The sequence below is a fragment of the Dromiciops gliroides genome, chromosome 3 (genome assembly GCF_019393635.1).
Source record: "Dromiciops gliroides isolate mDroGli1 chromosome 3, mDroGli1.pri, whole genome shotgun sequence".
NCBI classification, from domain to species: domain Eukaryota; kingdom Metazoa; phylum Chordata; class Mammalia; order Microbiotheria; family Microbiotheriidae; genus Dromiciops; species Dromiciops gliroides.
Window position 1 is genome coordinate 334,526,840 of NC_057863.1, and position 288,358 is coordinate 334,815,197.

A 288,358-nucleotide genomic window follows, 5' to 3' on the forward strand; every position below is an offset into this window, starting at 1 on the left:
TACCCTGATTCACCTGCACACCTCCAGCTGGTTGGTACCAAAAGTAGCTTGCCTCTCTTTTCCTCCCTCTCCTCCCTCCACAAAAACCCAGTCCCAACTATATCCTTCAGACATTCCTGACTAATGTTTAAGAAATGGGAAGGTGAGAGAAGACAGAGAAGGAACTTCAGAGCATAAGGAGAAGAACTTGAAGAGATTGCATTTATGTAGTCCAATCATCGTGGCATAAATTGAAGTTCTCTTTAAAAAGATAAAAGATCTGGGGCAGCTAGGTGGTGCAGTGGAGGGAGTACCAGCCTTGGAGTCAGGAGTACCTGAGTTCAAATCCAGCCTCAGACACTTAACACTTACTAGCTGTGTGACCCTGGGCAAGTCACTTAACCCAAATTGCCTCACTGAAAAAAAAAAAGAGAATTGGGAAATATTTAACAAAATAAATAAAAAATACAATAAAAAGATAAAAGATCTGCATGTTCTCCCTTAGTTCTTATGATAAAAAATGAAACTTAAAAATAGTTAAATAACATTAACCAATAAAATAGATGATTTTGCTTCAGAGAGGAGGGGAAACTTGTCCCAGGCTGGTCAAGTGCTATGGCAGAAAAGATCAGGAACCTGAGGACGGAGACAAGGCCATGAACAGTGGTAATTGGTTACCCTGGAGAGAACAGTTTCAGTGGTGAGGGGGGAAATCACACTGTGGGGGCGTTAAGGAAGGGGTGGTAAAGAAAACATGAATCTTAATTATTCATTTAGCATCAGTCATAGCATCAATTACATCAGTCCACCCTTGGGTCTCCAAGGTCTTCCCTGTTTGGCTCCTGAGGAGTCATAAGGAACCCCAAGAACATCACTGAACTATGGGCTTCCTCTTCTATACTAGTTCCTTTCTGATCCACAAAAGAGACAATAGGTTAGAAACGGGGTTGGCTTCTTTGAATGGAATAAGCATTTCTGAGAGAGAGAGAGAGAGTGCTACAAGACTCAGGAAACCAGTCCTTCACTAAACACTAGGGGTGTGCTGGTGCCAGCTTGTACCAGAGCTGATTGTTAAATTTTGACTGTGAGCTTTTAAAATTCAGTAATCAGAAAATGCTATAAATTGATTGTTTTGTTGGTTGTTTAGACTTAAGAAAATGATGGAGAAAATGTTAGTGTTTCAGATTAAACTTGAATGTAGGGGCAACTAAGCGATACAGTGGATAGAGCACCAACCTTGGAGTCAAGTGGACCTGAATTAAAATCTGGCCTCAGACACTAGTTATGTGATCTTGGGCATGTCACTTAACCCTGATTGCCTCCAAAAAACATTTAAATGTGTTTGCACCCATTTTGCAGTGATTGTTAGTTACCAGCTCACCATTGCTATCACGTGAGAACACATTCTTGCCTTCCCAGAATGAGAACTCTTGTGTCTCTTCTGAAATTCCCAGAAGTCTCAGGAAGCTCTGTCATTCCTTATTCCAGTGTCTCACATTCCCTCTGGAAGCACTGGCCTACATTTACCATAAATCCTCTTTGCATTTATAGGGGCCAGTTCCCTCTCATCCCTGTTCCCCGTGGACATAGAAAACAGCTGCCCTTCATCCCCCAGCCAGAGCCTTGTACTGAGGCCATTGTAGTTCAGTAGAGGGAACAAGCACTGAGTTTTGAGTCAAAGAATTGGATGCCATTACTGGATCTGCCCACTTTCTAAACTGTCTGACCTTGGACAACTCAATCTCTCCGAAGCTCTTTCCTCATCTTGGGGAATGGTCATTATTATTATAACTACTAATAACAACTAACATCTACAATATGCAAAGTACTTTGCATACATGAATTCATTTGGTCCTCACACTGGCCACGGCTTCATCACCTAACTCATAGAGTTTCTGAGAAGTGTGCATAAGGGAGTAATACTTTGTAAACTAGAAAGTCAGTTTACAGCCTTATTAGGCACTTATGGTGTTCTGGCTAATGCTAAATCCCAGGGATATAAAGAAAGGCAAAAATGATCTATGCTTTCTAGGATCTTACATCCATTAGGATGTAGGGGGAGATGGCATGTAAATAATTAGATATATAGATATATGTAGTGAGTAGATGGAAGGTAACCTGAGCAGCTGGAGGGAGTGGAGGAAGAAACTGGGAAAGTTCACCTACAAAAAGTGGACATTGAGATGAGTGTTCAAGGAAGTCTGGAAATCAAGAGGTGTAGTGAAGGGGGCCACCCATGGAGGGGAGGAGGCCTGACATGGAGGGGAGGGGACTGAGGCAGAGTGGTGGGGGACCCTGTGGAAGGAAGGGAGTTAAGGGGAAGGGGAGGAGGACCCAATGGAGGGGGAGAGAGTATTCCAGAAACTAGGGACTTGCCAGTGCAAAGGCATGGAAATGGGGACTTGTGTTAGCAAATAGAACCAATGTAGCAAGATTGTAGAGTGTAGAGGGAAGAAATTATAACAAAACTGTAAAGGTGGGAAGGGGTCAAGTTATGAAGTGTATTGAATTCCAAATATAGGAGTTTATATTTTGATCCTGGTGGGAATAGGAAATCATTGGAGCTGGTCTTAGGGGGATGGGGAGAGGGGAGACGAACAATGGTTACACTTAGGCTTTAGAAAAATTACCTTGGCAACTGGGTGGAGGGAGGATAGTTTATAATGGGAAAAGACTTGAGATTGAGACCAATCAGGAGTCTATTGCAGCTGTTCAGGGAAGAAGTGGAGAAAAGGAAATATATATATGTGTGTGTGTGTGTGTGTGTGTGTGTGTAGTGAAGGTAGAAATGACAAGATTTGGCAATGAATTAGATGTGTGGAGGTAAATATCAGAAGGAAGATATTTTAAGGGGAAGTGGACTAGATGATTCTAAAGACCTTCAGTTCTGAGACCCAGTGATTCTATTAATCTTTGTTGTTTAGTTGTTTTTCAGTTATGTCTGACTCTTCTTGACCCAATATGGGGTTTTCTTGGCAAAGATACTGGAGGGGTTTGCCATTTCCTTCTCCAGCTCATTTAGCATCCAGGGCTATCAACAGTCATCTTCGTGTGTGTGTGTGTGTGTGTGTGTGTGTGTGTGTGTGTGTGTGTGTGTGTGTGTGTGTGTGTGGCAATTGGGGTTAAGTGACTTGCCCAGGGTCACACAGCTAGTACGTGTAAAGTGTCTGAGGCCAGATTTGAACTCAGGTCCTCCTGAATCCAGGGCTGGGGCTTTATCCACTGCACCACCTAGCTGCCCCCAATCACCAGTTATCTTGACCTATGTCTTACCACTGGACTCCGATGACTCTGGAGGAGAGAATGAGGCTAATGACTTTGCACAGCTCTGCCTCACTCAAATCCAGTTCACTTGCAAGTCAAGACCTCACCCTCCTGGTGTCACTGGTCCTCTTTGAGAAGGAAGGACGATCTACAGCTGTAGCAGATGAGGAAACTGAGGCAAACAGGGTTAAGTGATTTTCCCAGGGTAACACAGCTAGTAACTGTAGGAGACCAAATTTGAACTCAGGTCCTCCTGACTCCAGGGGCAGTGCTCTATCCACTGTGGCACCCTAAGTAATTTTTATTTCATAAACCAGTCCAGGCACTGCTTAGATCCTCCTACTCTCTTGGGTCGTCCCATCCATCTTATTTCGGATATCCCAGCCCTCTTTTCCTTGTGCTTTGAGCAAATCCTGAAATGTGGGAAGAACCAAAAATAGATTCCTGTCCTCATTTTATAACTAAAGAAACTGAAGCTTCAGGAATGGCATGACTTGTTCTCTCCCTCTCTCTCTCTCTCTTTCTCTCTCTCTCCACACACACACACACACTCTCTCTCTCTCTCTCAGGTCCCTTCTGACTCAAAGATTCCATGCTGCTATGTAATGAGTCTATCCTTGTTTATTTCATGCATCTCCCCCATTAAACTAGAAGCTTTCCAAGGGTCTTCTAACTCTAAGATTCTATTTCCCATTTGATGGGGTACCCCATAGGTAGCTCAAACTAAATACATCTAAAACAAAGTGTATTAACTTTCCCCCTAAACATCTCTATTTCTATAGAGGGCACCACCACCATTCTCCTCACCCAGGTTTGCAATCTCCAGGTCATCCTTGGCTCCTCACTTTTACTTGCTCCACATACATAACCAATGAGTTGCCACATCTTATTGTTTCTACCTCCAATTCAATGGGTCTCCCCACTCCAATCTATCCTCAACACAGCTACTAAAAATGACTTTCATAAAAAGCAGGTCTGACAATGTCTCCCCCACTACTCAAACTCTAGTTGCTGTGCAGTTGCCTCTAGAGTCAAACATAAACTTCCTATCTGGCAGACAAAGCTCATCAAAAGTTGCCTCCCCAAACCAAAAATTTAAAAAAAAGTTGCCTCCCATCCTAACCTACAGCGAGGTGCTACACAGGAGAGTCAGGAAGATCCGAATTCAAATTTTGCTTTGGACACTAGCTGTGTGACCCTGAGTCAAAGAATTGGATTTAAATTACTGGACCTCTCCCAAATTCAGTGTCCTCATCTGTAACATGGGAATCATAATAGCATTTACCTCCCAAGGTTGTTGTGAGGACTGAAGGAGATAACACGCTGTAGAGCACTCTCCTATCTTCTTTTTTTTTTTCTTTTTTGGTGAGGCAATTGGGGTTAAGTGACTTGCCCAGGGTCACACAGCTAGTAAGTGTTAAGTGTCTGAGGCCGGATTTGAACTCAGGTCCTCCTGAATCCAGGGGCCGGTGCTCTATCCACTGTGCCACCTAACTGCACCACTCTCCTATCTTCTTACACATTACTCCCTTTCACACTCTCTCTGTTGCTGTTGTTCAGTCGTTTTCAGTCCTATCCAACTCTTTGTGACTCCGTTTGGGTTTTTCTTGGCAAAGATCTCTGGAGCGGTGTGGCATTTCCTTCTCCAGCTCATTTTACAGATGAGAAAACTGAGACAAATAGAGTTAAGTGACTTGCCCAGAGACACACACATAAGTGTTTGAGGTCGGATTAGAACTCAGGGAGATGGGTCTTCCTGGCTCTAAGACTGGTGCTCTATCTAATGCACTACCTAGCTGCCCTGATCCACTCTCAACAGTCCAGTAAAACTAGTTTTATTTCTGTCCCTCACACATGATTTACCATCTTCTGTCTCTGTGACTTCGCAGAGACTACCCCCGCCCAGCCCCCTAGCTTGGAATATACTCCTTCCTCACTTCCATGTCTTGGGATGCCTGATGTCTTTCCACACTGTTCTTGTGTCACTCTTCCCTCTAAGTGGCTAAATGTGTCCCCAACCCCTGTTTTGTGTGCTCTGTCTGTATTTCTGCATGTGGTTTTTTTTTTGTTTTTTGTATCCCTCGAACCTAGCACATCCTGGCACACAGCAGGGACTTAATTAATGTTTATTGATTGACTAGCGACTGTCAGAAACAGAGCTCCAGTTGTTCAGAGGCTGATGTCTATTATGACACACTACTGGGCTGGAAAATGAAGTGCCCACGCACCCGCCCCCCCCAACACACACACACTAATGACACCCAAAGAAAATTATATTTATAGGCTGGATATAATGTTTAATTAACAAAGCTACAGCCTGTCACTGTCATCGCTGTAGCAGGTTCATCGTGTGTATTTTGAAAGGATGTAGAATAGGCTGAGATGCCCAGGACTCAGCCTGAAACTCTGATGAGCAGCAACTGGAAGATGTTCCCCAGAGAGGCCTCAGCATCTTGTCTGGTCAAGGCCTGGAGCCTTCCTCTCTCCTTCTGCATCACCATCTTCCCACACTAGGAGAAGACAAGAGAAAGGCAAGACCAAGGCCTGGGCAGGACCTGGGCACCAGGCTCTCTCCCAGAGGGTGGATCAGCTCTTGGGAAGGCCTTGTCTTCACTGATGTTCAGAAAAACTGCTGATCCGGTGAGATGAGTGTCCATGGGCAGAGGCCGATAGCTGATCTCATAAGCACAGGCTTGACCTTGGGTTATGGTCCCCCCTTGGCCCAGCTGTAGGCTGAGAAACCTAAATTATTTGGGGCCATTGGATACATATATACTTATATTTATTTTTTTTTTCATTTCCTTTCCAAAGTGGAACTAGTTGTGGGGTGGGGGCTGTTTCCTGATGTAGTGAAATATGGATAGGATATAGCCCATTCTTTTCAGTCCTGGCTGGAGGAAGAGTCATTTCAGAGAAAATCGAGGTGGCCCACCCTCTTCCCATTTACAACTCCCCAAATTCCTCACATCCTTAGTGGGTCCCTTGTCCAGCATGCGGCTGGGTGGTAGTGAGTAGGTAAGGAGGGGAAGGGGAACAGCTGCAAAACCTCTGGACCGAGCTGGGAGGTCACAACCCTGTGCCAGCCAAAATGCTGACCCTCTCCCCCCAGGGTCGCCTCCAACCAGAGAACTCTAGTTTCAGAATCCTTCCCCTCCCCACTGAGGGAGTGTTCCAAGGGCCCTGAGGGGGGAGTGCGGGTGGCCAAGAAGAAAGCCATATTAATTGTACTGTCCACCCCCGTGAGGAGCCCAGGATGGCGAGGTACCCGAAGGCCCATCCCCCTGGAGGGGTGGTGTCATCAGCTGTTGGGGAAGCATCGTTGTCCTGGGGAGGCATCCGGTCGGAAGCTGTGTTTGCCCAGGGAGCTGGGGTAGTAAGTTGTCGTATACACGTTGGTCTGCTGCAGCGGGTAGAAGTTGGCCCTGTCATCAGGGATCAAGTTGTTTTTATTCAGTGTCTACCGGAGAAGGAAAGAGAGACAGCGATCAGCTGAGACCGGGGAGGTGTGGACAGCAAAGGAATGAGATGAGGAATGGGGAATAAGGGGCACAAGGAGCCGAGACAAGGAGGGAGGGTCTTAGGGAGCAAAAGAGGTCAACACAGGCCTGGGGGGAATGAGGCTGGAGGGGAGGAACGGAGACAGGGGTGAGAAGGAAGGGGCAAGACAATGGAGAATAGGTGCAAAGCAGGAGAGAGAGGATTGCGCTGGAAGGGGAAGCAGGATAGGGGAAGAAGAAGGCAGAGGAGATGGACTGAGGAACTAACTGAGCCTGATGTGCGGTGAGAGAGAGGGCTGGAGGGACGGAAATACAGAATGAGAGGGTGGATATGCGGCAGAGGCAGGTACTTTCTTCACCTCCTCTGGGAATGCACTCCTTCCTTCCCCCTCTGTCTTTGCTGTTGAAATCTCTTCCAGCACCTTCCCTAAGCCCCCAACCCACACCCACATCCAGCCTAGCCAAAACGATCCCGCCCTCCTTTGAACTCCTATAACGCTCTCTACCTCTTTTGTGTGTGTGTGTGTGTGTGTGTGTGTGTGTGTGTGTGTGTGAGACAATTGGGATTAAGTGACTTGCCCAGGGTCACACAGATAGTTAGTGTCAAGTGTCTGAGGTCGGATTTGAACTCAGGTCCTCCTGAATCCACTGCAACACCTAGCTGCCCCCTCTACCTCTTATAAGAGTTCACATTCAGTGTGTCCCAGTTACAAAGTACTTTCCATCCCTTTATCAGGTGAGTAGTGTGAATAATTTTAGCCCATTTCACAGATGAGGAAACTGAGACCCAAATGGGGGCTTCACCTAAGGGAAATGCAGCTGATAAGTGCTGAGGCTGGGATTTGAACCCAGGTCTTACGTGTCTAAGTTGAGCACTTTTCCCACTTCTATTTCGTTTATTCATGTATAAGCTCCTTGAAGCTGAGGACTGTTTCTGGCTTTGTATCCCCAGTACCTCGTGCAAGCCCCAGCAGCCAACCTTTTCCTTTCCCCAGTGGTTGACCCCTGAGCCAGGGGGGACACCTCCAGCCTTTGAGCGATAGGGCACGTGGGGGCTGCTGGTCTATAGACTCCTGACCTCCACTTCCTCAGCCATGGGTTCACCAGAAGAAACCTTGTTATGCCTGTACCTTCTAGAATCCAGAAGATGGGCCTTTTAGCTGGGACTTAAAGGAATCCAGGAGGTGGAGGTCTGGACTCTGGATAGCAGGTATGATCCCCTTTTTAATGCTCTCTAGAGTGATGGGGCCAATATCAGCAGAACCAATCCTAAAACCTTATGCAGCTGTCCAATCCACGGCAGCAATAGACAGTGCAAGTAAAGCACAGGGACTTAAACAACCAATTATCAGGAAAAACTGAGGTGGGCAGGAGCAGCTAGGTGGCACAGTGGATAGAGCACTGGTCCTGGATTCAGGAGGACCTGAGATCAAATCCAGCCTCAGACACTTACACTTACTAGCTGTGTGACCTTGGGCAAGTCACTTAACCCTCATTGCCCTGCAAAAAAATAAAATAAAATAACCTGCTTTTATTTAAAAAAAAAACTGAGGTGGGCAAGCAGGCAGACTTGGCACACAGCCATAGACCCTAGCTAGACTATGCAGAAAGGGGAAGGCATCCTCCTTTCTCCATTCCTGATCTGGCACCTTGTACACCATGTCTCTACAGTCCCCTCAACTGTAAAATGGGGAATCAGGTGACAATATTTGTAAAGCTCTTAGAACAATCCCTGGCACATTTGCTGTTGGTTCCTTCCTTCCTACATCTATCAACTGCACCCCATTGTGCACGTCTGTGTCTGTGAAAACTTGTGAATGTGTGTCTGACCTTTCATCTATGATTCTGGGTGGGCATAACTCTCTTACCACACTCTGCCCCCCATTCATAGAGCTCAAAGGGACCTCTGTGATCATCTACTCCAACTTCTTTTTTTTTTAACCAACGAGGAAACTGAGGTTCAGAGAAGATACCTTTGAACCTCAGAGTCCCAAGATCATATAGGTTATCATAGCCAAGCTGGGATCTGAATAAAGGTCTTCTGCTGACCAAACTATCCCTCTTTCCACTCTGCCATAATTCTCTCGAAGGAGGCAACCTGTCTTGTCAAACATAGACCAAAATAGGCATCCTCTCCTTCACTCTTTGTTGCCCAACTCAAAGAGGAATAGGAGAGACTCTTCCCACCTTGAACTCCATGGGTGTGTACTTCTCATTCTTGGGGGTGCCCCCACTCCCACTCTTATAGTTCAGGTGGTTAGGGGTGGTGGGGTGGACAAGTGTGGACTCCTGGGTCTGCCGCTGGCAACGTTGACAGGACAGGTAAACAGCAAAGGTCAGGAGGCCTGAGCCCAGGAAGCAGGAAACACCAGTAGCCACCAAATGGATAAGGCTGAATCCTGTATGGGGAAGAAAGAAGCAGGGAACGTGTGGGGAGTAATAGAGAAGGAGGTAGCAGAGGACCCCTAAGTTCCTCCTGAAGGGCTTTCAAGGATAGGGAAGGGCAAAGTGCAAGGGGAAAAAGGGTGAGGAGCAAACTAGATATAGGGAAGGGGTGGCCTACAGATGATCAAGGGAAGCTGTGGAGTCTCATTAGTGTGAGGGCATGGGGGGGGCAGGAAGTCTCTTTGATAGGACAATAGAGTTTAGGGATTGGGTCAGATGAAGAATTTTCTTCATGCTCCCAAACATGATGGCTGCCTCCAAGTGGGGGAGGGGGGTGAGCTCATCATGGTCAGGAGGGACACACTGACCTCTCACCCCTTCCCACCATAACCCCTGTCAGAGGAGTGATTCCGACCAGGAATGCCAGGCTTGGTAGGAACACAATGTCAAACCTTACTCCACTTATTCCACTTACTCCATCAAGTCTTCATGGTCTGGGGTAGAAGGCTCCAGATTTGGAAAGTAGAGGAAGGTCTGATATTGGGAAGGGGGCAAGTTTAACGGGAGTTGTCTTCTAGCAAGCTCGACCTATGTTGGATGGTTATTGCTACAGTGTTGATGTCATTATTACCTCCACAGCTGGTAGCGTCATCGATGCTGGAAGCAGGCAGGATCACTACAGGAACAAAAATGGAAGGGAACTGGAGGTGAGGAGTGACTGGGCACTGGGGAAATGGCCGTGGGAGAATCCCTGGGGATCATTGTAGGTGTCTACTGAACTAGGGGCTTGTGGTTCAGGGCAGGGGAGCCCCCCTACTGCTCTGGGAAGAATCGGCCCATTCTGCGGAGGCCCATGGCATATCTGATGGGGATACAGGTGACTGGATTTCTCCCGCTCCTCCCTCCCCATTCTCTTGGATGGAGCTGTTCGAGGTTTAGGGGAGCTTCTCTCTTGACATTCCCCCACCTCCCAACCTGACCCCATGCCACAGGGCTCACAGAGTAAATAATTTCCAGGAGGAAAGATGATCCCAGTGGGGAGGAATCCGGGGTCCCAGGAGTGGGGTAAAAGGGCTACGGGTGTCTGGGCATCTGTACCAGGGATCTCACTGTATGGGCAGGTTCGGGTCTGGCTGCCATTGCCAAGACAGGGGGTGGTCTCGGGGTCCAGTTCCTCGCATTGACGGTTCCGGCTCTGGGTTCCATCCTCACCACATACACTCCACTCGGCCCACAATGACCAGCCACCTAGGGGCAAAGCCCGGGTCACACTGCCTTTTGTCCATTCTGACCTCCAACCCAGATTCGTTCCTCGTTCTCTACCCCCCCCAACACCACTGCCCATCCCTCATCATTATGTGCCGTGACTTGTAATTTTTTCAAACGCCATTTTTGTTTTTTTTTTGTCTGTATCCCCAGCATCAGAATAGTAGCACCTAATAGGCACTTAATACATTCTGGCTGAATGAAGGCAGAAATTAACAAAGGAATGAATAAAAGTTCTAGGCGATGCAAAACATCTCCTTGTTATGAGCAGGGACTCAGATGTAGTTTGCCCACATTGACTTTTCTTTATCATCCCTCCATCTTCCTATAGCCCCAACGGTTACTACCTGGGCAAGACTGGGTGGCACAAAGTGCTTCTTCCGTATGCAACCCAATGCAGATATCTTCACCGGGGGAGGGGGCAGGACTGGTGCACGAACGTGTCCGCTGGTAGTGACCTCCCCCACAGGAGGCTGAGCACGAGGACCATGGGGTCCAACACGACCAAGCACCTCGTACTGCAAGTCGAGAGAGGACAAATGCTGGGAGGAAGGAACTTAGATATAGAGAAGAGTCTAAAATACTCAGGATTAGCAGCATGCATCAGAGATTTATAAGTAGAATGGACACTTTAGAGGTCATCTAATTCAACTTCTTCATTTTACAGATGGGGAAACTGAGGCTCAGAGAGACTACATGGATTCGTCTGAAGTCATGCAGATCCTACAAGACAAGATCCTTTGACTCTACTCTTTTAATGCCTTTCCCCACTTTATCATGCTCCCCACACCCCCTCCCCTTTTATCCATTCTGTGATCCCTTTTAGATGACCACTCCTCCCACCTCTTTGGCCCCAAGAAAAATGGCCCCATGTTGAAACCTAGGCTACAAAAATGCCCTGATGTCCCTAATTAATAATAGGGTGTAGATGGGGGAAATGGCAGCTGAAGACCTTGCCTTACATGTCACTAAAAATAACATGAAGCCATGCATTGAGAGCTCCCTCCTCTCCCCTTCTCATCATCCTCTGACATCAGCCCTCTCCATCTTCTCCTTTATTCCAGTCTCTGATGAAGAGGTGGCTCTTCTCCTTGCCAAGGCCACCCCGCCCAGGTACCCTTGATCTCCTTCCCTCCTGTTTAATAGGTAGCCCCCACTACCATCCTACTCTCTCTAATCTTCAATCTTGCCTCACTCTAGGGGCTGCTTCCTTGCTGCCTACAAACGTGCCCATGTGACCCTCATTTCTCACCTCCACACCTCTGCACTGGCTTGTCCCCCATACCCAGAGTGTTTTCCATGATCACCTCCACCTCTTGTCATCTCTGACTTCCTTCAAGACTCAGCTCAAAAGCCACTTTGTCAGGCCTTCCCAATCCCTCGAGGTACCTGACCCTTCTCTGATATTACCTTGTTTCCACCCTGTAGGTATATTATAAGTGTTGTAAATAAGTACTTATGTAAGTGCCCTGAGGGCAGGGACTAGTTTTGTGGTTTTGCTTTTCTTTGTAATCCCAGCAGGGTGCCTGGCACAGAGTAAGTGTTGATCAATAGGTCGATTATGGCTTGCAGGGAAGGGAAGCCAATGGACATTGTCTAGGAGAGAGAAAGGATTACCTGGGCAGGGCTGGGGGTTGCAGTCTTGATACTCAGTGACATCCCCTACACAGGGCAGGCCCCCGTTTCGGGGTTCTGGGTTGGTGCAGGTTCTCTTCCGAGTCCGGAAACCTAATTCACAGTCTCGAGAACAGGATGACCAAGGTCCCCAGGCTGCCCAGCCACCACTCACCACATGGGGGGCATTATTTCCACTGCGAAGGAGATCCTCCACTAGGGCTGGGGGGAAAGAGGACAAGTCACAAAGAGAGGGGGCTTTGCCTGACCAGAATTCCTCACCACCATCACACACCCTGCCCCCTTCCCAATCTAACCTGAGATGAGGGATCAGGTCATTAACTTGCCTTGTGACCTTGAATAAATCACTTCTCTGGTCTCAGTTTTCTCTATACAATATGGCTCCTGACAGTCTGTAACTCATTCCCAACTACACCTCCCTGGCCTGCCACCCTGAAATTATAATCTGTCTGACCCCTGATCCCTAGAGAGAGAGGGGCTTAGGGAAGGGGGGGCATGTGGGGAGCCCTAGTCTAGAGCAGAAGAGGGCTGCACCATCAGTGTCGCAGGCTCCAGAGCCGTCTGCAGGGCAGGAGCGGGTCTCTGTCCTCTTCCTCCCAAACTGAAGGCCGTGAGGGTCAGGGAGCGGGGCCCGGCACGTGAATCGGAATCGCTGCTCCTGGCGGGCCCCTCCCTGGGTCACATTCACAGGGAGCCATGGTGTCCAGGGGGTGTTCCTTCGTACCTCTGGGCAGCTCTCAGGGTTACACGTCTTGTACTCCTGCCCCAGGACGAGAAGAAGGGACAGACACTGTTATGTGGGAACCACCACCTCTTAAAACATGGACCAGGAGGCAGATAGGTGGCGCAGTGGATAAAGCACCGGCCCTGGATTCAGGAGGACCTGAGTTCAAATCCAGCCTCAGACACTTGACATGTACTAGCTGTGTAACCCTGGGCAAGTCACCTAACCCTCATCACCTCAAAAAAACAAAACAAAAAACAAAAACAACAAAAAACAACAACAACAACAAAAAAACCCCACCATGGACCAAGAGTCAGGAGGACCAAGCTCTACTCCAAGCTCTGCTGAAGACTAGCTATACATGACCTTGAGCAAAGTATTCCCCCTGCCTCAGATTTCAAACTTCTCATCTGTGAAATAATGGGACCTTTTATCAAATGACTAATGAAAAACATGAAAAATTCAGAGAAACTTCAGAGGACTTGGATGATTCAGAGAGAAGGAAGCAAAACCTGGGAGAATAATTTCCACAGTGTCTTCCCCTAAATGTGAAGGAAAAACAATTAAAAACTTCAGAAACCCAATCAATGCAATATCCATTGATGACTTCAGAGTGTACCCATGGTGCACTTGGTAGAGAGGTGGTAGGCTACAGGCAAGGATTGAGGCATATACTTTCACACATGGCCAATGTATGGATTTATTTTGCTCGGTTTTACTGAGGATTCTATTGCCCAGGAAAGAGGGGAAGGGTGGGAGGGCTAGAGCTTGGTTGGAATATGGAGTAGGAGGAGCGATTCACTTGGAAGTGAGAGTAAAGAACATTAATAAAACTTAAGAAGGGGGGGGGCGGTAAGCTAGGTGGCACAGTGGATAAAGCACTGGCCTTGGATTCAGGAGGACCTGAGTTCAAATCCAGCTTCAGACACTTGACATTTACTAGCTGTGTGACCCTGGGCAAGTCACTTAACCCTTATTGCCCTGCCCCCCCCAAAAAAAAAAGAAAAGAAAGGGGGGGGAGGTTTAAGAGAGAGAGAGAGAGAGAGAGTAGATGATTCCTAAGGTCCTGTCCAGCCCTGATAGTTTGCACTAGATGTCATTCCTGAGTCTCACGACTTGCCTCTTTCCCAGTCTATCCACCCCCCCCCCCGCCCCCGCCCACCCCCGACTTACCACACTACAGCCTGGGCAGGAATTCCCATTTTCACAGGTTCGGTGCCTGGAGTGGACTCCGCCCCCACAGTTGCTGCTGCATTTGCTCCAGGAGCCCCAGGTAGCCCAGAAGATGGGGACAGGGCAGGGGCTATTCTCATTGCAGAACCTGAGGAGAGGTTTAGACAGAGAAATAGAACTTCCAACAAGGGATGACCCATGAGGCTTAGACAGCAGGAGTGAGAGTAACAAAAGGCTAAAGAAACTATTCAAAGTCAGATAGGAAATAGCAGTTCCTGCAGAGCCTTGGAACCTGGAGGCAGGAAGATCAGAGTTCAAATCCAGCTTTAGATACTTTCTATTTGTGTGACCCTATGCAAATCACTCAACCTCTGTCTGTGTCAGATTCCTCAATTGAAAAAATAAGATAATAAATAATAACATCTATCTCCCAGGGATGTTGTGAGGATTGGATGAGGTTAATATTTTTTTTTAAATCTTAATAGTATTTTTTCCAGTTACATGTAAAGTTTTCAACATTCATTTTTATAAGATTTTAAGTTCCAATTTTTTCTCTCTCCCTCCTTCCCTTCCCTCCCCCCCTCCCTAAGACAGCAAGCAATCTGATATAGGTTATATATGTACAATCACATTAAACATATTTCTGCATTAGTCATATTGTGAAAAAAGAATCAGAGGGGCAGCTAGGTGGCACAGTGATAGAGCACTGGCCTTGGATTCGGGAGGAGCTGAGTTCAAATTTGGCCTCAGACATTTGACCTTACTAGCTGTGTGACCCTGGGCAAGTCATTTAACCCCAATTGCCTCACCAAAAAAAACAAATTGGAATCCAAAAGTATTAATAAAAATATTTATAAAAAAAGAATCAGAACAAAAGGGAAAATGAGGTTAATTTTTGTAGAGCACTTAGCATGGTTCCTGGCAAATGACAGGCATTTAAACAATTCCTTCCTTTCTTCCCTCCCTCTTTTCTTCCTTCCTTTCTTCTTTTCTTCCCTCTTTCCTTCCTTTCCCCCTTCCTCCTTTCCTTCATTTCCTCCTTTTCCCTTCCTCCTTCTCTCCCTTCCTTCCTTCTCTTCCTTCTTTCCTTCTTTCCTCCCTCCCTCCCTTCCTTCTTCCCTTCCCTTTTCTTCTTTCCTTCTTTCCTTGCTCACTCTCTTCCTTCCTCCCTTCTTCCTCCCTCCCCACCCCCTTCCTCTCACCCTCCCACTCTCCCTTCCTTCCTTCCTTGGACCTGGACACTTCCACCAATGCCAGAACTCCCTGCCCAGAACCCCTGTGCAGCTTTGCAGCCTCTGCTTGAACCTTAAGCTCCATCCCCTCACCCCATCACTCACCGCTCCTCCCGGCTCTTGCCCACACAGATTCGGCCCCCGTGTCGGGGGGCGGGGTTGCTGCAGCTCCGCTGACGGACCTGGAAGCCAATCCCACAAGAGGTGCTGCACAGAGCCCAAGAGGACCATGGGGTCCATGCCCCATTTCTGGTGGAGACAAAAGGACACATCTCAGTCATCAAATCCTATCCACAGACATTGTGGATAAGCTGCTTGAGAGTGGAGATTGTTTAATTGCTTGTATCCCCAGTGCCTAGCACAGTGCCTGGTAAACAGCAGGAACCTAATAAATGTTTGTCAGTGAATCAAATGACCTTTTAGCCCTACTTTTTCTCTGGGAACACACAAGTGAAAGGTGGCCATCACATCTAAAAATGGGGCAGCTGCCACTCCTAGTTGGTCTCCTATATCCCCCATCCTTATATGTAAGGCCCCAATTCCTAATTATCTTCTTCAAAGGGCTCTCCATCTATTGTTTTGTTTAATTTTTGCAGGGCAATGAGGGTTAAGTGACTTGCCCAGGGTCACAAAGCTAGTAAAGTGTCAAGTGTCTGAAGCCAGATTTGAACTCAGGTCCTCCTGAATCCAGGGCCGGTGCTTTATCCATTGTGCCACCTAGCTGCCCCCTGGGCTCTCCCATCTATTAATCAATCCTTAAGCATTTATTATGCCCCTACTGTATGGCAAGCACTGTGCTAAGCAGCGGGTAAACGAAGAGAGGTAAAGACAGTCCCTGCCCTCAAGAAACAAACATTCTAACAGGGGAGACAATAATTACTTGTTCTCATCCCCTGGAATGAGGGCAGCTTGAACTCCCCTATGCAACCAGGCAAATTCTCCCTACCCACCTCCCCTTGAAGCCACCTCACCCACTCTGACCCTTCTTATAGGGACCCTTCCGACTCCCTTGCGCTCAGTTTTGTCCCACGCTCCTTTGATCCTTGTTCTACAATCCCCTTCCCTCCCCACAATACCACCCTACACCCTGGTCTGATCTTTGCAGCTCCAAATCAGCATGGTGCCATAGAGCCTCTGTCTGGCAGCTACCATTGGAATTCTGCTGATTCACTGATTCATTCAGCAACAATTTTTCATGCATTTTGACCCGTTTGTCTTGTATGTGTGTGTGGGGGGGGGAGGGGTCTGTCTTTCCCACTCAACTGGTAGCTATAAGGACAATGACTGTATGTTCCCTATAAAGTTAGGTGACCATGCCTCTCTCATCAGACATTCCATATCTAGTTCATCCCTCTTCCTCTTGGATAGGTGTGGCTTATGGAACCTAACTAGGGTGCACCTTCAGGATTTGAAAGTCAGAAAATAGTCTGCTCTAAAACTGAAGCTAATAAACATTAAGAAGAAAGAAATGAGATGAGCTCCAAAGAAATCTTTCCCAGAAATAGCCACCCAAAGATAACGTATAAACACAACGGATGCCACTAGGGTATCTCTCAAATTTCATTGAAAAGGCAATTAGTGCAAGAGAAACTGTGATACACTTAATAGGGAGACAGATGCCCATTCTGAGGTCAATGCTTCAGTGGGAGAATTTGGTGACTGATTCAAGGGTACAGAAAAAGGAGACCTGGACAGTTAAATCTGCCTGTGTATTTCCTGTCCTGTCCAGGGAAGAAGCTGTTCTGACGTCAGGAGACCCATCCCAGTTTTGTTTTGTTTTGTTTTTTAGTGAGGCAATTGGGGTTAAGTGACTTGCCCAGGGTCACAGAGCTAGTGTTAAGTGTTTGAGGCTGGATTTGAACTCAGGTACTCCTGACTCCAGGGCTGGTGCTCTATCCACTGCGCCACCTAGCTGCCCCCCATCCCAGTTTTTTAGACAGAATTATCTCTTATGGTGGAAAAGAGCGATTCATCAGGAAAGCCTGAAAAGGTACCCACTTAAAGAAGATTCAACTTAGCTTCCTCAAGCAATTTTATGCTTTCTAGGAAGCAACAGGACACAAGGGGAAAAATCACTGGCTCTAGAGTCAGGTAATCCGGATAAGCCTTTGAGACTTACTAGTTGTGTGGTCATAGGCTAGCCACTGAATCTCTCTGTCTCAGTTTTCTCATCTATAAAATGGGGACAATTTATGGTATAAGAACTGACACAAAGCGATGGAGGTAGCCCACTGTAGAAATCTTTCTTTTGGCTAGAAAACTCTCTGTAAACCTTAAACTGCGATATAAATGTGAGTTCTTATTTTAATTCGAGTCTCCTGAGTAGAGTGGTCAGTGCCCGCCGGTCCTTGTTCTTAGACTAGGCGTAAACACCATCCCAGTAAATCAAGAAATTGCATTTTGGTTGATCAGCTAGTCTTTTGGGAGTGAATCTAGAGTGAATCAATTCCAAGAACCACTTCGCCTCTGCATAAACTGATCAAACCGAGCAGCAGCAATGCTGTGGACCAGACCCCGGACCTGGGGGGGGGGGGCAGCCCGCTGGCTTTTCTCATCACCAACTTCCATTAGGACGCCCGGCTGTCCTTCCCTTCTTTCAGCCCAGTGCGCTCCTCCCCATTTCTCTGAGCCGCTCCCCAGCCTAGGAGTCCTGGGGCAGCTTCCATGGAGAAGACTCGTGTCTCCCACACACCTGGAGCAGTTGGCAACATGGATGGTAGGTCCAGGGCAGGCCCGCCCCCCACAGCGGGGCCGGGGGGAGTCACAGGCTCGGGCTCGGCACTGGCAGGAGCCCGAATTATCTCCGTCCACGTGCTCACAGGGTTGCCATGGAGACCATGGTCCAAAGCCACCATCCCATGTCAGGTTTCGCACCTACAAAGACACCTTGGGACTCAGGACCGTGTGCTAAGTAGGGAAGAAGGGAGGTTGAGGGGGAAGGGAGGAAGGGAGGGTCGAGGTACAGGTCCAGAGTGATGACTCAGGCACTTGGGTCAGCTCATGAAGGTCATGTATTTGGGTTGGGATGGGGAGAAGTGAGGTCACAGGGAGGGAGGGAGGCTCCTCACTGGACAAGTTGTGATATTCTGAATCCAGAGGCTCATGTTGGCACTGTCTTCCAGGGTGCTGCAGCGTTGTTGCTTCCCATCCCAGCCACAGTACGGGTCCCGGGCCCCCAGGCATTCCCTGAAGGACAAGAACCCCAAGACACAGTCCTTCACCAAATCATGTCTCTCACCACCCCCTGCCCCCAGCCCTAGACATCCCCCACTGACCCATATCCCTATAGAAAATAGGCATATAATACATAAAATTGAAAAAAAATTTGCACAAACAAAATCAATGTAGTTAAAATTAGAAAAGAAATAGGCAACTAGGTGGTACAATGCTGGCCTTAGTGTCAGGAAGACCTGAGTTCAAATCCAGCATTAGACACTTAATACCTGTGTGATATTAAATGTTATTTAAACCTCTGTTTGCCTCAGTTTCCACATCTGTAAAAAGGGGATAATAATTGTAGCTACCTCTCAGGGTTGTTGTGAGGAACAAATGAGATAATATTTATAAAGTGCTTAGCATGATACCTGGCACATGGTTGGCCCTATATAAATGCTAGCTATTATTTTTTATTATTAACTGTGGGGAAAAAACTTTGCAATAAGTTCCTCTGATAAAGGCCTAATATCCAAGATATATAAGGAACTGATTCAAATATATAGGAATAACAGCTATTCCCTAATACATAAAGGGTTGGAGGATATGAACTGACTGTTCTCAAAGGAAGAAGTTTAGCCATACAAAAAAATCCTCCAGACCACTAATAATTAGAGAAATGCACATTAAAACAATTCTGAGAGGCTCCACCAAACACCCATCAACAGAGATAACAAAAAAGAAAAATAGCATTTGTTAAAGTGGCAAAGCAATGTATCAGGTTAGTCATTCTAGAAAGCAACTTGGAACCAAATCCAGAAAGACACTAAACTGTGCGTGCACTTTGACCCAGAGATCCCACTACTAGGTTTATACCCCCAAAGAAATAAAAGAAAGAAGAAAAGGACCCATATGCCCAAAAATATTTAAAGCAACTCTTTTTTTTCCTAGTGCCAAAGGACTAGAAACTAAACAAGTGCTTGTCACTGGGGAATGGCTGAACAAGTTATGGTATGTGATGTAATGGATTACTATTGTGTCATAAGAAATGATGAAGGGGACAAACTATTTCAGAGGAACCTGGAAGAGATGGATGAACTGATGCAGAGTAAGGTGAGCAAAACCAGGGAGACAATCTATACAGTAGCAACAACATTTTAAGCGAAATCAACTTTGAAAGATTTAAGAACTCTGATCAACACAATGATCGATCATGATTCTAGATGACCAATGAGGAGGCAGCACCCATCTCCTGAGAGAGTGTAGATAAACTCAACATGCAGAATGATACATAAGTTTTAGACAAAGTCATCATGTGCATTTGTTTTGCTTGACTATGTATATTGGTTACAAGGGCTTTATTTTTCTTTTCTTTTTTCATTTTGGGGGAGGGGTCAGGAGAAAGGGGTCTAAAACAGTGTTGCCTAAAAAAACCCCAAGCCCCCCCAAAATCCAAACCCAACAAACAGAAAAGAGTGAAGCATTTTTTCCCTCTGTGGGGCAATGAAGGTTAAGTGAAGTATTTTTTTTAATGCACAGAAGAGAGCAGAAGGTTAGAAGGAAATAAAGACAATCAGGGCAGTTTTGAAAATGCTGAATTATGCACTTTAAAAAAAAGCTATATAGAGAGACTTGTGGTTTCACATATAAAATTTTCTTTCTGTTCTACTTTACATTTCCTTTTAGTATTGTCTTTTTGGTATTTGTTAAGTTTGAAATTTTAAAATAACATTTCATGATGAGCAGGAAGAGTTCAGAGAAACCTGGAGGGTCTTACGTGAGCTGATGATGAGTGAGATGAGCAGAACCAGAAGAACATTGTACACAGTATCATCAACATTGAGTGTTGACCTACTGTGATGGACTATATTCTTTTCACCAATGCAATGGTACAGAAGAGTTCCAGGGAACTCATGATAGAAGAGGATCTCCAAATCCAAGAAAAAAAAAGAAAGAAAGAACTGTGGAGTATAGATGCTGATTGAACCATATTATTTCTTTTGTTTTGGGTGCTGTTGGTTTTTTTTTCTATTTTGAGGTTTTGCATCACTGCTCTGATTCTTTCTCTTGTAACAGGATTAATGCAGAAATAGGATTAATGTCATTATGTGTTTATATATGTGTGTGTATATATATATGTATATGTATAGAGATATATAGATATAACCTATATCAGATTACCTGCTGTCTAGGGGAGGGGGGAGGGAGGGGAGGGAGGGGAGGGAGGGAGAAAAATCTGAAATTGTAAAGCATGTATAAACAAAAGTTGAGAACTATCTTTACATGTAACAGAAAAGTAAAATACCTCATACATTAAAAAAAAAGAAGATAAAAAAAAATAATAACATTTCATAAAAATTGCTAGATGGCCCCACACATATCTAGGTGCCTACCCCACCTACCACTGAGCCAAATGCTTTTCAATTAGAGCCACCAGGAAAGAAGACAGTGTTCTATGAAACAGAAAGATCACCGGACATCCCAACTAGAAGCAACTGCCTTCTGCCCTGAAATATGGCATTACCCTGAATTATGTCCCTGAGCTTTGTCCTGCATCACCAGTTACTTATAACTGGATGTCACAGTGACTTCTCAAACTCAGCACATCCAGAACTGAACTCATCATTGTTTCCTCCAAACCTTTCTCTCCTCCAAGCTTCCTATTTCTGCCCTTTTCCAGTATCCTGGGTTCATAGCCTTAGTATTACCTTCAACTCTTCAACTTTCCTCATTCTGCATAAATTCTATCTTCATGATATCTCTCATATCTGACCCCTTCTCTCTTCTCACACATCTACCATCCTTTATGTCTTATCTAGATTGTTACAATAGCCTCTTAATTGGTCTCCTTGCTTCAAATTTCTCATCATCTTACACTATGCTGTCAAAGTAATTTTGCTTAAGTACAGCTCTGGATCATGCTGCTCCCCTACTCATTCAATTTCATTGGCTCACTATTGCTTCTTTTTTTAAATTTTTAAAATTTTTAAATTTTTTGGTGGGGCAATGAGGGTTAAGTGACTTGCCCAGGGTCACACAGCTAGAAAGTGTCATGGGTCTGAGGCCGGATTTGAACTCAGGTCCTGAGTTTAAAAATAATTTATTTTGAATTTAATTTTGAAATTAATTTTATTCATTTATATTTTGAAAAAGATGAAAAAGGGACATTTAAATGTACACAGTACAATATAAGATTATTCAATATAAAACCATAAATTTCCATTTCACACTTTACCTTTTTTAAAAACTATATAACAAATACTACACATCATCTTCAAAGTTATCCTACTTTTCTGTACTTCCTTCTAAGTTTTCCTGTTCTTTGTTGTGTACTTTTTATGTTTTTCCTCCCCATTGTTTCTAAGATTAAAAAATAATAATAATAAACCCTGCTTAGCCCTTCTCAACCTGGCCCCAGCCTACCTTTCCAGTCTTGCTGGAATGTTAGTTGGTCCAAGTGTAGTCCCACCACCCCCATCATCTGATCCAATTAAACTGACACATAAGACTCCATCTCCTAGCTCCATGATTTTGCACTGGTCACCCCACATGCCTGAAATGCACTCCCTTCTCACCTCTGTCTCACAGAGTCTTTCTCTTCCTTTAAGACTCAATTGAGGGGGCAGCTATGTGGCACAGTGGATAGAGCACCAGCCTTGGATTCAGGAGGACCTGAGTTCAAATCCAGTCACAGACACTTAACACTTACTAGTTGTGTAACTCTGGGCAAGTCACTTAACCCCAATTGCCTCACCCAAAAACCCCAACAAAACAAAAAACCAAAAAACAGACTCAATTGAAAAAAAAAGAATTTAAAGACTGTTGTGCTGTAAGAAACGATGAGCAGGCAGATTTCAGAGAAACCTGGAAGGACTTACATGAACTGATGCTGAGTGAGATGAGCAGAACCAAGAGAACATTGTACACAGTATCAACAACATTGTATGATGATCAACTGTGATAGACTTAGCTCTTCTTAGCAATACAATGGTCCAAGAAAATTCCAAAGGACTCATGATGGAAAATGCTCTCCACATCCAGAAAAAAGAACTGTGAAATCTAGATGCATATTGAACCATCTGGTTTCCAATATTTTTGTTTTTGTTTTTTCTTTTCTGAGGTTTTACCCTTTTATTCTTATTCTTCTTTCACAACATGACTAATGCAGAAATATGTTTAATGTTATTGTACATATATAACATATTAGATTGTTTGCTGTCTTGGGGAGGGGGAGAGAATGGAGGGAGGGAGAAAAAATGGAACTAGAAATCTTATAAAAACAAATGTGGAAAACTATCTCTACATGTAACTATAAAATAATAAAATACTTTTATGATAAAAAGACTCAATTCAAGGGATATCTAGGTGGCACAGTGGTTGGAGTATTGGCCCTGGAGTCAGGAGAATCTGAGTTCAAATCTGACCTCAGATACTTACTAGCTGTGGTACCTTGGGCAAGTCACTTAACCTTAATTGCCTCCAAAAAAAAAAATAGACTCAATTCAAGCACAATCTTTGGCACTGAGCCTTTCTTGATAATTGTAAGATACTATTATCTTCTCCCCCTAATTCCTTCATATTTCACTGCTATGTATTTTCTGCATTTATTCACTTTATATTTCTTTTGTATGCCTTTGTCTTCCCATTAGAATGAAAACTCATTGAAAGTAAGGATTATTTAATTCTTTGTATTTGTATTCCCAGCACCTAACATAGTACTGGTATGTAGTAGGTGCTTAATAAATGCTTGGCCATGGATTATTTTGTCCATGTCACACAACTAATAAATATCTCAGCTAGGATTAGAATCTAGGTCTTCCTAACTGCAGGTCTAGCTCTCCTTCCACATACTTCCCCCCCAAGTCATATCCTGGTACTTTTTTCTTGGTCTCCTTTTCCACTGCAGTTTCTTTATTATATATATATATATATATATATATATATATATATATATATATATATATATTTACTTTTTGAAAAAGAAAATAAATTTTCACCTTATGGGCTTCAGCCAGGAGAGAGACACTGTCTACAGAAATGGATTAAATCAAGATTTATGGCCCATAACCATGCACAGCAAGAAAAGGAGAGACTACAGATCCAGGGGAATGAGGAAGAATCCTTCCCTGTCCTCAAGCTATTCCCTGCTAATCTCTATGAAGAAACTTGAAGCTCAGGCACCTGGGCCTTCAGTACTATCCCCAGACCCTCAAAACAAGCTGCGCTGGGGCGGGTGGGTATGGGGAAGGATGCTACTGACACCTCATTGGAAGGGAGGCCAGTGATGCAGGAGGATTGTGACAGGAAGATAACCAATGACAGGCTTTGAGATCAGGTATTAGATAATAGATTTAAAGCTAGAAGGGACCTTTAGAGGCCAAGTCCAGACTCTTCATTTTACAGGTGAGGAAACTGAGGGCCAGAGAGTTGAAGTGCTTTGTTCGTGGTCACACAACTAGTAAGTGTAGAATTTGAATCCAGATCAGCCAGACTCCAAGTCCAGGACTCTGTCCACTACAGTAACTTCCTGGTGATGAGGGGTATAACCAGGGCTACACTGGAGTCAGCTTGAATGAACTAGAGAGAGCCATTTGTTAAAAGTTCAGTGTGAGCATTTATACCCCAGAAATCTGCAAACACTACAAATGAGGGTTGGATTTGTTGTCTTATTGATTGCCTAGACTTATGGAGGTGTAATGGTCCCCACAGAGGTAATGGAGAAAATTAATAATTTATAATGATTTATTAATAATCAACATTAATAATCACGATCAATATAATGTATCTAGACATATTATTATATAACATCAGTAACATTATTATGTAATATGTAAAGCAATGAATATTAATGAATAATTTGAAAGTTAATAATGCAAACTAAACTTAAAAGTGTGTTATGTATACATTTTTCTGCCTTGGAGGGCTGATTGTTAAACACTTTACTAGCACACCCTTGGGTAGAGGGATGCTGCTGTGGTCCTCAGCCTTGCCACTCTGAATCCCTATCTGTAGCCCTTACTACCTCAAGGAGACATAGGACCATTGCTCCATGGGCCCTGTGGAATCTAGTATATGGGTTTGCAATCAGCTGTCCTGAGTTAGAATTCTGACTCTACCCCTAACAGTTGCATCCCTTAATTAAAATGTAAAATGAAAGGGTTGTGCTAGATGACTTCCAAGATTCCTTCTCACTATATGTCTATGACCCCACGGTACAAAAGCCTTTGAAATGCTGCTGTTTGTACACTCATGGGTCACATGTAGCCATGACTCTGGACTTTTTTTTTTTTGAAGGACAATGAGGGTTAAGTGACTTGCCCAGGGTCACACAGCTAGTATGTGTCAAGTGTCTGAGGTCAGATTTGTACTCAGGTCCTCCTGAATCCAGAGCTGGTGCCTTATACACAGCGCCACCTAGCTGCCCCCAACTCTGGACTTTTAACATTGCTGTGGTAGTTTCTTTCTCTCCTGTGAGATGTAGAATCATGGTTTTAGAGCTGGAAGAGAACTAGAGGGGGCATCTTATAGCTGAAGAACTAAGTCCTGGAAGTGACATGACTTACCCCAGAATCACATACTTGTAGGAAGTAGGAGACACGGGCTTTGAACCCAGATCCCCTCACTTCCCAACCCTGTGCTGTTTCCACTGTCCCATGCACGTAGAGTAACAACATCTCTGTTTCCTGATCACTCACTGGCCGCTTCCTGCGTCTTGGCATGAGACGTGTGTAGAAAGAAGTCTAGCTTCCTTATTATGGTAAATGATTTGCATAGATTAAACTTTTCTAAGAAATGGTGATTGCTTTTTAAACATTCTTATTTGCTGTAGTGTCCATGTTCTTATTTTTCAGAATGGACAGTTTATTTAAATAGGTTGTATTGGAGTTGCAATAATTTACACACCTTTTTTCTCTTGTCATCTCTTCTTCTAGCGGGGTATTTATTTTGATCCGGGATCTAACTAGTCAATGATTCAACGACCTCACAGAAATTTGATTCTGAGAAGGACTGAGCATATTGATTCATGCAAAATTTTTGGTATTAATTTGACTTTGAAATAAAAAGGTTCATCCTCTCTCTAATTTCTTTGCCTCATGGATTAAAAAAATGCATTGTCAGTTGATGCAATTGTCTTTTGGGGTATTTTAAAATTCAGTTTCTTCTAGTGCTTTAACAGTAATTTCATGTCTATTAAGAGACAGTCAGGGCAGCTTGGTGGAGCAGTGGATAGAGTGCCAGGCTCTTGGAGTCAGGAAGACCCAAGTTGAATCCAGTCTCAGACACTTACTAGCTGTGTGACCCTAGGCAAGTCACTTAACTCTCTTGGCCTCAGTTTCCTCATCTGTAAAATGAACGGGAAAATAAAATGGCAGATCACTTCAGTATCTTTGCCAAGAAAACCCCAAATGGGGTCACAAAGACTCGGACATGAGTGAAATGACATAACAACAAGAGACAGCAAGTTGCGTTTTTTTATGATTTTGGTTTTTTTGGTCCTCACCCCATCTATCAGGTTTCCTCTAGAAGGATATATTCATGACATATAGAGGCATGAAACTTTTAACAATTAGTAGGAAGCATTTGGTCTCTTCCATCTCTTGATCCTAAATCATATTTTCCAACCTATTTTTTTTTTTTGCCACTCTCTCTGGCGCCCATCTTTTAATTGACATCGCAGGGTAACAAAGTGTGGGTAGACTTAGCTTGGAAGAACTTATAAAGGTCTTCGCAGAGCTTATTTATTTCTTCACCCTCGTCAATGAGAATGAGAAGCAATTATGTTTACCTTTATTGGGAGCACTTATGGACCAAGATAATTGGACATTCTGTGATACTATGTCTTTTGTTGCCTTGACGGACAAGAGAAACCCAAGTCTGCCAATTCCCGTCCTCACCTCTTTGAAAAATGAGGGAGGTGCAGCCTCCCTCAACTCTGTGAAATAGGTACTGCTTCTGAGCTCCATTTTACAGATGAAGAAACTAAGGAGTGCCTGCAAGTTACCCTTCCATTTTGCTGAAACTTATTTATGTTTCTGGATTTCCTTATAAATACACATACATATTTCATTCATTATGTCATATATTGACATGATAATGTCATTATGGACAGGGTTCATTTCTCCCCAAAGAGCATCAGACTGGACAAAGATCACATACAAGTGTCAACAGTCAAACTAATACTTGGAGACGGCCAAAGAGCACGTGTGTTGATGTCACCCCCTACTTTCTGCCCCTCTGCCATTGTCCCTATAGAGGTGGAAGGTTACTTGTCCAGAACTGAGGGCAATTCTGTATTTTTGCATGTTTAATGGGTCACCAAATCTTCATCACCTGATGACCAAATTTCTTTCTTTCTTTTTTTTTTGGGTGGGGCAATGAGGGTTAAGTGACTTGCCCAGGTAGTAAGTCACACAGCTAGTAAGTGTCAAGTGTCTGAGGTCAGATTTGAACTCAGGTCCTCCTGAATCCAGGGCCGGTGCTTTATCCACTGAGCCATCTAGCTGCCCCCTGGTGACCAAATTTCTGATGACGATTCTCTTCATTCTTAACTAGGCTGGTCCTAGTTAAGTTAACTCATCACTGCTCCCTCCTCTAGGTAAGGAAGGAATAATAGCTACTCTCAGATAGCAACAAAGAGTCCAACAAAGCAAAGCATGTCTGTGAGATTACCCTTTCTCTAGGAGGAGTAGAGGGAAATAACAATAATAATTACAGCATTTATATAGTACCTACCATGTGCCAGCACAGTGCTAAATGCTTTATAAATATTACCTCATCTAATCCTCACAACAGCCCTATAAGGTAGGTGCTGTTATAGCCCTCATTTTTATAGTTGGGGAAACTAAGGCAAACAACAGTTAAGTGACCTGCCCAGGGTCACACAGTTAGTAAGCATCTGAGGCTGGATTTGAACTCCTGACTTAGGTGCCTGTGCACTAACTACTGTACCACCTAGCTGCCTCACTTTAAGGTTTACAAAGTGCTTTACATACATCTCATTTGATCTTCTCATAAACCCTGTGAGGTGGGTACTGCTATTGAGCCTCATTTTAAAGATAAGGAAACTGAGGCAGACAGAGGTTAAGTGACTTGCCCAGGGTCACACAGCTAGTAGGTGTCTAAGGCAGGATTTGAATTCCAGTTTTCCTGCCTCCAAATGCAGCATTTTGTCCGTTCCATCACCTAGCTACCTTCTTTCTGGATTTCAAAGGCTCCTACTCCCCTTTTACAGAGATGAGGTGAATGAATAAAAGTAAACAGAATGATTCAAGATAACCAAAAGCCTCAGTGATAACAGCTAATAACACTGGGAAAAAAAACCCTAGAAAATAATGTCTGATCCAGATCAGTGGAGGCGGAGTCCCTGCCCCACCCCACCCCCCCTCCTGGCCTTAGGTGCCCCGGCTTACCCCTGGGTGCGGTAGGCCGCGCACCTCTCCAGCGGGATCCTCAACACCCCGTCGTTCAGCCCCACAAAGAGCACCCTGGCACTGTGAAGGATGCGCAGGCTACGCAGAGGCTCTCGACGCCCCGGAGGTAGCACCTGCAGCTCCTCCAGGTAGCAGCCGCGGAGGCTGCGGCTCGCTGTGGACAGAGCCTTGAGCACTGTGCCTGATTCTGAGAGAGAGGCAGAGACAACGGTCAGATTCCTCTAATGACCTAGAACTTCTAGAACTAGAATCCAAGGGAAGGGACGCTGCCTAACAGCCTCCTCTCTGCTCTGGGACCAAGTGGCGCGCCCACCCCAGTGTGGAGGTAGAGAGAGGGAGAGAGGCTGCCCTCAGGATAGGGACAGAGTGATGGAGATCTCACGTGCTCGCCCGCATGCACGCTGTGTCTGCCTGTCTCTAATATAGCCACTGGATCCCTTGGCTTTTCCCCAGGCACTTTGCCTTCTCAGGTGGAGACTAGGACTCAGAACTACACTGGGTTTTCGGTTTTTTTTTTTTAAACGGGTCTATTAAGGACTTTCCCCCTTCATTGTTTCCCAAATGCAAACATCACTGTTTGTAAGGGTACCAGAAGCCAGAGCTGCATGCAGGTCCAGTGCCTCCACCAGCCCCAAGACCCATTCTTTGCAAACTCCTATGGTCCTGGTCCCCTCAACCAAAGACCTCCCAAATCATTGGGGTGCACGTTGACTACAGCCTCTCATAATCAGTCGCTGTTCCTCATGGATATACACTGACTCTCAGCCACAAAACACATTTACTCATTCTCCCTACTCTTTCTCCCTCCCTACTTTCTAACTCCTCTCCCTTCCCTTTCTTTCTCACTTTCTCCTTTTCTCCCTGTCCCTTCTTCCTACTCTGTCTCTCTCTCCTTACTCTCTTCCTCTCTCTTCTCATTCTTTCCTCTCCTTCTCTCTTTTTCTCTCCCTTTCTTCTCTTTCTCTCCCTCACCCCTCTTCCTCTCCTTCCCTTCCTGTCTCTCTTCCTCCCTCCACTTCTCTCCTTATTCCTTTCTCCTCTCTATCTTTCCCCCTCGCTTTGCTCTCCTTCCCTCCCTCTTCTTTCCTCCTTTCCCTCCCCCTTCCCTTCCCCTTTTCTCCTCTCCCTCCTTCTCGCTTTCCCTACTCTCTCACTCTCTTCTCTCTCCTCTCTTCCTCCCCATCTCTCTTCTCTCTCCTCCAGCCGCTCTTTCTCTTCCTTCTTCTTCTTCTTCTTCTTCTTCTTCTTCTTCTTCTTCTTCTTCTTCTTCTTCTTCTTCTTCTTCTTCTTCTTCTTCTTCTTCTTCTTCTTCTTCTTCTTCTTCTCTCCTCTCTCCCTCCCCCCCCCCTCCCCACTCCCATTTGTCCCTTTCACTCAATCATTGCTCCTATTTAATTGCACACATCAACACCCCCATGTGGGACTCACTACCATTGAGACATGACTCTGGGTCACCATCATCCAAGGAACATAACAACACTCTTTAAATACTCCAAGAGCGTGGTTCATCATGTCAGACAGTTGCACAAATGTTATGGCTTCTCTGCAAAGCTGTCTGCTTTCCCTGGAGATACTCAGCCTTAGCACAGAGGAGGGTCTCACCGGTGCCAATGTAAAGCACATGGTAGAGGGTGTCCTTGCCCTGCACGAGATCCACCACCAAATGAGAGAAACGGACACTGTCCTGTGTGATACAGGGGTCCGGGGTCACAGGCTGAACCACCTCACTCATCAGGAACAGACGCTGGGCATCCTGCAGGCTCCTCTCTGTCAGGTTCTCATTGGGGCCAACATCTTTTGAGGTTCCACACTGAGAATCAGAATTGGGGAGTCACGCTCTCATAAGTCTCATTCGGGACCCTCACAGTTATCCACACCCAGCCGCCCTCCCTGCCCTCAGCTCCATGAATCTCTAATATGGTCCTTCACAAGACCCAAACAATTGAGCCCATCAGGATGTGTAACAGGATCAATTCTACATAGCTTCAGTCCTGGCCCGTCTCACCATAAATCCCCTTCGGCTCGGTGATGTCTACCTCTTGTCCCCCAGGTCCTTCCTGGCAATGATATCATCCTGTTGATATCATGGCCAATGATATCAGCCTTCCCTCACCTAAATCCAATTTGCTGCAAGTCATGACATCACCCTGATGACATGGTCCTCTTCAAGAACGAAGGACAAACAACAACAATCATCCCATTGGTAGAAAAGGAAAAATTAGCCAAGGAGGATGAGGAAAGAGTGCCTAAAAACTAGATTAGGAATTGGGGGTTTATATAAGAGGGAGGAGGCAATAGGAAGAGGGGAGAGATGCCGAGGGGCCTGGAAAATAGAAAGACTGGCTCATTTGTCCTAGGATAATGGAGAGTGGGCTGCCAAAGATTCTGTTGTCAGACCCATTCCTCTATTTTCTACAGACACTGAAATAGCCCAGCCCCCCATCCCTACCTCTGAGCAGGGGCTGGAAATTTGGATGGGAGTCAGAAAATCTTAGTCCTAATCTTGACTCTGCTACTAACAAGTTGTGAAACCTTGGACAAATAATTTCACCTCTCTGGGCCTCAGTTTCCCCATCTGTAAAATGAGGGGGTTGGATTAAATAAGCTCTAAGATGCCTACAGAACAGACATTTTATAGGTCTATGACTCTTAAAGCCCCCTAGCCAAACCAATGAAGTTATTCTTCACTTTCTTCTCCACCAATTCTATTCCTTTCTTCACCCAGATCAGGGAGAGGACATCAAAAATGGGCACTGATGTTCCTTAGGAACCCTGTTCTGGCTACCTTAGGATACACACTTTTGCTCCAGTAAATCTAAAATGACCCCTTCCCCATGACTCCCAATGACCAGAGAGAAAGAGTTTAAGGACTGAGTTTGAGGTGGTGGTAATGGGAGATGAGGGGTGGGAGTGGGAAGTAGAAGGGCAACCGTACCTGAAAATTGGGTATAGGGTTGGCAATGGGGAGCCAGGCGGCCCTTGGATTCTCCTGGTAGCGGAAGGGGCCATTGAAGGCCTGGGAGATGGCACTGAGGTTGAAGGCGCAGACAGCAGAGGCAGCGATGCTATTTCTGGAAGGGAGAGGAGGTGGGTGGAATTCACTGCAGGCATGTTTCCCTTTCCCCTTCACTTCCATGTTGGGATTAAGAAGTTAACTTCGAATTTTAGTAAGCATGTAGTCATTCCTAGTCCTCTCCTGACTACCCTACAGTTTCACCTTGGCAAGGTAAGGGTAGGTAGTGGGGCTGAGTCTTCGAAGGTCAGCCAGGGGAGCCCAAGTTCTGACAAACTGAATCTGGTCCAGTGACGTACCATGTGTCTGTTGTTTGAGATCTTTGAGGAGAGGGGGCTGTCTTTTGTCTTTCTGTGTATCCCCAGCACTTAGCACAGTGCCTGATACATAGTCAGTGCTTGATAGATACTTATTGATTGACAGACACATACATACATATATGTGTTTATACACGTCTATGTATATTTATCTATACATGCATATATGTGCTTGTTTATGTGCATTTCTCTCCCAATAGGATATAGACTCCTTGAGAACAAGGTTATGTTTCATTATTTTTCTTTGAATCCCGAGGGCCTACACAGTATTTGGCACATAGTAGGGACTTAATAAATGTTGATTGGCTGGTCGAAAACCCAGGAATACCCACAGTCATATCTCGGAAGTTCCTAGTCTAATGGGTAAAACAGCACATGCAAGATATACCATAGATTTAGAGTTGCAAGGGACCTCAGAGACCACCTACTCCAATCTCCTCATTCTACAGATGAGGAAATGGAGGCTTGTCACCAGCAGGTTGGCCACAGGGGTGGGGGTTGGTGGGGGTGGGGTTAAGCCACAGTGGATCATGAAAGCTGTCTACACAGAATGTGGGGGTGATGCTCTTCCTTGGTGGCATGGGCACCCATGCCAATGAAAATCATGACTCTTTCCAATTGTGAAGGACATGGCCAGCCCAGCACCCAATGAGCTAGGTATTGCCCCACCTAAGCTGCCCCCGAGGAAAAGACACAGGCCTATCTGGGAAGCTCCCAATCTAATGGGGAAGCCAAGATATATCATCGAATTAGAGCTGGAGGGACCTCAGAGAACACCTAACCCAATCTCCTCATTCTACAAATGAGGAAACTGAGACCATGGACCAAAAAGCATATAGTGAGCCCCTATGCCAGGAGGGAGCCAGAAGTCAGATGAAATAGTCCCTGACCCTCAGGGAGATTACGCTATCTATATACAATTACATGAAACAAGATGACAATATAATTAAATAATTTTATGGTACACACTTCCTTGGGAGATGTTGAAAAGCATTCACTAGTGCCCTCTCTTAATTCTAGAAACTACACTGGAGTAATTTGCCATTCCCTTCTCCAGCTTATTTGACAAACGAGGACAGTAAGACAAACAGGGTTAAGTGACTTGACCAGGGTCACATAGCTAGGAAGTGTCTGAATCCAGATTTGAACTCAGGTCTTCCTGACTCCAGGGCCTGGCACTTTATCCACTATGCCACCTAGCTGCATATATCTATGTCTATGTCTATGTCTATGTCTATGTCTGTGTCTGTGTCTGTGTCTGTGTCTGTGTCTGTGTCTGTGTCTGTGTCTGTGTCTGTGTCTGTGTCTGTGTCTGTGTCTGTGTCTATATCTATGTCTATGTCTATTTCTATGTCTATGTCTGTGTCTGTGTCTGTGTCTGTGTCTATGTCTATGTGTCTGTGTCTGTGTCTGTGTCTATATCTGTGTCTGTGTCTGTGTTTATGTCTATATATCTATGTTTATGTCTATATAAATATATATGTATATAGCCACTGTGCTACCTAGCCACCAAATATAAATATATTTATACATTTTTACATTTGTATATTTGTAAATTGTACAAAGGACTTTCTACACATTACCTCCTTTGATCCTCACAACAACCCTTGGGAGGTAGATGCTATTATTATCCCCATTTTACAGGTGAAAAAAACTGAGGCCAAGAGAGGCTGAGTAGGAGCAGCTAGGTGGCGCAGTGGATAGAGCACCGGCCCAGGATTCAGGAGTACCTGAGTTCAAATCCGGCCTCAGACACTTAACACTTACTAGCTGTGTGACCCTGGGCAAGTCACTTAACCCCAATTGCCTTACTAAAAAAAAAAAAAAAGAGAGAGGCTGAGTAGACTTGCCCAAATCCCACAGCTAGCAAATATTTGAGGCATGATTCAAATCTGGTCTTCCCCACTCCAACGTCCCTGGTCTATCTTCTCCTACATCACTCAGCTGCCTCTGAAGAGAAGCACCCCATAGGTCACTTTCCTAGTATCAGCCTTTGACAGCTTGAAGGCATCAGAGATCATCTACTCCACCCCCACTCCCACCCCCATTTAGCTGATGAGACCCAGAGGTGAAGTAAGGTGTCACACAGGAGTTACCGAAGGAGGAAGGACCAGAACCCAGAGTTCCCGTCTCTTGGACTACTATGGCAGATACTACAGACTATCAGCAAAAGGAAGACAACTGGTATTCGGTGCACCAGGCTGCCAGAGGAGGAACTTCACTTTAAGTCTTTTTAAAAATTTTTAATACTTATTATTTGTTTATTTTTAACATTTAAAAAAAATTAGTTCCCCATTGTCTCCCTCCTACTTTGGTTGAAGGCTGGATGCTGAAAGATGGATTCTCACGAGTGGGAAATTGGATTAAATGGTCTCTCAATTCCCTTCCAACTCTAGAATCCAGCGCTGCTAGGCTTCCATGGTAAGCAAATCACATACTCGTCTATGATTAGAATTAGGTATTTTTATATCTCTTCACAGACAAAATTATTACAGTTTTCTCTTATTTTGTATCTATAATCAAAGTCAATGTCAAGTGTTTTCCTTCACACTACACAGGGTTTCATTTTCCCCCTATATGCACATGTGTGTGGTAACTCACATGTTAAAAGGCAAAAATCTTTGATCTGGCTCTTTCACCCCCAGTACCCCTTCTATCCCCACCCTCAGCATAGCCTGGGGCCAAGGCTCAGATCAGGCAGTCCAGGTTTAATCCTAGCTTGGCTATTTGCTAGCCATGGGGCCAGAGGCCTCTCACTTCAGTTCTCTGTGCCTCAGTTTCTTCATCTGTAAGATTACAAGGTTGAATTACTAAGGTCTCATACAGGTTCTAAAATCCTGGGAATCTTGGTTCCCCTTAATAGCCTGCCATTATCCAGATCTTTTATTGGGTAGGTTGTTTTGTTTTCCTAATATTTCCTTGCATCCCGGTTTAAATCCAACTTGATCCTAGTGAATAATGTGTTTCACACAGTATAAGAGATAGGGACTGAACCTGGGGTTTCACTGGTATAGGAAGTTCCCAGGTGAGGAAACTATCTCCACCAATAAGGGTTGGCATGTTCTCTGGAACTCATGATCCTTGAGAGTTACCTGGAACAGAGGTGTCAAACAGGCCTAATTGGAGATGCGTGGGAACCAGATTAAAATGTAATTGGAAAATATTAACAAAAGAAATAAAAACAGAGTTTGTTTTTGTTGTTCAGCCATTTGGGGTTTTCTTGGCAGAGATACTATACTATACTATACTATACTATACTATACTATACTATACTATACTATACTATACTATACTATACTATACTATACTATACTATACTATATTTCCTTCTCCAGCTCATTTTACAGATGAGGAAACTGAGGGACCCAAGGTTAAGTGACTTGCCGAGGGTCAAAAAACTATTAAGTGTCTGAGGCCAGATCTGAGTTCAGGAAGATGAATCTTTGTGACTCCAGACCCAGCGTTCTATCCACTGCACCACCCAATTGCCCCCAAAATAGAATAGAATAGAGATAATGTTAAGTTAGGGTTTTCTAAGTAACCCGCAGGGATCCTTGAGTATGGCTTAGTGGCTCCTGTTTCAATTCGACACTACTGACCTAGAACATTTAAAAGGTTAAGTGACTTGTGCAGCCAGTGCAGATCAAAGGCAGGACCTGAATTCAGGTCTTTCTGACTTAGAAACCAGCTCTCTACCACAATGCTGTAGTCCATTTGCTAGGGTTTTATTTAAAGTTTTTACATAAAAAAATTCATTAACAAAACTGGTTTAGGTCTTGAGACCATATTGTTCTCATAAAAGGTAAGATGCTCTCCTTCTCAATTACGAGAGAATCATTTGTATAGCATAAGTTTTAATTATCTTTAAATGTTTGATAGAATTCATCTGGAAGTCTGTCTGCACCAGGGTATTTTCTCTCTTCCCCTTTTGGTACTTCCTTTACAGTCTGCTCAATTTAATTTTTCTGAGACTGGGTTGTTTAGAATCTCTAGCTCATGTTCTGTTAATTTAAGTATTTTATATTCTTGTGGGTAATCACCCAATTCTTTTGAATTTGCAGCTTTGCTAGCATATAATTGCATATAGGATTTTCTGATAACCCAGTGTATTTTCTTCTGTGATAAATTTACCTTATTCATTTTTTATTTTGATAATTTGATCCCCTCCCCTCTCTTTTTTTGGATCAGATTAGCAAAATTTAATCACTGTGAGTGTCTTGAGTCTAGACCACCACCAGCTGCCTCCCAGCCCAAGGCTACAGATTTCTCTGAATTCTCTTCCTAAGAACAAGGTAAGGGGAAGGCCCACACCTGAACTGATGGCAAGGAGTGGAGAGAGGAAGATAGAATAAGGAGCAGGTGCAGTGAGATCAGTACCTGGGAATCTGGAGGCAGATGGAGGAGAGGGAGCTGGATTATTGCTTGGATTAGACAGCTAGATGGCACAGTGGATGGAACACCTGGCCTAGAGTCAGGAAGACCTGAGTTCAAATCTAGCCTCAGGAACTTACTAGCTGTGTGACCTTGGGCAAGTCTCTTAACCCTGTTTGCCTCATTTTCCTCTTCTGTAAAATGAGCTGGAGAAAGAAATGGAAAACCACTCTAGTATCTTTGCCAAGAAAATGCCAAATGAGGTCACCAAGAGTCAGATATGACTGAATAACAACAGACAGACTTGGGTCTCAGAACTATGGCTAGCGGAAAGCAGTAGAATCCTCCTCCTCCCCCATAGCAACTCCTCCAGAATAATAATTCATATTCATATAGGGCTCTAGTATTGACAGCTAAGAGGTGTGATAATTATTACCCCCAGATGAGAAAACGGGTTTGGATAAATTACCGTTTGGCTCATTGTCATAGAATTATTAAGTGACTGAGGCAGCACTGGAACTCAGGTCTCTCGATTCCATGTCCAAGACTTGTTGCGCTTTGCCTCATAATAGGAAGGGCTTAATAAGTGCTCACTGATTGATAAGCAAACAGAAGCTGTTCCCCAGCTGCAGCGCACACAGCCTTCTGCTCAAGATCATCCTGACAAGTATCTGATGTGAGAGGTAATAAAACCTTCCTTTCAGAAAAAAAAAACCAAACTTCCTTTAAAAAAAAAAAACCAAAAACAAACCACTTCCTTTCAGCAAATACCATTACAAAGAAAATGCCAGGAACTGCTGGTAGAGAGTGTCCTGGACCCCTCACCCAGGTCAGTTTTTTAACTCCTGCAGGCCCACAGGCTGGATGCACATAGGGACTAGCTCCTGCCTGACTAGAGAGGTAAGGATGCAATGCCTTTACATTGGAGGCAAAAATCTCCACCTGCCCCAGTCTTCTATGCTCCTCCATATGTTCTTGTCTGGGCTCCGCCTCCCACACTGTCTACCATCTGTTTCTGGCTGCTGTCTGACCCTGTCTGACTTCTGGATATCGGACTGGTTTCTGACTTGTGGCTTTCCCAAGCTGTGCTATGGACAGCTAGGTGGCACAGTGGATAGAGCACTGGGCCTGGAGTCAGAAAGACTCATCTCCCTGAGTTCAAATCCAGCCTCAGACACTTACTAGCTGTGTGACCCTGGGCAAGTCACTTAACCCTGTTTACCTCAATTTCCCCATCTGTAAAATGAGCTGGAGGAGGAAATGGCAAACCACTCCTATTCCTTCTCCAGGATCTTTGCCAAGAAAACCCCAAGTGGGGTCATGAAGAGTCAGACACAACTGAAAAATGACTACAGCAAATGACAAACTGTGCTGTTGGCTCTGAAATCAATCCCTGCCGCTTACTACCTAGGTGACCTTGGGCAAATCCTTGGGCCTTCTATTTTCTTCATGTGTAAAATGAAAGGATTGAGAGAATCCAGATGATAAATGATGAAACATCCTGCCTATCTCCTGAAGGAAAGGAGATGGAATCAGAGGTATAAAGGGAACCATATTTTTTTAAAACATGACCAGTGTGGAAATGTGTTTTGTTATACTATGTACATTTTATTATTTTTTTATGAGACAATTGGGGTTAAGTGACTTGCCCAGGGCCACACAGCTAGTAAGTGTTTGATGTCAGATTTGAACTCAGGTCCTTCTGACTCCAGGACCTCTATCCACTGAGCCACCTAGCTGCCTCCTATATTTGTTAAAAAATGATTTCGTCTTCTCCTTTTTTTTTCCAACAGCAGGACAGTGGAATTGGTGGGAGGAAGGAAAAAAACAACATATTTTTGTTAGTTGAAAAAAAATTATTTTAAAAAATGAAGAGGGTAGTCTAGGTGGTCTAGGCAGTCCCTTCTAGCCCTAGACCTGACTATGATTCGCATCCTGGATCTGGCTTTTTCAGACCTGTTCATAGCTTCTGTGCCGCCTACCCATGGCCAACCCTTACAAAAAAAAGCCCATGTAAAGAAGCTCTTCCAGTGTCCACCCCAGTGCTTTGTTGCTCTGGTTTCTAAAATTCCTAAACAGCGACAGATCTGATATAACTCATGCTTTCTTTGGTCCACAATTACATACACGCCCCAGGGAGGCAGTGAGGTACACTGGGAAGAATATTACATTTGGAGTCAGGAGAGGGATCAAGTCCTGGATGTGTCCAGACTGAAATAGCACTGGACCTGGGTTCAAGGGGAAGAAAATTGGGACAATAGAAAGGGCAGTGAATTTGGAGTCCTGGGACCTGAGTTTGAATCCTGGCCCCACCACACACTTCCTGTGAGAGGCTGGCCTCCCTGGGTGACTCCCTTAAACTGCTCTGGACCTCAGTTTTCTCACCTCTAAAATGAAAGGTCAAACCAAATGGCCTCTGAGGTTCCTTCCATATTTATATCTATGCTACTAAATAGCTAGCATTAATAGTGCATTCTAAGGTTTGCAAAATGGTTTATGAACATATGATCCTCAATAAAAATCCCAGGAGGTAGATTCTACTATTATCTTCATTTTATACATGGGGAAACTGAGGCAGGTGGTGGGGAAGTGACTTGTCCAGGGTCACAGAGCTGGTTAAGTGTCTGAGGTAGGCCTCAAATTCAGATCTTCAGGACTCCAGGCCCAGAACTCTATCCACTAAATCCCAATATAGATACTTATTATCTGTGTAGCCAAGGGTAAATCATTTAACCTCCCTGAGAGTCTAATTCATCATCTGCAAAATGGGGAACTCCTTTTTAAAAACAAAATTGTTTTTTACATTCTTTTTTTGAAATTTTGAGTGGGATAATAATGTTCATAATTCCCTGTCTCCCGTGGTTGTTGTGAGAAAAGTACTCAAAAAGAGCCCCCTATGAAGGGCTCAATAACGGGGAACGTTATTCTTTATAATAAAATTACCTGAACAGGCTATGGCTACTGAAGAAGAGGTAGCTTCATCCTCTCAGAATAGATTATTCCTCCCCACTGTTCCACCACTTAAATTCTGACAGCATCCGGTGACCCATGCTTCTTTTTCCACTCCATTGGACAACATGGTGCATTTGCTCCTGTGAATTTCCCCTCCTAGGGGAGCTTGGGCAGTTCACTGAAGGACAACCTTGTGACTCTGTGTGCTATGTGTGCCCCCAGGCATGTGGAGAAAGGCGACACCCTCAGCATGTCCCTTAATTCCCATTGCCTGCACTCCCAGAGGGTGCTGAGCAGACTTCTCAGGTGAGACTTTTCTTTCCTTAGCTGAGCTGAGATTTCACCTGTTCCTGAGCCACAGAAACCCTCTTCTCTTGTGTATTTTATCATCTAAATCAGTATTATCAAACTCAAATAGAAAGGAGGGGACACATGGGGGCAGCTGGGTGGCGCTGTGGATGGGGCACCGGCCCTGGATTCAGGAGGACCTGGGTTCAGGTCCGGCCTCAGACACTTGACACTAGCTGTGTGACCCTGGGCAAGTCACTTGGCCCTAATTGCCCCGCAAAAACAAAAACAAACAAAAAACCCCACACAAAACAAAATAAAACAAAAAGAAAAGAAAGGAGGGGACACTACACCACAAGGATCTCTTTCGGCCACATATTGACTTAGAAAACCACATATTAACATTATCTCTGTTCAACTGTATTTTTATTTTGCTACTTCCCAATTATGTTTTAGTCTGGTTTATATTAGGTTTCAGGAGGCATGTTTGAAATCATCAGTTATCAAAATGTGGTCTGAGGATGCCTGTGGGCCCTCCCTCAAGGTCAAAACTATTTTTATAATAATGGACGCCCTTTTCCAACTACCTCTCTATTTGAGGCTGGATTTTGTTCATATACTTCAACCAGAAAAACATATTGCAACAGATTGAATGCAAAAGCAGATATGAGAATCCAGCTGTCTTCTATGAAACCAGACAGTATAGAGATATGCAAAAATATGTAAAATAATGCCACGCATAATTGTTTTTTGTTTTGGAAAATATAGTTATATTCATGAAAAAATTGTCTGTAAACATTTGAATATACAAATGGATTTACCATTGTTATTTTTTTGACAAATTACTACTTTAAAATTTTATCAGTTTTAATTTTTAATATGGTAAATATCGATAGACATGACTAACATAAACAAAAGCTCTTTGGGGTCTGTAATTTTTAAGAATGTAAAGGGATCGTAAGACCAAAAAGCTGGAGAACTACTTGTCTAAATTAATCACTGTCACTTCCCTGATGACTCTTTTACTGTTTGCTTTGATAAATGTGTTGGTTTGCTATTCACGATGACATTTTACGTAATAAGCATTGGATGTCAGAGCTTTGGTTCTTGTTCAGTCATGTTTTCCTCTTCGTGACCCCATTTGGGGTTTTCTTGGCAAAGATCCTGAAGTGGTTTGCTATTTCCTTCTCCAGCTCGTTTTACAGATGAGGAAACTGAGGCAAACGGAGTTAAGTGACTCGCCCAGGGTCACACAGCTTAGTAAGTGTCTGAGGCCAGATTTGAACTCATGAAGATGAGTCTTCCTAACTCCAGTTTGGCATTCTATTCACTGTGCCACCTAGTTTCCCCCTGGGGAACTCGGCTAGCCAAGATTAAATTAACTGTTAACCCTCTTGGCCTGGGGTACTCTTAGACTGAAAATATCTGATGTGTTACAGTCAGATATAATTTTAGTCCCAGTAATCCTCTTGAAAAAAAAGGAGAGCAAAGGAATCATCCAGGCACCACCCCAGCTTCAAAGGTCTCTCAGCTCATCAGGAATCACAAATCTCTCCCTATATTCAGCACAGAGCCTCACATGGCTGTCCGTCAGGGAAACTGCCCAAGCCTCTCCCTCCCACCTGGCGAGGGTGCTATATTATGAACACAGGAAGTCTGCCTTTTCATCTTTGAGTTAGGATCGTCCTAGATAATGGTGAGTGAATAGTATCTCCTGGAGGTTCTGTCAGTGGGGAAGGTCAGAGACTCTAGGAGTGAAAATATACATGAATGGAGGATCTGATCCAACCTTTCACCCAATGTGGATTCCCCTCTACAATATTACTATCAGGTCATTGTATAAGTTTCTCCTTGAAAAGTTCCTTGCTATACAAGGTGGCCTCTCCCATTACTGTGTAGCTAAAATGCCCGGATCTGTCTCCCTGAAACATCTCACCAATAAACCCTAGTTCTACCCAACAGAATCATAGAGAACACATTAACTTCTTCCCACAGGCACAGACAGAACCAGAATAATGTAGTAAAAAACAGCAATGGGCTTGGAGCCAGGGGACCTGAATTCAAATCCCAGCTCACCATGGGTAAATCATTTAACCTCCTTGAGACTCTAATTCATCATCTACAAAATGGGGAAATCCTTTTTAGAAACAAAAATCACCCCTGCTCTGGCTTCAAAACACAACGTCTTCACCTCAGAATTTGTCTATATCCTCATCCACTCTCACTTTTTTTTCCTCTCTTCTTGAATGACAAGGTGTCCCTTCTCCTTTGCAAGGTCTCCCCCTGTATTCTTTTTTTTTTTTTTGGTGGGGCAATGAGGGTTAAGTGACTTGCCCAGGGTCACACAGCTATTAAGTGTCAAGTGTCTGAGGCTGGATTTGAACTCAGGTCCTCCTGAATCCAGGGCCGGTGCTTTATCCACTGCACCACCCAGCTGCCCTTACCCCCTGTATTCTTGATCCTACCACCCGCTCTGCTCCTCAGGGACCACCCTCTGGCAGTTATGATCTTCTCCTCTTCCTTCTGTATCTCTAGTTTCTCCCTTCACACTGACTGGCTCCTTCCTGTCTGCCTGAAAACATGCTCAGGTCTCCCCCATGCTAAAATAGCTTCTCCCAGCCCTGTTATTCCCTCCAATTAGACATGTCTCTTTTTCTCCTGCCAACTTCTCCAAAGAGAAGTCCATACTCACTGCCTCTATTTCCTCACCACCCACTTCCCTCTAACACCTTGCAATCTGTCTTCCATTCCCAAACATTGCTACTAAAACTGCTCTCTTGAAGGCTACTGGGGACCACCTAAATATCAAATCCAAAGGCATTTTCAGCAGGCATCTCCTTAACACATGTGAAACATGGCGTGTGGTTTAGAGAGCAATGGATCAAGAAGCTAAAGAATCTGGGTCCAAGTACTGCACCTGGTGTGTGACCTTGGGCAAGTCACATGGCCTCTGTGGGTCTCAATTAACTTATTTGTTAAATGAAAAGGAATACAACTAGATTCATTCTGAGGTCTCTTCCAGCTCAAGAATCCTGAGTATTGCTAACCACTCCATTCTCCTTGGTTTCTCCCTTGATTTCCATCCTGGCTCTCACCCTGTCTCTCTAACTGTCCCTTCTCTTGCCCAACTTCTAGTCTTGACCCTTCTGTTCTTTTTCTCAGACATCTCATCCATTCCCATGTATCTCACTATCTTCTTTATGTAGATGAGTTTCAATTTGACATTCTTCCAAGGCTGCCTGACTTGTGGATAAAGAAAAAACTAGGATTCCAGAGGGCTGGGTGAGGCAGCTAGGTGGGTACAATGTATGAAGCCCTCATCCTGGAGTCAAGAAGACCTGAGTTCAAATCCAGCCTCTGACAATTACTAGCTGTGTGACTGTGGGCAAGTCACTGAACCTCCGTCTGTCATAATAGCACACCCCTCCCAGGATTGTGGTGAAGATCCAATGAGCTATTTGTAAAGTGCTTGGCATGGTGCATGACACACAGTAGGAGCTTAAATGTTTTTTCCCTTCCCAGGTTTACAGTACAGTGCCTGGTACACAGTAGGAGCCTAGTAAATGTTTGTTTCCTTCCCGCCTTCCTGGGTTAAGGGCTACACAGTCAAGTCGGGAGTTCTAACGGCCAGTAGGGTGGGGAACAGCAGGAACTCACACATTGGTGGTGAAGACACCATAGACTAGGTCCTGCTCGGGGAGATGGAACGCGCTCTGGAGTTCATTGTAGTAGAATGGGATCTCCCCTGGGCGGGAGCAGTTCAGACGAGCCTTCATGAAGGTGGTCCATGTGTCCTCCAGCAGGAAGCGCCCGCCCACGTCATTCTTACACACGCGGGCCACGCGCGAATAGACGGTGCGCCCACAATCGTGCTCCACCGCATTCTCTCGCAGGAAGAAGTAGGCGAACAGCCCGATGTCATAAGCAGCAACGAAGTTGGGCTCTGGAGAAGGTTCAAGGGAGGAAGAGGAGAGAAATCAAGCAGAGAGGAAGAGGAAGGGGATAGGAAGGAGGAGATTATGGAACTGCTTAATTATACTTACTTATAGAACTGGAGCAATAGATTATATCAGGATATAGATTATAACAGAGATAGATATTATATTGTATCTTTTGTAGATCTAGAGCTAGATATTATAGTATGACATAGATTATACCCAAGATAGCAATGATATTACATATTATAGAGTTAGAGCTAGATATCACATTATAATGTGGATCATACCATAACTAGATATATTATACGTTATCATTATATATAATATTACAATAGAGCTATATTATATTATTAGAAGGGACCTCATAGACCGAGTCATTTTACAGATGAGGAAACAGGTCCAGGGAGGTTTAAATGATTTGTCCAAGATCACACAGGTAGTAACTATCGGTGTCAGAATTTGAACTCAGTTCCTCTGACTCCAAAGTTAGTGCTCTTTCCATTGTGCCATACTGTGTTCTGATAGAAATCCTGCCACTATCCCAAGCAGCTTCCTTCCCCAAGACAGTAAGCTGAGAGCCATCAAGATTCCCAGGCTCATATTGCCAACTTGAAATGATCCACACAGAGGATAATGGTAATAGTAGGAGAAAAAAAAAGGGGGAGAAAGAACCCCTTCCAATCTCCCTTTCAAGTACCTACCACAGTGTGTGGTACACAGTAGGTGCTTAATTAATGCTTGCTTTATATTGTAATGATGATCAACCACGAAAGATTTAGCTACTCTGATCAATACAATGATCAATGACAATTCCAAAGAACCCATGATGAAAAATGCTATCCACCTCCAGAGAATTGATGAACCCTGAGTGCAGATTAAAGCATACTGTTTTTCACTTTATTTTTCTTGCTTTTTTTTTCAACATGGCTAATATGGAAATATGTTCGGCATGACTTCACATGCATAATTGATATCATATTGCTTGCCTTCTCAATGGGTGAGAGAGAGTAAGGGGGATAGGAGAGAATTTGGAACTTAAAATTTTTAAAATTAATGTTAAAATAAAGCATGTTAAAATTTTTTAAAATTTAAATGCTTGCTTGCTTTTTGACTCACATTGGTATCTTTCTGAAAATATTTTTTCTGAATCTCTTTCCTAATACATCTCTTTTGGGGGCGGGGGCGGGGTGCAATGAGGGCTAAGTAACTTGCCCAGGGTCACACAGCTAGTAAGTGTCAAGTGTCTGAGGCCAAATTTGAAGTCAGGTCCTCCTGAATCCAGGGCCCGTGCTTCATCCACTACATCACCTCTAATACATCTTTGAATATTGTTCTCCCCATTCTTTGCCTACTTTCTGACCTGGCCAACATTTGAGATGCTGAACTTGAAGCTAGGACACTTTGATCCTTGTTGCCACCCCAAATATGCTGTAATCCCTAAGTTGCCCATCTCTGAATATCAGTTGCGGGTGTTTTGTTTTTGTTTTTGTTTTGTTATGAGTTTTTAAACATTCTATGAATGTGTGTTCCCCAGGCAGGGAGGAAGGATCAGAAAAGGGGATGGTGCCCCCACATTCTGGGGCTGGGGGCGGTTTGTACCATTGAGCCACTTGGAGTTGTACTGAGCAGTTCGGAGAGGCGGCCCACTGCCCAGGCTTCGGTAGATGGCAGGGTCTCGGCCCGAGAAGTCGATGACAGTGGCTGCATACAGCTCACCCTGCTCCGAGATCACGGCTGTGGAGTTGTGTCGGGGGTCGTAGGGGCATCGGGCCACACCATTGATCTTTTCAATTGTCCGGCTGAGGTTCCCTGCCTGGGAAGGAAGTAAAGAGGAGAGGAATTGACAGAGAAGGGCAGAGAGAGCCTTGTGGGGAGGGAGGGTGTGTATGACCAGGAATGAGGGCTTTCCCTCTGGTCCAGGGGCGGTGGTTGTGAGCTGTGTCTTTTCTTTCCACCTTAGTCTGGTAACTTTCCTCTGACCTTGTGTTTGGAGGATTGCCTGAAACACCTTGAAGACCATCTTGGTTCTTTCTCCCGGTATTAGATCCTTTAGGTCCATGCTAACCTTTGTACTTCACCAGTCAGGAGGACACTGGCTTCCGCAATCTCCAGGGGATTGATCAGTCATCAATCAGGTTGGGAAGATGATCCTAGTTGGTGACTCTCCCCAACCAAGAAACTAGCATGTGATCTCAGCCCTGGGATATACCTCACTCATCCACACCCTCACCCAGAAGACCCCTTACCTGTCTGCTGGAACACACGGGAGAGAAAGCATTGGTGCCACACGTGAAAACCTTCCTGCCAGACACAATTAAGACCCGAACATAGTTCTGACATTCCTCCTGGGGTGGGAAAGCAAGGGAAAAAATCCATTAAGCAGTCAATCAATCAATAAGCATTTATTAAGCACCCATTATATGTGAAGCACTCTTCAAAGGGCTGGAGATACAGCCCATCTCATTTAGGTGGGGAAGGGATGGGGAAGGAGGAGTTCAGCAGGGGAAATAGTCTTCTAAATTACAAACCACAGAGAGTCCCAGAGAGATTTAAAATACCCTGCACTAAAGAGCATTGGGGATTTTCTGTCTCACTTATAAGGTTTTTCCAAATGCCATAGTCTTTTCCTTTCAGGTCTTCTCCCCCTATCCCTCCCATTCCCTGGGGGCCTGAGGGAGGAGGGAGGAGGGAGGAGGGAAGAAGAGATGCCTAGGGCTAAGCCTGGCCACATACTTCAGTCTTTCCTTTGCTTTGGCAGGACCTGCGTGTTTCTTCGTTGGAACTCCATTCAGTAGCCTGAGGAAGAAATAGAAAGACATCACAAGGTTAAGTCAGGCAATATCCTAGGAAGGAGAGGGAAATTGGGAGTCTGAAGCTAATAGTCTTCCCACATCTGTAGATGACTAAGGGAGATGGGAAAGGCTCTTCCCTTGGAAACCTTTTAAAGAAGGAGAAAGTCAGCAGATAAGTATCTGATCAAAAGCTGTGAACGGAAGAAGAAATGCCAATTGTCAACCACCATATAAAAGACTATTCTAAATAATAGTACCTAGCATTTATACAGTGCATTAAGGTTTGCAAAGCTCTTTACATATGTTCTCTGCTTTGATCCTCACACCGATTTTGTGAGGTAGGTGCTATTATTATCCCCATTTGACAGATGAAGAAACTGAGGCTGAGAGAGGTTAAATGACACTCATCCAGGATGACAAAGTCAGGAAGAGTCTGAGATGATTTCAACTCAAGTTGAATTGAAACAATTCAGGTTTTCATATAACAGCCAGACAATTGGCAAAGATGATTTTTTTTTAAAACTGAAAAAGATAATGTTAGAAGGGGTGTGGGAAGATATGTAGACTAATGCAATGCTGGTGGAGCTATGAACCAGTTCAGTCATTCAGGAAATCAATTTGGAATTAGATGAGAAAAGTTGCTAAACTTCTTATACCCTATGACCCAGTGATCTGACTATGCACTGAGCATAGACCTATACTTCAAAGGGCACGGGATGCTCTTGTGGAAGCAAAAAACACACAAAGAAATGGGATGGGGGGGGCAGGAATTCAGGTGCCTTTCTACTGAAGAATGGTTGAACAAATTGTGGCATGTAAATGTTATGGAATATTATTTTTTTTTGGTTGGTTGGTTTTTTGTTTTTTGTTTGTTTGCGGGGCAATTAGGGTTAAGTGACTTGCCCTGGGTCACACAGCTAGTGTCAAGTGTCTGAGGCCGAATTTGAACTCAGGCCCCCCTGAATCCAGGGCTGGTGCTTTATCCACTGTGCCACCTAGCTGCCCATGGAATATTATTATGCCCTAGAAAATCCCAATAAGAGGAATTCAAAGAAACAAGGGAAAGACATGAACAAAGTGATGCAGAGTAAAAAAGACAAGACAGATAGACCAGCATGCACACAGACAAAACATAAAAGGCAGGCAGAGTAGAATAACTACCTTGACATGGTACCTGCACCCAAGACAAGTCTTTCATAAGGAAGCAGCAGACCTGGAATGCCCCATAGACAGAATAGGCTCCCTTAGACATCTGTAGGACATTGAGTCAGGAAGCCTGTTTGCTTGGAGTGGAGAATCTTGCAGCATTTTTGTGTGGGAGGTGTGATGGTGTGTGGAGGAAGTGGGGAGTGCTATAACGTGTGTGCTGGGAAGGCAGGGTTACAGTGTCTCCTACTGAAGGGGAGGCTTGCTTCAGTGTGTGTGTGTGTGTGTGTGTGTGTGTGTGGGAAGGGGGGGGATCCTCACAGTGAGGAATGTTACAGCGGGTATATAGAGGACAGAGAATGTCGGGTGTATGAGAAGATTTCTTGCTAAGGGAGTGATGAAGCTAAAATGGCCAAGAGTTCCTACATTAAAATCTCTGCTCTGGAGAGGATGGAGAGCAGACTACAGTGACTGAATACAGACACTCTAAAAAGGGGGTTAAATTCCATGACTAAGTGGCATTTCTTTCTCTCTTTTCATCCATTAAATAAACTTTTATTAAGCACTTCTATGTACTGTGCAAACAATTATTAAGCACTATGTTAGGTGCTGGGGAAGATACCCAAGTTTAGCTAGGACACAGAATTTACCCTCATGGAGATTATTCTTTACCTTCTTCCTCTTCTTCTCCCTCCCCACCCCACAATCTAATCGTTGTTGTTGTTCAGTTGTGTCCAACTCTTCATGACCCTGTGGACCATAGCATGCCAATAATTTCCATGGGGTTTTCTTGGCAAAGATACTGAAGTGGTTTGTAATTTCTCTTCCACTGGACTAAGGCAAACAGAGGTTAAGGTTACACAGTAGTATCTGAGGTGGGATTTGAACTCAGGTCTTCCTGATTCCAGGCCTAGCAATCTAGCCAACTCTTTGTGTCCCCATTTGGGGTTTTCTTAGCAAACATATTGGGGTGGTTTGCCATTTCCTTCTCCAGCTAATTTTACAGATGAGGAAACTGAGGCAAACAAGGTGAAGTGACTTGCCCAGGGTCACACAGCTAGTAAGTATCTGAGGCTAAATTTGATCTGAGGAAGATGAGTCTTCCTCACTCCAGGCCTGGCGCTCTATGCACTATGGCACCACCTAGCTGCCCATGTGCAAATAAGAGTCATCAACAAATGCAGTACCATTTTGGGTGCTGATAAATATTATCAAAATGATAACATGTTTCTACATACTTGGGACATTTAGCAAACTTGGGTAAAATGACTGACATTTTGCTTTGCAATTTGACTTGGTTCTTCTTGGCCTCTCCCTTAAAATGTACCCAGTCCAGGGGCAGCTAGTGGCACAGTGGATAAAGCACTGGCCCTGGATTCAGAAGGACCTGAGTTCAAATTTGGCCTCAGACAGTTGACACTTACTAGTTGTGTGACCCTGGGCAAGTCATTTAACTCTCATTGCCCTGCAAAAAAACCCACCAAAAAATGTACCCAGTCCTATTTTCTATAAGAATATAACTCTCCCCTTGGTACCTTGGTCCCCACTTCTGCTCCCCTAAGGAGCCTCCATACACTGAGTTACAGAAAACCTAACTGAGAAATAGAAGACTTTAGTCTCCCCTGCAGCCAAGGCAGAGAATAAAGGAAGTCATGGTAAGCCCATCTTGATCTCTCCCTTCTCCAACTCCTGTTGAATTAGATTTGGAGTCGGATGACCCGGGCTCACAGCCCAGCTCAGTCACTTACTACCTGTGTCAATTTGGGCAGAGTACTTAACAACACTGGGCTTGTCTCCTCATCAGTGAAATGAGGAACAAGGGATAGAAGTGATCATAAAAAAGATACGATGGACAATTTCCATTACATAAAATTGAAAAGCTTCTGTAAAAACAAAATCAATGAAGCTAGAAGAGAAGCAGTTATGAGGAGAAAGAAAGCTTTGTAGCAAATAACTGATAAAGGTCCAAAAACAAGATAAATGGGGAATCAATATAAACATGTAAGAAAGAGAGCTATTCCCCAATATATAAATGCTCAAAAGAACAGGCAGTTTTTACAAAGAAGAAATGCAACCTATCCAAAACCGTATGAAAGAATGTTCCAAGTCAGTAATAATGAGGGAGATGCAAATTAAAACAGCTCTGAATTTTACCTCTCACACCTCTAAGACTGGCAAAGATGAGAAAAGACAAAAATGGCAACTGTGGGAAGGAAGGAAAGACAAAGAAAGCTAATGTCTTGTTTGTGGAGCTGTGAAATGGTCCAACTGGAAGACAATTTAGAATTATATGGGGGGGTAATAAATTATGCATACTCTTTGGTGAAACGATAACACTGCTAGGTAATATCACCAAAGAAGTAAAAAATAAAGGGAAAACATATGTCTATACAGACATATATATGTGTATGTGTATATGCATATATAGTATATATTTATACATTACATAGTAGATATTTGCATATGATATGTATATAAAAGATTATATATAAGATATATAAATATATACATATGTTTATTTGACAGGTATGGCATTTCTGTATATATAAATACATATGCATACACAAATTTATTTGTTTGTTCATTTATTCGTTTGTAATGGCCGTTCCACAAATAAGACATTCCATCTCTTGGCTTTGGACATTTTCTCTGGCTGTTCCCCCAGCCCAGAACACTCTCTGTTCTCTTCTTCAACTATTGACATCCCTGGCTTCCTTTAAATTCCAACTAAAACCCCACCTTCTATAGGAAGCCTTCCCCAACCCTTCTTAATTCCAGTGCCTTCCTTCTTTTAATTATTTCCTATTTATCCTGTTTATGGTTTGCTTTGTATGTATGTATGTATGTATGTATGTATGTATGTATGTATGTATGTGAATATATATAATTTATTTATTTAGTTAGTTTTTTGGTGTGTTGTCTCCTCCATTAGACTGTAAGCTCTTCAAGGGCAGGGACTGTCTTTTGCTTCTTTTTGTATTCCCAGAACTTAGTGAAGTGCTTGGCATATAGTAGGTGCTTAATAAATGTTGATGATTGTCCACTGAGAAGTATCATTTGGGTTTGTTTGTTTGGGTTTTTTTGCAGGGCAATGAGGGTTAAGTGACTTGCCCAGGGTCACACAGCTAGTAAGTGTCAAGTGTCTGAGGTCAGATTTGAACTCAGGTCCTCCTGAATCTAGGGCTGGTGCTTTATCCACTGGGCCACCTAGCTGCCCCCATTTGGATTTAATGGAATATTATTTTCCAATATTATTTAATGGAACATTATTATCCAAAAGAAATAATGAATATGGGGAATTCGGAGAATTATGGGAAAGACTTAAATGAACATATACAGAACAAAGCATCAGAATTAGGAGAACAAATCACAAGCAGACTATGATAATGTGAAGGGAAACAACATGGCAAGTTCAGACTTCTGATTGATGCAGGACTGATGGTGAAGCAGGACTTTATCCATGTGGCCTATACGTTGGTTGATTTTGTTTGACTGTCCTTATTCACTGACATGTGGGAGAGTTAAAGAGGAGGGGGGACGTCATTAGGAAGTGACAGTGAGTTTTTAAAAAATAAAATAGTGTTATTTAAAAAATAAAATACAAAGAGGAAGTTGGACTACAGATGACTTCGAAGGTCCCTCCCAGCTCTACATCTGTGAACCCGTGAATGGTTGAATGAGACAGCCTAGCACTTTATTACATGCTGTCTTATGTTATTCTCCAATTCTGCCTTGTTGATCTCATCTCCCCATCTGGGCTGTCAGTACGCCTATCCTTTCTTTTGACAAATGGAGAATAACTACAGCGGAAGGTCACAGGGCCTCTTGGGCTCAGTCACACTTTCAATGTCCTTTTATTTCACTGGTTTGGGGGACCATACATTGTGGGGGAGTAGCCTGGGGTTTGTATGATGTGATAAAACAATGTTCAACTAAAAAAATTTTAAATAATAAAAATCTTTAAAAAAACAACAACACTGAGCAATGACATTGTCAGCTGCATATGGGGAGGGGCCCCACCTTATACTTTCTCTTGCATCCCCCAAAGCACCTGACACAGGGTCAGACGTTCTTCAGGGGCCCAGGAAATCATCATTGACCGATGGAGAGCCAAGCAGTCTATCCCCTACAACATCTGGGCAAGGGTTCTTCCCGAATGGCTGGTAGGGACACTGAGTAGCAGTGATCGGAGCAGAGTGCTCATAATCAGGAACGGCATTTTGGAGCGAGCCAATTTTGAGCTAAGTGCTTTGAAGGAAGTAATGGGGACAGTCTGGCAGTCTGACAGCCTGTGGTCTTGGAATTCCACCCACAGGGGATCAGAAGCTAGAGAATGCTTTGGAGGCGCCATATCGTGGGTGTGCAGGCCAAATACAGAGAGGGAGATGGCACAGAGGGGCTGGAGAAGGAAGGCAGAGCATGGAGGGTAGTGGAAAGTGCCCAGCACTTAGAGTCAGAGCTCTGCTACTTGTTAGGTTGGGCAAGTCACTTGTTCTTTTGTGTGTAAAAAAATGGGCTTGAGGAGGGGAGGACAGAGGCAATTAGGTGTGGTGGACAGAGCACTGGGCCTGGAATCAAGAAAACCTGAGTTCAAATTCAGCCTCCAATATTTACTACCTGTCTGACCTTAGGCAAATCACTTAACTTCTATCTGCCTCAATTTCTCCATCTGTAAAATGGGAATAATAATAGAGCTCTCTTCCCAGGGTTGTTGGAAGGATAAAATGAGATATTTGTAAAGCACTTAGGACAGTGTCTGGCACTTAATAAATGCTTGCTTCCTTCTAGAGGGAGGCAAGGGAACATTGGACTAGCACAGAGGTCTGGGAACTTTTTTTTTTGTGTGGGACAATGAGGATTAAGTGGCCTGCCCAGGGTTATACAGCTAGTAAGTGCCAACTGTCTGAGGTCGGATTTGAACTTAGGTCCTCCTGAATCCAGGGCCAGTGCTTTATCCACTGATCCACCTAGCTGCCCCCTGGGAACTTTTAAAAAAATATATTCTTAACTAGATTTCAATATAATTGATTTACTTTGTAATCCTACTTATCACTCATTTATAAAATATTTTTTCTGCAAAGGGGTCCACAGGTTTGCCCACACTGGCAAAGGGGGTCCCTGACACAAAAAAAGGGTTAAAAACCCCTAGACTGGATGGTTTCTAAGGTCCTTTGAAGCCCTGCACTCTATGAATAAAAACCACCTCAATTCTCAGGTCAGGCAGGTTTCTGTGGCATCAGAGGCAGAATTTATTTGTGGAATCTGAAAGAGATGCATTCTCAAGACAGTCTTTCAGAAAGAATCATCTCACGGGTTGTTAGCATCCCTGCCTGCTGGGGAACCACATGCACAAGTTTGCTTGTTAGCAGTCGGAATATGGGAGGGCCCAACTTTTCACTGTTTTCGATTTCGCATTTACCTGCCTGTCCAACTGTTTCCACTGAATGGACTAAGGCAGCCACATGAGAGCAATCAGAACTTTGCCTTAGGGTGTTCTGCTTTAAGATATGGTTCCTGGGAATGTATTGCTTCTAAAAGCAAGGGCCCATCCATGCCTACAGCCTTCTTGTGAAGAGAAGAGTATTTGACTGGAGTCTTTAAGATCTGCTCATCACTTACTTCTGCTGAGGGCCAGTCATAGAAGCTGTGGGTCAGGTTAAAAATCTGGATCCTCAAAATGTGCTGTGACCCTGATTGTCTAACTCAATAGGGGTGACCAGACAGCTTTCCTTTTGAGATCTAATGCTGGGCATTTTCTGTATCATTTAAATTTAGGATGACTTAAGAGAAAGTTCGGGGGCAGCTAGGTGGCTCACTGGATAGAGCACTGGCCCTGAAGTCAGAAGGACCTGAGTTCAAATCCAGCCTCAGACACTTAACACTTACTAGCTGTGTGACCCTGGGCAAGTCACTTAACCCCAATTGCCCCGCAAAAAAAAAATCAAAACAAAACAAAGATAAAGTTAGGATAAATGTTAATGCTTCCTGATTGTTTTCTAAATATCCTGATCAGCTCAGTTGTTAGAATCTTCCCAGATCCCTCTAATTAAATAATAACAGCTAGCATTTTTACTTTAAGGTTAGCAAAAGCACTTTACAAATATCAACTCATTTTATCCTTATAACAACCCAAAGAGGTAGGAGCTATTATTATCTCCATTTAACGAACAAGGAAACTGAGGCAAACCGATTTAGTGATTTGCCCAGGGTCACACAGCTAATAAGTGTCTGAGGCTAGATTTGAACTCAGGTCTTCCTGACTCCAGGTCCAGCATTCTATCCACTGTGCCATCTAACTGCCCCTGCCGGCATATATCTTGAACGTTTTTCTCTTTGTACAAAGGCAGCAGATTTGGAGTCTTCGGCAGCTGGGTTTTGCCATGAACTTCCTGCTTAAGTCACTCCCCCTCTCTAGCCCTTAATTTCCTCATGGGTCAAATAATAAAGTTGTACTAGACCATAGGCTCTCTAGGGTTCCCTAGGGTCATTATTTTCATGAACCTCTAATTGAAATTTTAAATTTCTTTCAATTATTTAAAAATATTGTTCCAAAAAAGAGGGTCTGTTCAATAGATTCACCAGACTGCCCATGGAGGTCAATAACATAATTAAGGCTAATAATCCCTGGCACAAATGATCCTTAATGTAGATATGGAAGAAACCTTAGAAATCAGCTCTACCAACCACCCCTTTTAAAGATGAGGAAAGACCTTGTCCAAAGTCACGCAGGTAATTTTTTTTTTAAAGCGAGGCAATTGGGATTAAGTGACTTGCCCAGGGTCACACAGCTAGTAAGTGTCAAGTGTCTGAGGCCGGATTTGAACTCAGGTCCTCCTGACTCCAGGGCCGGTGCTCTATCCACTGCGCCACCTAGCTGCCCCATTACACAGGTAATTAAGCGGCAGACCTAGGGTTTGAACTCAGTTCCCATAACTCCAAATTCAACATTCTTTCTACCATGCCATGCGCCTTAGCTAATGATCTCTAATATCTTTTCCATCCCTAAATAGCATGCTTATATTCCCACTCAGAAGCAACAAAATGATGAGATAACATCCCGAGCAATATGAATTCCCACTCTTGCTTAAGATTTGAGTCCCATCTGTGCCAAATGCTCAAAAGCAGAGAGGTGTTATTACAACTTCCTTCCTGCACACTTGAGGAATGGAGGCTGAGTTTGGAGGAATGAATCACAGAAATGCAGATTTCAGAGTTGGAAGGGACTTCAAACCATAGACAAAAGGGATCCCTACCATAACGTAGCTGACAAGTGGTTTTTCCTGCCCTTTCCTAAAGACCTCCATCCAAGGAGGAAGAAGCCACCACCTCTTGGGGCAGCCTTTTCTACTTCTGTAGAGCAATGGTCAGACGGAAGCCTTTCCTGAAGTCAGGACTAAATCAGTCTCTGAAACCTACCCCCCCTCCCCTCCTGCTTCTGCTCTCCGGGGCCAAAGAGAACCAACTGAATCCCATCTTCATATATTTGAAGGCAACTAACATGTCCTTCCTCCTGCCCCCAGCCTCAAGGTTATTTTTTTCTTCTACAGTCTAGACATGCCCCGTTCCTTCAATCTACAAGAGATCAGCTGTTCCATCCAAGATAATTATAATCACTTCTCAGTTGTGGCATAGACACACTGGCTAGCTTGAGAAATAAGAATGAGGAATTATGGGTGACCCCTTGTCCCTGTGGCCCAGACCCTAGAGACCCTCCCCCCCCCTTTTTTTTTTTTTGCAGGGCAATGAGGGTTAAGTGACTTGCCCAGGATCACACAGCTAGTAAATGTCAAGTGTCTGAGGCTGGATTTGAACTCAGTTCCTCCTGAATCCAGGGCCAGTGCTCTATCCACTGTGCATACAGTGAATGCATACAGGTGTGTATGCATTCAACTCTTCACACACTTATTAGGCTCATAATGTGTGCAGAACACGGTGCTAGGGAATATACAAAGTTTAGACGACATACATAATACAGGAGCTCCCGTGGGGCTTACAGTCTGGTAGAAGAATGTGGCACCTATCACTGAAATCAGCACTTGATCGGGGACTGACAAGGGAAGAAATAAAACTTTCTGTGAGAGGCCATGGGGGAAGGACATCAGGGAAACATTCATGGAACAGAGAGCATTTCAGCAGGACTTTAAGAGATGGAGAGGAATTCCAGCAGCAAAGATGAGAAGGGAAGTCACTCCAGGCAGAAGGAAACAGGCATGCAGGGGGGAAAACCCAGAGCATGTTTGGAAAATAATACTATTGACAGCTAGCATTTGTATGGTGCTTTGAGGTGTGCAAAGTGCTTTACACATTTGAACCTCATAACAACCCTGAGAGTTAGGTGCTATTATTATCAGGAGTAGTTAGGGGCAATACCACTATTAGGTCTGTATCCCAAAGAGATCACAAAAAAGGGAAAAGGACCCACATGTACAAAAATATTTATAGCAGCTCTCTTTGTGGTGGCAAAGAATTGGAAACTGAGGGAATGCCCATCAACTGGGGAATGGCTGAACAAGTTGTGGTATATGAATGTCATGGAATACTTTTGTGCTGTAAGAAATGATGAGCAGGCAGATTTCAGAAAAACCTGGAAGGACTTACAAGAATTGATGCTGAGTGAGATGAGCAGAACCAAGAGAACATTGTACACAGTATCAACAACATTTTGTGATAATCAGCTGTGATGGATTTGGCTCCTCCCAGCAATGCAATGATCCAAGACAATGCCAAGACTTATGGTGGAAAATGCTCTCCACATTCAGAAAAAGAACTATGGAGTCTGAATGCAGACCGAAGCACACTATTTTTACTTTTGTTGTTGCTTTTTTGTTATTGTTCTTGTTTATTTTTTCTTGTGTTTTTTTCTTTTTGTTCTGATTAATGTGGAAATATGTTTAACATGATATAACCTATGTCAAATTGCTTACTGGTTTTGGGAGTAGGGAGGGAAGGGAAGGTGGGTGAAAAATTTGGAACTCAAAAAATATCTTTACATGTATTTGAGAAAAATTAAAATAAATTATTATTTTTAAAGGAATAGCTAGGGGGCACTATAGATAGAGCACCAAGCTTGGAGTCAGGAAGAGTTCAAATATGACTTCAGTTATTTACTAGCTGTGTGACCTTAGGCGAGTCACTTAACATCTGTTTGCTTCAGTTTCCTCATCTGAAAAATGGGGCACCTACCTCATAGGGTTGTGATGAGGATCAACTGAGGTAATAATTATAAAGCACTTGGCATAGTACCTGGCACATAGTAGGTGCTATATAAATGTTAGCTTTTATTATTGTTGTTCTCTTCCCCGTTTTTTGTTGTTGCTTCAGTCATTTTCAGTTATTGACTCCTCATGACCCCATTTTGGGACTTTCTTGGCAAAGAAACTGGAGTGTTTTGCCATTTCCTTCTCTAGCTCATTTTACAGATAAGGAAACTGAGGCAAACAAGATGAAGGGACTTGCCCAGGGTCACAGAACTAGTAAGTGTCTGAGATTGGATTTGAACTCAGATATTCCTGACTCCAGGCCTGGTGCTTTTTCCAGTGAGCCACCAGTCACTTAGCCACTCCTTAGCATATTGTAGGAAGCAGAATAAGACCAGAGAAGATATTATTCCCATTTCTGTCAATCAATCAACAATTTATGAAACACCTATTACGTGGCAAAAAACTGGGGATATAAATACAAAAAACTCACAGTATCATATATTTAGACCTGGAAGGGACCTTAGAGGCCTTTGAGTCTAACCCCCTAATTTTATAGATGGGAAAACTGAGGCCAGAAAAGGTGAAGTGACTTCCCAGGGGTCTCACTGCTAATATGTCTAGGGCAGAATGTGAACTCAGGTCGTCTATACTCTACAACTCAGTGCTCTATCCACCTGTACCATTCCATAAATATTGGAACTAAGGTATAGCAAAGCAAAATGACTGACTCTCCAGGGGTTTTCCTGTTGCCTAGTTAAAGAAAGAAGCAAGGATTCCCATCTGCCAGCATTCCTTGTTCAATTTCGGGCATCTCCTTGACATCCCACCTTGTTTCTCCTGCTCTCAACCTTGATGCTGCAAGCAGAGAGCTCACACAAATTACTGGGAGGTACTGGGAGGTTTGGGCTGAAACAAGGAAGTGTACCTGAAGGAGAGAGACGTTGGTAAGGCTGAGTCTGAAGAGATAGTTCCTGTGGAAATAAGAGATGCAGAAATCAGAAGCCATACTCATTGAAAACCCCTTAAATAATGACCTACCTGGAGCTGACACATGTACTTCAGGCACATAACTAGCCAACCTTCAAGGAACAAGCTTAGTTTTAAAAATACATAGCCTTCTTGGGGCTGGGGGGGGGGGGTCAGGGAGGAGGGGAAAAAATCAAAAGTGCACAGCGGAGAACAAAAGAAAACCTAGAAGGAAGCACAGAAAAGCTGGGCTGCTTTGAAAACAATGTGTAGGATTTATTTCAACGGTTTTCGTGAAGTGGAAATCTATCATTTTATGTTCTGCTGTACATGGAAATGTCCTTTTTTATTCTTTTTTCATTTTGTATTTAAGTATTAACTTTAAAATGAATAAAAAAATAAAAATATATAGACCCAAAACTCAGAGTCCTGGAAAGGATGTATAAAGGTCAAATCAGACATCCCCACGCCTCTAGACAGGCTGGCCCAATTCCAGCAAGTCCCTGGCACATGGGGTGGGGAGGTCTCTCCTGGTTCAAAGGTTTAAAGCTGGCTGGAAGAGGGGACTCCTTAAGCAGTGGTAGAAATGAGGGTGAGGGGGGACTCTCAGAAACCTGTGGAATTCCAGGATTTCATGGGCTTTGAAGAACAACAGAGGCCTGGGGCTCAAAGGGGTCATCTCATCCAGCCTCCCGCCACTGGCTCAGACGGACAGAAGATGCTACTGGCCTTAAAGGGCTGCCTGGAAAAAAACAGCCCCAGGCAGCCTCTTTCCTGCAATGTCTCTCCTAGGGTCTCTGATAGAGGAGATTCCCAAGGAAGTCAATTCAGCTCCCACTCTGTCCTCCACACATCCCTCCCCCAAAGTGACAGAGGGAAACAATGTCACCTTTAATATTTTTTTTAAGTGGTGAGCTGGGAGCGTGCTACATGATCAATAAACTATAAAGGCTGAGCACGGGGACGAGGCTTAGTTAATGGCTAGGCCCGGCAATCCCATCCCAGCTCCCAAGAGGCGAATCTCTTGCTCTGGTGGAGGCCAAGGTGTCTTTCTTGGGCAATGGTCTGGGGCAACAGAGCCCTCTCACCAAGGCCACTCATAATCCAACCACCCCATAAGCAAAGGAAAAGAAGTCGAGGACATAGGCTGGAGAGAGCAAGAAGCAGAGATGTAACTAACAATTCTGGTAACTGAAGCAAGCAGCACAAAAGACTCCTTCAAATTAATATTTCAATGCAAATTCAGTTAGGGGCCAGGGGAGAAACCCTGGGGAGAAAATTTAGACCTTAAGACACAAAGCCGTGTTAGGGAAGTGACCTTGGAGACCTCAAGACTACTTTGGGGGAGGCCTCCACTGAAGAAGGGAACACAGTGTGTTGAGGCTGGGAGGAGGTCACCTGGGGTGAGGAGGTAGGGGAGGAGGAAGTGAGAAAGTGTACTAACGTGTAGTTGCTCATTTAAACTAATTATTAATGCTGAATAATGCTAAACTCGGTTCTTTCTATGTCTGGAAGGAATAGAAGTACTGTCAATATCTTCTAAATGTTGGTGTCCTGGGACAAAGCCCCAGCTACTCTACCCTGGTTCTGGTTCTAGCAGAAACTCAAATCAGGAGAGAAGTCCTATGGGAAGGTGAAGGGTGGAAGGGAGTAAGGAACACTAGCCAAGACAGGAAAATGATTTAAGGACCCTCTTAATTCTCCCAGGTCCCAAGGGGACCCAGGAGGCCATATCTGCTTGAAATTCTACCAACCAGAGACAGCACAATGCACTTTTTCAAGAATGACCACAATGGGTTTTCTCTCCTTTGGAAATGAAGGCAACACCACATACAAAGGGCTCCAATATGTAATATTCATATAATATTGGGAAAATCACTTAACAACTTTGATCCTCAGTTTCCTCATTAAGGAAACAATATATCAATATCAAATAGAATATCAATAAAGATAATGATACTTGCCTCTATAGATAACTGTGAAGAAAGTATTTTATAAGCCTTACTATCTTGCCTTTGAGGGCAGGGATACTCAAGCAAAATTGTCCCCTCATGCTTCCTATTCTTCGTTCCTTTCCCACCTTCTGAAGTCCTTATCCCTTGGCCTCAAGCATTCAGTAACTTCCTGTTGCTTTCTGGATACCCAAAGCCCAGGCCAGCTTCCTCCACACAGTGGTACCACTTTTTAAAACTGTTTTTCCCTTTGTTAAACCACCCTTTCCCCAATCAATCACAACTCTTATTCCCTCAGTTCTTGGCTAGAGGTCTGGTAGAAAGTGATATAATTAAAGTAATTCATACTAAGATATTAAGGACTGATGCCTTCCCTGATGGTATTTTGACAATTAAGGGAAGCCACTGTCAAAGGCTCTGACTTGTAGAATTTCAGGATATATGATTAAAGGAAAACACTCTAGAGTATGAAGGAGATATTTCTCAGTAGTGGGATCTTTCTGATCTTTCAATGTCTTGGGGAACACTAGTGGAAAGTGTACAAAGTAGCTTCTAGCTGGCAAGTTTTCCATTCCCCCTAGAAAGGGATAAAAGAGGAACAAGGGTATGACTTTTTCTTTTTTAGAAGATCCTTGGTTATCTATTGCCTGATTTTTTCAGACACCAAACTCTCATCTTGTATATAAACAGAATACACAGGGAAGAGTTTCTGAAGACTCTAGGAGGTGAGGCAGGAGAAGAAAATCCCTATGTTTTCACTTGTTTCCCTCCCCACGAATGAGTGACTAGGGCTGGAAATTCCCCGTGGGAATTTGCTTGTTTCATTCTGCCTCATTGGCTGCTCCAGATCCCATCCCACTCCTCTGGTGGGACCCGCCAAAGGGTCCTTTGATATTACCTGGCTCCCACGATGAGCTGGTTTCTGGAAGGATCTAGAGCAAGCTGGGAGAAATCTTGGACTCCAGGGTAGGTGAAGTTAGAGACCCACGGCTTCAGATCTGGGGATGGGGGATGGGGACAGGACAGAAAGAAAGAGAAACACCCAGTTACTGAGAGATACCCCATTCCCCAGCCCTGGAGCATCCAGACTGAACCTGTGTCAATCAGGAGAAAAAGAGTTAGGAAGAATCCTGGGATGGGCGTTGGGAGACCTTGGGGCCCTTAACTAGCCGTGTGGACTTGGGCAAATCAGTCTCCTGGGAGCTATGACATGGTAGGGTTGGGTAAGATGATCTCTGGAGATCCCCTTCAGCTCTACCATCCTGAGGAGTTCATAAAAGGTGCAGGGAGGAAAGCACAGAAAGAGAAATAGTGCTCTCTGGTTACATAGCCAGAGAGAGATCCCCCACCCCCACCCCATTTAGAGCCCCAAACTGGCTGAAATCATCCTGAGGTCCATCTCTGCATCCTACATTTAGAGCTACTAGGAAGAGTCCATTTATTTCAGCATCTTCTTGCCACAGATGAGCAAACAGAGGCCCCAGACAGGTGGTCTAGCATCACAGAGGTAGCAAGTGGGAGGCAGGATTTGAACTCGGAGACTCTGACGCCAAATCCAGCATTCTTACCACTCTACTGCTTTCTTCCTGCCTCCATGTAAGCCTGTCCCCAACTCCAAAGGTTTTACATGGATCCCGGTTGGAGGGGGAAGGGAATTTCACAGGTCTCGTTTGATGTTTGATTTAAAAAAAAAAATTAAGGCAGTCATCCACACAGGAAAGTACACTGAGCAGAGTTCCCTTCTCAAGCTTTGATTAGAAACAACCCATCATGTGTTCCCACCACCTGCTATCCAAGAGAAAGTCCTAAATCTATGTCCATGCATGCAGAGTCAAGGCTGGATGCCCAGGTACAAGTTAGCAGAATGTCTGCACCCAGGAATCCTAGAGGAAAAGGAATGCATATTTATAAAGCACTTAATATGTGCCAGGCACTGCGTTAAGTGCTTTACAAATATTATCTCATTTGATCTTCACAACAACCTTGAGAGGTAGGTGCTGATATTACTCTCATTTTACAGTTGAGGAAACTGAGGCAGACAGAGGTTAAAGTGATTTGCCCTGGGTCACACTACCAGTAGGTGCCTGAGGGTGGATTTGAGCGTGGGTCTTCCTGATTCCAGACCTAGCTCTCTATCCATTGCACCATCAGCTGCCTCTGGTGGAGAATCCTAAAATAAAGAATATAAGGACCGGATGGTGATTTTATTAATAGGGGCACCTCCTCTGCAATTTATAGTCTTAGTTACCTAGAGCATGAGAGGTTGTGACTTTCTCAGGGTGACACAGTGTGTCAAGGAGACTTGAACCTGGATCTCTCTATGCCATGCTGCCTCTCCCAGTTCCTAGAATACCTGTCAAAGATGCTAGGCAGCCACGGTGGCCTTGGGCTTCATTGACAGAAGTGGGTGTTCAGAGTGAACAAGATAATGGCCTTACTTTGCTCTTGTAATATCTCGTCTAGAATATTGCCTTCAGCTCCGAGAGACATATTTTAGGAAGTGCATTGACAAGCCAGAGCTGGGAAAACATCCAAGATGGTTAAAGAACCAATTCCACATCACACACCATATGAGGTTGGTTGTAGGAACTAGGGATGCTGAGACCAGAGAAGACTTGAGGGGCTGTGATAACTGCTACCAACGACCAGGCATTCACAGGATCATAGAGTTAGAACAGGACCCAACTCTGGAACCCATCTGGGCCAGCCTTCCCATGTTACAGACAAGAAAACAGAAGCACGGACAAAATAAATAGTCTGCCCAAGGTCACACAGTCAGAGAATACTGAACAGGGCTCTTCCATTGTGCTTTCCACGGTACCACCACGCTGAGTGTCACAGCAATGGTTAGGAGTTGTTTGGAGGAAGGTTTGACTCTCTACAAGGGAGCATTTCCTAACAATTAGAGCCACTCAAAAGTGCCATGAGCTGCCTTGGGCGGTAATGAGGTTCCCAATTACTCTGGATCTTCACTATTTTTTGGGGGTGGGGGTGGGGAATCGGGGTTAAGTGACTTGCCCAGGGTCACACAGCTAGTACGTGTTAAGTGTCTGAGGCCAGATTTGAACTCAGGTCCTCCTGGATCCAGGGTCAGTGCTCTATCCACTGTGCCATCTAGCTGCCCCTACTCTGGATCTTCAAATGGAGGCCATTTGTCAAGGATGTTATTGAGGGAATTCATTCTGATTGGGGCTGGATTAGTCTATAACCTCTAAGATTCTTTCCATCTCTGAGATTCTATGGAAACAGAATGAATCGAGGACAAAGGTTTCTTTCTAGCTTTAAATCCCCCAGTGTCAGAGAACCTGGGATTATACCCTGGTTGTCCCAGTCCAAGGTCACATGTGTAATTTGGGACAAGGTCACACCCTCTTTAATAAAGTGAGGTTGGGGTAGAGGGCTTCTTCTCCCTTCAGGCTTTAAAAATAGGACTATAATGACCGTTGGGAGAAAGGGACTTTCTCAGGGTCACGAAGGGGTAGAGGTCAGGGTTAAAGAGTTGGATACCACATATTATAACGCATTGCCCCATAATGCATTTGTGATCAGTTCAGCTGAGTATGAGTGGGCTGAGTGCGTGTGTTGATGGCAGAGAAGGGGGGTGGAAGGGGCGAGGGAGGGAGTGTCAGAGGAATCCAGAGGAAATAAATCATAGCTCATTATCCTTCCTCCAAGGAGTAAAGCAGCCCCTTATTTCTACACAACAAGCAAATACTTAAAAGCTCCCCCGAGGATGGGAGGTTTTGTGAGCTGGATGTTTTTCAAAAACTGTTCATGGTTAAAAAAAAAAAAATCCTGCAGCAAAATGAAGCATCCCCTCACATTGCTTCAGTCCCCAGCAGGCGACTCGTGGGCAGGGGCATCATGCCACCAGCCTAGGCTCATAGTGGACATTTCCAGGTAGGCCCATGAAGGCCAAAAGTGAGCTCATTCTCTGAGTTTAACACAGACACATTCTTCTAAAATCATAGGCATATACAAACCTACTTTTGAGGCTGAGCTCAGAACTCACCCCCTCCAAGAAGTTTTCTTTATTCTGCACACTATGCTGTTAAGTAGTTCTTAATGTGTTCTAGTCTATTTCCTATGGGAGTCTTCTACCTCATCCACTAGCTTGGGAATTCCCCAAGAGCAAGAATCAGATCCTTTTGCATCTTTCTATAGGGCTCTGCATATAGGGGTCATTGAGGACTTTGGCCAGTTGTGCCACAGGGTGGACTGAAGCTAGCTCAAATCAGCTCTGTGAGAGCCGATTGCTATATTTTGAGTGGGCACATTTTCACCTCAGAATTCAAAAAGTACTACAACTCAAGGCTCAGTAAATTGTTTTCTTGATTGTCTAGACTTTAGAAAGTGATGGAGAAAATGTTAATAATGAAAATTAAGCTTAAAAATGTGTCTAGGGGGGCAGCTAGGTGGCGCAGTGGATAGAGCACCAGCCCTGGAGTCAGGAGTACCTGAGTTCAAATCCGACCTCAGACACTTAACACTTACTAGCTGTGTGACCCTTGGGCAAGTCACTTAAACCCAACTGCCTCACTAAAAAAAAAAAAAATGTGTCTACGGGCAGCTAGGTGGTGCAGTGGATAAAGCACTGGCCCTGGATTCAGGAGGACCTGAGTTCAAATCCGGCCTCAGACACTTGATACTTACTAGCTGTGTGACCCTGGGCAAGTCGCTTAACCCCAATTGCCTCACCAAAAAAAAATGTGTCCAGTACATTTTTTTTTTCAGGAGAGCTGATTAATTATTTGCCAACGCAAGACTGGTTGTGTATGTGATAAGAAGGAAGATGGCAGCTTTCAGGAAATGGGAAATTGACTCTGGGGCTCAGTTTTTCCATCTGTAAAATGAAAAAAGTTGGACTCTAAGGTCTCTTCCAGCTCTGTGATTCTATGATCACTGGACCCAATTCATTTCCCTATTTCTAACTCCATTTGAGGGGGATAAAGGAGAAATGAGATAATAGAAGAGATAGAAGAGTGTTTTTCTCTTTTCAAGGTCACAGGTCTCCTTTCTTTGCTTGGGGGGAAATAATACTGCAGAGAAAGTAGAAAGTTGTCCTAACTTCTCTCTAACCCAAATTTCACAAGCACTCCCCATTTCCACCTCTACCTCCACTGTTGTTGTTTGTCCTTCATTCCGGAAGAGGACCATGATATCAAGAGGTAATATTGTGACTTGCAGTGAACTGGATTAAAGTGAGGAAGGGCTACGCAAAATCACCAATCTCACTCTCTCCTCCAGGGCCATCTGGGTCCAGTGGCAAGATAAAGATCAGGATGACTAGAGATGGCCATGGATGTTTGGGGCAACTGGGGTTAAGTAACTTGCCAAGGTCACATAGCTAAGTAAGCGTCAAGTGTCTGAGGCTGAATTTGAACTCATGTCCTCCTGACTCTAGGGCCAGTACTCTATCCACTGTACCACCTAGCTGGCCCTCTGTCCCCACTATTTCTAGAAGAAAGACAGTCTGATCAAGGATTGGATTCCTTTAAATCTTGAAAATCTTGGAAAACTTCCTTTAGATTAAAAAAAAAATTTTGGAGGCAATTGAGATTAAGTGATTTGCCCAGGGTCACACAGCTAGTAAGTGTCTAAGGCTATATTTGAACTCAGGTCCTCCAGACTCGAGGGCTGGTGCTCTATCTTCTGTACCCCATAGCTGCCCCTTTAATCTATTTAAAAACATTTTAAATCTTCCTTTAAGTTTAAAAATAAAGACACATGGGTATAGAAAAAAGCTGTTGTTTTTGTGTTTTGTGTTGTTGTTGTTGTTGTTTTAAACCAAGCATGTTCCAAAACCACGTACAGAAGAACCTTTGGAACTAATGAGAAAAGTTCCATTCTAGGTGACTGATTTCAATGATAGCCAATTCTCAATTATCCACTTTGTGGATTACTCACCCCAGATACTTAATTGCAGACTGGCTTTTACTTCACACCTAGGATGGCAGCAAGATGTTGTAGAAAGAGCATTAGGGAGGGCAGCTAGGTGGCTCAGTGGATAAAGCACCGGCCCTGGATTCAGGAGGACCTGAGTTCAAATGTGACCTCAGACACTTGACACTTACTCGCTGTGTGACCCTGGGCAGGTCACTTAACCCCCATTGCCCCACAAAAAAAAAAAAAAGAAAAGGAAAGGAAAAGAAAGAAATTTGGAGTTAGAGTATGACTGTAAATCCAAGCTCTGCTGTGAATTACCTCTGTGACCTTGACAAGGCATTTATTCTCTCTTGGCCTCAGTTTCTTCATCTGTAAAAATAGAGCTGGAAGTCCCTTCCAAGTCTCTCTAAGATCCTAAGGTATCCTTGTTGCTAATAGTAATAATAGGAAGAAGGAAGAAGAAGAAAAAGAAGAAGTAATGTGAAATCTAAAGAATTTTTATAGGATCATAACTGTATGAGCTGAAAGAGACCTCAGAGCAGGGGTATGCTGGTAAATGTTTAACAACTGGCTTTCTGGTGGGAAAAGACGGCAATCAGCAAAACAGTAAATCAAGCCCTGATTTGTAGCACTTTCCAATATCTGAAAAATGTAACAATGAGCTCTCATTAGCGTGTATGAGCTGGCTCAAGCACACCTTTGCCCGGTGACCATCTAGTCCAACTTCCTCATTTTACTGATGAGGAAACTGAGACCCATGAAGGTTAAGTGACTCCCCTAAGGTCCCAAAACTGGTAATCATCAGAGGCAGAATTTGAATCCAGGTCTTTCCACTCCAGAGCCCGATGCTATTTCCACTGTACCATCGAAGTGCTGCCTCCCCAAATCCCAACATTACAAAACCGCTAAGCAGCCACATTACCCAAAATATTCACCTCCGACTCCCAGACTGTGCTACAAGTGCTCTCTAAAAATCATTAAAAGACGGGGATGGGAAAGGGGGAAAGGAGGCCAAGTAACTCAAAGTCAAAGCTTTTGAAGCTGTTGCCCATAGAAAAATCTATCAGAAACGAAAATCAAACATCTGAGGCGCTCCTGTGAATCCGTGGGAAACGAAGAGTGATTTACAGCAGCGGCTCAGGAACACACGGGTGGCAGCGACTTTAAGGTAATCAATCAACCGCCAAGCATTTATCGAGCCCTGTTACGTGCGCTCGTCCATTCTCTGTCTTCTCTGTCGTGGGGAGGTAAGATGAGAGATGGACAGCCGGGAGGCTGCCTTGCTACTGCTGAAATAAAGGCAATGTCCGCTGAATGAATGACAAATGCATTTATTAAGTACTTGCTAGGTGCCAAGTCTTGGGCAGGTCTGTGGCGACATAGTGCAGAGTGCCGGGCCTGGAGTCAGGAAGATTCATCTTTCTGAGTTCAAATCTAGCCTCAGACACTTACTGGTTGTGTGACCCTGAACCCTGTTTGCCTCAGTTTTCTCATCTGTAAATGAGCCGGAGAAGGAAATAACCATTCTAGGGATAAAAATAGAAAGGAAAAAAAAGGAAGATAATCCCTGCTCTCATAGAATTCACATTCTAGTTGGAGGAAATTATTAATAATCAAAGTTTCAAGCTGACAATGAACTGGGAATCTGGGCAGGGGGTCTCTCCTGTTTGGGAGGATTAGAAAGAAAAAGTGGGAGTTACATTCCTACATGTCGTCATTAAATCACATGTTTTACTGACCTAGTAGATTGTAAGCTTCTTGAGGACAAGCTGTTTTGCTGTCTCTTTTAACCCAATGCGGAGCATCTAGGTGGTACAGTGGATAGAGCAGTGACCCTGGAGTCAAGAGGACTTGGGTTCAAATCCCACCTCAGACACACTAGCTGTGTGACCCTGGGCAAGTCACTTAGCTCCATTGCCTTAAATATCCAGTGCCATCTCCACTCATCCTGATATATATCTTGCCATTGGACCCAGATGGCTGTGGAGAAGAGTGAGTCTGGTGACCTTCCACAGCCCTCCCTCACTTAAAGTCAATTCAGTGCAAATCATGGTACCCTTGAGAACGAAGGACAAACAACAACAATCCCCAGTGCATTAGCACAAACCTTGTTGAGACAGTTTGCATTGGAACAAAAAACAAAAACAAGGACTTCTTTGCCTTGGGTAGAAGAACCTTTGAAGGGGATTTATGGGAAAATTCATACAAAGATTTAACAGGATGAGAAGGTATGGAGGGATTATGTGGTGAAGAGATGCCTATCACTTGCACAGAATCCTCCTCAATACTGTGGAAGAGTCCAAGGAACTAGACACCTCCTGTATGCCTGCTCTCCAGAAGCTTACAGTCTATTTACAGGGACTAAGACTAAAAGACCTAGGGAAAAGGCGTATAAATAAGTGCTAAATTGTGTGACTAGGCCACTAAATTCCTCAGAAGTTTAGAAAAAAGCAGGGATCGATAACATCAATTGAATGCCTCCCATAATTGAGAGCTACTGTCCGGGACTGCTTTATTATACCCTGAAGGAGGATGCAATAACAGACCTGGTAGGGGGTAAGTGTATTCCCTCCTTCCTTGACTTCAGGGGCATTACAGCCTCTCGATTCCCCTCCAATGTCTCTCTCTGCGGGTGTCTCCTCTTCCTTATCCCTTAAAGGTGCATATTCCTCAAGTGTCTGCTCTGGGTTCCCTTCTTTTTTTTTTTTTTATAATTTTCTCATTTACACTTATGGCTTTAACTACAAGCTCTATTATGCAAATGACTCCCAAGTCTCTTTCTTCAGCTCTGACCCCTCCCTCTCCCATTCTACAGATCAGCATCTCCAACTACCTACCAGACGTCTTTATCTGGACGAGCTTTATCTGGATGTTCTGCTGACACCTCAAACTCAGCATGTTCCAAGCCGAGTTAATTATCTTTTCCCCGAATTCTGACTTCTGTGTGTGGCACAACCATTCACCCCGTCTCTCACATTCTGGGATTATTTTTTCTTCTTTCCTCTTCTTCATTTCTCATATCCTACCAGTTGCCAAGTCATTAACTCTGTCTCTGCAGTATCTTGTACATCTTTTCCCTCCTGTCCCCACTTATCGGCACCATAGACCAGGCTCTAAAGACCACTTATTTGGATCAGTATGGTAGCCTCCTACTAGATCTTTCTGCTTCTTTCCATTCTCTCCCTGACCCCCTCCAATCTAGCCTTCATACCACATTCAGACCATAGTATGAATCTTCTTTATTCATAAGAATGGTCATGGGGCAGCTAGGTGGTGCAATGGATAGAGTACTGGCTCTGGAGTCAGGGCGACCTGAGTTCAAATCCCAGCCTCAAACATTTGACACTTACTAGCTGTGTGACCCTGAGCAAGTCACTTAACCCTGATGCCCCACCAAAACAAAACAAAACAAAACGATGGTCAGGTCACCACTCAAAACCCTCAGATGCCTCCCTATTCCCCATGGGATAAGATTCATACTCTTCAAAGATGAAAAGCCCATTTAGTGTTTTGTTGTTGAGTCATTTTAGTTATGTCCTACTCTTTGTGATCCCATTTGGGGTTTTCTTGGCAAAGATACTGAAGTGGTTTGCCATTTCCTTCTCCAGCTCATTTTGTAGATGAGAAACTGAGGCAAACAGTTAAGGTTAAGTGACTTGTTCAGGGTCACACAGCTACTAAGTGTCTGGGGCTAGATTTGAACTCAGGTCTTCCTGACTCCAGGCTAGCACTCTATCCACTGGACCACTTAGCTGCCCAATCATACTCCTAGACAGTGAATATTTGAAGTATAATAAACAGATGTAATTCTAGCCCAAAATCTCTCTTGAAGGTCGAAGAGCAGATTAATAAACAAATGAACGAATAAATAAATGGATGAATGGATCAATCAGTCAATATATAAGCTCACAGCCACAGCTTTTCCTTTTTTCATATCAGTCTCCCCCCAGGTATGACTCTAAATTCTTATACAAGCTGTTCTGCTTTACACACAGATAAAGTGTTTTCAAAATACCATCTAAATGTTGTCCATTATTGATTATATACCCCGCAAGGAGTAATCACGAGGGAGCTAAGCGGTTCTTCAAATACCACTCACCATCATCTCCTTTCTCTGTACCTTTGCATTGGCAAATACTCTTCCTCACCTCCACCTTAGGGATCTTTGGCCTTCTTCAATATTTAGCTCAGATACCATCTTCAGGAAGAAACCTCTCCTGTCCCTCTTCCTACCCTACCTCTCTGCCTTCCCCTCTCTGAGGGAGGGAGGGCACATCTATTCCGAACCTTGTATGCAACCAATTATTTACATGTTGTCTCCTCCACTGAGTTCCTTTAAGTCACGGGGATCTGCTTAGCATAATGTTTAGTAAATAGTAGGTGCTTAATAAATGCTTGCTGACATTGATTGATTTAATTTGGACAGTCCAGGTTATAGTTAAAGGATTAAGGAACAAGTTTCAGGGTTCAGAATGAGGTGGGGTGGAGGAGTATAGGGATGTCTAATTCTGCCTAGCACCTTTTCCTGAAGTCTCTAAATGGGTAACCCGGATTCTTGAGAGCAATGGTGAACCCCAGATTCTTACCTAGAGGAAATATTTCCATTATGAGTCGACACTTTGGAACCACAGACCACAAGGCCCTCAGTCCTAGAGAGGTTTTAACTAATCAGACAGGTCTCCCCACTCGGCCTCCCTCCCTCTCCACCCCCCCCCCCTTTCTGTTCCCTCCAGTGACAGCCGCAATCTGCTCGGTGGAGCAATTAGAAATCAGAGGGTGTCTGCACATTTTGTAGGCTTAAGGACATTGCTAATTTACTTTAATCCACTTAAGCCTTCAAAGCCCCAGGGCCCCAGCTCAAACAAGACAGCACAGAGAAGACAGCTGCAAAGCTTCCTCCCGGAGACAGTGGATCCCACAGTTGGGAATTCCCTCCCCCCAACTCAGCCTCACCCCCTGCCAATCTTCTGGCAGCGGGAATCTCAAATCTATCCCCCACCCCCACCCCCATCTGTCCCATCCTCTCCAGTAATCCACCCATGGGACCTTAACTCTACTCTCCCTTTCCCCCAGCCCACCTCCTCCGGGAAGCCTAGCCTGATTGACTCATCCATGCTTCTCCAAGGAGATCAGGCATTTGGTTAATACTGTTCATTTGTGCTTTTATACTACTTTCTGAGCTTCCTTCAGAGGGTTTTCCCTGCTCCTGTATTATGTTTCCCATAGAGTCTGAGTTGTAAGGGACTTCAGAGAGCATCTTGTGCTTCTGGTACAGTATTCTATTCTATCACAATGCAGCAGGGGTGGTGGTAGCGGCCGCGACTATGGTAGTGGTAGTAGTCCTCGTTGTCTTTATTGTCATTGTCATCATAATAGTAGTAATATAGTAGCTAATATTTATATAGTGCTTTAAGATTTGCCACTGGATTCTCACAGAGACCCTGAGAGCTAGGGGCTATTGTTATTCCCATTTTCCCAAATAAGGAGACTGAGGCAGACAGCTGTCAAGTGGCGTGCCTAGGGTCACAGGGCTGAGGCTAAATTTGACCTGGCCATCCAGACTCCAGGCCCAACCCTCCATCCGTATAGCTGGCAAGTGCTCATCCATATTCCAAAGAAAGAACTCCAAAGATGGAAAAATGGAGCCTGTTTGGGGATAGCTCTAATGTTCAGAAAGCTTTTTGTTGAATAATGGCTAGAATGCTGTCTGGAAGACCTGGGTTAGAATCTTACTTCAGCTGCCTACTAGCTGTGTGACTAGGCCACAACCTCCTCAGGTCTCAACTTCCTTATCTGCAACAGGATGGGGTTGTATCTGGTGACCTCTAAGATCTCCTCTCATTGTAAATCTGCCATCTTGGAATTCTGGAATTCTGAACTGAAATCTGCCTCTGCAGTTTCTACCCATTAGCCCTGGTTCTGAGGTCTGGGGCTAGACAGACAGAGTCTAAACTTTGTTCTCGGTGACTGAGGACTGTGGACACATCCTTCTCTAGATGAAACATGCTCCCTTCCTTCACCCATTTCTCGACTGGCACGGACTCAAAGACCTTCATCATCTTGGCTGCCCTCCTCCAGACACCCTTTGGTTTATCAAGCTTTTAAGAAAGACATTGGGCCTTCCTAAAATGTAGGCCCTGGAATCGAACACTGTCCTCCAGATGGGGCCAAGTATAATAGGATTATTCCTCCCCTCATCCAGGACAAGATGTCTAGCGATGCCATTTAAGATAAAGTTGGGGGCGGGGCGGTCCTGCAACATCCTGGGGTTGAGTCACATTGAATTTACAATCTCCTAAAATCCTCAAGTCTTCTTTGCAGTAATTGGATATAAAAATGTCCAGGCATGCTTCCCCCATCCTGTATTGGTGTGTTTGACTTTTTAAAAAAGATACATTTTTCTACAGGATCCCTTCTTTCTAGCCTGACAGGATTGTTGGGGATCCTGCCTGTCATTCAAAGCATCAGTGTTCCCTCTCGGTTTTGTTGCACCCAAAGATCTGAGAAGTGCATCATTGATGCCTTCATCCACGCGACTGGTCAAAATGTCCAGAAGAACCAGACAGAGAAGGTTTCTGAACCAGCCCAGGAGCCATGCAAGGAGGCTCCCACAGGGACTGGGGGACAGACCTCGGGAGGAAGGACTGATTGTATCTGCCTTCGTCCAATCTCCTTTCCCTGGAGGCTGCCATCACTGTAATGAGCACAGACCGCTGATTCCCAGTGACCTCTGAGGACTATTAAAATGAGTGAGTCATTATTACGGAGACCATGCGTGTTCCTTCCTTCCCTCAGCCTCTCTCAGAGATGATTTCCACAGATTCATTCTCATCGAGGGAGAGTCCCAAGGGTCTCCTTCCTCCCTCCTCCACTTACTCATTAGAGAAGAGGCCTGGAAAGATCATTTGATTCATCTCTCAGCTTCTGAGAAGAACTGAATCGAAAGTAACCTGATTAGGGGCAGCTAGGTGTCGAAGTAGATAGAGCATCGGCCCTGGATTCAGGAGGACCTGAGTTCAAATCCGGCCTCAGACACTTAACACTTACTAGCTGTGTGACCTTGGGCAAGTCACTTAACCCCAATTGCCTCACCAAAAAAAAGAAAAAAAAGAGTGGAAGGAAAGACCAAACCAAAAAAAAAAAAGATCAGACAAAAAAAAGTAACCCGATTAATCAATCAACCAATATGCATTTATTAATCTCCTACTAAGTGCAAGGCACATAGAGACAGAATAGGGAATAGGGGACAGAGACTGGACCCATGATCTCATTGATACAGGGAACTCTCTCTACCAATACAGGTCACCACCTTCTCTACAACTTATACTGTTAAGAGAGTTGCCTGAGCACCCAAAGAGAGGTGAAGTGATTTCACCAGGATCCCACAAACAGTATTTGACTTGAACCCAAGTTTGCCTAGCTTTGGGGTATCCAGCTCCTCAGTACACAGCTCCTCATCCATGATGGCCTGCTTGGAGTCATATTTTATGCATTCCCCTCTCTATCCACTGTGCCAGTGACTATGGATGCAAAGATAAAAATGAAACAGATTCTGCCCAGCAGATTGATGATGATCCCCCCCCCACACACACACACACTTTAAAAAAAATGAGGCCACCCCATTAAAGTATATTCCCAAGTGATTTGTTACAAGGTCTTATAGCGCCAATAGTAGGAAATTGTTCATGAAATCAAACTTCAGTGTCGCCCAGCACAGCTGATGATGACAAATAGGGTTCCAGTGAGCTGAGGAAGGAGGGATGGAGACGGGGAGGGGAGGCACTTACCTTCAAAAGCTATGGTGGGGTGCTCCCTCAGGGTGCACAACTGTTGCTCATTGCTGGGGGCATCAGACACATTGTGGGAAGTAGACAGGTGCAATGCAAGCAGGATGAGGCCTGACAAGGACAAGGTGATGGCCAGGGGTCTGGGGAAGACCATGTTGGATGCTCTAGCTGCCAGCCTCAGCCTGGGGAGAATGCCTGTAACACAGAATACTCCATCTCATGGTCTGCTCCCATTATCACCCCCTCTGCCCAGCTGACCCTCGGTTCTACCAGTGGTTCTACCATTCTCCCTGCCCCAAAAGCCTAGAAACATTGATGTCAGAGCCATGACTTCAGTGAGGCATTCAGAGGCATTGCCTCATTGGAGGATGCCCCAGGCCCGTGGAGAAGTGTCCTTGTCCCCACCCCAAACCACAATAACTTAGACCATAATGATTTCTCGTTTCCCATTGGTACCAATCACCTCATCCATGAAAGCTCAGCTCGGAGTCATATTTGAGGGATTCCCCTCTCAGCCACCACATCCAAATCTCACTGATTTGGGGGCTTAGCATCTCTTGAATTTTCTCCATTCATGTTGCTACCATCCTAATCGGGGCCTTCATCGCCCCAAATCTAGATCATTTCAGTAGCCTTTGTTTGGTCTCCTGGTTTTAGTCTTTCTCTGCCCAGCATCCAACAGCAAATTAACTTTCCTAATTGTCAAGGACACTGGGTGCTCACTTGTTTCTAAGATTTTACATAATCTCGCTGGGGAGAGAGCAGGGAGAGTTATATTTAGAAATGCTGATCACATAAAAACAAAATAAATTAATGATTTTTAAAAGCGATAGTCCCATCCTTCAGAGAAAATCTGCCCAACTCACTGGGATCCTCTGAAGAAAGCGATTTGACAGCTGACATGATCACTATATACAAGTTCCCTGAACCTCAGTTTCATCGTCTATAAAATGGGATTAAAAGTAAATTCAAAAAGCCAGTGAACGAGAAAGCCAAACACTTTATCTACTCTTACCTACTGTTATCATCCTTCCTTCCACCATGGAGACAGCATGGTACAGATAAGGAGACTGACTGACACCAGGGAGCTTAAGCATGTGCATTGTCATAAGCATCAGAGCCAGCATCAGCTCATCGCTGTGCCTCCTGCCCTGAGCCCTTCATTCCCCCTCTGTCTCAGGTGCAGAGGCATTCTTTAAAAGCTCATTTTCCTGTAGCATGTTAAAGTTTACAAATCCCTGCCTTCCCAACAAACCCCTTTAGATAGAAGATGTGTGCCTGCACGTGTTCCCATTGCATCCATTTTACAGATGACCCAACAGAGGCTCTGAGAGATAAAAGGGATTTGCTCAGGGTCAGACAACTGGTTAGTGACCTATAGCTAGGACTCAAACCCAGGTTCCCTACCACACTGACCAAGAAAGGAGAGCCTGGGGCGGGGGAGGGAAGGGGAGAAGAGTAAGAGGGGAGGTGAGCCTGAGGGTGATGATGTCTTTGCATTTTGACATTCAGTGAATGGTATACAAATCGTACACAAAATTGGACACAGAAAAAACATGTTCTCAGGCCAAAGCTGGGGTGCATCACGAACACACATACACATATTCACACAGACACAGACGCGTACACATACACTATATGCAGAAAGCACATTTCTCCCTCTTCCACTGTTCCCAGACTCCCCTCCCCCCGAGCTTCTTCCCCGCCCCCAGGAACGTGTCTGGCGGGAGCCAGAGGACTCTCCCTTTTCCCCTCCAGGCCCGGAGGTACCCGGGGGAGGCGTCCCACCCCTCGCACCTCTCTCTCTCCCTTGAGGCTTGCATGCAAATGTGTCTTCCAAGGCCTTCTTGCTTTTTGGTTGATTTCACTGCCTCCAGCTGGGGGCACTAGGTCAGGAAAACCCAAGTTCCAATCCTGCCCCAGACACTTAGTAGCTGTGTGACCCTGGACAAGTCATTTAACTTCTGTCTGCCTCAGTTTCTTCATCTAAAAAAATGGGGATAATCATAGCATCTACCTCCCAAGGTTGTTACGAGAATCAAATAAAATAATATCTGTAGAGCATTATTTATTTTATTTTCTATTATCTTATATTCAATACTATATTAATATATTATTAACAAATATTAAATAATTATTATAATCAGTATAATGTTTACATATAACTTACATTTAAATTATATGGAATTATATAATTCTAGATATAATTATATTTAGATAATTTAGGTATAATTATTGCATAAATATGATAATACAGGTATACTAATATCATAATATTATGTCAAATATATTATAAATTATACAAATACCTATGCATAAAATAAATTAACATATTAATAACTTATTAATATTATAATATAGGGTATTGTACGATTATACTATTTTTGTTTGTTTTTTGGTGAGGCAACTGGGGTTAAGTGACTTGCCCAGGGTCACACAGCTAGTAAGTAATTTGAACTCAGGTCCTCCTGAACCCAGGGCTGGTGCTCTATCCACTTCACCACCTAGCTGCCCCACAATTATACTATTGATGTGCTATCTTCTTCCATTAGAATGTCAGATCCTTGAGTGCAGGGACTGTCTTTTTGCTTCTTGTATTCCCAGCTCCCAGCACAATATCTGGCATAGTAAACAGTAAATGCCTGTTGATTTTACTTTCCCAGCATCACACTACACTGCCTCCAAAAGAGTTAAAGAGTTGATAAAACAACTTGCATTTGGCTTTCATACCCATTAACTCTTTTAACCCTCCAATAGCCTCCAATAGGTAAGTTCCCCTAAGTTTCCTTAATTAGGAGCTGAGGTTCAGGGTGCAGATTGAAGATTTTTTTTTTCACTTTTAAAATTTTCTGCTTTTTAAAATTTCCATTTTTTGGCAAAATGACTAATATGGAAATACATTTTGCATTACTTTACATGGATAATAGGTATCTTACGGCTTGCCCTTTCGATGGGTGGGGGAAGGGCATGAGGGAGAGCATTAGGAACTGGAAAAATGTTTTTGAAGGAATTGAAGTTATTAGAGGTTAATTGTCTCACCAAAGATCCCATAGCTACTAAGTGGGAGATGCAGGTTTTCTGATTCCAAGTCTACTATCAGACTATCCCAGATGGGGTATCCCTCCTCCCAACCCTTCCCCTCCTCCCCCCCACCCCAGACACACACACGCTTCATGCCCAGTTGCCTTTTTCTGTGAATGTGCCAGTGACAAAAAAATGAATGGGAACCCCTAGCCAAATGAAGCAATCCAACTGCTGGCTCCTGTGTATGGCTTCCCCATTACTTGAAAAGCTTCGGTCTAGCACCAAGACCTCAGCTTTCCTTCTGCAGCACATTCTGAGAGCTAGGCTACACGCAGGCTCATCCCTGTGTCCCATAGTCTGTCCCAGGGATCCCCCAGGGCCTGACATTGAAGAGTAGAAATTTAATTCGTGACCAGGAAGATGAGCAGGGCTTAAGAGCTTAACAGGGCACTAGATACTATCACCCCGGAAGCAAAATATTTTGATTTTTGCCATGTTGAGAGTTAGGGGTCAACGGGTAGAGCAAATCCCTTGGACAGGAAAAGATAGAACTATCTAACCTCTGGAGGAGAAATGGATTCCCTGTCTTTTTTTTTTTTTTTTGGCAGGGCAATGAGGGTTAAGTGACTTACCCAAGGTCACACAGCTAGTAAGTGTCAGGTGTCAAGGCTGGATTTGAACTCAGGTCCTCCTGAATCCAAGGCCAGTGCTTTATCCACTGCAGCCACCTAGCTGCCCCCCCCCTCCTTCTAATGGCTAGGAGAAAGCAGTGGGGTTTGTGCCCAGGGACTATAACACGTTTCAGGCAGGGAGGAAACTGCTTGGTGTAAGCCTCTGAAAACTCTATCTGGTGGTCTGGGAGCTTGGAGATTATTGGACCTAGGGATTATTGAACCCTGAGTTGCAATCTGGTGACATTCCTCAAATGACACCATATATCTTAATCTTGCCAGCAGCCTCCGTGAGACGGTCAGCCCAGATCCCCAGTGAATGACCATGCTTGGATAGAATAACTAGACCTGGGGCCAGAGAGACCTGGGTTTGAATCTTGCTTCAGATACTTACAGGCTATGTCATCTGGGGCAAGTCACTTCACCTTTTGGGGTCTTGGGATGCTTATGTGTAAAATGAGGACATTGGATTCCATGACTTCCAAGGTCCCTTCCAGCTCAAGTGATCATGTGAAGGTCAAATAGACAACTTCCTGGTCAGGGGCTAAGTAATTCTCAAGGTGTTAAAAGATTAATTTGGGCCAGGAAAGATTCACATATCTTAGATCCTAGCTCCTTGCCTTCCACATAGACAGTACTCTGCAACAGTCATGATGGCTGTTATTTATATAGTGCTTTAAGGCATGTAAAGCACTTTATATACATGAACTCATTTGAATCTCACAACCCTATTGCTATTATGCAATTATGCAACTGTGCTATTATCATGACCATTTTACAGATGAGGAAACAGGCTAAGAGAGATAAAAGTGCTTTGCCCATAGTTACATAGTTAAGTTTCTGAGGCAGGATTTGAACTCATGGAAAGGCGAAACAATTTCCTGATCAGGGATGGTGGAATGCTCAATGTCCAAGATGTTAAAGATTGGGCTGGGCCAAGAAAAACCCAAGTATCCTGGATCCTAGCTTGTCACCTCACTCATGAAAAGTACTCTGCAATAATGATAATCAACAATGTTAATAATGATATTGTCGGGGCAGCTAGGTGGCGCAGTGGATAGAGCACCAGCCCTGGAGTCAGGAGGACCTGAGTTCAAATCCAGCTTCAGACACTTAACACTTACTAGCTGTGTGACCCTGGGCAAGTCACTTAACTCCAATGGCCTCACTTAAAACAAAACAAAAAAAACCAAAAAACCAAAAAACAAAATAATGATATTGTCACTTATATAATGCTTTAAGGTTTGTAAAAATCCAACACACTATCCACCAGCCTCATCTTGATGCCTAAAGAAACTAGGAACAGAGGCTGAACCCCCAACCAGTCCAGCTACCCAGATCCTAACCAGATTTCTAGGCTTGAAGACAATACACATCGAGAAAATGGAAGCAGCCCCTTTGTTTTTCTCTCATTAAGGAAATTTCCTTGGAAATGTGTCTAGGACAAATGGTAGTGGCGACTGAGAGGCTGAGACTGAGTAGGTGACCAAGGGTTAAAAGGAGTAACTGGTGGAAACCCACGTGAAATGGTCAAAGCAGAGACGGAGGGCTAAGTCTGGGTTTGCAGGTCAAATAGATTTTCAACTCCCTTCCCAATTTATATCACATATAGTATGGAATATGCTTTCTTGCTCATGAAAAGGGGATAATTGATCTGTATGGCTGTGCCTATGAGGTTCTGTGAGAAATCAAAAAAGAGAAGCCCAGCCTCACAACATTTGAAACTTGGAAGGGACATCGCTGGCCATCACATCCAACGAAAGAGTGTAAAATGTTCCACAAGGGCCTATCCAGACTCAGCATAGAGCCCCCCAAGGAGGGAAAACCCTAAGACAAACCATTCTACTTCTAGACAACTCTACTTGTCATGAAGCTCTATATCAAGTTTAAATTTGCTTCATTAAAATGGGAGGAAACTGGGGCAGCTAGGTGGCACAGTGGATAGAGCACCGACCCTGGATTCAGGAGGACCTGAGTTCAAATCCAACCTCAGACACTTGACACTAGCTGTGTGACCCTGGGCAAGTCACTTAACCCCAATTGCCTCACTAAAAAATAAAAAAAAAATTAAAAAAATTTTTAAAAAAGGGAGGAAACTGGGGCTGCTAGGTGGCATAGTGGATAAAAGCACCAGCCCTGGATTCAGGAGGACCTGAGTTCAAATCCAACCTCAGACACTTGACACTAGCTGTGTGACCCTGGGCAAGTCACTTAACCCCCACTGCCTCACCACCCCCCCCCAAAAAAGGGAAGGAAACCCATTATCCTTGGTTCTGCCCTCGGGGCCAACCAGGATAAGCCTATTTCCTCTTCCATAAAACAACCTTCCCAATACTTGAAGGCAGTCATCATGTTTCTCCTGAGCCCTCTCTCTAATCTAGTTCCTTGAGCCAATCTTCATATAATGTGGACTTTTGCCATCTTGGTTTCCCTCCTCTAGATACTTCCCAGTTTATTATGGGTAGCAAGGTGACTCAGTAGATAAAGTGCTGGGCTTGGAGTCAGGCTTGGACTCAGTTCAAATTTGACCTCAGTCACTAGCTATGGGACTGTGGGCAAGCCATTTAATTTGTTTGCCTTGGTTTTCTTATCTGTAAAATGGGGGTAATAATAACACATCCCTTCCAGGGTTGTTGTGAAGATCAAATGAGATAATATTTGTAGAAGTGCTTAGCATAAATAAGAAATTATGAGCAGAAAAACCTGGAAAGACTTGTGGGAACTGATGCAAAATGAAATGAGCAGAACCAGGGGAACATTGTACACAGTAACAGCAATATTGTACAATGAACAACTATGACTGACTTAGCTATTCTCAGCAATACAATGATCCAAGATAATTCTGAAGGACTTGATGAAAAATGTTCTCCATCTCCAGAGAAAGAACTGGTGGAATCTAAATGCATATTGAAGCATCCTTTTAAAACTTTATTATTGGGGCAGCTAGGTGGCGCAGTGGATAGAGCACCGGCCCTGGAGTCAGGAGTACCTGAGTTCAAATCCGGCCTCAGACACTTAACACTTTACTAGCTGTGTGACCCTGGGCAAGTCACTTAACCCCAATTGCCTCACTAAAACAAACAAACAAAAAAAACCCCTTTATTATTCTTGGGTTGGTTTGTTTGTTTTGTCTGTGTTTTCTTTTGCAAATCTGGCTAATATGGAAATGTTTTCATGCCTGCATATGTATAATCTATATCAAAGTGCTTGCCTTCTTGAGGGGAGGAAGAGAAGGAGAAAATTTGGAACCCCAATTTTTTTAAATGAATGTTAAACATTTTTGTTTATATGTAACTGATAAAAAAAAAGAAATGTAAAAAAAGTGCCATGTCAAGGAACAGGTGTTTAGCACAGTACCTGGCACATGGGAAGCACTATATAAATGTCAACTATTACTATTATCAATGCCCTTTTAAAATGTGGTGCCAAAAGTGAGTATGGTACTCCAATGAAGATCTGAGTAGGGCAGAATATAGTCACTACCACCTCCTTCCAGCAATATGGAAAACACTTTGCAAATCATAGTATTATAAAAATGCCAGTTATTATTATCAAATCTAAAAATAGACTTGAAAAAGAGACAAAGTAAATAGTCTAAATTGAGGGGGAAGGTAGATTCGAGACTTAAGCCAAGGCTGGCTTCACCTGAGAGTGTGGCATGGTAGAGAACTGGACCAAGAATCATAGGCGCATAAATTTAGACCCAAGATCATCAGACCCAACCACCTCATTTTACAGATGAGAAAACTAAGGCTTTGAATAGTTGTGTTGTTCAAAGTCACTCAAGTTCTAAGTGGCAGAGCTGAGATTTGAACCCAGGTCCTCAGGAAGACCTAGGCTTGAATCCTCCTTTGAACACAAGAAACCATTTAACCTCTCTGAGCCTCATCTTCATCTATAAAATGGACATAATAATCCCTGCAGTACTTGTTTCTTACAGGGTTTTGGGGGGGCTCAAATGAGCTAATGTAGGTCAAATGCTTCATAAAACTTAGAAGCACCATATAAATGTCAGTTAGAATAATAATGATGGTGATGTTGCATTAAGAGTATCTACTATGGGGGCAGCTAAGTGGCACAGTAGATAAAGCACTGGCCCTGGATTCAGGAGAACCTGAGTTCAAATCTGGCCTTGACACTTACTAGCTGTGTGACCCTGAGCAAGTCACTTAACTCTCATTGCCCCCACAAAAAAAAAAAAAAAAGTAACCACAATATTTTTTAATGTGCTTTCGGAATGCTGGCATTAGAATTCTTAACCTTAAGCTAATGGTGACCAGGGCCAGGACTAAGGGTAGGCAATTTAGGCATCTGACTTAATGCCTCCAAAATCCATTCTCCCTATCACAAAGTCTTGTCCCAGACAAGACTCAAAGTCCTTGATAGACAGTAGCATAGAGGGGGTGCCATTTTCAAACCTCACCTAGAGCCACCATGTCTAATCCTGTCTCTGGTGATGACTTGGGTGGAAGTGGAGGGAAAAGTGGGGCTGGGGAAGAAGCAGGCATAGTGAGGAAAAGAAAGGTCATCAGAGTTTGGGCATCCAGAAAGGATTATGTCAGCTGACTGGAGGAAGGTCAGTTAGGGAAGCCTTGGTAACAGGAGGATTCTCTCCAGAGAGCAAAAGGGAGATTGGTAAAGAACATGTCACGAGACTGGTTTAAATCAGCGTTTAAAACAGCATCCTTTGCTCTATAGGGGATGTGGTTCCTTTAACTGAGTCTGGTTCCATCTGAGCTAGCACCAGGCAGCTCAAGAGAGAAATGCAATATTCAAATGAACGCCAGCAACTTCCAGGCTTGCCAGGGAAAGGAGAGAGGGGAATGGGGGGGGGGGTGGCGGGAAGGGGAGGGAGAGGGGGGTGGCATTGGGGAGCCAGGCTTTCGCTCTCTTCCCCTGGGGCATTTCTTCCCCAGGTAGGTGTGAGAGGGGGAGACTGGGAGAAGCCTGAAGCTTGGCAGAATGGGAATGCAGCTGTGCCGAAGGAAGCAGCCCCAAGGCACTTTGACATCCAGCCAAGTTGGGAAGGGTTTGGACTCTGCTGTAAGATAAGCAGAGTAAGGTAGAAAGGAAGTCCAAGTATACAGAAGATTAGGGTCAGATGAGCTGATAAGGAAGAAAATTAGTGATTAGTCAGACTTCGTCTATTTTAAAAGTTGCTGCGAAGCATCATCTATAAATACAGATGTTGTTTTAAAGGCTGTTTTAGGTGCAGCTGTTTTAATAAAAGGCTGTGTTTTTGTTTGTTTTTAAAGGAGGAAAAACATACTGATGTTTAACTCCAATAGTCTTCTTGGGCTAAATAACCTACTTGGAGAACAATCATAATTAAATCACTGTGTGCAGATGGTAGAGAGGAGATAAGCTCTTTGAGGGCAGGGACTGTGTTCTGTTTTGTTTTTGTATCCTCTCACTTAACACGGTAGTAGGCACACAGTAGGTGCTTGTTGATGGGTGATCCGCTCCTCCATCTTCCCTGACACCCTAATGCTGCTGCCATATGGAACACCGAGATATCAATATCAAGGGACTCAGAGTGTCCAAGTAGTTTGTACAATGTCACCAACAGAAGACTTCTACAGAAGGAATAGCATGAAATACATATTTGAGAACACTTATGACCAGATACTCAGGTGGGCTGGTCATAGATGGCAAAAGAGAAGCAACAAATGGGCAGTGGGAATCTTACTCTGGCAGACTGTTAAACTGAAGCAGAGAAAGGTCTCCCAAGGACTCCAGCATTCTGAGTGGATGCCCTATAGAGGATTTATGGAAGGACATGGATGAGAATCTCACAGGTTGAGAAAGCTTTCAAGGAGGCATGGTGATTTGCACCAGTGAAATCCAATGAGGTTTCTGTACCCCCAAAAAAATCCAAGGTAAGACTTAGATCTTCCCCTTTGGACTGCCCGTGGCCCTAACAGAGGTACCAATGTGCTCACTTGCCTATAGTGTATGTAAACTCGGTTTTTCGATGTGTAAATAAACCACTTTTTAAAAGGTTGGATCTAGAACACTTAAATTAGGAAGTGACAGCAAATATCACAAAGTTGCTAGGCAGAAATACAGGGGATCCACCCCCTTTGGGGCTCAGATGGCTGAGGAGAGGGAGGGAAGCTTCCCCTTGAAATCCATGCAGTACAACTGAAACTCAGAAATAGCAACAAATATCTGTGGAGCACCTACTATGTGCAGAGCACTGGGCCAAGCAGCAGAGAAGATATAAAGATTAAAAGATAATAATAACAATGGTCATACAGAGCTTTAAGGCTTGCCCAGCACTTTACATATTCATTAAAAACAATACTAATATAAGACAAAATGGAACAGAGCAAGAAAAGTCAGGTCCTCTAGTGCCCTGGAGACAGAAGATGAACCTAAGGTATAAAACACTGAGACAATTATAAATGCCTGATCATCTCTGAGCAGCCAAGCTGGCTTGAGGAATGAGACTGTGTACCTATAACTTACTTATCTCTCAATAGCTTGTCATCTCAAATCTGCTCATATTACAGTAAGATTATTATTATTATTTTTGCAGTCATTCATTGGGTATGTGTTGTGCTCAAAAGCCACTTGAGGGTATTGGGACCAGAGGAAGGCGAGTGACAAAGGCGGCAGTCTTTGGAGGAGAAAGCCCTTGGTTTTCTTGGATGGTAGCAGCAACATTTACCAATGGTGAATGCCAACGAGCCTTCTGTTTGGATGTGCTTTGGCCTGTTTCGTCACAACCTCCATGGGTCCTTGGTGGGGAGAGAGAGCAGTACCCTAAAAGAAGACAGGAGAGAGGGAGGGAGCAGATCAAACAAGGTGAATTGAAGCTAATATTCAGATCACAAAGCAAAGGGAAGCCGCTGTGTATTTCGTGTAAATATAGTCAATGCTCACTTATCCATAGAATGGGGAGCATTGCTACTGCATTAGTATGCTGAGTGGAGAGAGTCCCGTAGTCATTTATGGGCACTAGTATATGTCACACACTTGATATAGCCCCCGGCCCAGCTGCTCACGCAATAAAATAGAGTCAGGACTTCTGACAAAAAACCGCGAAAACTCAATAACATTGGCCCTCAGGCCAGGGCCACAACTCCGTTTGTGGATGGTATTTACAGGAATAAATGGGTACAGAGAGAGAGGGGAAGCCTTCACCTACTTCCCATGGCTTTGACACCAGCGTTCCTCCTGTCAATGTAACTCAAACCCTGTTAATAGTTGCCCAAGGATGATTTTTAACTTGGGAAATACAAAGGGAAACTTCTCCTGCCTCTTTTTCCCTTGGACTAATACTGAGGACTGGGGAGGATGGGTGGTTTGGGTTGTTGGCAGAAGATGGGGATGGAAGGTGAGAGTGTAGAAAATACCGGAAAAGGCTAGAGCAGGAGGGCTTGGGAGATGAGGGTTTGGAGGTCTGGGAGGCCAAAGCAACCGAGGGACCAGAAGAAAGGGAATGGGGAGCTAGGGAGTGAGGGACTGGAAGACTCATGCACGAGCGAAAGCTTGCCATTGGCCCTTTGGAGTGCTGTGCTGGGGACCCAGAAAGACTCTGGGAATAGGGGGAGGGAGGCAGCAATTCCTGCTATTTTGGGAAAGCCTCAGTGACAAGTAAAGCAAAACATTTTCTAAAAATCATCAGGCCACAGAATTTCTGTTTGCATGTTCTCATGCTGCTGCCTGCCTGATTCTTGGTGGGGGTGGGGGTGGGGGTGGGGGTGGGGAGGGGGAGCACATCCTGATTGCTTTTAGAGCTTGGATATGGGGCCATGGTGCTGGTATTTGCAGCTGCTTCTCTCTCTCTCCCTCTCTCTCTCTTTCTCTCTCTGTATGTATGTGTGTGTGTGTTTGTGCATATGTGAGAATGCTGTCTATGGAAACCATATGATGCTGGTTCCACAGTGCAGATAGAAGGAGACAGAGAAGGGAAGTTGAAGACTGTGGGAGCAGATGAAATCTCCAAAAGAAAGAATAGAGAAAAGAAGAGCTGAGAGCTGAGCTTTGGGGAATAATCAAATGGGGGGAGGAGGGTGTGTGGAATGGGAAGTTTCTTGTCTACTGGGGTGCTAAAAGATAAGTTAAACATGAATAGAGCACCAGCCCCAGAGTCAGGAGGACCTGAGTTCAAATCCAGTCTCAGACACTTGATACTAGCTGTGTGACCCTGGGCAAGTCACTTAACCCCAATTGCCTCACCAAAAAACAAACAAACAAAAAATAAGTTAAACAGAAGACTGAGGATATCAGAGCTGAGGGCAATTCCAAAGTACCTTCTCTCCCAGAGATACCACCTGGGGATGGCACCCAAGCTGTGGTCCAAAGCAACTATCCCGCTGCCTTCCTTCATTTATAACTAGACCATGGATTATGAAGGACTTGCCAGTTTCTTTAATTAATTAAACCTCCTTAATTTTTAATTAAAAACCATCAGAGGGCACAAGATGCTAGGAGAGAGGTTCCAGTGGATAAGTGGCTCTCTCCTTCCCTGGAGCAATAGCAGGAAAATGCTTTGCCATAAATATTTTGATGTAACCAGGAGAATTGGAAGGGAGCAGCATGGAACACTAAAGAAGAGGAGCTTGGAGAGAAATTGGGTCAGCGACTATCCCACTCACTGAGGAGCAGGGCCCCCAATCCTCTGAGGGTTGGGCAACCAGTTCCTCTAGGCATCTCCAACTCTAACCCTTCCTCTGAGCTTGTTCCAGAGTGGCATTTCCAACTACCTTACAAAACCTAAATTCAATATGTCCCAAAGGGGACCCGTTATCTTTCCCCCCTAATCCTATGCCTCCTTCTGACTTGACTATTTCTGTGAGTGGCATCACCATTCACCGGGTCTCTCCTGCTTCGAAACCTTGGTGTTTGTTATCTCTGACTCTTTTCCATTCCAACCCCTTATTTCCAATCAGTTACAAAGCCCTGTCAATACCATCTCAGCAGCATCCACCTCCTCCTATCTAGCCTGCTACCAGTACCCTAGTACAGGTCTTCCTTACTACTGACCTATTGCAATTAGGTCTTTTCACCTTCACTCTCTCCCTCTAATCCAGCCTTCAGAACATAGCCAGGATAACCTTCCTGAAGCACTGACCTGATCATGCCTCTCCACTGCTCAAAAAATCTTCCAAGATCCCCTATTGCCTATTGAGTAAAATTTTAGTTCTTTTGGTTTTTGGTTTATTTGTTGTTTTGTTTTGTTTTTGAGGGGCAATGAGGATTAAGTGACTTGCCCAGGGTCATACAGCTAGTATGTGTCAAGAGACTGGATTTGAACTCAGGTCCTCCTGAATCCAGGGCTAGTGCTTTATCCACTGTGCCACCTAGCTGCTCCAAATTTTGATTCTTTTGCCTGAGGCCCTTTACAATGTGGTGACAACCCGACCCCCTTTCCCAGATTTTCCTCATTAGCATTACCATCCTATAGGAGGTCTTTTCCTGGCAACCCCCCCCCCCCAGCCCTTTCAGATACTCTTCCATATACTGTGTATACATCTTCATACCCACTTATTTATATTTTGTCTCTGGCATTTGAATGTGGGCTTCTTGAGGGCAGAGACTGTGTTTTTGCTTTTATTTGTATTCCCAGAGTTTAACACAATGCCTGATATATAGTAAGCTTTTTTTGTGGGGCAATGAGGGTTAAGTGACTTGCCCAGGGTCACACTGCTAGTAAGTGTCAAGTGTCTAAGGCCAAATTTGAACTCAGGTCCTCCTGAATCCAGGGCCAGTGCTTTATCTACTATGCCACCATAGTAAGCTTTTAATACATATATATGGATGGATGGACTAGTTTTATTTTACCCCAAATGGACAATTCTGAAACACACATCTCACTTTCCAGCCTCACTTCCTTTGCTTTTTCCTGGCTCTTCACCTATTGAATCTCTATCCTTCCTTAAACCTGAACTCATATGCCTTCCATGATATCCCCTCGTGGTAATGATCTTCCCTCTCAGACCTGGAAATGCATTTTATTTCATAACCCTCTAAATCACTTATTCTTGTATATTACTCTGATGTGTGTGTATTTCCTTCCTAGACTAGAAACTCCATGAAGACAGACAAGTCTTTTTTAAACCTTGTATTCCTCCTAGCATCTAGCCAGGTGCTCAACATGCCCCAGGAGCTTAAGTGTTTTCTGAACAGAATTATGGATTCTTCTTTTGTCTGATTCCATGCACTCAGCAAGCAACCTTCTGATCTTAATTTGATTTCCCAAGGAAGCTTCCCTATTGGGAAGAGCTCTTTCTCACTCTAAATTATTAATTGACTTTCTGGTACACATCATAGAATCAGAAAATTTTAGCATTAGAAAAGGCCTTGGAGAACACCTAGTCTGACCCAAATGCTTTGCAGGAGAGGAAACTGAGGCCCACAGAAACAAACAGACTTGCCCAAGGTCATTCAAGGAATAACCGACCTGGGACATCTATCATTCTGCTGCTCTGTACTATTTCCTAGCAAGTCTGGAAGCTTGGGTTATGGCACAATTTGAGAGATTAGGGCATCTGGAGGGTCTGGGGTAAGAGGCAGGAAGCAAGGAGTGTCTTGGGACACTCAGGCACAAGTGATATCTTGCCATTCATGACTCTTGTGGTCAGTGTCAGGGATCAGGAAGGAGTGTTAGGGAGATTCTGAGGGGTGGAAAGGAAGAAAGGAGGAAGCAGTTTTTGCTGACTCCTGCTATTTTGGGAAACTCTCAGTGACGTGTGAGTTTGCCCTGCTTTGTGAGCCAGCTATTCTCAGGGCCTCTCCCACCTCCTACCCCAGCTCTAGCCCATGCCCAACACCTTCAGGGCCAAAGGACAAACTTGGACCATACAGAGAGACCCAAGACCCCTGAGAGCTCGCCTGAGCATCACCTCTCTCCTTGGCTACCAGAGCACACACAGCCCAGTGTGGGTATAGCAGGGGCTACAGCTGGGCCTAGTTATCTGACCAAGGTGGATGGGAGGATGGCCTCGGGCAGAGAAGGAAGCAATTGAGGGGATGAGTTTCAAGTGCATTTGGAGGAGGCTGCATAGCTCTGTGTGGGACTGTTTGTAAGAGGCCCTCAGGGGGCCCCCTTCCATCTACTCACCCCTACCCCCACCCTCCTCACTTCCATTCAAAGGCTCTACTTGGCCCAGTGCCTGGAGAAAGAGGGAGGGGGAAAGAAAGAAGGGAAAGAAAAGAAGAGGAAATAGGAAAGAAATTCAGAGCTGGAAAGAATATATCCAATTTGGGGTTCGGTGGGGGAGGAAAGGGAAAAAGGGGAGGGAGAAGGCTGACCTTATGGAAGGGAGGGGGAATTCCCCCATCCTTTCCCTGGCTCAGCTCCCTTATGCCCCTCCTCGCCCCTGCTCGTAAATGTAGGGTATTCTCGGTGTACGCCGCCAGGCAGCCCAGCTGTGTGTATTCCTCTGAGCAGGATGTGAAGGCATCTCCCGGGCTGTACACTATTTGCCCACTTGGGGGGCCAACCTCAGCCAAACCCAGCACAAAGATAAGATTGAGATGCAGATTCTCTTCCATTCCACTGAATAGAACAGATTGGATACGGATTTTCCTCTTTTCTTCCTATTTAGACCATCTGGGAGTTTGGTGCCTGTGAGAAGGGAGGCTAAGAGGACCGGTTTGGCAGGGACAGATTAGCCATAGACCTTCCCAGCACTTTCCTGCTCCACCAGCGGGACCCCAAGGTAGCAGCACAGACCGAGCCAATGCCTTCTCACTGAGGGAGAGTTATCTCCTTTCCTTCAGAGGGACAGGATTGCTCTAAACCTGGCTCACCAAAGGCAGGACCTCTATCTGTAGACTTACCTGGGTCACCTGCTACAAGAATCTCCAGCCCTCCCTCCCTCAATGTTAGGCAGTCCTTTCTGCTCAAAGGGGTCTCAGACAACCTCCAGTCCAATCAATCTTTTGGGACAGGTGAGGAAAAGGAGGCCACAGATGGACAATCAGGTGGCTTGCTCACCCCCAAAAAGTTTTTTTCATCACTAACACTTGAAATCCTCAAGGAAGATGGATGAACGACAGCTGACTGTAGAATCATAGAGTATAAGGTGGTAAAGGACCCTAGAGAGAGCATGGTGTGTTGGACAGGTTAGGTAATTCAAGAGTCAGAAGCTGTATCATGTGGTGCATACAACATTTGCTCTAAAGTCAGAAAACCAGAATCAAAGAAGAAGCAGTATGGTTTAGTGGAAAGAACACTACTTGATTTGAAGTCAGAGAACCTGGGTTCGGATCTCAGCTCTGCCACTTGCCACCTGAGAGATCTGGGACAAGTCACTTAAACCTCGCTGTCTCTCAGTTTCTATCTTTGGAAATTAGAGGGTTGGACTAGATGGTATCCATGGTCCCTTCCAGCTCTCAATCTATGATTCTACCTCTGACACTTACTACTCTGGCAAGTCCAACATCCCATGATCTGCATTGGTAGAAGGAGTTTCCTGCTAGGAGTTTGCTAGTAGCAATAAAATCATAGCTCTGGGACCACTCTCCCCACCCCTTAACCTTGATACATGTAAGTTATTTCAGTCTCTCTATGCTAGTACCATTCCCTCTGAGCTTATCTCCAATTTATCCTGTAATATATTTGTATTTATATGGTTGTTTGCATGTTGTCTCCCCTATTGGATTGTAAGCACCTTGAGGGGAGGGACCTGTTTTTGCCTTTCTTTGTAATGGATCAGGAAGACCTGAGTTCAAATCTGACCTCAGACACTTATTAGCTGTATGAACCCAGGAAAGTCACTTAACCCTATTTCCTTGTTTTTTCATCAGTAAAATGAACTGGAGAAGAAAAGTGGCAGACCATTCCAGACCTTTGCCAAGAAACCCCCAAATGGATGGAGTCATGAAGAGTCAGACACGACTGAAACAACTAAACAACAACATATCTCAAGTGCTTAGCACAGTACTGGCACATATTTTTATTTTTTAGTTATTTTTCAGTCATTGCCCGATTCTTCGTGACCCTTATTGGGAGGGGTTTCTTGGCAAAGACACTGGACTGGTTTGCCATTTCCCTCGCCAGCTCATTTTACAGATGAAGAAACAGAAGCAAATGGGGTTAAATGACTTGCCCAGGGTCCACACAGGCTATTAAATGTCGAGAGCCAGATTTGAACACAGGTCTTCCTGACTCCAGGACAAGCATTCTATCCACTGAGCCACCTAGCCACCTCAATAATGCTCACTGTCTGGATTTAATTTTAGGCGCTCAATTCCCTGACTGGTGGGTTGTAGAAAGAATGTTGGAGAACACCAGGGCTATTTAATCCAGCATGTACCTGAAACAGGAATCCTCTCTATAACACACAAGACAGGTTGTCATCTAGCCTTTGCTTGAAAAGCTCCCGTGATGAAACATTCCCTCCCTCTCCCTTCCTCCCTCCCTCCCTCCCTCCCTCCCTCCCTCTCTCGAAAGGCAGCCTATTGCACTTTGGAATAGTTTGGTTAGGAAGTGTTTCTGTGTCTCGAGACCACATCTGTCTTTCCACAGCTTTCATCCACTGCTCCTTGTGTGCCCTCTGGGACTAGGCAGAACACATCTAATTCACTCTTCCATGTAACTACCCATTAAATATTTGAAGACAGCTAACATGTTACTTACAAAGCCTTTTCTTCTCCAGGCAGAACAGCCCCAGCCTGCTCAAGTACTGAGAAGCCTGGAGAGAGCATCCAAAGGAGTGGGGCCAGGATGATAAAAAATATGAAGAAATTGGGGGTGTTACACTAAGTTTTTTTGCTACTATAGCTCACAGTTGATCTATATCGGGCTCCTAGTCCACTAAAATCTCAATCCCCCAAAACAAGCATTACAGTCATACCTCCCCCATTTTGTACTTACAAAGTCAATTTTTTGAACCCCCAAATTATCAAAAATTATCACTATATTATCACTTGTAAATTTCATCTTAAAGCACCACCACCTCAGTTTGCTGAGATTTCTTGGATCCTAATTGTCCATCCAGTGCAATACATTAGCAATTCCTTCTCCCTTGTCCTCCTCAAATTTAATAAACATTAGGAGCATTGCTAAATATGTTAAGTATTTAGATAAATAGGTTAAATAAGGCAGCTAGGTAGCACAGTGGATAGAGCCGATTGGCCCGGAATCAGGAAAGATCCTGAATTAGATCTGGCCTCACAGACACTTACTAGCTGGATTGCTGGCCTAGGTCACTTTAATCTTATTTGACTCAAGTTTACTTTGTCGTGCTCATCTATTAAAATAGCAACAATTATATTGTTGTGAGGGGAAAAAATGTGATAACATTTGTAAAGTGCTTTGCAAACCCTAAGCCATTATGTAAATGCTAGCTATCATCACCACCTTCCTCCCCCTCTTCCTCTTAAAAAGTACAGAGCTCAAACACAGATCCCTAAGGTTGTTCACAAGAACCCTTCTAGCCAAACTCACATAGAACCATAGAGATTTATTCTTTGGATCATAGCATCAACTCTTCTTCTCAAACCCATCTATACATTCATCTGTCTCAAGTCTCACCATTTGTCCATAAGAATAGAGTGAGAGACCTTGTCAAAGGCTTTGCTAGGATGAGATAAATTATATCTGTAGCATTTCCCTATTCTACCAACCCATTTATCCTGCCAAAGAAGGTTGACGCTGTTAATTACCCCTTCTTGAAGAAGCCTTGCTGACTCTTTGTGATCATAATGTCTTTTCCCAGATTTTCAAAACTTATACTTTTAATAATACACTCTGGTATTTTTCTAGAATCTGAAGCCAAACTCATTGGCCTGGAGATGACAAGTTTCTCTTCTCCCGTTTTGTTTTGTTTCGTTGAAAATCAGGACAATAATCGTCCTTTTCAAGCCTTGCAGCGCTTACTTTATCCTCCACCATTTAAAAATGATCATTGGTAATGATTGAGCAACCACTTTTAACTGCTCTTTTATCAACCAGTATCCAGTTAGTCTGAGACTAGTGCCTTGAACTCATCAAGGACCGCTAGGGCCTCTCTTACAATCTACCTACTTATCTTAGGTTTTTATTCCCAATCAGATGTTTTTGTTTTGTCCTTTCCATTCTTCTTGGCAAAGAAAAGAAACAGAATTGTCTCAACCTCTCCCAGTTATCTGTTATCATTCCATCTTTCTAAGCAATGCTCCTATCACTTCCTGGATCCTCTATTTTCCTCCCACTATATCTGCCTTTTCATTCCCTTGCTTTCCATCAGTTAATAAATCAATATTAAGCACCTACTATGTGCCAGGTACTGTACAAAGTTCTAGGGATACAAAAAGAGGCAAAAGACAATCCTTGCCATAAAGGAGCTTACAATCTAAAATTATCCTTAGGTTTCTTTACTAGGCTCAGCTCATTCAAAGTTTCATTGCTCCTGCCTGATGTTCTTCCCATAGGGTTATGCCACATCAGAAGACATGGGTTTGAAACTTAATAAATGTTTTACTGTTTTAATGACTCTAAACACTTATTAGCTGTGGCCATAGCCAATTCCTTTGGCTCCTATGAGACATCTCCACTCCATATGGACTATTTTTGCTCGACCTGTGGTAGTCTTCTAAGCTTGTATTGGTCTGATCATCCACAGTTGGGACACACTTTACATTGACCCCAACATCGTAATGTCATTTTGGTCCTCTTTGAGTTCAAAGGATAACAACTAATGATCGAGCCTCAGTTTCCTCATCCATCATATGAGGATAATAACACTCTGTTGACTTCCAAAGAACGTAATGAAAACAAGTATTTTTTGTTTGTTTGTTTTGTTTTTGTTTTTTTTTAGTGAGGCAATTGGGGTTAAGTGACTTGCCCAGGGTCACACAGCTAGTGTTAAGTGTCTGAGGCTGGATTTGAACTCAGGTACTCCTGACTCCAAGGCCAGTGCTCTATCCACTGCGCCATCTAGCTGCCCCGAAAACAAGTATTTTTAAACCATAAAGAGCTCTGGAAATGTGAATTATCTGTAAAATGGGAGCAATATTTGTGTTAGGGACTTTGTAGAGTTGTTGTGAGCCAAGCATTTTAAGTGTTATATAAATGAGCTTTTATCTCTTCCAACAGCTTCATCTTATAAGCAAGGAAATGGAAGCACAGAGAGATTGTGACTTCACCAAGGTAACATTAGGCAACGGGAAGTAGAAAACAAGAACCCAGGTCTCCTAAGCTGAGGACATCTAGTTCAGTGTTTTTGCAAGTGGGCCACTTTGTTCCTTATACAATGGCCACTATTCACAAAATAGAGAGAACAATTTCCTGATGTGGTTTGTGGTTGGTAGAATCTTTATGTAATGAGGAGACTGGCCAATGAGAACTCTGTACTCGGATCATTCACGTTCAATGAGACTGCCTTTGGAAGAGCCTAATGACATGAAATGTCGGGGGAGGTCATTCCCACTTCAGTATTCTATGACTTCTCTGTCTACTTACTGCAATGTGACCAAAAAAAAAAAAGCCTTTAGGATGGATACCCAGTCGGAAATGGGTGTGCATACAAAAAGCAAACTTTCTCTTTCCTGGTAGTGATTGAGGTAAGGACTTCTGAAAGCCTTTGGCTGAAGTTACATATACATTACAAGTTCAGAGAATCACATCATCCCTCTTTTCAGATAGAGGAGACTCAGATTATATAAATGTAATATTACCTAACATTTTTATACATGTTAAAGTTTGCAAAGCACATGTATTTTCTCATTTTTTCCCTCCAAACAGCCCTCAGGTAGATGCTGTTATTATCCCTGTTTTACAGATGAGGAAACTGGGGCTGATAGAAGTTAATTGACTTTCTCATGGCCATACAACTACCTAATAAACATCTGATTCAGAATTTGAGCTCCGGTCCTCCAGGCTCCAAATCCAGCTTTCTATTCACTATACAACCCAAGTGCCAAAAAACATATGGAAACCAGGCTAGATCTCCCTTCCCATTATAGTTCTATTTTCTAACTCTTCCAGTATTCTCACTGGGTGAAAACCATTGGTATAGAGTAAAACCATTGGTATAGAGCCCTAATCATTCAGAACTGAAGATAATTTAGTGTGGGCAGTGCTGACTTTTGTCTTTAACAAGGGGTTGGATAAACAATTTAACTGTGTAAATAAGATGGTAGAGGGAATGTTTATCCAACTTTAAAAAAAACCAACTATACTGTTTCTCAGCTATCTCCTAGTTGCATTATATGCTTAAACATCCTTTTCCTTCCCCTACAGCCAGGGCTGTGCTGATAAATGTTTAACAACCAGCTCTCCAGGAAATGAAAATGTAAGCATGACACACTTTTAAGTTTAATCCGCATTATTAACATTTTCTTTATCACTTTTTAAGTCTTTCTAATCATCAAAATAAGTTATCAAACTCTGATTTGTAGCATTTGCTGATTTGCAAGGTGTAAATGTTCACACCGAAAATTTAAGTTAGATGGAGGTACATGCTAGATCCTGCACACCACTGCTTACAGTTCACCCAGCTCTCTCTCTCCCAAAATTTAAATTTTAAAAACTCTAGAAATCTCACCTCTTCCATAAAGGCTTTAGAGATTAATCAGAGAAATCCAGATGGCTTCCCTTAACGCTCCAAGAGGGACATGATATTGTGACTACTTTTCCCTTAGGAAAATTTACCCTTTCCTATCCCCAGCTATCCCCCTCTCCTGACCCCCAGTCAAATGTACTTACCCCTGACCTGTGAATGAAGCAAACACCTCACTGTCCATTCATGTCTTGGCTTAATGACCCAGAGAGCAAACTACCCAAGAATAAGTTGGGCAGCTGGAAAAGAAGTAAAGCCACAGTGTATCCAGGTGCAGCAGGGGCAAGGATGGACCAGAATCACTGTCTGTGGGAACAACATATTCAGTGATTTCATATATCAATAGTAAGTGGGAGAGATACAGATTAGATAGGAGGAAAGACTTACTATATAGATCCTATGACCATATATAAAGGTACCCTCACATATTAATAACTCATATTTCTATAGCACTGTACAATTTATAAGACACTTGTCACAATCAATGTGTGAAGTAGATAGTAAAAGTTTATTATCCCTGGGGCAGCTAGGTGGCGCAGTGGATAGAGCACCAGCCCTGGATTCAGGAGGACCTGAGTTCAAATCCAACCTCAGACACTTGACACTTGCTAGCTGTGTGACCCTGGGCAAGTCACTTGACCCTTATTGCCCCACCCAAAAAAAAAAAAAAAAGGTTTATTATCCCAATTTTAAAGGCGAGGAAGCTGGGGGCCAGAAAAATTAAGCAAATCACATAGGGTCAAACAGCAGTAAGTATCAAAGCCAAGACTTGGACCCAGGGCTCTTAACTCCCAACATTCTAAGAGTATTCTTTCCATGACATCATGAGGCTTCTCATGCCTATCTGTTTGCTTACTCATACACATGCTATACTGTTGTTCATCCTTCATTTTCAGAGGATCAGTGACATCATGGGTGATGTCTTGACTTGTGCATGAATTGGATTTAAGTGAGGCAGAGCTGCACAGTGTTGTCAACCTCAGTGTCTCTTCCTTAATCATTGAAGTCCAGTGGCAAGACAAAAGTCAAGATGACTGTTGGTGACCTGGGATGCAGTGGGTGACCTTGGTGTCTTAGATGTCTGATCAAGCTTTCAGCGCTCCACAGAAACCCGCTTCAGCTGCCTTTGTGGCTATTGGAACAAGTTGTTTTCATCTGCTCATTCCACTGGGGGAAGTCTTTGCATGCTTGCTGAGACATGCTGAGGGGTTTGAAGCCGGTCAGTTACCCACAACCTGGTTTAGCCTATCTACTGAGGTTTTGCCAGTGTGGATGCTGAGCAGGGTACAGCTTCTTGGAGTCACAGGAGAGAAATTTATGAAGATGGACAGCAAAGGTGGATGAGCAGTCCTAAAAAATGGCTTGGCAAGCCTTCGCATCAGAGATCAGTCCTTCCTGAACACCCCAGACATCCCATATAAACATACTGTGGGATCCACAGCATCACTAGCTTCTGAGAAGTTACCTTCTCTAGATAAGGAATATCATTAGCTGGTTGATTCTGTCCAGTAAATCACCTCCCCCCCAAAAAACCAAAAAACCCTGGCTCAAGAAGGTAAAAGACATAAGATCTTAGCATAGATATAGAGCTGGAAAAGAAACTTTGAGTAAAAAAAAAAAAATGAATGCCTGTACATGTAAATACGTAAATGTGAAGGAATGGATTCAGAAGACCTGGGTTCAAATCCTGACTCTGTCAATTACTACCTGTGTGACCTAGATAAAGTCCCTGCACTTTGTCTGAGCCTCTGTTTCATCTCTAATGTGAGAAGGTTGAACTAGATGATCCAGAGATGTCCCATCCTTTGATCCTCTTGGGCAGTGGTTTTCAAACTTACTGGTCTCAGAACCTATTTATACTTCAAAATTATTGACGATTCTTTTATACTCCTAAAAATATTGATGACTCCCTTTCCACTCTTAAAAAATTATTGAGGGCCCCTAAGAGATGTTATGTGGGGTTATATCTATTGATATTTACAATATCAGAAATGAAAAATGAGACATTTAAAACATACTTATTCATTCAAAAATTGTGGTAATGAACCTGTTACATCTTGTTAACATAAATCATATATTTCCTATGAAAAAAGAAATATATTTTCCAAAAACCCCCCCAAAAAGTGAGAAGAGTGGCAGTTTTACATATTTTTACATATATTTACAAATCTGTTTAATGTCTGGCTTAATAGAAAACAGCTGGATTCTCAGATCTGCTTTTGCATTTGATCTGTTGCAATGTGCTGTTTGGGTTGAAATGTCTGGAGACAATCCAGCCTTAGCAAGACATATAGTCGGAAGGGGGAGGAGTATTTTAATAGGGGAATGACATCTTAGTATTATGATGAAAATGGTTTTGACTTCCCAGACTCCTTGAAAAGGTCTAGAGACCCCCTAGGGGTCCACGTCCACCCTCTGAGAACTGCTGTTCTTTGGATATTTTTGGGTGGCTTTGTGTGTGAAGAGAAAAGTGGGAGGAGATGGAGACAGTGAGAAGGGCAATCTTTGGATCTTTAGGTAAAGAGGGACTCTTATGAATTAAATTCCTCATTATGGCAAGGTCATTCAAATACTCTGATCCAAAGCATCTGCCGGCCTCCTCTGTTTTTTTTTTTTTCTTCTCTCTTCTCCAAACCTGCAGAATCAGTCACTCTAATCAGAAAAGGAGGCAGGGAACTAAGCAACCTCCCACAATGGGGCCCCAATTGTTTGCCTTTATTGCTTTCTCTTAAGTAAAACCAAATAGATGAACATTTCCGTTTGCCCCAAAGGTCAATTAAAGTGTGATTATTTGTTTTACAAAATTATTTACCATTAGATTCCTTTAAATTGCATACTCCCCGATGCTTTAAAATTACATTCATCCTTCTTTTCTGGAATTGGTGGAGGTTCCTCATGACAAGTTCATGGAGCTATTCTACAGTACAGTATCCAAATAAAGTAAGAAGGGAGGGTGGGGCAGCTTGGTGCAATGGGAGAGTGCTGCTGTTGTTGTATGTCTTTCCTTCTCGAAGAGGACCTTGACCTTGGGGTGATGTCATGACTTGCAGTGAATTGGATTGAAGTGAGGGAGGGCTGTGCAAAGTCACCAACCTCACTCTCTCCTCCAGAGCCGTCTGGGTCCAGTGGCAAGATATACATCAGGATGACTGAAGATGGCCCTGAACGTTTGAGGCAATTGGGGTTAAGTGACTTGCCCAGGGTCACACAGCTGATAAGTGTCTGAGGTGAGATTAGAACTCAAATCCTCTTGACTGCAGGGCCAGCGACTTATCCACTGCCCCACTGTACTACCTAGCTACCCTGGAAGAGTGCTAGATTTGTACTCAAAGGACCTGAGGTCAAATCCTCTCTCTGGACCTTAGTATCTGTTGTGACTTTGGGCAAGTCCTTTAACTTCCCTAAGTCTCAGTTTTCTCATCTGTAAAATAAATGGTTAAATGGCCTCCAAGCTCCCTTTCAGCTCTAGACCAGTGATTCTGTGATCGTGGCATGATCCTTGTCAACAGCCAGGATGAAATTAGTGACATTTTCTACAAACCTTTGGGCAGCAATCAGCATGCTCACCCATGAGATGACCCCTCATACTCAAAGGTATGTAAGATGCTTAGAGGCAGTGTGGCATAATCAAACAGTAGATCTGGAATTAGGACTCTGGTGATATCTGTGTGCCCCTGGTTATATTACTTCATTTCTCTGCTGCTCAGTTTCCTCATCAGGAAAATGAAGGACTAGATGAGGGAGGCAATGTGTCAGAGAAGAACAGGCCTTGATTCTGGAGGCTGGAGGACTTGGATTCAAATCCCACTTCTGAGGCTTATTACCTGGATGACCCTGGGCAAGTCACTAACCTCCCCAGGCCTCAGTTTCCACATCTATAAAGATCTCAAAAGGCCCTTATAGTTTTAGGCCGAGGCCTTAATGATTAAGTTATATCAGATTCTGTGTATATCCTCTGACTCCTTCTATACTAAAATCATTATACTCTATATTTGTCAGCGAAAAGAAGCCTGGTATAGTGGATAGAGAGCTGGCCTCAAAGCTAGGAAGACCTGGGTTCAAGTCTTGTGTCTGTTGCCAACTGGCTGTGTGGTCTTTGACAAGTTACTTGACTTCTCGATATTCTAGGGAACTTTCTAAGCCTATAAGTTACTAAGGAGGTACTGACGTATATTAGTAAAAGGAGTTTTGTATTAAAAAAAAAAATTACAGGCCCAGGGACACATTGGGAAATATAGCTGGCATTGAGATATAGATTATATTATTTATGCATATATATATATAATGTGTGCGAATGTATACATATAAATATATACATACACCTGTGCATATGTATATATGTGTACGTAATATTGTTTTATACACAGATCATATATATATACATATATAAATATATGTATCAATTTCTGGATCAAAGACCTAGATAAATGTTTACTGACTGACCAATGAGCTAGCAGGAACTTCAGTGGCCAGACAGTCCTCATTTATGGATCAGGAAATTGAAGCCCATAGAGGTCACCTAATTTGTCCAAGGTCATTCAGAAGTAGTTCCCAGGGTTTGAACTCAGATCCCCCGACTCCAAGTCTAGTATTCCAAGTTCAGTATTTATTAAGTCCCTACTGCATACAAGGCACTGTGCTAGATTGTGTTTATAAAGCTTGAGAGCCTTCCAGCTGTATGGTGGCTAGATAAATTTTCTACGCTGTAATTTCTTATATCTTTTGTGTCATCTATGAATTTATGTTTATTCCTATAAATAAATGATCCTTGCTTAAAACACAGGATGGCTGAGTTCCAGTAGAGGAAAAAAAATGGGCTTTCTGCTAGGAAAATATTAGGAGAAATATGGTGGCAGCTGCTAGAAAGGAGAGTGGAGAGTTTACAGGATGATGGCTAGGGGTGTAGGATGGGCCCCAATCTTGAGACACAATCATACAAGTTAATCTGTGAGGTCAGGCTCCAGGACTCCTGGGAAGCCAGGTAACAGGAAGGCTTGCCAAACCATGGGACCAAGTGGAGTCTCAGTGAGTGAGGCCAAGTTCTTGTACCCATCTCAGAAGGCAGAGCTTGCCTGATACTGGAAAATGAGGCTAAGCTGGAGAGGAGATGCCACAGGAGAAGTGTACAGGTGTTTATTCAAAAGTCAAGAGAATGGGGCAGCAGTGAGTGGATAAAGCACCAGTTCTGGATTCAGAAGGACCTCAGTTTAAATCCTACCTCAGACACTTAACATTTACTAGTCGCGTGACCCTGGGCAAGTCGCTTAACCCCAGTTGCCCCGTAAAAACAAAACAAAATAAAACAAACAAAAACCTACCCAAAAGTCAAGAGAAGAAACTTACAGAAATCGATTATCTCCCTCCGGAGGAGGGGAAGGATGATTCATAGTATAATAGGATTTAGAATTTGAAGGGACATTGAAAATCGGCTAGTTCAACCCTTTCATTTTTCACATGAAGAAACTGAGGCTTCTTCTAAAGTCACTCAGATGGTAAACAACAGTCAATAACCAGATCTTCCCGTTCAGGATCTAGGGCTTGTGCTACCACACATCATGCTGTCTCTCTGCAGTCATTTCCCAATCCTTCCCAACAGAGCCATCTGAGTCAGCTTTACCCATAAGCAGAGTAGGTGGCTGCCTACTGTGATTTCAGAGGCTTTTGGGAAAGTCTCTTTTACACTCTTCTGTCCCACTCCCCCAGGCTTAAAATTTCTTTAACAGGTAACAAAAGCCCTTCATTCAGCAATTAGAGATAAAGTTTTTAAATGCAAGACCCCCAGGAAGAGGTATGGTAGTTATTCAAAATCCACACTGAGATATAAATGATTGCTATCATATCCTATGGAGTTAGCAAAAATTGTGAAAATTTCAGATAGATTAGAGTGGCTGAGAGGCAACTAGGTGGTGCAGTGGATAGACTGCAGGGCCTGGAGTCAGGAAGACTGATCTTCCTGAATTCAAACCAGGCCTCAGACACTTCCTAATTGTGTGACCCTGGTCAAGTCATTTAACCCTGTTTATAAAATGGGCTGAAGAAGGAAATGCCAAACCACTCCAGTATCTTGACCAAGAAAATCCCAAATGAAGTCATGAAGAATCAGACACAACTGAAAAATGAATAAACAACAACAACAAGGGTGGCTGACCCCACAGTTTACAAGGAGAACCTAGGTGGGACTTAGAAATGAAGTGGCTTATCTAAGGTCTCTAAGTCAATGCACAAAAATGATTACGTATGGAATCATGAGCTTCCCGTCTATAGCTGGTTCTCTTTAAAAGTATATATTTAGGGGCAGCTAGGTGGCACAGTGGATAGAGCACCGGCCCTGGAGTCAGATGGACCTGAGTTCAAATCTGACCTCAGACACTTGACACTTACTAGTTGTGTAACCCTGAGCAAGTCACTTAACCCCAATTGCCTCACCAAAAAAAAAAAAAAAGTATATATTCAATTTGAGTAGTAACATCACTGGTCTATTTGTCACCCTTTCTGTATTTTCCCTTCCTTCCTTCCTTCCTTCCTTCCTTCCTTCCTTCCTTCCTTCCTTCCTTCCTTCCTTCCTTCCTTCCTTCCTTCCTTCCTTCCTTCCTTCCTTCCTTCCTTCCTTTTCTTCTTTTTCTTTTCCCCCTCCTTCCCTCTCACCTTCCTCCCTCTCTTTATTCCTCCCTCCCTCCCTTCCTTCCCTCTTTCCTTCCCCACCCCCCTCCCCACTCTCTGTCAGCTAATTTTTCCTGTGAGGCCTCTGGAATTTGCGGTGGAAACATCAGAAAGAAGTTGGCTTCCTCTGAGATGTAAGTAAATCTTACCCAAGAGGCCCCCTTTTAATAGCTATTATCCCACCCCAGGATATCCCAAGTCTAAGGAGACGGAAGAAGGTAAGGTAGGGGGTATAGGAGTAAACAACAGCCTAGAGGAGAATAAAAGGAAGGTGAAGGTGTTTGGACAGGTTTCTCCCTTCCTAGGGGAATAAAGAGGTGAGTCCATGAAAGGAGAGGAGATAAGGAGAAAGTTGGCTTGACTTCATTTACATTTCAATGAAGACTAATGTTAACTATTACTATTGGGCTTTTTTTAGGCTTCAGGTAACTTTGTAACTTTCTCCTTTTGTTGGTTATTTTAAACCTCTCAGTTTCCACAGTTTGTGAAAGTAAAAACCCTTAGAAAACTTTTTTTTTTTAAGGGAGGAGGGGGGCAAATGCTTGTTTCAGAGAGAGGTGAGGAGGAAAATGGAACACCCACATTGTGTTTCATCTTGTGGACCAGAGAAGAGCAGATCAACAGCAAAGTACAGGTCAGACCCTGGGCAGTTTCCCACCACCCCCTCCAACCTGGAATCCTCTGACGGTTGAATGATTTTCCTACCTAGGTGAATGGCCCACCCAACTTCACCTGTAAAACTGCCTCCTTTCCAGGCCCAACCCAAGTGCCATCTCCCCTCTTTGGCGGTACCTTTATCTGGAGCCCTCACACAGACTGTTCTTCTGTCTTCTTGTAAAAACAGGCAATAGGACACTGGGGATAGAAAACCAGCCTCAAAGCTTGGGTTTAAGTCCTGCCTGTAACACCTAATACTGGTTTGGTTTTTTTCTTTTTTGTTTTGTTTTGTTTTTTGGTGAGGCAATTGGGGTTAAGTGAGTTGTCCACGGTCACACAGCTAGTAAGTGTCAAGTGTCTGAGGTCGGATTTGAACTCAGGTCCTCCTGAATCCAGGGCCATTGCTCTATCCACTGCGACACCTAGCTGCCCCTGACACCTAATACTGTGTTGTTGTTTTTTTGGTTTTTTGTTTGTTTTTTGGGGGGGGGGCAATGAGGGTTAAGTGACTTGCCCAGAGCCACACAGCTAGTATGTGTCAAGTGTCTGAGGTCGGATTTGGACTCAGATCGTCCTGAATCCAGGGCTGGTGCTCTATCCACTGCGCCACCTAGCTGCCCCCACACCTAATACTGTTTTAGAGAAATCTGGGAAGACTTGCATGAACTGAAACAATCAATTAATCAACATTTATGAAGCACCTACTATGTGAAAGGTGGGTGACACCCTAGGCAAATTGTTTAACCTGGAAGCGCTTCCAAGCAGCTCTCCAAGTAGCAGGGAAGGTGCTGACTCGCTTTGGCAAAGGGAGCTTTCTCATCCAAGAATTCCCTATGCCAGAGAAATAATAGTTCCAGTCCAAATCTCTATCTCCTGTCTGTATCACTCTGTATCCACTAACGTCTTCCTCTAATGCGTCATTGTGGAAATGTCCCAAGGTTGATGAAGGTTATGTCAGAAGAGCACCGCATTTGCCAGGCTTACCAAGGTAGAAAGGCTTTATTTTTTAAATTTTACTTTAATTTGTTTTCAATGAACAAAAAAAATCTATTTTTTTTCCTTCCACTTTCCCCATTGGGGGAAAAAAAGATAAACAAAACCCTTACAACAAATATGCATAGTTAAGCCAAAAGAGAGAAAAATTCCCAAATTGGGCCAAAAAAAAAAATCTGTCTCATTTTGCATCCTGAGTCCATTATCTCTCTGTCAGAAGGCAAGCAGCATGCTTCCCTTGAAATTATGGTTGGCCACTGTGATGATGAGAGCTCTCAAGTCTTAAAGTTGTTTGTCTTGGCAGTATATAGGGTGCTGGACCTGGAGTCAAGAAGACCTGAGTTCATGACTCATTCTCAGAGACTCACTAGCTGAATGACCCTGGGCAAATCATATAACTTTGTCAGCATCAGTTTCCTAATTTGTAAAAATGGATATTATGTGAAGTTATGAGGATAAAATGAAATATTTATAAAGCACTTTGCAAACCTTAAAGTGCTATGTAGATGCTAACTATTATGATAATGTTGTTGAAATTGTTCTAATTCTGCTTCCTTCACATTGTATCATTAGATTGTAAACTCCCTGAGGATAATGACTGTCTTTTGCCTTTTTGTAGCCCCAGCACTCAGCACAGTGCATTGCACATAGTAGGTGCTTAATAAATGTTTATCGATTGATTGTATCAATTTATTCAAGTCTTCCCAGGTTTCTCTAAAAACTATCCCCTTTATCATTTCTTATAGCACAAGAGTATCCCATTAAATTCACATCCATAATTTATTCAGCCATTCCCCAGCTCTTGGGCACCTCCCCCCCCCCTTTTTTTGGGAAAGGCTTCTGATATTGGTCTGGTGATGGACTTTATCTTTCATCCAAGGACCCACTTAGCATCATTTTCCTTGCTCTATTTGGCCCTGAAGTTACAGGTACAATGGGTGGGTGTGACAAATCAGCAAATTTAGGCTTTGATGTCAATAAAGACTTCCTAAAAATTAGAACTGTCCAAAGTGGAATGGGATCCTCCGGGAGGTGCATGGGGGATAATGACCCTCACTTGGAAATCTTCAAGCAGAGACTGGATGCCCACTTATAGGGATGTCAGAAGTGGGGCAAAGGTTTGATTAAATGGCAGATGCATGTGTAATCTATATCAAATTGCTTACCTTCTCAAGGAAAGGAGAAGGGAGAGAGAGAGAAAATATGGAACTTACATTGTTTTTTAAATTAATATTTAAAATTTTGGTTAACATATAATTGAGAAAAAATAGAATAAAAATTAAATAATTAAAACCATTTTAGTTGGCAGTTTTAGTCCCTCTGAACTCTGAAATTCTTTAATTCAGTGAAGACCAGGCACAGAGAAGGAGCTTGTGTTCAATTAATTGAATGGAATCTAGGGCAGAGGCTAAACCATTAGGACAGAGGCTTGACAGATTGATGGGCAGACACACCTGAGACAGGTGGGTCACAGGGCACAGAGCATAAGCAGCAAAATCAGGAAGCTCAGGCCTGGAACACAGGAGTAGCAGAGGAATAGGACTAGGGGTGGGAGGCAACCTGGGCTTCAGCCAAGAAAGGAGCCACAGCCAAGAAAGGAGCCACAGCTAACGTCTGTGGGAGTGGCCTGGGGAGGAGTCTAGCTCTAGGAGGTCTGAGTGCATGTTCATGTGGAGAATATTATAGAATCTAAGTCCAATCCTGAGGGGATCCTGGAGACAACTGATGGAGAGGGAAAGAAGTAAGGCAGAAGCTGCTCCCTGTAAAGCCTCCACAGAGTCAATAAGAAAAGGCCCTCTAATCTAACCCATTTTACAGATGGAGAAACTGAGGTCCAGAGAGGTGAAGAGACTTGCTCAAGGTCATACCCTAAGTAATAAAGTGGGGATTCAATCTCTTACTCTAAATCCAACAATCTTTCTCATTTTTTTTCTCGTGCCAGGCAATTCACTAAGAGACTTAGATATCTGAGGTTTAATCAAATCCTCTCCCTAGCTCCCAAATTTTATTATTTTTCCCACTTTGTGTCTTTGGGAGCCCTTAGTGAGCCCCTCCCTCTGGCCATATCTAAGGATGGAATATAATGGATCCAAAAAAGGAGGCTTTACAAGACACTTCATCTACCTACATCTACAGTTGAAACCTCAGATTTCTTTTTCTTTCTTTTTTTTTTTTTTTTTTAGTGAGGCAATTGGGGTTAAGTCACTTGCCCAGGGTCACACAGCTAGTAAGTGTTAAGTGTCTGAGGTCAGATTTGAACTCAGGTACTCCTGATTCCAGGGCCGGTGCTCTATCCACTGCACCACCTAGCTGCCCCGAAACCTCAGATGTCTAAAAGCCTACTGAACATCCCATCTGCATGCCCTGCTCCAACTCAACAAGCCCCCAAGCAAACCCATCATTTTCCCCACGAGTTCATTTCTCCATTTCCCCTTTAGACCTGCAGCTCTCCATCAATCTTCCCTGTCATTCAAGCTCAAAACTTGGGAAATCTTCCTTCATTCCACCTTCTCTTCCTCTCTTATATTATCCCCAAACTGCCGCTTCCACATTCCTTATGTCTTTTTTATTTTTTTCTATTAGATCCTTATGGCCACTATCCTAATAATAACTAACAGTGTATATAGTGAAGAGAGAGCTAGAGTTAGTTAGGCAAACCTGGGTTCAAATCCCACCCCTGACACTTATAAGCCGAGTGGTCGTGGTTAACTTTTCTGAGCCTCAGTTGCTTCACCAGTACAATAAGGGGGTGGACCAGACAGCCTCTGAAGTTCTCTTCTTCTAAAGCTATGGTCCAATTACTGCTTAAAGTCTGTAAAGTGATTTACATGCATTATCTTATTTGTGTATTACATATCATCATATTATCTTTTTATTCATATTATCTAATTTGAAATAGCCCTGTGAGGCATATAGAGAAGGAAAGAATGAGGAAAGGAAGAAATCCTTTATTGAATGACTACTATGTGCCAGGCACTGGGCAGAGCACTTTACCAATACTGTTTGTAATTTCACTTTATAAAATCATTTGATCCTCACAACAATCCTAGAAGGTAGGTACTATTATTAACCCCATATCATAACTGAGGAAACTGAGGCAGATAGAATTCAAGTGACTTGCTTGGGGTCACACAGCTAATAAGGGTTGGAGGTTGTATTTGAACTCGGGTCTTGCTGACTCCCAGCCATCTGGTACAACCTATACTCCCCCAACTGTCCCCATTATAACACAGCCCACGAGTGGTCATCCAGTTTCCGTTTGAAGACTTCTATGGAGTGGGGAACCTATTGCTTCCTTTGGTAGATTGCTCTCTAATGGTTAGGAAATTTCTATTGATATCAACCCTAAATTTGCCCTTTTGTAATTGTTACCCATTGTTCCTGGTTCTACCCTTTGGGGCTCAATGGAACATGTCTGACCCCTCATCTGCACCATGATGATTTTGGAGATTCCTGGAACACCTCCTTCAAAAATCGTATTTGTCAGGAATGGACAGCTTCTGAAAGTTTCACCATTAGACATTCATTCCTTTGGGTTAAATTCCTCTTTTAAAATTCAGATAGCCCCCCTCCCCCCAGGAGGGTTAGTACATTAAGCCTTATTAGTCATTCATACTTTGGTGCCATTTACATACCTGGTACAATTTAGATACTTCAATCTGGACACTTTGCAATTTAATTTAATTACATTTGGTGCAATTTAAGATCTGGTGCAATTTAATTCAGATCCAGTGTGGAGAAATACTTGTAAATTGGTAAAATTTACATACTGAAGATCTACTTCATTTTGAGAAAGTGAGTTTTATTGAGGAGTGAGGTGGGGCTAACAGTGGAGCAAAGGCACTTTGGGGAGGCCAAATCTAGAGGGAGTAAGGGTACCCCAGGACAGGATGGAAAGAAAACAAATTTCCCCCATTTTGTAATTTTTTCCCAGGGTAATGATGGGTTTCTGTCCCTTCTTCCTCTTTCTGTACAGCACTCACTCCTCTTGCCAGCTGTTTACATCATGGGAAAGAACACTTCTGACTTGGGAGAGAGGATCTCATTATGCAGGTGATGTGGTCAAAGCCCATCCCTCCCAGCCCTTGAGTTCTGGAGAATTCTTCAATTGGAGCTACTGTTTCCACCCTCCACTCCACCTCGCTCAGAAGAAACACAAATAAATCCCCTCCAAGATCCAAACACATGTTTCTAAGAAGCCTGGAAATCCAAAATCAATAGGCCTCTCTGTCACTGAGTATAGGGCCTTGGACCCTGGGGATGTTTTCCTCAACATTTAAGTAGTTTAATTTGGATTATACTCCACAACTCTCTCATCTCATTTGAAATGCCTTCCTTCGATCTTATCCTCTGCAAAGACAATGCACAGAGCTGGATAGTGTGAATGAAGAGGGGAATATGGATAGCATTTTAGTCCTGCCTCACCTCTCTACACCGGGGCTGGACACCCCCAGAAGGCAACTTGGGGAGTGATCTTTCTTTATTGGCACTGTTTCCAAGGAAGTAGGAAGAAGCATATATTTGAGCAAGAAGGGACCTTATTTGTTGTTGCTCTGTCATTTTCAGTCGTGTCCAATTCTTTATGACCCCATTTTGGGGTATTCTTGGCTAAGATATTGGAGTGATTTGCCATTTCCTTCTCCAGCTCACTTTACAGATGAGGAAATTCAGGCAAACAGGCTTAAATGACTTGCCCACAGTCACACAGCTAGTAAGTATCTGAGGCCAGATTTGAAATCAGGAAGATGAGTCTTCCTGACTTCAGGCCCAATGCTCTATTCACTTCAAGACCTAGGTGTCCCTAGAAGGAGTCATCAGTTCAAACCCTCCCATTTTAAAGATAAAGGAATTGAGGATTAGAGAAGTTAAATGTCTTGGTCTAGACCTAGTCATTCAGCTAAGTAAGTGTTTGAGGGAGGATTTGAATTCATGTTTCTTTGCTTTCTTGTTGGTTTACTCCAAGCCTGGTCTTCTTTCCAGGATGCCACATATCTTCAAAAAGGTTTGACATCCTAGGGGTGTACCTTTGGGGAAGGTATTCCGTCTTCCCCTTCCCTCCACTCCCAAATCCCCCAAACTATATACTGTCTGACCCTACAATGTTATTCCCACCCAGGTATTACTCTGGCCCAAAGCAACCTATAGACCAATTCCTCCCTGCATAGCAGCAACACAGTCAGAAATCAGGTTTATATGGGGGGTTGGGGGAAGGACAAGTTAAGAATTCAACTTCCCAGGACTGGTATGGCTCTGCAAGCCTTCCTCTCTTTCCCCTTGCTCTTCCCTAAACCCCTACTGCACCTCCCCCTACTAGACTGTAAGTTTCATGAGGGCAGAAAGAGTGATTCATTCATTTCTCGTCTCCCACAACACCCAACACAGCACTCTCCTGTTTATAGTTAGAAAAGAGTAAATGCGAGACCTGTAGTCTTCACTTTGTCCTTGAGTGTTAGTGAGTCAGAGCCTGAGGACTTAAATCCCCCTGGGAAAAATAGAATAGAAATCCGATTGGATGCAAGAACTTTATTTTTTTGAGTGACATGAATTTTTTAGAGGCTCCCCTTCATCCCCATCCGAGGTGAAACAGCCACTCTGAGCTGAATCTTGCAATTAGACCCTCCCCTGTGGGGCAGAGAGGGGGTCTGGTCCCTAAGACCCAGGTCATTGCCCTTCTGTGTTCCTAGGGAGAAGGGGGGGCGGTACAGCACATGGATACTTTCTACAGGACAGGGCCAGCGGTGCATTCTGGCTCGTTTCCCAAATAACAAGAGAGGAAAGAAACACCATCTTTGTCTAAAGATCCAGGGGGAGGACAGCCAGTGCCAGCCTTGAGTTTTAAAAGCCACCGCTTCCCTCCATCTACTACAACTGCTGTAGGAGCTGCTCTGGGTCTGGGTGTGGGAGGGATGGGGGTGGTGTGGAGACTGAGCTGGGAGAGCATTCATTCTGGTTAGCCAGGAATCCTCATGGAAGACAAATAAATATCAAATGACTTTTAAAAAAAGGTGTTGACTTAAATGAAATAATATTCTTTATATATCCTTTCTTATTCTGACTGTATTTAATCAGTTAGCAATCCAGTTTTGCCATTTACTATCCAAGGGACCTTGAGCAAGTAGCATTTCCCCTCCCCGGGCCTCAGTTTCCCCATCTGTTAAAAAAAAGACTTGTAAGTCCAGCGAGATCCCTTCCAACTGTAAATCCTATGTAATCCATTTATCAAGTGCCTTAACTTCTGGTATACTACTGCCTGAATTTGGTCTCATCTCTGGGGATCTCCCCTTCTCTTTGGGGGATTTTCTGATCATATCTCTCCACTGACACCAAGAGCATCTTTCCCCATCCCTATCCAATACTCAGCTCTGGTTTGGCTCCTCTCCCTTTGTCCAGAGCTCCCTCCCTCACTCCCTTCCTCCCTGAGATTTTGGGATTGTAGAGGACTTGTCCTTAACCTCCTGTCTCCCCTCCTCTTGGGGGTGGGGGCTCCAGGAGCTCTCTGCACCTCCCTCTCCAGTGTCTCCCCACCAGCTTCTAGTTTGGCTTTTGATCTGAGCCTCACTGATCCCCTCCAGGAGCCCTGAAGTCCTTAGCGACCCTCCCCAAACCAGCCCACTGTGTTTTTTATTATTTTAGGAGAGAAAAGGGTTATTTTGCAAGCGGCACCTGAGATGCTCTTTGCTTCGGGAACCACAATAACTCATTTATTCTCTTCCACTAAGATAGCCAGGTCAGATAGGTAGAGCAGAAGGGGGAGGGGAGGGAAAGAGTCGACTCTCATTTTCTGTGCCAGTGGATGGGGTGGGAGGGAGCAGTGATGCAGATAATCCAAAGCACTGGTAATGTAAAAATCATTTCCCTTTGGTTGTGGGACTCACATTTGAATATGGGTAGGTCTGATTTTCTTGGTTCTGAAAACGTTTCAAAGCACATCAGCAAGGCACATTGTGACTAAGGAAGAACCCAGAACCTGCCCAGTCCCTATCCCCTGCTGGGGATAGACAGCTTGGCATCCCATACTGATCCGCGTGATTCCCCCATTTCCCCCCACAAAGCAAGTGAACTGAGTTCAATTCGACAAGTATCTATTAAATGCCTCCTACATGCCTGGCGCGATGCTGGGGATACCAAACCAAAAATGAAATAGTACCTGCCTGCCTTCAAGGAGCTTACCTCTCAATTCTGGGGGTGGGGGAGGGAGAGAAGAGGAAAAATATACCTCGTACACAGGTGGCTAAATCTAAATTTCAAGAGAAAGTAAACTGGGCAGGAAAGGTCCTCTATAGGAGGCAGCCCCTGAGCAGGGCTTTGAAGGAAGCAGGTGATTGTAGGGGTAGGGGTAGGGATGGGGTGCATTCCAAAGATGGAACACCACCTATGCAAAGACCTCTAGCTAAGGAAGCAGGAGATGGGATTCGTGTGCAAAATGGGGAGGTGCGAGTTAACATGAAATAAGACTAGACAGGTAAGTGGGAACCACATTGTGGAGGGCTTTCAGTGCCAAAGAGAGGCAGCGCACTTCGAGTGGGCTCAAATCATGCCGCAGACTTATTAACTGTCACCCTCCCGGAAATCATTTTACTTCTCTGGGCTCCATTTCTTCATCTATAAAATCAGGGGTTGAACTCTGGGGTCCTTTCTAACTCTATGATTCTATGGTTGGTATTTTATCCTAATAGAGGCAATAGGGAGATTCTTGAGTAGGGGGATAAGGTGGTTAGATATGTGTAATGAAAGTATCAATTTGGCCAAAGTGTGAAGGAGGGATTTTTTTTTTTTGCCGGGGCGGGGGGAGGGGGAGGATACTAGAAGCAGAAAGGCTAATTAGAAGACTTTGTCCAGGTAAGAGATGATGAATGCTTGGATTAGGATAGGGGCTGTGTGATTGGAGAGGAGCAGAGGCGAGAGGAGAGCTTGATTAGCTATAGGGGTGGGGGCAGGGAGAGGGGGATGTCTGAGACCGAGGCAGTCAGGATATGAGTATAAGCTTGTGAATCAGGGTACCTGGAAGGATGAAAATCATAGCTTTAGAGCGTGAAGATAGTGTCCTCAAGTGATATAGAGAAGTTTGGAAGAGGTGTGGGTTGAGGGGAGGGGGGGGATACATCTTCTTGTGACAGATTTTTTTCTTTCTTGTTGAAGCAGTGGAAACTGACTTCCTTAATAGTGATACCCTAAGGGGGCAGCTAGGTGGCGCAGTGTATAGAGCACTGGCCCTGGAGTGAGGAGGACCTGAGTTCAAATCGGACCTGAGTTCAAAACGGACCTCAGACACTTAAAACTTACTAGCTGTGTGACCTTGGGCAAGTCATTTAACACCAAATGCCTCACTTAAAAAAATAGTGATATCCTATATCTTCTTATCTGTCAAATGAAGGGGTTAGACCAGATGGCCTGAGAAACTACTTCTTGTTCTAGATAAATGATTCTATAAACGGAGCAATTATCTTCTGTGAACTCACATGGGGAGAAATGGACCGTGGACCTGGAAGCCTGGGCGCAGGGAGTAGAGTAACACAAGGCAGTGGAAAAGGTGCTGGATTTAGAATAAAAAAAATTGGGGTTCAAATGTCCTCTCTGCCAATTACTAGCTGTGTGACCTTGGGCAAATCCTTTAACTTATTGAGGCCCCAATGTCCTCATCTGTTAAATAAAATGGTTGGACCAGTTGGCTGCCAAGATCCGTTCTTTGGGGGTTAAAACTAAGAACATATGGCCTATAAGTTTTGCCTTTTCCTTGGGTGGGGGTAGGGGGAGAAGAACAGTTACCCAAATCCCTGCACACTCCATTCAGTGGCCTGGCATCTGGTTGATGCGCCTGGGCACATCTGGGCCTGAAGGCCAAGTCTGAGGGAGGCATTGGGTCAGGGAGAAGCACGGGGGTCCTTGGGAGTAAGTTCACAAGAAGACAGCAGAGGAAAGTGCATCTTTGCTCTGCAGCAGGTGTTTTAAGAAGGGATTTAGTTAACATGTCCATTGACTGTTAGAAGAAATAATGAGTTTAGAGGTTCATAAGCAGTCAGCCTTGGAGGGGGAGATGAGGCAGAGTTGATTATTCTGCTAAAGGTGATTGGAAATGCTTTCAGAATTCAATGGAGGCTGAGATGCCAAGACATTAACAGATCTGAACATTGCCAAATGGCTGGACGTGAGCGTCTTAAGGACTGTGAGCGTGCTTCAGAAAGGCCAGGTGTTGGCACAAGTGTAACATACACTCCATCCTCCTTCTGCCCCAAGCCCACCAAGGTATAAAGTGTTAAATGAATCACCCTTCAGAGGTCATAGTCCATTCTTGCCTCCTCTCCAGGGTGGGCAGGTGTGAGAGAGTACTTGAACCATCTCCCTTGTTTCTGAAACCATCCAGGGAAGTAGATTCTACAGCCTCCCTCAGTCACCCATTCCTGAGTCTAACACCTTTTCCTGGTGAGGAATTCTTCCTGTTTTTTTTTTTTCTCTGTGCACTATCCCATGCTGCTTTTTAAGGCATTGTTATTATTGTTATTATTCATTTACAAATTATCCAGCCTATGGATTTCCCAGAGCAAATGTTTAATTCCAGACTAATTTCCCCTGCCACCTTGCACACTTCTGGGTCATTTCCTTTCCTCCATTTGGCACAGATTCATTTTACTCAGGATTCTTTTTACTATCAACCTGAACTAGTCATTAAACAGGAGAACACAGTGTAATCTCTGCCCATTCAGTCCCTCTCCACCCCTCAACTTTCAAAAATGAATGCAAATTATTTGAGGGTTCTATTGTTTGGGTTTAATTGGGCCCTGGTTCGCATAGATAATTGAAAATTGACTATACATCTAGTCCAAAAGTAACATCTCTCCATTGCTCCCATTGGACATTGCTCCCATTGTCCAGTTATATCTGGAAAGACCACTCCTCCCCCTGTCCCCCACCTGTGTAGGCTAAAGTGGCTGGGAATTTTTGATGTATGTGTGGACACAAAGGGAGTTAATTCAGCAGCTATTCAGGTAAATCAATCAAGGATTTATAAAGTGCCTACTATGCGCAGCTCATTTTTAATAAGTTCTTGTTGACTGAAAGATTAGATTCTGAGTAAGAATACCTGGTTTTAAACCCCACCTTTGTCACTAGCTATCTGTGGGACATCTGTGGGACAGTGGGCAAACCACTTTGCTTCTCTGGGACTCAGTTTCTTCATCTGTAAAGTGAGGAAGCTGGTCTCTAAAGTCCCTTTCTGCTCCAAATCTATGACCCTACGATGGTCTTTCTATCCTATATAAAGGTGTTAGAGATAGGAAGCACAGTTTAGTAAAATAGAATACTGGCCTGGAGGTGATAGTTCTGAATTCCAGTCCCAGCTCTTCCCCTGGACTAGCAGTGGTCTTGTTTAAGTTTAATCTATCAACTAGTGTGATTTGGGGCAAATTATTTAAATTCTCCAAGTCTCAATTATGTACCTAATGAAGATAACAATAAAACCAGCCCTACTTATAATTATAGGATTTAGAATTGGAAGAGCCTTTAGGGATCATCTGAAAAAGCTTTGGCATTCTGGGAAAGCCTATTGACCCCTTCTCAGAATAATGTTTCTAAATATGTAAAATAAAATACATAAGATTAAAAAGGAAACCAATTCTATTGAAATACAATTAACAAAATATTAAAAGAAAAAACTTCACAGAGATCAGTTTGAGAAACTCTAATCTAGTGTGACTCCCTCATTTTATAGATAGAGGAATTGAGGCCTAAAGAAGTAAAAGGATTTATTTAAGGTCACAGAGATAACAAGTAGTGGAGCATAGATTCAAACCCAAGTTCTTTGACCCCAAATTCAGGTATAAATGAACTTGACTAGTGGTTCTTAAAGTGAGGTCCTTGAAATAAAAACTATTTTCTTAAGACATTTAAATTTCCAATGCAATGAACATTGATAGATTAAACAAACAGTTCTTTGCAGGTCCTCAATAATGCTTAAGAGTGTAAGGGGGGGGGGGAAGCTAGGTGGTGCAGTGGATAAAGCACCGGCCTTGAATTCAGGAAGACCTGAGTTCAAATCCCGGCCTCAGACACTTGACACTTACTAGCTGTGTGACCCTGGGCAAGTCACTTAACCCTCATTGCCCTGCAAAAAAAAAAAAAGAAGAAGAAGAAGAAGAGTGTAAAGGGGCCCTGAGATAAAAAAAAGTCTGAGAATTTCTGGACTAGACAATCTTGTTTTCCCACAGCAAAGTGAGGAAAACAGTATAGTGTTATATTGTTGTTGTTGAGTGGTTTCAGTTGTGTCCAACTCTTCACAACCCCATTTGGGGTTTTCTTGGCAAAGATACTGGAGTGGTTTACCATTTCCTTCTCCAACTCATTTTGCAGATGAGGAAACTGAGGCAAACAGGGCTAAGTGACTTGTCCAGGGTCACACAGCTAGTAAGTGTCAAGTGTTTGAGGCTGGATTTGAGCTCAGGTCTTCCTGAGTCCAGGGCTAACACTCTATCCACTGCAGCACCTAGCTGCTCATAGTACTATATACAGGTAAGATATTAATTGTGGAAGTAAAATGTCAACATTGCCACCAATTAGAGATTAAATGAAGGGGGAAACCCCTAAAAACTTGGTTTAGCTTTGTAAGAATAGTTATCAATTATACTCATTTATGGGCCACTTTATCATAAACACAGTAACTATTATACACATGCCATTATTATTTGTCAAATTAACTTTGTTGTAATTTCATTTGACTATAACTCTAAATTATGCATTTATAGAATGTTTATCTTTAAAAATGAGGCAAGATTGTTCTAGGGTTCATTCATTTCAGCCATACCAACCAGTGGGGGAGTGGGGAAGGGGAAGTAAAGCATAGTTAAGGTTAAAAATCACAGAACTAAAAGAAATAAAAACTTCCCTTAAGCTTTCCTGATCTGGACATTCCTGATCTGAACCCTGAGTCTAAAGGGCTGGTAGACTTCAAGGTCAGGAATTAGTGGCCAAATCAATGGATGGGGCATTGGATCTTCGAATTGGGAAGACCTGGGCTCCAATCTCTGTGTAACCTGGGCAAACCACTTCCCTTTTGTATGCTTCAGTTTCCTCATCTGTAAAATATACTCAATGGCCTCTAAGGCCCATTCTAGCTCTTGGAGCTATCATCCCATTCCAGAGGATAAGGGATAGGTAAGGATTCATTGTCACTGGAAATGGCTGGAAATATTGGGAGTGAGTCAGCAGAGATGAGTGGATTCTTCTAAATGAATCCACAAGTCTCCTCCCCACCCAATTCTCCATCCCTTGGCCAGGAACCCAATAAATCTGTGCTAAGAGAGGAAGTTTCTTCCCTACCTCAGCACTCCCTGCCAAATGCCAATCCATAGGGCTGCCCTACTTTCCCAAGACTCTGTGTTGGTGGTGTCTCTTGTTCCTTCAGAATGGAGTCCTTAATACTGAAAGGGTCTATCCCTGTGATCTCTCCCAAAAGGTAGAAGATGCTCTCCTCCACCCAACCACATACACATATCTGGGATCTCCTGGTCAGTGGCCTCTGCTCTGACACGACTGAGATACAATTCCTGGGGCAGGCCGGCAGAGGTCAGCCCATCCAGCTCCAGTCTACAAAAAAGAACCCCAGCCCCACTCTGCATAGGTGGAGGGCCCCCTCCCCCAACCTCTTCTTAGGATCCCAAGAAGAGACTTCATACTCTTCCAGTCCCCCCACTTTAATGCTATTCCTTACTGTATATCTAACCTCAGTTCAGTTCTTCCTACTATTCACAATGTATTCAATCAACAAGCATTTATTAACTACCCAACATGTGCCAGGCACTGGGCCAGGAGATAAAAAGACCGCAATGAAGCAGTCCCTGCCCCCAAGACCTTCACCAGTCCACCACCGAAAGAATGGTGGTGGAAGGCAGGGGGTTAACTTACACAAGCTCTATGGTCCCTTTCCAGCTTTTAAATACTGTGATACCATGGGCAAACGTAAGGTCTTCATAGGGTTTTTATCATTTCTTTTGGCCTTTTAGGAGGTAGTTTTTAAAAGCACATTTTTGTGCTTGTTTTGCCTTCTTCCCCTATTTGGCAGACTTGACAAGGGCCCCAGCCTAGTGCTTTGCCAATAGTAGGCACTCAATTAACATTATTCATGCTTTCCCTTTCAAGAGATTGTCTTCTGGAGTGGGGATTGGGCTGGTGGACCCCTGGAGATTGATGGGCCTTGTGCAGCTGAACTTTTATACAACTGAAAACATGAGCTAGTTGGAGAGATCTCTCTCTAAGGTAGGCATTCTTAACCATTTTTGCCTCATGGACCCTTTATCGCAAAATACAGGTGGCAGATTCTGGATGTGAGCCAGCTTAGATAACCAGGCAATGTGGTGGTGGTGTTGTTCAGTCCTTTTTCAGTCACGTCTAACTTTTTGTGACCCCATTTGGGGTTGGCAAAGATACTGGAGTGGTTTGCCATTTCCTTCTCCGGATCATTTTTTTACAGATAAAGAAACTGAGGCAAATGGGGCCAAGTGACTTGCCCAGGGTCAGCCAGCTAGTGAGTGTCTGAGGCTGGATTTGAATTCAGGAGGATGTCTTCCTGATTCTAGGCCCAGGTCTCTATTTACCTTGCTACCTAGCTGCCCCTAACTAAGTGAATAGAGGAAAAGAAAAGAGGAATAGAGGAAAGAACAGAGAAATATCTATGGGACCTCAAGCAAGTGACTTTACTCTTCTGAAGTCCACTTCCTCATCTATAAGAAGTGGGCAAGAACATGCAGCCCTTTTTAGGTCTTAGAGTAAACCTACAAACCTGACTATTGATACCTTAAAACCTTAATAAGGTCCATGAACCAAGACTGATCTGACTTCTGAGAGTGCTTGTCATTTGCAGAGGCCCAGAGGTTGCTGCAGGGAAACCCTCCTCAAGATGCTAGAAAAGAGATGGCTTCATTCCGAAGCTCACTACTTGGTTCCCTTGCTCTGTCTTGTCTAAACCCTAAGCACATGTTGGAACAGGTCAGTTTTTGCATTTGACCAAGGCATCTCTTTTCAGACATCCAAGGTCTTGGTGTTGTAGTTCTGGGGGTATTTGGATCCTGGAGTGCTCTTCACCCTGAGCCAACCCACAACCTCCTAGGAACTCAGGATCGTAAAATCTCTTCTTGGGGACAAAATGCCATACATCACATAAGCTCATGGATCTTGTTGTTAGGCCTTCATTTTTTTTTGTTTGTTTTTTGGTGAGGCAATTGGGGTTAAGTGACTTGCCCAGGGTCACACAGCTAGTGTCAAGTGTCTGAGGCCAGATTTGAACTCAGGTCCTCCTGAATCCAGGGCCGGTGCTCTATCTACTGTGCCACCTAGCTGCCCCTCGGCCTTAATTTTTGAAGAAGACCAATGATATCACTTTTGACTGATAACTTTTGTGCGATTTGGATTTAAGTGAGGCAGAGTCGCAAAAGTCAAGATTTGTTAGGGACCTTAGAATCCATTTAGCCCAACCCCCTCATTTTACCTTGGAGGAAATTGAAGCCTAGAGAGAAGTTAGCTTGCTTGCCCAAGGTCACACAGCTAGTAAGTGGCATACTAGGACTTGACCTCAGTTCTGGATACCAGGTTCAGTGCTCTTTCCATTGGGCCTCACTGCTATATGAATCATTATAACTACAACTGTGGTCCTAGAAATGAGGGTTCTGTATCATCCCACATCCAACTTTGGTCCACATGAGATTAAGAAGGCTAAGGAATGAGAACTCCATTAGAAGTCTTCTTCAGTTGTGGTTCAGAGCTCTCCTCCAGAGGCATCTAGGTGTCGCAGTGGATAGAGCATCAGCTCTGGTGTCAGTAGGACTTGAGTTCAAATCTTGCCTCAGACACTTACTAGCTGTATGATCCTGGGCAAGTCACTTAACCCTCATTGCCCCGAAAAAAAAACCCAAAAAACACCAAGGCAAACAAACGAACAAACAAAAAGTTCTCCTCCGGGGTTGATAACCAGGACCTCTGTGACTGGACAGAAGTTTCTCATTTCTCTCCCAGTGCAATTTAGGGAATAAACAGGGATGTGACCAGAAGTACTGGGGTACAGGAGGTGTTTGGAAAGGTCCCTAACACCAAGCTTCTCACACTGTCTGTGTCCCCCAGAACAACCCACTTTGCAGTTTCCACATCTAGAAGATGAGAGGGTTAAACTAAGGTTCCTTCTAGCTCTAATTTGCTATAACCTATAGTGTCCGGATAGGATACTCTGGTCTTGGAAAGGGGAGAATAATCTTTCATTAATGAAAAGAATGGGCTCCCTTTAATAGCAGCTAAAAAAAGACTGTGAAATGCAGAGATTCTGGGGGAAGCGGATTGGAAGCAACCTTTGCCAAGGCCCCCAAGGGTAGGAGCCTGCATATTAAGAATATCAGGGCAGAAAAATGCAATTTCATTTTTTTTCTCCAGGAAGCTTCAATCAAGTGTCTGCAGGTGTTGACTGCCAGCAGGTGTGGAGGGAGCATTGGATGTTGGGGATGGGGAGGGGAGGTGGACTCGGGAAGAGTGGGAGCCAGGCCTGGGAGGCGGGGCCACATCTGATTGCCTTTCAGCTAGGAAACAAACAGAACTGGGAATGAAAGTGACGGATGCTTGCTGCTGAATTGCAGCATCCCCTGGCTCTGTGCTCTCAGCTTCTTTCCTCATCCACACACCATGCTTTCTGGCTTTATCCTTATCAGGAGGGGGGAAGGGAAATGATGTCCTGAGCCGGGGAACGAAAGCCATCTGCCTGAGGAGGCTGGGGCAGTGACAAGATCTGGGTTGGGGCCGGGCTGGCCCCTGCCTCAGAGGCCAGCCCCTTCCATTGTGCCAAGAGGAGAGTAGCCGCTGCCTGCTGGCCACACCCTCCTCTCTGGATTGGCTGTAGGCGGTTGTCCAGCCTGTAGGGGCCTCCTGTCTTGGCTCTGCCCATTTGATCTAGAGACCCGCCAGGTTGAGTAATGAGCAGAGACACAAGCAGTCACAGTCTAGGAAAAGCAACACAGAATAGTAGAAAGTGACGGTACTCAGAGGGTTTGGGTTCATATTCTAACTCTGCTACTTGCTACCTATGTGACCTTGGGCAAACTGTTTAACCTGCGATTTCTTGTCTGCTTAATACAGGCATTGAACTAGATGATCCCTAAAGTTCCTTACATCTCTAAATCCCGTGATCTGCTGATGTCTAAAGCCATCAGATTGCCCTCTGGCCTTCGGTTTCCTCATCTATAAAATGGGGGTGATAATAAATAGTAGCTTCTGGGGAAATTACAGGACAAACCAGGAAATTGCCTGGTGGCTGCAGGCTGTGGAGGAGAAAGAGTGGGAGAGAGCGTGAAAAGAATATTTATGGCCAAGTTCAATGGAGCAGGACTGTGGAGCCAAGGGGTAAGCTGAATCAGGGATCTGGCAGAGAGGAGAAGCAGATGCATGATATTGGCCATCTCTTTACATATCTGCTCCCTCGGAGATCTCACTGGTGAGCCCCAAGTATCCCGTTCGTGTTGTTTTCAGTCATGTCTGACTCTTTGTGATCCCATTTGGGGTTTTCTTGGCAAAGCCAGTGGAGTGGTTTGCCATTTCCTTCTCCAGCTCATTTTTGCAGATGAAGAAACAGAGGCAAACAGGGTTAAAGTGATTTGTCCAGGCTCACACAACTAGTAAGTGTATGAAGCCAGTTTTTTAAACTCACAGGTTCACTGCCTCCAGGCCTAGCATTCTATCCACTGTGCCACTTCACTGTCCCCCTCAAGTGTCCTGAGCAAGATAAAAAACAAGAGGCTATTCACTTTAAGATGGACACATAGCTCTAAGGTGGTTCAGGGTGTGGTGACTCAGGCCTTTGACATACTGAGTGCTTAGTTAGTTGTTGAGTAGATGAATGAATGAATGAATGAATGAATGAATGAATGCATGAATATTGCTGGACTTGAAGAAATATGAAGGTATCTGTAGCTTGTTAAGCCCTGTAGTGGTTGTGTATCGTGATCACATTATGCCATTTATTGTCTATTTTGTTTGTTTGTTTGTTTGTTTGGGTTTTTTGTGCATTTATTGTCAAAGGACCTGGAGTACCATCTCTGCTGTTTCTTGTGTGACCATCAGCAAGTCACCTAACTTTTCTGGACCTCAGTTTACTCATCTGTAAAATGATAAAATGACCTCTGATCCAGATCACCAGAACTGATCTTGTGATTTTGTGACTGGCTTGATGGGGACCTTAAGATGAGGAACAAGAGAGGAAAGCCACTCATCCTTCAAAGTCAGGGTGATCCGGGTTCAAATATCGCCTCAGACACTTACTAGGTCCGTGACACTAGGCAAGTCACTTCACCCTCTTGGCCTCAAATTCCTCATCTATAAAATAGGGGAAGGGTGGACTCAATGGCTTCTAATGTGCCTTTCAGCTCTAAATCTGTGATCTCCTGGGCTCCTGAGTTGCTCTTCCCTCCCCTCCCCTCCATCCTTCAACCTGTGTCCGTGTTACCCTGGGTGTGTGTCCCTCAGTCTGTGCATTTCTGATTGCGTTCATATTGCCCAGCCTCTTGCAGGGGCAGTGAGATCACGGCTCAGGAATGTGTGTGCAGTTGGTTGCCTCTGAAAAGAGCTCACTCAGCTGGGGAAGCGAGCAGCTGAATGTTCACACCGAGTCCAATCTTGGCTCCCGGGGGAAGGGAGGAGAGGGGAGGGCAGGCGAGGGGAGGGGAGAAGAGAAGAGGGGGCGGGCTGAGCTATTAAAAACGCAGCATTCCAAGTGCCCAGCGGGGAGCTGATCCGATGGGAGAGAAATCGATCAACTACCGTAGAATTCCATCCTAGCTGGGCTTGCCTTTTCATAGATTTGGAGATCCTCAAAGGTCAATTGGGATCCCCCCAAACATACTAAATACAGGCTGCATAGGAAAAAGCACTCTAGCGCAATTAGTCTGTGATACCGGTTGGACTGGAAGGAAGGTGTTGGCCTGGCTTCCCACCACCAACCAGCACGAGACAGCAGAGTCTAATTTTTATAGCATGTCAAGTTCTGGGAAGCAGCTGCTCAGGTGGCAAGAAGGGAGAAATGAGGGCCCAGCATGGGTTGCTCTTTTGACAAAAGGAGAAAGAATCATAGATTTAAAACTGGAAAGGACCTTAGAGACCACCAAGTCTAATCCCCTCATTTTCCAGATGAAGAAACCGAAACCCAGGGTGTATGAGGAGAGGAGGGGGTGAAGTAACTAAAGGGACAATGGTGCAGTGGATAGATAACTAGGCCTAAAGCCAGAAAGATTCATCTTTGTGGGTTAAAATCCCTCAGGCACTTACTAACTTAACTGTGCAACCCTGTTTTAACCCTGTTTGCCTCAATTTCCTCATTTATAAAAATGAGCTGGAGAAGGAAATGACAAACCACTCGTTATCTTGGCCAAGAAAACCCCAAATGGGGTCATAAAGAGTCAGACACAACTGAAAACAAGTGAACAACAAAAATCGGAGGCAGGATTTGATCCACAGGTCTTGTAGGCTCCAAGGCCAGCACACTCTCCGCTATACCAAATTGAAGGTCAAACTAGCACAGTGTTTCCCATGTCTTCAGCCTCTAACCTTTGCTCACGTCCTCCATTGTCCTGTCCTTCAACCCTTAATGCATGGTTCTGATCACATCATTATATTCCATATCATTACTCTTCTCAGAACCCATCAATGGCCTTTTGTTGCCCACTGAGAAAAGTCCAAACTCCTCAGCCCGGTGATCAAGGCCCTCCAAAATCTCCCCTTAGTCTATCTTCACAACCTTACAACCAAAGGCGCCCTGGATCGAGCTCAAACTGAGCACAATGTTCAATTTTCAGTGTGAGCACTTATAACTCAGAAACAGGCAGACACTACAAATCAGACCTTGATTTATTGTTCCTGTGATTGTCTAGGCTTGAGAAAGTGATGGAGAAAATGTGGATGGAGTAATGGAGATAATAATGCAGATTAAATTGAAAAGGGTGTCCAACAAAATTCCCACCCCCACTCCCCCAGAGTCAGTTGTTAAATATTTACTAGCACACCACTGCATACATCTCTGCCACACAGTACAACTTGCTATCTTTTCCAATTCTCTGCCCTGTATGTGAAAGACACCCCATTCCCATCCCTGCCTGTTGAAATCTAAGCCATCCTTTTCAGGCCCATCTCAAAGGCCACAAAGCCTTCCTTTGGATCCCTAGACCCCATCTTTAGAGCTGGGAAGGTCTAAATGTCCCAGAACCACAGAATTTTAGAGTTCTAAGGGACATTCCTAGCCACATAGTCCAATCACCCTGTCCAAAAACAAGAATCCACATTCCAACATATCCCCAAAATGGTTCATCCAGCCTCTGCTCAAAGACCTGCAGCAAGGGGGTACCCAACACCTCCAAGAAGCAGCCTATTCCACTTTGGATTAGGAAGTGTTTCCTGACATCAAGCCTGAATTTGTCTTTTTTGCAACTTTGCTGAATTTGAACTTGGGTCTATCTGACTCTAGGACCAACAGTCTATCCACTGCACCATGTAGCCGCTTCATAATATAAGAATGTTAAACAACACAGGGTCAAACACTTATCCCCAGGACACTCCACTGGAAACCTTTTTAAGCTGACATCCAACCTTTTGCCTAGGAGGAAACTGAGGCCTAGGGAGGCTAAATCCTTATCTACTGTGATACCTTCATTCTCCATCCTAACCGAAGTTATATTTCTGTCCTTGAAATTCTCAAAGCAGCCTGCTTCCCCTCTTTTCTGCATCTATTCTATTTTGTTATCTGTGTATATGTCTTATCTCGCTTACCAGATTGTAAGTCAGAGCGGATGATCTCCGAGGTCCCTTCCAACTCTGACTTTCTATGATCTATGTTTCTGGAGAGCAGGTACTGTGTCTCATTTATCTTTTGATCTCTCCCAGACCTAGCACAAATCTCTTCACATAGTATATACTTAATAAACGTTTGCAGAACGAATTCTAACAGCCCAGAGAAGAAAAGGCTGATAGAGGAAGCCTGCCCCTGGAAAAGAGTTGAGAAAACATGCCCCCCTTTCCATCATGCAGCAGTGGGAGAATACAGGTGAAGAATGTCGCATATGTGGTCAGACACAGTTGTCTTCGTTAGTTTTGCTAAACTGTTTTTTTCCCTCTTTTAAAAATCTCTTCTCAAGACAACCTTTGTAAGGAGGGTGTTATTATTATCCCCATTTTCCAGATGAAGAAAATGAAGCTCAGAAAAGTTAAATGACTTGCCCAGGGTTACATAGCTAGTGTCAGAGACAGAATTCAAACCCAGATCTTCCTGACTATAGGTCAAGTACTGTAACCATTTGCTATACCACCTAGATGCTTCTGGATCGTTCTTGCCCATGAAATTCATCCCATGGTGGTCAGCTCTCCAAAGAGGAGTTCCTTTGAATGTGGTCTGTCTCCTGACCCATGTATTCTTTTGGGGGGGGCGGGGCAATGAGGGTTAAATGACTTGTCCAGGGTCACACAGCTAGTAAGTGTCAAGTGTCTGAGGCCAGATTTGAACTCAGGTCCTCCTGAATTCAGGACAGGTGCTTTATCCATTGCACCACCTAGCTGCCCCACTGACCCATGTATTCTACCTCTGACACGGCCTTTGAGATCCCAGGGATATCACCATACCCTAGTGTCTTTCTTCATTCCATAGATCGCTTTGGGTGGCATTTGTCTGGTCCTTCTCAAGCTCTATCATGTATCATGGCATGGTGAAAAAAAAGTCCTGGATTCAAATACTGTATTAGACACTAATAGTAGACGGCATTGGCATAGTGCTTTAATGTCTGTAAAGAGATTTACAAATGTTATTTTGGTTTAGCCTCAAAGCAAACTTGGTTGGTATGTGCTATTACTATCCCCATTTTACAGGTGAGGAAACAGACGTTAAGTGACTTGCCCAGGCTCACATAGCCAGGAAATGACTGAGACCTGATTTGAACTCAGATCTCCCTGACTCCAGGTCCAGGATTCCATCCATGGTGCTACCCAGCTGCCCATGTTCGAGACACTGAAGTGCTCTGAGCTTCCATTTTCTCATCCATAAAATGGGGGTGATAATACTCATGCTACTGGCACCATAATGGAGGGGGTGTTGTGAGACAAGAGTTTGGTAATCTTTTTAACTACATACACATACACACGTATGCATACACACAATCATATACATATATGTATATCTTTTTTTTTTTTTTGCATGGCAATGAGGGTTAAGTGACTTGCCCAGGGTCACACAGCTAGCAAGTGTCAAGTGTCTGAGGCCGGATTTGAACTCAGGTCCTTCTGAATTCAGGGCTGGTGCTTTATCCACTGTGCCACCTAGCTGCCCCTATGCATATCTTTTAATACCACACAATTATACACATACAGCATGCATATCCTGTTTAAATATTACATACATGTGTGTATACATACCTGCATGCATGTACACACAGATGACTTATTGACATGTAGGGATCAGAAAGGACACCTAGGTGGCAAAGTGGATGGAGCACTTGGCCAGGAATGAGGAAGCCTCATTTGCCTGAGTTCAAATCTGGCCTCAGATACTTACTAGGTGTGTGACCCTGGGCAAGTCACTTCACCCTGTTTGCCTCAGTTTCCTCATCTGTAAAATGAGCTGGAGAAGGAAAGGGTGAAACCACTCTAGTATCTTTGCCAAGAAAACCCCAAATGGGATCACGAAGAATCAGGCAGGATTGAAAAATGACTGAAATGAAATGATTGAAAAACAACAACCAGAAATGGGTACGATATTCTAGGTCCAGAGGCACCATCATTTCATACCAGGACAGGATAACATCTTTGATTTCCAATATCCTCCATGATGAAGCTTTGGGCATGTCATTGCCTGTTTTTCCCAGGATCATTGGACCCTAGATCCAGAGTTGGATAAAGACCTTAGACATCATCTAGCCCAATGCCTCCCATTTTATAGATGAGAAAACCGAGGCCAAGAGAGGTTATGTGACTCACCCAATCTATTTGATTTCTTCAGGGAAAAAATTCTAATGATCCCTAGACACAGTCATTGGGTGGTAAATGACTGTTCAGAGCCTATCATCTTATGGATATGGTCCATTATTTCCCATAAATGCTCTACCTCACCTATTCAAAAAGCTCAGCTGACATTTTCCTCCTTCCTGTTTGCACAGACTTTTTAGATTCAATCCCAGTTTAAATTCCTCCAGCTTGGTATCTTACTACCCAGAACAGAAATTTGAGTCATTGATAAATTTAGCAATTTTATTGAGCACTCTCTTTTCTCTTTCATTTATAAAAACAATATTAAACGACCAGGAAGATTTCCGAACATCAATCCCTGGGAAACTCAGTTGTTAATGCTTTTCTCTGCAGAGGACTATTCATTTATTCCTACCCTGTGTCCTTACCCAGTTTTCTTTTAGAAGTGACAAATATTCCTCCTAACCCCATGATGACTTCAGATAGTAATAGCTAGCATTTATGTAGGGCTTTAAGCTTGGAAAGTGCTCTACATAGGCTATCTGAGAGAGGATGACTTGCCCAGGATCCCATTGCTGGTGTCTGAGGAGAAATTTGAACTAAGGACTGACCCCAACTTTAGTACTCTATCAATTACATGACCTAGCTGCCTTGAGTGTGGAACCTTCAAGAATATATAAGTATTGCCTTAGGGACATTTGAGTCTGGAAGAACTAGGTTCAAGTCTGGTCTCAGACACTTGGGCTATGTGACTCTGAGCAATTAATTCATTTAACCTTTCTCAACCTCAGTTTCCTTAACTGCAAAATGGGGCTAATAATAGCTCCCACCTCCCAGGGTGATTGAGAAGATCAAATGTTGGTCAAGTGCTTAGCACAGATTAGAAGCTTAATGAATGTCCCCTTCCTTATTATAAGGATGTAAGGGTCTGAAATGGGTGAGTAATACAGATCGTTTCCCCATATATATATATATATATATATATATATATATATATATATATATATATATATATATTTAGTGAGGCAATTGGGGTTAAGTGACTTGCCCAGGGTCACATAGCTAGTAAGTGTTAAGTGTCTGAGGCCGGATTTGAACTCAGGTCCTCCTGACTCCAGGGCTGGTGCTCTATCCACTGCGCCACCTAGATGCCCCCCCACCCCGAGATATTTTAAAATGTGGTGCAATGGAAAAAATGCTGAGAAGGTTCAGAGCCAAGGACCCAGGTTCAAATTCCAACTGCTCTTTACTACCATGGAGGGGTGAGGTGGTACAGTGAAGTGAGTATCAGGCTTGGAGTTAGGAGGACTCCTCTTCTTGAGTTCAAATCTGGCTTCAGAAACTTACTAGCTGTGTGACCCTGGGCACACCCTTTGTGACCTGTGTTAACTCTGCTTGCCTCAGTTTCCTCATCTGCCAAATGAGCCAAAGAAGGAAATGGCAAATCCAAAAGGCCTCATGAAGAGGGGCTACCTTGACTTAAAAAAAAAAAAAACTAAACAACAGAGTGACTCTGGGCAATTTCTCCACTCCTCGGTTTTGGTGACTAGATGACCTCTGAATTCCTTTCAGCTCAAAATCTACTGCAGCAGGTTTTGAGATCGACTTCTCAGGCAGAGAAAAGTGTTTGGAGGATGGCTTCATGGCTTTCTAGAGATTTAGCTGCAAGGAGACAATGCTATTTTCTTTCTGCCCTGGAAGAGTCAGGGGCTCTTGGGTGGAACTCAGAGACAGGGCAGGGGACTGCTGAACTGAGCCTAGCTTCAAGGCAATGGGAGTGAAAAGATCCTGGAAGCCGTGTCAGAGGACTAGAGAGAGACTAGTCATTGAAAGCAGCTTGGCTCTGGCAGCCGTTCCCTCCATCTTCTGGACCTTTGACGAGAGGCTTTCTGGACTGTTTCTTTCTGGGAATTCTGAGAAATATAATGATGTTATTTAACTCCCATTCCCTATTCTCTCTCTGCCCAAGTGGGGCAGAAGCTGATTCCAAAGCTTAATCTGTTTTGTAAAATTACCTTTCTAATTTCTGCTTAAATAGTCTGAATTTTTGCAGGCTAGATAAAATTCATATACGCTAATTACTTTTAAGCTATGTGCTTCCTTATTTGTGAAGCAAAGGGAGGGGGAAGAGAGAGAGAGAGAAGCAAGGGAGAGGGAGAGGAGAGAGACACAGAGAGAGATAGAGAGACAGAGACAAAGAGAGACAGAGACAGACATACAGACAGGAGATAGAGAGACAGGGAATGGGGGAGAGAAAGAGCAAGCAGCTAGGTGGCACACTGGATAGAGCACTGGCCCTGGAGTCAGGAGGACCCAGTTCAAATCCAGCACTGGACACTTAATAGCTGTGTGACCCTGGGCAAGTCACTTAACCCAGATTTGCCTCAAAAAATTCATCTGATGGAGTGGGAGGTGGGGCATAGAAGAGATATAAGACAAATAAGTATGATAGGAGATGGAAAGTGATAAGTGCAAAGGAGGAGTACAAAGTGCTATGAGAAAATTTGAAGAGGAAAAAAAAAAACTTTCATTTGGGACAACCAAGGGAAGTTCAGTGGAGGAGTTGATATCAGAGATTGGGCCAGAAGGAAAGACAGTGGGGAAGAAAAACTGCATGGTTTGAAGGAGCCCTGGGAGAGAATGTAGCTTACAAATAGATTCTGGAGATGGTGGAAAAGGGAGAGAATCAGGAAGGAGGACAGAAAGAGATATGGGGAGCAGAAGACAGACATAGGGGTGAACAAGCATATGTCACCAGATCATCCTTATAAGGCCCTATCAGCAGGTGGCACTTTGGGACACTTATGGTAGTGTAGCTGAATAGGGACACACTCTGTTACAGAGGGCAGCTAGGTGGTGCAGCAGATAGAGCGTCAGGCCTGAAGTCAAGAAGATCTGAGTTCAAATGTGGCCTCAGACACTTTCTAGCTGTGTGACCCTGGGCAAGTCACTTAACCCCGTTTGCCTCAGTTTCTTCATTGCTAAATGAGCTGGAGAAGGAAATGGCAAAACCACTCCAGTGTTTTTGCCAAGAAAACCCCAAGTGGAGTCACAAAGAATGAGATAGGACTGAACAGTCACAAAATTGTTAAGCAACTTAATTCAATCAACAAATATTTTTGAGTACTTACTACTAAGTACTCAAGGCAACATAAGGGAGAATAAAGACTGGTCCCTTCCCTTCTGAAGTCTATTACAAACAGATATGATCCACCCGGTAACTGCAAAATGAGGCAGGGTGTGTAGATACCATAAGGAGGAGGCAAGAGAGCAGGGCATGGAGGAAGATGAGGGAGGAGGGGATGCTTGACACCTATCTATACACAGACACATGCTCCTTTCAAATATTTCTACCAGTCAGCTTCCCAGCTTGAAGCCTCACAGCCTGATTTATTAGTATAATAGGGGATTTTTATAATAAGGGATTCATAATAAGGGATTAGTATAATAAGGGATATACAAAGGGATTTCCCCCTTCCCTATCCCTACCCACCTTCCCCAAGTACTTAGTCCTGATCCAGTCCTTCTGTCTTTTTTTTTTTTTTTGTGGAGCAATGGGGGTTAAGTGACTTGCCCAGGGTCACACAGCCAGTAAGTGTTAAGTGTCTGAGGCTGGATTTGAACTCAGGAACTCCTGAATCCAGGGCCGGTGCTCTATACACTGCGCCACCTAGCCGCCCCCTGGTCCTTCTGTCTTTAAGGCAGACCCCACTATCTACTAAGACATCAATTTTCAAATCCTGTCCCTGACATATAGTAGCTCTGGGACTGGGGCAACCCACCTAAACTCTCAGTGTCCTAGGCCACTGTATAGTATAACCAGATTAAAATGTGACTCAAGAAAATAAATAAAAATACAACAGAACATAGATAACATTATATTTTAATTTAATAATTTAAATTTATTATAATTTGTAGTATTTAGACGACAAATTTAATTTATTAGAAATAAATTAAAATTCTAAAAATAAATTAAATTTATTAAATAAATTTAATAACTTAATACATTTAATAAAACAAATAATTGACTTAAATTTCAAACATTGTATGTAAGTAAATGTATGAACTCATACTCAATAACTGGTGGAGAAGAGGGCAGGACAGGGTGGAGAGTGTCAGAGAAACCTCTCCCCCGCACCACCACCAGGGCAGAGGACATGCATCCTAATGTATGACTTCCTGCCCCCTTTTCTATTTGTCTCTAATATTACTAGACTGCAAGGTACAGCTGAGTTGTTGATCTGTGTCAGTGGAGGCAATGGGTGCACTGGGAGTCTCCTATACACCACCTAGATTAACAGAGTCCCCTCTCCACTCCCCATCCCACCCCCATTTAGGTCTGATAGCCTGCATCTTCATCTGCATCTTCGGGAAATGATTTCTATTTGTTAAACTCAAATCCTAGTGATGAGCCGGTCACCATGTTCTATCTGGGGGTTGGGGGAGAGCAAGGATGCTTCTGAGTGTCTTTTTCAGGGACCACACATCTTGCCAAGGGGAAATTACAGTGGAATTCCCACCCTATCATCTGACATAGCTTTGTGGAAAGGTTTGTGCTCTAACCCTCAAATTGCCCATTTTCTGGGGCCGTGAATCAAAGATCCCTGATATCTCCCATCCTCGCATGGGCAGACCCCATAGCCCCTTGCCTAGCAATATAATCCTCTTTCCATTTTCTGCTTTAGGAATTCTCTGCAGTAGTTAATTCCAAATTGACAGCCTCTGTCGGCACCCCTCCCTCCCCCCCCACCGCCAACCTCCCAGGTTTCTCTGCCGTTCTCCACCCCCCTTCTCCACCATGGTGGTTGAGTGTTAGTTCAGGGAATGTAAACTGTAATGAGTATGTACCTGAATTGTAAGAGCCTCAACTAGAAAGTCTTTAGCCTGGACCAAAATCCGCTGGAGGGGGACAGTAGCACAGACCATCTCCCGCTGTAGGATTAGCTGCCTGGAGTCCAGCCCTCAGCCTCCTGACCATTGTGAGGGGAGGCAGCCCCTGAGAGAGGGGCAGAACAGCAAGAGAACCTTGCCCGGGAGGGGTGACCTAGAGGGCAGGTGAGGAGGTGCAGGGAGGGCACTTACCATAGGGAGCTGACCTCCACATCCTCTCGCCCAGAGGAAGAGCCTGGCCTTTTTACCCTACATCAACCATCTAAGGCAAAGCCTCAGTTTCCCCATGCCCTTTAGAGCCCTATCCATCACCAGGAAAAGAAACCTGCTCTTCCAGAATCATATTCAAGCTAGAAATATTTTGGGATTAGCTGCTGCCTTGACTCAGCTGCGCCAGTTTTCTTCTATTTGCCTGGAAGTGGAGTAATTGACAAAAATCATTTGGCAGTCAACTTGTTACTTCATTTTCAAGGGCATTGGCCCTTCTGCTCCTCCCCAGAGCTTCTCCTTCTCCCTATTGTCTTCACGCCTCACCCTTGCCCGCAAGGTCCCCAAGCTCGGAGCCCACCCAAAGTCGGCCTGCAGCAGTAACACTTCGAATCCCATGGAAACCGGACAGGGGAGAGAGGGAGGAGGAGAGGGAGGTGATTCAATTCCTTTCATTCTACTGCCTGATTTCCTTTTAGGCACGATGCCTGGTTTCTATCAGGCACTGAGCAAGAGTATGTTTGTGTGGCAGCACCAGTTACTAAGACCTCATTCCCTGTGAAATGTGTGGGCTCTGCTCCCAGACCTGTGCCCAGCTTGGTAGTATTGCTCTCATTCTACAGTTTCTCTGTCTGGCCTGCCAGGAGCAGTTGGTGGTGCCTTCAGCAGGAAGAGAAATCACTGTCTCCAAGAAGAGGGACCTCTGATGTCCCTTGGCCAGACCCCAAGGGTGGCCTGACCCAGATTCCATGTGTTGTAATAACAATAACAACAACAACAACAACAATAGCCATACACTTATCTAGAACATTAAGAGCTAAAAAGTATTATGAGGTAAATAGTGCTAATATTATTACCCCCATTTTACAGATAAATAAAGTCTCAGAGAAGCTAAGCCCATGGTCATACAGTTAGCAAGTAGCTCCTAGATTCTAGTCAAAGCTTACTGACTCCATGTATAATATTCTATCCCCTACTTCATTCTGTCCCTGGAGTCAGGAAGACTTGAATTCAAATCTTACCTCTGAGATATACTACTTGCGTGACTGTGGGCAAGTCACTTATCCTCCCTGGGCCTCAGTTTCATAAACTGCAAAATGAGAGGGTTAGACTAGGTAGACCCTGAGGTTCCTTCCAGTTCTGGTCTATAATCCCATGACCACAGAGGATCCCACTGGTCACATGCTGCTTGGATGCTCCCGCTCCTATTCTCATAGATAAGGTCATCAGAATTTTGGGAAAAACCCTTGAAGAATCCCAGAGAAACCATGTCAGAAGGAAGATAGTGTTTCTCTTACTCCTTAGAGATCTCCTGAAGAAGAGATTCACTAGTTTCAACTGTCTTATTTATTTTTAGTGTTCTAAAATCTTGGTGGCAGCGGCTAGGTGGTGCAGTGAATAGAGGGCTGGGCCTGGAATCAAGAAGATTCATCTTCTTGAGTTCAAATCTGGCCTCAGACACTTACTAGTTGTGTGACCCTGGGCAAGTCACTTCACCCTGTTTGCCTCAGTTTCCTCATCTGTAAAATGAGCTAGAGAAGGAAATGGCAAACCACTCCTGTACCAAGAAAACCCCAAATGGGGTCATGAAGAGTCGGACGCCATTGAAAAACGACCAAACAACAACAAAATCTTGGAAATACCTCCTGTCTAGCCTAAATCCCTCCCATTAGAAATAAAAAGAAAAAAGAAAGCAAGAAAACCACATTTCTTCTTGTTCTGTTCTCAGTGGCAATGAAGAACAATGTACTTACAACCGTTCAGTCCCTCCACTCCACCCCATTTCCAACATATCTTGTCCATTTCTTGTTTGTACATTGTTTGTTGGCATGTTGTCTCTGCATTCGATTGTGAGTTCCTCAAGGACAGGGTCTGTCTTTTGCCTTTCTTTATAATCCCAGTGGTTAGCACAGTGCCTGGCACAGAGTCAGCTCTTAACAGATGTTTATCAACTGATTGACCAACTGATTTGGGCCATTTCTTCTCCAGCATGAGGAACAGCTATGTGGCACAATGGATAAAACACTGGCCCTGAAGTTGGGAGGACCTGAGTTCTGTGATGAGTAAAATCTAATGTGTGGTCGATATTATTTCTTATAGTTCCAATCTCACCTCAGACACTCACTAGCTGTGTGACCCTGGACAAGTCACTTAACCCCCGTTGCCTTAAACATCTGGGGCCATCTCCAGTTTTCCTGATCTATATCTTGCCACTGGACCCAGATGGCTCTGGAGGACAGAGGCTGGTGACTCTGCACAGCCCTCCCTTACTTAAATCCAATTCATTGCCAATCATGACATCTGTCACGGTCCTCTTCAAGAAGGAAGGACAAACAACCAGCAACTAATTCTCCAATGTCAGCGAAACACTTTTAGCCTGACTGAGTTCTCATTTTTCCTTTCCCCATCTCTGTTTCTTTCTCTTCTGGCTCCTCCCAATGTGCCTCATATTCCTCCAGACAAACTGTGGACGAAAGAGGATGACACACAGTGGGCCAGGTGAAGCTAGGAAGCTGGGAGGCTGCCTTGGCATGGACATTTGGAGAACAGGAGAGACCTATTTATCCAGGAGGCAGTAGAGACCAACCCCAAAATGCCCAGAGATAAGTACCAGGGCTACTTTTGAAGAGATATAAAGACTTCATAAGGGTAAGAGATAACTAAAGAAGGATATGAGACAGAAAGGGCTTGGCTTCTACAGAAACCCAACTGGAAATCCTTCTTTACATACTATGGGATAAGAAAACAAAATGAAGGAATTGCCTAAAGAGATTCTCTTATTTGGAATCAGATGACCTTTGTTTAAATTTGAAATTGCTTTTTACTACTCGGGTGACCCATGGCAAAACACTAACCTCTCCAAGCCTCAGTTTCCTCATCTGTAAAATGGACTAGATAGATGAAGTCTAAAAATTCACAGATAAGGTATCTTAACAGCACAACCTCCTTTCCCCAGCCACACTCACTTTTCTTGGAAGAAGAGAGGATAGCAGGTGGTGAAAATCTGTGTACTAATTCCTGGATCTTGAAAAAGGGATTGGGGAAGGAGGAGGGGTCCAGGAAGGATTGTACTCTATGGCTACCTAGAGAAAGGAATCTAAAGTATACTTAAGGTGTTGGGTAGACACTGTGAGGCCAGGGAAATTTAGGCAAGGTGTACCCAGTGGCTAGAATGATGGACCTGGAACCAGAAAGACCTGAGTTCAAATTTGACCTCAGGCTCTTACTAGCTGTGTGACCTTGAGCAAGTTACTTGGTCTCTGTTGGTCTCAGTTTCTTTATCTAAAAAATGGGGCTAATACTAGTACCTACCTCCTAGTGTTGTTATAAGGATAAAATAAGTTAATATTTGTAAGGCACTTTGCAAACCTTAAAACTCTATAGCTATTATCATTATTAATCCCTCAGCCAAATCCACTCTGAAATCTTACTAATCAGACTCCTGTGATCTCCTGAAGGTAAAAGAAAGGACAGAGGAGGAGGAAAGAATAATTGAAAGAAGGGGAATTGAGAGAACCGATGCTGAGCAAAGAGAGTAGAACCAAGAGAACCACATAGAAAATGACTACGTGATCATAAAAACAACACTCAAATGTCACCCAGCTCGTGGTTTGCAAAGATAAATATTGATCCCAGACAAAAGAGTATGTTTCCATACTTCTCTCCTCTTGGTAAAGGAGGGAGGGACTACAAGTGCAGAATGGGGCAAAGCAACAGATGTCGTTGCTTCCTTGGATGGGTTTTGATCAAAGTTTTCTTTGTTACAAGGGAGGATTCAATTGGGGTATCCTGGGAAATGATTCTCATGTTTAGGGAAAAAAAAAGGCATAGCTAAAGCTATTTATTAGAAATTAAAAAAAAAAGAAACAGAAATGAGAGGGAGGGAAAGAATAGAGGGGAGGAGGGGAAGGCAGTTTCAATCCCACCAGAGTTTAGCTTTGAGATGAAAAATTCATCAGTCCCATAATTGGTCCCGGGCAAGAGGGAAAGGGGAAGATGAATGAATGAATTAATAAATAAATAAATAGCAACCCTGACAAACAGAGGCATTATTCACAGTCCTTACATTGGCTTACAGCAATTGTTTTCCTAAAGAGGGTTTGTTCATTCATCAGGGCTCCATAACTGAACAGGCTCCCTCTTCACTCCCTACATCCCCCACCCCACGCCTCCTGCCCTCATTCTCCACCAGAAAGCTCAGTGGCTCACTCCTCCCCTACAACAATCCTGGGCTGAGGAGGCAGAAGGCAGACTCTAAATCAACATCCCAATTGGACCAAGGAGTCAGTGAACCCAGAGACTGGGGGATGGGGACAGAGGGGATGAAAGGGCACAAGTCCCACTTCCCTATCCACCTGCAATCCTTCTTCTACCCTTTCCTATTATTTTTCAGAGGGGTATGAGGATACATTGGGTTTAAGATACAGGGAAATTCTCCTGCCAGGGGTTTTCAATCAGAGTAAACCTTTCATCTTCAGATGTCCATAAATATAATCAAAATGAAGCATCGGAAGTGGCAGAAACTGCTGATAATGACAGTTCAGAAAATGAGATGGATTAAACAACATTCCATGTGGCACAAGTTGTGTCCAATGAGGTGTATGTGTCTGTGTGTGTGCGTGTTGGGGAGGGGGGAGGGGAGATTTCTTTTTTCTTTTCTCCTTTGCTGAAAAGAGCCTCTGAAAGAAGGCTTTCTACATCTGCCTGACATTGTGGAGGGCACTAAGTCCTAAAAACATAATAAGTTTCTTTATTTTGCACTGCTGTCTATGGTTCTTCTCTTTTCAAGTTTTTTGCCTGCTTTTCATGAACCAGCAAAAACTAGAAAACGCCAGATTCCTTAAAGCTCAGTACCTGAAAGATCTGTTTAGAACAAAAATGAAAAACAACGGGCAAATGAATTTTATGAGTAAACTTGTAATTACAGTTTGAATCAACTGTCCCCTTATCTTCAATGTGCTAAGCATGTTCATTTCTAAAGCCAAGGTACATGTAACATTTTATGTTGTTTCACTAACTTGATTTGGCTTTATAAGAGGACATTAAAGGGAAGGATTTCATACATTTCAACCTCCCCCACCCCGCAAAAAAGCAAAGCTTACAACTCCCTTTTTCCCCTCACCTCCAAAATTTCTGAAAATTTTATTCCTACGGATGAGACATAGTAGATATCACCCCCTCCAAAGCAGAAGAATGGAAATATAGAGATTTAAGGGATGACACAGGCCAGGTCAGAATATTAGGGGAGAGGGTGTAGTGTTGGAGGAGAAATTAAGGGGGGGCAGAGCAAGATTTGGTGGCATTGATTGGTAAAGATGAAGCAAAGAAATGGTCAAGAGAACAGAACAGTGGTTACTTTGGGGCAACTTTCCCCCTCCCCTTCCCCCTTCCCCCTCCACCCCAAAGAGATCTCAGCTCATGTCGACCCTGGTAACCCCTGTTCACACAACACACTCAGGCACCCTTGCCAGAAAAAGTTTTCCATTCATTTCCAAGCTCTGCCGCAACTTTCTCTGAGTCTGGTGGATGATGCTGCATAAAACATGAGTTGGGTTGGGTGGTGGGAGCTGGGGGCAGGGTGCCCAGCAATGGGGGAGTTTGGGGGAAGTGGTAAAAGAGACCAGTGAGGTGGGGGAAGGGAAAGGAAAGGAGGCTGTTTTCTCAGGCTGCATTTTCCTACAGGCTCCTTGGAGACCAGAGAAAGCCCAAGGAAAGGTCTCAGCTGGGGCTAGGCCCCTCTCTGCACCAGGCTAATGCAAGATGCTGAGTCTGAAACCATAAAGCTCAGGGGCGGCTGGTGTCTGAGTACCTCTGGGAAACCTCTGCCAAACCATGTGGGGGGGGGGATGGAGAACAAGAGGGTAGGACAGAATGGATGAAGGGAACAGGGAGGAAAGAAGGGAGAGGGGGACAGAGACAGAAACAGAGAAGTAAAGAGAGAAAGAGAAAATCTGAGGGAAGGAGAAAGAGAGAGATAGAAACAAGGAGCGGGGGAGAGATAGAGACAGAGAAACAGAAAGAGAAAAGGAAAGAGAAAGAGAAAAGCAGAAAAAAGATAGGGAGGGAGAGAGAAAGAAAGAGACAGAGAGAGGGGGAGAGAGGAAAAAAGGGGAGGAGAGGAGAGAAGAGGAAGGAAGAAAGAAGGGAGGGGGGGAGGAATGAGAGAGAGAGAGAGAGAGAGAGAGAGAGAGAGAGAGAGAGAGAGAGAGAGTGCACAACAAACATTTGTCTCATTTCATTAAACATCTAACAAATATTTATTGTGTCCCTGATGTATCTGCTTCCCTACTAAGAGTACAAGTTTCCAGAGGGCAGGGGGCCATGCCTTCTAGTTCCTCATATTCCCCTCAGCGTCTGCTCCTGCACTGGGCAGTACAGATGCTTACAGAATGAATGGAGGATTTTTCAGCACCCCCTGGTTGCACAGGATTCAGGGGTCTGTGAGAGGTCTATTCTCCACCAGGCAGGTTCTCCCTGCCAGACTGAACACAGCAATGCGCTAAATGCCAGCAGCAGGAGGGAGATGTTAGGGCATTCTGCTCCTCCTGGGATAGATGAGTTATTAAAATCTGTGGGGCACCGCTCTCACCAGAGCTTCTGAAAGGGCAGGAATGTTTGTTTTGGTAGGTGGGGGGAATATTGTGGGGAGGTTCAGAACACACCAGAGAGGACTGGGGCTGAAGCTTTATGGAACTGGAATTCTCTTCCCACATTTTATTTGTATGATTAACTCCACCCCACACCCCAAACTCTCCCAAAGTACTATGGGAAATATAGCCATAGAACTCTGATCTACAAAATGACCATCCCCGATTCCAGATGATCAGTGATAAAGCTTGCACCCCACATCCTGACAGAGAGGTGATGGACTCAAGATGCAGCATAAGATGCACATTTTCCTACATGGCCAATGTGGGAATTTGTTTTGCACAACTCTGCATATTTATTACAAGGGTTTTGTTTTTCTTTTGATTTGAGGAGGGGGCGGGGAATTGTGTCAGGTTGCCAAAAAAAAGAAAAAAAAGAAAAAAAAAAGAAAAAGAAAAGAGGGTCATTGAAGCATTTTAAAACATTCCCAGAACAGAACAGAAGGAAAGCCAGAAGGAAACACAGACAAGCAGAAAGAGCCTTGAATGTTACATGTTGAAGTTATTATAGACTTAAAAGCAAAAGCAGGCTGTATTCAAGAGAGATTTGAAGTTTGTGTACAATCTTTTCTTGTTCTACTTTGTATATGGAAATATTGGAGTTATTTGAAATGGGGGAGAGGAGGGGAAGCTATGTTCAGTTCTGGCTCTGCTCCCCCTCTAGCTGAGGGGCCCTGGGGCAGAACTTTCACCTCTCTTGAACTGTATTGTCTTCATCTATAAAATGATAAAATGGGGGTTGGGGAAGAGAGAGAACATCCAGAGAACTATGACCTTCGGGAAGGTAATTTTTGTGTGTGTTTCTCCTTTGTCCTCACTTTTAAGCCAGGGGTTTGCAGCCTTGATTTTGTCAGGGGCCCCTTGGGTGGGGAGCCCATGTACTCCCTTTTCAGAATGTTTTAAAATGCAGAAAATAAAACATAGGATTACAAAGGGAAACAACTATATTAATATAGTTATCAAAACAATTCAAAACAAATTTGTGGGTCCCTGGTTAAGAATCGATCAAACAATCAATCCATAAATATTTATTAAGCACTCACTATGTGTCAGGCACTGTGCTGCTGGTCTAGACTAGAACAGTGCTCTCAAGTTCAAATAGAAACAAATCCATGTAGGCTGTGTATTAACTTAGAAAACCACAGATTAACATTATCTATGTTATATTTTTATTTATCTTGTTAAACATTTTACAATTACATTTTAATCTGGTTCTTGAGGTTGGCTAGTATTATTATTAATTATTACCTGCAGGTCACCTGCAGCCCCTGGAGTTTGACACCTCTAGTCTAGAGGTTGGAGCTTTAATTAGCCTAAATTCTCATTGGCTTGGGTTTAAGAATAAACCTATCTAGGTTGGAAGGGAGGCCCTGTTGGCTAATTGTAAAATGAGGAGGAAGAAGAGTAGTTAGCTCTAGAGCATAGTGTACAGAGCAGTAGACCTGAAATCAGGAATCCCTGAGCTCAAATCTGACCTCAGACATATTAACTAACTGTGTGACCTTGATAAGTCACCTAACCTTTGTTTGCTTCAGTTTTCTAGACTGTAAAACAGGCATAATAACAGCACCTCCCTCAGAGGGTTTTTTGTGAGGATCGAATGAGATAATATTCTTTTATTTTGAACTTTTTTTTTTGGTGGGGCAAGTGGGGCTAAGTGACTTGCCCAGGGTCACACAGCTAGTGTCAAGTGTCTGAAGCTGGATTTGAACTCAAGTCCTCCTGAATCCAGGGCCAGTGCTTTATCCACTTCACCACCTAGCTGCCCCTAAATGAGATCATATTCTAAAGTGTAACAGTGCAGTGTTTGGAACACAGTAGACTCTATATAAATATTTGTTCCCTTCCCATTTCAGCTCTTAACATTCTACAATTTTATGAAGCAGGGTAGGAGAGGAGTTGAGAGGACTGTGTTCAGCTGTTTTGGGGGCTACTGCTTGATCTCCTCTAAGTCTACTGACTAATTTCATTGGACTATGGGATAGGGAAAACCTGGGAAATCTCAGAGATAATCCAGAGACTGGGGCTGAAACCAGGGAATCACAATGCTTTATGGAATTAGAATACTCACCCACGTTTTGAATATCTGATTACTCCACCCTACAAGCTCAGTACCTCTTAGAGACATCAGGTCCAGTCTAAAGCTTCCGGCTTTCCATTATCAAGACTACAAATTCAATCAGTTTGAGATTTAATTATGGGAATTTATGAGATACCAATGAGATCCTCATTCTCAGCCCTTTCACAAGAACATAGCGATGGCATCATTGAATTCCATATCTGTTCATCTATCTATCCCACAAACATGTCTTAACTATACATTATGATTAATTTTTTGGGGGGGGAGGCAATTGGGGTTAAGTGACTTGCCCAGGGTCACACAGCTAGTAAGTGTTAAGTGTCTGAGGCCAGATTTGAACTCAGGTACTCCTGACTCCAGTGCCTGTGCTCTATCCACTGTGCCACCTAGCTGCCCCTTAACCATACATTATGTGCAAGGGACTCTTAAGTTTGGGGAATACAGTAGTGAGTAAAACAAGGTTACTTTTCTCAGAGAGCCCAAAGCCAATTAAGGGAAATGGTTCCAATCTCAAATTCCATTAGTGTAGGCAACTCTCTCAAACAATGTTGATTGCAGCTTGTAACTTTTATTCATCTTCAAGGGAATGGCTTGGGGGCACTGAGAAGTTAAGTGACTTGCAGTGACAGACAGTATGTATGAAAGGTAGGACCTGAACCCAGGTCTTCCTGACTTGAAGGTTCACTCTAGTCACTATAAAATATTGCCTCTCAGTAGTAAGAAAAATAGGAAAGCCATTCCACCTCTACATTTTCTTTCTTTTTTTTCTTTCTTTTTTTTTTTTTAGTGAGGCAATTGGGGTCAAGTGACTTGCCCAGGGTCACACAGCTAGTAAGTGTTAAGTGTCTGAGGCCGGATTTGAACTCAGGTATTCCTGACTCCAGGGCTGGTGCTCTATCCACTGCGCCACCTAGCTGCCCCACCACCTCTACATTTTTTTTTTTAATTTTTTTTAGTGAAGCAATTGGGGTTAAGTGACTTGCCCAGGGTCACACAGCTAGTAAGTGTTAAGTGTCTGAGGCCGGATTTGAACTCAGGTACTCCTGACTCCAGGGCCTGTGCTCTATCCACTGCGCCACCTAGCTGCCCCTACCTCTACATTTTCAATGAGAAGATTATCAGTCACAGAAGGGGAAGGATGATTCTCTCCAGTGTATGAATCAAAAGAAATACAACATATTGGAGAAAGGACTTGTCCAAGACTACACAACAATTCCTCAATGGATGGGGCAGCTAGGTGGCACAATGGATAGAGCACCAGCCCTGGAGTCAGGAGGACCTGAGTTCAAATCCAGCTTCAGACACTTACTAAACTGTGTGACACTGGACAAGTCATTTAATTCCAATCGCCACAAAACAAACAAAACCCAACCCAACAATTCCTCAATGGAATTAAGTCTCCCCAGGCTGGATTCAGGAGTCAGAAAAGCCAGAGACAGGGGGAAGGAGGAGAGAGGTGAGTTTGGAGCAGAGATAGGCAAAATAGGCAACTGCCTAGGGCATGACATGAAGGGATGGGATTAGGGGAGAGCACACAATAAGAAAAACTTATTAATATGACATTTTAGAAATACACTTTTTTTTTTTTTTGGCGGGGCAATGGGGGTTAAGTGACTTGCCCCGGGTCACACAGCTAGTAAGTGTCAAGTGTCTGAGGCTGGATCTGAACTCAGGTAGTCGTGACTCCAGGGCTGGTGTTTTATCCACTGCGCCACCTAGCTGCTCCCAATACACTTATTTGTAATGACAGAAAATTCACTCCCCATGACACATAAGTACATATTTTTTCATAGAACGAGACTTGCAAGGAAGCTCAGAGGCCATCTAGTCTAATCCCTTATTTTGCAGATAAAGAACCGAAGTTTAATGATGCTAAAATGACTTGCCCAAGGTCATGCAGATAGTAGGAATCAGGTACAAGACTTGAACCCAGGCCTTTTGATTCTAGACTCAGCATTCTTTCCACTTCTCATACTGTCTGTCCAGTAAAGGCTAAATTAGACAATAAGACAAAAGGTGAATGATTTTCAAATCTTGTTGAGAGCACCCAGATATCCTGTTGGGCCAGCTCTCCAAAACACACTGCTTCACCTCTACTTCTTAGGATCCTTGGGTTCCTTCAAGGCTTGGCTCAGGAGCCAGTGTCTATGAGAAGACTGATCCTCCAAGTTTTTAGAGCTCACTCTTTCCTCTTCAAATAATCCTATATGTATGTATGCATGTGTATACATGTACATATGTGTGTACACATGTGTACATGTGTGTATACGTGCATATTGTAATGATTGGAATGATGCCACCTACTGGAGACTTGCTGTGGGAAAGCTCCACCATGAGGAAAATGCCTCAGAGGCATTGTGGCTTTTCCTTGGTGTCAGGAAATGATGTTTGCTCATGGGTGCTATCTATCAAGGCTACCAGCCAATCAACTTGAGGAGCCTCCTATTTTCTGGGAGGAGACAGGAAGGAGGAGAGGGAGCCTGCGCGGAGAGCTCTTGCGCTTTTGGGTTCCTGACTTGGTGGTGGTGGTGGCAGAGGACTTCACAGTAAATTTGAGGAAAGATAGGAATGCCAGGCTGTTGGAATTCTGTTTCTCAATCTTTTTCTTTCTATTTTCCAATAAACCCTTAAAAACCTAAACTCGTTTTATCAGTGATTTTAGTCAGTTTCCCCCCAAAACTGGGGGAACAGATTAGAATCCACATTTAGAATCTTAAATTACACAATATACCATCCATCCATCCATCCATCCATCCATACACTTGTCTGTTTATGTGTTGTTCCCCTGACCACCACTCTCCCTCTCCCCCCAGAAAACATGTAAGCTCCTTGAGGCCAGGAATTACTTTTAATTTTATCTTCAATCACCAAGCACAATCCCTGGTATACACTAGGTGCTCAAAAAATTGAAGTAAATAAATAAATTTAAGACTTTAGATGTTCACACTCTATTAGCTCTATTTACCTATCTTGAAACCTGATCGATCCCGAGAGGCTGAAGCCCAGTGGAGGTGAAGAGAATGGGCTAACCTAACCAATGAACCTCCTCCCTCCTTCCTAATCATGATTGCTGAATCCTAAGAATACGATCGTTTCCACACCAGGTCAGAAACAGTCCACCCACCCAGTGGTCTGAGACTGATCAAGGCATGGAAGGATGTGTGAACGAGGATAGCTGTCCTCGCCTCTGAAAGACCAGGGCAGGGTTCCAAGCAGCCTAACTCCCCCTTAAATAGGGGGCTGCTATATGAGAGCAAGCTAGAAACTTGAGGAAGCACACTTCCAAAAATAACTGAGAAAAGCTATGAGCAGTGTAAAAAAAAAAAATCACACAAACGGTCTGGACAACGTGAGCATAGACTCATTCACCAAATCCTAGAGTATTGGAGGGGAGGGGGGGGTTCTTTCAACCCTGAAGGAGGTTACTTTAGGACAAACAGAAAGGCAGAAATACTATTCACACAGTGAGAAAGAGATGTGATGAACTCATGACTTTAAGATGTGGTGCAGGCTGAAAATATAAATGGATTCCAAAATAGGTTTTGATAGATTTGTGGATGGTACAATAGAGAGCAAGCCTTTAATTATTTTAGCTGCCCCCTCTCAGGACCTTCTCCAGCAACTTGTGTCTTCCTTAAGGTAAATTGAGCAGAACGGCACACAGGGAGCCAGGTAGAGACACTTGCTCCCTATCACCCTGTGATTTTATATAGGTTGAGGTAATGTTTTCTGTTGTTTCTGCTGCCCACTTCCTAATGATACCAGTATCTCATTGGCCTTTTGGGGCAGCAACTTATTGGACCTACATCTTCAGGGAGCAGCCTAGAATGACTTCCAGGTCCTATCCCTGGATTATCATCTGATAGCCCTTGGAGGGGCAAAGTACAGTTGGGAAAGTCAATAAGCCTCATAATTGTAACACACACACGAAAATGTTTCAGTGTTTAGTTATCCCAACTCCCAGTCCCCAGAATTAGCTACTGATGGCAACAGTCAGGGGAGAGAGGAGCCCCCAGGACTAGAGGGACTTGGCTTTTCAGTAACAGGGATCACCGAGGATCCATTCCTTTCCTATGATCCTCTCTGGACATCCTATCCAGGGGATGGAAAGGGAATCTTCTCTTTTCAAGACCCCTCACTGTTGCAGAGGGGAAAAAAAGGACAGCTTTCTGTACCACCCTGGTCACTCCTTTCCCTCAATAGGGCCTACACGGCTTTGGGTCCAAAGATGCTCCAAATTCCCTCCCTTAGGCTGATAGTAAGAACCACAGCATCACACAATCACAGAATCGAAGATCTGGGAGGAACCTCAATAACCATATAGTCGAAGGAATCTCTACTTTAACAGATAAATCTCACCCATTGGGTGGGAGGGTGGGAGGGAGAACACTAAGTTCTCAGTTGGTCCTTTAACCATCGGGGTACCAGACATGGAATTCAGCCACCCAGAATCTTCTCCCACACGCACACACTTGGAGGGGGGAATTTGAGAAAGTACTCACCAATTCGCTACACATGGACTCAGTCCCCGGGCACCTCTAGAACTCAAAGGCCAGTAAGGAAAAACGGTCTTAAAACCAACGGCAGTCAATCCGTTTGCTAAAGCGAAGGGGAACCTGCATGTTTGGTTCTCCCACTCCTCATTCACTTCGCTGGTAACCTCTGGGATCCCACAATGAACTGTGAGCAGATCCCACAATCCGGGAGAAGAAGCTGGCCAAAGCAGTTCGGTAGCACCAAAAAAGGCGGCGGGGGTGGGGGGTGGGTGCTGAGAAGGAGACGGGCTTTAAGTCCCTGAAGGATGACTTAGTCCAGCGGGGTCCAGCTCCCCGCTGCCATCAGAGAGCAAACATCTACCTGGAAAAGATGCCCGGAGCGGCTACGCTTTGGTGAGACTCGCGGGGAGCCATCTGAGCCCAGGGTGGCAGCCAGCTCCCGTCTGGAGGCTCCCGGCAGTTCCCCCCACCCCCAGCAGCGGCACAATGCAGCCCTTCCAAGATCAGCTCTGAACACCGCTCAGGAGTCTGGCTCCCAGTGTGAGACAAAAGCGTTTGCAAAGGCTGGAGGAGGCGGCGGCGGCGGCAGCAAGCCCCAGACACACCAATCACCAGCCCCCAAAGCCCGTCCTCCTGCTGCCCTGCCTGGAGCCTCCTTACTGACTGGCTAGCTCCCTTTGGAGTTTTCTTCAAAGACGTTTGCGAGTGATTTATCCTCAAAGGGACACGTTTGCTCGTCCCTGAATACTCTTAACTTTGGCTGGATCGGAGGGTGATGGTGTAATGCTTACTCCCAGGGCAAGAGAGGACGCGGATGTCAGTCCTGTGTGAAATAGTTTGTTTGGGTAAGAGGGGGTGTTCAGAAGTGTGTGGGAGAGGCAGCAGATCTGTGTGTGTGTGTGTGTGTGTGTGTGTGTGTGTGTGTGTGCGTGCGTACGTGAATGGGGCTCTGGCTCTGTCTATTGTCCGTCTGATGCGGGGCTGGGGGTGCTCTGGGAGCGACGGGGTCACCACTTCCTTCTCCTCCCATTGTTGAGTCGGTCCTCTGCCCCCAAAGTCTGACAATGCCAACCTCATTCCTAGCCTGCTTCTCTGTCAGTAAACCCGCTTCCTCAGCGGTTTTTCTCTCGTTTTAATAACTTTGGGCGTGAACTATTATTCCATGAAGGCTGTGTCCCTAGAATGCCCCGATCTTTGCCCAACTTCAGTTGGCTATCTTCAATCCCTTTCGGGCTCCTTTTAGCATGTGACCCAGGGGGTCAGGGTCCCTCTTCCCATCTGAGTAGGGCTGGGGTGGGGTGGGGGTTAGTGGAAAGGACCCGGAACCTGAAGGGAGAAGACTTGGGACAGAGCACCCATCTCTGACACTCATTAGTTATACTGTCTTTGCCACGTTAACTTCTCTGAGCCTCAGTATTCTTTTCTGTAAAATGGGAGAATTATAGGTGCACTACCTGGTGAGATTGTTGCAAAGAAAATGCTTTGCAAACCTTAAGGGCCTATAGTATAGAAATATGCACTTTTGTATGTAATGGAGGTAACCGTGGAATGGTAAGAGGGGCAGATAGGTATTGAAGTGGATAAAGCACCCGCCCTGGATTCAGGAGGACCTGAGTTCAAATGCAACCTCAGACACTTGATACTAGCTGTGTGACCCTGGGCAAGTCACTTAACCCTCATTGCCCTTCCCCCCCAAAAAAAAAAAGAGCATTGACCTGGACTCAAGCCTGAGATCTTAAATTCAAATCCAGACTCCACCATTTCCCAATTGTATGATTCTGGACAAGACAACCTTCTCTGTCTTGACTTTCTCAGCTCTAAAATAGGAATAACAATACTTGTTGGTCCTTCCTCGAAGAGGCCATGACAGTGGGGAGGTGATGTTGGATTTAAGTGAAGGAGGGCTGTGCAAAGTCACCAACCTCTCTCTCCTCCAGAGCCATCTGGGTCCAGTGGCAAAATATTGATCAGGATGACTAGAGATGGCCCCAGATGTTTAAGGCAATTGGGGTTGACTGACTTACCCAGCGTCACATAGCTTGTAAGTGTCTGAGGTAAGATTTGAACTCAGGTCTTCCTGACTCCAGAGCCAACGCACTATCTACTGCACCACCTAGCTGCCCCAACAATACTTGTACTACCTACTTTACAGAACTGTTTCAAGGAAAGCTTAAAGTATAATAGAAATAAAAGTTATATTTTTATCTTCTCTCAATCCCACACTCACACTCAGGCCAGTGGTTCAGGGTGAAGATGAACCAAATCTTTTCTTTTCTCATTTCCCTTGTTCCTTTCCTGTGGTTATTCTTCTATGCCTCTGCTCAGGAAGGAGAGGAAAGACATTTACATCAGGTGATGGGGTTACTTACTGGTTAGCAGTTCTTTTCTGGAGGAATTCTGGATATTCAGGAGTGAACACTATTTCAAGCTATCTTCCTACTCCCATCTAATTGTCATGAAATGGTTTGGCAAAAGAACCAGTAACCAGTGAGACAAACGTGAGAGGCAGTCCGTTCCACAGACACAACTTAAAAATTAGAGGGTTGGTCAGAAATCCCTGCATGTATATCCCAAGGAAGTTAAAGACAGAGACAAGGAGTGAATAAATTCAGACTATTCATTGTGGCACTCGGTGAAAGCAAAGGAATAGAAACAAAGTGGATGCCCATATACTAGGAAATGACTGAAACAGTTATAAGACAAGGTGGAATATTAACGTTCCATATGAAATGATGCGAAATGATGAACATGAAAAATTCAGAGAAATATGAGAAGATTTTTATGAATTTATTCAGAGCGAAACAAGCAGAACCAAGAGACAAATACAAGGACCACTACAAAATGAGATTAGCTAAAAGGAAGCTAAACTCTGAGTAACAGAAAAGGTAGTGAAGATACTGGAGGAATGAATAAAAGAAATTGTGAGATAATAAAACATTCCCTCCTCCCTCATAGCAGAGAGGCAGGGGTCTATGAGGATAGAGTGTCATATACATTGTCAGACAAAGGTTTCTTTATCACATTTTTTGCTTACTTGTTTTCCTTTGTTGCAAGGGAGAGTTCAGTATGGGGGTAGGTGGGAAGTGATTATAATATAGACAAAAATCATCAATAAACAGATATGCATATTTACATACCCATATGTACATATATGTAGGTATGCACACATATACATATATACATGTGTATATATACATATCCATGTCTATAGCATCTATATCTAAAAGGAAACTGGGCTAAAGTCATAGAACAGCTGACCTAGAGAGGAACTTGGTGGTTATTTAATTTAACCTTTCCATTTTACAAATAAAGAAACTGAGCCCCAGGGGAGTAAAGTGACTCGTGACTTCCTTGTCACTCAGGTATTAAATAGCAGAGTTGAGATTTGAGGCCAGGTCTTTGACTGCAAAGCTGGTTTTCTTCCCATAGGACAATACCTAACATTTGAGATTTGGCCATTTTTCAGTGATTTCATATGATTTTATAGTGTATTAACAACAGTATTGCAACCTTAAGAGAGGCAGGCCTATACCTTCAGAGAGCTGGCCCAAGGTTGGGAGAAGGGAAGGGGGTGTGGGGCTCTCCTTTTCCCAGCCTCCCTTGCCACCTTTTCTCCCAGGTCACAGAGAACATTAGTTGAGGGAGGAAGGAGGAGAAAGAAGGAATCTACCCTGCTTCTTAGGCTCTGAGCCCCAGACAAAGGGCCAGGCCTCCCAAGATTGGCTTGTGGCTTTGACATTCTGCTTCTTCCTTGGAAACAATTGCTAGTCACTCAACCTTAGCCCCTTGCTGCTTGTGAGATGGGCAGGGGCATCCTATTTCTCTTCCCCTGCCTGATCCTTTGCTTTGTCCAGTTTATGCCAAATGGATTGGAGAAAGGAGGAAGGAGGAAGAAGCAAAGAGAGAGGGCAAGGTGCTTGGGGTGAAGGATTTAAGACAGGGATGAGTGCTTTGATGACAGATTACAGGCCCGCAGGATGCCCAGGGCCAGAGGGTGATTGTCTGTAACACACCGGAGTGGATCTGAACCACTGAATTCTTAAGAGAAGGATAAATGACCCTGAAGAGGGAAAGGGAATGGCTAGGCTGGGCCAGGTGGGCTGATTAACAAAGAGGGGAGGGATGTCTGATCTATGAAAGATTTAAGGCATTAAAAAAAAAAAGAGAGAAGTCCAGATGAGCTGATTCAATGGGAAGAGCCTGAAGGAACAGACAATTAGAAAGTAAAAGCAGAAAAAAGACAAGAAAAAGAAAACGGGAAGAACAGAACTGGAATTAGGAGATGGAGCCCAGTATGTGTTTAAGGGGATGGAGGCATCTGCTCTAAGAAACTGCCAGATCTGGGTGCCCTAAAGCAGGAGAAACGATTGGTCAGCAGTTCCCATCCAGCAAAACCTAAGGGGAGCTTGATGAGGCAAGTGGCTGCTATGACAGTAACTTCAGCCAGAAACCTGGGACCTCTACAAGAAAGGGTCTTCCTTCTTCCTCCAGGGGCCAATAAGGCAAAAGTGGGGAGGGGAGGGCAGAGGAGGGGAAAACGAGCATTTATTAAATGCCCACCATGTGCCAGGCACTTTATGAATACTCCCTCATTCAGTCCTCACAACAGCAAATAGCACCAAAATAGGTGCTACTATTACCCCCCATTTTACAGATGAGGAAACTGAGGTTAAGTGACTTGCTCAGGATCACAAAGCTCATAGGTGGCTGAGGCAGTATTTGACTTCCCGAGTTGAGGGTCAGTGTTCTATCTACCTGACTCCAGGCAATCAAAAACAGACTAAAGAGCATAAGTTGGGGGAAGTTCAGTGCCCTTGTGATCATAGCATTTAGAGGTGGGAGGAACTTTAGAGATCATCTAATCCAACCCCCTCATATTACAAATGAAGAAACCAAGACCCAGAGAGATTAGGTAATATACCCAGGGCTGTACAGAGTACAGAGTATAGAGATGAGTCAGAATTTAAACCCACGTCATTTGATTTCCAATTCAGCTCTCTTGTCACTTTATCATTCAACCCTGTCCATCATCAGGGGCAGGGAAATAAACAAAGGAGTTATTTCTTGGTATGGAATATTTGTTAAATTCTTTTTTTCCCCCTTACTTGAAATTTTTTTTCATTTCATTATGAACCTATTAACAAATAAGAACACTTTAATGTACAAAGAACAAAGAAGATGATTACATATGAAGCTAAATTTCTGTTATATACCTTTTTTCAGCATATATTAAATTTAATGGGGGTAATAACAATAGTGCCATTCCTTTGTGTCCTTTTGGGGTGCTTCTTGTTTGCTTCCAGGATAAAATGATGAACCTGTAGTCAGAAAGACCTGAATCCAAATCCTGGCTCAGATATTTACTCATTATGTGATCCTGGGCAAGTCATTTAACTTCTGTCTATCTCGGTTTCTTCACCTATAAAATGGGGATAATAGCACCTAATCTCCCAGGGTTGTGAGGATCAAATGAGATAAACATTTGGGAAGTGCTCAGCATAGTGCTGGGCACTTAATAAATGTTCATTTCCTTCCTTCTTTTCTTTCTTACTTCCTTCTCCTTCTGGAATACTTGATGGATTACTTGTTCATCCCAGGCCCTCACTACTCAAAAATGCCAGGAAAAAACCCCTAGGAACCTAGGAATCAAGAGGCCAGGGTTCCAACTCTAACTCTGAGCCTTAGTTGTTCTATGACCTTGGGAAGGTTGCTTATTCTTTCTGGGTCTGCAACATTGTCAATTTCTATGAAATAGTTTGATGTGGTGTGGGGCGTGTGGCACCTAGAAAGTATTTAATATTTGTTGGTTGACTGATTGATTGAGACAGGAAGGGTCAGCACCTAAAGGAAACTCCTGCAGATTGGGAGTTCCTAGAAATTTTAATGCTGAAAACCCGGCCCAAGCTGAGTACTTAGAATTCACCTCACTTGTGCATAAGCTCAATTTCCCCCCATCACTATCCCCCTCCCCTCCAATTCATCTGACTGCAAAGATTAGCTGTGGATCTGAATTTACTTTGCCTGTTGGAAAGCAGTGGAAAAAGACAGGGAAGGGTCCTGCCTGAGAAGATAAAGGGGAGAAAGTCCATGAACCCAGGGATTCCAATCTTGGAGAATCAATTTGCCAGGTAACAGCACTGAAGAGGAAATAAGTATAAATGGGGTGGGGGGCACTAATTAAGGGAGTTTGTGTTTTGAGAGCTGCACCAAGGACAGTGTCTCTTTGATCAGAGAAGCAGCTGTCATAGGAAGCACATCGACCCAGGTTTGACTCAGCAGTTTGATACTAGCGTGAACTCGGGCAAGTCATTTTACTTTTCTGAACTAAAATGGGGGGGGGGAGAGGTAATGTTGGAGGCAGGTAGATGTAAAAGTGTTCTATGCCTAGAGTTAGGAAGACCTGAGTTCAAATCCAACTTCATACACTTACTAGTTAAATGACTGTGGGCAAGTCACTTAACCCTGTTTGCCTCAGTTTCCTGATTGTAAAATGAGCTGGAAAAGGAAATGGCAAACCACTCCAGTATCTCTGCCAAGAAAACCCCAAATGCGCTCATGAAGTGTCAGACTTACTAAATCAACTAAACAACAATATGGTTATTATTCAGAGTCAGAGGACTTGGACTAAAATCCCAACCTTGCCTCTTAGTAACTATTGTTTCCTCAGGCAAGTGATGTCATCTCTATAGGTTTCAGTTTCCTCATCTATAAAACGAAAGGGCTGGACTTAAATGACCTCTGAGGTCCCTTCTAGATCTTAGTCCTAGGAGCCACCATCCCCCTGGGCACCTTGAGTCGATTGGTCTCTTGCAAATGGAATCTTCTTCAGCATTTAATAGAAGCCACCCAATGTTAGATTAGAATCTGCTTTTAGATGGGAGAAAAGAGAGACAAGCACAGGGCCACCAGGACTCCCAAGTCAGAGTGTGCCATGCTGTACCAGCAAGGTCAGTCAGATGCCAGATTCACCTGCCTTTGGCATTTAAACTCCTCAAAAAACATTGAACTTCCTTTCATACACAGGGTCACAAAGGTTTCCCTCCATCTCTCTCTCTCTGTGTCTGTGTCTGTGTGTCTGTCTGTCTGTATCTCTCTAGATCCAGCCAAGCCATAAATCTTGTCTACCCAGGGGTGCTGGCTGCCCTGACCCAGCTCTGTGCTTCTCTCTACATCCCTCCCCCCAATCTTTCACCAGAGCTGAGAGAGACAGAGACAGACAGACAGACAGACAGACAGACAGACAGACACACACACACACACACACACACACACAGAAAGAGAGAGCAGAGTAGAGTAAGCTGAGATGGAGGAGAGGGTTGAAGAGCTGATTCCAGGTCATCCCAAAGCCATGACAAGCACACAATATTCATGACAGGGTATTCAACTTGTACTAGTTGCTTACTATGTATAAGGCTCTGTCCAGAAGGGAGAAACCATTTGGAGATTGCATTCCCTATTCTTTTACTTTCTTAAAAAACTGTTTTATTGATGCTCTTGGTTTTTTTTTTACATGCACTTTTACTACCCAATGTTTCCCCCTCAAGAATACTCTCCCTTACATCAAAGCACAATTACATAAAACAAATCAAGACCTCAGCCATATCTCAACTCATTCTACAGGCTACATTCTACTCTCTACTGAGAGAAAAGTATTTTTCTATTTCCCCCTCCCTAATTTTCATAGAATACTAAAGCTAGAAATGATCTTGGAAGTTACTGAGTTCAACTTCCTCATCTTATAGGGTAAACCCAGTCTCATTCAGGGGAAGAGACTTTCTCAGGTTGACACAGCTAGTTAGCCTGAGAACTGGTTTTGGTCCTAGGAAACCCAGGTATACCAACTCCCAGTCCTTTCTTCCCATCATATTATATGATCTATTCTCCCTGACCATTCTCCGCTCCTTTGTTCCCCAACATTTGGGCAATGACTTTACTCACCCTCTTGGGTCCCTAGAGATTCTTTTTTTTTTTTTTTTAGTGAGGCAATTGGGGTTAAGTGACTTGCCCAGGGTCACACAGCTAGTAAGTGTTAAGTGTCTGAGGCCGGATTTGAACTCAGGTACTCCTGACTCCAGGGCCGGTGCTCTATCCACTGCACCACCTAGCTGCCCCCCTAGAGATTCTTAAGCCCCAATACCAAGGGTCTCGCATAGTTCCATTACTGCCAACTAAAAACAGGAGAAGTTTTATGTTCCCTTCTCAGAAATGACCACCAATAAGAGCAGGCAAGCCATGCCTTGGCAGCTAGGTGGTACAGTGGATAAATTTCTGGGCCTGTAGACAGGAAGACCTGAGTTCAAATTCAACCTCGGACACTGGCTGTGTGACCCTGCATAATATGTCACTTAATGCTACTTGCCTCAGTTTCCTCATTTGTAAAATGAGCTAGAGAAGGAAATGGTACTTTGCCAAGAAAACCTTAAATGGGGTCATGAACAGTTGGACACTTCTGGACAAGCTTATGATTTGGCTTGTCAGAAAAATGGACTTTGAAGGAATCGTTTGGACAGTGCAGAGCTGAGGTGAAGGTCGAATGGTTATTCAGCAGACCCATTAAGTGCCTGATACTTTAATGTTTTAAGAATCAACCTCCTAGGAGAGTATAATAGGAGTTTTGTTACTGTTTCTTGTTTTGTCATTGTCAATGCATACCTAAGAGCCTTATGTTTTAAGATTTTTGCATGGAAGACATAAATAGCTATTCTTTACCTAGTCTTTGTTCCACACTAAATAATTTTCTACTTCATTTTGGGGAGAGCTTTGCTATCAGCCAAACCTAAGCTTTAAGTGATTTTTCCCTGGGGTTCTGTCCTGGGCAGGGACATGAAGTGAAAGAGACAGGAAGAAGTAACTTCTCTTTTAGAAGCCAGGCTCCCCCAGGACCAAAACCAGTTCTCAGGTGAGCCTAGAACTTGGGCCGCTTAGTGGGAGAGTGTGCCCAGCCCCACTCTAGACTAGTGATTCTCTTTTGTTACAAAAGGAACTATCAGAGAAAGGATTGCCTCTCCTCTCCCCTTCTTTCCCTTCCTCTCCTCCACCATTTTCTGATTCTTCTCAGCTCTCCCTCTCCATTTTTCTTTTCCTCTCAGAATGTCAGGGCTGGAAGAGAGCTTAAAGATCATTGAATCCAACCCCCTCCTTTTAAAGAAAGTTTATTTTTCTTGTTGCTGGCCCTGCAAGGGGAAGTGACTTTCTGAAGGTTACATTAACTAGTTCTCCATCTTCTGGCCTCTCTTTCCTCTTAGTCTGGAATGAAAAGGGTGAAAAATGATCAGGGAAAAGTTTTTAGGCTTGTAGGAAGGGTTGAAAGAGAAGGCAAATCCCACTTTCTGCAAGGCTTTCCCCAGGAAGATTGTCTTCCATTTACTCTGTATTTACATGTGGTCTCTCCCATTGGAGCCTGGCCTCTTGGAGGGTAAGCAATGCTTTCCCTTTCTTTGAATCTCCAACACTTAGTGCGGTGCAGTGTCTGTGACACAGTAAGAGCTTAATGAATGCTTTTTGATGGATTGAACATCCTGGATTGTTAGTATCTATGATTAGATGATTCTTCATATCAGACACTACTGGAGCAGGACACAAACAAGCGGCTAGCTGTTCTCTCTCCCTCTCCCTTTCACTCTTCCTCTCCTCTCTTTTTCTTCTTCCCTCTCCTTTCCCTCTCTCTTCGTGTCTCCAGCTCTTTCCCTTCTTCCCTTTCTCCTCCATTTCTCTCTCTCCTCCCTTTCACTCTTCTTCTCCTTTTTCTCCTTCCCTTTCCTTTCTCTCTTTGTGTCTCTAGCTCTTTTCCTTCCTCCCTCTTTCTTCTCTCTCTCTCTCTCTCTCTCTCTCTCTCTCTCTCTCTCTCTCTCTCCCTCTCCCCCACTCTCTCCCTTTCCCTCTCCCTTCCTTCTTTCTTCCCTCTCTGTCTCCCAACCTCTCTCAATAGCAAAGGTGTTCTTTCCCTGAATAAAGCTTAGGCCTGACTTCATCTGGAAATGAAAGCTCAGGACCAAGGGGCACATGGTGCAGATAACAAAGACCCTAGCAGTCATAGAGTTAGAAGACCTGACTTTAAACTTCCTAACCTACCTCTAGGTCTCTTTATATGATCCCTTCCTCTAGTCCACATAAATGCGAGCCTCCCCACTCAATTATCAGGGAGGAAGATTATCCAGCTTCTTTGAATGACCCATCCCACAGGTTCCTGTGTCTGGCTACTGAGTAGGTCTTCCTTCTGTTCATCCTCAGTCTTTATGTTGTGATATGACATGGCTGCATTTCTTGCTTTGGGGGCAGATGGATAGGTCAGCCTTAGTCCTTTCAGCCTACCTTTCACCAAGTTGAATAATCCATGCTGCTTTACCTTCCCCTCTGTCTATAGCTCAGTCCTTACTTCTCCCAACAGCCTCTTTGGGTTAGGCAACCTGGTGTGAGGAAGAAAGCACTGTATTGGCAGCTTGATCTGGCTTTTAGTTTCTGTACTAATTCCTTAGGCAAGTGTCACTTCATCTATCTTAGCCTAAATTTCTTCACCTGTAAAATGATGAGGATGAGACTAGATAATGTCTAAGATCCCCTTGAGCTCAAAAATTATTATTCAATGACTTGTTCAAGGTCATGCTGTGAGTTAATGTCTCTAGATTACACTATACTGTAGATTTCTAGCCAGTTTTCTTTCCACAGACATCATCAAGGACCTTTCTGGTTGGAACTCACCACTCGGTACCCTTGTATGGTCACTTCACTTAGGACTGGTGTTGTATAGGTATTAACTGCTTCAAACCATTTTTAAAAAAATTATTTATTTATTTATTTTGCAGGGCAATGGGGGTTAAGTGACTTGCCCAAGGTCACACAGCTAGTAAGTGTCAAGTGTCTGAGGCCGGATTTGAACTCAGGAACTCCTGCATCCAGGCCCGGTGCTTTAACCACTGCGCCATCTGGCCGCCCCACTTCAAACCATTTTTACAAATGAACTTTGATTTCTGGCTGCCTGTAAACTCCTTGATATGCACAGCTGCAACTTGTTCTTTAATAGCTTTGTGGGCTGCTATCTTGTCTGGAGTAATATTTTGTAGGCCTTTGCATGTGTTATCTTTATTTTTAATAATTCTTGAATGGGTTCCTATTTAATGTCATTGTAATAAAATGGTTATAATAGCATGCATAGAATTGGTTCATTAGAATAAGGGATGGGTCCTAAACAAATGAAAGGACATTAGATTGTTAGACCTAGGCCGCTAGGTGGCGGAATGGAGAGAGCATTGGATTTAAGAGTCAGAAACACCTGAGTTCAAATATGGCCTCAGACACTTACTAGATGTGTGACCCTGGGTATATCATTTCACTTTTCTGTGTGTTGTTTTTCTCATCTGTAAAATGAGGATAATAATAGTACCTACCTCCTAGGACTGTTCTGAGGATAAAATGAGATAATATCTGTAAAGCACTTTGCAAACTTTAAAGCGCTATGGAAATGCTAACTATTGTTAACTAATTAGTTATAGTGTAATCTGTATCATTAATAAATTTCCCATGGAAAAGTCTAAGTAACCATGAACAATTTCTGTTCTACTCTTTGGATGAACTGTGTCTCATGAAACTTTGTATTCACTTCCTTTTCATTCTTTATCTCTGGGCAAAATGAAACTGGAAATAACAACAACAAAAAGAAGTATGTGCTATATCATAATGCATTCATTTATTCTCTGTTCCCAGAGTGTCTGAATTTCTTTTATTTTTTTTCTTTCTAATATCCTCTGAATTTAGTGGGTTGATAACTGGACACATGTACAAAATCTAACCCACATCATTCTCAATCAGAAGGCTGGAGGCTAGGGGACAGGGAAGGTAGGAGGCAGTTACATTGAGGTCCTGATGAATGCAGATAATGAGTCCTCCTGAAATGGTCACATATTTGAATTCACACTATTCTAAGTTATAATTGGTTCCAGCCTAATGGAAATGTGCAGTGCAAATTCAAATAATACAACCACTCCAGGGGATTTGTTATCCACACTAATCAAGACCTAGCTGTACTGGCTTTTCAGGGAGCCACAGAGGCTGTGTGTTCTAGTAGCCAGCCACTCGAGGAACCACATCAGGGCCACACTATGGTCACAAAACTCAGAGATCAATGCTGGGCTGGGCTGGACAAGATGGCAGGTGAGGGAAGTCAGGGGCCTTGAAGGCCTAAGGATCCTGGGCTACTCTGTTCATCCCCTTTGTGATAGTGTTGGTCCTTACCTAGTGTAGGGGCTTATGCTGGGAAGTGTACAGAGATGCAGGATGGAGGAGATTACAGAAGGAAAAAAAGGAAGGAAAGAAGGAAGGAAGGGAGGAAGGGTGAGAGGGAGGGAGGAAGGAAAGAAGGAAGGAAGGAAACAAACATTTATTACACACCCACTATATTCTAGATCCTGTGTTACGATGCTTTACAAATCTCTCATTTGATTCTCCCCCAAATCAAGGTAGGTAGGTGATATTATTATGTCATTTTATAGTTGAGGAAACTGAGGCAGGAAACTGACTTGTCCAGGATCACAGCTAGTAAGTGTCTGCAGTTGGATATGAACCAGAGTCTTCTTGACTCCAGGCACAGTGCTCTATCCCCTGTGACACCTCAATGCTTCTAGGGAGGAGTGGTGGCAGATAGTCCAACCTGGATCTTCCCTAAGGGAGTATCCTGGTTTGGGAAGGAGTGAGGCTGTGGTTAGGCAGCTAGCAGCATGTTACAAAAATGCATTAGGGCCAATGTAACCCACCCATTTGATGACATCAGCACCACAAAGTTCATGGAGGTGGGAGAGGGGGTCCATTTCTCCTGTTGTTTGGTTGGAGAGCAGCTCAACCTCCAAACTAAGAGGAGAGAGAACTTGTCCCAGGAATGGAGAATAGCAAATGCAAAAGCACAAAGAGGGGACTTTAGCATTTTGTGTCTGAGGAATTGTAAGTAGGCTAAGGTTAACATATGATAAAGTGTCAGAAGACTGGAAAGGTAGGAGAAGCCAGGTTGTAAAGGGTTTGAAATGCTAAAGAGAAGACTTTATATTTGATCCTAGAGATAACAGAGAGCCAGTGGATTTGACTGTCAAGAGGTGATAAGGGTCTGTATTAGAATAGAGAAAAGGGGATGTGTAGGAGAGATGTTGCAGAGAAGAACCCACAACATTTAACAACTGATTGGATATGTGGAGTGAGTGCTAGCGAGGAGTCAAGGATGACATCTAGGTAAATGGGGGGATGGTAGTATCCTGAATTCTCTCCAAAGTGGCTGTATTTCTTGATTGGGAAAAGGAAGAGGGAGATCGTGAATCCCTAGATTGTGGACTGGTCAGGAGGGATGGACGCTCTTCCAAATACCCAAACATTGAGAGTCAGAGTCACATGTCCTTCTGATCTCCAAGTTCTAGTTTCCTCTAGAAATCACAATTGGGGAGATGAAAGATCTGTCCCTCCCTCCCATTCCCATACCTAACCCATCCCCTCCAACCCTAACTCTCCAAACTTTCTCATTCTCAACCACAGCAAAAAAGACAGCCCTAGCCACAGCATCTCAGAATGGCCGTTAATATTAACGGCATCTTCAATCAACCAAAAGGTTGAATGTGTTCAATATTTTATTTAAACTGGCATGTAAAAACTTTAATAATGCCCTGTCCTTTTCAAAGTCAGAGTAACTTTTAAATAACAGCCTGGTCTTAACAGGGCTGGGGGCAGAATATCCTCCCAGAGAAAGGCAGATGAGGTGGAAGGGAGAAAGCATTAGCTTCTGTCTGCCCCATTTTTATTATTTCCTCAACGTTATTTCCTATTATCTTCCTCATCCTTCTCTCACTACTGTAGTCAAATGACTTGGGTTCATACCCAAAGTCTTGATGACTGGGTGTCCAGAAAGTGGGCACTTCCAGGGGGATATAGAGTGAATATAATTTCGATAGCTTTTCCCTTTTTAATTTCTTCAGAGTGAATTTCATTGTATTCTAATTTATTTATATATTCCCTCCCTCAATTAAAATGTGAAATCCTTGATGGTAGAGACTGTATTTTCCTGTAGTCAAATGACTTGGGTTCTAATCCCAATTCTACCACTGGCACTCCTAAAAATCAGTGATTCCTTCATTCCTACCATGTGCTTGACCTTCAATGAGATAGCATTCTCACTAGTCTTAAACTCAGCTTTTCCCTTCATGTAGAGATCCAGTTGTACCCCACTTGTAGTCTTCAGCATTGGGATCTGGAGCTCAGTTTTCTGGGCTATCAATAAAAGGTTGAAATTGGACTTGATGGTGACTCTGTCCTCTCTTTTTGTTCATCCTGACTTCCTCTCCAGGGAGACCACCTGGAATGGAAAGATGATATAGGTGCTGGTTCAGTATCTCATAGTCTCAAACTCTCCATAAGGTGGAATGAAAGTGATGAGCTTTGTTCAGAGTGAAGCTGTACATATCAGTGGAAGGTACATCCATCTTTGGCTGTGAACTCCTTTCCACCCTTACCAAACTCTTCCCTTGGGGCCATGCCCCTGCCCTGCTTCTCAATGACAATCTTGTTGTTCATCCCAAACTTACACTTAGGTTTGCTCTTCATTACAACACAACCCTCGAGGAGACACAAGCATATCTAGAAAGAGATCATTTAGATGATATCTGATGCCCTCGTTCCACAGATTAATTTGCCAACACCTGGCTGGTGATCTGAAACCATTCTTCCTTTGTCCAAGACTGATTCTTGATGCTCTGCTGAGTGACACTGATTTTTAAAGCTCCTGTCTCTGGATTTTATGGTTAGCCAAAGTCCAGGATCTCATCCAGCAGATTGTAGATGAGGACAAAATTGTTCTTGATGTTCTCCTTACTGTTGTTGCCAAAGAAGGCAGCCATAATGCCACATATCTTATTAAAGAACTCTGAGACCATGGGGGCATTGGCCTTTCACTTGGAGGCAGCAGCCAGCCAGATGTTGGAGTTGTTGACATGGAAGAAGGTAGATGTGGGTGATGTTAGTGACAAGGAATGATGGGGTAGAGCACCTGCTGCTCCCAATGGATCATGTGGATTTGGAAGGCATTCACAGTATCCTGCCTAATATCTCTGTAGCCCTGGGAGATAAGCACCCTTCTCCTTACAGTTGTAGATGAATAACCTTCCAATCATGATGTTAATTCAGTCTGTTTTACCCATGACTCTAAGAATAGATCTGGTGCCATGATTCATCTGACATGAATTTGAGACCATTCCCTAGTGTCATAGAGTGGAAAGAGTATTGACTCTGAAGTCAGAGCACCTGGGTCCAAACACTCTCTCTGATACTTACCATTCATGTGATCTTGAGCAAGATACTCTATTTTGTCACCTGTAAAATGAAGGTGTGACTGGATAACCTACTCAGTACCTCCCAATTCGAACTCTATGATTGTTGTTGCTGTTCAGTCATGTCTGACACTTGTGACCCCCATTTGGGGTTTTCTTGCCAGAGATACTGTTGTGCTTTGCCATTTCCTTCTCCAGCTCATTTTATAGATGAGGGAACTGAGGCAAACAGGGGGAAGTGACTTGCCCAGGGTCACCCAGCTAGGAAGTGTCTGAGTCCAGATTTGAACTCAGGAAGATGAATCTTCCTGACTCTAGGCCCAGAGCTCTGTGCCCTATGGTGTCACATAGCTGCCCCTATTTCCATGATGCTAAAGAGGCAAATTTAGGCTCTACTTCAGGCTTGCTATCCTAGTGCTATCCACATGTAACATGGCTCTCGAAGAAGGTAGCAGGTCTTCAGACAGAGGCTTGGTGACCACTCATCAGGTATGTTGGACAGGATTCCTTTTTGGGTATGGGTTGGACTACTCAATAATAATAACTCTATATTGTAGGGGAAGTTGGTTGGTGCAGTGGATAGAGCACTTGGATAGGAATCAAAAAGACTCATCTTCCTGAGTTCAAATCTAGTCTTAGATACTTACTGGTTGGGTAACCCTGGGCAAATCACTTCACCTTGTTTGCCTTAGTTTCCTCACCTGTAAAATAAGCTGGTGAAGGAAATGGCAAACCGCTCCAGTATCTTTGCCAAGAAAACCCCAAATGGGGTCACAAAGTGTTGGACACAATTGAAAACAACTAAACGGCAATATTTGACATTGTAAGTGCTTGTTTGGTCCTCACAAGGACCCTATGAGATATATTATCTCCATTTTCCAGATGGGGAAACTGAGGGTGAGAAGGGATAAGTGACTTGCCTAGGCTCACAAAGCTGGTAAATATCTGAGGGGGAATTTGAACTCAAGTCGTCCTGATTTTAAGCCCAGCATGCTCTATCCACTAGACCACACTGGATCTCAAGGTCACACAGGAACATTAGGCAGCAGAGGGGAAATCTGAACATGTGTCTTTTGATTTCACGTTCAGCTCTCTTGCCACCATGCTGCTGCCTTTCAGGGGGAGGGAAGTAAGAATTCCAAGAAAGGATCGGTCAATGGTATAAAAACCGTGTGAGAGCAAGTAGAATAAAGATTGAGAAAAGCCCACAAAATTTGGTAATTAGATGTCCTGGGTGACCTTTGAAAGAGCAGTGCAGTGAAGTATTGGGGGTGGAAGCCAGATTGCAGGGGATTAAGATCATTGGTGATGAAGTAGAAGCAGTGGGTGGTGGACCACTTGTTCAGAAAATTTGGCAGTGAAGAGGAGAAAGAGGATAGAAACCAGAGGGCCCGTGGGGTCAGGCAAAGGGTTTTCCAGGCAGGGGAGCCCTGGTCTCAGCTCTGCCATGTACTTTCTGTCTGACCATTGTAAGCTCACTGACTCAGATTTAGAGCTTGAGGGGCAGCTAGATGGCGCAGTGGATAGAGCACCGGCCCTGGAGTCAGGAGTACCTGAGTTCAAGTGCGGCCTTAGACACTTAACACTTACTAGCTGTGTGACCCTAGGCAAGTCACTTAACCCCAATTGCCTCACTAAAAAAAAAAAAAAGATTTAGAGTTTGAAGGGACCTCAGAGGCCATCTAGTGAACCCCACCCTCCTTTTCCTGATGAGGAAACTGAGGCTCAAGGAGATGAAATGACTTGTCAGTCAGGACTTGGAATTCAAAAGACCTGAGTTCAAATCATGCCATAGAAACTTAGTAGATGTGTGACCCCCGAGCCAGTCATTTCATCTCTTTGGGCCTTAGTTTCCTGATCTGTAAAATGGGGATAATTCCCATGGTTGTTGTGAGGCTCAAATGAGATAATATCTGTAAAGCAATATTTGTAAACCTTAAAGCACTCTATAAATGCTAGTTTTATTCTTATCATTATCATTATCATTATTACCATCATTTTTATTTTCATTACCCAAGGTCACAAAGGCAGTAAGCATAAGAGCTAGGATTCAAACCCCATTTCCCCTGACTCCAGTCAATGCTCTTTCCACTGTCCCACCACTCACCACTTCCTCAGCCTCAGTTTGCCATCTGAAAAATTAAAAAAAAAAGAATGGACTTAATGATTTCTAACTCTAAGGATCTGTGATTCTGGGATCAGAGGCAGAGAGGAGAAAAAGCCTAGTGATGTTGGAGTGGGAGTAGATAAATGACTCTACAAGAAACAATTGTTTCCCTCAGTCCCTGAGCTCCTTTGGGACCGGGTAGGGAGGGGGGGGGTTGGTATGTAGAAACCAGGAGATGGGCTCTCTCTCTCCAGCTGCAGGGAGAGTGGCAGCAGCTGCCAAGGGATGGAGGGGCACAAATGAAGGGACAGCTCTGTGCCTAATAGTCTCTGCTTCCCCCTACTGCAGATGGGCCTTTGATGTCAGCCTGGGCTTCCAGGCTGGACAGAGAGCACAGTCTGCTCCATCAATGCCACCCGGTTTTCAATGAGGTTGCAATAAGATGCAGCCTGTGTTTGCCCACTGCAGGGCAATTGCTTTTATGGCTGGCAAGGAATCAAGGAGGACTGCCTCAGCCCCGAGGATGAAAGGCAGTTTTACCGAGGCTTCTATTAATGCATCCACAGTGCCCTCCCAGAGGATAGGCTCCCCAGTGTGGGGTAGACAGAGGCCTTTGACTTGGGCCTCGCCTTGCTCCAGAGCCTCTCCTCTGGGGCAGAGCAGGGCAGGGAAAGGAAGGGGCGCTCTGAGGGGCCTGCGAGCCCGGGAGTTAGGCTGAGAAGGGCCAGATTATTGGTAGACACTGCGGGGGGTGGGGGGGGGTGGCGGTCATCTATGCACTTAAACTGCCCAGGACCTCTCTCTTACCAGGAGGAGAATTCGGGGCTCCCCTCCAGCTGTGCCACAGACCAAAGCCATACCTAGGAATTTTTTTTCAACTCAGGCCAAGACAATTGGGAGGGAGATGACATGCGAGGGAGGTATGAGTGGGAGAGGGGGCGGGCAGTGACAGGCACAGAAGAGAGTCCATACTCAGATGGGCCAGCTATGTGCCTGTGGAAAAATCAAGGGCGCTCCACATCAGGGGTAGGGAGGAGATTGCAGGGGGAAGGCAGGTTGGGAGCCCCTCAGAGCTTTTCCTTCTGCCTTCTTTTTGGTAACCTCACTGCTTGGCACATAGTAGCTCCTCAATAAATGCTTCTTGACTGACTGCTGGAGGATAGGTTGCCCCTCACCACATTGGCACCCTGGTGCAGAGCTCCATCCACCCTTTGCTAGTTACCAGTTAGGGATCTGCCACAGACAATGTAGAGTTAGCTCCCTCCAGGCCCGGGTGCTGTGTAAATAAACAACTTCCCCCACTCCATTTTTCTCACCTCCTCTTCCCCAATCTGCACTAACCCTTCTGTTTGTGCTAAATGACTTATTTACTTCATTATCATGCCTATCCAATGCTTGGTCAGCCATGGAATCCTGGAATGTTAAAAAGCCGGAAGATACCCTAGAGACAAGACTGTAAGCATTCATCATAACAGCTCGCATTTATGGAGCCCTTTAAATTTACACGGGGAGTTCCTCACCATAGTTCCACAGGGAACTAGATCAGTGACTATGAACTCCATTTTATAGACCAGGAAACTGAGGCTCGGGGAATTTAATGATTTTTCTCTGGGTCACATAGCTAATGAGTACTGGGTCCAAAAAGACTTAATGCTCTCACCATTACACCCATAAAATTATAGAATCTTTGAGTAAGAGGATCATAGACTAAGTGCTGGAAGGGATCTTGGAGGTTATCTAGTCCAATCCTCTCATTTTACAGATGGGGAAACCAAGGCCCAGAGAAGTTAAAAAAAAAGTCACACAGGTAAGAAGTGACAGGGTTCACACCCAGGTCTTCTGGCTCCAAACTGAGCTCTCTCCACTATACCCTGGTGCCTCTTCATAATGATAACTTATTTTTATAGAGTGCTATCATAAGCGAATGATACTCCATATTCTCCACATTTTATGGATGAGGCACCAGAGCTTCAGGGAAGCTAAATGATTTTTCCCATAGTCACAAAGCTAGTAAGTGTTACGGTTGGAGCCCAGGTCCCCAATCCTAAGGCCAGCTAACCCTGGGGCATTTGGAGGCAATGTCCCTTTTGGAAACAGCAGGGGCTCCATCTGGAAATTAACTTAGATTTTTATACTTTAATTCTTCAAGGATCAGTGTGGCCACTTCCTTCTTCCTTCTCTGGTAGAGATCACAGCCCCTTCTGTGCCTTAGGAAACAGCCTTCACAAGGAGCTACTGCTGGAAAACAAATCTGTCACCTTCTGGCCAATTTTCTGGAGTTGTGACTCTCCACAGTTCCTCAGGCTGGTCTTCAGATAGCAGACAAGGTCTGTTACCAGACCTGTACTTAGTGCTTTTCCAACTTGATAAGGCTCTACTGTGGTAGCTAGGGGTAGAGCACCAGGCCTGGAGTCAGGAAGACCTGAGTTCAAATCCAGTCTCAGACACTAGCCGTGTAATTCTGGGCAAACAACTTAACCCTGTTTGCCTCAGTTTCCTCATCTGTAAAATGAACTGGAGAAGAAAATGGCAAACCACTGTAGTATCTTTGCCAAGAAAACCCCAAATGGGACTGGACTGGGAGTCAGGAAGATCTAAGTTCAAATCCAGCCTCAGACACTTGCTGGTTGTATGATCTTGGGCAAGTCACTTGACCTGTGTCTGTCTCAGTTTCTTTATTGTAAAATGGGGATAATAGCTCCTACCTCAAAGGGTTGTTTCGAGGATCAAATGAGATAATATGTATAAAAGCAATCAGCATGGTGCCTAGCACATAATAGGTGCTCTATAAATGCTTATTCTCTTCCCTTTCAAGTACTGAATATATAAAAGGCAAAAAGTCCTCTATACTCAAAGAACTGACATTCTAATCCCAGAGACAACATGTACATAACTAGATACATATAAAACTCAAACAGAATAGATAAAAGGGAAGAGGGAAAGAGAGCAAGCATTTATTAAGCATCTACTATATGCCAGATATTTTACAAATCTTATCTAATTTGATCCTTACAACAGCCTTGTAAGGTAAGTGCTATTTACAGCTGAGGAAACAGATAGAAGCAGATAGAAGTTAAGAGACTTGGCCAGGGTTACACAACCAGGAAATGTCTGATGCTTCTGACTCCAGGCCCATTGTCCTATCCACTATACCACCCAGCTGCCTGGGAAGGTAACATTAAAGGAGAAGGCTCAGCAGCTAGGAGGACTCAGTAAGGCCTGCTTCCTTCAGAAGGTGGGACTAGAGATGCTTCTGGAAAGAAACCTGGATACCTAAGAGGCAGATGGTGATGGGACAAAGCATCCTAGGCACAGAGACCTTTCAATTCAAAGGAACTAAGACAGGAGATAGAAATCAGGTTCAAGAAACAGCAGGAAAGTCAGCATGGCTGGGTTTTGCAGAAGGAAATACAGGATTTTTAAAAACCACCTAGAAATATAGGGAAAGGACAACAAAAGACATAATGTGATTATGGAGATAATAGGGAGCCATTACAGTTTACTAAGCAAGCCAGGTGACACCTACTCTTTAGGAAAATAATTTTGGCACCTGTATGGAGGATGGATTGAAGTAAGTTGAAACTTAAGGCAGGGAGGCCAATGACAAGGCTTTTGAAATAGTTCAGGCATGAAATCATAAGGCCTCAACTAGTATGAATGGAGAGAAAGGGGGACATATACAAGAGTTGTCCTGAAGGCAGAAACCACAAGACTTGACAGTAGATATGTGGGGTGAGTGAGAGTAAGGAATGAAGGATGACACTGAGGTTGCAAGCCTGGGTGACTGGAAAAATGGTGTACTCAACAGAATCAGGAGGTCCAGAAGAGGGGAGGGCTTTGGGGGGGGGAGGTGGATAATGAGTTCTGTTTAGGATATATTGAGTTTCAGATTCCCAGAGGAATACAGTTTAAGATGTCCAAAAGGCATTTGGGAATGTGGATCTGAAGCTCAGGAGAGAGATGAGGGCTGGATATATAGATCTAGGAATCATTGGTGTAGAGATGATTGCTGAACCAACTGGGACTGATGAGATCACTAAGGGAGAGAGTATGGAGGTAGAGGAGGAAAGGACCCAAGACAGAGCCTTGAAGGACACTCCAGCCAGTGGCTGTGACTTAAATGAAGATCAGCAAGAGAGACTGAGAAGGAGAGTTCAGAAAGGTAGGAAGAAAAGCAATAGAGAACAGCTTGGTAAAACCCCAGACAGGGGATAATCAAGGGTGTCAACTAGTGCAGAGCTGAGTAAGGATGATGAATGGAAAAACATTAAAAGGCCATTGGATTTGGCAATTAAAGGATCACTGATAACTTTGGAGAGGGCCAGAATGCAAAGAGTTAAGAAGAGAGTGAGAGGAAAGGAGGCAGAGCCACCTATCGTAAACGGTTTTTTTCAAGCTGACAAGGAGAGATACCGGACAACAGCTAGAAGACAGGGTGGCATCAAGGGAGCAAACAGCAGAGCACCATGGTAGGGACTGGAAGAAAGCCACAAGGCACCTCTCCTCCTGGCACCGCAGTAGAGGTCATGACACACACTAAAGAGTGTCTCACAAAGAATATAGAATTTAAAGATGGAATGTCAGCTTTGCTACCCACAGCCTTTGTTTGTGACCTTGTGCAATATACCTCATCCTTCTGGGCCTTGATCTAGGCATCTACAAAATGAAGGGGTTAATCTGTCCTTTCTAGCCCTCAATCTTGAGATCCTATCACTATAATACAAAACAATCCATGATGAGGTCACTAGACAATGATCCCACTGGGGCATCAAGGTATCCAAGTGGATGGAGCACTGGGCCTGGAATCAGGAAGATCTTAGTTCAAATCCTGTCTACTGACACTTCCTAGCTATAGAAAGGGGAAAGTAGGTGGTGTTATGGCTAAAGTACTAAAGGAAGACTCATCTTCATGAGTTCAAATCTGGCTTCAGACACTTACTAGCTGGGTGACCCTGGGCAAGTCACTTAACCCCACTTGCCTCAGTTTTTATTTAGCTGCATGCTAACTCTCATCATCATCATCATCACCACCACCACATACCTCTTCAATGATCTCTTCTCTAAACTAAACATTCCAGGTTCTGGGTGAGAAGTTACAGGGAAAAGTCCTATCACCTCTAAAAAGCCTCAGTTTGCTCATCCGTAAAATGGAAATGACACACATATCTGTCACAGGGCACTGTGAAAATCTGTAAATGCATATGCTACTTTATTTTACCATATTTTTTCCCAATTTTTAAAAACATTTTCATTTAAATTTTTGAGTTCCAAATTCTATCCCTCCTTCCCTTCCTCCCCTTCCCCTTCCTTGAGGCAGTAAGCAATCAGATATAGGTGTGTATAAATTTCAAATTTCTAAATGTAGGTTCTAATCTCCCCCCCCCAGTTTTGGGGGAAACTGACTAAAATCACTGATAAACAAGTTTAGGTTTTTAAGGGTTTATTGAAAGATAGTAAAAGAAAGAGAAAGATTGAGAATAGAATTCCTACAACCTGGCAATCCTATATTTCCTCAACTCCTTTGTGAAGTCCCCTGCCACCACTGCGATGTCTCACAGCCAAAGAGGAAGCACAGTCCCACCAGCATCTCCTTCCTCCTTTGTATCCTCCTCCCAGAAATGGGAAGCTCCTCAAGTTGATTGGCTGGTAGCCTTGATAGACAGTACCCACAAACAAACGTCACTTCCTGATGCAAAGGACCTTGACCGCATGGCTTGCCCTCAGAGGCCTTTTCCTCATGGTGGAGCTTTTCTACAGTAAGTCTCCAGCACGTGGCATCATTCCAATCATTATAGTCCCCGCTTTGTTTCTTCAAGAAACACAGGGTGCTTCCTTGATGAAACAGTCAAAAATAACAGAATATAATGCCCTATGCTAACTAACAATATGTTAATAACAATATAGAAAAGGGAAGTGGCATCATTCCAATCATTACATAGGTTATACAGGTGTAATTATAGACAATATTTCCACTTTAGCCATTTTATATAAGAAGACTCAAATAAAAGAAAAAAATTAAAGAAAGTGAAAAACAGCATGCTTCAGTTAGTGTTCAATCAATATCAGTTCTTTGGAGATGGATAGTCTGCTTCATCATCAGTCCTTTGGGATTGTCTTGGATCATTGTATTGCTGAGAGTAGTTGTTATTCACAGTTCTTCATCAAACAAAATTGTTATTACTGTATATTTTACCATATTTTTACAGATAAGCAAGGTGAGGTCATGTAGCTAACTGGTGTCTGACAACAAATTTGAACTCAGGTCTATGCTATTGCAGGTCCAGCACTCTATGCACTGAGCCACTAGCTGCCTTGTTTAATTCCTGCCCATTCTTTAAAACCTAACTCAAACATCTCCATGAAGCCCTCCTTGATCTGCATGTAAGGAACTATTCTCTCCAACCTTTACACAGCATTCTGTACCCCCACCTCCCAGTACTCTAATACACTTATCACGTAATATTTTCTAATATAGATATCTATATTTCTGTCATCTGTCCCTTTGAGGTTGTAAGCTCCCAGAGGGCTAGGCAATGTCTTATCTCAACTTTGTATCTTTTTAGTATAAATCACAATAGATGACTAAAAATGTTTTCCGAGTGAATTAACTAATGAACAAAAGGATGAACAGATGGATCCCCTAGACCCCTCATTGAGACCGGCTTTGGCATCTCCATCCTCAGCCTAGCCTTATCTACATTCCAGAGCTCCCAGAGGCACATTCTTTATGTTCTGACTAAAAAATATTTCCCTCGACTCCTGAGGAAGTAAAGGGAAATCAGCCTCCAATTCTGTCCTTGTGAGCATGACTAAAGCCTCCCCCTACATCCCTAATCTCCCTTGAATGACACTGGGCGGCCCTAGCCCAGAGAGCTACATTACAGCTGTCTTGAAGCTGGCAAGGCCCCCTGCCTGTTCCCTCATTCATTCACATTTGGGATCGAGCTGGCGCAGGGAAATCACTTAGGACTAGAATAGTGACCTGTGTCCAGAGCAGTCACCTCCTCCCCATCCCCCACCAAATGCCACATTAAAGCTTCCTTCTGTGCACATTCTGAGGGCTGTGTCATGCTAGGACATAAAAAAACAGGACAGGGCTGTTCAGGAGTTTGGCAAGACAGCAGAGCTCTGGAAGTTAATCGTTAGGCAGGCAGAGGAGGTGCATTGGAGGAGAAGTAGAAAAAGCTCAAAGGATTCAGTTGGCTGGTTGTTGTCCTTTCTTGAAGAGGACCACAATGATACTGCTGCTAGAATCAAGTTACAGTGTGTCTGACAGTGGCTGATTAGACCAGTAAGAGCTCAGGCCAGAAGAGAGGACAGAGAAATCCTCGAAAGCTCCAATCTGGAAGAGCTGGACAGGTATCTTAGGTCTTTGATCAATAAATCAATAAACATTTTTTAGGTACCTACACTATCCAGCACAGAATGAGGCACCAGGAATACAAAGACAAGACTTAACCCTTGCCCGCAGGGGGTTTATATTCTTTCAGGGAAATAGTAATACACATATAAGTCTATATGAAATATATACCAAATAAATATAAGGTGGTTTAAAGGAGAAGGTTCTAAAAGTCAGAGGGGATCAGGAGGTGTTCCTTGGGTTGAGGTTGTTTGGTGTTGTTTTTTACAGAGGGTTAAGTGACTTGCTCAGGGTCACAAAGGTAGTAAGTGTCAAGTGTCTGAAGCTGGATTTGAACTCAGGTCCTCCTGAATCCAGGGCCAGGGAGTTATCCACTGTGCCACCTAGATGCCCCTCTTGGGTTGAGTTTTGAAGAAAATGATGGATTCTAAGAGATAGAGGAAGCATAGGGGACAGCTTGTGCAAAAGTAAAAGCCTAGGAATGGGGGGTGGAATGTTGTGAGAAGGTTGGTCTGGCTTAACAAAGAGGAGGAATGAATAAAAAACCTGGAAAGATCATTTGAAGTCAGGATGTAAAGAGCCTTAAACGCCCCCATTAGACTGTGAGGGAGGGGAGACTGCCTTTTACTTTTCTTTGTATTCCCAGTGCTTAGCACATTTCTTGTTGGTCAGTCATTTCAGTGGTGTCTGACTCTCTGTGACCCCATTTGGGGTTTTCTTGGCAAAGATGTCAGATTGATTTGCCATTTTCTTCTCCAGCTCTTTCCAGATGAGGAGACTAAGGCAAACAGGGTCAAGTGACTTGCCCAGGGTCACCCAGCTAGTAAGTGTCTGAGGCTGGATTTGAACCCAGGGAGATGAGTCTTCCTGACTTTAGGCCCTGCACTTTATCCATTGCGCTACCTACCTGCCTGCTTAGCACATAGTAGGCACTTAATAAATTTTTATTGACTAGATTGACTACAAAAAGGAGTTTGAATTTTATCCTAGAAATAATAGGGATCCACAGGAGTTTATCCAGCAGAGGCATTGCATAGTCAGACCAGTGCTTTGGAAAAATCAATTTGGCAGCTGTGTGAAGAATGGCTAGGAAGGGTAGAGAGACTTAGAACTAGGAGACCGATTAGGAGGCTATTACAATTGTCTAAGGGAGAAGTGATGAGGTTCTGAATTCTGGTGATAGCTCTCGTGTGTGTGTGTGTGTGTGTGTGTGTGTGTGTGTGTGTGTGTGTGTGTGTGTGTGTGTGTGTATGTGTGAATGCCAAGAGACCCTGTGGGGTGGAACTGTCAAGACGGCAACTAATCAGATATATGTGGGGTGAAGGAAAGTGAGTCTAAGCAGGCAGAGTCCAGCATCCAGGAGGTCAGAGGGTAAGAAGTAACAGCATTAACATCCCAGTGACCCTGAAGGTGATCTCTGATCCTAGGGCAAAGGCTGTGTACTCTTTTCCTTGTTTCACGTTTCCTGCTGGAAATGGGAAGCCCTGGGCCTCAGGTGCTAATCTAATCTATACCAGAAGGTCAGAGGCCTACATTTGAGTTCTGATCCTTTGCAAGAGCATAGATGCTAGGATTCACAGATTGTCTGCTTTTAGGAACTTAATCTTAATTCTTTCTTAAACTGAAGTCATAGGCTGCTTCCTCATCTCTTGGCCCGATACCGTAGTCCTTCCTAATTCTGAGATTTCCTAACTGCACTTAACACATAAGAGATATCACCAGGCTGAGACGTCCAACATGGCCCCGTGGATTGAGAGCTGGCTTCACAGTCTTTGAGACCTGGATGTGAGGTCCAACTTTGGCTGTGTGACCATGGGGAAGTCAGTTAGCCTCTCCATGAACTAGGTGGTGTCAAACTCAAATAGAGAGGGTCACATATTGACTTGGAAAACTACGTTAACATTTTTTGTTGTCGTTCAGTCAGTTGTTCTGTTCTACTCTTTGTGACCCCATTTGGAAGGTTTTTTGGCAAAGATACTGAAGTAGTTTGCGATTTCCTTCTCCAGTTCATTTTACAGATGAGAAAACTGAGGCAAACAAGGGTAAGTGACACCAAGGATCACACAGCTAAGAAGTGTCTGAGGCCAGATTTGAACTCAGGAAGATGAGTCATTCTGATTTCCAAGTCCAACACTCTCTCACCGTTCCACGTAGCTGCCCCATACTAATATTATCTCTGTTGTATCGTATTTTTATTTTGTTAAGCATTTCCCAATTACATTTGAATCTGACTCAGTCATACCCAAGAGTTTTGCCGGCTGCTTGTAGCCCATGGACTGTGAGTGTGACACTTCTTCTCTAGACAACTCTTTAAGGTGATAAATTGCAGGGGGAAAAATAGGTGCTAAGCTGTATTGGCAAAGGAAATTCCCTCACTAGGGAGTTCAATATACCAACAAAACCACAGATCTAGTCCCTGCCACCACTAAAAAGAAAGATGCCCATCAGCACTGAACTGGAACATCCGAGTCATTGACCAAAACAATCCTCTCTAGTGCTAACACAGCATAAACACTGGGGCAGGAATCTCTCTGGCCTCAGAATGCCAACCCCTCTCACCAGTACTTCCCAGCATCTATCCAAAGGGTGTGTGATTCTAGGACCCCGTATTTTCGATCTTTATTAAAAATCCCTCCTCTTTCTCCCCACCCCCCTTTCCACAGACTGATTTCTTTTCTGCTTTGCCTGGTTTCTCTAAGGATTTATGTACATCTTCTTGGGCAATGACTCAGTCAGTCATACTCCCAACTTCAGCAGAAATGATCATGTTTCCTGCAAAGGATTACATTGAGGGCTGAAATAGTGCCAATCCTCTCCCTGTAGTCAAGTCTCATTTAGCCCAGAAAATGGACTATGGTCTGCTCTGTGTGGCACACAGAATACAAAAACCATTTGTTTTGAATATACATTATTTTCTCTTGAAATTCATTTTTTTTGTTTGAAATACATTATTTATATTGTTTCAAAACATAGTATTACACAGTGAGGTGCATGCTGGAATTGGTGTGAGGAAGGCCCCCTTTGACACAAATCCCAAGTCCTACTCTATGTGACCGTCAAAAAGTCATTCCACCTCTCTGAACCTCAGTTTCCTTATCTGTTCAATTGAAACACCACCATCTGTGGAGCCTACCTGACAAGATTGTTGTATGACTTAAATGAGAATGTTTGTTTGTAAATCACTTTGCAAACCTTAAAAAGCTTTACAAAGGTCGGCTATTTTAACTATGGTTCAAACTTTTAGCTATTTACCTACTTTAACTTTTTCTTACACTATTTTTTTTTTGGCGGGGCAATTGGGGCTAAGTGACTTGCCCAGGGTCACACAGCTAGTAAGTGTCAAGTGTCTGAGGCTGGATTTGAACTCAGGTCCTCCTGAATTCAGGGCTGGTGCTCTATCCACTGTGCTACCTAGCTGCCCCTCTATTTTAACTTTTTAAACTATTATTCAGATTCCTTTTTTCAGCTCAGAATATGCTTACAGGTAGGAACGGGAGTAGAGATGGGAAGGAGTAGGAAATGTGCCCAAAGGAAATTGATATCTCCTTTTCTCCTGGACTTTCACAGAAGGAGACACCATAGTTTCTTTTATTTCAATGTCTCAAATTTGTCCTTTGCCTGGAAAGTTTTCTTAGCACCTAACTTCAGGCCTTCTTCCTCTTCCCTGTGCCCAGTGCCCCCTTGTCCTGTCTTCAGGTAGATGGAACATCTTCATGAAACTGAACTGTAGCTAGTTCTAAAGACCCTGCCTCAAGTCAGTGGCTATGATCCATGACCTTGGAAGGTGCTTGACTCTGGGCAGGGAGGCAGGATTGGCTCTGGGCTAGGACCCACTGCTCACTTGGGACAGGCTGAGAAGCTTGAGCAAAAAGGAGACCCAACAATGCCTCCCTCCCTTTCTCCCTCCCCAGTCCTTGTCAACACCTGGTGTTTACCCTGGGCCACAGAATCAAACCAGGGATCTCTTGCTTTTACATCCATGAGCAAGTATTCACAATTATGTATCCTAATGGAGGTTTATGGATTATAGAGACAAAGAATGGTACAGCCACAAAGAACCTCAGAGGTCATACAATCTAACCAGAGATGTGCCAATAAATGTTTGGGAGAGAGATGTAGTCATGACATACTTTAAAGTTGAATCTCCATTATTATTATTTTTTTTTTTGCAGGGCAATAGAGGTTAAGTGACTTGCCCAGGGTCACACAGCTAATATCAAGTGTCTGAGGCTGGATTTGAACTCAGGTCCTCCTGAATCCAGGGCCGGTGCTCTATCCACTGCACCACCTAGCTGCTCCGAATCTCCATTATTAATACTTTCTCCATTACTTCCTTAAGTACAATCAGCAAAACAGTAAATCAAACCCTGATTTGTGGTGTATATTATCCATTTCCAAGGCATAAATGTTCACACCTGATTAATTACTAATTGGCTCTCTGGTTTGGGCACATACCTGAGTCTAACCCCACTCATTGGGCATTAAAAGAAACAGGACCTCGAACAGGATCAGTTACAGAATTTGTGCATGGCACACTTTTAAGTTTAATCTACCATTACCATTTTTACCACCACTTACTCATCCAAACAACTAAATCAAGCCCTGGTTTTGCACCAGTTTCCAAGGTGTAAAAGCTTACATTGAAAATTTAACACTCAGGGGCAGCTAGGGTGGGCGCAGTGGATAGAGCACCGGCCCTGGATTCAGGAGGACGTGAGTTCAAATCCAGCCTCAGACACTTGACACTTACTAGCTGTGTGGCTCCTGAGCAAGTCACTTAACCCTCATTGCCCCACAAAAAAAAGAAAAGAAAAGAAAATTTAACAATCAGCTCCCGAATTTGTTTGAGCATACCTCTGAGTTGAACTCACTTGTATATTAAAGGAAACTGAGGCCTAGAGCCTTTTACAAACTTTGCCCAAGGATATAGAGCCAGTTAGTGGAAAATCCAGGATTAAAATCCAGGCCAAATACTCCTGTAAGCATTTCTATTTGATTTGGGAACACAGGAGACCCAGCACCCTGCCAGGGGTCACACATGCATGGTGTTTTAGGCCCCTTTCCTGCTGTCAGTTCTCTGTGAAAGCCAATTCCCCCTCTACCCTCCATGTACTTAATCCCCAAGGTAAAGGATCAAAAGCTGATTGCATTAAGCTCTCCAATTAGCCAGGCAGACACTTCACCAAGGACAGTGGGATTCCCTGAAAAGAGACCTGGAGGCATCATTTGTAGAACTAATCAATCATGGAATCTTATCTGTCCACAGAGAGACAGACACATAGAATATTTATGAACACACAGAGAGGTGGTTCCCCTGAGCTTGGGTCCACTCCTTCCCCAAGGGAATTTGGGGCCTGCTGGGTTTGTTTGCTTCACAGGTGGCCAGGGTTGTCTTAGAGCTACTTTACATATTTACCGCGAGGAAACTAGAATAATCACCATTTTTTATTTAAAGTTTTGAGTTCCAAATTCTATCCCTCCTTCCCTCCTTTTCCCTCCCTCCTCCCCGAGCCAGTAACAGATATAGGTTTTATAAATGTGCAATTATGTAAAACATTATCATATTAGTCATTTTTGTAGAAGAAAACTTGAATAAAGGGAAAAAAGAAAGTGAAAAATAGCATATGTTCAGTTTGTGTTCAGTCAATATCAGTTCTTTCTTTGGAGGTGGATAGTATGTTTCATCATCAGTCCTTTGGATTGTCTTGGATCATTGTATTACTGAGAATAGTTAAGTCATTCACAGTTCTTCATCAAACAACATTGCTGTCTCTGTGCACAACCACCTGGTTCTGCTCACTTCACTATACATCAGTTCATACGAGTCTTTGCAGGCCTTTCTGAAATTGTCCTCTTTTCTTATAGCAAAATAATATTCCATCAAAATCATATACCACAGCTTATTTAGCCATTCCCCAGTTGATGGGCATTCCTTTGATTTCCAATTCTTAGCCACCACAAAAAGAGCTAGCAATTATTTTTGAGGTTAATCGAGGTTAAACGATGGAAAGTTTAGGGTCTGGGGTCTAATATCTGGGTTCAAATCCCAGCTCCAACATGTATTTGCTATCTGAACAGGGGCAAATGATTTTTACCAAAGCTTTGGTTTCCCCATCCATAAAATGGGACAATAACATCTGTATTGCTTAACTCCTCAATGTTAGCAGAAGGAAGTGCTTTAGAAACCTTATCACAATTATATAAATGTGAATTATTGCTACTTTGTGTGACCTTGAGCAAGTGACATATAACATCTTTGAGCCTCAGGTAAAAAGAAGATTGCATTTCTCTTTTACATATTTTGTATCTTGCTGAGTATATTGTTTCCCTCTTATAAGCTCCTTGAGAGAAGATTATTTCATTTTTGTCATTGTATTCCCAAGACTTAGTACTGTGCCTGGGCAGACAATAAATGCATTATGATTGATGGTGGTTGAGGGGATTATTCTAGATGATTCCTCTCCAAGGTTCCTTCTAGTCATAAACTTCCCAACTGAGGCCAAGCTGATATTCTTAAAGGTCCTCTTTCCCGCTCAAGAAGATTTCAGGAGTTCCATAATGCCTATAATATAAAATAAAAATTCCTCCATTTGGCATTAAAAGTCACCCTCGATCTGGTTCCAACCTGTCTTTCTAGATGAATTTCAGAGCACTCCTCCCAAAGCCTTCCACAAACTAGACAATCTGTGGCTGTTCTCTCTACACAACTTTGAAAATCTCAGCTTTTCCACACAGACAGTTAGTTGCCCTGTACCTGGAACACTGTTCCCTCAGCTTCCTGTCTCTTGGAATCCCTAGCCCCCTTCAAGGCTCAGTGCAGGCATCACCTCCTACAAGAGGCTCTTCCTGATCCACCTAATTGTTAGTCCTCTCTCCTCTCAAACCCCAGTATTACTTTGTATTTACTTCATATGTGGCTACACAGAGTGAGGAAGACCAGAGTTCTAATCACTTCCTCAAACATTAATCTGTGCGATTCTGGAAAAGTCCCTTAATCTCTCTCAACCTCAGTTTCCTCATCTGTAAAATGGAGATTATAATAGCACCAACCCCACCAATTGAGATAATATACATATAACCCTTTCTCAACTTTAAGTGTGATGCTATTATTATTAACATGATTTTCTTTTCTTTTCTCTTTCTTTCTTTCTTTTTTTTTGGGTGGGGCAATTGGGGTTAAGTGATTGTCCAGGGTCACACAGCTAGTAAGTATCAAGTGTCTTAGGCTGGATTTGAACTCAGGACCTCCTGAATCCAGGGCCAGTTCTTTATCCACCGCGCCGCCTAGCTGCCCCAACATGATTTTCTTAAAGCATAATAAGAGGCAGCATGCCACCATTGGTAGAGACTTAGCAGCTCAGTGGTACAGTAGAACACCAGACCTATAGACAAGAAAACCTGAGTTCAAATCTGGTCTCAGACACTTACCAACTATATTACCCTGGGCAAGTCACTTAATCTCTGTTTGCCTCAGTTTCCTCCACTGTAAAATGGGGAAATAGTAGCTCCTACCTCACAGGATTGTTGTAAAGATCAAATGAGATGGGGGCAGCTAGGTGGCGCAGTGCATAAAGCACCGACCCTGAATTCAGGAGGACCTGAGTTCAAATCCAGCCTCAGACACTTGACACTTACTAGCTATGTGACCCTGGGCAAGTCACTTAACCCTCATTGCCCCGCAAAAAAAAAAAAAAGATCAAATGAGATAATATTTGTAAAGCATTTAGCCCAGTGCCTGACACATAGTAGGTACTATAGAAATGCTTATTCCCTCCCTTCCTTAAAGTCAAGAAGACCTAAGTTCAGTTCCTTTTGATGACACTTACTAGCTAGGTGACCCTGAGCAAGTCACAGTACCTGGCACCCAGTAGGCTCAATAAATTTAGGCCTATCCTATCTCCAAGTCCAGATGTGCTAAAGCCATCTAACTGTGGACTGATAGCACTGGTGTTGCTTCCAGTCAATCAACACATTTGTTCATGAGAAAAAAAGAAAGACTAATAGAATTTAGTACCACCATTCCCTGGGTTTAGGGGCATTGATAGATCTTTCAAGTGAAAATAAATCTCCAGCCTCTGTGTTTAGAATTCCTTCTCTTGTTTGTGTTTTTCCATTCTAGCTTCCACAGCCACTATAGCCTCAGCTTTACAGAATCATGGAAGTTCCCAAACTCTCTAATAGGAAGGTAATGAGTGGGAAAAAGGGAAGGAGGAGGGGAAAAAGGGGCATCTGGGCAGTCATTCCCAGAAAAAGGCAGGGGAACTCCAGAGGAAGCAAGACATGAGGCCAGCAGAAAGGGCAACGCTTTCCTACCCTCCTTATACAGGCCTTCCACCCCCCACCCCCCACCAAGCCCTGGTTCCCAGCCCTCCAGGAGAGGAGTTTTAGAATTAGAAAATACTACAAATGGCACGATGGGACCATTTGGCTCAGTGTGACAATCTCAAAGCAAAGATCTAGCTCAGCATGACTAGATCGGGAAGTGTAATTAAAACCAGGGGTTAATGAGGAATGGCAGCCATCTTAGAGAGAGGTGCACAGCATCCTTTCAAACCCAACGCTGATCTCCCACCCACATTAGAGAAACACCAATGCTCCCTCCCCTGCCCTACTCCTGGCTCCATCCCAAAAGGCTAAAGAGCTGGCTTGTGTTTAAAGTTCTCCAGGAAAGGTGAGCCCCACCATTTCTCTCAGTAGCCCCTTCTAATACCTCATGGGCATCTCCTAACAGGAGCCAGTGGGAAGTAAAGGACAGGACATTAGACTTAGGGCTGGGAGGCTTAAATTCAGATTCTAGCTCTATCACTTGGCTCTAGAACCTTGCTCAAGTCATTTAAGACCTCTCCCCTGCCCCTTCCCTCTGCCTGAGTGAAGGGATTGTTCCTTCAAGCTCTAAGTCCTATCATTCCCCATCTTCAGAATCAGATAACAGCTCCTCATCGCCTACAAGATTCCTCTCCCCTCCTTCTCCTCCCAGTCCTATGTCGTTCACTCTCTGCCTGCCCTTCTTCCTCTCCTTGTGCTACATTCCATATTCAGCTTCTTTCTTCCACTCCCTCCCTCCTCCTGTCCACATGGGGGATCATGCACTTATATGTGGGTGGTCTGCCCAAAGGAAAGTGGATTTCTTTTTTTTTTTTTTTTTTTTTTTTGGTGAGGCAATTGGGGCCAAGTGGCCTGCCCAGGGTCACACAGCCAGTGTTAAATGTCTGAGGCTGGATTCGAACTCAGGTACTCCCGAATCCAGGGCCGGTGCTCCATCCACTGCGACATCTAGCTGCCCCCGGAAAGTGGATTTCTTGAAATAGAGCTCTGGAAAAAACAAGCTTTGGGAAGGCCTATTGGGACTCAAATGGAGCTACTTGAGTATGCTTGAGTATGCCTTAAACCCAAATCACTCTGGCTCTCAAGGATTGGTCAATAAGAAGTCCCAGCCCAAGCCTCAGTTGCTCATTGTCTGGGTTTTGATGATTTAGAGTGAGTATAGATAGCCTTTGTTTCTGTTCTGGCTAGAAACCCGGAGGGGCTTTCCATCCCAGATTGATTTGGTTTTTTTGGAGTAGGCAAACTAAACCTGCTTTTGCCTCATTTTCTACCTAGCCTTAATCACTGTGTGTCATTTGAAATTTTATGGAGGTACCTGTCCCTCTTCTAGGTTTTAGGAAACTTAAGCTGGGGTTTCTATATATTGCTACTTAGAAATTAGAGGCTAGGGGGGCAGCTAGATGGCACAGTGGTTAAAGCACCGGCCCTGGAGTCAGGAGGACCTGAGTTCAAATTCGGCCTCAGACACTTGACACTTACTAGCTGTGTCAAGTGGGCAAGTCACTTAACCCCAATCACCTCACACACACACAAAAAAAAAAGAAAGAAAGAAAGAAAAGAAAAGAAATTAGAGGCTACTGCACCAGTTTGGGGCATTAAGCATTTATTAAAGCATATTAAATGCTAAAGAAAGTGAGAGCACATGGTTCCTACAGTTTAGGAGCCCTACATACCTAGGATAGAGAGCTAGAGCCAGAGGGCAGCATGGGAGTGGGAAGAACGCCAAGAGATCGAGAGACCCCTCTTGAGGGTTTTTATCCTCTCAAAGGTAGAGGTGGATCACTGCACCTTGATCCAAGCTAATTGGGCAGTAACATTCAAGTCCATTGATTGGCATGACTTGAGGGTGGTCTAGGCGAGCTAACTTCCTTTAGGGAGTCAGGAAGGTCAATCTACATTTCCTTTGAAATTCTCCTGACTCTGAGCTGGCCCTGCAAAACCAGCCAGAGTTCCTATGTGTGTGTGTGTGTGTGTGTGTGTGTGTGTATCTCTGAGTCCCCAAAATGCCCCATTATTAATAATTTTCTCACAACTGAATGGGTATTGCCTCAGACAAACTGAGGAAAGACTATAGCTTAAAAAGGCCAAGGTCTCTCACTGCATTGGGGCCACCTCCAGTTGTCCTGATCTATGTCTTGCCCCTGGACCCAGATGGCTCTGGAGGAGAGAGTGAGGTTAGTGACTTTACATAGCCCTGCCTCACTTCAATCCTTATTCACTTGCAAGTCAGGACATCACCTTCCTGATGTCATTGGTCCTCTTCCAGAATGAAGGACAAAACCCAACAACAATTCCATATTCGGGTCTATTGACCACAATTCTTCTCTTTCTGTGCCTGTAGTGCAGCTGTCCTGTCTTTCTTTCTATGCTAATAATGAGAAAGTGGAGAGTGAGAATGGTGCTGGGAGGGGTGAGGGGAGCAGGGAGAAAACTATGAAGAGACTGGTCAGAGCAAACGAGCTATTTTGAGGCATAAAAGGAGGTAAGTTTAGGGAGATATGGTACCCTTGGGCATAAAACATTTGGCTACACCATACCTATCTAACCTTATCTTAGAAGGAAAGGCAGGATGCATGAACTACAGGGCAGAAGGAGAAGACTTGTGGTCAGTAGGCCTGATTACTATATACAGAAGAGAGAGATGGAGAGAGAAAAGGTTGGGGAGGGAAAAGGGGAGTGAGAGGGAGGACAGAAATAGGAAGAGGAACATGGGTGTAGAGGGAAAGAGGGAGAGAGAAGAAGAGGAGGAAGAGAAGGAGGAAGAGGAAAAGGAAAAGGAGAAGACAGTAGGAAAGAAAGGAAGGAAAGAAGAAAAGAAAGGAAGAAAGAGAATTTAAATAATTTGATGGAGCTAGTCTCTGGGGAAGTGAGGAGAGAATGGAGAATATAGATGGAGGAGTTAGTTTTGCCAAAGAGGAAAGTGACTTTTTTCTCAATAACAGATGAGAAAGAAAGAGAGGGAGGGTGGAGATACAGAAATATTTTGAAATGGGGAAGAAAATAGTTAAGGGAGCTCATATCAGATGGCCTGGATCTTTTTAGTAAAACAGGAAGTGAAGTCATTGGATAAGAGTGGGAAAAGCAATAAGGATTCAATAAGAAATAAATAAAGGATTTCTAAGCAGTCATGAGAACCCAGCTAAGGTTCAATAACATGAATTTGCAATGGATTCGATCAGCACAATTTGATAACCTCCAACAACTCTCAGTTAATAAACATTTATTAAGCACTTACTATGTGCCTGGCACTAAGAGGCAAAACACAGTCCCTGCCTTCAGTGATCTCAGCAGTATGTGATTCTCGGAACGAAAAGAGAGAAATCAAACAATGGCAAAGCCGACCGACTGGCAAGGTAGATATGGCAGAAGGTCAAGTGGGTAAGGGTTTCTAGGGAGATAATGATTACCCTGTTGAAATAGATGATGATGGAGTCCAGGCTGAGTAGGGGAGGAAGGTGACCAGAGATAATGGACTCAGAAAATATAAAATGGGCAAAAGATTGGTGATTTTGATGAAAGGATAAGTGATATTTAAGTGATTTGCCCAAGCTCAAACAAGTATTAAGCATGAGAGGTAAGATTTGAATTCAGGTCCTATCAATCCAGAGCCAGTATTCTTTCCAAAGCATCATTCTATTTCCCCATAGAAGGAAAAAGATTGACATATTTCAGTATGGTAACTCCAAGTGCCTGACAGATGGCCACCTAGCTTCTGTTTGAGTACCTCCAATGACAGGAAACTCACCACCTCAAGAAAGAATGGGTTTCATTTTTGGATCAGAAGATCATAGGTTTGGGGAAATCATCTAATTCAATCCTCTTTTTTTTTAGTGAGGCAATTGGAGTTAAGTGACTTGCCCAGGGTCACACAGCTAGTAAGTGTTAAGTGTCTGAGGCTGGATTTGAACTCAGGTACTCCTGAATCCAGGGCCAGTGCTGTATCCACTGCGCCACCTAGCTGCCCTAATTCAATCCTCTTAATTCACAAATGAAGAAGAGAAGTTAAATGACTTACCTAAGGTCACATAGGCAGTAACAAGGGAAAGAATTGAACCCCGATTCTGACTCCAAGTACAGCATTTGTTCCATGACTCCAGTCTAGGATGCCTGTCTCAAAAGAGTGCTTTTTTCTAATATAAGCCTGAAATCTGCTTTACTGTAACTTCCACTCATTTGGCCCTAGTTCTGCCCTCTGGAGTACACAGAATTATTCTTCCTTTTATACATGACAGCTCTTCAAATATTTGAAGACTGCTAGCCTGTTTACTCTTCCTCTCCTTTTCTCTGGTGAAACATCTCCAGGTCCTTCAACCACTTCTCTCATAACGCAGTTTCCAGACTGCATAAGATCCTGGTCACCCTCTACACTACAAATACTCTTATTTATCAATGGCATATCTATAGAGTAACACCCTTCCCCAGTAGTCTAGATGGGATCTAACTAACTAAGCAGCTAGGTGGTTCAAGTGGAGAGAGCATTGGACCGGAATCAGAAAGAACAGTGTTCAACTCTAGCCACAGACACTTACTGTGTGTTTTTGGGCAAGTCACTTAATAGTTATCTTTCTCACTTTCCCCATCTATAAAATTGAAATAATGATAGGTCCTGCCTCCCAGAGTTTTGCAAGGATCAAAGGAGTTAATACTGGTAAGGCACTTTGCAAACCTTGAAACACTATATAGATGCTAACTATTATTAGTGCAGACTGCAATGGGACCATTGCTTCCCATGGTCTGGACAATATGCTTAAAAATAAATAAATGCAGCCTGTTTGTGTCTACTTCAGTTTGTCTGAATCTCATGGAATGTGAATGGGAAGAGTGGAAACAAAGCTAGAACGAGAGGTTGGAGTCACATCATGGAGGAGTTCTAATGGCAGACTCAGCCGAGTGATGTAATGAAAGTAGAGATTTAGGATAATTGACCTGACAGCAGTGGATAGGATGCTTTGCTTTAGATTAGATTGGAGGCAAAGAGACAAATTAGCAGGCTAATGTAATGATTCAGACATGAGATGTTGAAGGACTGAACTGAGGTGTGGCAATGGAATGGAAGGATAAGAATGGATAAAAAAGATGTGAGCTGCACCACAAAGGTAGAACCTACAGAAACTAGCAAGTGATTCACTGCAGAAGCAAAGGAGAAGAATGGGTGAAAGAGAATAACTAGCATGTTTATGCCTTAACGTTTACAGCATGGGGGGGGGGGGGGCGGGGCAGCCAGGTGGCGCAGTAGAGAAAGCACCGGCCCAGGATTCAGGAGGATCTGAGTTCAAATCCAGCCTCAGACACTTGACACTTACTAGCTGTGTGACCCTGGGTAAGTCACTGAACCCTCATTGCCCCGCAAAAAAAGAAAGAAAGAAAGAAAGAAGGAAAGAAAGTTTACAGCATGTTGCTTTATAAGTCTGGAAAGTTAAGTTGAGGGGGAACCTTAAATGTTAAGTAGCACAAGTACTATTCCCTTCCCCCTCCCCCCCATTTTATTGTTGTTGAGTTCTTTCAGTCATGTCTGACTCTGTGATCCCATTTGGGGTTTTCTTGGCCAACAAACTGGAGTGGTTTGCCTCTTCCTTCTCTAGCTCATTTGACAGATGAGAAAATTGAGACAAACAGGATTAAGTGACTTGCTCAGGGTCACATAGCTAGTAAAATTTTACTATATATATAATTACTATATATAATTTACTGTATATATAAATTACTATTATAGCTAGTAAAATTTTACCATATATAAAATTATTATATATATAATATTTTACTATATATATAGTAAAATTTTACTCTCTCTCTCTCTATATATATACTTTATGCACTTTGCCACTTAGCTGCCCATTTTACAGATGAGGAAGAGGTTAAATGATTTTCACATGGTCCTATAGCTAATAAGTTCTAGCACTGGGAATCAAATCCAAGTCTTCCAAGTCCCACATTCTTTCCACTACAACATGCATCTCTGAGGTTTCAAGCTTGGGTGACTGAGAGTCTGGCAATGCTACTAATAGAAATAGGGGAGTCAGGAGGAAGAACTGTTTTGGGGGGTGGGATAGGAAGTTTTAGTTGTTTTTGAATGTAACATGTCTGAAAAACATCAAGGATGAGTTTCCAGTAATATAATAGACTTATTTAGGGTCATAGATTTAGAACTGAAGGGACTTCTGAAGCCGGCTAGTCTAACCCCTTGTTTTTATAGATGAGGTAAATTGAGATTTGGAGAAGTTAAATGACTTACCCAAGGCCACATGGAGATAGGAAATGACTGAGCTGGGATTTGGAAATATAGGACCTTGGGCAAGTCATCTCTTCTCATCTGTAAAATGAAGAGAGTTGGACTAGATGACCTCCAAGCTCCAAAGCTATGATTCTAAAATTCGACTCATTTCTGGAAGTTGACTACCATCTTACTCTCACCTCCCTAAGCTGAGCTACAAGACTATCTTCCCAATGACTATTCAACATTATGCAGTTTGAAGACTATGCCCCTTGGTGGAGAAGATGGAAGAAAAGCATACATATTTGACGTCCTTACAAGTCCTCGCTAGTCTTCCATAGTCATCCTTTTCTTTTTCTTTCTTCTTCTTCTTTTTTTTTTTTTCGGCAAGGCAATGAGGGGTTAAGTGACTTGCCCAGGGTCACACAGCTAGTAAGTGTCAAGTGTCTGAGGTCAGATTTGAACTCAGGTACTCCTGAATTCAGGGCCAGTGCTTTATCCACTGTGCCACCTAGCTGCCTCCCATAGTCATTCTTTTTTCTGAATTCTTACAATATGTAAAAATCCCTATCCTTTAACAATCTGAGCTCCTCAGAGAGTTCTCTGGGCAGTTACATTGACTTCTTTATCTGCTTCTCCTTTTTCATTCTGGAATTGATTTTGCATTCCAGAGTTCACGATCTCCTTCATTAGCCATATTTCCTTTTATGCTGGTTGTGGGCTGATATATCTATGAGTTATTTAAACTCCCAAACATTTGTTTTCCCTAAAGTTTAGGTTAGAATCTGCTGATCATAAGTTCCTATAATAATAATTCTTTAATAATAAGTAATTATTTATACCATAACAATTATATATAACAATATCAATTCTTTAATAATAGTAATAACACAATAAAATACCAATTCCTTTATGCATTATTATTAACAATATATTATATAGCATATAATACCATACAATGTATAATTATAATATAAAACAACAACAACAATAATACTAATTCCCTAATAATAGTAATAATACTATTTATATAGTGCCTACTCTGTGGCAGAGACTGTGCTAAGTGCTTTTTTTCAAATATTATCTAATTTGATCCATATAACAACCTTAAGAAGTAGGTGCTATTATTATCATCACCCCCATTTTAGAGTTGAGGAAACTGACTTGCCCAGGATAATTCAGCTAGTAGATGTCTGAGGCTAGATTTCAGCTTGGGTGTTCCTGACTTCCAGTCACGTCACTATGCCTCCTAGCTACCTTCCCTCCCTATTAAAGAATCCAAGATAAAATGGAAACTTTCTCTCAAAGTTCTTGTCATGTCCACATTACAAGCCAAGTCTTTCTTGTTGGTCAGAATTAGGTCCAAAATAGCAGCGACGCTATTTTTTCCTCTCCTGTCTAGAAGATGAGATTGTCAGCAAAGCAAGTGGAGAATTTATCAGATGCTCTGCTTTTTACCAGGAGCTCAGAATGAGACTTCTAGCAAATGTCTAGATAGTTTAAATGTCCCATCACTAATGACAGAGGCTTCATCTTCACCACTGTAGTTCCCACCTGTGGGGAAGGGGAAGCTTCTCACAAAGGTTATTTCAGCTACAAGGTTAATAGCCAAGCCAGGAGTGGGAGAGGCAACTCTTAACAGGGCTGTTTTCCTCAAGGATGATGTCTGTGCAGCTATTTCCACAATTCTCAGCACAGATGAGACCTGGAGAGCTTCCCAGAAGTTGATTGGTTAAAGCACAAGGCCTTACACTCTAACTATCTGGCCAAACTGACTTAAGTCTAGGGAGCTTCACAGCAGGATTAGAACCTAGAAATTACCACCTCCACCATGGGTCTCATGAGAACACTGGATCTGAGAGCACTCCCAATATACATTGGCACATCTCACTTGATACATTGTTCTATGCCTATAGAACATCCGTTAACCTATCTAAATCACCAGAAATCTCCTACTGCTGATTTTCATCATATTCTTTGAGTATAATTTCTCCCCCTTTGAGGTATAATTTCCTTGCACCTAGGTGTTCTTATCAGTTGTCAATGGGATTTGTATTACCCTACCTGATCTGCTGCTGATAATTAATACCTCTTAATTTAGCTGTATTCCCCACCCACTTTTTCACCCAGACCTGTCCCTTGCTCTAGATTTGTTGCCTTCTTCTGCATAGAAATTCTCTTTCTGTAATCTACCAGAAACTTTGCATGCAATAAATTTCTATTCCCTATGCAAATGGAATGGCTGGCATCTCCTTGCCTGTGACAGCAGAGGTGAGAAAACAATTACATGTGCCTGAATCCTTCCCACCGTCCATAAGACTCATGGTCTGATTCAGCATCTCTGTGCTACCTTGATAGATGGAGTGATCTTGATGGGAGGAGGGCAGAGAGTTTGGTCTAATTATGTACCACGTACCTGCCTCTTGCAGAACCTTCATGGACTCCTTCCTGCTCTGGAATCTGAGTTCTCCTCTGGATTCTGATGGTATCCTTGTCCTGCCAATGATTGTGCCTGCACCTTGTGTACCCTGTGTACTCCGGATTCTGATTCTATTATTTTTTACTTTCCCCTTCCCTTTCTTCCTGGTACTTGGTATTATCTACTGATAAGTCACCTCTTCTGACTTAAGATGTGCCAAATAAATTGCCCATTGCTTTTAGCATTATCTGCTAAAGTCTTCTGTGAAGCCCCTTTAAATCTCAGAAATGGACTGCTTTATCTCATCTCTGTGGAGACTCCCTAATCTGTATCAGGAATATATATCATCCATATCCTCCATCTGGCTGGATGGGGTGGAGATACAAAAACAAAAATGGAATAATCCATTGCCCTCAAGGGACTTATATTATATCAGGGAAGAAAACATTTATGTGTACAACTAGATACAAGATAAATGAAAAATAATATAAATACAAGCTAGGGAAGGACAATAACACTAATTCTAATTCAGGTGTTCTTCACCCTTTGCTTCATGGTTTTACATGATGGTATATGTCACCTTGCCAACAAATACCCATATGGGCAAAGCTATTATTTTTCCAGTAGCAATGTATGGTTGTGAGAGTTGGACTATATGGTAAGCTGAGCACCACGGAATTGACACTTTTGAGTTATGGCTCTGGAGAAGACTTTTGAGAGTCCCTTGAACAGCAAGGAATTCAAATCAGTCAATACTTAAGGAAATTAATTCAGACTGTTTATTGGAAGGACAAATACTGCAGTTGAAGCTTACTTTGACCACATAATGAGAAGACAGTACTCATTGGAAAAGACCCTGATGTTGGGAAAGACCAAAGGCCTAAGGAGAAGGGGATGGCAGAGGATGAGATGGAGAGATAGCGTCATGGAAACAATGAAGATGAGCTTGGACAGAGACTGTAGGACATTGTGGAAGATAGGAGGCCCTGATGTGCTATGGTCCTGCACAACAACAAACAGATGTCTTCTCTCCATTCAGCACTTATACCTGACAACAACCAAGAGTTTTTGACACCTCCAAGTCAGCCTTAGCAGTGGAAACACTATCTCTTAGCTGAGAGAAGCTCCTGTTTCCCAGAATTTGTAAACAAAAACCCACGAATGGTCAATTCAATGGAATCTCAATCTCACTTTATCCAGGGGCCAAAACAGAGAGTAGGATCTTTGGTGGCAATCTGGCCGTGGCCACTCCTGTCACTAGCCAGGGAGTTCCCTTCAGAGCAGTGATTCCAAATGCATGGAACAGAGCTCTTGTTGGAACTGCTTTCCTGGAGAGCTCAGTCCTTGCATCATCCCTGGCTGATGTTTCTCTTCCAACTATTTTCAGAGTGTTCAAAGCTGCTGCTTCTGGGCAGGGTTCTCAACTCTGGTTTAGGAGTAGGTGAAACAGCAGCAGCATGGAGCATGAATTATAGAGTAAGAAGGAGGAATTCTTGGGGCAGCTAGGTGGCACAGTGCATAGAGCACCGGCCTTGGAGTCAGGAGTAACTGAGTTCAAATCTGGCCTCAGACACTTAACACTTACTAGCTGTGTGACCCTGGGCAAGTCATTTAACCCTAATTGCCTCACAAAAAGGAGGAATTCTTGACCCATGAGCAAATTCATTTGGGGAGTAGGATGCAGTGAAGAGTACAATTAGTTCATAATCTCATAGATACAGCCCTGGGAGGGACCTCAGAAGCCATCTAGACCAACCTCCTCATTTTACAAATGAAGAAACTGAGGCCCAAGGAAGCTAAGTGATTTGCCCCAGGTCACACAAGTAGTAAGCACCTGTACTAGGTTTTGAATTCAGTTTCTCGGACTTCAGAATCAATGCTCATTCTTCAATAGAAGTCTTTTTCTAGGGGAGGGAATGGTTCATCGCTCAAAGACAGTTGACCATCACCCCATGGTGCAACTGACAATCTCTGATCCTGAAAGGGGTGTCATGTGATAGGGCACTGGGAGTGGCATTCACAAAGCCCACGAGGGAGTAGGAAAAATGATGGTGGGAAAGTTTGCCTCCCTTCATGCCACTCAGAGTGATTTCCCATCTTCCTCAGGTGACATACAAAGGACAGGAGGTAGAGGATGAGCCTAAAGATCAGAGTTCCAATAGAGGAGTTGTGTGAGATAATATTAGAAAGGAAAGTTAACGCCTGGATTGACCAAGACCTCAAAGGCCAGGATAAAGCATTCTTTGTGAACAAGGGAGTAGCTATTGAAGGCTTTTAATCAATCAATCAACCAACGTTTATAACATGCCTACTATGTGACCTGCACAATGCTAAGCACTGGAAAAACAAAGAAAGGGCAAACCTAGATCAGGGCTATTCGCTACATTCTGCACTGAAAACTAGTTTGACAGAGTGGATAAAACACTGGACTTGAAGCCAGGCCTAATCTTGCCTCAGACACCAACTATAGTAGCCCCAGGTGACCCTAGGTCAGTTACTTAACCTCCGGTAACCTCAAATATAATACCTACCTGGAAGGTTTGTGAGGATCAAGCTAGAAAATGTGTGTAATGTGTTTGGCAAACCTTTGAGCTCTATATAATCTCTAGCTATCCTCTTCCTCCTCCCCCTCCTCTTCCTTCTCCTCCTCCTCCTCCTCAGGCATCTAGGTTGCACAGTGGATAGAGTGCCCAGCCTGAAGTCAGGAGGACCCGAGTTCAAATCTTCCCTCAGACATTTACTAGCTATGTGACCTGGGCAAGTCACTTAACCCTGTTTGCCTCAGTATCCTCATCTGTAAAATGAACTGGAGAAGGAAATCGTAAATCAGTCCAGTATCTTTCCCAAGAAAACCCCACATGGGGTCACAGAGAGTCAGAGAAGACTGAAATATAACTGAACAATAACCTACAGGTAGAAATGACTGAAGAATAATAAAATCATCACCATAACCATCACCATCATCATCATTTCATTCCACATAGAGAATAGATGGCCAAGCTAAAGGAGATCTTAGAGGCCATTGAGTCATCTTACAGCTGAAATTCAAGGCCAGTACTCTTTCTACCACTAAACCATTTCTTCAACTATAGTTCTATATTACTGATGTACTCCACACCTCATGCCCTTTTTTTTTTTTGATGAGGCAATTGGGGTTAAGTGACTTGCCCAGGGTCACACAACTAGTAAGTGTTAAGTGTCTGAGGCTGGATTTGAACTCAGGTCCTCCTGAATGCAGGGCCAGTGCTCTATCCACCGTGCCACCTAGCTGCCCCTTCTCACACCCTTTTTTAAAACCATAGGTAAAACAATAGAGATGCCGCTTGACCTCTTGCTTTAGCTAGCAGGATGGCCTCAAAATAAGGAAGAGCAGGTTTCAAGTCTGGTCCCTGATGCACACTGTCTGTGTTACCATAGGCATACAGGGTCTCAACATCCTGAGTGACTCCATAAGACAAGGGTTTTATTAACTATTTTTGCATCATAGACCCCTTTGACAGTTTGCTGAAACCCAACTTCTAAGAATGTTTTTAAGATACAAGAAATAAAATACAGAGGATTACAAAGGAAACCAATTCTATTGAAATACAGTTATCAAAAAACCATTCTTTTAAAACCCAAGTTTACTGATCCTAGCAGAGTATTTTAAGAACCTTTGCTGGAAGACTATAAGTTGCAGAACTGTAGGTGATCTGTTGGCTGAGGGAATTTCTTTTGCCTATGCAGGTCCAGACCAAGATCACAGATACACCCATCTGGGAACTGTGGCAGTCCCAATTGTGAAGATGCCTTTGGCATTTCTTGTCACAAGGACTCTGCCTTTGATTTCAGCTGCCCCTAGATTTCTCTTGGTTCCACAAACTGGAGGCAGGGCTTCCTGTGTATTGACAAGAAAGGAAGAGAAGCTGCAGCCCAGGTAATCCATGGAGATCTGGCCCCTGGATAATTGAGTCAGTGGTATTTTCGTTTTCTGTCCTGCTTGAGGGCTTAGAAACACACACACACACACACACACACACACACACACACACACACACACACACACACACAGCCTTTATGTGGCTGTTTCAAGGTAGACTCAGCTTGAGGAGGGGCCCTAGCTTCTCCCAGGCATCTGAATGGGGGCTGGGAGGGGAGTAAGAGGGAAGCATTTGGCTGGAAAACCAGGGTTTGCATTAAGTGATAAGATCTTCCCCACCTTCTCACTACTGATTGAGTTACGAGGCCTAGACACTTGAGTTCTCTGCAAGGAGGAATTGCTGAGCAGGCCCCAAAGAGAGGTGACCAGGGGTCCAAGATAATCCACATACTAGATCTGTCAGTCCCTGAATAATTAAGAGCTGTCTGCCCTCCTTTGGTTATCTCCCGTACTCTGATCCCATGGAAAGCTTGAGAACAATGATTAAGTGGAGAGCCTCAAACTCAAACACACTAGAGGAGGGTGATGGGATAGTGATGGATTTAAGCTGCTCACAGTCATGTTCTCTCCCAGTTACAAGATTCAGGTAGGGTTTGGAGGTGACTCATGTCCTATGAGGTCCTTTCCAACCTTGAGATGCAGTGACTTTTAGACCTGGAAGGAATCATCCACAAGGCTACATATGGATTTAGAAAACCACGTTAACATTATCTATGTTCTACTATATTTTTATTTATTTTGTCAAATATTTCCCAGTTACATTTTAATCTGATTCATGCTGTATTCTGGAGTGTTGATGGTCAAGTTATGTTTTTGACACCTCTGCCCAGTGCAACCCATTATAAGCTCCCTGAGTTCAGAGACTCTCTCATCATAGTTTGTTTTGGTTATGTATCCTCAGTTCCTAGGATAGACAATGCTTTAAAATGTTTGTTGAATGAATAGGCGTAGGGGAAGGAACACTGACTCAGAGGTCCCTGGTTCACATGGTCCTGTGGCTTGTCGTTGTTGTTCAGTTGTTTTGCAGTCCTGTCTGACTCTTTGCGACCCCATTTGGGGTTTTCTTGCCCAAGATCCTGGAGTGGTTTGCCATTTCCTTCTCCATCTCATTTTACAAATGAGGAAACTGAGGCAAACAGGGTTAAGTGACTTTCCAAAGTTCACATAGCTAGTAAGTGACTGAGGTCAGATTTGAATTCAGGAAGAGAAGTCTGCCTGACTCCAGGCCTGGTGTTCTATCCATTAGCCACTTAGCTGCCCCTCACTACTTGTGGTACCTGAGTTAAATCACTTACCTTCTTTGGGCCTTAAGTTTACTTATCTGTAAAATGAGGACTTTGGGCTAGATGGCCCCTGAAGCTCTTTTTGGATTAAGGAATAAACCCTCTATTGTACAGAGAAAGGAACCAGAACTCTGGAGAGGGGGAAGTGACTTTCATAAAAGCACCTAGGTAAATTGCAGAGCTGGAGATTGAAACCCAAATTCTCTGACTCTGTATCTATTCAGTTCTTTACTTAGCACCACATGGGGGTTTCCTGGTATCTCATCTTTGCGGTCAAACTTGATAATACTGTGGACTCTCCATTATTTGTGCAAATGAAGTGGAGTCACGGCACATAATCATCCAAAATGGTGGCCACATTGCAATGTATATAATAGGTGGCTCTGGGATGCATCATATGTATTTACAGTACATTTATCTTCCCATCGATGCTTGATTCCGATTGATACTAAAATAGGTCTACAATCATTGAGCTCCCAGTGACTGACAGGGGAGTGGGGAGAGGGGGGCAGACAGGTGCTGTGTGACAGAGAGAAGCCAACCTGAAGTGAAGCACTTGTCACAAAAAATCCATAGAATATAATCCCCGTGTAGAAAAGCATGAGTTGACTGTCTCACCAGCTAAAAAAAAATCATACAATTTGAAAACCAGAAAGAATGTTATAGTCAATTTAATCCTTCCCTTCATTTTTGTAGATGAGGGAATTGAGGCCCAGAGAGGGTAAATAACTTGTTTAAGGCCATACATCTAGTGAATGCCATCTCTTCTAACTCTCCTCTCAGTGGAGGTGGGAAATAGATGATAGTCATTGATAGAAATAGTCATCAGCCAACTTCTAAATCTTCACAACCAAGAAAACACACTTTGGGTTGAAAAGGAAACTTGCTGGGTTCACATAGGAAGATACTCTAATATCATTAAGCCTCCAAAATTAAACGAGTCTCCCGCCTGCTGTCTCATGAAGTCATACTCATTAAACCTGGATCAATGAGGGTAGTGCCCTAGGACCCACCATTACTTTTTAAAGGTTTTATTACCCAGGAAAATGGAATACAATGATTCTGCTTCAGGGCTAAGGTCAGGGGAGGGGGAAACTCCAGGGACCCTTGCTCTCTGGGAAATACGCTAGGGAAACTCCCTTTCTCTCTGGGAAATGTTCAAGCTTATTCTCTCAGGGGTCCATGTATTCCAAGGATTCCCAGCAGGCTGCCTTCTCAAAGGTGTCTACCGGCAAACAGAAAAGGGAAGCGTTTTTTTCCACCCTGTGAAAGCTACAGAGCGTTATAATTTCTCATCATGAGTTCCCCGATAATTACGGGATTAGACAGAGCAATCTGTAGGTTCTCTTTTCATCTCTCTAATGCTCACTAAAGCAAAATGTAGAAATAGAACTACAGGGATGAAGGGAGAAGGTTCCCACCAGCCCAGCCCTTCTGAGAGAAGCCCTCTTGCAATCTGGCACTTCTCCTTGTCCCTACTGTAGGAGACAAAGGACCAGTTTGGGAATTCGGAGACTTGGGTTCTAGTTGTAGCTCTGCAGCGGGGGGGGGGGGGGGGGGGGGGGGGGGGGGGGGGGGGAAATCTCTTTACCTCTCTGGGCTTTTCTGTCTGGTTGGAGCAGATAGGATTCTCCTTCCTCATTGGCTGCCAGGGAAATCTACCCTCCCTCCCTGCCAACGCAAAAATCAGTCAACCAGAGCAGCTGAAAATTTGCACTTGACATCTCTTCAGTGAGAGCAAGATCTGTGAAAGCTTGAGATGCAGAAATTCAGGCTGTGCCTACAGAATTCTGCAACAAGGGGCCAATTCTCTAGTTTTCATCTTCTGGAGCCCAAGCTGAAAAATCATGTCAGTTGCATGACCTTAAGTAGACCCAATGGTCACTGTACTAGGTGTCCCATTTTAAGCTAATCCAAATACAGAAATCTGACCCTACAAAATGATATATCAGGAGATGATTATTTCCATTACAAAAGAAATTACCAGAGGGTTCCTTTAAGTCGCAGCTTCCCTGGTGTATCAAGCAGTTTATTTACAAAAAATTGATTTACACAGGAGACCTAGGTTCTAGTCCCAGTTCTGCCACTAATTAGCTTTGTGCCTAGGGCAAGTCATTTGAGAGACAATCCAGTAAAGTGAAGAAAGCACCTGACTTGGAGACAGAAAGACCTGGGTTCATATAATCTGATACTAGCTATATGACCTTGGGCAAGTCACTTAACTGAAGCTAGTTTCTTCATCTGTCAAATGGAGAAAATAATATCTATAGCCCACACATCATAGGGTTATTGTGAGGTTCAAATCAGAGAATGAATATATTTTATAAAGCATTTGACAAACTTAAAATGCCCTGTAAATTATTATTACTCTGCCAATTATTATTATTCTGTCTAGAGGTCTCATCTGGAAAGTAAAGCTTTTTTTTTTTTTTTTTTGCTAAAGTCTCTTCCAGCTTTGACATTCTAGAATTCTAACATATCATGAACCCATCTGGTGCTTCAGATAGCTCCAAAATGAACTCATCATTCTCTCCTGGAGGAAGCACCTGCCCCACCATCCTCACACATGCCCTTTCTTACAATGTCTGTTTCTGTAGGAGGCATCATCATTCACTCGGGCTTGAATTCTCAGAGTTCTCTTTGATTCTTCCCCATCCCTCCCTCCCACATGATCAGTTTCCAAGTCCAATATCCCCTAACTCCACAGTATCTCTCATATCCATCCCTTCTTTTCCACTCCTGTGGTCACAACCATTACTATGAGCCTCCTTATCTTTAGCTTGGATATTAAAGTAGCCTTCTAACCGCAGTCCCTGCTTCTACCTTCCACCCTTTTCAATGCATACCTTGCAGCGGTGTAAAGAAATCTTCCTAATGAACAGATCTGACCAGGTCACTTCTCTGCTTTAGAAGTCTTTCCTGATTCCCAGAAACCCCCTCCTTGGCATTCCATGTACTGATCCCAACCTTCTTTCCTGGCTCCATTCCCCTCTTCTCTCTTTTACTCATACACTCTATATTCCAGTCAAATTCTACTACTTGCCATTTCCAGATACTGTCCTATATGACTTGACTTTTTCATCTCCAAAAGTCCTGCCCCTCCCCTCTTGAATGGTGAGTGGCCCATGTGGCCCATCACATACAGTCCAGTGCCAGAAACACTTAGCACCATCTTTTCAACAGTCACTTTGTTCCCACTACCAGTGTATCCTCCACTCCCACACACCCCTCCCCAGGTTTATCACAGGATCAGAGCCGGAAGGAACTTTAGAGGCCATGGAATCCAACCTTGTCATTTTACAGATGAGGAAACCAAGGCACAGAGAGAGTAACTTGCTATGGGGTCAAGCAACTAATAAATATATGAGGTGTTATTTGAACTCAAATATTCCTGACTTCAAGTCCAAGGTCACTTCCTGGTTCTGGAACCACAATGAAATCAATACCACCATTGTTAATAGAAAGGACTCGTCAATCTATTGCCATATTGTTCCACTTATCATCCCTGTAACTTTGCAAACCAAAAAATCCCTCCTTAAACATTACTCCCCATATATGTTGTCTTCCTCTCTTAGAATATGCTCCTTAACCCACATGTACAAAAATATTTATAGCTGCTCTTTACGTGGTAGCAAAGAATTGGAAGTTGAGGGGGTGCCCATCAATTGGGGAATGGCTGGACAAGTTGTGGTATATGAATACAATGGAATGCTATTGTGCTATAAGAAAGGATAAGCAGGAGGAGTTCAGAGAAACCTGGAGGGTCTTATGTGGGCTGATGATGAGTGAGATGAGCAGAACTAGAAGAACATTGTACACGGTAACATCAACATTGAGTGTTGATCTACTGTGATGGACTATATTCTTCTCACCAATGCAATGGCACAGAAGAGTTCCAGGGAACTCGTGATGGAAGAGGATCTCCAAATCCAAGGGAAAAAAAAAAGAACTGCGGAGTATAGATGCTAAATGAACCCTACTATTTCTTTTGTTTTTGATGCTGTTGTTTTTTTTTCTATTTTGAGGTTTTCCATCATTGCTCTGATTTTTTTCTCTTATAACATGACTAATGCAGAAATAGGATTAATATTATTATGTGTATATATATATATAACCTATATCAGATTACCTGCTGTCCAGGGGAGGGGGGAGGGAGGGGAGGGAGGGAGAAAAATCTGAAATTGTAAAGCTTGTATAAACAAAGGTTGAGAACTATCTTTACATGTAACGGAAAAAAAATAAAGATAAGGAAACAGGAAAAAAAAAAAGAATATGCTCCTTAACGGCAGGGACTATTTTCAGTTCTTTATTTGTAGCCTCAGTGCCCATGTATATAGCAACTATGCCCCTATGTAGTAAAGGTGCACAGCATTTGGGAAAAATAAACATTATGAACTCCCTCCACATCTGCACCCACTGAAATCTGTCCTTATCTTTAAAAGACCCAGCTCATATATGACCTCCTCCAGGAGACTTTTCCCTGTTTCCCCAAATGAGAAGTTCCTCCAATCTCCAGAGTCATTTGGTTTGATCTCCCTTATGCATTTAATAAGCTTTTTCTAAATTGTATTAGGGCAACGAACTGAAGTCAGGAAGACTCATCTTTCTGAGTTCAAATCTGGCCTCAGACACTAGCTGGGTGACCATGGGCAAATCACTTAACCCTGTTTGCCTCAGTTTCCTCCTCTGTCAAATGATCTGAAGAAAAGACAAACCACTCCAGTATCTATGCAAGATACGAGACTGAAAAACAACAGCAATTTATGCTATAGCTATTTGTGTACTCGTCCCATTCCTTGTAACTAGACCATAAGCTCCTTAAAACGAGCCATTAAATTATTTTTCAGTCATCTCCAGCAACTTGCAGTGTCTTATGTATACTAGGCACTTAACAAATGCTTTTTAATCTGAAATCAAGTACCATGAATGGAGTGAAACCAAAATTCTTACCTTCTCCCATACCCAATGACACATTTAGCTAGGCATACTAGGGCTTCCTGGCAGGGAATTAAATCCCTTTTTGGAAATGCCTTGAATTATGGGACCTAGTGGGAAAGGCACCTTAGACTGGAACCACACTGAATAGGCCTTTTGTAAGATGGGGACAAGCTCTTATTCTGGGGATTATAAGAGCATCGCTCTCATAGAGCTGTTGTTTCAAATGAGACAATATGTATGGAAGCATCATATAAACATAAGCTATTATCCTCCCAACTCTAACAAAAAGTTGGATGGGGACTCTCTGATGCCTCAGTTTCCCCACTTTTAAAAATGGAGGCTAACCACTTTGTCCTGCTTCATGTGAAAACAAAGCAGAGACAGCGATATTGAGAAGCGATGGTGATCATTTTGTAAATGGGCCTAAGGCCTCTGTCCGAGGACAAGGTCTTGGACCTACCTCTAAGATGGGTAATTCCATAAAGTAAAAGAATATGGAAAGACACCAGAACTCTAATATTGATTAGATAGCCCCTGACCTTGAATTCAGAAGAGTGATATTAGGCATGCCTCTCTCCTCTCAGAAGAGATAGCAGAATGTATCTGTTATTGGCTTAATTTAACTAAATGTCTTTGTTACAAGGTGGGGCTTTTAGGGTTGTGGGGATGAGTCATTGGGAAGTGACAGTGCTGTAAAAGAAAAGCATAACTAAGACATTTATTGAAAAAAAATTGGGGGGGGGGAACAGCTAGGGGGCACAGTGGATAGAGCACCAGCCCTGGATTCAGGAGGACCTGAGTTCAAATCTGGTCTCGGACACTTAACATTTACTAGCTGTGTGACCCTGGGCAAGTCACTTAACCCCAACTGCCTTACCAAAAAAAAAGAAAAAAGAAAAAGAAAAAAAATTTTAAGCTCATTTATCTTCTTCTTGGGTTTCCAGATAGCTGTTGTTTCTTCTGCAATTTAAAAAGCCACAACCTCATATTTGATTCTCCTAACAACCCAGTGAGATTTGGAGAGCCAGGGACCATTCTCTCTATTTTACAAATGAGTAGAGTCCCAGAGGTGATAATATTTGCTTAACATCACATAGCTAGAACCCAAATCTTCTTCCCTCCAAGTTCTCATCACAACTAACTGCTTCTAACATAAGAGAACTAGTCATCACAGGATTGAAAACAAAGCAGTCACACCTGGCTCTAGGGATGAGTATAATAAAGGTAATTGGATGGTAATTGGAGTCCCATAAATCGAGAGATAGATAGACAGTCAGAGAGAGAGAAATAGTTCCCATCAGACTCTTTAGGATAAACATCTGAGTCCAGAGTACTAAACTAAAAATGAAAATGAAAAAAATGGGGTGTATGAGGTATTCAGGAGGACTAGCACCTCTGATGTGAGGGCCTGCTGAGCCTTTTTCAGGGCCTGTTCATTCACCGTTGGTGTCCACCTGATTCACCCAGGTCTTACCTGTGGCTCCAAGAAGCTGTTAGCTTGCCCAGTGGCCACACTCTAGTAAACCATCTCAGCCAACGAGCTAAACCAGGTTGAGGGTAACTGACAGGCCTCGAACTTGTTAGTTAAGTTGGGGGGATGTTTACCCAAAGCATGAGAAGACTTTCCTTGATGGAATGGGCAGATGAAAACAATTTGTTCCAACAGTCACATAGACAGTTGAAGACCACTTAGATCTTGATCAAACAATGCAGGCACCAAGGTCATCTACTGCATCCTGGGCCATCATAGGTCATTTTGACTTTTGTTCTACCACTGAACTTTAATGACTCAGGAAGAGAGAGGCTGATGGCTTTGTGCAATTCTGTCTTACTTTAATCCAATTTACAAACAAGTCAAGATGATGTCATTGATCCTCTTTGAAAATAAAGGACAAACAACAACAAAATTGAAAATGACTATCATTCCTTCCCAACAGCACTGTCTTTATTTCTGTCTTCATGTGAAGAAGGACAAGGTGGGAAGGCTCCATATTTTTCTTTGTCACTTTTAAAAAATAATAAACATTTTAATTTAAAGTTTTGAATTCCAAATTTTATCCTTCCTCCCATCCCTGTCCTCCCCACCCCCTGAGGCAGCAAGTAATTAGATATAGCTTATATATATGTACAATTACACAAAACATTACCATATCAGTCATTTTGTACAAGAATTCTTGAATAAAAAAAATGAAAGAGTGAAAAATAGCATGCTTCAGTCTGTATTCAATCAATATCAGTTCTTCAGAAGCGGATAGTCGGCTTCATCATTAGTCCTTTGGGATTGTCTTGGATCATTGTATTACTGAGAATAGTTAAGTCATTCACAGTTCTTCATCAAACAATATTGCTGTCACTGTGCACAAAGTTCTCCTGGTTCTGCTCACTTCACTATACATCAGTTCATGGAAGTCTTTCCAGGCCTTTCTGAAATCACCCTGCTTGTCATTTCTTATAGCACAATAATATCCCATCACCATCATATACCACAGCTTCTTTGACCATTCCCCAATTGATGGGCATTCCTTCGATTTCCAATTCTTAGCCACCCCAAAAAGAGCTCCTATAAATATTTTTGTACAAATAGGTCTTTTACTCTTTTGGGAGTTGTCTTTGGAATATAAACCTAGCAGTGGTATTGCTGGATCAAAGGGTATGCACAGTTCTATAGCCCTTTGGGGTAGTCTCCATTTTTAAAAGTGGGGAAACCTCGTTCAACTTTTTGTTAGAGTTGGGAGTACAGTAATAGCTTGTAAATATGTAAATGCTTTACATATGCATTGTCTCATTTTAGGTAACAGCACTGTGAGATAGGTGCTGTTACCATCTTAATTTTATAAATGAGTCAGTTAAGGCAGAGAGGATAAATGACTTATTCAGTCACCCTTGCTATGTCTGAAGTGAGAATTTGAACTCATCTTCCTGACTCCAAGTCTATATATTATTCCACACTGCTTCACAAAATAGCATAGACAGCGAGATTCTGACCCTCCAATTCCTTCACCCCAATTCCAAATTTACTTGACTAACCAGAACAGGCAGATGATCCAGGATTTGTGATCCTGCCTCTAACCCAAGAACTCATGCCATAGTAACACTCAATCAGATACTTTAGTCAATGAAAACGATCGTGTTTTCTAAGTCACATTACCTACTCTTCACTGGGGCATTGTGTATTATATAATGTAATTTGCCAAATAACTAAGAGATAATAAGAATCCCTTGCATGTAATTGGTGCTCATTAAATTTGTGTTGATTTGAGGGGCAGCTAGGTGGTGCAGTGAATAAAGCACTGGCCCTGGATTCAGGAGAACCTGAGTTCAAATCTGTCTTCAGACACTTGACACTTAATAGCTGTGTGACCCTAGGCAAGTCACTTAACCCCCATTGCCTCACAAAAAAAAAATTGTGTTGATTTGAAATAGTGGCCCTCTTACCTTGGAGATCTTGGGATAAAGAAGCATGGGTGTGTAAAGTTGCTGTCTGTAAGGGGCTAAAATTCTAGCTAAACTGTCTAAAAATCTAATGAGTGGTCACCATAAATTATAAGCTTTAGTAAGGAGCATAAGAATTTGGAGAGGAGAGAGAAAGAGGCCAAGATTCCTTTATCTATCTATCTCAGGGAGCCAGCATCTCAGCTCCACTCAGAACGAAGTCCTGGGCCAAAGGAGAGAGACCCTTGCCCCTTCTTCATCTCGAAGCCTCCTGAGAAATGGAAACAGGGTCATCCACCCACACACAGCTCCAAGCTAATTGGCTGGTAGCTTTGATTGACAGTACCCACAAGCAAACATCACTTCCTGACACCAAGGCCACATGGCTTGTCCTCAGGCCAGAGCTCACAAAATGTTCCTCCCAACAGGGGGTGTTATTACAACTCTCACAGGTGTAAACTAAAGGAGAACTAACATTTTAATGGGGTTTCAGAATCTGAGGTTCACCCTCCTCCACCCCACCCATGCCCCTAGTTAACTGTGCCCCTAATACTCTATGACAAAATGGTAAGTTCCTTTAGGAAAGAACTATTGTGTAATATAATTTTGTACTGTTCATGGCACCCAGCAAGGATGCACTGAATAAATGTTTATTGACTGAATTAATGAATGGTTTGTAAAGATCTCCACCAGGCAAAAAGTCTAAGAATAAACCACCAAAACCAACTCATCTGCAACAATGGGAGAAAGTAGAAGAATCACAGGTTTAGAGTTGGAAGAGACCTTCAACTCCCATTTTACAGATGAGGAAACTGCAGCTTAACAACGTAACTGCTCTGGAAAAGAGAGTGAGGCTGATGACTTTGTGCCAGTCAAGTCAAGATGTCACCTGTGATGTTATTGTTCCTCTTCAAAAAAGAAGGATGGGGGCAGCTAGGTGGCGCAGTGGATAAAGCACCAGCCCTGGATTCAGGAGGACCTGAGTTCAAATCCCGGCTCAGACACTTGACATTTACTAGCTCTGTGACGCTGGACAAGTCACTTAACCCCAATTGCCTCACCAAAAACAAAAACAAAAACAAAAACAAAATGAAGGATGAACAACAAGAGCAAGAAGATTCTAATAAGTGGCAGGACCGATATTAGAACTCAAATCCTCTGACGCAGAATTTACCGCTCTTTCCATTGTACCAAGTGACACTAATGTAGATAACCCAAAACATTACATACTCCAAAAGTCATTCAAATTTGTCTGTTCCATTCAGACTAATATTAAAATATTTGCATTCCCTGGCAGCCTGTTTTCAGTGGTAAATAGAAGCCAGTTGGGGATTAAGTATTTTGTGTCATGAGAATTATGAACTGCCTATATCATTCTAGTTTCCTTTCCCTTCTAGAACTTATAGCATTTTCACAGATATTCATTCAGTTTTCCTGAATTCAACAGGGCAAGAAGAGGGAAATCTAATTCTCCTTGTTGTACAAATGGAAAGAATAGTCATTTGGCTGGGTTCCCAAAGCAAGTCTGGGATGGAGCTGGGTCTAGAATTCATGTGCCCCATGGCTTAAATGCAAACCATGAGGCCACACTGCTGGCAAATCACTCATCTAGAACAAGGCTTTGTTAGATTTCATCTCCAACCATATATCAGGATCAAATGTATACTCTACAGGAAATTGAATCATGAACATGTAATTCTACAGGTGATATTCCTAGAAGCTAGGGATCTTACTGGAGTAATAATTATAATCATAATAATAACTCTGTATAATGGGTATTACTGCCTCTATTTTACAGATAAGGAAACTGAGGCTCTGGAAGGTTAAATGACTTATTTGGGGTCATACAACTAGAAGTGTTCAAAGCATTTGAACTTGGGCACACACTCAGGATGTCATCACAGGGCAGTGTGTATGACTGGGCACTTAGACTACTACTGTCTACAATTCTACACAGAGCTGCCTCAGTTTCTTCCGAGGAACTCCCAGATCTTTAAGGTCCAGATTGTCATACGATTTATATTAGTAGAAAAGGCACCTTTCAGTTTTACCTTCCTCATTTTATACACGAGGAAACTAAGTTGCAGAGAGGAATCCTGACAACCGAGGTCATAACTACTCAGTACTCTTCACATTGTCAAATCTGTCCTCATGTCTTTTTCTTCTAGATTATTTTCTTTACATAGAAGATCTACTCAACAATTTTTAACCAGGAATCTTCCCCAGGGCCAATCCAGAAGCTCACAACCTTTTCTTCCCACATTTTATAAATAGGAAATCAGTGAGACTTCTGCATTCTAAAGACTAAAAGGAAAATTACAATAGTCTATACTTTAAAACTCATTGAAATGCGCATACAACACAATGATTATGATGTAAAGAGAATCCTTTAACCTTTAGGCTGCTCATAAGGTGTATCCTAGATTTTTGGTCCCTCCTTTCCTGAGTTGGTCACAAAACTCTATCAGCATCCTGGGAGCCCACCCAGAAGTCAGAAAGAGAGGATGGTAGTGTTAGTTGTCTTTTCAGAGTGGCGATCTTTTGGGGGACTCCCCTCACCCACAGTTTCTATGGATGAAAACTGTCTCAGGGAGGGGCTGTCCTAGGACCTTACACTCATTCTCCTCATTGGAAAGAACAGACCTTCCAGCTTGAACTTTAATATGTTTTTGTCCAGGAGGCTGGGGAAAACACATTTTTTCCCCCAGGGTATTTTGTAGCTCTTTCTGTAGGCATTCAGTGGCCCTAATTTGAGTCTAAACCTGTGGTAAATTTCTGGCAAGCCAGTGAGGATTTTTTTTGTGTTTTGTTTTGAAGCCAAAAGACCTGTTCTGTGCCCCTCAAATCATAGCTCTTAGGTGACTGGCAATTCTCTCTAATGATAGGCATGGCCTCACTGACCTCTCAGTGGTGATCATGATCAGCAAGGGGTGGGATGGGGGAGTCTTTCTCACACCTGCACACAGCTAGAATGCTAGCAACTTTCAGAGAAGCTGAGGGAATGCTGCCCTGTTCTTGTCAGATAAAAAGGTAGCAGCTCACAATCCTTAGCTGGGGGCTCTCTTTCTTCCAATGTTAGGGTCATTGACTGATCCTTGAAAGTCCAGGCTTGTTTTCACCTGAAGGTTTTTTTCTAAAGGCCCCAACTAAGGCACCTTTCTTCCTCCAAACTAGCTTGGTCCTCCACACAGGACATGCCATCTTGTATCATTACTTTAGTTGAACAGGAACATTATCTTATTATGAATGGGTCCTGTTTCCCCAACTACATTTTTAAGTCCCCAGAAGGTCAGCATCATTTGTTATATCTCTTTGCAGGCCCAGAATATAGTAGCAGAGTTAAAATACATGTTGATCAGGAGGAGGATGTTGGGTGACAATGTGATGAAAGGAAAAGAGCACATGGTTGGGTTTCGAGCATTTAACTAGCTGTGTGACTGTGAGGCCTTTCTGAGCCTTGTTTTTTGTTGTTGTTGTTTTTTCCATTTGCAAAATAAGGGTACAATGTCCATAAAGCCCATTCCAGTTCCCAAATTAAATTATACCTGTACTTTGAAGAGTTACAGGAGACCCAGCAGCATCATTTGCTTATTTTCCAGGTAGTCAGGGTGAGAACCAAGAATCTACCATATTCACCCCACGTGCTAGACTTAGGTGTAAGGAAGGCACTGCCTTACCATGTCCATTTCTACTCAGCCTCTTGAAGGGTCCTGATAAGTCATTTTCTTTCTCTTTCAATCTCCTTTTGGACTCTAAATTTAGGATACGAAGTATTGACAGGTTCTTTCCTACCTCCATTATATGGGATGGGAGGTGTTGAGTTCCTAAGGTTTGGTTCCCCAGGAGCCCCCTTTTCAAGGTCATAACCTCAAATACAGAAAGGAGAGCTACTTCTGAAGGTCAAAGAGAAAGGTGAAGGGGTAAAGCAAAAGTGAGTGAATAAGGAGAAAGGAGGAATATATATATTGGGGAGAGAGGACAAGAAGGGAAAGTAGGGGAGGGGAGAACTGAGGGAGAGGTGGAATAAAAAGGGAATGGAGAAAGCGACAGACTTAAGCCAGCTGGGAATGGCAAGAGTAATCCCCAAGAACTTTAAAAATGCTCAAGAACCTATAATGCAATCACCTCAGACTACAGTAATGGAGGGAAGTTGTGGGCCCCGATAATCAGAAACATCACATAATCCAAAACTTATACAATGAAGAGAAGTGGCTGGGAGTTGGGGAAGGGGGTGAGGAGTGGAGAAGATAATGGAAATGGGTAAAGGGAGAAGGCGGGGGAAAGAGTGAGAAAGGAGTAGAGATGGGAAGCAGTAGGAAAAAAAGAGAAAAGCAGAGTAAGAAATATGGAAGAGAGGGGACAGTGGAGGGGAAGCGAAGCTGGACTCCACCCTGCAGTAGGGGACTCAGTTCCTGAAATGTCCACCTGCTCTTCAGTCAATCCAGACACTTGCTTTCGCCAATAAAAATGATTTCCCTAGTTGGCGACACCCAAGTCCTACACAGACTATTCCCCACTGCCTTACTCCCTTCTTTCCTCCCCTATTTACTGACCTCCCACCTAAAAATGAAGAATACACAAAAAGAACGACAGGAGGTGGTGACTCTCCCCGCTCCCCCAACACACACACACACACACACACACACACACACACACACACACACCCCAGCCCAAAGTCTCAGGCCAGGAGAAATCAGCCTAAAGGGCAGGATAGACTGATGAATTTCACGCGGATTCTCCTCAGGTTTAAAGTTTGTAACAATGCAATTGGCTCTGCTCTTCCTCTCTCCAGGTTCAGCGGCTCTCTCTTTCTGCTCTTTCTCTTCCTTTCACTTTCCCCAATCTCCTGTTCTTCCTCCTCCTGCCCATCTCTCCATCCTCTTGCTACTTTTTCTCCTCCCTCCCATCCCTCTTTTCTCCCCATCTCTTTTCCTCTCTCTCGCTCTCTCTCCCTCCCTTCTGGAGCTCCATCACGACGTGAGTTGAAAGTGAATGGGCAGCCCCAACCACAAAGACAAATTACCATGAGAAAAATAAATCAGGAAATCGCCTTTCGTAAACCCAGCTCTCGCCGCACCCCCTACACCAACCTCCTACCCTCCAACTCACAGGGTGAGGTGGGAGGCTCCGTGTCTCCTCCCTGGCTCCCACTAGCGTCTCCAGAGCTACGACCCTGACACCCGAGGCCAGACCAAGAGTTTGGGCTCAGAGCCGGCTGGGGGCCAAGGTGGGGGAGGCAGAGGGATAAGGAATGAGGTGTGGAGGAGGCAGGGAAAAGATAGGAAGAAAGGTGGGAAGCAGTTGGAATCAGGGAGCCCGGAACGGGCAGCAACACAATCTCATACAAATACGCGCTCGCTGGCAGACACCAAGCTCGCACACCTACTCGCGCACACACTTACACGCTAACCTGCATATTCTCTCTCTCTCTCTCTCTCTCTCTCTCTCTCTCTCTCTCTCTCTCTCTCTCTCTCTCTCTCTCTCTCTCTCTCTCTCTCTCTCTCCCCTCTCCCTCTCTCTCTCCCTCTCTCTCTCCCTCTCTCTCTCCCTCCCATTCTCTCCCACTCTCTCCCCCCATTCTCTTCCCCTCTTTCTCCCGCAACGAGTACCCCGCTTTTGGCTACCTCTCCCCCTTCCCCAAGAACCCAGGGTCTGGGCCCCAGAGTCTCTGCATCGATGGCTGTAACCCCCAGACTGCAGGGTTGGGGGAGCGACAGGCATCCCCGCTTGCAGCGACCCGAACCAGGGACTGAGAGAGAACTGAACCGGGAACGGCCGCCCCAGAGCCACTACGAAGAGGACGTGTAGGTAGCTGGGGATGAGAAAGCCAAGCGGATTTCGACCGGGTCCCAGCGCGTCCCACTCCCCTCCACCGCTGCGCGGTGTGGGGCTGCCCCCAACCCTGGACGCCCCCAACCCTAAATCCACCCAAGTTCTTGAAGTTTGCAACTTCCAGCTGTGCCCCCTCCGCCCCCACCCCCAAACACCGTCCGGGTTGGGGCTGGGGGGAGGGGGCAGAAAGGTAAGAGGAAGGAGGAAAGGGATAGAGACAAGGACCCGAGTGGCGGTCGCTGCCGCTGGCAGGGACTCACCGGGCTGCGGCTGGTAAGGCAGGATGGAGGGCACTGGGGGATTCGATGCCTGGTTCTTTCCACCGGGTTGCAGGAGGTAGCCCCAGCCCGTCTGGGGATGCGGGAGGGAGCGAGCGAGCGACAGTCGGTCTGAGGGCTCCTGCTGTCCGGCTCGCGTTCCCAGTCCTGCTCCGGCTCTAGCTTCTGCCTAGGTCTGAGGTCCCACCCGCCCGCCCGCCCGGAGTCTAGTCCCCCTCCAGCCCCTCCTAGCCCAAGCTGGACTCGCGGCCCAGACTAGCCATCCGCTCGCTCCGCTCGGCTCCCACACCAATCCCCGCACTCTCACTAGCTGGGGACCCGGCCGGCGGTGGCAGCGGGGAGAAAGGGAGGGAGGAGGGAGAGGAGGAGGACAACGAGGAGGAGAGGGAGGAGGGAGAGGAGGCGACGAAAAAAGAAAAGAGGGAGAGGGAGGGGGAGAGGGAGTAGGAGGGGAGGGGGGAGCCCGGGGAGAGAGGAGAGAGGGAGGGGAAAAAGAGGAGGGGGAGGGAGACAGGCTGGCAGCCTGCTGCTCCTCTCCAGCTAACCCCGGAGCTTGCTTAGTGGAGAGAGGAGAGAGGAGAGAGGAGAGAGGAGAGAGGAGAGAGAGAGAGAGAGAGAGAGAGAGAGAGAGAGAGAGAGAGAGAGAGAGAGAGAGAGAGAGAGAGAGAGAGAGAGAGAGAGAGAGAGAGAGAGCTGGGAGCCCCCATCACCAGCTGGGTTCCCATTACTCAGCATGGTACCCCCCCCCCCCCGGAGTGCCTTCAAGTGCTGGGTGAGGAGGGGAAACTGAAGCTATCCAGGGGGCAGTCCGTTAGTCTCCCTCCCCCATTTTCTCCTCCTAAGATTTGGCCTTCCCCTTCTCCCCTCTTTCCGTCAGCCCCCCACCCCCCCAAAGAGCCAGGACCCCGCCTTTCCTCCCCAGGAAAAATACACCTGTCTTTGGCATCATCCCAAGCCACTTCCATACTCCTGTCAAAGAAATATCTAGAAACGTCCCTAAAAACCGTTCCCCCTCCCATTCCCCCCCCCCGACCCCCCCCCCATCTCCTTATGTATCCAGCTCTTGGGACTGATAGAGAAAGAAAATGTGGAGAGGAGCGATGGGCGACTGTACCCTTCGCTGAGGACAGTACAAAAGAAAATGGGTATACAGTGAAGTGGATGGAGGTGAGATGTAGAGGAATCATAGGAAAAGACCCTGGATACGGTGTCAGAGGACCTGGGTTCACATCCTGCTTCTCCATTTCCCTGGCTCTGCGACTTTCAGTTCTTAGGACTTCAGTGTCCTCTGAGGGGACTGGACTAGACTAAATGGTCTCTAAAATCTTTTCCAGTACTTGATCCTATCGGGTTAGACATTAGGAAGAACCTCCCAACAGAAGAAGAATTACAGGACACAGGCATAGGAAGGTTGTGAAATTTCCTGCCGGAAAGATAGGGGTGGGTTGGGGAGGGGGGGGGTTGGCACGATCCAAGTATATAAATGCAGAATTGCTTCAGAGCTGAATAAACCCGGGTTGAAGAGGCAGAAGAGGGTAGCAATATGAGGGGCTAAGCTTGTGAGTCCATCTGCCGGTGTTGAAAGGGAGCCCTCTGGTGAAAAGAAAAACATATTCAGGAACTGGAAGGGGAGACCTAAGAAAAGGGAGAAGGTGAAAAGGATGACAATGAAAGATAAAGGCAGGGAACCTAAGGAGGGAAATGGAGAAAGTTATACACATAGAAATATAAACAGAGATCTCTACTCACAAAATGGAAATTGATGGATTTGAGAGCTCAGAACATTATTAACAGTCTTTAAGAGGCAGCAGCAAATAGGAGAATTAGAGCGGAACAGAGTTGTCAGGTGGAATAGTTTACATAACAAAGCATTTTTTAAGCTAATATCAGTATAAGTTTGGGACAGAAGAAACAGCCCTTGTCTGACAGAAGACTTGGCTGTATCTGATTTCTTTCTTTCTTTCTTTCTTTTTTTTTTTTGCGGGGCAATGAGAAGGGACTTGCCCAGGGTCACACAGCTAGTAAGTGTGAAGTGTCAGGCTGGATTTGAACTCAGGTCCTCCTGAATCCAGGGATGATGCTTTATCTACTGTGCCACCTAGCTGCCCCACAGTATCTGATTTCTAGTGATTGACAGGTTTCTCTTCCCTGCCCAGAGCTGGAAGAGATCTTAGAGATCACCTAATCCAACCCCCTAATTTTATAGTTGAAGAAATTGGAGTGCAGAGATTTAGGGTCACACCGCAGCTTGAAAGTATCAGTCTGAATTCAAACTCAGATCTTCTGAATGCAAACTTGACTAATCTTCCTTCTCTGATGAAGTGGAGATTGGTATAGCCAAGATTATGCCAAGGAAGCTGTGGATTAGCCATGGCTACAGAGAAAGAACTGAAGGGGGTAGGGGTTTAAAAAAGGAAAGAAGAAGAAAAAGGGATCAGGATCTTGGGAATAAAATTTCCTCAGCACAGAAGACATGCAGAAAAACTCATATAGTTTTCCAGAAGTTCACATTTATGTATCAATTTATGAATCCCCTTTCAAGTGTTATTGTCTCATTTTACAAGTAAGGAAACTGAGACCAAGAAGTTAAATAAATTGCACAAAGTCACATGACTGGTAAGTGTAAAAGCAAAATAATCAATCTGCAGGCCTACTATGTGCCAAGTTCTATGGAGGAATACAAAGACATACATCAAGCAATCCCTACCCTTGAGTAGCTTACATCCTTACATACTGTAGTAAATAGCTGGTCTTCCAACTCCAAAGATAGTGTCTTTTCTGCTATATGGTGCTGCCTCATTGGCAAAGTAAAAGGAGATCAGCCAGAAGGGTATGCTATGGAAAAAGGAATGGAGAAACAAGAAAAGGGAGGGAAATGAAGTTGGGGTTTGTTGCATTTAATAAAAATCTGGTATGTAAATAGCTTGATATTTAGAACCTTAGAAAAGGAATCATTTATTTGGATGGAACCCTGGTAGGAGGTATCAAGTTGGGCAGGAGGAAAAATGTTAGATCTTGAATCAGAGAATGTGGCCTCAAATACAGTTCTGAAGCTTACTAACTGTGTGACCTGGAACAAGTCATTTAATCCCTCTAACCCTCAGTGTCCTTTATCTGTAAAATGAAGGAATTGGATTTGAGTTCAGGAGAAAGAAGGCTGGATTTAGAGTCAGAGGACTTTAGCTTCAGATCCTGACTCTGCCACTTACTATCTGACCTGCCACTTACTACTCCCTTACTACCTGTGACCTTCAGCAATCATTTCACCTCTCTGCCTGCTTGACTAGATGGCCTTGAAGGTTCCTTTCAGTTCTGAATCTATGATCCTGTGGCCTCTACATTCCCTTTCTGCTCTAAATTTATTTTCTTTCTTTCTTTTTTTTTGGTCTGGAAATATGATCTCACCAGTTATAGGAAGCTCCTGGCTTGAAAACTCCCCATGCCAATGCAAGATCAGCAGATCATTTCTAACTCTAATCTTGGAGCCTTCCCTGGGATACTGAAAAGTTAAGTGACTTATACAAAGTCACACAGCTAGTATGTTTTAGGGGGAGGATACACCCCCCTGTTATAGTGATTCCATACTTGAGACCTTGATTATTTTTACAGATGAAACTGAATCCAAGAGACACGAAGTGACTTGTCTGTCAGCAGTTAGTAGATTTAGTTAGTAGCAGAGTAAAGACAAAGACAAGAACACTCAGCTCTCCTGATTAATAATCTGACATTGCCTCCTTTAAGCCATTCTGTCCCTCCCATTTCCAAATGTGAGAAAAAATGAAAACTATAAAATTTTCTTCACTAAGTGTCTTTTAAAAGAGAGAATAGAACACATATCTATTTTAGTTTGGGAGAAAAGACAAAATGACTGGAGCCAACTTGAACTAGGATTCTAAGTACAAGGAAATCTCTTTCTTTACTATCATTTTTCACTCAAATCTTTTCTATCTCCAGTCTCCCCCTTTTCCTGTTTCTTCCTTTTCCCTTTATCCTGTGTTTTTGCAGGGATTTGGGGTGGTTGGAGGGAGAAGGGACAACATTCTCAGGGAAGGAGTCATTTAATCATAAAAGAAACTTGAACCCAGGTAGAGGGAAAAGACACCCAGAGAAAATTCCAGACAGTTCCTCCTTCTGGGGGCAGAAGGAGAGGGAGAAAGTACAAGAGAGACCAGTAAGTCCAGACTAATTAATGGTAATTGCATCCCACAGTATTGTATTGATTAACAGTGATTATTCAAGTGCTCTTTTAACACACTGGAGTTCCAGAGGCCCTGAAATCTCTGGCAAGAACATCTTCTTTACACATGCATTCACCTTCCTCTTCAGGCAAGTCCCAGAAGTGATCCTGGCTTGCCAGGACCTAGGGACCAGTCCCTTCAAACAAAACTCAATGACCTGTCCCTTCAGTACTGCCACATCACTGTATCACCCAGTGTCTTTAGACCTTCCCAATTAACCTGTAGAGTAATGAATTCTATTAAGAGAAATCCTCCATTCACCATGACTGTTAATTAAATAGATTAGTAATCAGTGCAACTTCACCAGAAACAAACTTACATTAATGAGGAAGGGTACTGGGGTACAGGGTGTTCTTAAAATTTGTCCTTGGCACTAAGATGAGCAGGTACATAGATAAGAGAGTTGGAGTCACTCTTCTAGGGTCACAATGCTAAGTAGTGATATATGGGAGAAAAGAACCTGGGCCTTCCCAGGTATACTGGAGAGAACATTAGGTTTGGAGTCAGACTAGAGGTTAGGACCCCAGGTCTGCAATTGACTCCCTTTATGAGGTCGTGTAAATTACTTCCCTTCTCTGGGCTTCACCTTCCTCATCTATAAAATGAAGGGACTAAACTATGAGTCAATCAAAAAATAGCAATAATACTATTTAGACAAAAAACATGTAAGTGAGTCATGAACTATGCTAGGTTCTAGGATACAAGGACAAAAAAGACCAGTCCCTGCCCCAAGGAGCTTATGTTCTAGTGAGGAAAACAATATATTTAACTATATAAGTAAATATAAAATATACTTGAATCTATATATTTTGTATTTATTTACAAATATATTTATATCCATCCCTGTGGGATGCCTGCCTGAGAAAACTCATATTGCCAATGAAAAGAAGTCCTTTCTCTGCAATTTATGGTTTTAGAGAATTGCCTTGAGCCTTTATAGGTTAAGTGACTTGGCCAGAGTCGCACAGCCTGTATGTAGACTTCCTGACTGAAGCTAGCTCTCTATTCACTACACCATTCCACCCTCTCCTGATGTATATGTATATGTATATGTGTATGTGTATGTGTATGTGTATGTGTATGTATATATGTATATGTATACACACACACACACAGTAAAAGTAATTTGGTGGGGGTTGGGTGAATAGGGAAGTGGGACAGAGCAGGGAGTGGTACTAGTAGCAAAAAATCTCATGCAGGAAGTAGTATTTGAGCTGAGCTTTGAAGGGACAGCATTCCAGGAAGGAGGAATAGCCTAGGCAAACCTACAAAGGAGGGAGATGGAATATTGTATAAGAAGGAACACAAAAGCAAGTGTGGTTGGAACTTAAAATCAATGAAGTGGGGGGAATGTGTAAGAAGCTCAGAAAGGTGGACTGGAACTATAATAGGAAGGGTTTTAAATGTCAAGCTGAAGGGTTTTACTTTAACACTAGAGGTAACAACAGTTTTTGAAAGCAGGATAGTGACTTGGTCAAAACTGTGCTTTAGGAATTTCACTTTGGCAATTGTGAGGAGGATGGATTAGAGAGGGGAGATACCAGAGGCAGGGAGACCAATTAAGAGACTATTGTAAGAATTCAGGTGAAGGATGTTGAAGTTCTGAAATAAGGTGGTGGCTGTAAAAGTAAAGAGAAGGGGACAGTTGAAAGAGATGTTGTAGAGGTAGAATCTACAAGATTTTGGCAATGAATTAGACATGGAGATGAGGGAGAAGGAAGCATTTAGGATGACTGAAGTTGTGAAACTGGGAAGGTGGGGGATGGTAGTATCTTTGACAGAAATAAGAAAATCAGAAAGAAAGGTAAGTTTGGGGAGAAAGATAATGTGCTCTGTTTTGGACACGTTGAGTCTGAAACATCCAATTAGAAATGGCTAATAAGTAATGTGATATAGGACCAAAACTCAGAAGAAAGACTAGGCCTGGATATAGAGATCTGGGAATCATCTGCATAGTTATTGTAATTGAACCCATGGGAACTGATGAGATTAGAGAAAGGAGAGGAGAAGAGAGGAGAGAAGAGAGAAAGGAAGGCAGAAAGAGAAGGAAAGGAGAGAAGAGAGGGGAGAGGAAAGGAAAAGAAAGGAAGAGGAGAAAGAAGGGGAGAGGTGAAAGGAAAAGAGGGGAAGGGAGGACCTTAAAGTCTACCCACAGTTGGAGTGGGGGGCAATGATGACTGAAAAGGAACACTCAGATAGAAGAATCAAGAAAGACCAGTGACATAAAAATCCAGAGAGGAGAGAATATTTAGGAGGAGAGGTTGATAAACCATTTTGATGTTGCAGTGAGATCAAGAGGGCTTAATGCTGAGGAAGGACCATTGGATTTGGCCATCAAGAGATAGTTAATAGGGGGCAGCTAGGTGGCGCAGTGCATAGAGAACTGGCCCTGGAGTCAGGAGTACCTGGGTTCAAATCCGGCCTCAGACACTTAACACTTACTAGCTGTGTGACCCTGGGCAAGTCACTTAACCCCAATTACCTCACTAAAAAAAAAGAGAGATAGTTAATAATTTTAGGTAGAAACATTTCGATTGAATGATGAGATTAGAGATTAGAAACATGATTACATGAGGATAAGAAATGAGTGAGAGGAGAGGAAGTGGAAACAAGTATGCATAAATTATCCTAGGAGTTTGTGAAAGAGAGGAGAAGTTTAGGAAAATAACCTGAAGGGTTGGCATGGTCAAGTGCTGGTACATTAAGGATCAGGAGAATCCTAGACATATCTGTAGAGAATAGGAAAGGATCCAGTATAGTCAGAGACTGAATATTAGAGGGGTGTGTATATGTGTGTGTGTGTGTGTGTGAGAGAGAGAGAGAGAGAGAGAAAGAGAGAGAGAGAGAGAGAGAGAGAGAGAGAGAGAGAGAGAGAGAGAGAGAGAGAGAGAGAGAGAGAGATTGTGGTAGGAAATCTACCAGAAGAGATAAGGGAAAGGAATCAAGGATATATGTGGTATGTGGTATATGGATGTGCATGTGTATATAGACACACATACATACACATGTATGTAGATATATGCATTCAAATGCATATATATTATGTATATATAATGTTGATTCATTTTTATATAGAGAAGAGTTACACCTTCAGAGGTTGTGGTAAAGGAGGAAAGAGTGATATGATGGCAATGGATTTTTGAAATGCAGAATAAAGGAGAAAAGGAAGCTAAGAGAATAGGGCTTCAATTTTTTTTAGTAAAGTATATGGTATATGGTGAAATACTCTGCTGAAAAGGGGTGGGGAGTGGGTGGTGTGGATTATTTAAATAGAAAAGATCTGTAGCAATGATTGTGGAAAATATAATAAAGGTCAATTAGAAAGGAGTAAAAGGATTGCCTTACTGCAGTGAGGACCCAGTGGAGATTAGATAACATAAGTGTTTAGTGGATCTACTTAGCAGGGTTGTATGGTGTTCTCTCTCCAGTGTGGTTCAACAGCACTGATTAGGGGCATGGGTCATAGTAAAAAAAATCTAGGTTGAGTTTGACAAGGCATGAACAACAATAAGACAAGGGGTCAAGGGATTCCTGAGTAGAAGACAGTGTAAAATTTTATTTTGTTGTTCAGTCATGACTATCTCTGTGTGACCACATTTGGGGTTTTCTTGGCAAAGAAACTGGAGTGGTTTGCCATTTCCTTCTCCAGCTCATTTTACAGATGAGGAAACTGAGGCAAACAGGGTGAAGTGACTTGCCCAGGATCATGGAGCTGGGAAGTGTCTGAGGCCAGATTTGAACTCAGGAAGATGAGTCTTCCTGACTCCCTGCCTAGCATTCTATCCAATGAGCTACCTAGATGCCTATGGTGTAAAATAGAACTTGTTCAATACCAACTCAAGTTTGGGAATGGAAGAAAATGAAGCCAGAACAGGGGTGATAGTCTAATTCATTATCATGGAAGTGGACCTTTTGACCTCTAAGCTCCCTTCCATTTCTACATCTAAAACCCTAGAATCCAGGAGGATATCATCATCTTGAAGGCAATAATTCTATGATTTTAGTCTTTGAATCCCTAATGACTAACTCTATCTGGCACACAGTAAGTACTTAACCAAGGCCTGATGAATGACCAGATGGAGGACTAGATGAACTCTAAGCTTGCTCTAAATCCTACCACTTGTGGTCCAGGACTTTCTCCACCAGGTCAGTATTGCTGCTTTAAAGCAACACAAACTGAACACAAGGAAAACCAAGCAAATTGTAGTGTGGGTTTAGAGCAGAGAAGACATGATGAAAACAAATCCCCCATCACCACAGAAAGCAGCAGGTTGACATTTGGAGGAAAGCAACCTGAAAATAAAAAAAGCCAAAGGTTAAATTTGTAATGATATGGACATCGAAAGAGTATTTGATTTCTTGGTATTATATCTCCAATTCGGCAAACATATATCACTTAACTATGCTCAAGTCACTGAGCTGGGATGGCAGAGGAAAGACTGTGACTCTCCCTCGAACCCAACATATCTGTCCACATACATCCAAAAATAATGCTATAAGACAACTCATGGAGCAGCATAACCCACAAAAGAACAGAGTGAGACTATTTTCCTGCCAAAGACAGCTTAATTAGGAGACTGGAATCATCTGCTGTTTGAGGTGAGAGAGGAGTTCAGTGCGCATGGATCCAGCCCCAGGCAGGCAGTGCCTCCAGAGCCTTGGAATCTTCAGCTGCTTTTTCTGAAACTCAGCTCACAGACCAGTGAGGGGGCCCAGCAGTTGGCCAGGGGGAAATAGCTGTGATCTCTGCTGAAGCTAAGGTGAAACACCCATATTCTGAACCAGTAAGCAGACTTGAGCATAGCAGCCCAGTGGGGGAGGGGCACAAGCACATCAAGTCACTGAGCTGGGTGAAATAAAGATTAAAAACAACAACATAGTTCTTATTCTCATTTGTTTGCTTTTTTTGTTGGGCAATGAGACTTGCCCAAGGTCACACAGCTAGTAAGTGTCAAGTATCTAAGGTCGGATTTGAACTCACATCCTCCTGAATCTAGAGCCAGTACTTTATTTACTGCACCACCTGACTGTTCCTCATAGTTCTTATTCTTAAAGGAATTGCAATCTAATGGTGGGGGAGAAGTATAACAATACAAGTATATCAACAGGATGATTGAAGAGTGAGCTAAGTACAAGGGAGACATCCAGCTAAAGTATTACAAGAAGTCAGAAGAGGGAGAAAGTGCTTCTACTTGGAGGTGAGGGGGTCACAGAGATGGGTTTTTGGAGTTGTATCTGAGTAGGGCTTTGAAGAAATGGAAGGATTTTAAGAGACAATGATAATGTGAGTGGGGCAGAGTGGGAAAGGGTAGATCCCAATCCAGGCATGGTGGCCAACAGAGCAGTCTTGTTTGCCTGGAATTCAGAGGTATGATGGTATGATGAGATAAGGCTGCACATGTTGTTTTATACCATCTTATAGAGGGACTTGAGTGTTGGGCAAAATAATTTCTCTGCCAAATTATTGCAAATTTGTTAAGCCTAAATCTAACAGATGAGAAAGTAGTGTGGTATGGTGGGGAAGGCAGTGGGCTGACTTAGAGTCAGAAAGATGTGGGTTCACATCCCACATCAGATACTTACTATATGATCCTGGGTGAATCACTTCATCTCTCTTAATTATTTTCCTCATCTGTAAAATGAAAGAGTCAGATTCAATGGTCTCTCAATTCTCTTCCAGATCTTAATCAAAGATACAATGAATTCAGAGGAATTAAAGTACAGATGAATTGTAGGTGTACCATTGGTCTATGGTAATGGTTCTCAAACTTTTTGGTCTTAGCCCTTTACGCTCCTAAAAATCATTGAGAACTCCAAAGACCTTTTGTATGTGTGGGTAATATGTATCAATATTTATATCTATGGTATAGATATGATATTGAATAATATAATGGATAGATAAATAGTAATGCTTATATCAATATTAATATTGTATAAGTTAAAACTCATACATTTAAAATTTACTAATTCATTAAAAATAGAAACAGATGTATCACATATTAACATAAATACCATTTTTATGTCAAATGACTATTTTACAAGACAAAAGATTAGTGAGAAGAGTGGCATTTTTAAAAACACATTTCTGCCAATCTTTTTACTGTCTGGCTTAATAGAAAACAGCTGGATTCTCTTATCTGCTTCTGCATTCAATCTGTTGCAATATGTTGTTTTGATTGGAGTATATAAAGAAAATCTGGCCTCACAGAGCTATGTATTTAGAAAAGGAAGAAGTGCTTTAATGGGCAAACAATGTTTTATTATTATGACATTAGTTTTGACCTCAGGAACCCTCAAAAGCATCTCAGGGACCCCCAGGAGTTCTCCAGTGACACTTTGAAAACCACTAGACTCAGATTATTGGAAATCTTATCTGAGAATTAGTCAATCGACAAGTGTTTGGTCAATGGGGAATACAAATACTGGAAAAAAAAGAAGAAGAAGAACTAGGGGCCCTCAAGGAGCTTACATTCTATTAAAGGAAATGACATGCATCACTAAGTATATAGACAATCACTCAAAGATGAGAGCAGACTAAAGGGATAGTAGCAGAGTCTCAGGTCCTTTGAAGACAGCTCAGCCAATCCACACCTGAACAAAAATTCTTTCTCTAACCTGCCCAATAAATGATCATCTAGCTTTGGCTTGAAGTCCTCCAGTGAGTGGGAGCACACTGTCTCTCAAGGCACTTTTGGACAAGATAAATTGTATTTCTGTAATTTCTACCCATAATCCTGAATTCTGTCATCTGGAGCCAAACAAAACAAGTCTAATCTCTCTTCCATATGATGGCCCTTCAGATATTTGTCCTTCCTAGGCCTTCTCTTCTCCAGGCTAAACAGTTACATTTCATGATTGTTGTGAGGAACAGATGGAATAATATTTGTAAAGAGCTTAGCGCCGTGCTTGGCTTGGAGTAGACAAAAATAAATGTTTATTCCCTTCCTTCCTTCCTTCCTTCCTTCCTTCCTTCCTTCCTTCCTTCCTTCCTTCCTTCCTTCCTTCCTTCCTTCCTTCCTTCCTTCCTTCCTTCCTTCCTTCCTTCACCATCTTCACCCTCTTCTGCCACTCTTTAGCTTCATGATATTTCAGTCCTTTAATGCATTTTATCAGTGGAGGTGTTAAGTCCATCCTTACAGACTGTGACCCATTTATGATTTTGCTTTTGCATCGTATATGATTCTCATCCACGTCCTTCCATATACCTTCCCCAGAAGAGCCACTGAATATACTAGAGGCTTACCTCCAGTTCTTTCCTATAGTTCTCTTTACATTTCACTAGTTTCACTAGTTTGTGGAGCTCTGACATTACCCTCCTTATAGGAGTATAGAGTTGGAAGAGGTCTCCAAGGTTATGTAATCCAATCCCCTTTCTGACTTAGAAATCTCCTCTGCAATGACCATGAAAAGAGGCAGTGCATTTTCCTCCTGAGCCTCTCTGGGGACTTGTCCCAAATTACATAATGAGCCAGCCTATTCCATCGAGGGTGGGCAGCTCTTTATTGTTGGCATCTTCTTTCTCACAACGAGCTAAAATCTGCCTTCCTACAACTCCCAACCAATAATCCTGGTTCTGTGCTCTGGAGCCACATAGAATAAATCTAATTCCTTTTTTCCAAAGAGCCTTCCAAACATTTTAATATAGTTATCATCTGTCTTAATAGCTAGCTAGCATTTATAGCACTTTACAAATATTATTTTATCTTATTCTCACAAAATCCTGAAAGGTGGGTACTGTTATTTTCATTTCACAGATGGGTAAACTGAGGAAAGTTTAAGTGAATTGCTCAGGGCTATACAACTAATGTGTCTGAGGCTACATTTGAACTCAGGATTTCTCCACTAGAAGTCCAGAGCTCTACCTAACAGAGCACCTGTGAACAGCCTCTTTTCCTGGAGAGGTGGCAAGGTGTAGTGGGTATAGAGCTGGCTGCTAAACCATGAAGATTTTTGTTCAGCTACCACCTCACTGGCTGTGTGGTCCTGGGGAATTTGCTCAGCCTATCAATGCCAGAGGCAACTTATCAAGATGGTAAGTTTCAGAACTGTTGTACTCACCTCCTCTGCTAAAGGGATTTCCCCTAGCATAGAGTTCCCTAAACCAATGAAATCACAGGTGTAGTACCTATTCCTATCCTGTTGTTACCCCCAAGTCTTTTCTTCTCTAGGATAACATTTACATTTCTTTTGATTTTATGGCATGATCTCTGGTTCCCTATCACCCACTGAAGGTGGCTACGGTAAGGCCTATAAATATAGACAATTTATATACACATATATACACATACATGTACATATGTGTATGTATACATATACACACATACAGAGAGAATGTTTGAGGTATGGTAAGCCCTCCTTAAATTACCTTGTGTTTATCTGTATACATGTGTTTTCTGGTAGAATGTAATCTCCTTAAAGACAGGGACTATGAATTTAGGTAAATCATCACTTCTCTGGGTCTCATTTTCCTCACCTCCAAAATTATGGAGGTGTAATAGATAGTTTATAAGTTTCCTTCTAGCTCTGATATTCTTTAACTGACAGCTATGTGGCACAGTGGATAAAGCACCAGACCTGGGGTCAGGAAGACCTGAGTTAAAATCTGGCCTCAGACACTTACTAGCTGTGTGACCCTGGACTAGTAATTTAACCATGCTTGCCTCAGTTTCCTCATCTGTAAAGTGAGCTGGAGAAGGAAATGGCAAACCATTCCAGTATCTTTATCAAGAAAATCCCAAATGGGATCACAAAGAATCAGACAAAACTGAAACAATTCAACAGCAATGGACTGCCAAAGTGCTACTATTTTATGTATGTGAACAGGTTGGGGAAAAGTAGTTTCAACCTGAATACCAGGTCTGGCTCTGGGGCACAGATAACAAAAATACCTTGTTTCTCCCAGAGACCCAGGAGACAAAAACAAACATCTTAGTGGGTAGAAAGAAACAGTGGAAACTGGCAAAGGACAGAGATCCAATCATATTATGGAAGAGCCAGGATATTTGGGAGTGACCTGGGGAAGAGTTGGAAATGACATTCATGCTTCAGTCTAGGTGAAATTAATTGAATTATAAGAGGGCTTTTTTACTTGTAGTCACCTATTCTGAACTATATATTCCTTCTCACTGGAGCAAAAAATATTCTTCATGTTTAAAGCATAAAAATGCTAAAGTCAGTTATGAGATATCATCATGACATATGGACAAACCTGGCTTTTCAGCAACTATGTTTTATTTACCTTGTATCTATTTTGTAAATAGTATATCTTGTATATACCTTTTTTGTGTGGGGCAATGAGGGTTAAGTGACTTGCCCAAGGTCACACAGCTAGTGTCAAGTGTCTGAGGTCAGATTTGAACTCAGATCCTCCTGAATCCAGGACTGGTGCTTTATCCACCGTGTCACTTAGCTACTCCTCTTGTATATACTGTTACTTGTACCTGTTATCTCCTTGATAGAATGTATGCTCCTTGAGGGAAGGTACTATTTCATTTTTTCCCTTTGTATCCCCAGTGCCTGGCACAGTGCCTGATGTATAGTACGTGATAAATAAATTGTTTCTTGATTGATTGACTGACTGGTTGACTTTGCCAGTAGAAACATAATTTCAGGAAAGTTCTGCTAAGCTGGTGTGGCTTTGAATAATTGTAGCCAAAAGATAAGTCTGCTCTCTGAAGTTTGGTAAAGCCAAATTTGAAAGATTTATTGTTAGTAAGCTAGCCAACAGGTGATAAGCTATCTGACCATGGACACCTGAAGTATCAGTTCCTAGAGATAGAAGGGATCTCAGAGACCATCCAATCTAACACATACACACATGAATAAGAATCCCCTCTACAGCTATTTACCTCCTAGAGGCAGATGATGGCTGAGACAACAGAGCACTAGGCATAGTCAGGAAGATCTGAGTTTAAAATCCAGCCTGAGACACTTTTAGCCATGTAACCTGAGCAAGTCACTTAATCTCAATTTCCTCAACTATAAAAGGTATTCTACCTTGCAGGGATCAAATGAAATAATATTTCTTTCTTAAAAGTGCCTAACATATGGTAGGTTCTATATAAATGCTTATTTCTCTCTCTCCCCAATAACCTAGCTCCTTATTCTCTGGATAGTTGTTCTCTCTTGCCAGACCGCACTCTACAACATTGCTGTGAATGATTATCTAATCTTCATTTGTCTATAATATTCTTCCTCCTAAACACCTCATCTTGGAATCCCTGATGATGTCAAAAGGTCCAAGTATCTGCTCTTTACAGAGGGCTGCCAAGTTTATATGGTGAGTAGTAAAACATCATTTCTCGGGCCGCTAGGTGGTGCAGTAGATAGAGCACCGGCCCTGGAGTCAGGAGGACCTGAGTTCAAATCTGGCTTCAGATACTTGACACTTACTAGCTGTGTGACCTTGGGCAAGTCACTTAACCCCAATTGCCACACCCCAAAACCAAAAAAACCCCACATTATTTCTCTCTTCCCTTGGGCCCTGCAGCACCAACTATTCCATGGACATCTCTACTTCAATATCCCAGAGGTATCCCAGACTCAGAATTACTTTCCAGTTTTCCCAGCATTTCCTTTTAAATTGGGAGTTATTCTCCCAGTAATTTGTATTCTCACATTTAATAAGACACTGGCTATGATTTTATAAATTGCTTCTGATTCTTACCTGTTGAGACTCTTCTACTGATCTATTTTTATCTTTCGGTAACTGGCACCAAAAAGTTTTAATGATTATCTATCTATCTATCTATCTATCTATCTATCTATCTATCTAGTTTGAGCTACGGTAAGGCCTATAAATAAACTATAAATATAGACAATTTATACACACATATACACACATACATGTACGTGTGTATGTATACATATACACACATACAGAGAGAATGTTTGAGGTATGGTAAGTCCTCCTTAAATTACCTTGTGTTTATCTGCATACATGTGTTTTCTGGTAGAATGTAATCTTAAAGACAGGGACTATTTTCCATCTTGGTTTGGTAACACCAATACCTAGCATAGGACCATGCAAACAGTAGGCACTTAGCAAATGTCTGTTGAGTTGAACTGACACTATGGAGAGAAGGGTGCTATAGAGTTAAAGGGGAAAGGTCATGAATCCCAAGAATGGTCTTTGAGTGGGCAATCCCTTATGTACCAACTAGCAGTGGAAGCAGAAAGCTTGTTGCATCACAGGATCCTATGATGTAGAGATGGAAGAGATTCTGGATGTGATAAAGTCTAGCACCTTCCTCATTTTACAGAAGGGGAAACTATTGGTCAGGAAGGAGCAGTAAGTGGCAGAGCCTAGATTCAAACCCAGGTCTTCTCCACTCCACATCGACTGCTTTTTCTACTCTAAAATACCAACAGCAGTACCTCTATCCCCAAACTAGCCATTTAGAAAATTATCCAGATCTCATTGTTTACCTAGTAACAACCTCTCAAATTTCAGGTATATTCCTAGGAAGATGTAACCTCAGGCTAAAGTACAAACCCAAAGTTAAAAACTGGTGAAAGGGGGCAGCTTGGTGGCACAGTGGATAAAGCTTCTGCCCTAGGTTCAGGAGGACCCGAGTTCAAATCTGGCTTCAGACACTCAACACTTAGTAGCTGTGTGACCCTGGGCAAGTTACTTAACCCTTACTGCCCAGGGGAGGGGGGGGAGGGGGGCTGGTGAAAGACATCATCTTCACACCTATATTTATTTATAACTAATTTTTTTCTTCCTCTTTGTGGTACAAGTTTTTTATTTTGCAGCTAGGTTGTGCAGTGGATAGAGCACTGGGTCTGGGGCCAGGAAAACCTGCATTCAAATCCAACCTCAGACACTTAATCAGTTGTGTGAACCTGGGCAAAGTCACTTAACCTCTGCCTACCTCAGTTTCCTCATCTGTAAAATGAAGGATACTAGTAGCACCTACCTCCTGGAGTTGTTGTAAGAATAAAATAACATCTTTATAAAGTCCTATGTAAATGCTAATGTAAATTCTTAAAGCCCTATGTAAATGCTAATTATTGTTATCATTTATTCTAAACTAAAAAATTTTAAAAAGATTTATTAATGCTTATTGAAAAATTACTATCACAGGGACAGCTAGATGGTGCAGTGGATAAAGCACCAGTCCTGGATTCAGGAGGACCTGAGTTCAAATCTGGCCTCAGACACTTGACACTTACTAGCTGTGTGACCCTGGGCAAGTCACTTAACCCTCATTGCCCTGCTTAAAAAAAAAAAAGTAGAAGAAAAATTACTGTCACTTCTCTATGTCTTATCTCTCCATAGAACTCTTCCTTGTAACAAGTAAGGAAAGTAAAAAAATCGACACAATATCTATGTCTGTAAAAAGTCTGTCTAATTCTGTTCCCATAGTCTACCACCTATCTTCTGAGGTAGGATTCCATCTTCATCATCAGTCCTCTGAAATCATGAAAGGCCAGTGCATTGATCAGAAGTTCAGTCTTGGAATGTTGAAAAAGACATTCTTTTTACTCCAGACTTTATTTTCAGGACTTTATCTCTCCAAGTAGCACCCAGCTTCTTCATCCACAAAATAAGAAGGTCAGGCTCTCTCTAAGTGCTTTTCTCTAATCTCTAAGTGCTTTTCCAACTCCAGATGATTGTTTGGAAACCAAGGACAGACACACACCTGCACATGCAAAGCTCCCCCCAAAGACCCATAGGTTTGTCTATACAATTCCTGGGAAAATACAGTCAAGGAGCAAACAAAAGGCACCTATATAATGCCCGTGGTGCTGGAGAAAATCAGGGAGGATCAAATCCCCCCTCCCCAGGTGCCACCACCTCCTCCCCTCTCCTCTCAGCTCCACTCTACTTGGCAGCTGGGGTACCCACTGGCTGTCTGGGGACAAACTGTCAGTTGTGGGTTGAGGATGAGTCATACCAATGCAGGAGGCTGTTGGATTTTGTGTAGGTACTGCAGGAAATATGAAGAGAGGGGAAAAGGGGGAGGCGAGGAGACAGAGGTGATTCAGCAAGGGACAATGCTCTGGAGCTCCAGGAGAGCAGCCGAGGTGACAGCAAAGCCAGGTCTTCTTGCTGCCAGATGTAGGGAGGTGGAGGGATTGACCGCTGCCATTTGCAACTTAGACAAAAGGACAAACTCAACTGAAAGATCTGTTTGGACCTGGGAGGGCAGCTGAGAGAAGCTGGGAAGCATTTAAGGAAGAATCCTGAAGCCTCAGCACCTCAGTCATGAGGCAGGCAGGTGGGTGGTGGGTGGTGCCCTGTATTGGCTAGAACACTGGTCTCAGAAAGGAGATAGACCCAAGTTCAAATTCTCTCTCAAACACTTACTAGTTGTGTGACCTTGGGCAAGTCATTTACCTTTTCTCAACCTCATTTTCCTCAGCTGTAAAATGGTGGCAAATAATGGCACTTATCTCTCTGGGTTGTTGTGAGGGTCAAATGAGTTAATATGTATAAAGCCCTTTGCAAGCCTTAGCAGATGTAAAGATCAACCATTATTATTAAGCAAGGATTGCTTTATAAACCTTACAATGCTAAGTGAAAATGAGATATTGTTATTATTTATTATTGTTGTTAAGCAAGGTGGAAAGGTCCAGTGGGATTGGGGAGGGGCAGGGCAGAGAGAGATCAAAAAAGGCTCAAAATAACAAAAAAAACCCAAATCCTCCTCTACCAGTCAGCCAAGGTGCCTGAAATTCCTCTAGTTGGGAGACTTCTTAAGGGAAAAATAAATTTTAAGTGAATTAAGGTATTACTAGAAAAAAAACTAACAAGGATTATTTTTGTTCATTAAAAGCTATATCTGCCAGTTATCACCTTGAAGAAAGTATGACTCAAAAAGAACAAGATGAAATATAACTAATTCTGATTAAGGATAAGGTAGGGAGAAGTAGAGAGCATGCAATAATGGGTGCCTAGAAAGGAAGGGGAGGAGGGAACTAACACCCTTTGTGGAGTGTGGGGTGAAAAGTGAGGGAGAGAAAGAAGCAGAGGCCTGATAAAGAGAAACTTGGCTCATACTCCCACACCCACACACATAAATATAAACATAAACACACACACACATATATATATATATGGCAAGATTCTATTGACAATTGTTGGCTGCAGCAGACAGTTTTGGGGTAATGGATGGGGGTGGGTTGGAAGGCTGCTAATCAGGGATGAAAATATTGACTGAGTCACAGAACCTTTTTTCCCAGATTTAAAAATTTTTAGTTGTTATTGACATCTTTTATTTTTATGTCACCTTCATTTCTGAATATTTCACTCCAACCTCCCCTATCCAGTGTACCATACTTATAACAAAGAATAAAGAAGAGGGGAAGAGGAAGCGGTTGATCGAAACAGTTTAACCAACATCATAACTGAGTTGGGAAGTATATGCAGTGTTCCATACCCATAGTCACTCATTTATGCAATGAAGGGAGGAAACTAGAATTTTTCATCTCTTCTCCAGGGATCAAACTTGGTGTTTCTACACAACATTCAGGTGTTGTGGGTTTTTTAAAGTTTTGTTATTCTTTCCACTTACATTGTTACAGTAATTATGTACACTATTTTCCTGGTTCTGTTTATTCTATATCAGTTCATCTAAGTTTTTTCGTGGGTTCTCTGAATTCTTCATATTCACTATTTCTTATAGTGAATATAAGTAAGATACCATTCTATTCATGTACCATAATTAGTTTAACAATTCCCTAACATGAGCATCTACTTTGTCTTCAGGTCTTTGCTACTAGAAAAATCGCTGCTCAAAATATTTGGGTATATATGAAATTTATCTTTCTGCCTTCGACCTTCTTGAGGCAATGGGTATCTACATTTTAGCCTCTTGGAGGAAGGAGGGTGTATCGTTCCTAATTGCTTCTAGGGAAGCTTTTTGGTTTTGGGTTTCTTAAAAAGAATCATTTAAGTAGACTATAATTTAATAACATATACAATGCATATGCTGTAATAGGAGTACTACTAGGCTAAGAGTGAGGAGACATCTACCTCTATAACATCTAGCTATATGCTGAGCGAGTCCCTTACCCTCTCTTTGTTGTTGTTCAGTCATATCTGACTCTCCATGACCCCATTTGGGGTTTTCTTGGCAGAGATATTGGAGTGGTTTGCCATTTTCTTCTCCAGTTCATTTTATGTATGAGGACACTGAAGCAAAGAGGGTTAAGTGACTTGCCCAATTCACAAAGCTAAGTAAGTGTCTGAGGTTGGATTTGAACTCAGAAAGATGAACCTTCCTGACTCCAGGCCCAGCACTCCATCCACTGTGCCACATAACTGCCCCTATCTCTCTACTCTGAGCTGTTTCAACTGTAAAATAAGAAGACTGGATGAGGTAGTCATCAAGAAAGTCTATAATCAGCTTTCGATAATTTTAGAACCAGATTGCTACTTTTCTTTTAAATTGCATTTTATTTTTTTCACTTAACAAGCATATGTTTTTTTCTTAATCCTTTCCTCTTCCCTCCTCCCCATTGAAAAGGAAAAGAAAAAGAAAAACAAAGCCCTTATAACAAACACATAGAGGGAAGCAAAATACATTCCCATATTGGCTGTGTCATTTTCTATCATCTCCTTGTCAGGAAATGGGGATCATCATCAGTCCTCCGGAATTTGTGGTTGGTTTTATATATATATATATATATATATGTGTGTGTGTGTGTGTGTGTGTGTGTGTGTGTGTGTGTATAATCTTCTGATTCTGTTCTGTTCACTCCAAATCCTTGCATACCAGTCAGGGAAACTTTAAATTCAACAAGCATGCATTGCCTTCTATAGATTCTCCTTCATTCTAGAGATACTAGAAAACTATTGCCATGGACCGCAAGGAGCTTATAATTTCTTCAGGGAGATAAGATGTAAGAAAAAGTGCCAAAAAGAATAATATAACTAGTAAGTGTTACAGAACTCCAAAGGCGGGGGGGGGGGTCACTGTGGGAAGATCTCAGGGTGTTGTAGAATGAGCTTTTGAGGTAGAGTCAGACTACTTGGTTTAAATCTCAGCTCTGTGACCTTAGGTAGGTCATGGGTCTCATTTTCCTTATTTGTAAACTGAGGTAGAGCTAACAGATATCTAAGGTACCTCCCAGTTCTAAATTCTATGGCTAGATTTGGCTTCATGGAGGACTCCTGATTTCCACTGAATATTTTTTTTAAAAAGGACAAATTTTGAATGAAAGGAAGGAGGACCAATTAAATATGGTTCTTTGAGGGTATAAATAAGAAAGAAGATAAAACAAAAGGGAGTTGAAATCTGTTTTCAAAAGGACTTTGATAAGTTTTTTTTTACTGACAACGATTTACCAATCAAAGCTATATTAAACAATTATTTTTGAATGATCAAGCATTTCTTTTCTCTCCTACCCACGTCCTTGCCCCTATTACATAGAAAGGGAAAAATAAAAACAAAATCCCTGTAACAAATATGCATAGTCAAGCAAAACACACTGGTTATGTCCTCATTCTGCATTTTGAGTCCATCACCTACCTCTCTGTCAGGAGACCCCTAAAGGCCATTCACGAAATGACCACAGGGTTTTGTGCCCTGTGTTGGGGGCAGGGTGGAGATAGGGGTTGTTTCTATTATAGATAGGACAGACAGGATTGCACTTCTCTGGATAAAAAAAGTCTGAAAAGCAGGGATCCTTGGGGATCTGTCCTAGGTCTGGTCTTATTTGATATCTTTATAAATGATCTGGAGGACAGTGTATACAGAAAAACCTCCAAGTTTGTGGCTGACATTAACTGTTCTGGGTAGTGAAAACGAAGCTAATGGAAACAGACGACAGGAAGAACTTACAAATCAGTGCAATTTGCAGACAGAGGAATGACAAGTTTTCACTTGGGCACACACAAAATGCATTTAGAAATAAAAATATCCTAGGATCCTAGAATATAGAGGGAACCATAAGAGATTAACTAGTTTGGCCCCCAGTCTTCACATATACAGGTTATTATTACCTCCATTTAAATTAAAATGACACATCTAAAATGAAGGGTTCTGAACCATCCATCTGAATCTCATAAGTAGTTATCTTTATTTTTAATTATTTTAAAATTAAAATTTAATTTTTGGTAACACTTTAAGTTCTAAACTGTCTCCCTCCCTCCCTACTCTGCACTAGAGAAAGCTACCATTTGACACAGATTTTTATATATAGAGATATATTTTATATATATGTACACACACATATGTGTGTATGTGTAGGTGCAGGTGCATGTACATGTATATGTATATGTACACATACATACACGTATACACACATATACATGTATATATAAAGCCATAGTATGCATACTTCTATTTATCAGTTCTTTCTCCAGAGGTGGATAACATCTTCCTTCATGAGTCCTTTGTAGCTGACTTGACTATTTCTAATACTCAGAATAGCTTAGTCATTCATGTATAGAGAACTTTGTCAAATGTATACCCCAATTGATAAACGGTCAAAGGATATGAACAAGCAGTTTTTGGATGAAGACCACAGATCTAGAGCTGAAAGGGACCCAAGAAGTCATCTAGTCCAGTCCCCTTCTTTTACAGATAAGGAAACTGAGGCCAAGAGAGGTTAAATGACTTCTCCATGATCACAAGTGCTAATGGCAGTCAAGATTCAAACTCAGATCCCTGTGACTTTAAATTCAGAGCTTTTCTACTTCACCACACTCCCTCATTAGTAGACATTCAGCTAACCCAATGTGCTGCTATGTCCCCCAAAAGACAATAAATTATATGATATAATCAAGAAGTGTATGGAGACTGAAATAAACATTTTCTTCTGCTCTTATGGAATAGTCTGGAAAACACTACTTCTAATTTTTGTTTCTGCTCAAGAGGTGGTACAGGCAGAAAGTATTAGTGGACTCAAAGATGCTTTAGGGAAACTTATGAATGGCAAAAGTAGTGGTCCGGAGGACCTAGTCCAGGGCATCTAGACTTATAAAATCTGTGACAGAATGCCTTTATTTCTGATATTGAATTGAATGCTTTGACCCACATTATTTGTGCCTCTTTTTCTTATTAAATATTCTAGTTTTAAAAAGCACTGTTACTTCCCAATGATACTCAATCAACCAATAACAATTCTTTTGTAATAAAATAAAGAATCAAATGTAATAACCCCTCTTTGTCCTTATCCCAACTTGTACACTAACTCACAGGTTGGGTTCCCAGAGCTCACTTAGGCTCTGGGGGTTGCTCTGTGGGTAACTACTCCTAACACTGTGGCTCACAAGCCTCCACTGATGTGCTTCTTATGGACAATCTGCCAATAGATTTAATTAGCTCCTATCAAATCATTGAGTCAATTAGTCAGTCGATACACATTTATGAAACACCTATTATGTACTAAGCACCATGGAAGTGCTGGGGATACAAAGAAAGGCAAAAGACAGTCCGTCCACTCAAAGAGTTCACACTATAACATGGGAGACAACATGTAAACAGACTCTATATAGTGTAAATTGGAGATAATTAACAGAGGGGAAGCAACTACAGGTTATGATGAACAGGATACTATCAGAAAAACCTGGAAAGACCTTCATGAACTGAAGCAGAGTGAAATGTACTGTATATAAAATAACAGCAATAGTGGGGGATGATCTTCTGGGAAGCATGTGGTTATTTTCAGCAAGGCAATGATCCAATATAACCCTGAAGGACTTATGAAGATTGAAGCCCATCTGCAGAGAAAGAACTGATAGTATCTGAAAACAGATGGAAACACATTTAAAATGTTTTTTTCTTTTCCTCTTTGACAATTTCTTAATCTGAAGTTTTGGGGATTTTTTGACTGTTTTCTCTCACAACTAGCTAATATGGGAATTGTTCCATGACTACTCATGTATAACTTATTTTGAATTGCTTGAGTTCTTGTGGGTGGGGGGGTGTGAATGGAGGGGGGGAAGAGAAGTTGGAACACAAAGTTTTTTTAAAAATTGATGTTAAAATTTTGTTTTTACATATATTTTGGAAAATAAAATTCTATTCAAAGAAAAAAAAAGTATGGGACAAGGCTTTCTGTAGAAGGTGATGGTTTATCTGGGATGTGAAAGAAGCCAGGGAAGCAAAGAAGAGAGGAAGAGTAGAGTGTTCCAGGCATAGGGGACAGTCAGTGAAAAACACTTGGAGTCAGGAGATGGGTTTATTCAAGGAACAGCAAGGAAGTCCGTATCTCTGGATCACAGGTGCAAGAAGACTGCAAAGGTTGGAGGGAGGAAGGTTATGAAGGACTTTGCATGTCAAAGTGAGGATTTTATAATTGATCCAGTGATGATTGGGACCCCCTGGGATTTATTCAGCAGGGGAATGATGTGACCAGATCTTTGTTTCAGAAAGATTATTTTTGGCAGCTGAATGGAGGATGGACTAGAGTGGGCAAAGACTTATGGGAGAGAGACTGAACAGCAGGCTATTGTAGCAGACTATTTCCTCAAATTGCATAGCAAGAATAGTGGTTACAAAATATTCTTCCCCAAACCTGAAACACACTCTCCCACAAATACATATAGAGTCTATGGTTGAGAGAGGGGGTAGAAACCTAAAATACAATGATAGTGTGTGTATGTATGTGTGTGTGTGTGTGTGTGTGTGTGTGTGTGTATAAAGTACAATGATAGCATATATGCAGGGGGCTCCAGTTCATTTAGATCTGTCCAAGCTTCTTTATATTCATCACATTCCTTTCTTACAACACAGTACTATTTCTTTATATTCTTGGGCAACATTTGTTTAGCCATTCAACAATCCATAGACTTCTACTTTGTTTCTAATTCTTCCCTATCACAAAAAGTGCTACTATAAATATTTTGGTGTATTACAGGGACTTTCTTCTTATAAATGGCTTATAAGCCTAATAATCAAATCTCTGGGTCAAAATTATGAACATTGTAGTTACTTTTTTGTCATAATTCCAATCAGTACTATATGCAAGTCACTGTGTTGGGTGATTAGGAGTTATAGGAAAGATTCTGAGGAATTTGAACATGGGAAGATATAATATAATTAACATTTATTTAGAAGCTGGTATGAAACGGACATTGTGCTAAGTTCTAGGGATACAAATTAGAAAAATAAATACAGTTACTCCCTTCATGGAGTTCACGATCTAATAGGGGAAGACAATACACAAAAGGAAGCTGAAAAAGGCTGGGGAGTTCCAAAAGGTATTTAATGGGAGCATTATGAAAATAATGATGGAGTTGAAAACAAGCAGAGCAGCTGGAGATGGCTGAAGAGGTGGCTGAGGTTTTGAGCACTCTAAAAAAGGAGGAAAATGGTTTTTTTTTGCTCTATCATCCAGCCTTCTAACCAGAGAGGCAGAAGGAACTAAGCATCAAAGGATCACAGATCTGGAACTGGAAGGGACTCAGAGGTCATCTATTCCATTATCCTCATTTTACAGATGAAGAAACTGATGCCAATAGATGTTGTGACTTGCCCTAAATGACATAGCTAGTAAGTGGTAGAAAGGGGATTCATTCACAGACTCAATGACAGCAAGCTCAGTGGAAAAAGACAATGCTATTTTTATTGTACCATGCTGCCTCGTATGATCCCTATATCCTTGCTTATTTCTGTTTCCCGGTTTCTAACAATGATAACCTCAGAGTCATCCTTGACTCTCTATTGTCTCCTGAATCTCACTCATCAATCAATAAATTTATCGCTTCTTTCTTTTGGGGGTCATTTAAATTTATACAAACATATAAGGAAGAGAAAAAATATGCACACAAAAGCCATCACATTCAGCAGTATGACAAAGCATACAAAACTTAAGAGATTAGATGGAATTAATGAATGCAGCACCAATTTATAAATAATGGAATCATACACTCCTGGTCCCAGAATATTACTATTCATGGAGTAGGGGAGAAAAACAATGACACTATCAGAGGCACAGAAGAGCAAATAAAGAGGAAATTCATATGCTACTCAAAAAACAACAAAAGAAAACATTTTGAAAATGACAAATATTGACACACTGCTACAGTTTCATTACAAATTTACCCAAAAGAAATGTGTACACATAGATGTGACTTGGTAGCACTAGGGAAGTAATGAACAAGCCAAATACATTAAGCTTGAATAGGACCTGTCAATTCTTTCCTCATGTGTCCCCTCCTCTACAACCTCAGCAGGAAGCATCCCAATTCAAGGCTTTCTCACCTCATGCCTTAGACTATTGCAATAGTTTCCTTACTGGTCTACCTTTCTATATCCCTCTCTTTTCTAATCTTTCCTACATTGATCTGCTGCTGCTCAACTAATCTTCCTGATACACAGCTCTGATCATGTCACTTCCCTAATAAAAAAAACCCTCAATGCCTCCCCCTAAACTTTAGAACAAATCCAAAATCTTTAACCTGGAATTCAAAGTCTTGTGGTATAGAAGGAAGAGTGCAGCATTTATAGAGCAAGACACCAGTATTTTAGTTCTCTCTGCATTACTTAATAGTTGTATGTCTCTGTAAACTGTCAGAGCTCACTTTTTAAAAAATTAAGAATAGGGGCAGCTAGGTGGTACAGTGGATAAAGCACCGGCCCTAGAGTCAGGAGGACCTGAGTTCAAATCTGGCTTCAGACACTTGACACTTACTAGCTGTGTGACCCTGGGCAAGTCACTTAACCCTCATTGCCCTGCAAAAAAAGAGAAGAATATTATATCTTCCTAAAAGCAAATTCTGTTTTTTTGGGGGTCCCTATATCTTCCCAATATAATCTCCTAATATTTCCTTTTTTAACAGAAAAATAAAATAGATTACTGACAACAATAAATGTAAATTGTTTAAATTATCCTCTTAAAAGAAAGAGTTCCATAGCAAATAAAACAAAAATATGTTGCTTATATGAATGCAAATATATATAATGAGATTAAAATTAAGAAGTTATTCAAACATACTTGATGAAATTTCTTTTATTTTACATCGATGAAATTTCTAATTGAAGAGAAGGGGTAGAAGTAATGCTATATAATAATTATGTGGGAATAAAATGAAAAAAACCTGAAGGACACAAACAAGACAAGCAATAGTGAGAATAAAAATAAATAAAACTATAATAATTTTTTATTAATGTGAATCAATTTGACAGTTAAATTACTAAATGATTAGTATTGGTTAATAAAAGAAAAGTAATTAGAGAAATTCAGCATTCTGTTTTCAGAACATGACAGATCAAATAATATTAACAATAAAGAAATCATAGATATGAATGACTCAATTAACTTGCAATTAACTTATCTATGGAGAGAATCAAATGGGTGGAGTAGGGGATGCATATTTTTTTCACGTCTACATGGAATGCTTACAAAATTTTCACATACTAGGTTACAGAAAAACCACATGTAAATCTCAAAGCCAGAAATTATTCATACCATATTTTATATCATAAGGCAATAAATTTAGAATTAAATAGTAACAACACGGGCAAAAGTCATAAAACAACATGGAAACAAAAAAATCTGTTAAACAAATGTTATGTTAAAGAAGAAATCAGAAAAAGATTACATGAGCAATGATAACAATAATATCACATATCATAATACATGGGATGTGAATAAAGCTATTCCTAGAGGCAAATGTATCATTGTTGAGTGCCTACCATAAGAAGAAAGAAATGGGGAAAATAAATGAATTAACCATGTACCTAAAGTCACTAGAAAAGGAACAAAGCAATAATTCAAAGGAAAACTTTCTACATGTCCTAGGGTTCATGAAGACTGTAGACTCACAAGGATCAAATATGAGCTTAGGGGCTGACCCACTAAGGGCAGGTTTTTCTCTTCAGTTTACTGCCCCTACCTGAAGTTCCTATAAGAAAATTCCCAACTATAGTTTAGGCATAGCTCATTTCTAGATTTCCATGTAAATGAGTAAAAGGGATCTTGGGCTCCCCTACAAGCATTCAATATCATAAATGTGCATTAGGTTTGATAGTTTTTATTTCACCCTACAAAAAAGCAGGAGATAAAAAGACTCACAGAAACCCATAAAACAAATAAAGAAAACATAGAAAGCATGCAAAGTAGTTCTAACAGTCTAATGCATTCCCCTTTAATCTGACAAATCCTCTGAGTTCTTGGACTTCTCTGCAAGGGAAACACACTTTTTGAAACTGCCTAAAACCAATATTCCTTCCCATCAGACCTAGATTTTCTGGAAAAATGACTGTAATATTGGGAGTAGGGGTGGAAGGTCCAGATCTCTAGTTATTGTTTTCCTTCTCCAACCATGAAATGGCTTTAGTACTGTGTCTATAAGTACTACATGGGGTATCCTCATCATTGTCCAAGGGTAAATACTATTCAGGAAGGATGTGGGTGATCCTCTTCTTTCCCCAGTAAGAAAGATGCTATTCAAGGACTATGTTGTGATACTATTATTTTTCTAGAAGGTTCAATGCCCAAGTTCAATGCCCCCTTGAACTTGGAGTTACCTATAAAGCAATTATCACCCCCTTACCTCCACCCCAAGCCTAGTACTGTCCAGGAAATCTCCCTTTTCTGCATAGAAGGCTATATTCAAGTATCACAGAGACTAGAAAGTTTAAAATCTTCCCTTTTGTATCCAGAAGACTAGAGTATATGAACATTTTCCCATAAACTATCCTCTCTGGTCATATAGGTGAGTGCATTGTTTTTTCCTGACAGATGCTTCTGCAATAATTTCATCAATGCCACAGACTGCTGTCAGCTTTTGGCCTGGGAATGTTACCCCTCAGGAGTCCTTGACCTGTATTCAGAAATCTATGGGTGAGCTCATGTAACTCTAGGGTATGGTGAAGCAATCTCCAGCTGGTTTGATGATTAAATTTTAAGTGTGAGCATTTATACCTCAGAAATCAGCAATTACTGCAAATAAAAGCTTGATTTATTGTTTTGTTGATTGTCTAGACCATGGAAAGTATTAATAATGCAGATTAAACTTAAAATGTGTATGCATACATATTTTACCCATAGAGCCTAGTTGTTAAATATTTACCAGCACACCCGTATTGTTCTATAAACATTGCTTGAGCTCAGCAGGAGTACAGTAAAAGCTCAGGGAATGAAGTCAGTGCCAAATATGAGACTTGGCTAATAGGCTAATAATAATAATAATAATAATAATAATAATAACTGGCATTTATGTACTGCTTCAAGGATTGCAAAGTGCTTAACATGAATTATTTCATTTGAGCCTCATAGTATCCCATTGTAATTATCATGTGCTCCCAGCTTCTAGGTAGCTATTTACCCCTTCTTGTGGGGAGAAGAGGCTTGTCCTCCTTCCACCTCTGAATGTAGATCTGCTCATTGTTCTGTCTTCTGTACAGGTTAAAGGAAAACAGGCCAAAAACCCTACTTTCCCATTATTTCCTTCCACATACCTTTAAGGTGAAGTCTAAGCATGATCTCCCAATATTAATAAAACATTCATGCCATTGCTTACATCTTTCTGGCTGCCTGGAACTCCTTATCTGATCCTCTCTGCTTATTTGAATCCTCCTCATGTTCCAGGGCTCAGCTTCACCCTACCTTCCTTCTCTGACCACCCCAGCCTTTACTGACCACTCCCTTATCTAATTATTTTGTAGTTTATAGTGTCTGCATACTCATTTGGCAGTTAGCATGGCCTGGCTTCTTTTGCTAGTTAGGCAGAGTAAAGATGTCTTCAATATTCCTGGAGAAAGTCACAAAATCGAACTGATTTCACCCACTATAAATTTATAGTGCATAACCTTAGCTGGGTCATAACTGCTGCTAGGAAATCCTTCTATCTACTTTTATTGATTCCCCATCTCATTCCCCACAGAGATTGTTCCAAATCTTTTCCTCTCTCCTCAAGGCCCCAAATGCTTCTTCCCAGTCCCCACACAACAGGCAGATAACTTAGCCTCTGTCTTCACTAAGATAACTGAGGTCATCTGACAGGAGCTCCCTTGACTTTTCTTTTTCATTCTTTAAAATTTCAGTTTCATTGCCTTCTCTGCAGTCTCAGCGGAAGACATTTGCCTCCTCCTTTAACCGTGCCCTTGATCTGTCTCTGCCACTGCCCCACTCCCCCCACTCTTCCAGGATTCAGTCCCTTTTTCCAGCTCCAATCTATTCCTCTCCACTAGCTTCTTCTCTTTGTCCTTACAAATAATCACAAATCCTCTCTTTCAAACTACCTTAGAAATGATGACAGTTTTAAGAATACTGATTACATTTTCATATATAATAAGTAAATAGTGTGACCTCAACGGAGTGCCTTATAATTAGTCTTTAATGTTTTCCTTATATTTCTTCTGGCTCTTTTACATTGAATTTTCCATTGAGTTCTGGGCTTTTTGTCACAAATACCTGAAAGTTTTTCAATTCATAAAATGTTCTTTTTTCATTCAGGATTCTACTCAAAACCGAATTTATTCCTCTTTCCAACTTTGGTATTTCTTCAATATTTTGATCAGTGGCATCCAGTTTCCCATATTGAAAATTTGGTGTTATCTTCCTCTTTTCCCTTTCATCTAATTTCTTTTGGGGGGGGGGTTGGAGGGGCAATGAGGGTTAAGTGACTTGCCCAGGGTCACACAGCTAGTAAGTGTTAAGTGTTTGAGGCCAGATTTGAACTCAGGTCCTCCCGAATCCAGGGCCAGTGCTTTATCCACTGCACAATCTAGCTGCCTCCCCTTTCATCTAATTTCTAATCAATTATGAAGCTGTTTTTTCTTCCAAAATTTTTAGTGATATCTTTAATTTTCTACATAATTTTTATTTCTGAATGTAGATCTCTCCCATTGTCTAACAGTGAGCCATACCTAATGCTGTTGACTATGTTGATTTTTACCTCCATCCCTTCCTTTCTATTCTCACTGTCATTGCTGTAGTCTTTCATTTTAAAAAGTTTATTGATATTTTGTTTCTATCTTCACCATAGTTATTCCAAGTGCCTCTCTCCTTCTCCTTCCTAGAGATATATCTCATATGACAAATAGTATTTTTATATAATTTTAAATTTATTTAGAATTTTCCTTTTCCCAAATTACATGTAAGTACAAATTTTGACATAAATTTTTTTCCCTTTGTGTTCCAAATTCTCTTCCTCCCCCTGAAGAACTCAAGAAATTCCATATAAGAGATACATGAGCAGTTATACAAAACAACAAACAGTATTTTTAGAGAGGAAAAAAGAGTCAGCACAATTGATTGAAACATTGAAAAAGTCCAAAAACATGCAAAGTGTCACACCTGTAGACCTCTGCTCCTCCATGAAGAGATGGGGTGGGGTTGTCTTCTCGTATCTCTTCATTTGAGTCCTGCTTGAGCTTACAAATTTGTTACATTTACTTAAAGTAAATGTATTTTATTATTTTCCAGTTACATGTAAGGATAGTTTTCAACATTTGTTTTCATAGGATTTTTAGTTCCAAATTTTTGTCCCATCCTCCCTTCCCTCCCTTCCCTCCCTCCTCCCCAAGATGGAAAGCAATATGATATAGTTTATATATGTACAATCACATTAAATGTTACATTTACTTTTGATTTTGGGGGGTGTGTAGTTGTTCTTTCCATTTACATTCTAGTCAGTGGTTATATTGTTTTCTTATCCTTGCTTATTATGCTCTGCATCAGTTCATATAGTTCTTTTTATGCTTCTCTGTATTCATCACATAGATTTTTTACAGCACAGCAATGTTACATTTTATTCATATGTCACAATTTGTTTAGCCATTCTCCAGTTGATTGCCCTAGACTTTCATTGCCTCTTACTTAGACTCTTACAATGGCTTTCTACCAGGTCTTTGTCCCTCTACTCTCTTCTCTCTCTAATCTTTCTTTAATGCTTCTATGAGAATAATCTTTATGCTTGATCTAGCTGATGACTCTAATGCTTAAAATCTTAAATAGTTCCCTGTTGCTCATTGAGTAAATTTCATACTCCTTAGACTGTCACTCATGGCCTTCTACAATCAAATGACATCTTACTTTTGTAGCTTTTTCCTATAATATTCTCTTCTTGCTTTATGGACTTATACTGACTATTTGCTGTTCTCTATACATTCCTTGCATGTACCTGCTTTTTTGTTTTGACTCATGCTGTGCCCTGTACCTGGAATGATCCTCTCCTATCTCCCTAACCTGTTGAATGCCTACCCATTGTCAGCACTATGGCCAGAGGAAAAAACAGAGCAAGCAGCCCCAAACTTGGTCAGCATCATGGCTAGGAAAAAATGAGGAGCTGGCCACAGCAGGGTGGCAATGTAAAGTCCTTATGGATGAATGTGTATTGGTAGGAGGTGGTGGGGATGAGGAAGAGAATGTGGTCAGGGAAAGTTCAAAGGGAGCTTTAAAGAGGAAAACAAATAGTGTTCACTGCTAATAGTTATTAGACTGGAAGCTATTGTGGAGCTTTTATGCATATTTGTTTGCAAAGAGTGATTCATATATAGGTAAGCCTCCAAATTTCAGGAAGTATATACTGGAAGTATATATTTTGATTAATGACATCCGGCCTCTCATATTTGAAAATTTGGTATTATCTTCCTCTTTTCCCTTTCATCTAATTTTAATTAATTATGAAGCTGTTTTTTCTTCCAAAATTTTGATATCTTTGATTTTCTACATAATTTTAATTTCTAGAAATTCCTGGGAGACTTCCTTGATACATACATTTTTCTGTGTGTCTTCATTATAGGAAGGTGATCCAATAAGTTGTGTATTATATCTGTATATGCCTGTGTGCTGCAAACTACTTGGGTTTTCCAAGCAGGAGGGAGTGGAGGTAGGGGATTTTCTCCTTTAGGGGAGACAATTATAGAACTCCTTGGAGGAAAGAATCATGCCTTCTTTTCATACTCCATGTTCCTTGTTCATTGTAGGGAGTCAAATATTTGCTTTTTGGTTGAGAGAGAAGTGATAATTGAAGTATTGAGAGCTGATAAACTCTTCAAAAGAATATAAAGAGAGAAAAGAGGACCAACAGGTAAGCCTCGTCATATACCTACAGTTACGGGGTGGAGGTTAGGGGAGAATGAGAAGCAAACAAAGCTAACAGAAGATCTGTTATAAAGGCAGGAGTAGTTCAACCTCCGAGTTGAAAAAAGTGCTTTTATTCTTGGACTCAAAGACTTTTCTACCTCTCTTGGGGATTTATCACTTTCCATATTGTCTTAAAGTTATTTGTTTATATATCTTAACTTCCTTGCTACAAATTGATCATTTAGATGGAAAAACTTATAACTTATTTATCATTGTTTTTTGCTCAGTGCCTAGAACTATGGTTTCCCATGCTAGGTGCTCTGTTAAATTTAAGGAGAGTCAGGAAGCTATAGTATCACAAAAGCCAAGAGAGAAGGGCATTTCAAGAAGACTGGAATGGTCAACATCACGAAATATACCAGAAATGTTGAGACAGATGATTTGACCAGGAGAAGGTGATTTCTAATCTTAGAGAAAACAGTATCCAGGAAGTAATATAGATGGAAGCCAGATTAGTTGGTGAAGAAAAGTAAAAGGTAAATATAATCAATTCGCGGGAAAGCACTTATGAAAAGAAGTAGATGACACCTGGAAAAAGAAAAACATAAAATGAACTTTCTTCCCACAAGATAGAGGTGAGTTGTGAAAATTTTCTGATGTTAGGAAAGAGATGAATTTAAAAGCAAAAAGGTTGCAATTATGATATTCTGAGGCCTTAGAAAATGTGAAATAAAAAGAAGTTATTTTATAGAAAGTTTGCTAATCTGAAAAATAAAATGAAATAAGATATATATGTATTTAAATGACATCATATTTGTAAAGTGCTCTACAAATCCTAAAATACTATATAAATGTTGGTTGGCTATCATTGCCATCATCATCTTTAATAAGGGGCTCTGATTACATGGCCTTTAAAGTCCCAGCTACAGCCCCAGTCATGATTCCATGATCTCTAAGATCCTACTAACCTCCTAAGATTCAAATGCGTTCTATTTCAATATCGATGGAGGCATACTAGGTTCAAAGACAGAAAGAAAGAAGGAAGAAAAATGGATAGAAAAGAAGAGAGACAGGGGAAAATGAATAAGGAAAGGCAGGGAGAAAGTATGGTGTTTTGTTGTTGTTGCTGTTTTCTGAATTAGAAGTAGAAGTAGCCCTCTGGAAATGAATGAATTTCTCTGAAGTTTTATTGAAATACTTAGGACAGCTGCCATTAGGTGGTGATATCTGTTTAGGGTTAGTGTAGTTCTAGTCTTTAGTGTTACATCCTAGGGCTAGCTGTTAAATGTTTAACAACCAGTTTTCCAAACAAAGGACACAATTAAAAGCTTAATCTACATTCTTAACATCTTCTCTAGTGTTTTCTTAAGTCTTAGACAATCAGGACCTGATTTGTAGCATTTTGTAGATTTCTGAGATGTAAATGCTCCCACTGACAATTTAATCAACAATTCTTGCACATTGCTGTATACATCAAGTACAGATAACTGAGAATAACCTAGCTATAATACATGGTATAGTCATCTATGCTTTTAATAAAATTATTTTAAAATTTATTTATTTTATTCTGAACTTAAGAAATAAAACAAGCATTTCCATAACATAGCAGAACAGGAAAAAATGACTGTACAGGAAACTGCAAATCTATTATGTATAACTTGCTATTCCTTTTAAATATATAATAAAGTTATTATGTAAGAAATGATGAGCTTGATGATCTTAGAAAAAATATGGATCAACTTGCATGAAATAATGAAGAGTGAAATGAAAAGAACAAAAAATGCTGTATACAGTAACAACAATATTGTTTTAAGAACAACTTTGAATAAATAAGTCATTTTGACTACTATAAATACCAAAATTAACTACAAAGGACCTATGAAAAGGACCAGAGAAAGAACTGATAAAAAGAAGTATGCATAGAATGGTTTTACATATATATATATATGTATGTGTGTGTGTGTGTGTGTGTGTGTGTAAATGTATTCATGTATATATGTGTGTGTGTGAGAGAGTGTGTGTGTAATGGTAGCTATCTAGGGGGGAAGAAAAGAAAGGGAAAAAAGTCTTTATAAACTTTTAAAATTCAGATATTGTACATAAATCCATTAACAATTCTATTATAATTCATCAAGCCCGTCTATTTTGTGCAAGACATTGAGGAAACAAAGACCAAAAAAAAAAAAAAAAAAGGAAACAAGTTCTTTCCCTGTTGGATCTTATACTCTATTTCCATTTAATCATAATCACACTGTGGTTAAAACAAAAGTTTAAAGAAAACTTCTAGCTTCAAAGTGAGAATTCTAATAATTAACTAACTGTTGCTTGACTCAGCTTTTTCTTTCTTCTATTCACAAGATACCCCTAAATTCTTTTCAAACAACAACATTTATTAAGTACCTGCTGTTAGCCAGATCTCTGAAGGAGATACAAAGACAGGTAAATAACATGGATCTTTGCCTTCAAGGTGCTTATGAGTGTAGAGGGCACTATAAATCTTTCCCTGCTCAATTCTCAGAGGGAGTGCACAGTCTCCTCCCTTCTCCTCCTAGATGTTTTGGTAAGTAGATCCAGGAATTTGACTAACCCTGCCCAAATGCCCCAGAAAACCATAATGGGCCCAGAAATAACTGTGGGTAGACAGTGGAGTGTTCCTTCTGAACTTGTATACCCACAGGAAATGTTGATGCAGTGGGGAGCTACATACTGCTGAAAAGTGATGATAAATGATGATAAATCAGAATGACCCAACACAGAATTCAGAAGGTGCAAGGGGAGATGTGTGTGAGTCCAGTGGCGAGGACCTGCAGTGATTAAATGCTAAAAACAAAACAAAACAAAAACCTTTGGAGAAGAGCAGTGATTGAACTGTAACACAGACCCCAGAAACCCTGAAGGAGAACTGGACCCCAGAGAATAAATAACTACCCTCTTCCTAGAGGCTGAGAAGAACTATAGGTAGTAAAGTTACTGAGTAGTATAGAAAGAGGAGATTGTAAGGGAAAACTGGGAGTAACTGCCATTGGCTAGGAGCTGAGGAGAGATACAGGAAGTTGAACAATGAAATGGACCTGGAATGGGTAGCAACAATCAGAAGCATCTGCTGAGAGTGACTAGAAGTAAAACCTGTAGAGGAAAGAAATCAATCCTGATTAAACATCATTGTATGTGGAGCTGTGGAGGGAAGAAAATAGAGAAGAGCCGCATCTGGGCATATGTTGCTGGAATCTTACTTAAGACTCTACTAAAGATAACTGAGGTTTTGTCTGATTCTGGGGAGAAGGGTTGCTCATTTCTGGACGTTGTAGTCTCTAGTCCATAAAAAAGTTCTAATGATTTCCCTTAATTCCCAAACCTAAAGGCCACATGATTTGAGCCTTGTAAGCCTCTGTTCTAAGATGGGAGGAGTTGATAGTTCCCAGATTGTAAAGGCAAGGGCAACAAACCAGATAAGTGGAAAGTCCCCTAAAGTGTACCTCAGTCTTTTGTGTCAGGAAGGAGTCTGACAAGATCACACAAAAATGACAACTATAGTGCAAAATTGGGTGTTCTGGGTACCTGAGAGAGGTACCAATCATTTAGCACAGTACCTGACACATAGTAGGCACTTGATAAATATTTATTGACTGATTGATTACTAGAAGGAAGACTTCAATTGAACAATCAGCAAACATTTATTAAGCATCTATACTGTTTGAGAACTATTCCAGATGTTGGGAGAGCCACACAAATTAAATAGCACACAGTCCCTACCTTCAAAGAGCTTGCTGTTGCATAGAATGATAAGATGCTAATATGGATAGTTATACCCAAAGTTACAGGAGAGATGCATTAGAATGAAAACCAAAGTTATATAAGAAGTCTGAGTAAAAAGGTTTACACTCAGGAGGATCAAGGAAGTATTCATAGAGTTTTGTCTTGCTCACCGATAAGCTTCTTGGGGGAAAATGCATCAATTTTGTACCTCCATTTCTTCATTATCTACTCTTCCTCTCCTCAACCCATCGCAAATTGGCCTATCAGCCTATTTACAAATAGGAATCAAACAGTTAAAGAAGATGAGGGAGGGCTTTCTGGGCATACACAATAACTCATGTGATCATGGATCCAGGAAGAACATTAGTATTCAGACAGAAAGGAGTTGTTAAGTTAGGATGGAATGCAGAGTATGTGCTAGGTTTTGTATGACATATGACATGTGTATGATATAAGATTAGAAAGGCAGGTGGGATCAAATTGGGAGGAATCCTTGAAAACCAGGTGGAAGAACTAGACTTTACTCAGAGGCAATAGGGACCTACTGGAGTTTTCAAGAGGAGTAACATGATCTGATCTACCCATAAGAACGAGTATTCTATTAGCTATGTGAGCAATGGGTTGAAGAGAGGAAAGGGAAAGGAACAAGAATTTATTAAGCACCTACTATGTGCTAGGCACCTTGCTGAGTGCTTTACAAATATCTCATTCGACATTTGAAGAGGGGAGAGAGTGGTGACAGAAGGGCCTATCAGGAGACTATGTAACTAGGGTTAGGTAGTAATGAGAGACTGTACTAGATGAATGGAAAAAAAGGTAGAGGATAGATGCAAGAAATATTGTCAAGACAAAATGAATAGGAAGGGTTACTACATATGAGGGATGGGAGAGATGAAAGAGTCAAAGTATACTTCAACATATCAAATAAGAGAGATCAGGTGGATAATGATGTCACACACAGAAATAGTGAAATAAGAAAGACAAGCAGGTTTTGGGGAAAGAAAAGCTTGTTTTTGTACCTCTAGGTGCAAATTTCAGTAGCTCAGGAAGTATGGGATCTATAGAATACTAAGCCTATGGCTATAGTTAAACTCCTGGAGATCAATGAGATTACCAAGGTGTAGACAGAGAAGAGGGCCAAAGACACACTTATGGGGAACACTCTCCTCTCATTAAAGGGTTGGGAAGAGGATAAGGAGCCAGTGAAGAAAATAGAGAAGGGGTGATTAATGAAGCAGGAAGAGAGTCTGGAGCAAAGGGAGGAGAGAACACACAGTAGGAATGGGTGGCAAACTGTCAAAATCTGTGGAGTCTAAGAAGCATGAGACTATGATATCAGGAGAACATTAGTGGACTTTAGTAGGAGAGCAGTACAAGTACCCCTTCTACATGGGTGTTAGGGACATAGTACCCCACCCCACCTCCTGGCAATCTGGAAAATCTGAGTGAAATTATTTGGTTCTCCCTTCATAGCAGAGAAGTCTGAAATTTTTCTTTTTTATTTTATGGGATGTTTATTGTAAAATTTTGGGACCTTATTGTAAAATTTGGATTGATATTATATAATACATATATTTTATGTGTTTCAGAATTTCTAAATGTTTTCTGTGTCATCTGCTGGCTTTTGAGTGTTGTCTGCGGCTTCTGCAAACTCCCCCCAAGTTCCCACTTCATCTTTTCTTCTTCTTCTCCTTTTTTTGGTGGGTCAATGAGGGTTAAGTGACTTGCCCAGAGTCACACAGCTAGTTAGTGTCAAGTGTCTGAGATCGAATTTGAACTCAGGTCCTCCTGAAGCCAGGGCCGGTGCTTTATCCACTACACCACCTAGCTGCCCACCCCCATTTCATTTATCATGCCAACCCTATATATTGAAGCCTCAATGGGGAAAGTTGTGATGTGGAAAGGATAATTGTATTAGTAGGGGTGCTGTGGGGCTAATGAGCCAATTGCAATGGGTTGAAGAGAGGGTGAGTAAATAATGAAGAAGTGAGAGTATGTAACTGATCCCTTCCCCCCCCCAAGAACCTTAGCAGTGAGCAAGACAAGAGACAGAACAGTTAGATACTGAGTATATATAAAAGGAAGAGTTTGAGGGGCAGCTAGGTGGCACAGTGGATAAAGCACTGGCCCTGGATTCAGGAGGACCTGAGTTCAAATTCGACCACAGATACTTGACACTTACAAGCTGTGTGACCCTGGGCAAGTCACTTAACCCCAACTGCCTCAACCCACCCCAAAAAAGGAAGAGTTTGAATTGATTTGTTTCCTTCCCCCTTCCTTTCTTCTTTCTTTCGTTTCTTTTTACCTTTAATTCAGGAGACCTAAAATAGATTTAAAGGAAACAATAGAAATGGAAAAAAAAATTAAGTTACAATGGAGAGTGAGGAAGACTTCCAGAACAAGGTACTAGGGAAGTCAAAACTATTGAAGGTGATAATGAAGCCATGTTTTCTGAACATTGAGAAAGAGAAGCCTCGATCACCAAAAGTCAGCATGGCTTCATCAAGGACAGGTCATACCAGACTGACCTTATTTACTTTTTTTTTCAGCAGTGTAACTAGACTGGTAGATCAGGGAAATGGGATAAAAACCAATATACTTAGAGTTACAGCATTATTTATTTATGGTTTTGTTGATGCGTTTTTAATTTTAGAACACATTCATTTCCAAAAATACTGCTTACTCCTCTGCTCAGTGAACCTTCCTTTGTTCCAAAGATCACATTTTTAAAAGCAGTTCACCAAATTCAATCAACATATCGACAACATGTGCAGCATGTTCTATATAGTCTTTCACCTCTTCAGCAAAAGAAAGGTGATATTTCCACTCATTTCTTCTCTGGGGTCAAGCTTAGTCATCATACAACATTCAATTTTATTTTATTTCCATTTAAATGATTGTAATCATTGTACATATTATTTTGCTGATTCTGCTCACTTCACTCTGGCCCAGTTCATGTAAGTCTTTTCATGTTTCTCTGGATTCCTCACATCTAACCTCTCTTGGGGTATCGTAATATTCTATTCTTTTCATGCCATCAAAGAATGTTATACTGTCTCTTGTGCTGTCATAATGAAGAATATGGGAAGGTAAGAGTTAGCCAAAAGGATAATCCAATGGATCTGGAACTTGTTGAATGACCTTAACCAAAAATAATCCAAAAAGTAGGAAAATGTCAGAAAAGAAAGTCTGTAATAGAATGTTCCAGGGATCTGTCAATTGAGGGTAGACTGTGGAATGAGAGAAAAGAGATATAGTTTAGAATAAAAGTAAAGAGGAGATTTGGAATGACTGAGAGGGGTAGGAGTTTGCAATCAGAGAATAGAATTGCAGAGGGTTTTTGGATCTTGGAGATGAAGAATTTCCAGAGAATCACAGTTTCTTAGTATTGGAAAGAACTTCAAGGCTTATCGAGTCCAAACTCTCCCCAAACAGGATTCTCTGCTATATCACAATCTCTGTTGGAAGATCTCGGATGAAAGAGAACTAATTCCCTCACTAGGCAGCCCATTCCATTTTTGGACAGCTAATTTTGGGGCTGTTTTTCTTTATATTGTGCTGAAATTTGTATCTCTGCAACTTCTGCCAGTGGCTCCTAGTTCTGCCCTCTGGAGCCCCAAACAACAAATATAATCCCTTTTTTCACATGACAATCTTTCCAATACTTGAAGGAAGCCATCATCTACCTGTCTTCTCTTCTGCAGGGTAACTATCCCTCGTCCCTTAAAATGGTCCTTCTAATGTATGCTTTCTGGTCACTTCATCAAACTGAGTGTTTTTCTCTGAATTCTCTCCAGCTTGCCAATATATTTTATAAAAATTGGCCCCAGCTGTGGCCGGGACAGGTATACTAAGACTATCCATTCCTGTTTTGGACAGTATTCTTCTCTTTAATTCAACCTAAGATCATGTAATCTCTTTTGATTTCCAAGTCATACTGTTGACTTGCAGTCTACTAAACATCCTAGAGCTTTATTCATAAAAATTATGCTTAGTTATACTTTCCCTATCCTGTACTTACATAGTTGATCTTTCTTTAGCTGAAGCACGAAATTTTACTTTTGTCTCTATTAACTTAACTTATATTATTTAACTTTTGCTTACTACACTGGCCCATTGATCTAGACTGTTATGGTCTTTTTGACCCAGATTTTATTCAACAAGGTAGTTGTCCCTCTTGGCTTCATGTTCTTTATAAATTTCATATTCTTCCTATCTATACCTTTTCCCATGTTACTGATAAAAATGTTAAATGATATAAAACCAAGGACAGATCCTTCTTACATTCCACCATAGAACTGCCTTCAAGTTAATATCAACATGTTTATTAATGGCTACTCTTTGGGTCTAGTCATTCAATCACTTTCTTTTTTTTATTTTGTTTTTTGTTTTTTGTGGGGCAATGGGGTTTAAGTGACTTGCCCAAGGTCACACAGCTAGTAAGTGTCAAGTGTCTGAGGCCGGATTTGAACTCAGGAACTCCTGAATCCAGGGCTGGTGCTTTATCCACTGCGCCACCTAGCCGCCCCTCAGTCACTTTCAAAGCCACCTACCTAGGACACATTTTTTCTCTCCTGTCCTTGAGGACAGCATGACAGACTTTGCTAGAGGCTTTGCTGAAATTCAGATATATTATATTCATATCCTTACCTTCATCTACTAGTCAATTACTAGACTGGTCCTGTCAAAAAGGGAAATGAGATTAGTCTCACCTGATCTGTTCCTAATGAATCCATGCTGGCTCTTGGCAATGACTGCATCCAATTCTAAATATGCACAAAACACAGCTTCAAAAATACCTTCTGGAATTTTGCTAGGAATCGAAGTAAAACTAATTAGCTGATGGTTTCAAAATTCCACTGTATTTCCCTTTTCAAAAATCAGGATATTTCCTCTTCTCCACACTTGCACTACTTCTCTAATTCTTTATGATTTTTCAAAGATCACTGCTGGTGGCTCAGCAATCATATCTTCCATTTATTGCAGTACTTTCTTATATAGGAGGCAGTGTAGCATAATAATAATAATAACTGGCATTTATATGTTGCTTAAAAGTTTGCAAAGCCATTTATATGCATTATGATCAGAAGAGAAGATGAGCTGGTTATGTGTTGAAAGTGAAAGATGACAGATGGACAGAGTACTCTGCAAGCATCTTCACAATGGTAGGAAAAAATAAAAGAATGCCTCCCATATATTGAGTGGCTTCCCTGTGGAGAAATTATGGAAAGTGAAAGAAAAGAGTCACACAGGGTTGGCAGGTGTGGATGGGTTAGAATCTACACCATGGAAGGGAACAACCAAATTCATCAGACCATGGATCTATCTGAGTATCTCATTTGAGCTTCACAACTATGCTATGAGGTATGTTCTATAGGTGTCACTATTCCCATTTTAAAGATAAGGAAACTGAGGCTCAAATATGTCAAATGATTTTCCTAGGATCACACACTAGTTAATGTCAGAGGCAGGGTTTTAATCTACTGCTTCCTAACTCCAGATCGGAGGGGCAGCTAGGTCAGCAAAGTGAATAATGCACTGGTCCTGGAGTCAAGAGGACCTGAGTTCAAATATCACCTCAGACACTTATTAGCTGTGTGACCCTGGACAAGTCATTTAACCCCAATTGCCTTAAACACCCAGGACCATCTCCAGATGTCCTGATGTACATCTTGCCACTGCACCCAGATGGCTCTGGAGGAGAGAGTGAAATCAGTGACCTTGCACAACCCTCCCTCACTTAAATCCAATTCAGTACAAGTCATGACATCACTTACCCATGTCATGGTCCTCTTCCAGAATGAAGGACAAACAACAACAATCCTAACTCCAGATACAGCATTGTATATGTGTAGTGGGAAGAGCACTGGTTTGGCATCACGGGGACACAGGATCTGCTGCTTACTACCAATATAATCTTAGCCAAGTCAGTGGACCTCAGCATTTGCAGGGGTTAGACTAGATGACCTCTGCAACAATTTCTTTTTTTCCTCCTTTTAAAACAATTTTTATTTTTATTCCCAATGACAAGTAAAAATCTAAGGTAACTTCTAATTTTAGGCATATGCTCAGGGTGACAAACATTGATACGATCTCCTCACTTTATCTTGGGTTTTAAATGTCTCTTAACCACTCTTGTTCCATATTTCCCAACCCAAAGACAATTCTTCTTGGTAGAGAAAACAGATGAGTGCACTATGATTCCTTGATTGAAGGATAAAGGCCTTGGATATCTGTGCTTTAGGCTTCTAGACTGCAGGCAGATGTGGGGATGGGAGGTTTGGGGCAATGAGAAACTGAACATATGTGCTTCTTCCTCCAGATTGAAGAAGGAAGAAACTGGAGGTGGGTGAATACTTATAATAAGCCTATTACTACCACAGTCCAGCCTATACTCACTGTTACATTAAGACTTTTTAGGATCCCTATGAACCAAGACTTTATGGGACTTTTCTCAGAGATTGTAATGCTTTTTGTTGGTTTCTAAGGTATGGCACCATATGGAAAACCATTGTAGCACCCAAGACCCTCTCTTACACAAGTCCCTTCAATCAATCCATCAGTCAAAAGACACTTATTATTTACTTTATGACAAGTACCACACTAGGTACTAAAGATACAAATACAGAAAGGGAAACAATTCCCAATCCCAATGATATCACATTCTATTGGGATTTGAGGCACATATTGGGTAAGCATCCACTCAAAACCATTGCTCATAAGACCCCACTGATGTGTTTCTTTTTTGAATTTATTTTATTTTATTTTTGCGGGGCAATGAGGGTTAAGTGACTTGCCCAGGGTCGCACAGCTAGTGTCAAGTGTCTGAGGCTGGGTTTGAACTCAGGTCCTCCTGAATCCAGGGCCAGTGCACCACCTGGCTGCCCCCAGATGTGTTTCTTTTACCAAATAGAAAATATATTACTTCAAAGAAAAAGTTATTTCATTAAAAGCATAATGAAACAAGTGATTAGAAATAGTCCTTACATGTATGGGTGTACTATTCTACAAGTTACCACCCCAATAGTGCAAGTAGAGGCACACACATAGAGAACAGAGATGCTTGGAGAATAGTAGTAATCAGGGCAATTCATGCTCCTAAGGCAGCAACGCCTCTAGGACCCTTTTCTACCTTGGTTACCCTTGGCTACTTGTCCCCTAGGAGGTATGCTAAAGAAAGAGAATATAAAAGCATATAAGAGAAAAAAACAGTTACTCAGGAGACAGAGGTCCTGGGTTCAAGTCTCATTTCTGATAATTACTATTACTTTGGTGAGTAAATTCCCTTCCTTTAGCTTCAGTTTCCTTATTTGTAAAATAGCCTCTGAGATCCTTTCCAGCTCTGCATCTTTGATCCTATAATCCATGTCATTAGGCTGTGTTCTAAGGCTCTGCTCTCTCTGAGCTGTCTTCCACAGGCATCTCTGCTGAGGTGTTCTCTGCTGCCTTCCACTAGAACCTCCCTTGAATTGGGGCAACAGTTGATGGGATCTCTACTCTTTTAGTCCATAGCCTCAGGGCTTTTTCTATCCCCTAGTTTTTTCAGACTATAGCCAAGTGTACCCAGGTAGCAAATTTCTTCAAGTCTGTCTTTTGAACTAAGTTCTGCTGTGTCTCAGACTAAATCTCAAAGGGCAGCTATGTGGTTAGTGAGTGGATAGAGCACTGGCCCTAAAGTTGGGAGGATCTGAGTTCAAATCTCACTTCAGACACTAGCTTTGTGACTCTGGGCAGGTCACTTAACCCCAATTGCCTTAAACATCCAAGGGAATCTCCAGTCATCCTGATGTATATCTTGCCACTGGACCCAGATGGCTCTGGAAGAGACAGTAAGGTTGGTGACTTTGCATAGCCCTCCCTTACTTAAATCCAATTCACTGCAAGTCATCACTTCCCCGTGTTATGGTCCTCTTCAAGAACAAAGGCTGAACAACAACAACAAGACTATATCAGTCTAAACTTTTGAGTTATGGGTCAGAAATTTCTCTTAACTCATATCTTATCCCTGGTCACCAGGTTGGGTAACCACAAATCACTCCAGGAGTTCCACTTAGCTAAGTTGGTAGAACCTTGTTGAGGAGAGTCCTTTAAGCCCTCTCACCAGATGCCTAGTTTAGTCTCAGTTCAGGACAATCACCTTGGGACCAAGATCCAAAGGACCTCGATGGAGCTGGTGACTTCAGCAATTCTTTTCCCCAGCAGGATAATTTCTGTACTTCTTTACACCATTAAAACGATATGACAAAAGCACCATCCTTGGATTCAGGAGGACCTGAGTTCAAATCTGGCCTCAGACACTTGACACTTACTGGCTGTGTGACCCTGGGCAAGTCACTTAACCCCCATTACCCTGCCAAAAAAAACCCATGATATGACAATATTACATCTTTTTAATGGAAAATTATCTTATTGTACTATTATTTGCATGGTTTTTAAGAAACATCAGAATATATATCATAAAGTAAACTTGTAAAAAGCAAGCCATTAATGCCTCTTCATTTTAAATTCTCTTCCATTCTAACTTCTGCTCCAATGTCTCATTATGACATGGCAATACATGATATGTGCTGTTGTTATTGAGCAGTATAATGTATAGAATGCTAGACCTGGAGTCAGGAAGACTTGAGTTCAAATCTTGTCTAAGCGAGAAATTGGTGGTGAGAAATTGAGCAAGGTCACTTAACCTCTCTCAGACTCCATTTCTTTATCTGTAAAATAGTGATAATGACAGCACTGTTGCTGTGTGTGGATCAAAGCAACCCAGAGCTTTGGTGACTGCTAGGTAGTACAGGGGATAGAGCTCTGGGTGTGGAGTCAAGAAGACTAACTGTATGACCATAGGCAAATCACTTAATCTGTGTTTGCCTCAGTTTCATCATCTGTTGTGAAAATCAAATGTGATGTTAATTATAAAGTTCTTAGTACAGTGCCTGCTCCATAGTAAGCACTATATAAATGTTAATTACTGTTAGCAATTAAATAAAATATGTGTGAAGGACCATTCACTCCTTTAAAGCATTATATAAATGCTATTATGTTTATTGTTGCCGTTGTTGTATTGTTGTTTTTGCTGCTGCTGTCAAAGATTATGTGAGTAAAGCACAAATGCTATCAGTTTTATCAAAGTGAAAAGCATGAGGCTATGAATCTTTTGTCCAAAGACTGGTTTAGATTAGTTTAGAGAAGCTCATCTCCAACTTGACTGCAGGGTGATCAATTAATTATTAATTATTGTTTTTACCATGACAACTCTCAAAGACCAAGTTTTAGAGGGAGTGTGATTTATGTCAATGGAGGGAATATGCACAGATGAAATGAATATTTTGAAGTAGGAGTATTGGAGAAGTATTTTCATTTCTAGAACATAACTTCTAAAGTTGTTCATTAAAGCTAGAATCAGTGAATATAAAAATTATATTCATTTTAAATGGAATGAATTTGTTAACTGTAATAAATATATAATATAAGAAAAGGGTAATAATAATAGATCCCATTTAGAAAGGGCTTTAAAGCATGTGAAGTACTTCACAAATATCTCATTTTATCATCACAAAAACCATGGAAAGCAGATGCTATTATTATCTCCATTTTATAGCTAAGAAAACTGAGGTCTCTAAGTAGTCTACAAGCTTTTGGTCTTTTTTATTTCTTTTTAAAAATACTTTCATCTGTATTCAAATACCATCCATTTATTCTCTGTAGAAGAATTGCATTTTTTTATAAGTCCTTTAGGGTTGTCTTGGATTCTTTTTTATTTCTTAATCCCAAACCATATCTTCCAACTTTTCCAACTTATTTTTTTTTGGAGGGGGCAGTGAGGGTTAAGTGACTTGCCCAGGGTCACACAGCTAGTAAGTGTCAAGTGTCTGAGGACAGATTTCAACTCAGGTCCTCCTGAATCCAGGGCCAGTGCTTTATCCACTGTGCCACCTAGCTGCTCCCCCCAACTTATTTTAAAAATCATTCTTCTGTATGACTACTTTTGCATTGACATCACTCAGTACCTGTATTGGTTGACGTGACTTGAAAGATTTTGTCAAATCCTTTGTAAAATTTCCTTACTTTTTCATCTTCTGAACCAGTTAGTAAATGAGCTGTATGTTATCAAATGAGTTTACAAATGTAAAGCACTTTGCAAATGCTAGCTATTATTATTAATATCTTCACGGTGGTCTGTTTGTTTACATTCATCATGAGCACTGCAAGGCAGCCCTTGAAAAATATTTCTTGTTTTATTTGAAAGCATGAAACCAGCTCTTTCAACTCTTTTATCTGCTTCTTCAAGTAGTGCCTGTGAGTGCAAAGCCAAAATGGTAGATTAGGAGCAGCCATCCAACTGAAATCTCCCAGCATTTCCCTCCAAACAACTTTAAAATAATGCCTCAAATCAAATTTTGGAGTTGCAGAACTGAGAAAAGATCAGGGTAAGACATTTTTCTGGCCTAAGAAAACTTAAAAGAAATCTATGGTACCTGAGTAGAGACCTATTCAGAGCCCATACATGTAGTGGTGGCAACAGGGGTCAAATCAAAATGGTAATTGGACCAGCAAGAATTCCTGAGTTTTTAAAAAGAAAGATAAGAATAGTATAAGAAAAATGGGAAAAGAAATGAGAGTGATTCAATAAAATTATGAAAAGAGAATTAACAGTTTCATGAAAAAGGCACAAAAATACTAGAGAAAATAACACCTTTTTAAAAATGGCCTAACAGTAAAAGAGGCATAAAAATTCACTGGAGAGAAGAACTCCTTAAAAAGCAGAATTGGCCAAATGAAAGGAGAGGTACAGAAGCTCACTGAAGAAAATAATTCCTTAAAAAATTAGAACCAGACAACCAGAAGCTAATAACTGCATGAAATATCAAGAAACAACAAAACAAACTCAAAAGAAGAAAATGTAAAATATCTCATCAGAAAAAAGAGCCTAGACATCATATTTCAAGAAATCATGAAGAAAAACTGCCTTGATGTCTTAGATTCAAAGGGTAAAATTGAAATTGAAAGAATCTACTGCTCACCTTCTAAAAGAGATCCCAAGATGAAAACTTCTGGAAATGTTATAGCTAAATTCCAGAGATCCCAGACTGAAGAGAAAATATTCCAAGCATCCACAAAGAAACAATTAAAAAATCAAGCAATTCAATATAAGTTATACATGTACAGTCATGCAAAACATTTCCACATTTGTCAGATTGTGAAAGAAAACAGACAAAAAATTTTAGTAAGAGGAACTAACAAAAAATTATACTTCAATCTGTATTCAGATACCATCAGTTCTTTCTCTGTAGATGGATTGAATTTTTCGTAAGTCCTTCTGATAACATCCTGCTCATCATTTCTTACAGCACAATAGTGTTCTATCCTAATCTCATCCCACAATTTGTTCAGACTTTCCCCAACTGATGGGCATCACCCCAATTTTTAATTCAACTTAAAAAATGTCTTTTAGGATATCAACCTGGTAGTGGTATTGCTAGGTCAAAGCATGCATGGTTTTATAGTCCTTTGGCCATAATTCCAAATTGCTCTGCAGAACGTTTGAATCAGTTTACAACTTTACCAAGAGTGTATTAATATCTCATATCCCCCATATCTCCCACAACATTTGCATTTTCCTCTGCTGTCCTATTATCCAATCCAATAGGTATGAGGTAGTACCCAGAATTGTTTTGGCCTGCATCTCTCCAATCAATAGTTAGTTAGAGCATTTTTTTTCATACTGCTATAGGTGCCTTTGATTATTTCATCTGAAAACTTCATGCCTTTTGATTATCTATCAATTGGGGAATTTTGGAAACTATTCTAAAAGGGCTATAAAACTGAGCATCCCATTTGACCCAGCAATACTACTACTAGGTCTGTATCTCAAAGAGATCAAAGAAAAATGAAAAGGACCTATATGTATAAAAATGTTTATAGCAGCTCTTTTTGTGGTGACAACGAATTTAAAGTCAAAGGGATGCTCATCAATTGAGGAATGGCTAAACAAGTTGTGACATATGATTGTGATGGAGCATTATTGTGCTATAAGAAATGACAATGGGGTAGTTTCAGGAAAACATGGCAAGACATGTGAACTGATGCAAAATGAAGTGAAAAGAACTGGGAAATCATTGTGCATAGTAACAGCAATGTTGTAATGATGATCAACTGTGAAAGACTTGGCTATTCTGATCAATACAAGGATTCAAGACAATTCCAATGGACTTATGATGAAAAAAAATGTTATTCACATCCAGAGACAGAACTGATGAATGCTGACTGTAAAGTGAAGTATAATTTCCTATTGTTTTTCTTGCTTTTTTGTAACATAGCTAATATAGAAATATGTTTTACATAATAATTGATATCATATTGCTTGCCTCCTCAATGGCCATGGGAGGGAGAGAGAGAATTTGGAACTCTAAATTTTAAAAGAAAAAAAAAGCTATAAATAAATAAATAATAAATTAAAATGTAAAAACAAACAAACAGCACTTGTGAGCTATCCTCCCATTTAGCTGCAACTGGTTTTTTGTCTTCTGGTTTCATTTAGAATTAAAATGTCAATTTTTATATAGTTTACTTCCTCCAGTAATATGTAAACTCATGTTGGGCAAGCCTAACATCAAAGATTTAGTGCTGGATTCAACAAGCTGAAACACTGTACCCACTCCCTCTCCCAAAGAAGCCTTTCTATTATGGATCCAGGCTTGTGGTATAGACAAGATCAGTCCTGGACAGGTAGTGGCCTCGAAGGAGAGGGATTATTTGACTTCCTTTTTTCATCATTTTTGGCTTGTTAAACCTCAGCTTCGGTGCTCCAGGGATAAATTGCTTAAGTGTTAGGTTGTGGCTCATGATAGAGCTACTCAAAGTGGGGAGCAAAGCATACTTAATGTAAATCTGATATGGAACAGGTATTTATTTGCTACACAGAGGAGAAATGCTAATGAACATAAGTGACTCACAGCATTCATTAATAGAAAAACATAAAATAGGATTCAATAACAATGTAACTATTCTGCTCTTTAGGAAGCTGATACCTGACCTTCATCTTACTGCTATCCTAGCAGCCAGTCAGTTCTAATCACAAAGACCAAGGACCACAGGACATCTCCAACTCACAAAGTTACCACCAAGCCTGGACACAACCATCTAAAGATGTATACTTACTTAAGGTTAAGAAAGAATAAATGCAAAAAATGTAGCCTAAATTCCAGGCTCAGGTTTTACTAGGCAGAACATATGCTTTAGGTGCCTGGTATTGCTCTTGGATGCATGGCAGCAGGGATGGGGGATAGAGCAAATTTTTCCTTTTATACCCCTCATGGAAAGCAGCTCAGCAGGATCTGAAGCCAGAAGGAAAGAAAACCCTGAGGGTAGGGACATATCTTTGAAAATATCCACTGAGTCATCAGCTCTTCTGACTCAGCAACCAAAAAAGGGACCCTTGATCATTTCAAAATATAGGCTTTTCAGTGCTAAGTCACACCTGGCCAGACCCAAGACCCTAAACTCCTGCATGATTTAGCAGAACCAAGAAGGGCAACTCTGAGCACGTTCCATGAGCTGACCCTCTTACACAAGTATCTCATGTTTTGAGATTCAACAGTTAAATTAATGTTTGTAGATAGTCTAAAAACTATGTGATTCATACCACCTTTTGCTTTCTTTTTTGCACTGTCTTGGCAGAAGTAGAAGAAGGCCCATTGGCACAGGCTATTTTGTATCTTTCTATGTCTCATGGGGGACCATGGCCAAAGAATCATCACCTATCCTCTAATAGAATTCTTAGATACCTAGTTATTTCTCATCAGATGGTGGTTGGAAGATATACAAAGTTCAGTAAAATTATAATTAGGAGATATATATATATATATAATAAGCACACACTTTTTTTTCAACACATCCTTTTACCTATAATATTCAACCTAAACAATGTGATAACATTCCTGGGTAGCTCTCAACACACACACACACACACACACACACACACACACACACACACACACATTTTTGCAGAGCAGTGAGGGTTAAGTGACTTGCCCAGGGTCACACAGCTAGTAAGTGTCAAGTGTCTGAGTCCGGATTTGAACTCAGATCCTCCTGTATCTAGGGCCAGTGCTCTATCCACAGTGCCATCTAGCTGTCCTGGAAAATTTCTTAAACAAATATTTCCTCCTTGTTTTGGGAATTGTTCCAATTGATAGAGCCTAGAGTCCAATCTTCCTGTTTCCTAGTAAGTAATTAAGTAAGAATCAAGATCAAAGGCCTACCTGGCACGGAAAAAGAGGTGCCAACAGGAGCACAAATCGCATCTCAAGGAAGTGGCAGAAACAAAATCAACATTGTCTCAAGGGTGATTAAGGAAGGACTGGTCAGTGACCTTGTGTACCCATGGTCAGGCACACAAGGAATCTTCCAACAGGGTTAGGGGAAGGAACAATGAGCATATGCTACATAACATAACTGTGGGACAGATTAGAACCCACATTTACAATTTTAAAATATACAATAGGTAGAGTGCCAGGCCTGAAGTCAGGAAGACCTGATTCTTACCAGCTATGTGATTTATGATCATGGGCAGATTACTTAACTTCAGTTTGCCTCAGTTTCCTCTTCTATAAGATGGGGATAATAATAGCTATCTCCCAGGGTTGTTGTGAGTATTAAATGAGATAATGATTGTAAAGCACTTAACACAGTGAATGGCATATTGAAAGTGCTGAATAAATGTTAGCTATCATTATTATTAAGTTTTCCTGGTGAGGGCAGCTAGGTGGTGCAGTGGATAGAGCACTGGCCCTGGATTCAGGAGGACTTGAGTTCAAATCTGGCCTCAGACACTTGACACTTACTAGCTGTGTGACCCTGGGCAAGTCACTTAACCCTCGGTGCCACGCCTAAAAAAAAGTCTTCCTGACTCTAAATTCTATACTCTATCCACTATGCCAACTGGATGGTACATTTCTTTCCCAGTTCCCAGACCTTTCCTCCAAAAACATAGTCCCTAGGCTTCTCCCTCCTGAGTCTTCCCCTATTTCTTCCCCTGCCAGGGGAAGCTGCTGACTTGGTTCATCCTTTTGATCAGCAGCAGTCTCACAGTGTCCTAGGGTCATCACATCAAATATTTAGAGCTAGAAGGAACCTCAGAGGTCATCAACTCATTTTATAGATGAAGAAACCAGGTCCTAGAGAGATTAAGTGACTTCTTCAGGGTGACATTGATGATAAGTATTTGAGGCAGGATGCAAACTGATTTCCTTCCAACAAGTCTAGTTATCTATTTGCTACACCATGCTGCCTTTTTCTCCCCAAACATGCTGGTGTTCTAGAGTTGGCTTTTTGTTCCCCCTTGGGGGGAAAATGGGCCTTTTCATTACAAGGTCCAAGATCTTTCCCAAAAGTCTCCCTTATGCCCTCAGCCAATTGAATTTATCTTTAAAAGTTGACTTGAAGCTGCCTTTTTGTATATGTACCTTGAATATGGTTCATGGGCCTCGCTTCCAAGACCAGAGTTACTAGTGATAGTTCCAAGGGCGTGTCAATGTATGACATGTAGGTTGAAGCATATAAACATATGTCCTGAAACCTTTCCTGTAGAATAAGTATCTTTGTATCACCATCACAAAGCACAGGGCCAGCGCATAGTGGGAGCTTAACAAATGTCCGTTAAATAGTTAATTAAAAAGGTATGATGAAATTGTTAAAGAGGTGATTAATAAGAAAAGTGACAACTAACATTTGTACAGTATTTTCAGCTTTACAAAGCACCCTATGTATATGATCTCACTATCTTCACAATTATCTTCATTTTTCAGATGAAGAAGCTGAGGCAGACGGAGGTCAAGTGTCTTTACCAGGATCACACAGTAAGTTTCTGAGATTAGATTTGAACCTAGGTCTTCCTGCCTCCAGACCTCGTGCTCTATCTACTTTAAAACCTATCTCCAAAGAAAGAACTGATATTGATGGAACAGACTGAAGCATGCCATTTTCACTTTCTTTCATTTTTTTCTTTTAATCAAGTTTTCTTGTACAAAATGACAAATATGGTCATGTTTTATATAATCACACGTGTATAACCCATATCTAATTGTTTGCCACCACAGGAGGGGGAAGGAAAGGGAGGGAAAGAGGGATAAAAATTGGAACACAAAACTATATATAAAAATGTTTGTAAAAAAAAAAAACCTAGCTGCCCATCAAAGAAGCAGACAGTAGGTGAAAATCCTCTAAACCTACTTCCCCATCGGACTTCCCTATTTCCATGAACAGTGGCACTGTCTTCTCAGTTATTCAAACTCAAAACTTTAGAGTTCTCTTTGATCCCTCCTTCCCCCTCATCTACCATGTTTTATCAGTGGCCAAATCCTGTGACTATTCTGTTCTTTGTGTCTATCATTTTAATCCTTCTTGACCTCTATACAACATTTGATACTGTGAATAGCCTTTTCCTCTTAGATAGTCTCTCCTCTCTAAGTTTTTGTGACCCTGTTCTTTCTTGGTTCTATCCAGAGGTGTGCGGGAGCTGTTACTAAATTTTTAGTATGATCATTTATATCTCAGAAATTCTCTAATCAAACCCTACAAATCAGAGATCAATTTATTGTTTTTGTTCATTGCCTAGACTTGAGAAAGCGATGGAGATTTATAATTGTCAAAATTACTTATTCACTCAAGGTCATTCTTAAAACAATATTGGGGCAGCTAGGTGGCGCAGTGGATAGAGCACCAGCCCTGGAATCAGCAGTACCTGAGTTCAAATCCAGCCTCAGACACTTAACACTTACTAGCTGTGTGACACTGGGCAAGTCACTTAACCCCAATTGCCTCACTAAAAAAACAAACAAAACCAAAACCATAAAAAACACAATATTGCTATTACTCTATATAATGTTCTCTTGTTTCTGCTCATTTCAGGGTGGGGGAAGAAAAAAGAAAGAAAGAAAAGAGGAATTTACATGATGACTTTATTATATATTGAAAAGGAACAGAAAGTTGTATATAATAGATTTGCAGTTTTTAAAATATGCTATATTATGGAAATGCTTGTTTTATTCCACAAATTAAAAATAAAATATTTTTTTTAAAAAGTAATGGAGAAAATGTCAATAATGCAAATTAAATTTTAAAGTGTATTTTGTCCAGTGAGCTGGTTGTTAAACATTATCAGCACACCTCTGGTTCTGCCTCTATCTTTCTTATTGCTCCTCCCTAGGGTCATTTACTGGATCTTCATCCAAGTCATGCTATATAACTGTGTTTGCCAAGGCTTTATCCCGGCCCTCTTTCTCTTTTCTCTCTATAGCATGCTTCTTGGTCATCTCATCAAAGTCCTTTCTATGACTACCATTCAACAAGTCAATTAGAAGGGAGGATAAAGGGAAGTGGAAAGAAAACAGGACAAAGTAGAACTGGAACTTGCCTTCTCCCCATTGTTTAATGCCCTCAATCATTCAATCAACAAGCCTTTATTGAACACCTACCATATATCAGGTACTCTGCTATATGCTGGGGATTACAAATACCAAACTAAACCAATATCTACCTTCAAGAAACTTACATTCCTGCTTAAGCTCATAAAACCAAAGAATGTCAGAACCAAGAAGGACTTCAATGATCTTCCAGTCCAAACTCCTCATTTTACAGGTGATGGAACTGAGGCTCAGAAAGTGAAGTGACAACTGATAGAAGAGAAGAGATTCAGATGATCTTCTGACTCATATTTTTTTTGGGGGGGGGCAAGAGTGACTTGCCATGGGTCACACAGCTAGTAAGTGTCAAGTGTCTGAGGCTGGATTTGAACTCAGGTCCTCCTGACTCCAGAGCCAGTACTCTATCCACTGAGCCACCTAGCTGCCCCCTGACTCAAATTTTTTTTTTTAAATCAATATCATAAGTCAGGAGGAGTGGGAGGGTGTGTGTGTGTATGTAAATACAGCTAGACCACAGTATGTTCAGAGAAAACCAAGGACTTTTAGTTAACTGCAAGTACAAAATGAGTCAATAGTTTGACACAGCAATAAATAAAAGCTAATGTGGTCTCATGTTGTATTAAGAGATACATGGTTTGGAGAACAGAGGAAGTGTGATGGTCTTGCTATAATCTGTCCTGCTCAGGCCACATCTGGAGCATAAAATTCAGTGGGGACACCACATGTCAGGAAAGGCACTGACAACTGGAGTTCATTCAGGGGAAGGTGGCCAGGATAGTGAGAGCAGCAGAACATATGCCACATAAGGAGAGGTTAAACAGGGATGTTTAGCCTGGAGAGAACACATAGGAAAGGACATACTAGACACCTTCATGTGCTTGAAGGGTTGTCACATGGAAAAGAGATTAGACTTGTTTTGCTTGGTCCCAGAAAGGAGAAATTAAAAACAATGGTGGAGCTAGGTGGTGCAGTGGATAAAGCACTGGCCCTGGATTCAGGAAGACCCGAGTTCAAATCCGGCCTCAGACACTTGACACTTACTAGCTGTGTGATCCTGGGCAAGTCATTTAACCCCCATAGCCCTGCAAAAACAAACAAACAAACAAACAAAACCAATGGTAGAAATTGCAAAGTAACAGATTTAGGCTAGGTATAAGGAAAAATTCCTCTGAACAGTTAGAGTTGTCTAAATGTGGATTATACTATCTCAGGAAGTACTTTGGTACTCTAGATTTGGAGTGTGAGGACCTGTGTTCAAATTACAATTCCATCACTTACTGGGTGACCTTGGGTAAGTCATTTAATCTCTGACCCACAGTTTCCTTACATGCCAAATGAGGGGGTTAGATTAAATAGAACATTGGATAGAGTGCTGGGTCTGGAGTTAGGAAGACTCATCTTCCTGAGTTTAAATCTGTCCCAGACACTTCTTAGCTATGTGACCCTGAGCAAGTCACTTAACCTTGTTTGCCTCATCTGTAAAATGAGCTGGAGAAGGAAATGGAAAACTACTCCAGCATCTTTGCCAAGAGTAGGATATGACTAAAATGACTGGACAACAACAAAGGTTCTTTCCAGCTCAAAATTTATGATCCTTTAAGTTTTGTCAGTGGAGGTCTTCAAAAGGAGCTTAGTTTGCCATTTTGCAGGGATTTTGTAGAGGGGAACTCTGCAGGACTGGATGACCTTCGAACTAGGCTAGGGATCTGGGAAAGTTTCCTTCCAACTCTGAGGATTTGTGACTGTGATTATCTAACTCCCTGTCCCAAGTGTTCTTTTCACTACATAATAATATAGCATAGTGTTCCCTTTACTCCCTTCCTGCCTCCTGGCTGTTCCCTAATCATAGGATTTTATGTGAAAATAGGACTCAGAACAATGGAGTAAGTGTTAGTACCAAGGGAAATACACAGGAATTGTGTAATTAGTACTGTAGTAAAGCACTAATAAGCTTACCTTATGTTTTTCAGATATTCTGCCCTATATTTCTGCATAACAACATACAACCAAGCCAAACAAACAGCATCTCCTCAGTCAGAAGCCTGGTCTTCCAAAGGACAAAGATAAAGCAAATCGACAGCCTCCAAATGTCAACAGAGCCTATCATGTATGACAGGTTTGTAAATTGAAAAAATCTCCAGCGTCTTAAGTAAATTCCTAAAAGCTCAGGCTCATGACATCATAGACACAGAGAAAACTCTTCAGTATTCTATATGACAACAAACCTTGACTTGATTTCAAAAATGCCCTTAAAAGCTGTTTGAAGATATACTCACACAGAAGACACGCACACAAAAGTGTGTGTGTGTGTATTTGTATTTTAAAAAAGACCTCTCTGTGATCCAACATTAAAACAGTGAGGAGGTAGAGGAGGCAAAGGGGGAGGAAGAACTAGAGGCATTTTAAAACAAACTTCTGGAGAGCTCATCAGAATCCAAAAGGATTGTGAGAACCTCAAAGAATCAAGTAACAGGGGGCAGCTCAGCTGAAGTTGATCTAGGCTCCCAGGAGAGTACTTTTAGAAAATGGTTTCACTCTTAACCATGAGATGACACAACTTTCAAAATGAGATTGTTTAAAAGAAGAATGTTTGTTTTTTAAGCAAAGAAGCAGTATAAACTCTTCAACACAAGAGCATTGGGTAAAGATTTTATTTCCTTTTCCCCCTCCTCTTCCCTCTTCTTTATCTTATAGAATGTTTTTATTTATTTTTTTTTGTGAGGTGATTGGGGGGTGTAAGTGACTTGCTCAGGGTCATACAGATAGTATCAAGTGTCTGCGGTCAGATTTGAACTCAGGTCCTCCTGACTCCAGGGTCAGTGTGAGATTCACTATACCATCTAGCTGCCCCTTTCTCATAGACTGTTTAAGCTTGGTAGCTGGGGACCACTAGAGGGTGGGGGGACTTAGGTGGAATGTAACTGAAACCTCAAGCAGGGGATAGTCATTGATCATGACAAGAAAACGCAAATCTAGTCAGTGAGAAGACAAGAACATTGAGGAACAACATGCATACAGCGAGGAAGTGAAAAGAGAGGGAATGAAGGATGAGAAAAATGGCTACCTAAGCTGGTCAATTGACAGGCAGACTAGCCACCCCATCTGTGCAGCACAGAGAAGAAGGCTGACAACAGCCTTGTTTGAAATTGATAGAATCAGCATAGCTGGTAAGGAGGCACTGAAGAAATCTTTCATTCTGAGAACACACAAGGAAAGGGACATTATGAGACAAAGCCCAGAATCTGGGTTGCCAAATGATGATCAACCTTGAATGCTAAACTAAGGGATTTGAACTGGCAATGACTATAAATGGCTAAAAAGCACAAGAGAAGGGAAGAATGAGAGAGACATAGAAAAGGAAAAACAGAGAGAAAGAGGTAAGAAAGTGGTAAATACTAGAGGGAGGGGGAACAGAATAAGCAGCAGAACTTAGAAGCAGTTAAGGAAGGGGGAAGAAGATAGGAAAGTGTGAAAACCAAGGAGTGAGGGAGCAAACAACAGGAATTCTGATGAGAAGTCAGGTAGGAAAGGGTGACAGACAAAAAGCCCTAGAGTTCTGAGGTCTCAGAACACACACAGGGATAGGCACTGAGGTAGCCCTAAATGCACTATTGTGTCACATGGCAGGTACACAAGTCATGGGCAGCACTGCAGCTGGGGGAGTGGGATATTTAGTGAAAGGACCAACTGAGTTTTGTTCACTTCAACAGCTTCTTAGTGCAGTAGTCTTAGGTAAGGCCAGGTTGAAAGCACAGAACAAGAGTAAATGTGTGTGAAAAGAACCCATATGTACAAAAAACATTCAGAGAAGCTCTTTTTTTGTGGTGGCAAAGAATTGGAAACTGAAGAGATGTCCATCAATTGGGAAATGGCTGAATAAGTTGTGGTATATGAATGTAATGAAAAACTATTGTGCTATAAGAAATTATGAGCAGGGAGACCAGAAAAATTTGGAAAGACTTGTGTGAACTGATGCAAAGTGAAGTGAGCAGAATTAGAACAATCTACATAGCAACAGCAATATTGTAAGGAAAATCAACTCTGAAAGGCAGTACATCTGATTGATACAATGATCCACTACAGTTCCAAAGGACTCATAATATAAAATGCTATCCACCTCCACATAGAGAACTGATAGACTCAGAGTGCAGATGGAAGCATATTTTCCCCCTTTCTTTTTTCCCCCCAGCCCATGGCTAATGTAGAAATATGTTTTGCATGACTGTATGTATATTGTAGTTATAATATTTCTTGCTTTCTCAATGGATGAGGGGGGTAGAAGGAGGGAGAAAATATGAAACTGGAAATTAAAATTAAACTTGAATTTTAAAAAATGAATGTATGGGGGCAGTTAGATGGCACAGTGGATAGAGCACCGGCCCTGGAGTCAGGAGTACCTGAGTTCAAATCCGGCCTCAGACACTTAACACTTACTAGCTGTGTGACCCTGGGCAAGTCACTTAACCCCAAATGCCTCACTAAAAATTAAATTAAATTAAAAAATGAATGCATGTATGTAAAGAAGAGTATTCACTGGAATTGTAACTAGGAATTTTTGTACCTAGGTGAACCAGACAGGAAGGAGGCATCAGGACATTGCCACAGTGGGAAGGAATGGAAGAATACACCTGAAATACACATCAGAGGTAGGAGAAAAACATGTCCCACGAGAGCAAGAGGTTTGTCTTCTGCTAGAGTACTAACTTACAGATTTTTCCCAGTCCCCTCAGCTGCAAAGGCCTTCCTATATAAGACTGCCTCCCTTCTACTCTCTCTTTATATCTTCACACAGTTCTTTATATATAAGAATGTAATTAGAATATAAACTCCTTACAGTCAAGGACTGTCTTTGCTTTTTGTATTTATATATCCTGAACTTTGCACAGTGCCTGACACAATAAACATTTAATAACTTTTTGATTGATTGATTGCTCTGGGACCAAAGCCTAGATTGCCCCACCTTAGTTATAGCTCTAGGGTTCACTGTAGTTGATTGGCCAGCCATGCCATGCATGCCACAGTCAAGCACCTGTAAGCAGAACAGAACCAGCTGGATCATAGAAGCCATCCGGATATTGTAAAAACTCCAAACTTTCCCTGTTACCCAATGCTAGTTGAAAAGGAAGAATTTTATGGGCAAATAAATGCATTTGACCAAGCTGTGTGTACTTTCTGAGGGGTGGCTTTGGCATTTCCAAGTGAGACACAAATGGCATTAGGAGACTAGCTAGTTGGAGCTCGTGAATAAACAAGCAGCTGAGCATAAAGCTGCAGCCCAATTTTGCAGCTTTTTTTCCAGACAAGTCATTTCTGAGCACTGTCTCCCCTGTACACTTTTCCACTGCTGATGAAACTGGCTTATTCTGACAGAACCTGCCAACTTCCATGCGAGCAAGTGCTGGGCAGGCAGGTGCCCCAGGGTTTAAGCAGAATAAATCAAATCAGATCAACAAACAGGTATTGAGTGCCTACTTTGTGCAAGGGACTGGCCATTCTTGGGGTTGAAGAGATGGAAAGAAAGAGAGAGAGAGAGAGAAAGAGAAAGGAAGGAAGGAAAGTAAAAGAAATAAAGAAAAGGAAGAAAGAAAAGGAAGGAAGGAAAGAAAGAAAGAAAGAAGGGAAGAAAGAAAGAAGGGAAGGAAGGAAAGAAGGAAGATGGGGGAGAGAGAGAGAGAGAGAGAGAGAACCAGAAGCCATAGTCCTTGCCTTCCAAAAGCTGAAGATCTTGTTGGATCTCATTATTTAAAGCTTTCAAAAATATGGCATATTTGGGGCAGCTAGGTGGCTCAGTGGATAAGGCGCCAGTCTTGGATTCAGGAGGACCTGAGTTCAAACCCAGCCTCAGACACTTACAAGCTGTGTGACCCTGGGCAAGTCACTTAACCCCCATTACCCTGAAAAAAAAATATGGCATATTTACCTATTCTTATACCATATAAGTTAATGCCTGAGTGTATTTAAACTCCTCTATTAGCTTGTAAGCAATTTGAGGGCAGGAAATGTCTTTTGCCTCTTTTTATATTCCTAGTGTTTATCACAGTGCCTGCCACATAGTAGATGTTTATTAAATGTTGATTTATTGAGAAAGTCATTTTTTCCCTGATCAGGCTTAACAACCTTTGGTATCACCAAAGAAAGATACTCTTTGACAAAAGATAACTTTATATCACCCAAAGGCATATACCTCAAGCAGGTCAAAGATAGAAAGATCACAAACCAAACCAAAATATTTGTATTTTTGTGTTGCATCAAAACACTAAAAACAAATTGGGTAACCATAGATTGGGATAGTATGTAAATGCATTTGGAATATCATTGTGCAATAAGAAATTTTAAAATGGGAATTTCTTTTTTTTTGTTTTTAATTAAGTTTTGTTTTTTAAAAAAACAATGAAAATCTGCCTTCCTTTTCTCTCATCTCCCTCCCCCCACTGACTGAGGAAGAAAGAAAAAAACCCTATTTTAAACAGGTATAATTAAGCAAATACATTTCCAAATTGGCCACATCCAAAACAATATGTCTCAATCTTCACTCTGAGTCCATCACCTCTCTGTCAGGAAGTGGGTAGCCTGTTTTATCATGAGTCTTCTGGAATCCTGACTGGTCAATGTATTCATCAGAGATCCTAAGCTTATTAAAGTTGTTTGTCTTTACAATATTGTTGTTATTGTATAAATTGCTCTTCTGCTCACTTAATTTTGTATCAGTTCATGTTTCTACTAAAACATCCCTTTCGTCATTTTATACTCAATAATATTCCATTACATTCATAGGCCATAACTTGCTCAGCCAGTGCCAATAGATGGCCACTCTTCAGTTTCCATTTCTTTATCACCACAATTTGGGGGGCAATGAAGGTTAAGTGACTTGCCCAGGGTCACAAAGCTAGTAAGTGTCAAGTGTCTGAATTCAGATTTGAACTCAGGTCCTCCTGAATTCAGGGCTGGTGCTTTATCCACCGAGCCACCTTAGCTGCCCTGAGGCTACAAATTTAAAACAAGAATTTTACAGAGAAACCTGGGAAAATTTGTATGAACTGATGGAGAGTATATATACATATATAGAGAGGAACAGAGGCAGAGACAGAGTTTTTGTTACATTCTTGTATTTATTATATATATATATATATACACACACACACACACACATTTCTAGACATACATACATAAAATTTATATATGTGACATATATACTTAAAAGATATACATTTTTATATATAATGTCTACAAGAAGGTGTAAAAACTATACTAAAAGGCAATCTAACTGATTAATTGCAATGATGATGAGAACTATCTCTATCTGCTTGGCAGAAAAGTGGAGAACTGCAGTGATAGATAATATCATGTGATTTATTTTGCTTAACTATTTTGTCTTTGCTATAAGGAAGGGGTTATATTAAGAAAGAAATGGGGGCAGCTAGATGGCGCAGTGGATAGAGCACCGGCCCTGGAGTCAGGAGTACCTGAGTTCAAATCCGGCCTCAGACACTTAACACTTACTAGCTGTGTGACCCTGGGCAAGTCACTTAATCCCAATTGCCTCACTTTAAAAAAAAAAAAAGAAAAAGAAAAAAAAGAAAGAAATGGAGAATCAAAACAAAAGATATAAAAAAAAAACTTTGAAAAAGAAATAAAAATCACTGCAGAACCATCAAGTAGCCTGAGAGAAGATTTTATATATTAGTAGGCAGTTATACCATTGTACTGGATTTGGAGTCAAAGTCCTAGATCCAAATCTTGCCTCTGACTCCTAACTAGCCTTAGGACATTGGGTAAGTCATTTTCCTTCTCTTAGATTTAGTTTCTTCATCTGTAAAATGAGGGGATTGAGGGGCAATTAGGTGGCACAGTGGATAAAGCACCAACCCTGGATTCAGGACGACTCGAGTTCAAATCCGGCCTCAGACACTTGACACTAGCTGTATGACCCTGAGCAAGTCACTTGACTCTCATTGTCCCACAAAAAAAAAAAATGAGCAGATTCTATTAGATTATCTCTAGCTCTAGAGACAGCCTGCTTTACTTCTAACATATCAGCAGTTCATCAACATGTTTTTTATAAAGTGCCTACTAGTGTCAAGTACCATTTGAGGCACTAGAGGATATATGAGGATTAGTATCTAGCAAGATTTTTTTTTACCACCTTCCTACTTACCAACATTACTTTATCAATTTAACCTATGAACCAAACTGTTATTCAAAATATGAAATATCATGGCAGAGGGTTCATGAAAGAGAAGGAGGTGATCCATCAAGTGGGCATTCTACAGGGCTTGCAACATTAAAGACACACTATTTAGTGTTGCCTATCCTTGGAAATCTGCTTAAATGAAATCATGACCTGGCATCCCATCAACAGAAGTGTCACCTAATAAGGATAATAAAGATGAAGAAAAAGGACTTTTGGCTTTTCAGAGCTGTAACTACATAGGATGATCAGGGGGTTTCCACGCAGGGCTCTAATTTTGAGGATCCTCCCAACGTTCATATTCCTTCCTCCAATATAGAAACAACTAAATCTAGCACCTGGTTAACTAGATTAAGTCATTCAAATACAAAGCTACCAGTTGGTGTTCTTTTTCTCTCGTTGATGCTTGTACTCTAGGTGAGCTCTTCCTTTCCGCCCTCTCCCTATAGCTGCCCTGGTGCTGGCTTTGAGGTTTTCTGGGATCTCTGCCTCTCCTTCCTACAAGGTCTTGTTTCCTTGAGTCTTTCCTGCAATCATAGGACCACAGGATTATAAAATCACAGGTTTGGGGCTGTAAGAACATCAGAGGGCATCTAATTCACCTCTGTCGTTTTGAGGAAACTAAAGTACAAGGAGATTGTATGACTTGCCCAAGGTCACACAGGCCAGAGATGGGATACAAATCCCATCTCCTGATTACAGAGCTAGTGCTCTTTCCCTTGTACCATATTATTCTCCTTCTTTTGCAAACGCCACTGAATTTTTTATTAATTTTTTTTATTTTAAAATTGATTTTAGGGTGTGCTTCATACAGAGGCAATGTAGTACAATGGAAACAGTGCTTTATTTACTATCAAAAGAGCCAGGTTCAAATTTCAGCTCTTCTACTTACTGCCTGCATGACTGGGTCACAGTGGCAAAGTAGATGGAACACTGGGCCTGGAGTCAAGAAGGCCTGAGTTCAAATCCAGCCTCAGACATTGACTAGCTGTATGATCCTGGGCAAGTCACTCGACCTCTGTATACCTCAGTTTCTTAAACTGTAAAATGGGGATAATAATAGTACCTACTTCACTGGGCTGTTCTGAGGATCAAATGAGCTGATCTTTTAAAAGTGCTTAGCACAGTGCCTGGCATATAGCAGCCATTTAATAAATGCCTGTTTCCTTCCTTCCTCTCTAGGGCTTTGTACCCTCATCTGTAAAATGAAGGGATTGGTCTGGATGACTTCTAAGGTAATTTTTAGCTCTAAATATATTATCCTTTTATCCCAAGTTATTGCTTGACCCTGCCCTGGGTACCAAATCATTAGCTTTAGCTCTGAGCTTTCCCCCAAATCCCGCTGCAGAAACTAAAAAGCATTACAGTGCAGTCAAAAGCTCATTAGATATGGAGTCAGAGGACCTGGGTTAAAATCCCAGCTCTGTTTGTCACTTGTGATGTGATCTTCGACAAGTTAATTTCCCTCTCTGGGCCTTGTTTTTTTTCCACTTATAAAATGAGGCTGTTGTTGGACCAGCTGCTCTTGAACATCCCCTTCCAGCTCTAGATTTACAAAGGACTAAGATATACTCATCTTTCACACTTCATGAACAAACACAGCAATTGAGATAGGAGAAGGGATGCAAAGTGATAAAGAGGGGCAGTGGTCTATTGTGTCAGTTAAGCAGAAATCAGAGAGAATGCCTGAACGTCGCTGACAGGCCAAAGAAGAGTAGAAGCAGCAGCAGTGAAGTTTTTCTGGATGATGTCAATACCACTCAGGTGAAAGTGGCCCTGGCCTTTGATTCTTTTTTTTTTTTTTTTTGCGTGGGGCAATGGGGGTTAAGTGACTTGCCCAGGGTCACACAGCTAGTAAGTGTCAAGTGTCTGAGGCCAGATTTGAACTCAGGTACTCCTGAATCCAGGGCTGGTGCTTAATCCACTGCGCCACCTAGCCACCCCGGCCTTTGATTCTTTAATTCATTTGTGCAGAAAGCCAGCTGGGTTATACTGCCCAGGAGCTCCCACAGCTGCATCTCCTTCCCTCCTCTCTTATGAGAGAGATACAACTGACCCAAGAAGCAAGCAAGAGCCAAGGACTTGTTGTTTTTAATGGAGAGAAGGCTGGCGAGGTTTTGTGCCGGTCAGATTGCAGTGCACAAGCTAGTGCTTGTTTCTGTGGTTGTTGCTATCATGTACAATAAAGCCTAGGATAAGCTCTGTAAGGATGGAAGGCATTGATCTTGCCTTCTTTGTCTAGTTTGTGCTCTTGTTAAGTTTCATTTGAATGCCAGAGAGCTTTTGGGGAGAAAATAAGGCTTTGTATCCCCAACCTCTGTTTAGCTCTCGTGGGTTTTTTTTTTTTTTTTTGGTTTTTGGTTTGTTTTTTTTTTGGCAAACTCCCTATTTGGGCCTGGCGGGGGTGGCACAAAAAGCTTACAGGGATAAAGCAGGAGGTCCAGGGAATTTCTAATCCTACATTAGATAGTTGTCAAAGACACGGGACTTTAATCAGCACCAGAAACAGACAGGTAAAAGATAAGTAATCTTGTTCTGGGGGAGGCAGGCAAGGCATTCTAGCTTTCTTTAGTTAGGGGTCCTTAGCTATATATGTTGACTCTTGGCTTCACCATTGGTCTAAAGGGCTATTACCTTGCCCATGTCAGGCAGAGACTATCTCACTGAATCTTAGTGAACCAAGAACCAGAAGATGGTTAAGAGGAAAAGCCCAGAAGATAGTGGCAGAGATGCCCAGCAACTCAGAGACAATGTGATGCTAAGCAGAACTGATGTGCTCAGCAGAGAATAACAAAGAGCAATGTGATGACATCACTGAGGGACATTTGCAGTCTTGTGACACTCAAAGGCTACCCTTTCGATATATTCTTTTTGTTTTGTTTTTTGGGGTTTTTTTGGTGAGGCAATTGGGGTTAAGTGACTTGCCTAGGGTCACACAGCTAGTAAGTGTTAAGTGTCTGAAGCTGAATTTGAACTCAGGTTCTCCTGACTCCAGGGCCAGTACTCTATCCACTGCACCACCTAGCTGCCCCTCCATATATTCTTTTTAGCCACATGTGTTCCTCATTTGTGTACACCCCACACAAGAACCCTGGCCTGTTTTCTCCAGTTATAGTATGGTCCCTGTGATAAAATGTAACCATAGTGTTTATGGGGGAATATTTAGTTGTCATTCATTTGCCCTTCTGTTTGATTAAATACCTTTTGTTTTGAACTAGTATGTCTTCTGTCCAGTTGGTAAAGGTGAACACTTCAGTGGAGGCTTATGAGTGCTGACTTACAGGGTGCATTGAATCTTTAGCTTTTTTGGAGGCCAATATGAGGGAGGAATATTATAGGTACTAAATTCTGGAAACCACATTCCTTTCTAGAGTCATTTCAGGCTATCTCTAGCTATAGCTACACCCACAGTCCACTACAATAACTGCTGTTCATATAGAAAAAATGGAGCCATGATGGAAAAGTTAGTTGGCAATCATGGTACTTGGTTTAACAAGATCATGATATGTGGGATACATTTTAGAAATATTTCAGTCAAAAAAAGATTAAAAATTTAATTCCTGGCATTTTAGCAGTTAAAAACTTCGAAATCTGATCAAATCATTTGTCCAGAACAGCTTGCCAGGTAACTGAGGTCATAGGGTATATTAGTAGACCTCCCATTTCCCATTATCATCTTGATTACCCCCCTCATTTAGGGTCAGGGTTTCACCCTTCATATCCAGTTGACTCTTTTCTTGGCCAATCTTAAGACTTTTTCACCTTAGCCCTCCCCATAACTCTCCAGTCTCAGACTGATGCATGGGAATCAAGTAGAAAAGTCATCTTTTTGGAGAGAGGTGAGAGAGTAGCAGAGAAGAAACCTACAGAGTAAGCCCAAAGGAGCTGTGCTGTCACTGATTGATAATTCTCTGGCCTCTGATGGCTGAAGAAAATCACTTTCTGGAGATGGAGAGGCAAAGGTGGGGATGGGAATGGAACAAAGGTTCCCAGGTGGCTCTCTCAGGGTCTCTAAGAACATTTCTGAGGCAATCTTGTTTACAAGTTGTCAGCACTGCATCCTAGTGATGTGCAGAAGAATGACCAAATATAGAAGGGAAGCATGTGACTTGCCGTAGATTTTCCCAGTCATGTACTTTTCAAGAATTAAATATAGGAAAGAAATGATACTGAAGGTAGACAGTAAGCATAGCCTGATTGTTGGTATTTGGGGAGGAACATTTCCCTGTGTTTCTCTCTCATCCAATTCATAAGAATGAGGGAGTGAAGGAATGAATGAATAAGTAGATGAATGAATGAAAAAGCATTTATTACATACTAAGCACTGGAGGTAAAAATAGAAAAGCAGAGACAGTCCCTGCATTCATAGAACTCATATTCTGAAAGGGGAAAACAACACGTGTAGGAGCTTTCCACTGTGTCAGATGGGAGGGCCCTGTCCATGGTGCTTAGGGTGCAATGACAAAGCAGGTGGTAAGAAATCTAATATACTTTCATTTCCACTGCTAAAACCATATCCATTTATGAGGTTGAACCATTTGACAAGGTCAAGGAATTTGGTGGTGAGGACTTTCTTTTCTGGGTCTTCAGTATCTATGGCTGTGAAGGGAGCAGGGGCTGCATCACTTTCAGAGTGCTAGATCCCACAGGGTTTGACCCACCTGGATGATAGCTGTAGGGTCTGCCTACAAGCAGGATTGGTGTTGGGGTGGGGCACTGCTATTCCCAGGACTCTTAGGCTTACCTGCCCCTCATGGGTAGTTGATCAGCAGCTGGTGTTGGTGATGGTCAGGATCTCTTCTCCACAAAGTCTTCTCTCCTGAGGGATGGCTTCAGGGGTCTGGGAAGGTCTGGTGGCTCTGAGATGCCTACTATTCCAAGACCTCTTATGCTCAGGCCAGCTAGGTGGCACAGTGGATTGAACACTGAACCTGGAGTCAGGAAGACCTGAATTCAAATCCAGCCTCAGACTCTAGCTGTGTGACCCTGAGCAAATCACTTAACTTCTGTTTCACTCAGTTTCCTCAACTGAAAAATGAGAAAAATAATAGCACCTACATTGAAGGGTTGTTGTGAGGATCAAATGAGGTAATATTTGCAAAAAGCATTGTATGGTTCCTGGCATTTGGTAGGTGTTACATAAATACTTATTCTATCACTTCCTTCCCCCTTAGGGTCCTTGGATGAATTTATCCAGATCTGAGAGGAGGTGGTTGTTGAGGTGGTAGCAGCAGTTTGACTTACCTGGTATATGCCACCCTGTGTCTCTCCCTTGCTACAGAATTCATCTGAACTTTGCCATCATCATCATAGTCATAACGCTATAGTGGAAAGTTCACTGAGCCCAGAGTTGGGAAGCCTTGCTTGAATGACTACCAATATGATCCTGGATGAGTTGTCCCACCTTTCAGAACCTCCATTTCTTTATCCATAGAATGGGTACATCAATAATTATGCAGTACTAACTACCTCACAGAAATGGTATAAGGTAAGTGCATTATGAACCTAAAAATAGTTGATCAACAAGCATGACTATGAGCTAGGCACTGTACTAAGATCTGGGTATACAAAGATAGTACCTACCATCAAGGAACTTATGTTAGAATGAGAAGGGCAAACCATAAAAGGAAAAGGAGGTGGGGGGAAGACAAGATACATGGCTGGCGGTGGGGGTACCTGATGAAAAAGTTCAAAGGAGTGCTGCTTGGTAGGAAATGAAGAGAGGGCTACCATGGGCATTGTCCTTACCTGGAAGTTCTGGGAAGAGCCATTCAATCAGAGGTAGGGGCCCCAGGGACATTTATGTGGTGAAATACTATATAAATGTAAGCTATTGTTAAAACATAAGCTATTGTCAAAAAATGTTTGAGGTGGAAAACATCTTTGAGATTAATTAGTTCAGCCACTTAGTTCACAGGTACTGAAACAAAGGCCCACAGAGTTTAAGTGGCTTGCTCAACATCCCACAGTTAGTTAGTGACAGAGCCAAGATCAGAACCCAAGTTTTCTGATCCCCAGTCTGTCATTATCCTACCTTTATTAAATAGCCATCAGTTCTGTGTTACACAGACAGTAAAGACACAAACATGGGCCCTGCCCTGGAGGACTTGAAGTTTAAGGAAGACACCTAGACAGATAAATAAAGAATAAAGCCCAATAAAAACATTAAGTAGGTTGACAAAAAAATTAATCCAGAAAGCCTTTACATCATATTTGTGTCAAGGGAGAATGTACATTTACTTGGATGAGGAGGGTAAATATATCACTGGGGCAGAAAAGGCTGAGGGGACTAGCCATGAGAATTACAAATCCCTACAGAACAAGCCCAGGGAAGGCATTAATTCTCCTTAGATCAATCTGGAAAGGATCAATGCCAGCGTTGCAGCAGCAGCTGAATGATCAGCAGGAACTGGTTTGATGTCACATGCATTACATCACCTCTTCCTTATTTAGACTTCACAGAATGAAATCACACAAACACAGGGTGTCCCAAAAGTCTTAGTGCAATTTAAACCTTCACGCTCAGTACAATACAATATCATACAATGTAACAACTATTTTTTAAAAGGGCCTACTGTGTGGAGAGTGCTGAGTCAAGCCCTGGGGGAGAGGCAAAATTTAGATAATACACTGTCCCTGCTCCTATCTTCAAGGATCTTACAATCTAGAAGAAATCTAGACACGGACATATAGTTCCAAAGCACAATATCATATAAGTGCAGAAAAGAGGTACAAAACAAATAATCTGTGAATTATGAGAGGAGGCTATCAGTACCAATTGCAGAGATGCACAAAGTTTTCATAGGGAGCATGCAATTTTAGTTGGACTTTTAACCAATAGGGAAGACATTCTAGACATAGGGAACAGCTTAAGGAAATGTCTAGATGTGGGAGAGTGAAATATACATGCAGATAGGGCGCAGCTAGGTGGAGCAGTGGATAAAGCACCAGCCCTGGATTCAGGAGGACCTGAGTTCAAATTCGGCCTCAGACACTTGACACTTAATAGCTGTGTGACCCTGGGCAAGTCACTTAACCCTCATTGCCCCACACAAAATATATATACATGCAGGGGGAAGAGAGCATTCTGCTTTGACTATAGCATAGAGTATGTAGAGAAGGATTTATGTGAGATAAAGCTCAAAAGAGAGGGTATTCGGGTCTGGAGTGCCTTGGCAGGGGCAAGGCAGAAGAATTTGAACTTTCCTCTAGGAAGTCACTAAAAAGAGAATCACTGAAGACTGTTTTCCTCTAGTTGATAACACATTTCCCATTTATTGGGGGAGGGGGGATTTGAGTTAGGAATTTTTTATTCTGAACTTAACAAGCACTAAATAAAATGAGCATTTCCACATACCAAGCAGAACAGAAAAAGGATTGCATGTGAAGCCTCAAATCTGCACCAAATATAGCTTGCTTCTCCTTCCAAGTATTCAGTAAATTCTGTATGTTATTTTCAAAACTTTTCTTCTTGTCTGTGTTTACTACTGACTTTCCCTGTTCTCTTCTGTGCATTTAATAAAGTACTTCAATGATTTGATTTACTTCTTTATTTTTCATTTTGTTGACCCTATCACTAGGGCCACCACCCCACTCCTCCCCTTAATTGAAAGAAAGAAAACCCAAACTCCCTGTGTTAAATATACATTGCTAAGTAAAACAAATGCCCACGATGACTATGTCCACAAATGTATGACTCATTCTGCACTTTGAGTTCATCACCTCACTGTCAAGAGGTGGGTAGCATGTTTCATTATGAGGTTTCTGGAGTCATGGTTAGTCACCTTATCACATTGATTAGAGTTCCTAAGTCTTTCTTAATTGTTTTCCTTATAGTATCATTGTGTTTCCTTACATTGTGTTTTCCTTATAGTATTATTGTGTTTGCACCTTCTATGACAGCAGTGTACATTTATTTACTTCATTTCTTAGCCCATTTTGAGAGTAGAACCCAATGCCAGTGGCAGAAAGGGACAAGAAACATTCAGAGTATAGTGAAGGGGAAGAGATTAATGAGCAGGCATAGGATTTGGGGAACATCCAAGGAGTCAGTCATAGAATCTAAAAAATCTTAGATTTTGGAGAGACCTCAGATCATCTGTGCCTAAACAGAAATCTCCTTTCTAGCATGGCTGAGAAGTTCACTTTTACATGAGTGCTTAATTAACCATATGCTACTTAAAGGTGGGAACACCTAGGTGGCTTCAACCCAGAGGAGAGAAGCCTGTTTTTTTCTGGCCCTTCAGTGTCAATAGTAGCCAGTGGCTACTAGGATGATAGGACCTGATGAGGGTAATTGGGAGGGTGGAAAGGGATGTGCAAATTATCTACTATCTACATTTCCCCTAAGCTGCTCCACCTGGAGGAGACTGCTGGGCTTCCCTACCTAGTAGAGGTAAGCTTGGGGTCAGAGTGTGCCCAAGAAGAATTAAGGGGTCGCCCTCCTAGCTAAGATGTTCATCCTGAGTCATGGAATAAGGAGCTAGTGCTCAGGATGAACCAGTACCCATGTGAGTATTAACCCAGTGTTCCTTGTCTAAATCTCAGGTCAAACATCAGGTACCTGCCTAAAAGAGAAATATACTGAGAGTTAGGAGACCTGAGTTTTAGTCTCCTCTCTGACCCTAACTCTGGGGTACTTCTTCCTGATCCATAAATTGAAGGGGGCAGGGTATGGAGAGGGTGTTCTCTAAGGCTCTTTCCAGTTATAACAGTCATAAGTCTGTAAGATCTGGGGTCTATTTAACTCCATTCCTGCTCAGCCTCTCTTTCGGCATGAGTTGAATGAGCTTTTCCTCTCTGACCTTGGGCAAGTCACGGCCCCAGTCTCAGGCTTCAGTTTTCCTACTCTGTAAAATGGAAGAACTAGATTTGATGATCCCCAAGGTCCTTTATGCTCTAACATGATACTTCCACGATCATTGGAGGGATTTTTGAGGAACTGGTTTCAAGCCTTCTTGTAGCTCTCTCCTGAAAAGCTTCTGTTTGTTGTAATGGTTCCCCTTTCATCTCTACCCAGCCAGTAATCAGGCTTCTTGAATGCTAAGTGTGAAGAAACAACTGAGTTTAGCACCTAGTGTTCAAAAATAGTTAACCAGATGCTGTGTTTCCTCTCCCTGGGGCAGCTTTTCATCGGCTCCATCTGTTTCTCTACCCTTGGGTCACAGCTGTCTCCATACTGCCCCTCCCCTCCTATACCAATTAAGACACTATATGTGCCACTAAACCTAGATAGGTGCCTTTTGTAGTGCTTGGCTCAGATCCTAACATTGCTAGTTATGGATCATAGATTTAGAGCTAACAGATCCTGGCTTGTGTGGTAACAATTCACAGTGGTGATGGGCTATGTACCATTTTGCATGAGAGCAAAGACTGAGTATACCTGGACCAGCAAGAGGCTAGGAATATAATGGTGGGAATTGTGAAACTGACCACTTGCTAGCAAGGCTTGCCTTAGGTCTCCTTCCCTGGTATGGTTATTGAAGTAAATGTAAAGTAATCTTCCACTTATAAGTCTGTTTTCCTTTCCTGACCAATTTAGGGCAAGGCTGTCCCTTTTGCCTCATTCCGCCACTTGCCTCCCTTTCCTTCTTCCCCACTCTCACCATATATAGGGGTTTCAGGGAGGACTAGCACCTTTAGTGTGAGGGATTGCTGGGGCCTTTTCAGGATGTCTCATCCACCTTTGGTAGCCACCTGATTCACCCAACTCTCAACTGTGGCTCCAAGAAACTATAGCATGTGCAGTGGTCATACCCTGGTAGCAGATGGCTAAATCAGGTTGAGGGTAACCATAACAAGTTAGAGGGATGTCTACCCCAAGCATATGAAGGCTTCCCCTGGCAGAAGGGGCAGACGAGAACAATTTGTTACATCAGCCATATAGCCACGGAGGTGGCTGAAGCAGACCTCACGGAACACTTAGAGCTAGACCAGACACTGAAGATGCCAAGGTCATCCACAGCATTCTGGGCCATTGCCAGTTGTCTTGACTTTTGTCTTGCCACTGGACCTCATTGACTGGAATTGAGAGTGAGACTGACAACTTTGTGCAACTCTTCCTCATTTAAACCCAATTCTCAGACCTTGGGATGTCTTTGGTTCTCTTCAAAAATGAGGAACAACAACAATTACCTTTCCCTCCCCCAGTACCAAAACAATGCACCTCCCTCTTATGCCAGCACTTTCTATTTAGTCTTAGAATTCAGAGATAAAACTCCACTCTTCTTGCTTGCCTTTCTGTCTCCCATATTTATATGAGGTAGCCACACTGGGTTATTCGATTATCCCAGAGCACTGACTCAAAAGATTTCCAAATAGGAAGGCAGGAGTGGACAAAAAAGCATAGGTCCTTGCACCTAATTTTGTGGAAGCCCTTACTGCTGATTCTGCAGAACCCTAAGCAAATCAGCCTTTTCTTCTTTTGATGTTTCTCCACAAGCAGAATCTTCTTCACTGTTCATGGTACAAGATGGGGCTGGGGATCCAATGTCTTCTACTAAGCACTCCAATGAACTAACCAAATGCTTAGTTTTAATCAGATAGACTTAAAACTCAAAATGTCTTAAAGAAATAGATTCAAAGAGAATACACGATTTGATAAAGGTACATGAGAGAGCATTGTTGTTGTTGTTGTTCTCAAAGAGGAGCAATGACAAAAGGAGGGTGATGACTTGCAAGTGGATTAGATTTAAGTGAGGCAGAGCTATGCAAGGTCATCAGCTCATTCTCTCCTCCAGAGTCATCAGAGTCCAGTAGCAAGACATTGGTCAGGACAACTGGTGCTGGCCCCTATGGGAAAACATAATCTCAAGGGAATGGTTGAATCAGAAGGAAGCTACCTATGATTACAACATGAGGGGCAAAGAATGAAAATGAGGAGTAAAAAGACTGATGCTCTGGGGAAACAGGTGGAGTCCAATTAACGCTCAATTCCCTGGCACTTCACTCCCTCTGTAGTTTCTACCTTGGGGCCCCACATTCTGGATTAGAAGACTGCCTCTTCCAGACCACTGTCTTAAGAAAAGTGTCAGGGGCACCTAGGTGTTGCAGTGGATAGAGCACTGGCCCTGGATTCAGGAGTACCTGAGTTCAAATCCGGCCTTGGACACTTAACACTTAACTAGCTGTGTGACCCTGGGCAAGTCACTTAACCCCAATTGCTTCACTAAAAAAAGGAGAAAAGAAAAGTGTCAGCTATGCTTCTCTTCACTTCTGATTCTTCAGCCATCTAGTCCATAGCCTTAACAGCTATCTTGATCCATCAAGGGTGCCCTTTCCTCCCTCCCCTCCTCCATCCCAGGTCTGGAACCTTGAACTATGCTCAAATCAACTCAATTATTGTTCCAAGATGGGTGTCAATCTATGTCCCCAAGAGACCCACCCACTAACCCCATAACTATCTAGGTCAAGTCATATCTTCCTGACCATCACTCCCCTTTGTGTGCTGTCTCCCTTACTCGAATATAAACTCCTTCAGAGTAGGGATTATCTTTATTTTTTATATTTGTATCTCTAACACTTAGCATAATGCTTGGCACATAGCCTTTTCCCCCATTTGTAGCCCTTATAAACTCTGGGAATTCTTTTTTCTATTCTCACTTACACTCATAAGTCAGGTCCCCTGATCAAGGCTATTTCTTCTCTTTGGGGTACTAGGGAGTACACCTGAAAGGTTGAGGGTTTCTTTCTCTAATGCCATTGGCTTAAAGTCCCATTCTAGATATGATGTGATATTGTTATGTTATAATGTGTAATATATAATGTAATAATGTTTTAATATATTCAATGTCATATCATACCCCATCATATGTCATATTATCCATCAGTTATTAGCACTCCAATATCATTTAATCAATTAATATCAGTGAACTTTTACAAAGGAATATTTTCTGAGAAGATAAAGCAGGAACAGAAATACAAACATCTCCCTATAACATTCTTCCCTATACCATGTCATTCCCTAGTGAGAGTGAGCTCAAACTTAAATCAGCTTCTGCAAAACATTTGCCCCACCAAATTCACTTCCATATACAGCATACATGCTGAATGAGTCACTGTTGCTCCCTCTTGGCTTTGATTCACTGCTATGCTAGGCCAAGTGGGTCAGTAGGGATTTTACTCCTCACCAGGCTTGGCATCTACTCAAGCTCTTGGACCTCTGACAGCTTGTTCTCCCAACTTTTCAAAGCTTACAATGTCATAGTTTAGCCCAATATTCCTCCCCGAAGCAGGAAAAAATAGATACATCAGGGACAGAAAATAGCCACACCATGATTTTGTCCACGTGTTGGTGCTGCAGGTGGAGAGATAACAGCTGGAAGCCTCTCTCTCCACCCAGAGGCTTAAAGTAATCATCAGTTGAAAGCATCCAGGAAACAGAAAGCCCAAGTCATCTGGTTACTGCTTCTTGCAAGTAGTTCTGGCTCAGTAACCAATCAAGAGGTTCCTCTTCTTCATGTAATCAGACTAGGAAGAAAAACCTTCACATGCTCTGTAGCCTATGTGGAGATTATGTTAGGTGGAAGATGCTAAATATGCCCATAAGGACTGGGCTCACTGGTCAGCCCCTTCTCCCCCGATTTATACATTCATTATTCACTCCAACCATTTGGCTTTTACAGCTTCCTCCAGTGCTAAGTTCCTGCTCTGCAATGAGTCCATCTGGCCATCTTAGTATCTCAGTAATCTTTAGATACTCAAGTATGAACCTTGCTGTGGCTTTTTGGTTTACACTTGCTTTCATTCCAGTTAGACTTCACCTCCTTAAGCCCAGATAGGATGCACTTTTCCCACCCCAGTCACTGACCCTACTGAATGTAACACAAGGTCCAAAGACTGGAAAGTAGTGGAGCTAGGACTAGAATCCAGCTTTCTATATTCTGGTGGTTTTTCCCACTAAACCACAGAACCCCTCCTTCTCTTAATTATTTGTGACAATGAAGAGATGTAGACAATTTAAGATACTGGGTATCAACCAGGTGAAGCCCACCCCTCAAAATGCAATCCAAGCTGGGTTGAAAACAAAAGTTTTGTTAGGAGGAAAATCTAACACTATTGCCAAGGTCCCCAATACTAGGAGCAAAGGAGTCTACAAACTAGGAGAATCAGAGATTTATGCTTGAAAACCACAAAGGGAAGGTTTATGGAGAGGTTGGGAAAAAGAATGGACAATTTTTCCCAGGAACAGGTGGACATAGAAGTAGGATGTTTTGCAGAAACAGTTGACTGCAAGGCTGGTTTGGGGGCAGTTTTTTTGGGGGGGCACAGCTCAGTAAGGTCAGCCAGTGAACACCAGCAAAGACATCTGAGAGTCAGCAAGACTCTGGCTCACTGCAGGCTCCTGATTGACTCCTTCCAGCAAATAGACTTACATTGTGTCCAGTGCATCTGCCTGGTAAGGTAACTCATAGAAAACAAATATATTAATCTCAGGGGGGTACTTACACATGGGCAATATAAGAAATAATGTATTTGCTTTTAGAATGTCTTTCTATAAATTCACCAATTAACCAACAAGCATTTATTAAGGTTTTCCTTTTTGCCAGGCACTGTGCTAAATGTTTGAAATACAATGAAAGATAAAAACAGAACCTGCCTTCAAGGAAATTACAGTCCAATGGAGGGGGAAAAATTGTATAAATATATATGTATATGTATACATACACACACATACACCCATCACACAGATAGCAGATCTTTTCCATAAACTCAAGCAGTGAAACAAAACTTCCCTCTCAGCATACCAGTTCACTATCTGCAATGATGGAACAAATGTTGGAAAAGAAATCACAGAGTTGCTACCCAGCATGAAAATATCATTTCCAATAAGATAAGTTGTTTGTCCTTAGATTTTGAAAAGAACCAATGACATCATGGATGATGTCCTGACTTGCCCGTGAATTGGATTTAAAGTGAGGCAGAGTTGCACATTCATCAGCCGTGGTCTCTCTTCTTGAGTCATCCAAGTCTGGTGGCAAGACAAAAGTCAAGATGATTGGCAATGGCCCAGGATGCAGTGTATGTCCTTGGTGTCTTCTGTGTCTGACCAAGTTCTTAGCACACTGCCTACTTCAGCCATTTTCATGACTGTTGGGACAAATTGTTATCCTCCAATTAGCTACCCTCAACCTAGCTTAGCCCATCTGCTGAGACAGTCCGTTGGGGTGTGGCCACTGAACATGCTCTAGCTTCTTGGAGCCACAGGTGAGAGTTGGGTGAATCAGATGGACACCAAAGATGGATGAGCAGCCCTGAAGAGGGCTCAGCAAGCCCTCAAAGCGAAGGTGCTAGTTTTACTAAACATTCCATACACTCCAAGTTAAGTAACTAAAATAGCTACAGAGTCTGGAGACAGAAAGTCTGGAAGACATTCACAAAGGAGCCTGAAGGAGATGATTTCATGAATGATCCCCACATTTGCTGGAGCTAGTTTCCCTCCATAGGGATTTATAAGATCTAGAGCCAGAAGAGATTTTAGAAATCACCTAGAATTCAACTCTCATTTTACAGATGAGGAAAGCAAGGAATATTGGCTGACTCGCCTAAGGTTACATAGGTAGTAAATAGTAGAGGCAGAATTTGAAACCAGATTTTTAACTCTAAATACTCTATTATTTATACCACACCATGCTGCTTTTCTCATAGGACTTGGAGGTGGCATGATATAGTAGAAAGAGAGCTGGGGGGCATCTGGGTGGCACAGTGGATAAAGCACCAGCCCTGGATTCAGGAGGACCTGAGTTAAATCTGACCTCAGACATTTGATACTTACCAACTGTGTGACCCTGGGCAAGTCACTTAATCCTCATTGCCCTGCCAAAAAAATAATAAGAAAATAAAATAAGAAAGTTGGGCCTGGAGTCAGGAAAACCTGAGTTCAGATTTGGCCTCTGACACTTATTAGCTGTGTGTCCTTGGGCAAGTCATTTAATCCCTGTCTGCCTCATTTTCCTCAATTATAAAATGAGGGTCACAGTAGAAGCTACCTCACAGAGATATTGTAAGGAAGGATCAAATGAGATATCTGTAAAACTCAGCACAGTACTTGGCACATTGTTGTTGTTCAGTCATTTCCATCCTGTCCAATTCTTTGAGACCCCATTTGGAGTTTTCTTGGCAAAGACACTGGAGTGGTTTGTCATTTCCTTCTCTAGCTCATTTTACAGATGAGGAAACTGAGGCAAACAGGGTGAAGTGACTTGCCCAGGGTCACATGGCTAGTAAGTATCTGAGGCCAGATTTGAATTCAAGAAGATGAGTCTTCCTGACTCCAGGACCAGCACTTTATCTGCTCCACCACTCAGCTGCCCTATGTGCTTGGCACATAGTAGGTACTTAATAAATGCTTTTTCCCTTCCCTTCCCTTCTCTTCCATTCCCTTCCCTTCCTTTCCTATATAGTGGGGAAAACACTGGACTCAGAATCAGAAAGACTTAGGTTCTAAATGTGGGCATCTGGGACTTCATTTTCCTGATCTGTAAAATGGCAAATAACACCTGCTTCCCTATCTCTTTGTAAGGTTAGTGTGCAGGTTCAAATGAAATAATAGGTATGAAAGTGCTTTGAAAACTGCAAAGGGCTATGCAAAGGTACATATTTCTGCATCTACTTTCTCTATCTTCCCTTTAATTTTGGTAGGGGTGATAACCTTTGCATTTAATGCACCTTTGCCTAGTAGCTTGAGAATAATAATATCCCTGACAACAGAGCACTTTGCACATGCACCAAGTCAGTACTTGGCAAAGACTCAATCTACTTGATACCAAGTCTCAACCCTTCTAGGATCAATAATCTCATTTGGCCCTAGACAAGTTGTGGAGGGCGAAGTCTGCCTGGGAGTGAATTGGCAGATGAGAAACAAGTCCTGCAATGCAATGGATGATACCTTCATAGATACCCAGAATACAGTGTGCATCCCCAAACTTTCTAGCCCACATCCTGGAGAGCTAAGATGCCCAACATATTCTGATACATTCAAGCAGATTCTGTCACTGGGCAGCAAATAGTTAAGACACCACTAACTGCAGCATCACTGCCTGTCTCCCTTGGGGATTAAGGCAGAGTCCTTCAGAATAAGATATGACGGGGGCAACATTAACTAGAACTGGGCCAGAGCTGTACAGAATACAACGCAAATTTCAAAAAGCTCTCTTCAGAGCTTTTCCTTTTATGACAGCAAAGTGAAGCAACTCAGAGTAGCCAAGGGCTTATACAATTCTCCAGCGATGTTGGAAGTAATTAGGGGCAGGTGGTTTGTCAGGGAAACAGGGTAATTAAATGCCAGGTTTGGGAGTAGGGTATTAAAGGGAGGGAGCTAGATAACAGATAAACCACCAAGAGGCCCCAGAGAACACTTGTGTACTCCTTAGCAGATGGTTTCCAGGCTGGCAAAGGGTTCTCATCCTTCCCTTGGGGGTTCGGATGTGAGCTTGTGTTAGCTTTCCTGTAATTCTAGGACTCAGGAGGTCAGAAGGACCCTGGGTTATTAGAGTCTGGTCAATAGGCAAAGTCATTCCTATTACTCCCAATGCAGACTGGTTTCCATGTTTCCCTGGGGAAGAGGGTCAGGCACCCTACAACATTTAATTTGTTTATTTTTTATTCTTGCTGTCTTTCCTGTTCCCCTTAACAATGATTTTCACTCAAGAGTTTTTAGTGAACAACTTCATAGAATCACAGAGCTGGAGGAAATTCAGCACAGAAAATTGGGGCTGGAGGAAAACCTCGAGCTAGTTAGCTGATTCGATTCAATTCGATTCAATTCAATTCAATTCAGACATTTCTTTTTTTTTTTTGTGGGGCAATGGGGGTTAAGTGACTTGCCCAGGGTCACACAGCCAGTAAAGTGTCAAGTGTCTGAGGCCGGATTTGAACTCAGGAACTCCTGAACCAGGGTCGGTGCTTTATCCACTGTGCCACCTAGCCGCCCCTCAATTCAGACATTTCTTAACCAACTAGTATGTTCATATTATTGTGTTAGATATTTTGGATACAAAGATGGCTGAATTCCTGCTCTTTGTTTTAAACCTCTCACATTCAAAGTACAGCATCAAAAATATTGAGAATTAGTAGATACCTCAGCACCCAACCCATACCTGAAAGAAATCTATACTGTAATGTACCCTGACTGGAAAAGGAGGTAGACTAGTCATTTCAAAAGAATAAGACAATAGATGGGAAGCTCATTGCTGTCCATTGTACATTGGTATCATGGCACCATATTAAAAGAACCAGGGAAAACTTCCAACACGCTAAGTAAACCTTCCAGGGAGGATTATGGAAAAATATGACTGAGCATTTCACCAGATAAGAATAATAACCAACAATAATACTAGCTAGCATTTATGTAGGCTTTAAGGTTTGCACTTTGCAAACCTTAATCTCATTTGACACAACAACCCAGAGAGGAAGGTGCTATAATTACCCACATTTTGTAGATAAAGAAACTGAATGTGAGCAATGTTAAGGGACTTGCCAAGGGTCACACAGCTAGTAAGTAACTGAAGGAGGATTTGAACTCAGATCTTTCTGAATCTTTGTCCAGCACTTTATCCACTGTCTAAAGAGCAGAGGATTTTGCAATCTGTATCCATGAAGGGAATAGGAAGCCAGACAATATCATAGATTCAATAAAGATCCAGCTAAGAAAATTAGAATACTGAGGGGAAGGCAGCTCGTTGGCACAATGAATAAAGCACTGGCCCTGGATTCAGGAGGACCTGAGTTCAGATCTAGACTCAAACACTTTACACTTACTAGCTGTGTGACCCTAGGCAAGTCACTTAATCCTCATTGACCTGAAAAAAATTTAGTAAATAAATAAATAAAGGAGGTCCTCGAATGTCAGGCTAAGTTATTTTATTTTATTTACTAGGCAATGAGGAGCCACTAACATTTTCTAAGGAGGGGAATGATTTGATTAGACCTGGGAAACAGGGACATAACTTTGTCAAGTATGTGAAGGATTAATTGGAAAATTGAATTTATGGTTTAATATACCATCTTTGTTATTTTTTCTTTGTGTGTTTTCTGATAGTTAAGTTGTTGGGTTTTTTTAAAGGATAGGTTGAATCAAGGAAACAGAGGTAGGGAAACCAATTAGGAGGTGGTTATAATAGCTCAAGAAAGGTGATAAGTATCTGAATTAGTGAGGTTGTATTCTATGTGAGGAAGAAGGGAAGGATATTAGAGAGAGAATCAGCAAGACTTGGCAACTGATTAGATCTGAGGGATAAAGAAGAGACAAAATGAACTCAAAGGTTTCAAGACTGTTCAGGATAATAGTGGTGCCATTCATAGAAACAGGAATGTTAGGAGAAGGGCGGGTTTGGAGGGGAAGATAACTTTAGTTTTGGACATGTAGACTTTGAGATGTCAGAGGGACTTCAAAGTGAAAATGCGTAAGGGGCCCTAGGGCTGGATATGTAGATTTGGGATTCATTTACATGCAAATCTTATGCCAGCACCTCTCTCCAGACATGAAGAACCTGTGTACATTTTGGGAACCTCTCACTTACTTGGATCATTTGCTCTGATTCAGGTGCAGACTGGGATTTTTGATATCTATCACTCCCCGCTGGTAACACTAGCTTTCTGTCCAAGCAATCAGTCTCACAAGATGTCAGCATAGAAAAGGGATTATTTAGAGCAGGGATTCTTAAACCATTTCCACTTGTGACCCCTTTTTTCTTTTCTTTTTTTTAATAATAAACATATTTATTTATAGTTTTGAGTTCCAATTTTTATCCCTCCTTCTCCCCTTCCCCTCCCCCCTCCCTGAGGTGGTAAGCAATCAAATATTGGTTACACATGTGTGATTATATAAAACATTACCATATTAGCCATCTTGTATATGAAAACTTGAATAAAATAAAAAATGAAAGAAAGTGAAAAATAGCATGCTTCAGTCTGTTCCATCAATATCAGTCCTTTCTTTGGAAGTGGATAATATGTTCCATCAATAGTCCTTTGGGATTGTCTTAGATCATTGCATTGCTGAGAATAGTTGTCATTCACAGTTCTTCATCAAACAATATTGCTGTCTCTGTCCGCAAAGTTCTCATGGTTCTGCTCATTTCACTATACATCAGTTCATATAAGTCTTCCCAGGCCTTTCTGAAATCATCAAGCTTGTCATTTCTTATAGCACAATAATATTCCATCACCATCATAGACCACAGCTTGTTAAGCTATTCCCCAATTGATTTCCAATTCTTTTTTTTTGTTTGTTTTATTTTGTTTTTAATCATAAAAATATTTTATTATTTTCTAGTTACATGGAGAGATCATTTTCAACATTTGTTTTTATAAAATTTTTAGTTCCAAATTTTTTTCCTTCCCTACCCTCCCCAAGACAGAAAGCAATCTGACATAGGTTATATATGTACAGTCACATTAAACATATTTCTTCATTAGTCATGCTATGAAAGAAGAATCAGAACAAAAGGGAAAAACCTCAAAAAAGTAAAACAAAAAAGTAGAAAAACGTTAATTGTCTACTAAATTGGACTAAGTAAAATAAAATTTAAAGCAACAAAAAAAAAAAAGTAGAAATAGCATGGTTCAATCTGCATCTAGATTCCACAGTTCTTTTTTTCTGGATTTGGAGAGCATTTTCCATTATGAGTCCTTTGGAACTATCTTGGACCATTGTATTGCTGAGAAGAGTAGAGTCTGTCACAGTTGATCATCACACAATGTTGTTGATACCGTGTATAATGTTCTCCTGGTTTTGCTCATCTCATTCAGCATCAGTTCATGTAAGTCTTTCCAGGTTTCTCTGGAATCTCCCTGCTCATCATTTCTTACAACACAGCAGTATTCCATTACACTCATATACTACAACTAGTTCAGACATTCCCCAATTGATGGGCATCCCTTCAGTTTCAAATTCCTTGCCACCACAAGAAGAGCAGCTATAAATATTTTTGTACATTTGTTTCCTTTTCCCTTTTTAATGATCTCTTTGGGATAAAGACCTAATAGTGGTATTGCTGGGTCAAAAGATATGCACAGCTTTATAGACCTTTGGGCATAGTTCCAAATTGTTCTCCAGAATGGTTGGATCAGTTCACAGCTCCATCAACAATGCATTAGTGTTCCAATTTTTCCACAGCTTCTCCAACATTTATTATTTTCCTTTTTTGTCATATTAGCCAATCTGATAGGTGTGAGGTGGTACTTAAGAATTGTTTTAATTTGCATCTCTCTAATCAATAGTGATTTAGAGCATTTTTTCATATTGCAAAGGATAGCTTTGATTTCTTCATCAGAAAACTGCCTATTCATATCCTTTGACCATTTCTCAATTGAGGAATGACTTGCATTCTTATAAATTTGATTTAGTTCCCAATGTATTTTAGAAATGATGCCTTTATCAGAAATACTGGCTATAAAAATTGTTTCCCAGCTTTCTGCCTCCCTTATAATTTTGGCTGATTTCCAATTCTTATTGGCTTTCTTTTTTTTTTTATAATTTTTTCTTTTTTTTTATTTTTTAGTGAGGCAATTGAGGTTAAGTGACTTGCCCAGGGTCACACAGCTAGTAAGTGTTAAGTGTCTGAGGCCGGATTTGAACTCAGGTACTCCTGACTCCAGGGCTGGTGCTCTATCCACTGCGCCACCTAGCTGCCCCCGGCTTTCTTTTTAAAAATGATTTTATTTGTTTCAATTCTCACTCACCCTCCCAACCTGGCCCCTCACCCCCAAAATTGAGAACACAAGAAAAACGAAACCCATCACACACATATTTAATCAATCAAAACAAATTTTTCCCTCTTTCAGAGGCTGGGAGTAGGGAGGTAAATCTGTCTAATTGCCTTCTTCCACCAGCACTCAGGAAATGTTGTTCTTAATACCACTTCAGAGACCTTTTGGGTTTCAGAATAATACTCATGCTTTCTGTGTTTGCCTTTCTATGATGAAGTTGCCTCAGCTTGCTTCTAGAAGAAGGCAGGAGACAGAGGAAGAGCTGGTGGCTACTTACACTGGCAGTATCTATGATTCAGGAGGGCAGGGGCAGTTCTACTTTTTATTTCCCCCGTATATGCCAAGTAGTGATAATTGATGCCTTGGAAGTAGATGAGAAAGACAAAGGAGAGAGCCTTCAGAAGGAAGAGAAGAGGGATGGAGATAGAATGTTGGATACCCTATTGACAAGTTGAAAAGGAAATAGCAAAGAAAACCAAATAGAAATAATAAGAAAATTAAACCCCTTTTTCCCACAGGTGGAGATATTGAGGTCCAGAAAGATTAAGCAACTTGCTCAAAGTAACAGAGAGAATTAGCTTGTGACTACTAAGCTGAGACTGGAACCTGGATCTTTCAGTTTTCCCCTCAGTGCTTTTGTAATTTGACCCTGACTTTCCTCATCTTTAAAATGTAAACAATAATATATTACTTAAAGGGTGGAGTCAAGATGATGGATTAGAGGAAGCAAGCCAGCTGAACTCTCTCAACATTTTCCTCCAAACAACTTTTTTTTTAAGTGCCTCAAATCAAATTATGGAGTGGTCGAGGCAACAAAAAGTCATTTTTCTGGTCTAAGAAAACTTAGAGGTCAGCAGCAGAGGTCCATAACACTAGGATGGAGGTATTTCCAAGGCATCCATACAAAGCAATAGCACCCAGGCCTTGGAGGTAGCAGCAGCAGCTTCGGGAGGCATCAGCCCAGAGATTGTGAGGGGGTCACACAAATGGTCAGAAGGAGATTACAGGAGACCCTTTGCTTGCCTTGGATATAGCTGGCACTAATTGGAAATTCTATTGCTAGTACATGGCTCTGAGTTACAGTTTCAGGACAGAGCAAAGTGCTTGTGGTCGGTCACAAGTGGATAGGGACCCTGGTCAGAGTTCCAGGATGGAAAGGTGTGCTAATGTTTATGGCTATAGGAGAACAGGGCCCCTTACTAGGTAAAGATCAGAGTATAAACTGGGAGATCAATTACCACACCTCTCCCAGGATAATATCACCTTGGAAGCACCAAAAACTTGTAGATTCCTAGAACTAGTGCTGAAAACAGAAGCACAAAAAAGCTTGAAGTTTGAGATGGTGCCTCTCCATTATTAGGTAAACAGAGTCCAACTTTAACATTAAAGTTCAAAGTCAATAAATAGGCTGGAAATTGAGCAAATAACAAAAAGAACTTCACCATAAATGGCTACTAAGGGTAGTAGGAGAGGCCAAGAAAAAACTCAGAAGAAGACCATAATGAGCTACAAGCAAAGCCTCAAAGAAAAATGCTAATTGGGCCTGAGGCCAACAAGAATTCCTAGAAGAGTTAAAATAAGAGATGAGTAGCAGAGGAAAAATTGGGAAAAGAAATAAGAGTAATACAAAAATTTATCAAAAGAGAATTAACAGCTTGATTTTTTTTTTAAAAAGCACAAAAATCCTGAAGAAAATGACACCTTAAAAAGCACACTTGGCCTAATGGTAAAAAAAAAAAAAAAAAGGCACCAAAATTCACTGAAATGAAGAACTCCCTAAAAAGCAGAATTTTCCACATGGAAAAAGAAATACAAAAATTAACTGAAGAAAATAATTCCTTAAAAATTAGAATTAGAAACCAGAAGCTAATTACTCCTTGAAATATCAAGGAGCAACAAAACAAAGTCAAAAGAAAGAAAAAATAGAAAAAAATGTGAAATATCTCATCAGAAAAACAACTGACCTAGAAAATAGATCAAAGAGAGATAATTAAAGAATTATTGAACTACCTGAAAGCCATGACCAAAGAAAGAGTCTAGACATCATTTTTCAAGAAATTATCAAGGAAAACTGCTCTGCTATCTTAGATCTAGACAACAAAATTGTTGTTGTTTGTCCTTCATTCTTGTTGAGGACCATGATATTAGGAAAGTGATGTCATGACTTGTGAGTGAATTGAATTTAAGTGAGGCATAGCTATTCAAAAATCAACAGCCTAACTCTCTCCTCCTAAACCACCTGGGTCCAGTGGCAAGATATAGATCAGGTAGAACAACTAGAGATGGCCCTGAATGCAGTGGGAGACCTTGGCCTTTTTATGTTAAATTCTTTCCCAGGTGTTAGTCTCAGGCAATGCTAATTTACTGATTGTGGCAATGTAAGAGATGAGTCCCCCCACTCACCTACCCACACACCCAAATGACCTCTTTCATCTAGTAAAAAAAAAAAATCAATCTGGGAGAGGAAGACCCTCAAAGTTTCTAGCCAAAAAAGAAACAACTGCTATTTACATTCACTCTGAGCCATCAGAAATCAATCAATGACCAAGATGGGCATGGGCTGGAACTTTTTTGTTGGCCAATCAGTGTG

At 42.5% G+C, this 288,358-nt stretch overlaps 1 protein-coding gene and 1 pseudogene across 6 annotated transcripts; both read right to left on the minus strand.

Moving 5' to 3' along the window:
* Positions 1-5,514: 5,514 nt before the first annotated feature.
* Positions 5,515-203,687, minus strand: SEMA5B (semaphorin 5B). Of its 6 annotated transcripts, none has more exons than XM_043996518.1 (24): positions 203,507-203,624; positions 93,687-93,846; positions 82,716-82,810; positions 72,348-72,542; positions 59,573-59,672; positions 56,682-56,727; positions 45,352-45,414; positions 44,865-44,963; positions 44,218-44,431; positions 42,338-42,623; positions 30,675-30,810; positions 29,342-29,549; positions 27,719-27,926; positions 18,224-18,341; positions 17,848-18,029; positions 15,261-15,404; positions 13,924-14,071; positions 12,561-12,786; positions 12,009-12,227; positions 10,739-10,909; positions 10,224-10,373; positions 9,757-9,801; positions 8,928-9,139; positions 5,515-6,700 (listed from the first exon to the last, which is right to left on the minus strand). In XM_043996518.1, the coding sequence occupies exons 4-24, from the start codon at positions 72,499-72,501 to the stop codon at positions 6,542-6,544; spliced, it is 3,288 nt and encodes a 1,095-aa protein (XP_043852453.1). In that variant the 5' UTR covers positions 72,502-72,542; positions 82,716-82,810; positions 93,687-93,846; positions 203,507-203,624; the 3' UTR covers positions 5,515-6,541. The 6 variants fall into 6 exon arrangements, with proteins under 6 accessions (XP_043852453.1, XP_043852452.1, XP_043852449.1 ...); XM_043996517.1 differs by lacking the exon at positions 203,507-203,624 and adding an exon at positions 142,134-142,635; XM_043996514.1 differs by lacking the exon at positions 93,687-93,846 and having other exon boundaries at positions 203,507-203,618.
* LOC122747559 lies at positions 156,166-157,264 on the minus strand (annotated as a pseudogene).
* Positions 203,688-288,358: the final 84,671 nt, after the last annotated feature.

Bases quoted from the DNA above. Each gene is read 5' to 3' on its own strand.
- SEMA5B (XM_043996519.1), bottom strand. From the start codon at position 72,501: ATGGTCTTCCCCAGACCCCTGGCCATCACCTTGTCCTTGTCAGGCCTC. The intron at 10,374-10,738 runs GTAGTAACCGTT...CTTTGCCCCTAG, and splicing joins TGCCACCCAGTCTTGCCCAG to GTGGCTGGTCATTGTGGGCC. The intron at 9,140-9,756 runs GTAATAATGACA...TTCCCCATACAG, and splicing joins TGACGCTACCAGCTGTGGAG to GATTCAGCCTTATCCATTTG.